The sequence below is a fragment of the Schistocerca nitens genome, chromosome 4, assembly GCF_023898315.1.
Source record: "Schistocerca nitens isolate TAMUIC-IGC-003100 chromosome 4, iqSchNite1.1, whole genome shotgun sequence".
NCBI lineage: Eukaryota > Metazoa > Arthropoda > Insecta > Orthoptera > Acrididae > Schistocerca > Schistocerca nitens.
The window spans coordinates 305044362-305332719 of record NC_064617.1 but is presented as its reverse complement, the minus strand read 5'-3'; the positions used below and the strand labels follow the sequence as shown (position 1 = coordinate 305332719).

The window sequence follows — 288358 nt, the reverse complement described above, 5'->3', positions numbered from 1 at the left end:
CAACTGAGCTACCCAAGCACGACTCACGCCCGTCCTCACAGCTTTACTTCCGCCAGTACCTCGTCTCCTACTTTTCAAACTTGGTAGAGCACTTGCCCGTGAAAGGCAAAGGTCCCAAGTTCGAGTCTCGGTCCGGCACACAGTTTTAATCTGCCAGGAAGTTTCATATCAGCGCACACTCCGCTGCAGAGTGAAAATCTCATTCTAGTGTTACAGTTTTTTGTGGTAAGATCCTATGGGGCCAAACTGCTGAGATCATCGGTCCCTAAGCTTACACACTACTTAATCTAACTTAAATTAACTTACGCGAAGGACGACACACACACCCACGCCCGAGGGAGGACTCGAACCTCCGACGGGGGAAGCCGCGCGATCCGTGACAAGGCGCCTAAGACCGCGCGGCTACCACGCTCGGCGCGTGTTACAGTTAACTGAGCCTCAGGACACTTACAATTTAGCTAAGTGTGAGATACAAATGTAAAATATTAACGAATTGCATAGTGATGCGTTAGTAGTGCGGTAGAACGTAAACAGTCCCGTGCCCAGCCTGTCGTGTGACACAGCGTGTGACATCACGTGTAGAGACAAACGGTACCATGCAGCGTCGGCAGAACGCCAATAGAGAGCTACATAGCAAAGTCTTGCCCAAAGTGCTTTAGTTGCCGTAAGCGTGCTCAACGCCCAAGTCGCGACCCTATTTGTTATTTTTGCAACACAAAAGGTCACGTTCAGTTTGTGCGCATGCAAAAGCTCTGTGGACAGCAAATTCGCAAGAAATATGCCACTAAGCCATTTCAGATCATTAATGTTGTCACGGCACAGCCAATCAAGGAACAATGTGACCCGGTGGCTGTGGTACATATTGTGAAAGGCGGCCCAAGTACAAAACTTAGCAAACGCCAGTCGACTGATTTTCATGTGCCAAACACAGGTCCACTACTAAATCTTTGCCTGATTCACTTGTCATGCGTTGTAGTAGCTCACAGCAACAGTCAGGAAGTGATAATGTGGAACGTAATCGGGGGAAGGTGTTTGTTACTTTGACAGTAGTTAAGGAAGATGTCAAGTTGCAACTGGACACTGATGCTTCAGTTACGCTTTTGAACAAACTTGCTTATGAACGATTAGGTTTACCAACAACAAAAAAAATGGTTCAAATGGCTCCAAGGACTATGGGGCTTAACATCTGAGGTCATCAGTCCCCTAGACTAAGAACTACTTAAACCTAACTAAGCTGAGGACATCACAAACATCCATGCCCGAGGCAGGATTCGAACCTGCGACCGTAGCAGCAGCGCGTTTACCAACACTCAGTCCAGCTGCGCACGTGTTGTCAGCTTATAACAGACAGGAAATTCTAGTTTTGGAAACTTTCCATATGCCAGCTAATTTTCAAGAGGTTACGAAGAGAGCTGTATTGACAGTGCTTTCTGCTAAACCTTCGAAGAATATCTTTGGCTTAGATTCTTTTGACATTTTCGCATTGTCAGTCCACAAGTCAGTGCTGCAAATTTCAGCAGATGTGCCTACATACAAGCTTCAAGCTTGAACCATTTAGCGATGTTCTCGGTTAACGAACAATTTTTTAGCTCATGTGTCACTCAAAGACAATGCACAACCGTAGTTTTGTTGAGCTATACAAGTCCATATTGCAATTAGGGAACAGGTCGCTGAACAATTACCGCAATGGCAAGCACATGGGGTCATCAAGCCAATCAGCACAAGTCAGTGGTCTTCCCCATCAGTTATCCTTCGAAAATCTTTAGAACGTGTTCGACTGTGTGCTGATTTTTAAGTCGACTGTGGACTGTCAGACTGATAGACACGTACCCTTTGCCCCGCCCATAGGAACTGATGGATTGGTTAGGCGAAAGTCACTATTTTTCCAAGATAGACTTGGCGGATGATTCCCTCCAATTACCTTTGGATGACTACTCAAGAAAATGTTTGGTTATTAACACTCACCTCAGGTTATTTGAGTTTCAACGCCTGCCCTTCGGTAGTGCCTCAGCGCCGGCGATCTGTCAACGCTTTTTAGAACAAGTGACTGGCAAGGTGACGTCTTGCTCAAATTACCTGGACGACATTGTCATGTCTGAACGTTCTGCAGAAGAATATTTAGCCAGTCTCGGGTGCCTTTTCAAGTACTGTTATCACCAGGCCTCAAGTTTCGAAAAGAGAAGTGCTCTTTTTTCCAGACTGGAACAGAATATCTGGGACGTGTTATTAATGTGCAGGATATTCACCCCACCCAGACTCATTTACAAGCCATCAAAGATTTTTCAGCTTCCAAAAATAAAGGAACTGCAAGCAGTGTTAGGAAAACTGAACTAATACTTCATATTCACGCCTCTCACAAGTTGTGGTGTAAGAATATTCCGTTTGCATGGACCAGTTGACTTTTGATCAACTGAAACTGACGCTGATTAGTACTCGTAACACGTGCCTCATACATTTTCATCCAGTTGAACCAGTGGTTCTGGCGGTTGATGCTTCCTGTGTTGGCTTAGGCGCCGTTCCGACGCATCGTGTCGCATCAACGGAGCGTCCAATCTCATTTGCCTCTAGATTTCTGCCTAAGACTCACACAAATTATTGTCAGATTCAAAAAGAAGCATTGACGATCATTTATAGTGCAACCAAGTTTCATCATTACTTGCGTGGAAGAAAGTTCTACTTGAAACTTCCTGGCAGATTAAAACTGTGTGCCCGACCGAGACTCGAACTCCGGACCTTTGCCTTTCGCGGGCAAAGGTCCCGAGTTCGAGTCTCGGTCGGGCACACAGTTTTAATCTGCCAGGAAGTTTCATATCAGCGCACACTCCGCTGCAGAGTGAAAATCTTATTCTGGAAAGTTCTACTTGGTCACGGGTCATAGGCCACTCACTTCACTATTCCACTCAACCAAACCTGTTCCACCACACACGGCGCAGAAATTGCAACGATGGGTTTTATTGCTGTCGAACTACAACTATGAAACTTTTTTACCGCCCTATGCCTCAATATTCGAACGCCGATGTGTTGTCAAGGTTACCGGTGGACAAGGATGATCAGTTCGATTCCTCCGAAGTATGGTGTTGTAAGATAGATGCTCTGGACGCTTCTGCAGTTCACAATTTTCCATGGACTTCCGTCGCATAGCACAGGAGACAGTTGCGGATGCAGATTTAAGCATTTTGCTTAATTACATGCACGCAGGATGGCCAAGAAGAGTGAAAGGAAGTGTTTGGCCGGAAGTACGTCGATTCGCCCACCGCCAGGAATTGTCAGTACAACTGTTACACAGTGAGAATGATCAGGCCCAGGTCATCATCCTACGCACCCTTCAGCAGGATAAGGCTGTTGCATCAGGGACATTGGGGTATTGTGAGGACAAAGCAGCTTGCTCGACGCAATTGTTCTTGGCCAGGGATAGACGCCCAGATTGTAAACACTACACGCTGCGCCGCTTGCATAGAGCAACAAGCGACTCCATCTCAATACTTGTCTGACTAACTACGCCCCAGCGGCCCGTAGAAACGCATCCAAATTGATTTTGCTGGATCTTTCTGGAACATATGATGGCTTATTGTAGGGGATGCCTTCAGTCGTTTTCCCTGTGTGGTTCTGATAAACCCACGACGTCAGCCACTACGATACTGCAGCGCCTGTGTTATTCTGATTACGATGCGAAGTTCCTTCGGAGAAACATACATGTCAAAAGGACCGGGACTCGAAACCGAATTTTTGCATGTCTAAAGGAACAGGCACTGCCGCGACTACAGAAGTTATGAAATACACTCCTGGAAATTGAAATAAGAACACCGTGAATTCATTGTCCCAGGAAGGGGAAACTTTATTGACACATTCCTGGGGTCAGATACATCACATGATCACACTGACAGAACCACAGGCACATAGACACAGGCAACAGAGCATGCACAATGTCGGCACTAGTACAGTGTATATCCACCTTTCGCAACAATGCAGGCTGCTATTCTCCCATGGAGACGATCGTAGAGATGCTGGATGTAGTCCTGTGGAACGGCTTGCCATGTCATTTCCACCTGGCGCCTCAGTTGGACCAGCGTTCGTGCTGGACGTGCAGACCGCGTGAGACGACGCTTCATCCAGTCCCAAACATGCTCAATGGGGGACAGATCCGGAGATCGTGCTGGCCAGGGTAGTTGACTTACACCTTCTAGAGCACGTTGGGTGGCACGGGATACATGCGGACGTGCATTGCCCTGTTGGAACAGCAAGTTCCCTTGCCGGTCTAGGAATGGTAGAATGATGGGTTCGATGACGGTTTGGATGTACCGTGCACTATTCAGTGTCCCCTCGACGATCACCAGTGGTGTACGGCCAGTGTAGGAGATCGCTCCCCACACCATGATGCCGGGTGTTGGCCCTGTGTGCCTCGGTCGTATGCAGTCCTGACTGTGGCGCTAACCTGCACGGCGCCAAACACGCATACGACCATCATTGGCACCAAGGCAGAAGCGACTCTCATCGCTGAAGACGACACGTCTCCATTCGTCCCTCCATTCACGCCTGTCGCGACACCACTGGAGGCGGGCTGCACGATGTTGGGGCGTGAGCGGAAGACGGCCTAACGGTGTGCGGGACCGTAGCCCAGCTTCATGGAGACGGTTGCGAATGGTCCTCGCCGATACCCCAGGAGCAACAGTGTCCCTAATTTGCTGGGAAGTGGCGGTGCGGTCCCCTACGGCACTGCGTAGGATCCTACGGTCTTGGCGTGCATCCGTGCGTCGCTGCGGTCCGGTCCCAGGTCGACGGGCACGTGCACCTTCCGCCGACCACTGGCGACAACATCGATGTACTGTGGAGACCTCCCGCCCCACGTGTTGAGCAATTCGGCGGTACGTCCACCCGGCCTCCCGCATGCCCACTATACGCCCTCGCTCAAAGTCCGTCAACTGCACATACGGTTCACGTCCACGCTGTCGCGGCATGCTACCAGTGTTAAAGACTGCGATGGAGCTCCGTATGCCACGGCAAACTGGCTGACACTGACGGCGGCGGTGCACAAATGCTGCGCAGCTAGCGCCATTCGACGGCCAACACCGCGGTTCCTGGTGTGTCCGCTGTGCCGCGCGTGTGATCATTGCTTGTACAGCCCTCTCGCAGTGTCCGGAGCAAGTATGGTGGGTCTGACACACCGGTGTCAATGTGTTCTTTTTTCCATTTCCAGGAGTGTACATTAAATGTATTCGCAGTTGCGAATAAGGGCAACCATCAGCCCTAGAATGGAACTTCGCATCGTAAAAGAATAATACAGGCATTGTAATATCGTATTTCTCTATCGATGCCGGACAAACGACTTTCACGTACAACGTCTGACCTGTACAGGTTCAAATGGTTCAAATGGCTCTGAGCACTATGGGACTCAACTGCTGTGGTCATCAGTCCCCTAGAACTTAGAACTACTTAAACCTAACTAACCTAACGACATCACACACATCCATGCCCGAGGCAGGATTCGAACCTGCGACCGTAGCAGTCGCACGGTTCCGGACTGCGCGCCTAGAACCGCGAGACCACCGCGGCCGGCACCTGTACGGGAATATACATAATGGTTGTACGAGTCCAGGCGAAGACGCGTGGCTGACGACATACGGAAGTTTGAGTCTGGCCGTGAGTCGTGCAAGGATAGCCAAATGGCAGCCGGCACGGTAGCTCAGCGTGTTCGGTCAGAGGGTTAGCAGCCCTCTGTAATAAAAAAAAAAAACTGAGTTAATCGATCAACAACGAACTTAAAACGGATGTCTTACGACGTCCGCCCAGAGCAGATGCAACGAACGAAAGGAAACAAAATGAGATAAAAAAAATGGTAAGGCGACTGCTCGCGCTAAGTGGGAAATCCGGGTTCCAGTCCCGGTCCGGCACAGATTTTCACTATCGCCATTCCATTCTACAGCTGATGGTTGTCCCTATTCGCAACTGTTAATACATTCAATGTACAACATTTTCTTGGTTTCTTCCCCTACAGGATCGCTGCTCAAAAGACACCGGAACCTGCTTCGTCCTCTGAGACTCCATGATCCTGCCACTGTGTTTCGTTTTAGACATTCAGCACACAGCCAGGAACCAGAGTCGCGGCCGTCCGCTGCATACCAAATGGCATCTCGGCCCGAGGCGCTTCCCTTGGAGATGGACGCGCCCGCATCCCTGATGCCATCATCACAAAATCCAGCCTCCAGCGATAGCGACTCTGGCCCTGGATGCAGTCGTGCGCCCTCCGTGTGGTTTTCCAGGCATTCCTTTGGGGGCTCAGGGCGAATGCCAGGACGCGGATGGGAGCCTGTTGCCGGCTTCAGGCCCGATTCCCGTCCCATCTGCTGCACCTGCACCCAGACCTCCCACTGCCCGTCTGTTTACACTGTAAACATAAGCGACCACGGTCAGGAGATATGGGAGGAGGGGTGGGGGGAGTGTGATGCTATAAGCACAGCACGCACCGGCAGACAGCACCACAGGCGACGATTGTTCGACAATCCACTCCAGACATGGCGCATAGCCTGTCGATTGCCGCACCAGAAAGTCGCAGCGATTGCGCCGCCAGAGAAGTGATACTCGCTGGAGCCACAGCAGGACGACGACCAGTTCCAAGTCTGCTCGACTACCGAGAAGACTGGCTTCTACTTGTATACTTCGCGCTTCATCATCTCTTCTAGCGATTCCACACCAGCCCGTCTTCATTGAACATTCTAATGGGACGAGAACTGTTTACTGTCCAGCCTTAACTTCTAGAATAGTAGCTGCACTTCGGCATCTGCTGCCTGAGCCGATTTGTATAAAGCTGCATATTCGTCAGTAGGTGTGTACGTTCTTGTCACTATTCATTATCAGTGTTTCAGTATTCTCCTCTCGTAGTGTTTCCCCAGTGCACTATAAATAGTTGAGAGTGGCGAAGAGTAAAATTTGGACGTGGTTTCACTCCAGTTTCGCCACGTGTTCTAGACACACGCCACTGCACTCCTTGATCACACAAGTCATGCAGTTTCTGAAATGCTCGTGCCGAGCCTCCAGGCCATCACAATCTGCCCTTGATCAAACTCACATTTACACACGGATAGCACCGATACTACATCCACCGTGCGTGCGTCTGACTAGCTGTCATTCCTCGCCGGATGAGGCTGCTATCGCTTGGGCGTGTACTTATATCGATAGTAGGTAGGGCTCATAATGTTCTGGCTGACCACTGTATGCTATTAATGAAATTCTTGATGCGATGCGACCACATGGAATCGTTGTGACCAATAATTAAATAGTAATGTGCGCATCTCCTCGAATGTGGGAACGATTGGATTCAAGAGAGGAGCAAACTTCAATAGTAAGAAAATAGTCTCCAGAGAAGCCCAACAAAGGAAGAGCGATCACAAGATAGCGTCATCACCGACCTGAAACTCAGTGAACTGCTGTTTCAGCCACTGTAAATACTTGACGCAATCTCCTTTGTCATCGCTAGAAGGTGGAAATACAGGTGGGTGGCTGTCCACCTGAGATGTGACTACTACTTATACTGACTAGGTATCCTGAATCTCCACTTAGATCTTGAAAAGATGAATCTCTTGACGGACCAACTCGTTTTGCTGCTGCTTTTGAAACTGTTGTTGTAACTGCTGTTGCAGTTGCTCCTGCAGGAGCAGCTGTTACTGTTTCAAGAGCTCCACAAGCTTTGCATTCACGGTATGCTACTGAGCCTTTTACCTCTTCAATAGTTATTATGGGCGCTTAAGACCTCAGTTGTTTTTACGCCCTAAAACCAAACAAAAAACTCACCGATTATTGTGATCGGGAAAGACTCAAGGAATACGCTGAGGCTGGCTGGCCGGCCTGGGGCCGTCAGCAGCAGATTTCCAAGTACGGATGGAAGACGACAACGAGGGAACGGGCAAGTAGAGATGGCACTACAGAAAAAAAAAACAAGTCAAACGAATGATACATAGATAGGGATCAAGACTTAAAGCAGAAGGCAAGAAACAACGCGGCGTTACAGCTAGCAGTATGTATGTGAGGCGAATACACCTATTGAAGTAGGGCAATGGCATGGCTGAATTCATAGTGTTGCCGCGAGCATTAATAGGCCTATGAGGGAGGTGTGGCATTGTGGCAGGGTGAGGTCAACTCTGTGGCGTCGCGACGCGCATACTCGCAAGCACAGCAATTCTGCCTAGTGGTCACGGTCGAGTTCTATGCTTTCCAAGAGGCTTTCTAAGTCGCCGGGCCGTAATACCAGAGTGGAATGTAAGATTAGTCAGTTTTATCATCATTAACCTATTGTTTGCAACAGCATGTCTACTTGAAGTACAAACAATACCACCTCTAATACCTACTTCAATAAACTAGTTCGTCATTGTCGGTACTAAGCTGCAATACTGCTCTTTTAATTTCCAATAGAATATCGCATGTCAAGCGAGGTGCAGTAATGCAGGATCCAATTCCTTTCTCTTAATACGTAGGCTACAGAAGGTTTTGAATACACCAGCAAGCAGTAGCACATCGGCTTTAAAATACAAATCAGAATATTGTCCCAGTGGCCTATATTTGTATGTAGGCCATGCACTGTGAGGTCTTTGGTAACCGTCTTCTGTAATAGTTTCACTTCCTAATAAACTTTTAAATTTCTCAATTGGAGGTAAATGATCTTCTAGTAAAGGTCATTACTCACAAGCTCACATTTAAATAAGTTTCTCTGATTACAATCATCAGGAAAATATTTCCTCATTGTTCCCCGATTTGAAGTTTGATGTACACTTTTCGAGGGAGTGTGTCAAAAAATTAAATAAATCTATAATCCGGACGACGCCGGCCGGTGTGGCCGTGCGGTTCAGTCTGGAACTGCGAGACCGCTACGGTCGCAGGTTCGAATCCTGCCTCGTGCATGGATGTGTGTGATGTCCTTAGGTTAGTTAGGTTTAAGTAGTTCTAAGTTCTAGGGGACTGATGACCACAGAAGTTAAGTCCCATAGTACTCAGAGCCATTTTACAGGGTGATTCAAAAAGAATACCACAACTTTAAAAATGTGTATTTAATGAAAGAAACATAATATAACCTTCTGTTATACATCATTACAAAGAGTATTTAAAAAGGTTTTTTTCACTCAAAAACAAGTTCAGAGATGTTCAATATGGCCCCCTCCAGACACTCGAGCAATATCAACCCGATACTCCAACTCGTTCCACACTCTCTGTAGCATATCAGGCGTAACAGTTTGGATAGCTGCTGTTATTTCTCGTTTCAAATCATCAATGGTGGCTGGGAGAGGTGGCCGAAACACCATATCCTTAACATATCCCCATAAGAAAAAATCGCAGGGGGTAAGATCAGGGCTTCTTGGAGGCCAGTGATGAAGTGCTCTGTCACGGGCTGCCTGGCGGCCGATCCATCGCCTCCGGTAGTTGACGTTCAGGTAGTTACGGATAGATAAGTGCCAATGTGGTGGCGCTCCATCCTGCTGAAATATGAATTTGCAGCTCTCTGCTAGCTCTGCGAGTCGATTTTCCTGGGCTGCGAACAAATGCTTGCTGGATGCGTGCTACATTTTCATCACTCGTTCTCGGCCGTCCAGAACTTTTCCCTTTGCACAAACACCCATTCTCTGTAAACTGTTTATACCAACGTTTAATACACCACCTATCAGGAGGTTTAACACCATACTTCGTTCGAAATGCACGCTGAACAACTGTCGTCGATTCACTTCTGCCGTACTCAATAACACAAAAAGCTTTCTGTTGAGCGGTCGCCATCTTAGCATCAACTGATGCTGACGCCTAGTCAACAGCGCCTCAAGCGAACAAATGTACAACTAAATGAAACTTTATAGCTCCCTTAATTCGCCGACAGATAGTGCTTAGCTCTGCCTTTTGTCGTTGCAGAGTTTTAAATTCCTAAAGTTGTGGTATTCTTTTTGAATCGCCCTGTATAATCCGGACGACCACGTGGCACTACCGAGAGGGAAGACCATCGTGTTCCACGCAGGGCTCTGGCGCATCGTGCTGCATCTGCAGCAGCAATTTGAGCAGCAGTTGGCACCCAACCAACTGTTACACACCTATTACTTCAACGACAGCTCCGAGCTAGAAGCCCTGTAACGTGCATTCCACTGACCCCAAACCAGGGCCATTTGCAACTTCAGTGATGTTGGGCCGGGTGGAGGTCTGTTGTGTTTTCTGGTAAAAGCGGGTTCTGTCTCGATGCCAATGACGGCCGAGTGTTGGTTAGGAGGCTGTCAGTGAAGGGCCTGCAACCAACCTGCCTGCACGCTGGACACGCTGGACCTGTACCTGGATTTATCGTCTGGGGTGCACTCTCATGGTTATCCAACGGACACTGACTGCACATTTTTACGTCAATCATGAGATTCGATCTGTTCTTCTGCCATGTACGAACAGCATTCCAGGGGATGTTTTCCAACACTATAACGCTCGCCCACAAACCGCTGTTATAACCCGACATGCTCCATAGACTGTCGACATTTTGCTTTGGCCTGCTCGATCACCAGATCCGTCTGCAGTCGAGCACATATGTGACATCATCGGACGACAACTCCAAAGTCATCAACAAACAGCATTCATCGTTGCTGTATTCACCACCAAGTACAGCAGACATGGAGCGCCATCCCACTAACTGACATCCGGCACTTGTACAAAACAAATGCTTGCACTCAACATTATGGTGATTACACCGGTTATTAATGTACCAGCATTTCACATTTACAACGGCTTTTCACGAACTTCCATTAACCTTTGATCTTGCAAAATTAATCACTTAAATATGTTACCTAGACAAATGCATTCCAAAATTTCATTACTCCACACTAATTATTTCTTGGTCTCGCGTTTTTTTTCGTCCGTGTATATATGACAGCAACTACGTGTTCATGACCATATAAATGGTAAATCTAATGGCGCCTTGTCAAAAATTTCCATTTGATCTCTACTACAAGTTGAAGAAAGTGATTCTTAACCTAGGTGATGCCACCGCTGACACTGTTAAGTTTCAATAAAACGAACTGCTAAAAAGCGTGAAAAACACATTACTCTGTAGTTGCATTGGCGGTATCAAAATCAGCAGATCAAAAACAGTTTGGTATTCACGAAAACAGAGAAACAAACTTCTCAAAATGGCTCTGAGCACTATGGGACTCAACATCTGTGGTCATAAGTCCCCTAGAACTTAGAACTACTTAAACCTAACTAACCTAAGGACATCACACACATTCATGCCCGAGGCAGGATTCGAACCTGCTACCGTAGCAGTCGCGCGGTTCCTGACTGAGCGCCTAGAACCGCTAGACACAAACTTCTCAGAAAATGTGGCTAAAATATGAAATTAAAGTATAAGCGGGACAATCGTTGCTAGGTCCACAGCTTGTTCATTGGAATGGTGAATCTGTTACTAATAAGAGTTTAACAGTTGCGCAGCAGTGCTTGCAGGCCAGTCAGCTGCCACTGTAGTGCTGGAATGACAACACAGAAAGTGCAAATTGAGGACACCGCAAAATATTCTCCCTCCCTATCTACGCGGAAAGCTTCGTGCAGCCGCATTCTTATTAGCGCTTCACTGTAGCATTAAATGAACACAGAACATCACTAATTTTAGATGGCATTAATCATACATTCCTTGTATTTAGGTACATTTCTCTTACTACACCTGACTTAGATAGGAAATTGGGGAGTGTAGCCCTGGGTTTTTAATCTAGGTTAGTTCGAGCTGATTCAGATTTCTTTCATTAATCTTGAGAGGCACCCACTTGCCTTACTCATACTGTGGCATCAAGCAGTCAGGCTTGCAAGATGAGTGGTCAGCCAAGCGAGTGGATTCTTTCTTATTTGACGAGTAACATGAACTCTAGTACTCACACTTAGTTACAAGTTATCCTCCGATATGATTACTACGCAACGGAAACGCATATCTGACTATCAGTGAATTACAGAACTCTGACTGTACACTACGCACTGGCAATACCACATTTTCTTTTTGTCTTTTATTTAACGGCTTTTATCAACACGTGGCCACCGCACTGAATGTGAATGGCGCACACATTATAAATTCGGGGCATCATGACAACATGCAATTCAATGGAAAAATCCACCAATCTTTTTCTTTTCACTATCTTATTTATTCCTAAACACACAAATTCTATAACCTACAACAATATCACATGAGAAATTCCGCCCAATGGGCATGGCTTTACATTAGTGAATCTCTATATTATGGTCTCGTAATTTATTTAAGGCTACAGTGCACTTTCTGGATAGGATGGTGGATCTTTTATTATACCTCACACTTCGACTCTCACAATCATCACGAAACTTTCCTCCAGATCGAGCGATACAGAAGGAACAAGCATAACCCACAAATCTTTTGAAACTACCTTGCTACTCCCCCATGCAAAACACACATACCCAGATTACATGACATACACCGCACAACAATATGACATACTAAACACTAAATAGTCACAACATTATCACTTTCAGCTTTCCCACTTCAATCAATATTTATCCCAGTTTCACACGACACTGCCCCACTTTGTAATTCTACTTTCCTACTGTGAACTCGGGAGATAAATGCACGTCTTCCTGTGCAATGCAAGCCAAGTGGCGTTGCTGGACAGACGGCCGACTCACCTTGATTCTCTCTCAGAGTTTAAATCTAGCGTCACACGGAATCATATCATGCAGTTTAATATTAAGCACACACGCGAGTCCTCAACTGATACCATGGACGAGTACTTCTCTTTGTCCTTTGTCTCATACACAGATTGAGACTCACACAGTACTCACCACGTGGAAGTACTCGTCTCTAATTTCAAGTCCTGAACACGTAATTTCTTAAATATTTCAACTTATGATACACACGCTATTTCTTAAATATTTCAACTTATTGTACACACGCTAGTAATTCAGCTTAACTTAAGCACACGGAAGTATCTCAACTTATAGCTACACGTGGTTTCATTGTGACCGTTGGTCACTTCCGAAGATTACTACAATCCCCTTAATATTACCTGCCTGACATTTAATTCTCCCCACAAAAGTTCCTGAGAAAGAGAAATTATTAATGCAAACTACTCTTAAATATTCCACATGCATACCATGCCTCCACTCTTTCGTCATTACGGTGCACAACAAAAACAGGTCTTAACAGCAGAAGATCCAGCGGCAGAGTGCTGAAACATGGCCGTTCTCTAGGTCCTCTCGCACCTATCTCCAGGTGGGGGAAGACCATGCTACCCTATTGGTCAGCCACATTTCAGGCGCTCAAAGCTCTGGTAAATTTCATGTCTTTGGTCCCACCAAAGGTGGCCAAAGGATCGACTCAAAGATGATCATATATTCACATTCACTATCTGTGGTTAGCAGACGACCATACATTCATTCATTTCACAGATCTCACCAAACTGGATGTAGGGATTTACTTTGTGGGAGTGCACATGCGATCAATTAAATAAATAAATTGTCATTCTTTCCCACACTGGTATCCGGCTTCGCTGCATTAATTGAAATTGAGTTATTTTTACACAAAAAATGTGTTCTACTGACAAAAATGATGAAGTATTTCGTACCTATTGTCAATGTTGGGCGGTACTGTACCCTTTCAATCTTACTCCTTTATATTTATGCTTTCGAAATTCCAATTCCACAGAACTCCGGCCTTGTATCTAAGTCCAGTGATGCACTGATTAAGGAGGCAAAACACCAAACACCATAGCTCCACGCCGTTGGGCATGCGACGTCGGTGGCTGTAACAGTGCGTTTTGTGGGAGTAACTATGGGGGAAGCAGTTGTGGGCAGAACGTCGCTCTGTAATAGAAACCTGAATAACTAACCACGAACCATCATTCGTTGGATCTAGCCATCAGATCTGCCCTTTTAAAGGAATACAACCGTAAAGCTATAAAGTAACCAACTTAAAAATGGAATGAATAAAGAGTGATTCGAGTAAACTCTAGAACTACAAGCTACTTAACATTACAAATCTCTGGAAAAAGTCACAATTAAATAATTTGAATAATTGTTTTACTAAAAAAAGTTCTTTTAATAACCATTATAAAAGCCACATAAACTTCATTATCATGTGGTGCCGCGTTCAAAAACATCTTTCGATAAATGAAGACCGAAATACTGGACTTCGCTACATTAGGACATCGCATCTCACAGGGCTGACACACGCACCACACTGAAGATTTTTAAGACAGTTACACACAGAATATACACCACCAAAACTCAAGTTAGCGACAGTAACTTGTAACGTTTTCAGTCTAGCGGCCACTGATTCATTATACCCAAACTACTGCCCGGCTAGGGCACTCTTACAGACTATAATATCAGTTACAATAAGGCATTACGTTCATTTAGTTCTTACAATTTACAACTCTAGGGGGTAGCCCTTTGTTTCTATCGGCGCTAGCCGTAGCTTGATATAGATCTTAGCACTTGGCGGGGTTTAGCCCCTTATCACTAGGCAGGTAATAGCCCTGTTAACTCACCTTGGCCTGCACTTAAAACGATAGCTTGCTTGTATGCAGAAAAGTAAACCTAATTCATCACTGACTGTTACTCCGTCAGTAAGAGCACGCCGGACAAGACGGTGAACACCGTTATCAAGCGTTAGCAGAACATTCTCGTACAATAGCACTCAACTTCAGCGTTCCACTCATACATTTATGGTGGAATACAGAAAAACCCTTCTATGCTCTAAAGCTAACTGGGGTAACCAAGCCCTTTTTTTTCTTTTTTTTTTTTCCACAGTCACACTGGACTCGCATTCGGGAGGACGACGGTCGACGGTTCAATCCCGCGTCCGACCATCCTGATTTAGGTTTTCCGTGATTTCCCTAGATCACTTCAGGCAAATGCCGGGATGATTCCTTCGAAAGGGCACGGCCGATTTCCTTCCCAATCCTTCCCTAACCCGAGCTTGCGCTCCGTCTCTAATGACCTCGTTGTCGACGGGACGTTAAACACTAATCTCCTCCTCCTCCTTTTTCCACAGTCATTCACATGGAAACACAAAGCCACCACAGCACAAATTGACAACAATATCACTAGGCACTCCGACAGCGTGTGCTTTCAAAACGATTCAAGTAACACAAGATCAAACAACAATTAATACACTTGACAGTGCCTCTGAAAGCTCGCTGGTAGTCTGTGCCGCCACAACTCACAGCGGCCAATACAGCCATGAGAGCTTCACCCCAGGACGACTTGACCTTACGTGGCGCGCTCGAAGTCAACCGTCGATCTTTCGCAACATCAAAGTAGAAACCGCTTAAAATAACAACGCAATCATACTTATGTACTCTGGCCGAAAAGCGTCCTCCTCTTAGAAGGAAGGCAACCACTTTCTCGCCGTAACTCAAAAATTAACATTGACACAACAGGGTATTAAACCAACAATCATAACTCGTGAATTGCACCAACGTTTCCCATACACAGTGAACAAGCGTCTCCCAAATAGCAGCCTGCCGCTGTGGACGAGAGGTTCTAGGCGCTTCAGTCCGGAACCGCGCTGCTGCTACGGTTGCAGGTTCGAATCCTGTCTCGGGCATGGATGTGTGTGATGTCCTTAGGTTGGTTAGGTTTAAGTAGTTCCAAGTCTAGGGGACTGATGACCTCAGATGTTAAGTCCCATAGTGCTTAAAACGATTTGAACAGAAATAGCAACAACGCGTTAACTAGGAAACCCTCACGCAGGAACAGAGTACAATTTCCATCTGCGTCATCAATTGATCGGGAGCGCACAATACCAGCATAGGAAACTGTGAAAAGTCTGAACAATCACCAACAAATGCCCTGAGCCAAAAAACTAAGCACATCCACCTATAACCAACGGCTCGATTGAAAGTCTGCACCAATGACCTCAACATACAATGACCTCAAGTCTTACGTGCAATAGGCAACAACGAGCACCACCAGGACACCAGCGGCCAGTGCATCCACTAAGCTCCGCACTGTTCGACACCACAAACCAAAACTGCCAAAACCATGTTGGCTGTCTACAGCCCATAATAGCGAGCAACCAGCAACCTCACTACTTTGGTGAACGCTCTTATAACAACAGAACACCCACAATCGAGCAGACATCATTCCGCAACGAGCTATCAAAACTACCGCCGCTTTTCACCACAAACTGTAAACTAGACGCAATTCCACAATGAGCTATCAAAACGACCTTAGCTGGGCACCACTAGCAGTAGGAACATTCAGTACACATTAGACTATTCTGCAACTAGATCTGAAAACTAGCGAACGTTGGTGAAGAGTCCGAGTCACAGCAACAGGTCCGTGAGACTCCGAAATCAAAGTCGACAACACACACACACTAGCACCGTGCACCGACACAGACCCTGTGCTTGTCTACCGGTCAGGACTGCCAAGCACTACGAGTATCTTCCCATCGTCTCGGTCCGCGTGCCGCAGTTTGCCAACGCCCGCGCAGAGTGGCGCCCCTAGCACAGCGCGTTAATAGTCGACGCGGACGGAATCCAGATCACCGCGGGAGACCGACAAATAGGACACTTGTGCATAACATCTTTCTCAGAAAGGAATTTTGCAGTCAAGTAAGCTACTGAGAATACGATTACATCTACAAATGCCTCTTTTATCAGCTCTTATCCTCTTGTACACATGAGCTCTTCACTTTATGCTAGATGGATTCGTTGTCGTGGGTGGGTGATGTGCATTACAGTCCCTGCAAGGTGGATTCGTTGTTGTGAGTGGGTGGCGGAAAAAGCTGTGAGGTAAGCCGCAACATGCATAATAAAGCGCCAAAGAAACTGGTATAGGCATGCGTATTCAAATACAAAGATATGTAAACAGGCAGAATACAGCACTGCGGTCGGCAACGCCTATATAAGACAGCAACTGTCGGGCGCAATTATTAGATCAGTTACTGCTGCTACAATGGCAGGTTATCAAGATTTAGTGAGCCTGAACGTGGTGTTACAGTCGGCGCACGAGCGATGGGACACATCATCTCCGAAGTAGCGATGAAGTGGGGATTTTGCCGTACGAGCATTTCACGAGTGTACCGTGAACATCAGGAATCCGGTAAAACATCAAATCTCCGACATCGCTCCGGCCGGAAAAAGATCCTGCAGGAACGGGACCAACAACGACTAAAGAGAATTGTTCAACGTGAAGAGGGCAAAGTAGCCACATCTGTGGCCAGACCGTGGCCACTTTCCCCGACATAAAGTAAAATATATTTCCATTGAAAAATAATAGTGTTGTATGTTGTTTACAAAACTATTGAGGGTTTCAAACAGCATAATAGTGTGTGTTTTATTTCAATTCATACGGATTAAACCCTGGTGTAGGGGTTTTTACCTGCAACAAAGCTATTTTGGTTCAAATGGCTCTGAGCACTATGGGACTTAACAGCTACGGTCATCAGTCCCCTAGAACTTAGAACAACTTAAACCTAACAAACCTAAGGACAGCACAAAGCTATTTTAGCAAGTAATGTAGACTAGTAATTATATTCAAATGGTTCAAATGGCTCTGAGCACTATGAGACTTAACTTCTGAGGTCATCAGTCCCCTAGAACTTAGAACTACTTAAACCTAACTAACCTAAGGACATCACACACATCCATGCCCGGGTCAGGATTCGAACCTGCGACCGTAGCGGTCGCACGGTTCCAGACTGTAGCGCCCAGAACCGCTCGGCCACCCCGGCCGGCAGTAATTATATTCCAAGATCCATTATTGTACTATGTATTTTCATTATACAATAAATTAACATTACTTCTTAAGATTATTGCAGCTTTATTTAAGGTGAAAACGCCGTGTTACTTTCATATTTCAATGCTGTTTAAGATGTAATACTAAAAACGTTGTTTCTTTCCAGGTGTAGCGATGGTGTCAAAATATCAGAGGAAGATCAGCAGCAGTCATGGGATCCCGCAGCGATGCAAAGAGCAATCGAAGCCGTAAAGAAAGACGGGACGCCTTATCAAACGGCTGCTAAAACTTACAAAATGCCTAGGAACATACTAAAACGTCGTGTACTAAATAAATATCAAGACGCCACTGACAATAAAAAAGTATTAGGCCATTTTCGAGCTGTTCTCAACGAAGACCAAGAACAGAAGTTGGTAAATTATCTCTTGGATACGGAGGTAAGTTTTTTTGGGATTACTGTAGCTGACTTGCGCAGCCTTGCTTACCAACTGGCTGAACGGAATAACATCCCTCACGATTTCAATAAAAAAACGAAATTAGCAGGCAGAGATTGGGTAACCGCGTTCAGAAAGCGCCATCCTGAACTTGTGTTACGAAAACCTGAGGCGACTTCAGCTCCAAGGGCGCAAGCATTTAACACAACAAATTTAACCAAGTTTTTTGACATTATGGAGGATGTTCAAAAACATCACTTGTATCCTCGTCATAGGGTTTACAATGTTGATGAAACTGGACTTATGACTGTACAGTCAAAGTCTTCAAAGGTTTTTGCTCTAAAAGGGCGACAGCAAGTCGGCTCTCTTACATCTTCAGAGAGAGGTGTTTTCTCCACATTTGTAATTTCTATGTCAGCTGGGGGAGTTTTTATTCCTCCTTTTATCAACTTCCCTAGGCAGCGGATGAAAGTGGAACTTCAAGATAGGGCTCCACCTGGAACAGCTTTTGTTTGTCATCCTTCGGGGTGGTTGCAAACTGAGATTTTCACACAATGGTTTGACCATTCTTGAACTTTGCGAAGCCATCCGAAGACGACGCAGGCTTGCTCATACTTGATGGACATTCCACCCAAACAAAAAATCTAGATTTCATTGAAAAGGCTAGAGAAAATAACACAACTGTAGTTTGCATTGCCCCCCCCCCTGCCCCCCCTGCCCCCCCCCCTCCCCTCGCCCTGCAGTCATAAGCTGCAGCCACTCGACGCTTCTTTCATGGGACCTTTCAATACTTATTATGTCCAAGCGATTGAAAGATTCTTGCGTAATAATCCTGGTAGACTAGTGACACAGTATCAGGTGTCTAATTTTCTTGGAGAGGCATTTCCCCTTGCAGCTACTCCAACTACTGTGGTAAAGGGGTTTTCCAAAAAATAGACAGAAGTGTACTGACGCGGATTTTGCTGCAGCCATGCCCACAGAAATTTCTGTGCAAGCTTATACCTCTCTTCAAGAAGCTGAAAATCAAGAAGTAGGGGTTGAAGACCAACAGAAAACTTCTGCTGTGGTGCCAGGAAAATAGTTTGCACATTCGCAACACAAGATTGCTTGACGTCAAGAGACACCACCTGCAAGTAAAGAGAACCTGCCTTCTGGAGAGACAGATTGCTGACCAGCAACCTCTGCATCCAACGCTGCAGTTCCTATGTTTTCCAATGACCACAGACTGTCACTGTAGGATCTGGAGATCCAAACTCTACATTTGTTCTAATCTCTACAGACTTGCCAAAGCCAAGTAGGCCTACTTCAAAATGCTAACCCAGCCCACTGCCTCATTGCAGTACTCCATGTGATTTAATCAGCATCTCCAAGACCAATAGGCCCTATACTTTTGCTGTAAGCCCACAGGATATTGTTCCAATCCCTAAAGCAAATATTATCGAACGAGGAAATAAACGAAAAAAAGGAACAGCTGCAGTTTTGACCTCGAGCCCTTTCAAGATGGAACTAGTAGCCGCAAAAGAAGAAAAGGAAAGACTTAAGAAAATAAAGCTGCAACTGAAAAAAGAAAAACAGATTAAGAATAGGAATAAAGGAAGCAAATAACAATTTAAAGGAAAGTAGAAAACGAAATCAAAGTCAGCGAAGCGTGCTTTGTTTAATGACTCGGACAGTGACGTGAGTGATACTGATTGCCTTTTCTGCGGGGACTTACATTTCAAATCAAGGGAAAATGAAGGCTGGATAAGGTGTTCGCGCTGTTTACGATGGGCACAAGAGGCTTGTGCCGAGTGTGAAGAAGACAATGACTTTATTTGTGACGTTTGTAAATAAACTCAGTGTGAAACTTTCTTTTTCTATGATGGTAATAATGTTTTTAGTTTGAAAATACACTTTCATTTAGTATACAAATTCGGCGTAAATTTTGTATTTTCTATCGGGCAAAGTGGCCACCTCACGGCCACTTTGCCCCACCCCAAAGGGCAAAGTGGCCATTTGGTAGGGTTAGAGTAAAAAAAAGTATATAAAAAATTTACCGAGATAAAGTCAAAGTAAAAACTGCCTTATGTAGCTAAGTATGTAGGATATCGTATGTTAATATATATTTTATTTCTATTTTTATTTTCTTAAAGATAAAATAAAATATTCCTTAGCATGGCCACTTTGCCCACCCTTCCCCTACACAGGCCGCAATTTATTTTTCTATTCGGGTGACAGGATTTGTTAATTTAGCGATTACAGCATTTCTTTTCCTTTATCATGAGTTATAAACAGTTTAAATGGTAATATGTACAGTTTTCTTCAGCTGTTGATGAAGGCTTGAGGGGAAGAATTCGTGATTTATTTCCGTTGTTTCTGTGGAAAAAAGACAGAACACAGAAAGATGGCAAAATTACAGGAAACGTATGAACGAGAGTGTGCTGTAAACTAATGTCTCCCAATTTTTTATGTGAAAACTCTGAAAGGTTTCTAAATAAAACAAACGTCATTAAGAGTCTGCTTCTTCAGTCTTTGTGTCTACACACTTTTTTCCCAACATAGTCACCCTGGCAACGAACTCATTTCTCCCAGCGAAAGACCATTTTGTTGATATCTTCACTGTAGAATGTTTGATTTTGTTGACGGAGCCACAACGTCACCTATGCTTGCACCGGTTCATCAGTTTCAAAGTTTATGTTTTGGAAACATGAAAATCGGAGAGAGTGCTCCAAGTGTGGACGACCTCTTCGAATTCGAAACTCGATTAGAGCACGCTGTTTTCCGCACACCGACATAGTTACGTTATTCACACGCAACAATTCGGATCCCTCTAGCGTTAGAGGGCTGCAAGTAGACAGGAAGATTAAAGATGTTGAATGATAGTAACTTTTTTTTAGCTTTAGGAGTTTTCACATAAAAAAATTCAGAGGCATTACTTTTGAGAATGCCCTCACATTTCCAAATTGGCACAATTTACAGAATTCTTTGGATAAATTAATACGCTTAATATGAGATTGCAATAATTTATGTTGATTTTTTTGCAAATAGTCTACCATGAGAAGGAAGAAGAAGAGAACTGACAATTATTCTCGTCAAAAGCAATGAAAAACTGAGCACTCACAGGTTATATAACTCAGCACTTGATACCAAAAATAATATATATTAGCAATTATTTCTCTTATACGTTAACTCTCCAAGCAAATGTGTGGGTTCTAATATCGTTTTCAGTTAAAGAACACATATCTCCAGATAGCGAAATTCACACTTGGATTCCACGAAGCAACACATTGGAAACAGATTTTGGTAAAACAGAACGGTGGCGGTAAAAAGAGTATCCATTATTATTATTACTATTAGAGAAGACTTAAATTAAGAGTATTACAACTCACCGGAGCTCTCAATTAAACTATCTCAGAAACACTGTTTCTCTTTCGCCATTTTAAAAATATTGTTGTCGTCGTCATGATTCCGATGACTGGTTTGATGTAGCTCTGCACGCTAGTCATCCCGTGCAAATCCCTTCATCTTTACAAAACTGCTACAGCTTACAGATTTTTGAATCTATTTACTATAATTAAGCCTCTATCTTCCTTTAGCACTTTTACGCCCTACAATCCCTTCCACCACAAATTAACCTATTGCTTATCGCCTAAAAATGTATCCAATCACCCTATCTATACTTTTAGTCAAGTTGTGTGATACGTTTCTTTTCTCCCCGATTGGAAGCAGTATCCATTATTTGGTATTCCGACCTACTCATTACGTCTTCAGCATTCTTGTGTAACACAAAATTCACATTTTAAAAGCGTAATTTCTTCTTATACGTACAAGTTATTGCTCATGTTGGAATACCATATCACTCCAGAGAAGTAGGGAAGTGTGTTGTACGTTCAGGATAGTGAACCAAGGAAGACATGATGTTTCCTGGCGAGTGTGTCATTTTAGTGACTGATTTTAGAATCACATGAAGGAATGCACAATATTGACCGCCATAATCAGTTCCCCGCATTTTCTACTGTTTTTCGTACTGTGAGACATGAGATCGTTTTTTCTGTTGTGTTCGTAACTATATTTAGTTCTACACATTTAATTGTTATGTAGTACATAAAAGCTGTTCGGAAAATATTGTTAATTCTACAATTACAAAACTTTATGGTGAGTAAAATTCTATACATTTCTAAAAATACTTGTGTAACGTGCGGACGGCGAAGTCATATTTCGTTGGTCGTGCATCACCTTGTGTCTTAAAACAGAAGAAAGTCTTCTACCATGGAACATGTGATATTTGCGAACAGATTACCTGTCTTGAAAATAGAAATTTGTGTTACGAATACAAGGGTGGTTTGAAAAGTTCTCGGAATCACCACGAGAGGTCAGCGCTAGCGCAACGAGTTTTTCACGTGATATTCATTAGACTATTGCCACGTGCCACGTCAGTGCTCTTGGAAGAGAGCTGTGGCGGTGACGTGGCTCTGTTGTTGTTCCCGTATAGTGATTTGCTAAGATCGAAAAAATCGAGATTCGAGCAGTGATTAAGTACTTTGTAAAGAAAGGTATGGAAGCAAAGGACATTCATGCCGATTTCCAGAATACGCTGGGGGACTCTGCTCCTTCGTATTCAACTGTTGCCAAGTGGATGGTTCAAATGGCTCTGAGCACTATGGGACTCAAATTCTGAGGTCATCAGTCCCCTAGAACTTAGAACTACTTAAACCTAACTAACCTAAGGACATCACACACATCCATGCCCGAGGCAGGATTCGAACCTGCGACCGTAGCGGTCAATGCGGGAGGACGACGGTTCAATCCCGTCTCCAGCCATCCTGATTTAGGTTTTCCGTGATTTCCCTAAATCGCTTCAGGCCAATGCCGGGATGGTTCCTTTGAAAGGGCACGGCCGATTTCCTTCCCAATCCTTCCCTAACCCGAGCCTGAGCTCCGTCTCTAATGACCTCGTTGTCGACGGGACGTTAAACACTAACCACCACCACCACCACATAGCGATCACGCGGTTCCAACCTGAAGCGCCTAGAACGGCACGGCCACACCGGCCGGCGAACAGCAGTCTGGTTCCTGTGCAATTTGTAGACAACTTTTCGCTCCCTATATTTTATTTCTGTTAACTTCAGAACTGGAAAGAGTATATTCCAGTTAATATTGTCAAAAAGTTCTTCTAAATCTACAAATGACAAAAAATACTAACATATTGTTCTTTTTTCAATACGATAGTTAGGTGCTAAATTTCGCTAGGGTTTTGGCTGGTATCTGAATTCGTTCTGGGAACGACTGTGCTGCTGCGTTTATTACTGTTGCCACATTATATCATTTTCCCTAGCTCTCTCTTTTGGCACAGGCGTTCAGTACTGATAGATATAGTTGATTCGAATGCTTTATACCGGATAACAAACGAAAATGCGCAAATCATTTTGACAGAAGCCGACAGGTTTTATTCGAAAATCGCATTACTTATAGCCTCTAAATTGTAGGTTACGCAGAGTAAAAAAGGAAACGAAATTGAAAAGGTCACTATTCACACAGAACACCTGAGCTATTATGCTTAGTCAGCAAGCCTGACCTCCTTTACAAGGCTGGCACTGTTGACAAATAGGCTGGGTCGTAAGTGAGACAGCACAGATAAGACAACAGAAATGCTGTAGCGCGTTAATTTTGTTCCACGGTCTGTACACCAGATCGATTTCCTGGCAGACCTCCAGAGGTTACAAACTACAGGCGTGCAGACAGAATAACTGTCTGCGCTGCAGCCTACATTCTCCACTTCCGCCTCCAGTGTGGATGTTGGTAAAAAGTTTTGTTTTCTCTAACAAGAATACTGCTGGAAGCCGTCTCCGTATTAAAAATACTCGCAAGCCAGTGTACACTGCGTAGTGCAGGGTACTTCTGAAAAAGAAGACGATGTTGTCCTTCGATTCTTGTTGTAGTCTTTAATTTGTCCGCAAGATCCTTATGATTTTTAAATGTCTTCGACGTACCCAGCGTGAGTCGTAACAGGTACAGACCCTCCCCGAAGAAACTTCATCACATTCTGTCTATGAAATGCATCCCGATCTCCATCTATTCTACTTTACCTAGCAGATCATTCCTCTAGGTCAGACATCCTCGCATCTCCTCCCCCCAGTGTGTCTCCAACAGGGTAGCTCGCAAGCTGTACAGTATGGGTCCGTCATATGAGATACAAAGCTCTAGTACAGTCTACCCACATGACAGTTTCTCCTTACCCTGTATTCCTAAATAATTTACCGTTCGATTTTCTCCTGAAACCTCTGTTTTCCGGTACAGGTCCTATACCGGGTGAATCAGAACTCCTCGACAAATTTTCAGAGGTTGTTCAGGGACACCTATTGAGTATTTTTGGTGTAAGGGACACACGGTCTCCGGCGGCTCGTTACAGAGTTATAGTGTAATTATGATTTATTCGGCTTGTTACCGCAGTCCACCTTGTTTCTGTGAAAATACCTTCACACCAGTAACACGCAATAATAACATGCAATAACCAAAATGTACAGACGCAACACAGAGTAGTGCAGCAACCTCAGATGAAACACGTACACATTTATCACAGTATGTTCAATCCGTTTTATCAGCGTACAGTGCATCACGTAACAAATGCAGAATTCTTCCCATACAGATATTGTTCAAAATTTTGACCATCGTGATAACGCCAGATTGTACAGCGATGCAACATGTCTTACACGCTCAAATATTCGACGAGTTTGGTATACTTCTTACGCAGCAGCGATAATCCTAGCAACCAGGTCCGTGCAAGTAGCGACCAGAGTGTCGTAAACTAGATTCTCCACATGCCCCCCAAAAGAAGTCCATTGGTGTCACGTCTGGTGACGAAACCGGCCATGGAACACGATCACAGTGACCAATGCATTGTCTTCCAAACAGTGCTTGCATGTGGTACGGAGAGCGTTACTGTTGTCAATAGTAAATACCGTGAGTGAATGGAAACAAGACACACAGAGTATACGTCGACATTTGCACTGTTCTGGACTATTTCATTGCAATATAGACGTAAAGTTAATTAGGACAAGAAACTACCCAGAGACCATAGGTCCCTTATACAAAAATACTCACAAGGTATCCCTGATCAATCTCCGGCAGTTTGTCGGTGGAGTTCTGGTTCACTTTGTATATTCGACAACGTCGCAATCAGTTGCAGTATAAATCATCGAGAATTATATACAGGGTGAAGAAAAATTCGCCCACTCGGGCTTCGCAGTGCGATTCCTCATATATTGGCAATACAAAAGCGTCTGTCACAGAATTTCGTCCTTCGCATATTTCTGGCAGTAAACCGACGTTAAAAATTGGCAATCTGACAACCTTGTAATCACACGTACGGTAACTATCTCTGACAGCAACCAGAGCAGTGCTCTGCAGAGTTGGTGCAGTGGATAGCGTTTTGGGTTAGCATGAAGGAAGTCGTTGGTGCTATTTTGGGCCGAGGCTTATTGTTTTTATTTGCTAAAAGTCGTCTACGGGGTACGGTACCTGGCGTCTTAATTGTTATACAGCAATTGCAATAGGTCTTCTACAAAAAATTTGCAGTTACGTACGACAAACATAGAAATGGAAATACAACCGTTTTCATTGGTCAGCTTTTAAGGAAAGTTGTGGTACGGTCTTATGGCACCAAACTCCCGAGATCATCGGTCCCTAAGCTTGCACACTACTTAATCTAACGTAAACTAACTTACGCTATGGGCAACACAGACACACACACACACACACACACACACACACACACCCATGCCCGAGGGAGGATTCGAACCTCCGAAGGGGGAGAGCCGCACGGAGCGTGACAAGGCGGTCAAGACCGCGCGGCTACCCCGCGCGGCTGGCTTTTAAGGAAACGTTTTGCACGTTGTGAACGCGAATTGTTTCGCACCACTGCGTCTACTAGATTCGAAACTTGTTTACTGTGTACACTCCCCCAATGGTCCCATAGAAATTATTTGCAAAGCCCGTTGCTAGTACTATTGGTGGCACAAGGTTCTAAGGAAATGTAATGGACCTGAACGTGGCAAGAACAAATGTAATGGACCTGAACGTGGCAAGAACAATAGTTGGGCCCGCATCTCGTGGTCGTGCGGTAGCGTTCTCGCTTCCCACGCCCGGGTTCCCGGGTTCGATTCCCGGCGTGGTCAGGGATTTTCTCTACCTCGTGATGACTGGGTGTTGTGTGCTGTCGTTAGGTTTAAGTAGTTCTAAGTTCTAGGGGACTGATGACCATAGATGTTAAGTCCCATAGTGCTCAGAGCCATTTGAACCATTTTTTGAACAATAGTTGGTATTAATCGATGGGACAATTGGGGGAGGGTACACACAAAACGAGTTTGGAATCTAGTAGATTCAGTGGTGCAAAATAGTTCGTACCCACGTCATGCAAAAGGTTTCTTTAAAATCTGACCAATGAAAACGATTACACTTCCATTTCTGTGTTCGCAATACGTAACTGCAAATATTTTGTAGAAGACCCACTGTGCTCGCTGTAAGACGATTAAGAGCCAGATACCGTACCACACAGTTTACTTTTAGCAAATAACAACAAATAAGCCTGAACCTCCTGCATGCTAACCCTAAACCCTACCCAACGCACCAACTGCATAGCATTGCTGATATCTACTGGCAGAGATAGTTACCGTGCACGTGATTATATTGTTGTCAGATTGGCAGTCTTTAACGTCCATTTACTGCACGAAATGCGCACAGGATGAAATTTTGTGACAGAAATTTTTGTATTGCTAGTACGTGAGGAATCACGCTACGAAGTCAGAGGGCGCGAATTTTTCTTCACGCTGTATACACTAGGTGATCAAAAGTATCCGGACACATGGCTGAAAATCACTTACAAGTTCCTGACACCCTCCATCGGTAATGCTGGAATTCAATACGGTACTGATCCATCCTTAACCTTGACGACAGCTTCCGCTCTCGCAGGCATACGTTCAATCAGGTGCTGGAAGGTTTCTTGGGGAATGGCAGCCCGTTCTCCACGGAGTGCTGCACTGAGGACAGGTATCGATGTGGGTCGGTGAGGCCTGGCACATCCCAGAGGTGTTCTGTAGGATTCAGAGCAGGACTCTGTGCAGGACAGTCCATTACAGGGATGTTATTGTCGTGTAAGCAGTCCGCCACGGGCCGTGCATTATGAACAGGTGTTCAATTGTGTTGAAAGATGCAGTCGCCATCCCCGAATCGCTCTTCAACAGTGGGAAGCAAGAAGGTGCTTTAAACATCAATATAGGCCTGTGCTGTGATAGTGCCACGCAAAACAACAAGGGGTGCAAGCCCGCTCCACGAAAAACACGACCACACCGTAACATCACCGCCTCCGAATTTTACTTTTGGCACTACACACGCTGGCAGATGACGTTCACCGGGCATTCGTCATACCCACACCCTGTCGTCGGATCGCCTCATTGTGTACCGTGCTTCGTCAAGCCACACAACGTTTTTCCAGTGTTCAATCGTCCAATGCTTACGCTCCTTACACGAAGCGAGGCGTCGTTTGGCATTTACCGGCGTGATGTGTGGTTTATGAGCAGCCGCTCGACCACGAAATCCAAGTTTTCTCACCTCCCGCCTAACTGTCATAGTACTTGCAGTGGATCCTGATGCAATTTGGAATTCCTGTGTGATGGTCTGGATAGATGTCTGCCTATTGCACATTACGACCCTCTTCAACTGTTGGCAATCTCTGTCAGTCAACAGAGAAGGTCGGCCTGTACGCTTTTGTGCTGTACATATCCCTTCACGTTTCCGCTTCACTATCACATCGGAAACAGTGCACCTAGAGCTCTTTAGGAGTGTGTAAATTTCGCGTACAGACGTATGACACAAGTGACACCCAATCACCTGACCACGTTCGAAGCCCGTGAGTTCCGCGGAGCGCCCGATTCTTCTCCCTCACGATGTTTAATGACTACTGAGGTCGCTGATATGGAGTTCCTGGCAGTAGGTGGCAGCACAATGCACCTAATATGAAAAACGTATGTTTTGGGGGGTGTCCGGATACTTTTGATTACATAGTGTATTTAAGTATAGTATGTCTCTCTTATGAGTCGTCAGGCCCATTTTCTCTGATGTTTCTGTAGATATTGCAATTTCGTTTTTTCATTGTGTAGCAAGAGTCAGCCCAAACAAGTATTGCCCATCGCGTCTTTCAGACGACGCCCACTTTCGACGGAAAGCGCCGGTTTGTTTCCCGTTGCAAACAAATTGATTTTTAAAGAGGAATTTTACGTGCCATTCCATACAAAGGTCCCAGATTAGTCTAGTGCAATATTTGTTTTATCGATGTGTATTAACGTCGATAGTAAAACTCGAAGAATTACCAGAACTCGAGCAACGACAGCGCCGCCCCGGCCCACGCTGACTCGTACCGACAAGCACACAGTGCTACCGAGTCGCTGATGAATTACTATTTATTCTTCGTGTTTTACTGTCCCTGTTAATATATTTCGATAGAACGAATTTCTGACGAGACTAGTATGGGAGCGCTCCATCGAACGGGCACATAAAATTCCGATTTAAAAATAATTTCGTTTACAATAGCAAACAAACGCTTTCTGTCGGTGTCACATGAAAGACGTGGTGAGCAGTAATTGTAAGGGCTGATTCCAGGGCAATGCAAAAACGAAACTGCGAGTATCTGCCAAAAAACCAGAGACAATGCACCCAGCGACTCTTAGGAGAGACACCCTGTATATGTACACACGGTGATTCAGCAGTCATACCTATGGATTTTATGTAACCAAATTATAAGCCTTAAAAAATTGAACATGACACTTTTGTAGGAAATTAATGCAGTTAAATTTTGTATTGCGATGCGTTTTCGCTAAAGACCATAGTTTTCAAATTATTCAAGAAAACGTACAAAAATTATCTTCTAAGGCGTTTTTCTTGAATAATTCGAAAACTGTGGCCTGAGGCAAAAACGTATCTTAGTATAAAATTTCTGTTCATTTTTTTTATAGGACTAATAGTTTGCATGCAAAGCGAGAGAATATGAAAATCTTGCACGTGGTTTTTAAAGCCATTGCAGGTTGCGTAATCCATAGGTAGGGGCAGCTGAGTCACCCTATTATACAGGGTGTCCCATCTATCTTGACCACCCTAAATGACTGTTTGTCCAGATGCAACTTACAACATGTTCCAAGCAAATGTTCTTTAGCCGTAGGGGGGACATCAATCAGCATGATTGCCTTCGTTGTAGCTTTGTTTGGGTTTTTTTTCTTTTTCTTTTTTTACAAAGATACGAACAGCTGTATGACTTTTTTAAATGGCACCCTGTATTTTTTATTTGGTAATTCATTTCCTCTCCTAAAGACCTATTCAAAAGTGTATCACAGTGTACCATTCACTGAAACACAACGTTATTAATTACATAACACAACTTTGACGTTGACGCTCCCAGCGCTTAGTGCAGGTACTCGGGATAATGGGACACATCCAAGTGCTGACGTTGACAGAGGACAAATGTAAACATAAGTAGAATGCACATCCGACGTTCCGTCAACCATCATCAGTTGAAGAGTTGTGTGAGTAGAATGTACATCAACGAAGAGAAGGTAGAAATGCTACTCATCTACGGGGAATGTAAGTTAGCAGAACAGTAATGGCAATACTGTTTTCTTATGTACGGGCACATGTAGTACAGTAGTCAAGTACTTTTAAATACTGTTGTGTAGAGTAGGCATACTGTAAAGGCTGTCCTTCCTACAAACTGCATCGACATAACGTTTCTTTTATTGTTGTTGTTGGTGAAGGTAGGCGAAATGTTACACAGGCACAGGAACTGTACAGAGAGCGATATCCTGACAAGAACGCACCTTCCCGACGGATGTTTTCTCGTCTGGTTGCGACGCTTCAGGAAAAGGGAAGTTTCAACCGACGACAACGCAATCGTCGTAGCAGTTGCACAGACGAAGCTGCCGAAGTTATTGTTCTCGCTTCCGTTGCTATGAATCCACAAATGAGCACACGACAGCTTGAACACGAGATTGGCATTCCTAAAACCAGTGTACATCATATTCTTACACGTCACCGTTTCCATCCTTACCATGTACACCAACATCAAGAATTTCATGGGAATCATTTTCAGAATCGTGTACAGTTGTGTCAGTGCGCACAGCAGCACATCCTCGCCAACCCGAACTTCTTCTCCAGTGTTCTATTTACCGATGAATGTTCCTTCTCGAACAAAGGACGGGTAGATACAAGGAACATGCATTATTGGTCCAGCGACAACCCACGATGGCTTAGACAGGTGGAACATCAGCATCAATGGAGAGTACTTTAACCAGTGTATCAAGTCACTCAGCATGAACAGAGAACTACGCCACTTACAATGTTAAGAAAACTATAAGCATGCTCTCTCATAAGCTATATGGTTTATACATCTCCGTCTATACTCTGCATCTAAGATTTTGAGCTTTTCCTGGTATTTCTTTTGTCATAAATTTTATAACTGTTCTTCAGTTAAAATTTGCACATTCATTAAACTACACTGATCAACCATAACATTATGACCAACTACCTAATAACTGGTATGTTCACCTTTGGCACGGATAACAATGGCGACACGTCGTGGCATGGAAGCAGTTGGTTCAAATGGCTCTGAGCACTATGGGACTTAATATCTGTGGTCATCAGTCCCCAGAACTTAGAACTACTTAAACCTGACTAACCTAAGGACATCACACACATCCATGCCCGAGGCAGGAATCGAACCTGCGACCGTAGTGGTCACGCGGTTCCAGACTGAAGCCCCTAGAACCGCTCGGCCACACCGGCCGGCCCATGGAAGCAGTGAGACCTTGGTAGGTCTTTGGAGAGAGATGGCACCACATCTGCACACACAAGTCACCTAATTCCCGTAAATTCCAGGGAGGGGAACGATGAGCTCTGACACCACGCTCAATAACATCCCAGATGTGTTCAATCGGGTTCAGATATGCTGAGCCAGGGGTCCAGCACATCAGCTGGAACTCGCCACTGTCTTCCTCAAACCACTCCAGCACGCTACTGGTCTTGTGATATGGCGCATTGTCTTGTTGAAAAATGGCACTGCCATCTGGAAACATGATCATCATGAAGGGGTGTACGTGGTCTTCAACCAGTGTACAATATTTCTTGGCCATCAGGGAGCCTTGCATGAGCTCCACTGCACCCATGGATGCCCATGTGAATGTTCCCCAGAGCATAATGGACGATGAAGAAGGTATCAGGATTCATCAGACTATAAAACACTCTGCCACAGCGGCATTGTCCAGTGATGATTAGGTCACATGCCCATTTCAGTCGTAGTTGCCAATATCATGGTGTTAGCATTGGCATATGCATGTGTCATCAGCCACAGAGGCCCATCGTTAGGAGTGTACAGTGCACTGTGTTCAGAAGCAGTATAGCAGAGCTGGTTCTGTGAGAATGTGTTTTTGTGGGTTGCTTGCATTTAGGGACAAGCATACATTCAGAGGCAAATATATTGTTACACTATTTGATTTATGATCCCCTAGGTGTTGACTTATGATCCTCTTGGGATAATCCATTCTTCTGAGAAATCCGCCCCCCTTCCCCTCCTCCCCCCCCCCCAATCCTCTTGTAAATCTCCAACCCTCCACCCTCACTGATAGAGGCAAATTTTTTATATCAAATTAATTGACTAATTAATTAGGTTGATCAATTAACCACCCCATCCCCATCTCAGAAACCCTCCAGCGTACCCCTTCCCTCCCACAATTCCACCTGTCTTTGCCCATCTGGAAAGTGGCGCAAAAAAGACTCAGTCTGTGCTGAGTTGCTAGAAAGTAAGGACATAGGGTCGTTTACTTTCTTTATTTTGGGTGCTACTCTGTTGGAAACTGGCGGGAAAAGCTCCGCCCCTCCTCTCCCCACCTGCACCTGGAGAAATGAAGGGAAATGCTCAGTCTGTGCTGAGCTGTTGGCCTGGAAGGTGCAAATATTACCTTATCCAGCAACTACCTGTCCTAATTACGTAGTTACGCTGCTGCAAATTGGAGGTGCTGTCTTGCTACTAAATTTTCGCGTGCGTGCTCGCCTTGACATGCAGAGATAGACTGAGCTAGTGCACAGTGCCACGACCAGAGGATGTCCCACTCCCTGCCCCACCCAGAAAAAGTTGGTTGGAGAAAGACTCAATCTGTGCTGGGGAGGAAGGGCCTCACAATATGAAATTGAAGTCAGTGTCAATTAAATTGCAGAGGGCATAATAATACGTATATTGTTTATTTAAAAATTCAGTTTGCATACCAATTCGCAGGGACTGGATCTCTTTATTTGGAGGGAGTGGACCCGTGGACAGGTTAGGTTCAGGATAGGACCAGGATAGAGTTCTTAGGATGATCCACCACGTAGGGATAGGGTTTGGAGGTGGATCTGCCATGCATTAAAGCTTGAATAGGGTTCGGAGGAGAATCCACCATGATACATCCAGGGCGGTGTCTGAGCTTGGGTTCACTGGCGGTAGAGAGAGAGAGAGAGAGAGAGAGAGAGAGAGAGATAGAGACAGACAGACAGAGAGAGAGAGAGAAAAATTGTGAAGTTGGTATGTTTTGGTTGACAACTGTATTACACTTACTAGCAATTTCATAATATGTGGCCAGGTATGCGGTCATGATCACGTGAGAATAAGTGACATAAAATCGGTAAAATTACTAAAATTTATCGAAGGAGAGTATAAATTGAAGGAAAGTACGCCAAAATGTGGGAAAATTGAGGGGGAATGAGAGAGTACTTATATGTCTGCTTGATGCAGGACTATTCTTGTACATGGGAACAAGTGTGTGACAGCCAGAGGCGTATGAGAAAAAGCTGCCATGGAAACACTGGAGATCAGACAGACAGTAATTTTTCGTGGACCACGATAAGCCGGCTGGAATAAATTGTTTAATGTGGAACACCAAATGTAGAGTAATAAAAGTGTATATGTCTGATCACAAGCTCAGATTTAATCCCTAAGTTATCAGCAATAACCTTATACACTCCTGGAAATTGAAATAAGAACACCGTGAATTCATTGTCCCAGGAAGGGGGAACTTTATTGACACATTCCTGGGGTCAGATACATCACATGATCACACTGACAGAACCACAGGCACATAGACACAGGCAACAGAGCATGCACAATGTCGGCACTAGTACAGTGTATATCCACCTTTCGCAGCAATGCAGGCTGCTATTCTCCCATGGAGACGATCGTAGAGATGCTGGATGTAGTCCTGTGGAACGGCTTGCCATGCCATTTCCACCTGGCGCCTCAGTTGGACCAGCGTTCGTGCTGGACGTGCAGACCGCGTGAGACGACGCTTCATCCAGTCCCAAACATGCTCAATGGGAGACAGATCCGGAGATCTTGCTGGCCAGGGTAGTTGACTTACACCTTCTAGAGCACGTTGGGTGGCACGGGGTACATGCGGACGTGCATTGTCCTGTTGGAACAGCAAGTTCCCTTGCCGGTCTAGGAATGGTAGAACGATGGGTTCGATGACGGTTTGGATGTACCGTGCACTATTCAGTGTCCCCTCGAACGATCACCAGTGGTGTACGGCCAGTGTAGGAGATCGCTCCCCACACCATGATGCCGGGTGTTGGCCCTGTGTGCCTCGGTCGTATGCAGTCCTGATTGTGGCGCTCACCTGCACGGCGCCAAACACGCATACGACCATCATTGGCACCAAGGCAGAAGCGACTCTCATCGCTGAAGACGACACGTCTCCATTCGTCCCTCCATTCACGCCTGTCGCGACACCACTGGAGGCGGGCTGCACGATGTTGGGGCGTGAGCGGAAGACGGCCTAACGGTGTGCGGGACCGTAGCCCAGCTTCATGGAGACGGTTGCGAATGGTCCTCGCCGATACCCCAGGAGCAACAGTGTCCCTAATTTGCTGGGAAGTGGCGGTGCGGTCCCCTACGGCACTGCGTAGGATCCTACGGTCTTGGCGTGCATCCGTGCGTCGCTGCGGTCCGGTCCCAGGTCGACGGGCACGTGCACCTTCCGCCGACCACTGGCGACAACATCGATGTACTGTGGAGACCTCACGCCCCACGTGTTGAGCAATTCGGCGGTACGTCCACCCGGCCTCCCGCATGCCCACTATACGCCCTCGCTCAAAGTCCGTCAACTGCACATACGGTTCACGTCCACGCTGTCGCGGCATGCTACCAGTGTTAAAGACTGCGATGGAGCTCCGTATGCCACGGCAAACTGGCTGACACTGACGGCGGCGGTGCACAAATGCTGCGCAGCTAGCGCCATTCGACGGCCAACACCGCGGTTCCTGGTGTGTCCGCTGTGCCGTGCGTGTGATCATTGCTTGTACAGCCCTCTCGCAGTGTCCGGAGCAAGTATGGTGGGTCTGACACACTGGTGTCAATGTGTTCTTTTTTCCATTTCCAGGAGTGTAGATTTTTCAAATATTTGTACATGTAACTACGATAAACTTTACGTCCTCCTTAGCTAAAGAGCATTGTATTACCAGGATTGGAGACTGAAGTATATAATTACAGAATGGCTTTCATGTTTGACCCTCTGCAAGCCTATTTAAGTGTTTTAAACTCTAACAAACAGTATTTACAATGTGGTTCTCTACACTTTCTACCAATCACAACCATGTGGTGCCTTACAGAACAGATGATGCATGATTTTTAACAAAATTCTGCTGTATTTCTACTGAGGTATTAGGAATTCATGCAAGTTGACCGCAGTCTCGGATTCTTTCCCAGAAAAGAGGATCATCTGAGATGGATCTGCGTTAAAGGATGATAGAAAGTAGATGGAGTAAACGGTTGAGAGGCCTAGTAATGAGGTAGGATTATATGGTAGATTGATGATGCATTCTAGAGCGAGAGAGAGGGAGATGCTCTGGCAGGTCATTTATCGCACATTTAGCAATTTTTTGTGGGTGGGGATATGTACTATCGTAAGGGGTATAGATTTGATGTGGAAAATGGTTCAAATGGCTCTGAGCACTACGGGACTTAACATCTGACGTCATCAGTCCCCTAGAACTTAGAAATACTTAAACCTAACTAACCTAAGGACATCACACACGTCCATGCCCGACGCAGGATTCGAACCTGCGACCGTAGCAGTCGCGCGGTTCCGGACTGGAGCGCCTAGAACCGCTCGGCCACCGTGGCCGGCTGATGTGGAAAACTGCGATTTCAATGGATCAATAGCTGTAAGGGTTAAGAAAGATTTTACGTGGTAAATTCTGTGAAGTGATAAGAAGGAGATAAATTTACGTGGGAAACATATTTCCAGAGCCACAGTCGTCAGGAGGAGGTATTTCCAATACTCCAATCATTGTCGAATGTCACCAGACATTTAATTGCGATTAAATTGATAAATATGTGGCTTGTTTCCTGCGACGACTCTGTTTGGCGTCCAGGTGCATGGCGGAGGTAGCCGATAGCCAGAACGAATGGATGTTAGCGACTTAAGGCGCAAGCCACTGTTGAGCCTCCTGAACAAGCCAGACCTGGTGACCACTGTTTTGGATTGTGCATTCATTCAAGACACACTGGCTCCCCTCCAGCCCTTATATTCTGCGGTGCGATAAGTTACAGCTCTCGTTCACCTTCGGTGTTTCTGGTGGGGATACTAACCAGCGCTTGGTACCTGCAGACTGTGGTTACACCAGTTCTCTTGCCGTTCTTGCAACAGGAAGGTGATTTGTTGTTCCAACAGCATAAACTCACCCACACACCGCCCATAAAACTCAATGTGCTCTGCAAGACACGCGGAACTTGCCTGGCCAGCACGATCTCTGGACTTGTCTCCAATCGAGCACTTGTGAGATAAGGTGGGACGAGTTAGTCAACTAACAACTGTTACAGAACTACGCGAACAGGTCGAGCAGGCGTGGTTTAACATGCCCCAGGATAGTTTTCGCCAACTGTACGATAGACTGGGTGCCTGAGTCAGTGGCAGCACTGATGTCTGTGGAGGCTACACCAAGTACTATTATGGGTGTTTCAGCATGTGTCAGTACCTGGTTCCTCAGCACCGCTTGTGCTATTCATCTGCAAACGTAGTAAATTCATGTATTCCATATGCACTGTTGCAACAATAAATCTTGCGTGAATTGGAAAAATCTAAAAGCTGTACTAATTTCTTTTTCCAGCAGTGTATTGTTGTACACTTTAACTTGCTGTAACTCTGCTTTATAAATTTTATAAAGTAAAGTTACTTCCCTACTTTGTAAATCACCATTACTGTGGAATCGGTGGGCGACTGGAAAATTTTACTACTAACAGAGATTCACAACTGAGCGATTAGAAAAAAAGTTGACTACCCTGGTCTAGCACAATAGCTGTGTGTAGAGAGTTAAAAAGATCCTGATATGCCACACACTCCTGTAAAGGTAGACGGCAATGGATAGTGGATGAGTAGAAACGGCTGAGTTCGAGTGATGAATCAAGTTATACCCTTGGGAACCCGATGAAAGGTCTGGGTTCCCCACATGCCTGGAGAACGTTACCTGCAATCATGTTTGGTGTCAACAGTGACATACGGAGGAGGTCGTGTTATGCTATGGGTGTGTTTTTCGTAGTTGCGGTATGGTTCCTTTATTATATTTTAGAAAACGCTAAACGAGGAAGGATAAGAACACATTATGTAGCATTTTGTACAGCATAAAACAGAGGAACAGTTCGGAGATGGTGACTGGTTGTATCAGCAGACAATGCACCCAGTTATAAAGCAGCATCTGTGAGGAAATGGTTTGTGGGCAATAACATTCCTGAAATCCTCTGGTCTACCCACAGTTCCGACCTGAACTTAATGGAACACCTTTGGTCTTAGTTAGGAAGTCGACTTCGCTCCGGAACCCAGCGTCAAACGTCACTACCTTCTCGTGTTATGGCTCTTGAGGAAGAATAGCCTGCCATTCCTCTGCAGATACTGAGAGTGCCTCTAGTAGGGTTGAAGCCGTCATAAGGACGAAGGGGGACACACCCCGTATTAATGTCCATTAACAGGTGTCCAGACACGTCTGATCGGATAGTGTATACGATGAACCATATTCCAGTTACGTTTTCAACCACATACGACGACTTATCAATGCTGCTGACCTCTTTCTGTGCTTCCATTGTTCAATGGCGATGTTTCTGCATCCACACTGAAGTGTGTCTTGCAGTGTGTACATTAAGGCGTAAGATAAATGTTTCAGATGGTGATCTGTGTAGTCCATAGCGAGGAGTTGAAACTGTGTCGTATGGCTGTGTTGTTTCCCAGCTGGTCAATAGCCTGTCAATCAGCGAAGGTCGACGATAACTGCTGTCATCAGTATTAAGTTTATGTACCTGCAGCGGTAGTTCTTCAAGAATTGAGACCCGCACAGTACATAGCTCATACGATACGTAGAGAGCACGGTGTTTGCTCGATCTCAGAGATTCTATGCGTCGGGAACCCGTGATCATGTCATGATCAGTTGCACTGACATCGCGTGCCTTTCCCATCCCGTACGCGACTTTAACGTCAACGCCTAGTACAAAGTCTGGCGACATCATATATGCGTAATACTCCTAACTATTCCAGTTGCCATGGCGAACTCTCTAACACAGCAGCTGTCTCCAGTTCAGTTGCTCATGAGTGTAATTATAATGTCTTCGTGCTGTCGACCGATCTCGATTGGTATGTTTTTGAATATGGGAGAAGGCAGAAGGTAGACTCTAAGACACAAGAAAAGAACGCACCACGGAAGAGTTATGCAAATTTGTCACAAATTAATATTCATACAGGCATCGATGGAAAATTCGAAATTGTTAACTTTGGTGGCCGATGGATGCATGTGTGACGCTGCTGCACAGTTTCACCACACAGATTGCAAGGTTAGTAAACATGGGACATGTCGATACCAGGGCGTAAAGTCTTTCGAATTTCATTCCGTGTACTCAGTTGGATAGTAACTGTGCCTCGCAGACAGGCACGTGAACAACATATGCAGATGACAGCATTTGACAGAGGACGCGTAACTGGGCTCCAAGTAGTCGGTTGGAGTAATCGGAGAATTTGAATAGGAGCGATGCCACTTTTCGACGATGTTGGCAGGAATGAGTGAATCATGGCCGAACACAGTGTCAACAAAGAAGCAGTCGACCTAGAGAGACGACAGAACGAGAGGACCGAGCAATCGTCAGAGAGGCGCTCACAGCCCCGGATTCATCATTACCATCGATCCGACGTGCAACTGATGTTTCAGTGGTCACAAGGACCGTTATTAGGAGGCTCACAGAAAGGAGGCTGAGCTCACGGGGTCCTTTGGCCAATACCATTGACCTCCGTACCCCTATAAGCCCGTTTGCAGTGGTGTCTGGCATGTTCGGCCTGGAACCTCGTTGATGGAGTACAGCTGTCTGCACTGATGAATTCCACTTCGACCTTCACCGCGATGACCAGTGAACACGTGTCTCGAGACGCCCCAGATAGTAATGGAATACCAACTATTGCCGCCATACAGCCCGACAGCCAGGAGTGATGGACTGGGGTACCATTTCATTTCATAGCAGGCCCACTTCGGTTGTCATCTGCGGCACGCTTACAACACAGTGGTATATCGCCGATATTCTACACCCAGTTTTGTTGCTCTTCATAGTACGCCATCCTGGACTTAAATTTCAGCAAGATAACGCGAGCCTGCACACGGCGAGACCTTCTACTGCTTGTCTTCGTGCTTGTCAAATCCTACCTTGGCCAGCAAAATCGCCGCGCCACTCCCCAATTGAGGAAATTTGGAGCCTTCCAACTAGATTATATATATATATATATAATATGTGATCAAAAGTATCCGGACACCTGGCTGAAAATGACACAAATTCGTGGCGCCTTCGAACGGTAACGCTGGAATTCATTATGGTGTTGGCCCACCCTTAGCCTTGAATACAGCTTCCACTCTCGCGGGCATACTTCCAATCAGGTGCTGGAAGTTTTCTTGAGGAGTGGCATCCCATTCTTCACGGAGTGCTGCACTGGGGACCGGTATCGATGTCGGTCGGTGAGGCCTGGCATGTGTAGTGCCAACAGTAAAATTCGGAGGCGGTGGTGTTATGTTGTGGTTGTGTTTTACATGGAGGGGGCTTGCACCCCTTGTTGTTTTGCGTGGCACATCACAGCACAGACTTACACTGATGTTTTAAGCAACTTCTTGCTTCCCACTGTTGAAGAGCAATTGGGAGGATGGCGATTGCATCTTTCATCGCGATCGAGAAACTGTTCATAATGCACGGCAGTGGCGGAGTAGTTACACGACAGTAACATCCCTGTAATGGACTGGCCTGCACAGAGTCCTGACCTGAATCCTACAAAACAAAGTTGGTATGTTTTGGAACGCCGACTTCGTGCCAGGCCTCAACGACCGACATCGATACCTCTCCTCAGTGCAGCAGTCCGTGATGAATGGGTTGCCATTCCCCGAGAAATTTTCCAGCACATGATTGAACGTATGCCTGCGAGAGTGGAAGCTACCATCAGGGCCAAGGGTGGACCAACAGCTTACAGAAGTCCAGTATTACCGATGGAGGGCGCCAGGAACTCGTAAGTCATTTTCAGCCAGGTGTCCGGATACTTTTGATCACACGGAGTACCTCAGGAATTGCCTTCAATGGAAATGAACTGCTTCTTTTTTTAATATGTAGCACTCGAATAATATCCAGAAATTTATTTTGTCTTAAAGAGAAATTCCTATGTAGTGTTTACTTTTAAAAAAAGACATCGCATTTCCACGATAACTAGATTCAGATTTATTTTTAAAAGGTCTTAGCAAGAGCCTGTAGAAAGGCCACTAATGTCTGATTGAGAGTGGGCTCCAAATGATGTGATGCATGTGTGGGAAAATGTTCTCGAACTGGCTCTGTTGATCAACATTTGAAAAGCACGCACCACAGACTGACAGAATAATGTTGTTTGAAATGTCGAGAGGATACAATGTGTTTGTATGCCGTATTCGCAAGAATATTGCTTTTGTCGGTCCCACTCGCACATTCAAACTGCGTCCCAATGATGTACTGATTCCGTGTTATTGCTGTTAAAACGTTAGTAGCAGATCTCCTATCAGTTGCTGCTCTTTATCGTTGGCGTATTATATTTTTCACGCTTGTAGTCTGATGAAACATGATTTTCTATGTTTGCAAGGAACGATCATGATGCTTTGCATGATCAGGATACCTTACTGGTTACAGCGGCATCACAGGTCTAAGAGGTTGGCGAGATTCGCCATAATAAAACCAACATCCTCTTTTTTGACCGTCGTATACATTGTGAAAGTCAGGATACCATCACGATCAAGTTGTCTGATCACCAACAAGCAGCATCTCTCCTCCTGACGGTGTCATTGTTGTTTCCGGAGCTATCACCTCGTTAATATTTCATCGAGTTATGCGCATATTACGTCACTGAGGGACCTCTGCGAAGGCTCTTTCCAGTGCCAGAAAAAAGTACATCCACTGGTGTGCAAAAACTGAAGGACGAAAGTAAATTTCGCATGACGTATCACTGCCAAGTAACATAGCTCGATGAAACTTGAATCATACATAGAAAGAACTGCTACAGTACAGCACAGTACAGAAGGTAACTGAAAGAAATAGCAATGAGACGAACAGAAATCACATTTTTCAAAAACAATGATTATAACGAAGTCACTGCGACTTACGATGGTCCTCTGGACATTACAAGCCAATCTGGCCGAGCGGTTCTAGGCGCTTCAGACCGGAACCGCGCGGCTTCTACGGTCGCAGGTTCGAATCCTGCTTCGGGCATGGATGTGTGTGGTGTCCTTAAGTTACTTAGGTTTACGTAGCTCTAAGTTCTAGGGGACTGATGACCTCAGATGTTAAGTCCCATAGTGCTCAGAGCCATTTGAACCATTTGCACATTACAAAAGGCGGGACATGGTTCTTAATAGGATGTGTGATCACATGGACGGCAATGCAAGTTCCGCAACGCGTTACCATGCTGGTCACAAGGTTGGTAAGGAGTTCTTGTGGTAAAACATTCCATTTGCCCACTAGAGAGGTTGACAACTGCTGGAAGTTCGACAGTCTTCCTATGGGCACTGAGCGTTCCCATCTCTCGCCATACGAGAGTACGTCCTGCATTGTCTAACGTGTCCAGTTTGGTAGTCAAGGTGTTACTGTATGCAGAGACATAATGTCGCATGGGCATACGGACCTCCAAATCTTTGAACGCGGTACACTCATCAGACAACGTTATTGTGACGCTGTACTTCCTCCCCATGTGCGTCTTTTCAGGGGTGCATTCGGCCCTGGCTTAATTTTCACGAACGGAAATGCACGACTGCATCGAAAAGCGTACTTGGAGGGGCTCTTGGAATGAGAGGATATTTGGCGAACAGACTGGCCCGCCCGTTCCCCCAGACTTAAGCCCCATCGAGCACGTGTGGAATGAGTTGGGGAGACGAATTACAGCACTTCCCCATGCACCAATGACCATCCAGCAGTTGCCAACCGCACTGATGGAGGAATGGAACTACCACAAGAACTCCCTATCATCATTGTGGCCAGCATGGGAGCACGTGACACAGCATGCATTAAGAACCATGTCACGTCTTTCGTAATGTCCAGGGGACCATCATAAATCGGTGACTTCATTGTAATTATTGTCTTTGAGTAAAAGTGTCATTTCTTCGTCTGATTGCGTGTTTCTTCCAAAAACCTTCTGTACAATACTGCTTCATTCTTCCTATATATGGTCCAAGTTTCATCGAGCTATGTTACTTGCCAGTGACACATCATGAGAAAGTTACTTCCCTCCTCCAGTTTTCCGCCCCATTGTATTTACTCCTTCTGACCACTGCAGTTGCAACACCGTGAAGGCAGCATGCAACAAACGTCAAATTGGCATGAAGTGTACTAAATCATTTGATAAATAAATCCTCTCTAAGACAAAAAAAGATGCACCACGAAAGAAAATGGTAGATGTGATGTACATGTACAGACAAACAAATGTCAGTTTCAGTAAAAATTCGATGATTTATTCGAGGGAAAGAGCTACAAAAATTGAGCAGGTCAATAACGCGCTGGTCCATCTCTGACCCTTATGCAGGCAGTTATTCGACTTGGCGTTGATTGATAGAGTTGCTGAGTGTCCTCGTGCGGAATATCGTGCCAAATTCTGTCCAATTGGTGAGTTAGATCGTCAAAATCCTGAGCTGGTTGGGGGGGCCCAGCCCATAATGTTCCAAACATTCTCTGCAAACTTGCTGACCTAGTTAAGATTAGGCAAGCAGAAAGAAAAGCAGTAGACACTCTGGCCGTTAGCGGCCGGGCATTATCTTGCTGAAATGTAAGCCCAGGATGTCATGCTACGAAAGGCAACAAAGCGGGGGGGTAGGATACCGTCGACGAACCGATGTGCTGTAAGGGTGCCGCGAATGACAACCAAAGGGGTCGTACTATGAAATGAAATGAAACTCAGGACCATTACTCCTGGCCCACGTTGGTATCCCACCGCCATTCGGGTAGTCTACAGACACGTCTTCGGCCTGGAATCTCATTGACTGAAGTCCAGTTGTCTTCAGTGATGAGTCCCGCTTCGAACTGAACGACGATGACCAGCGACGACGTGTCTGGAGAGACCTTGGCCAGTAAGATCGTCCGACTTCTCCCTAATAGAGAACATTTGAAGCATTGTGAGCAGAGCACTCCAAACAGCTCAGGATTTTGACGATCGAACCAACCAACTGGACAGAACTTGGCACGATGTCGCTCAGGAGGACATCCAACAACTTCATGAATCTCTGTCACGCCGAATAGCTGCTTGCATAAGGACCAGAGGGGGACCAACGCGTTATTGACTTGCTCATTCTGTGAATCTCTTTCTCTTGAATAAACCAACCAGTTTTCCTGAAATTGTAATCATTTGTTCCTCTCTATATGTACATCACATCTACCGATTTCCGTCCCGTCCGCATAATTCCTTCGCGGTGCGTCAGGCTTTTTTTTTATATTGTAATTAGCATTTCCCTGCTAGTACACAAAATACGAGGGTCACTCCAAAAGAAATGCACACTATTTTTGTAAAAATACTGTTTTCATTCTGCATGTGTGGAAGTTTTACAGTGTGTAGATACATCCTTCCCACTTGTTTTCAAACTTAGTTCAACCTGTTCCCGCGAGTGGCGCCGTCACAGCATGTCTTCAAGATGGCTGCTACACCTGACGTTCGTCAGAAGCAACGTGCTGTCATAGAATTCCTGTGCTGTGAAAACGAGACACTGGGAAACATCCACAAGAGGTTGAAAAAGGTGTATGGAGATGCTGCTGTCAATCGCAGTACAGTTAGTCAGTGGGCAAGCAGGTTACGTGATGAAAGCGGGCACAACAATATTGAGGATTGTCCTTGCAGCGGCAGGCCTCGTACTCCACACACTCCACTCTCCAGACAATGTGCAGAGAGTTAACGAATTGGTGACTGCTGACAGACGCATCACAGTGAACGAATTGTCACGCTACGTTGGGATAGGGGAAGGAAGTGTTTGCAGAATACTAAAAGTGTTGGCGTTAAAAAAGGTTTGTGCCAGGTGGGTTCCCAGGATGTTTACAGTGGCTCACAAAGAAGCAAGAAAAACGGCGTGCAGCGAACTTTTGGAACAGTACAAGAATGGTGAAGATGAATTTCTTGGAAGAATGTGACAGGTAATGAAACATGGCTCCATCATTTTGCACCAGAGACGAAGAGGCAGTCAATGGAGTGGCATCATGCAAATTCACCCAAGAAAAAAAATTCAAAACCACACCTTCTGCTGGAAAAGTTATGGCTACAGTGTTGTTCGATTCCGAAGGACTCTTGCTTATGGACATCATGCCAAGTGGAACCACCATAAATTCTGATGCATATGTGACGACACTGAAGAAACTTCAAGCTCGACTGAGTCGTGTTCGACCACATCGACAAAAGCAGGATGTTTTGCTGTTGCACGACAATGCACGGCCACATGTCAGTCAAAAAACCATGGAAGCGATCACAAAACTCGAATGGACAACACTGAAACACCTGCCTTACAGTCCTGATCTGGCTCCATGTGACTATCATCTTTTTGAGAAACTGAAAAACTCTCTTCGTGGAACAAGGTTTGAAGATGATGACTCCCTTGTGCACGCTGCCAAACAGTGGCTCCAACAGGTTGGTCCAGAATTTTACCGTGCGGGTATACAGGCGCTGGTTCCAAAAGGCAGTTGAGAGGGATGGAAATTATGTGGAGAAATGAAAGTATTGTCCCTAAAGGATGTATCGACACACTGTAAAACTTTCAAACATGTAGAATAAAAGATGGATTTAATAAAAAAAAGTGTGTGCATCTCTTTTGGAGTGAGCCCCGTAATTATAAGTACAGCCATGTGCATTCAATATATAACCAGAGATTACACAGAGGGATTCTTATTCAGAAATTGCATTTGAATGATCGTTATTTGTGTGTAAACGGTAAAAACGTCTGCCAGCTGCAATCCGGCTGCGGCAGAATCGTGGCCTAACTAGACTGCAGTTTATCGTTCAGCGATTTTGCTGCTCGGGTTGATCGAGAGTCCACGACTGTTGTATGAATACAGACTCGATGGGTACAAGACGGCCACGCTCAACGCCAAGCAGAATCTCAATGGCCAGATCCGACAACTGCTCAAGACGAGAGACGTACAGTACTTTTCGCTCAACCGTGAGTGATCGCATAGCCACGTCAAGTACCTTGATTTACAAAATGGGATTGTTTGCTTCACGATAAGTATCTACACGGACAGCGTGACGCTGTTTGGAGCGCCACGGGTTGTCAGAAAGGCTATCTTCCCCTGACGCGGCGGCATAGAAAGGTGCGCCAACAGTAGTGCGCCCTACAACATGTAGACAAGGACTGGCATCACGATAAACATATCCGTATTTGGAGGTGCCGGTAATTTCAATAGCAGATGTTACATTTCTAACATAACAGGAGCGGTTCATTTGTGTCGTATCTTGGAAGTCTCCATTACGTTATCCTTCAACAAGACAACGCAAGAGCGCACATTTCGCTTGCTGCCCTGACGTACCGACAAAGACGATGTTTGACTTCTGCTCTGGCCAGAACGCTCTCCAGATCTCTCATCCACTAAAACACTGGCCACGCTTGACGAGACACTGGCTGGCACACCATCATTCGCCAGCTGCTACGTTTGATGAACACTGCCACAGAGTGGAAGTAGCTGGAAATACGTGTCTCTCATCCAGGCTCATTTCGACTCGATGCCCAGCGTAGTTGCTGCCAGAGATGGATGCTCTGTACAGGCTAAATTTCGTACTTTATTTAACCCATATCATCCACAAACTTGATCACATATTCTGACTACTATACTGTGCAAGTGCAATAGGTAAAATTTCGTTATTTGCTCCACTTCCTGGTGTTGTAATTTTAAAGGCAAGTATCCGGGATGGCCTCCCTCAGCTGCCTCACCCCGTGCCTCTTTAATCTAGTAAAGATAAAATATGAAGGAAGGAAGATTGGGTTTAACGTCCCGTCAACATCGAGATCATTAGAGACGGAGCACTAGCTCGGACGGTGTCAAGGATGGGGAAGGAAATCGGCCGTCTCCTTTCAAAGGAATCATCCTGGCATTTACCTGGAGCGGTTTAGGGAAATCGCGGAAGACCTAAATCTGTAAGGCCGAACACGGGATGGAATCGTCGTCCTCCCGAATGCGAATCCAACGGGACAAAATACGCTACACTTTAATTAAATAAATGAAATGAATAACTTCCTCATAACTGCAAGACTACGATTTCTCTTTGACTCCACACGAAATCAGTTCGTGCAAGTTAACCAACATTTTAAACAGCATTACGTAATTACGTTTCCAAAAACAGCTGCTAACACAGATCGTTTATTCTTTACAACAGGGTACAGACCTATTTCGGCAAATAGCCATCGTCTAGTTATCCGTAAGTAAATGGTACACATTTTTTGTACAATAATTCTATTATTATAGATAAGTATTAATTAGAAAATATTATGATAAAATTTGTTACGCACGTCAGATGGGTTTGACATCCACACGTTATCGTGGTTGTTTTGCTTTCTTTTTGTTTTAATTACACTCCATTAGGGTTCTTGCAGTAATAACTGTTAGTTATGCTAGATGCGACTTGTTCAAAATGTTCAAATGTGTGTGAAATCTTATGGGACTTAACTGCTAAGGTCATCAGTCCCGAAGCTTACACACTACTTAACCTAAATTATCCTAAGGACAAACACACACACACCCATGCCCGAAGGAGAACTCGAACCTCCGCCGGGACTAGCCGCTCAGTCGATGACTGCAGCGCCTTAGACCGCTCGGTTAATCAAGCACGGCTTGCGACTTGTTCTCTGATATAATTTTCAGACCTTCTTCCTTTTCTTTAGAGCAATAATTATGTGACATCTTATTGATAGACGTACCAGCAATGTTGTTTGGTTACAACCAGTTTTGTTTATCATACTGTAATTTCGGTGATCTTTGCTGTTGGTATCATTAGTGACCTTGTGTAATCTCTGGTCGTTTCGTAATATTTTCTCTGTATCCATTTTCTTGATTGACAATTTCAATAAAGTTTTCGATGTATTTTTTTGTGTTTTATGTCGATTTGCTAATTAAGTATTTTTAGTGGGTGAGTGTATGTATTTAACAGATTTTCATCTCTTCCAAAACACTCGTTAGTGGTCCTTTGGATGTTACGTGTAGAATCTGGATAGCTTGTTCTAAATTATCTGCTCTGTGTTGTACGGGTTTTATGCGGTGGAAAAAGTAGAGGGATTGTTTTCGCTGCATCTAATGTGTTCGCGGTCTTTACACTGAATTTTGTACATGTCTGGGTTCGAGTAAATTGATAATTTCGTTGTACCCGATTCAATTTGTGAACAAAGACTGTGTCGTGTTTGATAAGGGAATCTTACTATTTGATACCACTAGCGAAGTTTACCGAAAACACAGTATGATAAACAAAACTGATCGTAACCGAACAATATCGCTGGTGCATCTGTCAAATAAGCTGTCACATAATTATTGCTCTAAAGAAAAGGAAGACAGTCTGGAAATTATATCAAATAAAAAGTCATATCTAACCAACCGTCAGTACCCTTGGAATACTAATGGAGTATACAGTAACTGAAACAAAGAGACAGCGACATAACCACGATAACATATGGATGTCAAACCATCTGACGTACGTAACAAATTTTATAATAATATTTTCTAATTAATATTTATCTATACTATTAGAAATTGTGTACCAAAATTATGTATCATTTACTTACAGAGAACTTGACGATGGCTATTTGCCGAAATAGGCTTATTGTAACAAATAAAACGATCTGACCTAGCAGCGTTTTTCGAATCGTAATTACATAATGTACTTAAAGCCATAGAGAACGCAGCGGGCTCAAAAGACTACAAATTTTTAAAAAGCAAATAATAATCTGAGCACCAGGTAAAATGTTTACGTGGAGCGAATATCGACCGTGGAAGCTGAAATCCGGCGACCTAACTAGCATTTCCGGAACCCATATCGGAATGTTTACACGGACCAGCCTACAGGGACCTGCACACATTCAAATGGCTCTGAGCACTATGGAACTCAACATCTGAGGTCATCAGTCCCCTAGAACTTAGAACTACTTAAACCTAACTAACCTACAGACTTCACATACATCCGTGCCCGAGGCAGGATTCGAACCTGCGACCTTAGCAATCGTGCGGTTCCGAACTAAAGCGCCTAGAAACGCTCGGCCACCGCGGTCGGCCGCATCTTCACACGTTCAATATTTATTGACAATGATAGTTTGTCAAACCTTCAATGTATTGAAGCGACCTCGCCCTACCAAATTAATCAAGTACACAATGTCATACAGAATCGTCCGTTAACCATCCTAAAGCGGCATGTATAATCGTTACCCTTGCACAGGTCTATTACAATTCTTTATGTTACGACTTCTTAACAACTGAATCTGAGGTATGATATACATAAGGGCGAATTGAAAGAAATAAACACTGCACACTAACGCCGCGTGGTTGGTTCCTGAAGCTTTGTCAACAACGGAATGGAAAATATTGTCTGAGCGTTAATATTTGACCTCAGGCGTTCAATATATATCAGGCTCGTCCAAACTGTGCCCCTGGGGCGCTAGCGCCCGCGATCGCCCGCAGCCAGCGCCCCGGGCGAATTCCTATGTTGCTGCAGTGGCCCAGCCGCGTCGCTTAGCTGGCCGTGCGGACCGCCCGAACGCCAGCCGATAGATATATTTGTTCGCCCGTTTTCCGTTCGGGCAGAGGACGTCTCACAAGTACTTCAACTAGAACAGACTGACCTAACCAGAGCCATATCCGCCTGAAGGACCGCTTTCTTATGTGTAAAACTTTGGATGACTTTTACAGCTGTCTTCCACGAGAGAAATATCCTCTTTTGCACAAGCACGCGGCCAAAGTTCTCTCAATGTTTGGTTCCACGTATATTTGTGAGCGCTTTTTCTCTCTTTTAAAGCTTGCTGAAACTAAGAACCGTTCATTCCTCGGCTATAAAAATTTGAGCAATTCTTTGAGGTTAGCAGTCTCACGGAATATTGTACCAAGCCTAGACAAAATCGTTCCCTCGAAAAAGAAAAACGTGTAAAATGTTAATTGTCTTCTTTAACAATGTTGACTGGAAGAATTAAAGAGCTTTATAACCTTAATTCTATTTTAATAAGTTTTCAAACTTGGTCACTTAAAATTATTACGTACAAAACAGCAAACTAAGGATCCGATTTCTAAACTCTGAAAAGGGATACAAAAATTGTAGCACGAAGTATAACAAAAAATACTTATAACTACTAACAGTAAGAATGAGACTCTATATCCCTTACATAAAATTAATTCTAAAGTAGAATATTTTGTTTACGGTAGATCTGACCGCGGGACAGTCCAACGCAGAGCAGTGCTGTGCGGTCTCACTCGCTCTGCAGCTCTCTCTCTCTCTCTCTCTCTCTCTCCTATGGCGACACTAGCGACACACGGTCACGGACGGGGCGCTGACCGCGGGCGCGCCCGCCGGGCGCAATTCTTGGATGAGCCTGCTATATATTGACAATACTGACAATATTTTGAGTTCATCAATGCTGCTCATTAGTACAGTAGAGCGTAGATTATCCGAACGTCGGTCAGCCGAACGACCGCTTAATCGAACTGTGTACTCGCTCGCACCTGTTACTCTCCCACCCTACCGTCCATCATCCCCCTCACTCCCAAACCAAGCAATAGATTGCCACGAATGTTATGAAGAAGACGTTCATGAATGGATGAATATCGATGATGCAGATGCAGGACACCAAATCATGCAGGACAGCGAGATTGTAAACGTCGTCACTGATAAAGATGACGCCGCCAGCATCTCAGCAATCAGTGCTCCAGAAAGTGAAGATGAAAGTATACCGACAGCTTCTGAGGCGTTCACTTATTTAGATACTGCCTTGCGATGGTTTGAAGCCCAAGATGAAAGTGACCAGTTTCAGATATCTGTAATGAAAGAAGTACGTGACTTAGCTGCTCGTAAGCGTGTAAGCTTGCTTAGACATACCAAAATAAAGGATTTTTTTAAACGTTAATTTTGTATACTGTGTGTATTGTTCATGCAAAATGCGTATGTAATATGTATATATTTTTGTTTAATAAACTGTGCCACATACTCTTTAGTCCTACTGAAGTTGCCTTAGTATGTTACTTTGTAGTACTAAAAGAGATGGGACCGATGACCGTTGCAGTCTGGTCCCTTGAATCCCACAAACCAACCAACTAAAAGAGATGCCTGTTTTTATGAATAAATTTACTGTACAGTACTTCTTTTTGGCAAATAAACATGTACAGTTCGATTATCCGAACAAACCAGATTTCCGAACACCCATGTCCCCCAATTACTTCGGATAATCGACGCTCTACTGTATTTCTAGTACTGAGAACCATTACGCGTCGTCAGACGGTCAATGTATTGACAGTTTGACTATATTATTGAACGTGTGAGGTCCCCTTAAGCGATGTTGGGAAAATGAAATTACGGAAGACCGGGTTTGTGAACCCACGTAACCACAGCGTGCGTGTGGCGCGAACGGGGGAGTTGGCTCGGGCGACTGGCGCGAGTTCCGTTACGCGGCGGTGGCTGCCTGCACGCTGGGCGGAACCGTGATAAGGTCGCTCCCCTCCTGCACACACGCACGCGCGCGCATCACTCCAGATTGTGTTGAGTCAGCGGGTGCCGCAGCCGCCCAAGGTCGCACCAGCGCGCCGCCGCCGCAGCCCTGGAGAGGGAAAAAGGCGCCAACAATATAAATAGGCCCGCGCCCACCGCGGCCAGCTCCAGTCATCTGCTCGCCTCCAGCCCACGCTCACTGTCGTTTTGTTTTCGACGCCTTCGCCGCCGAAATGTGCCGCGTTTCGCTTCTCGTCGCGTCAGCGTTCGCGCTGCTGGTGTTGGGGTCGGTTCTCGTCGAGGCCGCCCCGTGGTTCGACTGGGGTTTCACCGGCAACCGCTACCGCCCCTACTACCCGCCCAGAGGCAGCGGCGGCAGCGGCAATAGGGGCGGCGGCAGTGGCGGACGGTCGGGACGCGACCGCTTCCGCTCCATCTGCAGGACCATCAGCGCCGACAATTACGCCTTTCCGGGCAGGATACCTTACCCTTCGGCGCCGCTCTGTCCGTACTGAAAAGACACAGGCGCGAGCTACAGCGACCGGGGACATCTACCCCAACTGACGTTCTCTTCGCGCGGAGATGCCGTGTCGATACAGCAAGATTGTTCTGTGGCCGGCGTGTGGTTCTGTGTGTGTCTATTATAGTGTCTTGCTTATTCAACAGCTGTATCAGAAGTGTCATCTGGCTGATGGTGCTGTCTGAGGTTGCTTACAACAGTGACATCAAAGTGAAGATTGTGTATAAAGCCTCAAGCCAAAGAAAGTTTTTGACTTACAACATAGGCTTAAAGAGAAAGTGTTCGTTCTGACAGAACTTTTTGTTTCGTAAGGAATCTGCCCCTATATACTATGGGTTTTTAGTTACCCTGTGCCAAATATATTCCACTACCTGTTCTCTTAAAAATCTTCATACTTTTAGCAATCATTGCCAGTATGAATTATCATTGTAAGGTAATTTTATTCTATACAGAGTCTCATTTTATTATTATTTCTTTTCCATTTTTTGCTACAATTTTTTTATTTTATATTGCTTATTGTTAATCACTGTTCAAGTGATCACAGTGGTGCCATATTTTATTTTATATTATTTTGAGGTAACGCAATTTCTGCTCATCGTGGATCAAATACGATCACAATTACCATCACATTTTATAAATTTTAATACGTGTGTGTAATATATGTAAACTATTGCTGTTGTTAGATAAATACTGCCAAAAATGACAAAAATAAACATTTTCTTAAAAATATACTTTTTAATCCTTATAAATTATTCTTAACTGCTTCTCTTGCTACAGTTCAAGTCTTAATGAAACATGAGCACTCTTATTGCGAAATTTTATTTTGTACCTGTGCAGCAACCAGACAGCAACTGAACAAGATGCTCATAGGTAAAATGAGTATCCTGGCCTGCAAAATGACAAGAATGACTGGAAAAGAACAATGTTATAATGAAGTTCCCCTGAATTTGTCATTTGACCACAGCTTGTAAAACAATTCCTTAAGTCAATATCACTTATTTAACTAAAAAAGATGTTTTTACAAATGTTGAAATTAAAATATATCCTAATTAACTTTTCTGTTGACCCTCTCTCATCACCATTTCGTTAAGTAAACCAAGTGTAATGTGTACTTTTTCTAACTTTAGTATAGCTTTCTATTTCAGTTTTGAGACCATTACTTTGATTTTCTTTGTCTTCGTGTATCATAAGTTACAGGGTGACACTACTGTGGTGCAGGTTCTTTAATCATCAAGCAAATAATTGCTCCTGCAAATGCTTTCTTCATATGAATGACAATAACAAAGAAGGATGCCAGTCTATTTCACGCAAACATAATACTTTCAACGAACAGTGACTGCAGCAAAATTATACAAGTACAAAAAAAGCAAGAACATTTTTCCATGGAAGTCATTTTTGTATATATTTAGGTGTTTACACCACGGATGGATGGGTGCGCAGACACGGACATATGTACATGCATGTACTATCATACCTTTCTTAAGAACATAAGCAGGTCTGTAGAAAATTAGTCAAAAGGTAATTCATGTACGTGCAAATACAATAAACATAATTTTTACTTCTATTTATGAACATTTTATGACACAAAGAAATCTGCTTTCTGCTCATCTGCAAATACTCTCTCAATGGACCATAATTATATGTATATGACTAACACAAACAGTTACCAACATCACTTAAGATCTGAAATTTCCTTAAAGTTAAAAACTGTTTGTCAGACTGAGATCCAAATGTGAGACCTTTGCTAAGCTCCAAGATTTGAGTCCTTGTCCTGCACACAGCTTTAATCTGCCAGGAAGTTTCAAATCTGTGCACACTCCACTCCAGAGTGGAAATTTGTTCTGGGAAATGCAAAAAAGGATCAATGTACAATTCAGATCACAATTAGCATCAGTTACATATATTTCACTTCATTATTGGTTTCCTCTTGAAATACATTTTCCATTTCCATTTAATTGTACTCCTACTGCCTACATATGGGTGCTATGTACCGTATCTCAAATACCAACATACGTACAGCCATGCAGTAAAGTTTATAAGACATAGAGAAAAATTGAAATATGGACAATAAAATGCATTAAGATGTTCAGTTTTACAAGTGAAAAATATTATGTTTGACTAGGACTGCTGTGGAGCACCATACAAAGAAAGTTAACATTGTGAACAATGTAATGGTGTACTGAGCCTTAGACAATGAGTATACCCCTTACAATTTATAGCCCAGGTACAAAAGATACTCTGAAGGAAAAAGAAACAATAAATAATACAGAAGTTAATCAGAAAGTTCTGAGGTACAAATTCTTGCTGTTCAGAGTACTTATCTTCACAGTTTGTCAGAATATTCTTCTTAAAGTTGTATGCAAAGGTTCATCCTGTCAAATCATTCAATAACAGCCCTGCATTACAACTTCTGATAAAGGTTTTCCATGAATAGTTTGTTGAAAGAAACAACCACTGTAGTCTCAAAATTATGCCCATGAATGGTTTCTTCTGCTTTTGAGATAAAGAATATATGCTGTAACATGTATAGGAACTGAGAGGTCCGTGAGGAAAGCGTACTATCATTGTTGAACAATATCCTTTGCCTTTGACCACTCTTTGCTTGTTTCATTAAGCTTAGGAAGATAAGTCCCGACAGATTACTTAGTGGTTCTTGTAGCACATTTTTAAGTACGATTTTGATGTGCCGACATGCAGTGAAGAAATTACACACAATATTCTCTTCGATTTTGATGAGATCCATAAAACACGGTTATGATTTTGTCTCTGATTAAAACTGGTATAGTCATCTTACATCACCAGTTAAAAGAGCTTGGCTGTCACCATTTATTACAATTGGGAACTTCTACGTCTATACCTATATTCTACAAATCAATGTGAATGTATGTCAGGATATAAGTTTTATTGCACCATACATTATCAACTTACTCTGCTGTGCTCATGGATGGAGCATGGGAAGCATGTTTGCTTGTGCAAACAGTTATTTGCCTAATTATATCTGTATTATCTTTACTGGGTGGATATATAGATGTCCAAGGAATATTCGTTAGTGTCTGCCCTTTAGAATGGTTTCTGAAGTTTTGTAAGCAGGGTGTAATAAGGTGTACAATGTCCTCCTTCGAGTATTTGCCAGCTAAAATTTTTCAACACTTTTGTACTCATACAAACCTGTGATCATTCACACACTTTCCCCCACCCCTTTCTTGAGCAGTATTCATATGCAATATTTTTTGTAGATAAACTAGTCTCCCAGTATCCCACCATGAACTGGAATTTACAATTTGCTTTAACTACAACTATGTCTATGTGGTTGTTCCACTTCATATGCATTGTTACTCCCAAATATTTGTTTGACGTAACTGATAGTAGTTATAATTTATTACTCCTGAAGTCACTAATTCATTAATATATCGCACGAACATCAACAGTCCCGTTACAATCCCCTGGGGCACAGCAAATATATTTCCATGTCTCTCCGTCAGGGATAATGAGCTGTATCCTGTCAAGAAATTTTCAATACAGTCACAAATCTATTCCCATAGGAAAATATTTTATTTACAAAAATCTGGAATCACTGAATCAACCTGATTTCCTCCATGAAGAGTGAGAGTTGGATTGCATCTGATAGACATTTTCACAACCAATACTGATTTCCAAGAGAAAAGTTACAGATATACCCTATGCTTAAAACTCTGAATGTGTTTTTGGATTGTTGCAAACATATGTGAATGATAAAGGATGATATTTCCAGGGATCAGTTTGACTTCCCTTTTTAATAGATGGATCTGAGCTGTTCTGTATTCCAACTAAGGGAAACATATTTCTGCTCAAAGCGCCTGCAGTAAATTATGGTGAAGACTCGACCCAGTTCTCTTGAACAATTCTGTGTATAGCTTGGTATGAACTCAGCTGGGTCTCAGGGCATTACTGGGCTTTAGCAACTGATCTTCTTCAGCATTGGTACTGATTAGTATTTCACCGATCTTAGCAGTGGTACAGCTGTTGAATGATGCCAACAATCCTTGATTTTCCTTTGTGTGAGACATTTGAAAACACAATTCAAGGTTTCAGCTTTTTTTGCTAGTTTTCTATTTTGGTTCTTCTCTTGTCCACAAGTATCTGGACACTGATTTTTGTACTACTGACAGCCTTAACATATGACCACGATTTCCGTGATTTTCAGACATCATCTGTGACAATATTTTGTTAGGGTGGATGAAGACTTTATGCATTGTCCTTCTGGTAGCTGAGTGATTTTCCTTTAAAGCTGTCTGCCAGTTAATTTATGTTTTGTACCTATGGTGCAGAAGGTGGTGTTTCTTAAGATGTTTTGTGGTAATGTCTGCATATCAAGGGGGACCACAACAACATTTAATTATTCTGTTGCACACATATTTCTCCAGAGCCTGATCCTATTACATTTGAACTCAGCCCCTAGTTCCTCTACTTATTCTACCTGAATCACACAATTCTAGCTGCTGTCTGAGAAATGAGATAACTTCCTCTTTATCCTTTACACTGAACATGTAAACTTTTCTACTTTTTTCTAGTTCTTTCTACTTTGGTGCGCATTGTTGCTACAACTACATATTGTTCACTGGGCCAGTATTTATGTGTATTTGGTGACTGTTGGAACCAATACATAATACTGGGATGTACTTGCAGAGCACCTCATGAATGATGTGATGTGTGGTTTCATAGGTTTCATGAAACTTTTGTGGGTGCTGGGTACAGAAGATACACTACTAGCAATAGAAAACATACTAGTAATAACAGGCCTACTCATGTCGTTAAGAACCCAGATTTGCTGGGAGCCATTTCTGCAATATTATAAAGATTAAAAGGAAGACAGACGGTTATTCAAAAACATTTTATACAAAAACTTAATATAACTGGATCCTAGACAAAGCAAGTCATTAAAGGTTTTGGTCTACCGTAAGGGAAAAAATTTGGCTAGTGTAATGGGGTATCATTCAGCTGAAACTGAAGCAATAATAGGCTGAGAATCATTTTTGCAAAGGCACATCTATATTGCTGACTACTGCAACTGTGAAACCAGGAAGGATAGCACATGACATAATTAAAATTATTGAGCACATACAGTATAACATAAAGCATAAATATTAAATTTGCAGACAATTTGGGGGTATACAGGGTGCAAAATGTAGTACACTGGACTTCCACTTCTGGCAGCAACTATAGTTCTAACCTGACCGAGCATCGAGTTAAACGGACTTGTATGACAGGGACAGGGATATCATTTTATATTGCTTCACCTTTAAGTCTATGTTCATCAGCTGTAGTGGTTAGCAAGCGGTTGCTTGCCAGTCTCTTGACAATCGTGACCAACTGGGTGAGACATTTTGAGGACATCCTGGCCTAGGTCAGATCACCACGGGCAACATGTAGCCTTGCATTATTTTATTGAAAGATAATGTCAAGAAGAGCCTAAAGACGGGATACAGTCATCGGCCTTAACACTGCTGTCCACCTTACTGACTATGTGAAGTAAAAGTAATTGTGTTGTGTACCCAATGGTACCCCATACTATCAAGCTGAACCAGTATGATGATGACAAATGCAATCTGGCAAAGTTTGTTTTCCTCAAAATCGTGCACGGATGCATCCACTACAATGCTATACACACAACTGGAACTTATCTGAAAAAATTATGTTGTGCCACTCTTGTGCCCAGTTATGTCGTGAGGAGCTCCACGGTTGCCCAACCTAGCTAGTGCACCAGGAGAGTTACAACAACGGCTGCCGTACAGACAGTCCATGGGGCTGTAGAAACTGTGAACTGTCCTTGTGGATACTTCGTCCTGCTACGAACAAGCCCATTTCCTGACTCGAGCTATGAGACGTGGCTTTACAATCCTGCACAACTGAACGAACAATATGTCTGCTGTCTCAGGAGCTAGTTGTGTGGGTCCACTGAGATCCTGCATGGCACTGAGTAGGGTTCTCTTGAACCCATTGATTCCATATTCACATAACAGTCATGGGAACCCAACCAACATGAACAGTAGTATCACACAGTGATAAACTGTGCTCCTGATAGGTCACGATCCTACTACTGACGAAAGTCAACATGTGATGGTAGGTGATTTTCCTTCTTGCAAGAGGCATAACATGGTCTTCCTCACAAACAAACTATATTCAAATGCTGTTTCCGAATAAGAAACTTGCTGCTTAATCTTTCCTTGTATACACAACATATGTAGCATTACTCCTATCTACTTTATGCAGCTGCACTAGGATGCTAATTTATGATGTAGCATGTAGTCTGCAAATCTGACGTTCATTTCATGCCACCTTTATGGAGCTGCAATTTCAATGCCTAGCAGTGTAGCTAGTTAATAAGAGCAAGGAAAAGATACAGTGCTACTTATTGTAAAGAGGACACATTACGTTGCAGACAGGCACAACTAAAAGATACTTATACATTATGATCGCCATCATCTCCGACAGCTCGGCTCGGGATGCCAATTGGGGGGGGGGGGGGGGGGGGGATGAGAGCACTGCCTGGCAGATTGTGCAGGGACAAGACTCCCATAAGGCACAGTGTTGGGAGGTTGTGGGGCAGCAAGGAAGTGGGGAGGGGGGGGGGACAGGGAGGGAAAAAGGAGAGGAGCAGGGAAAAATGGGGGTGGATTGTCAGAGGGTGGCAGACGAGAACAGAAAGGAGGTAAGGAGGTCATAGGATACAGGGGGTGGGCAATGTTTGGAGGAGGAGGTAGGATAGAAGGGGTAGGCACTGTTGGAAGGTGGTGATAGGATAGAGTGGGTGGACACTGTGGGATGGAGGGTGTGGGACAATACATTACTGTTGACCGAGGCTGGGATAATTTCAGGAGGGGAGAATGTGTTGTAAGGACAGCTCCCATCTCTGCAGTTCAGGAAAGCTGGTGATGGAGGCGAGGATCACACTGGGTCAGGTAGTGAAGCAGCCATTGAAATCAAGCATGTCATGTTCAGCTGCATGTTGTGCCACATGGTGGTATATTTTGCTCTTGGACACATTTTGGCAGTAGCCATTCACTGGTGGACAACTGGTTGGTAGTAAAATCAGCATAAAATCTGTGCAATGATTGCAGCAGAGCTGGTATATGACATGGCTGTTTCCTCAGATGACCTGGCTTCTGATGGGGCATGATAAGCCTGTGACAGGGACTGGAATAGGAAGTGGTGGGTGGGTAGACTGGGCAGGTCTTGGATCTGGATCTTCCACAGTGATATGTTTCTTATGGTAAAGGGTTGGGATTGGGAGTGGCATAGGGATGGACTAGGATGTTGTGGAGGTTGGGCGGGCAATGGAACACCACTTTAGAAGAGATGGGGAGGATATTGGGTAGAATGTTGCTCTTTTCAGGGCATGATGACATGTAATGAAAGCCTAGCAAAGGATGTGGTTCAGTTGTTCCTGTCTGGGGTGGAACTGGGTGACGAAGGGGGTGCTTCTTTGTGGTTGGTTCATGGGGGTGGTGAGAGGATTGCGGGTGAGAGGGGAAGTGGCACAGATGATATGTTTGTGAACTTGGTCTGGGGGATGGTTTCTGTCTGTGAGGGTCTTGGTGAGACCCTCAGCATACTGGGCAACAGGGTTCTTGTCACTGCAGATACATCCCCAGGTAGCCAGATTGTATGGAAGGGATTTTTTGGTTTAGAAGGGTGTCACTGGTTGGTGGGTTTAATGTGCACATGGGTGTGGATGGAGCCACCAGAGAGAAGGAGGTCATTGTCCAGGAAGGTGCCACAGTGGGTTGACGAGGATTAGGTGAAGCAGATGTGAGAGAATGTGTCGAGACTGTGAAGGAATGAAGATAGGGTGTCTTGGCCCTGAGACCAGATCATGAAGATATCATCAATGAACCTGAACCAGACTAGAGGTTTGGTGTTTCAGAAGGCTAGGAAAGTCTCCTCTAGATAGCTCCTAAACAGGTTTGTATAGGAGAGTGCCATGCAGGTGCCCATGGTTGAGCCGCAGATTTGTTTGTATACCTTCCCTTCAAAGGATAAGCAGTTGTGATTTAGGATAAAGTTAGTAAGGTGTACGAGGAATGAGGTAGTGGCTCTGGAGTATGAAGGAAATTGAGTAAGCCAGTGTTCAATATCAGTATGACCTGGGTCTTGATAGATGTTGGCAAACAGGGAGGTGGTGACAACAGTGATGACTAGAGATCCAGGGATGGTGGGGATAGTGGTGAGTCGGTGAAGGTAGTGGTTGATTTCTTTGATGTGGGAGGCTAGATAGTAGGCAATTAGTTGGAGGTGTGGATCAATCAGAGCCGAAATTCTTTCAGTGGGGGCACAATACCAGCCACAATGGGACATCCAGGAGTGTTAGGTTTGTGGATTTTGGGGAGCATGCAGAAGGTGGGTGTGCAGGATGTATAGGGGTGAGGAGGGAAATGGATTCAGGGGAGAGGTTCTGGGAAGCACCTAAGCATGGACTGGAGGTTCTGGGATGGAATCACTCTGGCAGAATTTATAGGTGGAGGAGGCAGATAATTGGCACAGGCCATCCATCAGGTGGTTAATAAGATTCATAACAACAGTAGTGGAACCTATGTCTGTAGGTAGGTAATTGTCTTTTAGTTGTGCCTGTCTAGAACTTAATCTGTCATCTTTATGGTATGTAGCACTCTATCTTTTCCTTACATTGAAGATATTCCAAACTGGAGATTCCATTGTTTGAAAGTAAGTGCAAGCATGTATATGGTTATTGATGAACTCACTGAGAGAACAGCTTCACTCATCATTCCTTTCGTCTTATGAAGTCTTGGACTTAAAAAATATGTTGATAATAAAAAGCTCAGCAGAAGTCAGTTTGTGCACATGAGGTATACTACTACAGGGTGATGTGACATTGATAACTACCAGAATGAAGTGTGGTAAGAGTGGAATATTAAGGAAATCGTTAACAACCAAAGATAAAAGCCAGCGGCCTACATCCAAATTTTGTGTGTGTTATGTCAAAAAGAAAAAAAAAAAAAAAAAGTATTCATTAGAGATTTTAAGCAAGCACTTATAAGATGGGCTGAATGGTAAGATTAATCATTAAGTGAAGTAAAGCAAAAATGTATTACTAATAAACCAAGAAATGGAAGTTAGATGTAAACAACAGGAATTGAATAAGTGTTAAAGTAGAGATGCGAGAAAAATTAAATAGAAAAGGAAAAATTGTAAACAGCAGTCCACTGCTTCAAATATGTGTTGCTCATGAAATGACAGATACCTTTGTGTCGAATTGTATTTAGGCTCACAACTTGATGAAATCTGTTTTTACTGAATGAAAGAGTAAATAAAACAGTGAAACCACATAAACATGAATCACAGAACAGTGAGAGTGAATTGAGACTTGAATGATATGCTGAACTGCTCCCAACTATGGAGAATCTTGGGTTGTGTGTATTGCATTTTCGGGAATTACTTACACAAAACATTCATTTTGCTAACAACATTATTGAAAGTATTGATTGGTACTCACTGTAAAGATGACACACTGAGTTGCAGACAGGCACAACACAAAGGCTATTACACATGAGCTCTCAGCCAAAGCCTTCTTCAGAAAGGAAAACACACATTCACAAAAGCAAGCACATTCATGACCCCTATTAGAGTGGACGGAGATAGCAGAAATGTGTGTGAAAAGTGTGCTTGTGTGCATGAATGTGTGTTTGTTTCCCTTTCTGATGACGGCCTTGGCAAAAATCCATTGTGTCTGGTTGTAACCCAGCGAGTCATCTTTTGGTGAGTAGTAATCCATCCTTTTCATAACATTGCTGATATCCGAAACAGGACTTTCCATTCTTCCATTTTGCTAAACATGGTCTCAGTGATTCTAGATGGAAGTCATTGAGGACCACACAGATACAAGTACTAGTACGGAATGGATGTAAGAAGTATATACATAACATTCTGATGAAACCTAAAGAAGTAAGTTTACAGATCTGAAGAACAAAAGCATATTCTTATGAAGAACAAAAGGACATAGTTTTGAAAGTCATGAAAAAAGATAAACAAAAAGATGGCCTCAAAGGGAATTATTTAATGATAAAAAAGTTAGTTACAACCTAAAAATAGGACAATAATTCAATATGAACAAATTGGATTATGGGGCCTCATAGACAAGAAAAGTGCAACTCTTTATTGGAGAGCTGTATGTCACTACATGAAGATGTCAGTGGCTGTGACTGCCTTATTGTAATACTAGATGAAATCACAGCTTCTACAACACAAAACTTTGGATATAGCCACTTCTTTCCAGTGTGGAAGCTGTGATACAGCTACTGGATATTTACTAATAAACTGTTGTGAATGATTTTCAAAACATTTTGAAACAGTATCTCTTCAAGATGTACAAAATGTTGACTTCATTCTTCCTTCCTCAGAAGGACCTGAGTTCTTTTTACATCTATCCTGGAACATTCCGAATAGTAGCAAAACATATTTATCACCTACAGCTGCACTAGGTACACAATGCTAGCAACGGTAAATACATCTGCCATCAGTCAGTGTATATAAGATATTGCAGTGCCTGTGTTATTCTGATTATGGTGCAAAGTTCCTTTGGACATGCATGCATCAATCGTAGAATGGAATGACGGCAATGAAAATTTGTGCTGGACCAGGGCTCAAACCCGGATTTCCCACTTATCACGAGCTGTTGCCTTACCATTTGGCTATCCGTGCACGACTCAGAGCCAGGTCCAAACCTCCACACGTCATCAACCATGCGTCAGCGACCTGTACTCAAACAACAATTACGTATATTCCTGTACAGGTCAGACGTTGTACTTGAAAGTCGCTTGCCCTGTATTGACAGATAAATATGACATTTCAGTACCTGTATTATTCTGAGTACAATGCAGAGTTCCTTTGGACATGCATGTAGGCACGCATGACGACATATGGAAGTTTGAGTGTGGCTGTAATTCATGCATGGATAGCCAAATGTTAAGGCGACCGCTCACGATAAGCGATATGCAGGTTAGAGTCCTGTTCTGGCAGAAATTTTCATTGTCATCATTCCAATCTACAGCTGATGGTTGTCATTATTCGCAACTGCAAATTAATTTAATGTATTTCATAACGGCTGCAGTCACCATACCGCCTGTTCTTTTGGACATGCATGCTCACGATAAGTAGGGAATCCTGGTTTGAGTCCCAGTCTGGCAGAAATTTTACTGTAGTCATTCCATTCTACAGCTAATGGTTATCCTTATTCGCAATTGCGAATTCATTTAATGTAGTCAGTGTACATGTTTCTTCCTACTAAAGATGTCATCTTTTAGTGTGATTTCACATCCACTTTCATCATTAGTCCTCTAATGAGAAACTTAGTGAGAGAATAGATACACTTTTGTTGCTGATGGGATGTTAAATTATAACATAATCTCATCATTAGTGAGTTTTTTGATGCGTGTCTAAATCACAGCCACTGCTATCATAGTTCTGAAAACCATAGCCAGCCCTTAGAGTGTGCACAAGGTAGCTCCTTCACTGAAATTCAGTCTCCAGTGCCACTTTCAGTTGTGGGTGCCTAATGTCATCAACCTCAAGACCAGAAAAGAAATTTAAAAGGGTAAGGTCAGCCTTTCTAGTGGAATCAATATCTCTAATTTTTTTCTGATTGTCGTATAAACAATCAACTGTGCTAATTCTCTGGACTCCACTCTGGCTTGATAATCAAATTTACTTGCTGTGCTAGAGTATTGTAATAAATCCCAATGAACTCACAGCCAATTTCATTTTCTTTCAACAACTACTAGATGGTTGTGCCTAGCCATCCTACACTGCACTACAACTAAGTTCTTATTGTTAAATAAACTCTATTCTTACAACAAAACAAATTGCTTGTTAAAGAAAGATGCTCTAGACACAACCATTTTCAGGCAAAATCATTTTCCAGCATATATCGCTCATCTGGCTAAACAGCTTATCCACATAAAATTTGTTGATGATGGTAAATTGTTAGCTTTCCAGGTTTATTTATTTATTTAGATTTTTTTTGCATGGAGTCATCAATATGATGGCTTTTGCAAACATCAAGTACAATTACAAACATAAAACACATTTAGATCTTAGCCTTACAGGTAGTAATTAAACAGTAAATTGATCCTTGTCAAAATACATTACATCTTACAATATTAATACAGCCAATTATTTTTATACATTATTTTATAGCTCTTAAATTTAACCATTTAAAATTCATGGAGTGAATACACACACTTTTCAACTAAGAATTCTTTTAGTTTTGATTTTAATTGCTTTTTATTACTGTTTTTCATGGACTCTTGCAGTTTATTATACCGTATTAGTCCATTAATATATGGGCTCTGGTCCGTCATTTTTAATCTTGTTCTTTGTTGATAGTAATTCTCTTTGGACTTAGTATTGTGGTCATGTATATCACTACATTTAGTTGCTTTGGTTTTCTGTGAGACAAAAAAAGTTATTAATTTATAAAGCTACAAAGAGTATATGATGAAGTACTTGTGTTGTCTGAAAACATCACAGCAACAGCCTTTACAGCCTAGTCCATGTAAAATCCTTAACTATCCTTTTTGTAGCAATAGTACTCTGTTAAGGTGAATGTCAGCAGCACAACCCCATATTTCTATATAATAGCTAAGATGGGGATGGATTGTCCCATAATACATAGTTTTAAGCATGTGGATGGGAACCATTTTGGACAGTTGGCTAAGAAGATACAGCCCATTTCTGACTTTTTTACATACAGCGTTAATGTGGCTTATCCACCGGAGGTTTGAGTCCAGATGGACCCTTAGAAATTTACACTTGTTTGCTTCCTCTGCCACTATTCCCCATGCCTCATTTACTCATGTATGAGCTGCCAGTTGTAAATATTAGCATCTGGGACTTATTTACATGGATCTTTAACCCTTGTGCAAGAAAATATGAACTTAATTCTAGTATCCCATTACTTGCCGAGAATTTCAGTTCCTCACAATCTTTGCCATGAAATAAAACTGAGGTGTCAGCATAATTTACAATCTGTGAGTCAGTGGGGTGTACAACGTCATTAATATGTGCTAAAAATAGGAAAGGTCCCAGCATTGAGTGTAGAGTGACTCCTTGTGCCACTGTTTCACTTGTGGATTTAAAGGTTAAGATCTTATTGTCAACCTGATGTGTAAGTTTGGTACACTGTTTCCGATACACCTGATAGGTGGACAGAAGTTTCATTGATGCATCACTGATTTTGTACGCCCATAGTTTTTTTAAGAGAGGCTCACGGTTTACTGAGTCAAAAGCTTTGCTGTGTGGATACCGCGTTCTATATTACTATGTACTTCATTGAAGAAACTGGTAACAGCAGTGGTCGTGCTTAGGTCTTTCCTAAACCCATGCTGCGATTTGGTAAGCATTTTGTGTGAAATGAATTTCCCTTCTTGGTTGCATTAAGTTGACAGTCATATCCACTTATGCTATCCTGCAGAACAATACCTGCTGAAACATCCACCTTGGAACTTATTCTGGTGTCCATAATATTATGTTGTGAGTGAACCTATGATTATAAAAGGCACCATGAAACCTGTGCACACTGCCAAAAGCTATATTCAAAACAGAAAGGAGCTGGTTACTTCCAGCAAAAGCTGAAAACTTTAGCTGCATTACAGACATATGGCAATAGAAGGAAACGACCCAACCACACAGGTGTATGAAAGGAAAACAATAACCTACACATAAAGATGAGTAACTCATTCATTAGACATATACATATTTATCTTGCAAAATTCTGCAATTGCACAGTGTCAAAATTGATAACAAATAATCCTATATTGCGTTGTAATCTTGTTACATTGGGTTCTGGGACATCAAAAGCCCTTAGGAACATTATGCCTGCTTTATTAATGATTCAGCAGGAACTCATTCTGGTCAAACAATGGCCAGAAAAGAAACTACTCTCAAAGTAGAGTCATGTGATACAAAATGTTTCATTACCTCCATGTATGTCAAACAACTGGTACTCAGTACGCTCATCACAGACAGCAATACAGATCTGATCGGTTTGCAACACTAACAAAAAGGCTGCTCACAAGTCACTGGAAGGGTTCTATGCAACACCAACTGCCAGTCAGGCTTCACTGCCTGGAGACAGTGGCCGTGTATCTGTGTGTGTGTGTGTGTGTGTGTGTGTGTGTGTGTATTTTCTACTTCAGAAGAAGGGCTTCACCCAAAAGCTTAAATATTTTAACAGTCTTTTTCGTTATGCCTGTCTATGACTCAACATCTCCTCTGAAAGGTGACTAACAGACTAACAATCTATTCTATCCATATTGTTGTTATTCCATCCTCAACTTTCCACTGTTTGATCATGTCTTTCTTAAATTTTTCTGTCCCATTTTTAAACTAACTACTCATCAAAACTTTATTTTAATTAATGGCAGCGGTTTCAACTGTCATGTATTATCATACAAATATTTTAAAAAAAATTAATTTCACGTACATATTTGTCTCTTACTAGCTAAAAGAATAACCATCAAAATAAACACAGAATACTCATCTCTATCTAATCCTTTTTGTTACAATGGCCAACTCCTTACTTGTCTCTCCTTTTTAGTCCCACCACTCCTTCAAGAAGTAAAAACACCCAGATTGAGCAACTCCGGTATCCATTACCACGCTAGACGGTTTTTTGGAGCCCTGTATAAGCAACAACATGCAGATGAATTTGTACAAAGATAATGACAGATTTAGATAGCTTATTGCTGCAGAATAATGATAATGCAGCATATTTGGTCAACAAACAATGCTGCTCCCTTGAAAAGTGTTCCTGCATTGTGACAATGAATTGCTTTAATAAATAATATGATTATCAGATGACCATGTAATATCATTGAGTGTAGGAGTAAAGTATTTCTAGGAATAAGAAACAAAATTCTGTTTCTAACTTAGTTATGGCTACTTACAAGTCACCATTTGTCTTCCACAATATAAAAAATACCTCCAGGTAAAGGCCCACCACCTACAAAACTTTGTATGGGTGCCCTTGTTCACATCAGCCAGACTTCACCAAATGCTTGTGTCATTCACAGTTGAGGGTGTTGAAACAATAATGTAACTGTTAATATCATTTATTACCAAAAACATTACAAAGACATTGTATTACTCACAGTTCACATATATACAGAGTAATATATCTGGACAGTATATGTACCAATTATTTTTGGTACTACTTTATTATCACAGACATTAATATAAACTACTACAATAATAAGAAAACAAATTGTATGCAATTTTTAGTGATGTTCAAAAATGTTTCAGTCTTATCATCAATGTGAGGATATCATTTAGTGAGCTATAAAAAGTAGTATTTCCCTAGGTAAGAAAATGAAAATACTGGCAAACAAAAGGAACATTATTTTCATTTTGATTTACTACACATCCAGGAGACACAAATATGAAAAAAAATCCACTCTTCTGATATTTTCTGTGCTAGCATATTTTCTCAAATGGATTCTTAACATAAGAACATAAATATGGTAAATAGTAAGTCAGTGAAAACACTTGTTTGATAAAGTTGCTAATGAATTACTATGAAAATAGTTGATGCTGCAAGTCTTGTGTGCCGAGCAACCCAGATGCATTACTTTGGTCACGTTACTTTATGATAGCTACAGAATGAAAATAAATAATTTTATTCATGTATTTACAACAATAAAATTACCTTTTCATGAACAGGGATTGGTAGGAAAAATGTCAGTCATAACTAAAAGATACCTTCCTCAAGGATAATTAAATAGTATCCCCTCAATCTCAAAAAGACTTTAAATTTTTCTATTGCTGTTGACTTACTACATTTAGAAAAGAGGTCTTCAAATCATGTTTTAAAAGAATGGTTACACAACAGCCTGTCAAGCATTCAATATCAAGACATGATTGAATAAAGGATAAAACAGTCTGCTAATTATGGCCACCACAGTAAGATCTTTAACCTGAGAAACATAACTGTGAGGCAAATTATTCAATAGAACTTGGCTTAGTACGATCGGAGATTATAAAAACACTTCAAATTGTATTACCATAACAAGTTTCCCTAAAATGCAACTTAAGTACAAAGCAGCTTCAGAATAATAATTCAAATGACATTCTCTCTGTAAATATGAAGTTTTCTAGAAAATTATCCTTGGAACAAAAGCATAACACCAAGCAGTCTCTGAGGTCAAGTTAAACAGATTTACTTGAGTACGGAAATTGAGATAGGATAACACATTGTAATCGAAATTAATTGCCAACATAGTGCGGGCGCCCTGAGTTAGAATATAATCTATTAAGGTCATGAAAAAAAGGCAAGTATAACAAAAAAAGAAAAAAAAAGAAAAAAGAAAAATCTTTATCATACAAAATTCTTGTTCACATAAAGTGAAACAGTCAAAACAGAAAAGGGACATTAAAAAATGAGATGTGTATGAACATTATTGTTAATCATTATAATTTTAAACTGCACACCTTGCATTAATGGCATTACCATCTTCAAAACTATTATAGGAAATGGGGCAGGAGGAGTTAGATATAATTAAGCTATAAAATTATCAGAACATTTCTGTTGTAGTTGCTGTTCTCCTAGTCAACAATTAATTATTATATTTAATTTGTCAATGTGTATAATATAAAAGCAAACAACACAATTCCCACACTAATAACTGAAAGGAATGCAAATGGTGTGTAACAGTACCAATGATATATATGGATTGGGAACATAATTAACGCTACGAAAGAAAATGACGTTACTATCAAAACAGAACTGAAGAGAGCTTATTTAGAGTCATAATGAATGCTACTATATACAAGACTGACTGACAAACGTCTCTGAACAATGTAACAGCCATAGCGACTGTATTGTGGAATGTAACGGAAGTATTGTCGCCTTATTGCCTCACAGCCATTTCCTTAGCGGAATAACAGCGGTCTTGTAAGTTTGTAAGTTTGTATAGGCTACAGTAGACAGTGGAGGACTATAATGAAAACTAGTTTACACCCCTACTTCCAGACCTTGATAACTCCATCGCGAGACCCAGTAAGCAGGAAACACTGTGATGCCTGACACATGGCCACTTCACTAATCCAATCATGATGGCCTGCCTGAGGCTGGTCAGGGCCCGGGCGGGGCGCCTCTTCATTACTGCGCTGTCTCTGGACTCCCGCAGACTGTGATCGTGGCTTCTGCACCTCTTGCACTACATTGGTTCCATCCACTAACCGTGACCTGTAAATAAAAAAAAAAAAAGAGAGGGAGTTTTTGCACATCTCCTTAGATAAAGTGTGTTTACTCCAGGAGAATATTGCTCTAGCTATCTTTTAAATATGCACAAATATTTAATGCAGTCGAATGAAGTAGTGATCTTAATAAACAGTTTGGGGCCACAAACACTATGCATGAAATACGAAAGGAGAGGACAAACTGGGATCTACACTGGAGTCCTAAATTAAAGCAATAAATGGAAATGTTGTAAGGCTGCACTTATGTTGCCACAAAACCATATAAACAGGTGATAGTAAAGCAGGAACACTATAAAGGATACAGGACGTAAACAACTGCAACATGCATAGTGGTAGACACAAACGTTCTTCATTTTTTTGCAACTTAATGGATTTGCACACACACATTCCGACAACTGATTAATGTGCTCAGTATGGGATGTGACAACCTCCAGCAGCAATACAGGCCTGACAGTGATGGAGCATGCCACAAATGATGTCATCAATCTCTTATTGAGGCAAAATGCCCATTATTCTTGCAGAGCTGTGCACAAGTCTTGGAGAGTGGTTGGTGGATGCTGAAGTGAAACATCCTGCATTCTGGACATACTCTATAGGATTCAAATCAGGAGAGTGAACAGGCCACACCATGTGTGCATCATCTTCCATTTCCAAGATAACATAAACCACCTCTGCTCTATGAGATCGAGCATTATTGTCCATCAATAAGAAGTCTGGGCCCACAGCATCTCGCAACAACTGCACATGATGTTCCAAGATCTCGTCACGATACCTGATAGCAGTTAAACCTTGCTAATTCACCTGTACTATTTCAAGAGGAGGTATTCAAGTGGTCAACATAATCGCTGCCCACAGAATTACAGATCCTTCTTGATATCGGTATCTTTCCATAATGTTTGGGTCCTGAACTCGTATTCCACAACGTTTGGGTCCTGAAATCGTATTCCACATTCCCTCCAGATGCAAATCCATGGCGAATCACTCTCCATACTAAATCGAGATTCATCTGTGAAAAGAACATTGGCCCACTGTTCAACCTTCTGGTAGCATGTCGATGACTCCACTCTAGACGTTTTCTCCTGTGAAGACATGTCAGAGGTACACATAACAGCAGTCTCTGACAATAAAGGCCACTCTGCCAAAGCCTTCTGTGCACAGTTTGCCTCAATACGACACGTTCAGAAGTGCACTTTCACTTTAGGCAATTTTTCACATTTTCAAAACCTGCTTTTTTTGTACACTTCATTGGTGTTTTTTCCACATCAACTACCTTTTGTAATACTTCATTAGATAAATAGTACTGTATTTTCATATGTTCCAGCACAGTGTCTTTGTTCATTCATTTGTTTTCTTTGTATGTTGTCATACCGCGAGTGAAATTTTTTCCCATAATAATGTGTGATACATGTTAATTAGACTGAGAAGGGGGGGCCAGAGAGAAACGTGTGTGTGTGTGTGTGTGTGTGTGTGTGTGTGTGTGTGAGAGAGAGAGAGAGAGAGAGAGAGAGAGAGAGAGAGAGAGAGAGAGAGATATGTCCAGTGGAGATGTGAATTGAGGGAGTAGGTGAGAGAAGTGGTTCAAGACTTTCTTCCTTCTTTCTTTTCGTCTATCTCTCTCTTTCTTTCTTTGTTTTTGGAGGCAAAGAATGGCCATGCAAACACACATATTACTTTTAATTCTTTTAATCAACTTGCCATCATCCATTTTCATTAACTGTTCATAGCATGTCAGTCTCTGTTCATGGATTGCATTTGTAATCCTATGCATATTCACACATACATTAGTGTCCAAAATTAAAGCAACAAACCACTATTCCTCCGTCCTGTGTCTAATTCCTAACATAATCATACAAACTGTCAACAGGTGTCCGTTCAGTCACTGTCTGCATGAAAGATAGCATTCCAGCCAATGATGATGCCAGGGCAACTGCAAAATGGGGTAGTGTTTGCCGAGTAGTCCCACATCCACTATTGCTGTGTACACAGTCACAGAAGGTGCATTATTGCACAGGGAAGGTGCCTACCAGACTCTCTGCGATGTAGGGCCAGAGGAAGAATGGAAGCAGAACAGTTGGAAACCAATGTGGCCCAATGGCTTAATGTGAATCATTCTATTGTTTCTCAAATGTGGCGACAGGTTATAGAGAGCAAAACTGTATCCCGAAAACCAGGGCAGAACCAACCACATGTGACATTAGAAAGAGGCTGTAAGGGCACGATGGTACCACCTTAGTACTGCACGGCAGCTGCCTGCCTACAACAGGACTGTTTGGAGTCCCTCTAGAAGGCAAACTTAAGACTACTGCTTGAGGCACCACAAGAAAATCACTAGTTCAGTTGTAAAATTACTGCATCCAAAACAGGATTGTCAATTCATCTACAAACCTGCACACATTCTATCAAGTAACATTACTAATAGAAGGGATGAAGGAAATAAGTGAGCAAGTGAAACGTTTGTGAGAAGAGAGGACTGGTTGGAAAATTGGAAAACATTTACTCCATAATCAGTGCTCACAAGCAAGTGCACGCATGCAAGTGTGCATGCGCATGCACCTGCACATGCACAACACACACACACGCACACACACACACACACACACACACACACACACACACACACACACACACGTATAAATTTTTTTCTGCTAACCAACAAAATGTATTCCTCTTTTGCTTGAAAGATTTTTATTCAGGCTGACTATCAGTCAATATGATACTCAGAAGAACAAATCCGATTATGTCACAATACTCTCAGTTTGCATGATCATATATAGATGTAAGTTTAAGGAACAATGTTACATGTATTTCAACTCTGCTCCTCTAAGATACTATACTATATTAAGATAATGTTCCAATACTCATGTGGTATTGTGGTAAATCAGGCTGTACACTAATCTCCTGGGTTACATAACAAACTTTGTTCCATTTTCTTATGTGAGGATATGAAGCACTGCCATTAGGGTGTTAAACTATGCAGTTCTCTTATTATTGGAGAAGAGCATATTATATCCCAGAGCCAAGTTTTACATTTTGCCTTTTTTTCATAACTTTAATGGATTAAAAGCAGCATTACAATCTACCTGTAGCATCATAGTTATTATTCCATAGGAGGAGTGCAAATTGATACAGAAAAAAGGTATCATTGTCACAGAAATGAACTTTAATTAGGCAATACAATGAACAACAAGAACTACTATTACAATAACAACAGTACATATACATACACCTTAGCCAAGTAAGTATTTGCTGCCCAATGAGGACAGCACTGTGCAGCAGTTTGACAGTGAGATTGCTGTGGAGGCTGTGAACATACACTGTATTTGGAATGTTATAATGTCTACACACAAAAAAAAATCTTGTACTTACTTATAACAGACTGTAGATGGTGTTACAGAATCATTAGCAGCTGGTATAGCAAGATATGACTCATTAGGGGACTCTAAGTCCCAGAATCTGACCCTCATATCTGTTCCTCCAGTAATCACAAATGGTGATCGGTCTACACATCCAGCATACATTGCACAAACACTGTTTTGGTGAACCTGTTATTATTAAAATAAAAAAGAAAGAGTAAAAACTTTGAATCTCACACACACACACACACACACACACACACACACACACACACACACACACACAAATTGTCAGAAACTATTTAAATGTAAAATATATAAAACACTGAGACATAAAGAAATGCAAACTAAAATATAGACACCAAAGCAATTGCATTACTTCAGAGAATATGCTAGAGTAAGCTGAACATCTGATGTGTCCTAATGTGCAACATGAATGGTGGTCCTTTATTTCTCTCTCTTCTGCAGGAAGAGCTGGCACTGGTTACTCGTACATGCCAGAGGTCTGCCTTTCATCCTCAGCGGAACCATCTCTTGGGACAGTACAGTGCTTGACTAATCTAGTCATTTGATTGTAAAAAAAAAAAAAAACTTGAACGGAACTTTTAAAAGCTTTTTAATATATCCACCAGTGGATGTTAGTAATAACAGAGCAGAAGCAGTACACCGAGACAGTTAGATGCCAGCATGATCTTGGCGAGTGGCCATAGTCTGGTACCGTAGAGTGCTTGCGCTCATTTGTATCACGCTCAGTTGCTATTCAGTATTGAACCCTGCTCTGGGCTTGGACATTCTGGCTTACATTCTTGATGTTTGTTCATTGATCCACTCATGTCAATGCTGGTTTTGTTCATAGTGATTACGGTGTTGTGTTTGCCTTTGGTTCCTGCATTATGGACTCCAAGTTTATGGAACTGTGGCAGCAACAGCAATATTTTGGGGTCAGCAGGAACAGCAGTCTGCTCTTCTGCATCTTGTGCCTCAGCAGCAGCAACAACCACCACAGCAGTTGGAGGGCACTGCTGTGCTACCAACGACATCCACGCCCCCCCCCCCCCTCCACCCCTTCAACGAGGTTTCAGAGAGCTGAGATGTCTACTTCCAACATTTTTACTTGCATTGTCATCTGCATGATATTTCTACTGAGTGGAAATGCGATTTACTGTTGTCTTCCGGTAGTCATTTATATTAAGTGGTGCAGAAACTACAGCCACTCTCAGAACATAATGACTTGTCTTTCAGTGCTTTCTGTGCTATGTTAACCAAAACTACAGTCAGCAGACATACCTTGCTGCTCCTGGAATTCAGTTTAATCAGTGTCATAAACATGGACATTCATATTCTGCTTGGGCAGCTGACTTGTGGGCTCTTGCAAGCAAGTGCAGTTTTACGTGCCAGAACTGTTACATTTCGTTAAGTGGAATTGTTGATTTGAGATAAGATTGGTGTCTTGTCCCTAACAGAGAGGTCACTGCTAAAGCTTTGGCCAAGTCAAATTCTAGTCTTCATGAAATGCTTAAAATTGCTAAGTCTTCTGATGTTGCTTTGGCAACTCATCATGCTTTTCCAAATGAAATTCAAATTTCTCAGGTTGTAAGTGGAGGTCATCTGATGATTCATCCTCTGATTCTAAGTCTCATCACAGTTGACAGGCATCTGGAACACTAGTAAGTATGTTGCTGATTCTGGTCCTGCCCTTAGAGTTGGGTGACCTCCTTTTTAATGTTAACTAGGCAGGTCAGAAACGGCCCCCCCTCCAGAATCGCATCATCAGTCAAACACATCACAGATGTTACAGTCTTGTCCTGAGTATGGCAGCAGGCACACCAGATGCTGATACCTGCACCATGCTGCATGGTGCTGAGCTTGTGGTAAGAGTGGTGACCTGGCTGTTATGTGTCAATAGGCAGTTCGTTGGACACATGCGCTACTACATCAGGACGGCAACATGACCGTTCACTCCATCATGACTTCACCATTAGCAGTTTCCCCAGCTGGCATCAAAGATAACCTTGAATTTGATATTACTTGGCCAGGCCCTGGAATTCCTTAATCAACAAGGGCACATGTTACCCCAGGGCCATTCCTCTTCTCAGAAAATTGTAACTGGCAGCTAAGTACAAAAATGATGGAACAAGTACTAACCTTTTTAGTGGTGCACTCCCTGACTGCTACTAACATTTTTGGTGTACACACCTTTACTAGTTTTGGGTTCACAGTACCGGACCAAGTTAATTTAGTGTCAATCATGGTGCCTTTTTCTGATCTTGATGCACTGTGCATGGTGTATAAGAATATATTTGAAAAAACACTCAGATGTGCATGTAACTTTACATCTCAGATTCCTCTGAAGGCTTTGGTAGTGCCTAAGTTTTGTAGCACTCACCTGCTTCAATTTGTGGTTCATGAGGCTCTTCTGGTGTAAATGTTTCCACCAGTCAAGGGCAACTCCTTGCCTGCTCCCTCAATCAGAATCCCCAGCACAAACATTTTTTCAGATGGCCCCACCCTGACCACTCATGGCAGAGGGTGGACATCGATTTTGCTGGGCTGTTTCAGGGAGCTGCGTGGCTGTTAGTTGTGGACGCCCTTTCCAATTTCCTATATGATGTGTGCATGTTGTCCACTACCTCCCTTGCCACCATCCCTGCCCTTGAGAGGGTTTTCGCCATTGAGGTTGCATCTTGCACTCTGGTATCAGACACTGGGCCCCAATTTACGATCAGTTCAAGGGCTCCTGTTGCCGCAACAGCATCAAGCATCTGACCTCCACCCCTTTTCACATCACCTCCAATGTGCAGGCTGAATGCATGGTCCATACTTCAAGACTCAGATGCAGAAGGTCTTGTACAGCTTCCTCATGACTTATTGGTCCACACCCACCAGTGGAATTAGTCCAGCTGAAATTCTACCAGACTGGAGCCATCACACCCTGTTAGACCTCCTGTGTCCCATACAATGTGCCCATTCTGCTTACCAGTCTGCCTACAAGAAGGGTGCCTTTGTCTGGGCTCACACGTTCAGCCAGCATCTGGGGTAGACCAAAGGTATCATCCTTGCCCATGTGGGCCAACAGCAGTACAACGCTGTGGCCAGGAGCATTCATTTGCTCCACCGTTACCAGCTCTGTCTTTGACTGCCATTGCAATTGATGTCCTCATCTTTGCCTCCTCTTTTGCCTCACATACCACACACGAAATACCTCCAGCCAGATTTCCCACCCCTCTCTCATCCCTTCCCAGTCACAGTATGACCTCTGCCCCTGTACCCCCACCAGCACATGGGCAAGTGATGGGATCACAGTTTTAGAATCTATGGAGACTGGACCACTCCCTCTGCCCCAGCCGTGCCCCTTCTCAAGAGGAGAGGAATTTAATATCCCCGTTACCCAACATTATCGATGACAGGGCAAAGGCGTTCCAGCAAGACTGAGTCATTCATCATCAGAGGTACCGGTACCACTGCAATGTCACACGGTCTCACCAAATAGCAACCTGAATCTAGGCATGCAACACAGCTTAGTGTCACACCCTGCATCATGCCTAGTTGTATCAAAAGCTGCTACTCAGTATTTGACCCTGTTCTAGACTTAGATATTCTGGCTTACATCCTTTGTGTTTATTCATTGTTCCACTCACAAAAACACTGGCTTTGTCCACAGATCACAAGAGCCTTTTAGGCACATATTCTTCAAACTTGTACTCTTAATATCAGTCCAACAGATTTTTTTTCTGGGCGGGCACATTAAGGACACAATGTAATTAAACTGTAAAATATTAGGACCAATGTATGTTGATTGAAGCTTTTGAGGCACCATTAGTCCAGTACATTACTGTAAACCTCTAGGCACATTGTCATTGTGATACGAAATCACCATAGCATTTCAAGCTGATTTACAGAATAAAAAATCTATTTTATTTATGACAGTCTGACTGCACAATGGTCATTTTCCTATTACAGCATGAACAGCTATTGCTAATGACAATTATCATTTTCTATGTGGTACACTGTTCTACAGAATGAATATTACAGAATATAAGTTTATATTCAGTCACTAGCCACAAACCAATGTGCCATACATACGAGTTTACATCCTTGTTATAATGAATGGTGAACTAGCATATTTGTCACTTCAGACTGTAATGCTGGTTGTAGTTTCGACTGTGTCACTGTAACAGGTCCATTGCCACTTAGATAGATGCTTGTGCACAAAAACTAAAGAAGTTACAACAGTCTGCATAAATCAATGCTAACGTCACACATAATACCTTATAAAAATTAATAGAATGCAGATGGTTATAACCACAGTCACAAACTAGTGTCAGATGACAGCGGAGGTGATAGTTGTTACCAATGATCACCCTTCACCAAGAGATAGAGCACTTTAAGAGGTTACAACAGATTTTAATTACATATAATTACACAAATTTGCCAGAATTCAAAATCATCCACACATATACTGTATTTTGTGGACTATAAGACGCTATGGACTATAAGACACAACTTAATTTTCAAGCAATTTTTTTTTTAAACAGCATTTTTACCATTTTTATTATTAGATTGCAAAGCAAGACTGAAAAAATCCTTAGTTTATACAACCGTGCTGCCCTTTAAAATCCCTGAAAATCCTTATCTGAACTTTCTTGTTCTCCTCCTCCTCCTCCTCCTCCTCCTCCCCCTCCTCCTCCTCCTCCTCCCTTCCCCCCCTTCTCCCTCTTCAGCTTCTTCATAGTCCTCTTCATATATCAGATGGCCATTGAGAGAGTTACTTATGCCACACTTCTTGAAAGATTTAACACTAATGTCTTCTCTCACTCTAGACCACGACTGTTTATTCACTGACACACTCATTTGATTGTATAAGGGGCGTTCAAAAAGAAAAGAGCCTGAGTCTGGAATGCGCAAACCGATGACAGGAGGATAATATCATGGTATATGTAACAAAGTGTGGTTCCGACCAGAGCACAGAAGCTCACAGCCTGTCGCTAGATGGCACACATGCATGGCACATGACTATACAGAGCTAGCAGCAGCATGCACCAATCGTCCAACACTCCCAGTTGCATTGCAAACAGTGAGATGGAGGCGTCAACAGAAGAGCAAAGAGGTAGTGTTCATTTTCTGACAGCAGAAGGAGTAGGAGGAACGGACACTCATCGATGAATGTCACAAATATATGGTGAACACTGCTTGTCCCTTGGAAGGGTCAAGGTGTGGCACAAGCGCTTGGGCAGGTGTCGTTAGCCAATGATGCATGGTTTGGAGCACCACACTGCATTACAGATGACATCATCCAGCTGGTGGATGCACTCAATACCCAGGACCGCCAAGTGACAGTGAAAGCCATAGCCACCGTGGTCAGAATGAGTGTCAGAAGTGTTCACACCATCATGAAGGAATGACTGCACATGCGCAAAGTGTGTGCCCAATTGGTGCCTCACAGTCTTCAACCACACCAAGAAGCATGTTGAATGGCCCACTGTCTTGCTCATCTGCAGCGCTATGCTCGGGAAGGGAATGTGTTCCTGGCACGAGTAGTGGCTGGAGATGACTCATGGTGTCATAACTTCAAACCAGAATCAAAACGACACAGTCTCCAGCTGTAGCATCCAGAGTCACCACCACCAAAAAAAAGCCAAGGCCATCCACATGAGTGCAGGAAAAGTTATGCTGACATTCTTCTTTGACCAAGATGGCCCCCTTCTGATTCATTTCCTGTGGCATGGGACAACAGTGAATGCCCAGCATTACTCACAAGCCTTGACCATCCTTGACCAAGCAATCAAATCAAAATGACCAGGCAATCTCACCTGTGGGGTCATTCAGCTCCACGAAAATACAAAGCCTCATACGGCCAACACAGCCACAGCACTACTGCAGAAATTCAAATGGGAGGTTCTCGGCCACCCTCCATAGAGTCCGAACCTCTCTCCCTGTGATTATGCCATTTTTTGTCCCCTTCAAAAGGCTCAGAGGGGCAAACAATTCACCTTGGACGATAATGCCCAGCTGTATGTGCAGAATTGGTTAACATCGCAGTCCTGAGAATTTTATGACAGCCATTCACCGCCTTCTGTCACACAGTGGGACAAGTGTCTCAACAGACAGGGTCAATACTTCTAACATACAGGCACTGGTTTCTGTAATTATGCCTCTGACTCGTTTCTTTTTGAACGCCCCTTATAGGTTGTTTTAAAGCTCCCCCTCTGTGTGAATTCATGTTGGGTTTTTCCGTCGTCCATTTGTTCCACTCCTCTCTCACATACACAAGTGGTTTATTTACTGAGACATCAAGAGTTTGCAATTGTGAAGTAAGTATTCCCAGGACAACAGCAAGCTCTGTATTTCCCTGCCTCAATTTCTCTTTCACAGAATTTTTCAAATGACTACTAAACTGATCCAGCAAAAGACGAGAAATCTTCTTCAATAAAGCACCTTTTCTTTCTCCCACCCACTGTTAATCCACAATTTCATACCAGCCTCATCCATCCAGCCCTTGCCATGCACGTGAACAACAACACCGGGCAGTATTTCAGAAGGTCTTGGAATTGTTTTGCGCTAGAAAATGATCATTGGATTAAGTTTAGTACCGTCAGTACACACTGTTAGAATTAATACAAAAAATGATTCAAACACATGCTCATAACCTACTGCTACAGCGGAATTTAAAGGACTTTAAAGGTGAAGTTGGCTGGTACTACAGGTTTATGAAGTGTCATGGACTTAGCATATGAACTAAAACCAAAATATCTCAGAAAATGCCCAAAGAATATGACGAGAAAATACTATCTTTCCATCACAAAAGAAAACAAGTGTGGAACAGTGAATATGGAACAACAGTGTAGCACATTTTTTTCATGTTCACTTGTTTTGACAGTTACAGTTTTAGCACCTTTGGCAACAGTTCTGTTACTCAAATGTTAGAGGAGTTTTGTCCATATTCACTATTTGGCTTAGTTCCACACAGGCTTTCTTTCAATGCTGAATAACAAAGAGACAGAAAGATAATATTTTCTCTTCATATTCTTGTGGCATTTTCTGAGATATTTCGGTTTTGGTTGCATGCTAAGTCCATGATATTCATAAACCTGTAGCACCAACCAATTTCATGCTTACAGCCTCTTAAATTTCACTGTAGCATAAGCTTACGAGCGTGTATTTGTATCATTTTTGTATTAATTCCAATCCCATTTTGACAGTGTCCTTGAATCCATTTCAGTACGTCGTCATCTGGATTTGGCCATTTTGCATTCAGTCCTCTATTTCCACATTTAGTCTTGCCTTTTTTTTTTTCATTTCTTCTTTACTAGCCCACTAACTGCAAAAGCTTTTTTCTGTTGGTAGTGGGCAAAAATGCCACTCTGTTGCTCTATTTCCATGTTGTTCTGCATATGCTACTACTTTCAATTTGTAGCCCACGTCATATGAACACCCTTTATTTTTTTCCATTGCGAAACTAGCTACTGGCAAAAATATTGCAATTTTACTTATAACACAAATCATTTTCAATTCGAGTTTGCTGGCACCGTAGACAGCAATGGTACATCATAGGCTAGACAGAGTTCTGTATTTGTGATGGCGGGGCACAGTATTAGCAAGCTCGTGAATCCCTGCAATTCAAGTTCGTTGCATCGGTGCACTGCTGCTGCAAGTCTAATCCATTGTTGCCAGATACAGATAGGTTTTCCATGGTATCAAATATATGGCCATTTTTAAAACTGGTGGCAATTTTAAATAAAACACTGGATATTTTTATATTAATTTTGAGTATAAGATGCACACAAATTTTGGAGGCAATTTTAAAAAAGTGTGTCTTATTGTCCGTAAAATACATTACATAGTATGAATGCAGCATCACGTAGCATAGCCATAAAATGTAACACATATTTAAACTTAAAATGTATTTTATAATTAATTGAGCAATTATTCATTTTAGCTGATAGTAGAGCTGCACGTCATTTGAATAAGATGTAACCCACGTAAACTCTAAGACCACCATTGAAAACATCTCAAAAACATGCTCAGTCTAACCAGGCTATATATATATATATATATATATATATATATATATATATATATATTCTTTAAAGTTGATTATATGTATGCAAAATATGTATTTTTATTAATTATTGATGAAAAGCAGAGTGAGGATTAAGTGTGAGATTGGAAAATGACCAGCGAGAAGGGGAGGGGTGTATCTCTCAATGCTCCTTTCAACAAGTTAACTGCAAGCTTAATTTACTGTAAATTTAATTGGCGAGTCATTTTACTGAAAGCTGGAGCTGTGTTTGCTGTGCTTGCATATAAGAGGAAGCAATGGGGTGCTGGGAGTCTTTCACAGTTCGTCACTTGACAGGGAAGGATCTTGTGTTTATGTATTACTTCGATGACAGTTGTTGATCTGCAACTTGGCCATGCTGCTTTCGTTCACTAACATTTGGCGGATGTTAAACTCTGGACATCAGCTCGGAACATACAATGGAACCACACAGACTGCTCTGTCCTCTCTGATTTTCTTCATAGTTATAGGATTTGAAGAACAGTGCTCAGACATCAGTTTCTTAAAGCAGTACAGTGCAGTCCTCAAACAAACTCAAAAATATTGTTGCTGAAGATAAGAAGATTTTTTTATTGTTGTTAAGTATCAAACAATTGTATATTAGCAATGAATTTATTGGCTGTTCAATACATAGCATAATTGCACTGTAAACAACAAGTATCTGGTTCAGTTCTAGTCAATTGCGTTTTTTTTTTTTACTTTTTTGAATTTCATATTAATTCACAAATAGAAAAGTTAATTAAGAATGAGGTTGAATCATAATTTTTAATACAAATATCATCATCCTATATTTATTTACTGATCGTTTGAAAACAAATTAAAATCTGATACAGATGTGGCAAATGCTTTTTTTGTTAAATGAAAATAATTATATGCATCAATAATACTGTACAGTTTCTATAAATGAAAAGTAATTAACCGATTTTCTATTTGATGTTTCAGATTTTTCTATGAAATTTACTTTGTTATGAATTTTCATATTTCCATGTGAACAGTAATTAAAAATAAGAAATGTTATTTTTATTAAAAGTTTATTATGAGTCCATATTTGTTAATAAACACTGCCAGCTGTTAACACATGTGGAATTCAAAGAAGTACAAAAGAAAAGTGTAATTAGCAAGATATGAACCAGCAGTTTCATTTTTACAATCTGATTATGCTACACACTGAACTACTGAAAAATTCATTACTAATAGGCATTTCTTTAATACTTAACAATACTCAGAAATATTGTAATATTCAAAGGTAGTTTTTTTTCAGTTTTGGGGATTGTGACATATTGCTTCATGAAATTGGTGTCTGAGCACTGGCCTTCAAATCATATACTTTAACTTTTTGCAAATGAATGACTCCTTCACATTTATGAACCAATCAGACAATAGTAGTTTTCAAGGATCTGTTAGCACTTGTTCACAAACATGCAAGCTTCAACCAATTTACAATATTTGATGTTTTTAGATAGTGCTCCACAAGTATCTACTATTTGAAATATTGTGAGGCCACCATTCATGGGTTTTATTTCTATGAATGAATAAATAACTGCATTTTAATTTGATTTACGTATTTTGTCTTGACTACTGTCACTGCTCACATTCATAAAATTATTATTTAATTTTAAAATGTGGCTGACAAATTTGACCACTTGTAACACATGTTAATTCAGTTAGTACAGCCAAAAGATATAAATGTAGTAGTTATCAACCCATCCCAGAGATAATTCTGCGCCATTCATTTGCCCAACCTGCTTTAACTGATATCAGGTTACTCTCTAGCAAACATGGCAGGGATGGGGGCTAGACTTCACAGGGTCTTGGGTTTATATGGGGGCATGAGAGTGTGACAGCATACAGTGCAATAAGTAGAAGTTAGGAGAGGTTCATATATCAAATAATTAGTGAACTTTTGATGATTCCCTCATGGTACTTAAAACTTACAAGTCCAGCACATAGGGCCTACAAGAAATGTTGCTGTTCAGTACTTAGATATGTTGTTGTTGTTGTGGTCTTCAGTCCAGAGACTGGTTTGATGCACCTCTCCATGCTACTCTATCCTGTGCAAGCTTTATCATCTCCCAGTATCTACTGCAACCTACATCCTTCTGAATTTGCTTAGTTTAACTTGCCCTACCAACCAATCCCTTGTTCTAGTCAAGTTGAGCCAAAAATTTCTCTTCTCACCAATTCTATTCAATACCTCCTCATTATTTATGTGATCTATCCGTCTAATTTTCAGCATTCTTCTGCAGTACCACATTTCTAAAGCTTCTATTCTCTTCTTGTCCAAACTATTTATTGTCCATGTTTCACTTCCATACATGGCTACACTCTGCACAAATACTTTCAGAAATGACTTCCTGACACTTAAATCTATACTCAATGTTAACAAATTTCTCTTCTTCAGAAACGTTTTCCTTGCCATTGCCAGTCTACATTTTATATCCTCTCTACTTCCACCATCATCAGTTATTTTGCTCCCCAAATAGCAAAACTCATCTACTACTTTAAGTGTCTCATTTCCTAATCTAATTCCCTCAGCATCACCCGACTTAATTCGACTACATTCCATTGTCCTTGTTTTGCTTTTGTTGATGTTCATCTTATATCCTCCTTTCAAGACACTGTCCATTCCATTCAACTGCTCTTACAGATCCTTTGCTGTCTCTGACAGAATTACAGTGTCATTGGCGAACCACAAAGTTTTTATCTCTTCTAAATGGATTTTAATTCCTACTCCGAATTTTCCTTTTGTTTCCTTTACTGCTTGCTCAAAATACAGACTGAACAACATCGGGGATAGGCTACAACCCTGTCTCACTCCATTCCCAACTCCTGCTTCCCTTTCATACTCCTCAACTTAGAAATGTAGCAGTGCAGTCAGCTACCAGAGAAAACACATAAAACAATATGATACATCTTCATATTAATATTAATAAGCATATCATCCTCTTTCCTTCAAGTGGGAAAATATATATTTTTCCATGTGGAATGTTTCCCTCTATTATATTCTTTCCTTCAAGCTTTATATAATGCTAACAGTACACGGTACATAATACACAAGACCAATCACTTTTCCAAGAACTATCAACACAAACCTGTGTGTGTGACAGTGGTGGGGCACTGCTAGCCCACAACACAGCCTGACGAAACTGGGTCTCCAGATTCCAAAAAGATATCTCATTGTTGCCTTGCACAGCTGACATCACCCACGAGTGTTCCACAGGATGTCTGACAAGCCTGCGCACACGTGCCCCTGCTCAAAAAATGTTCATAACCATGCGTTATTTGTAACCTTTCAATGAAAATAACAAATAAACAATGAGAACTGAAATTCACTGATTCAAATAGGAAGATTATGAAACAGTGTTTAAAAAAGTAATATTCATATTTAAAAGTTGTTAGTGAAAATTATGATTTTCCAAAATGCACAGTATTAATACAATCGTATTAAGTATAAAGTAAATCCACTAGTAGTTCCAAATCATACACAGCAGAATGAACTTATTAATTCTTCAAACACTACAGTACTTTTTACTACAATGTAAATGGTGAAACTGTATAAACAATAAACAAAAATTTTTCTATTTATTTATTACGTAGCAGTCACCGAAACAAACCTGTAGGATGCAGTATTGATGTAATAGGCAGTTGGAATCGAAGGTCCCAACAGATATGAAATCCACTTGTTGTACCCAGTGTAAGCCAACTTTGTTTTGAATCCAGGCAGAAAGAAGTAATTACTCCTGCATGGGAACAAAAATTGGTACAATGTAAATAGATATAAATGATGACACTGAAAATTAATTATAACAAAGTAAATGGAAGTAAAAGCATAGCTTGCTAGTTTCTTGTCTTTCTTTCATTCCCCTTTTTCTTGCACATACCTTTTTACATCACTCTTTTTGCAGATCCTCAAATGAGCCAACCACACTGCAGTTTCTGCAGAGTTTATTCACCACAGTTTCTGTAGTGATTTTTAGGATGGTGCAAATATTTGATATCACATTTGCCTTGTACTTATGAGATGAGAATGTGCTTAATATGCCAGCATAACCACGAATGTACATTTTTACATTTGTTGCTGTCTAGATACTGTTTACATGAAGCGGAATGGTAAAATCAGTTATTATTCAATTAAAAGTTGGGAAGTTTGAGGAAAACTACATACAGACTGATCTGCTGCAGTAATCACTGGATTCAGCATGTATTTGAACCACATGTGTAATCTATGAAGTGAGTGCTTAAGATATTATTTTACCCCAAAAAACCACTCTCTCTCTCTCTCTCTCTCTCTCTCTCTCTCTCTCTGTGTGTGTGTGTGTGTGTGTGTGTGTGTTTTGCTCCATAGCACATACTCTGTAACTACAGTAGTTGTTTAAATTAGTACAAATTCTTTACCAGAAAAGTAAAGTTCTTTCATCTACTAGGCATTAGTAATGACCAATGGCCGATGTACATTGGTTGGAATTGGAGCAGTTGATGTTTTGAGAAGTGACACTGTAGCAAACTAGGAAAGTCTGTGGTCCACACAAGCAAAATGCTGTACACCTTGGTGAAGCACAGATGCTCAAAGGCTTCTTGCTACTGAGTATTTTGCCATATCACCTATTAACTGGTAGGTTACTACAGTCATTTTCACCATCCCCATACTGGCAACTCCACATGAATCTAAATGAAAAGCACAGGGAAAAGTTGAAAAATGAAACTGGCCATTATTCCCTCCACCCCCTCTCCCTTACCCCTTCAAAGGAACAATCTTGACATTTGCCTAAATGGGTAAAGGAAACTAAGTGAAACCTACATCAGAATGAGCAGACTTGAACTCTGCCCCTCACAAATGTGAGTCCAGTGTGATAATTGCTACACCATCTCACTCCACATAAGCCATATCCATGTACGTTTTTAGTGTAATGACTATTTTGCAATAAACCATGATCACAAAAATGAAAAAATCACCACCCAGACAATAATGCATTGATCTGTTCTCTCTAATGTGAAAACATTTTCCACTGTTGCACAATACTGATAAAGATGTAAGCAGGTACATAACTTATTGAAATAGAGGATCATGAAAGGGGACTAATTTCCTCCAAATGTGAAATTCCTTCCTCACATCAACATCTTCTGAAGAGGTCATTTCAGCTTGAATTTTTAACTTTCTGAACTTCATATTGTTATGTCTATACCCAGTCCAAGTAGCAAACTGCCCTTTAAAAAATTAGTAAAAATGAGTTCATTATCTCAGATTAAATTTCATATTAATATACTACTTGATTTATATCAGCAACTAAGGGGAATAAACCGTTTGTTAATAATCCAACTTTGAAATTCTGTGTTATGAACGGTGCAGTCATGTTGCACCACATATTCTTGAAAATTCACCTCTTCCCTATTTCTAAAAAGCTATGATGTTTGTTCATTATGAGCATCTAAAATGATAGCTCTACTTGAGAGCAAACCAAAATACTTTTAGTAATATTTTATTCAAAGTAATTGGGTTGCAAAACTAAAATATAATTTGTATTATTGCACTTCATATTCTTTGAAATTACGCGCAGAACTATGTAAACTTTTCCTAATTATATATCAGGACTCATAGGGCATAATGTGGCCCATTTTGTGATACATGTAACCAATATTATCTCATGACTTTTAATTGTTATTTTGTACATCTCAAATTCAATAATGCATTCAATTGTTTTGTTTTATATAAAAGTAAGTGGCACATGAGCCACACGGTCCGTCAGTAATGCAGCTGTCTGTGAGAACATCTTTCGGAGGCTGTCAGACAGCCAATGTACATTCCACCTACGTACTTGGTAATCAGTAACAATATATAACAAGAAAAGTATTAGACTCTGCGTTTTATTTCAAAATAGTATTATAGCGTTGTAATGATTGAGGACTTTCTAAAGCAACAATCCTGGAGGATATCAAAGTTCAGTATCTCATCATATGAAGCACCTAAGTTAGCACGTGAAATTTTATTCCCCATGATTGAAATTTTCTGGTTTCACTTGTTTTTGTACTTGTGATACTCTATATTTTCTCACTCAGCATCAGTGGGAATTAAACTGCTTCCCTCCTTCACTATTAAGGGTGGCATTTTAATATGGTGTCTGGCAGGGCATTGCCCTATGGTCAGTACTGAGTAAGGTAGTTTCAAGGATCATTTTAAACTGCATTCAGGATTCTGTGAACACACAACTGAGGAGAGAGCAGGCGGGTTTAAGAAAACATCGACGGTGTGTGGACCTTACTAATACTCTCTGAATTATTCTGGAACAAAGTGCGGAGTGGCAACACACTCTCTACCTTAACTTCATTGACTCTGAAAAGGCTTTCGACTGTGTCAATCGAAGAGTCATATGGGATACACTTGCAAAATATGGCAGTCAAACAAAGTATTAACATCATCACAGAAATGTATGAAGATTATGAATGCCAAGTATCACATAATAGAGAAATAACAGAGCCTTTCCAAGTTAATTTGGGAGTACGACAAGGGTGTATCCCTTCACCAACACTATTTCCTCTGGTGTTGGACCATGTGATGAAGAGAATGATTGGGGGACGGAAGAGAGGTGTGAAATGGGGTATGTGGGATAGGCTCAAAGATCTAGATTTCGCAGACAACATATGCTTAATGGCACAACAATATGAAGACACTGAAGAGAAACTGGCCAGGTTACAGAGAGAGGCAGAAGTTGCAGGCCTCAAAATAAATGTTTGCAAAACCAAAGAAATGCGGATAAATTTGACCATCAGGAATAGGCTGGCCATTAATGGAGAGGACATAGAGCAGGTCCAATCTTTCCTCTATCTTGGAAGTATAGTCACAACCACAGGAGGCACTGAGGAGGACATGAAGAGTCACATCCGCAAAGAAAATGGTGCGTTTGTACAACTGTACCCTGTTCGGAGAAATAGGAACATCTCAAAGAAGACCAAACTCCGGCTTTTCAATTGCAATGTGAAGGCAGTTCTGTTGTGACTAACCACACCAAAAACCAGCTCCTAGTTTTTATCAACCGCTGTCTCCAGTGTACTTTAAATGTGAGATGGTCAGATATAATGACAAATGAAGATCTTTGGAGGGAGACAAATCAGCAACCAATCAATATACGAATCAAGGAAAGAAAATGGAACTGGATTCGGCATACATTGAGGAAACCAGATGGAGCTGTTGAAAGGGTGGCGTTGGACTGGAACCCTCAGGGAATTAGAAAGCGTGGTCATCCCAAACAGACCTGGAATAGGACGACCAAGAGAGAAGCTGCAGAGGATGGGAAAAGGTGAAGTCAAATGAAGAGACTTGCTAGAAACCGTACCAGGTGGAGGAATTTCATCACGGCCTTATGTCTCACAGGGAACAACAGGAACTAAGTCAAACCAAGTAAGTCACTCAGCTGGGATACATGTAAGTCAGTGTACTAATTTTTGCACTACATTTCAGAGACTAATTGCAACATGTGACAATTGATTATTGGACAACAGTTGGGATGAGACAGAACAGGCAGTGTGGCAATTCATCGTTGGACCATTTGAGACAAGTACATTTTTTAATTTTTTAATTACTTTTCCTCAGAATATCATTTTCCCAAATTTCTTTTGTCGTGTGACTGTTGATAAGAAGGATAATTGTGGATTTGCATATGATGATAATCTGGTTAGGTAGATTTATTTTCTTATTTTGTACCCAATATTATCTTCAAATATGGCAAGCATGGGAAATCGTGATACAACTGGAGAGGTTTCATATACTCAAAGTCCTTAATCGTCGACACCAAACCTGAAACAGTCATCCGAGACATCACCTTTCTTACGATCTTCTCCAAATGAAGAAACTCAGGTTTGTTTGAAAGATTATCTCAACTCTTGGATCATAAGCTTACAAGTCTGAATAATGATTTAAAGAATCAACTTATAAGTCTAAACAATGACCTAAAAAAGGGTGTTGTTAATCTAAATGACACTGTTAAGACAATGGAAAGGAAAATTCAGGCTATGCAGGAACAAGTAGCAACCTTCCTTTTAAAAATTAATCAATTATGAAAGTCGACTGTCCTTGAAATTCAATAAGTAAATGATAAGGTTAATCATGTATGGTTGGTTGTGGAGAATGCTGAAGATGTGTTCACACTGAGTTAGCTAGAAGGAACTCTGAATTCAAAATTATGCATGAATATATAGAGCAGGAAAGTGAGTCCATCGAACAGAAACTACAACTAAATAATGATCAAATTCATAGCCATACTGTGTGTTAATAATAAAAATGAGACTCCATCTGAAAATTTACAACAGGTAAACATTCAATGATGTGGTATTGAAACAAATATGTCATATCTGCAAATCGGCAGAAATTTTGCACCGTTTTGTAACAATTTATCTCTTATATACTTCTGGGCATTTTAAAATACATCCAGTGGATTACTTAATGGCAATATAAAGATATTTTTCCTCCAAACTTGCCTGATTCTGAAAAAATTAAACTAGCCAAGCATTTCCTTGATGGTGAAGCACTGTCACGGGCTAATCAAAATGTAAAGCCAGACATAACATTTAATGAATTTGAAAAGATGTTCTTGAATAAATTCTGGTCCGAAAGTAAACAGATGGCATCAAAACAGAATTTTTGAACGGTAGTAGGTACAGACCAGGTAATCTCTCGATGTAAGAATTCTGTGAGAAACAGTTATGTAAGCTTGCCCACCTGGGCAAACCTTTTGATGATCTTATTCTTCTACCAGTGAGAGGTCATTGGGGCCTTGTCTGTGGTCCCAATAATTCATTTGAGAATTTTTTAAACATGTTCATAAACTTGACAAAGCTTTTGGAGGAAGCAGACAGGGTTAATAACTCACATAACAACAGAAACAACAACTGCAATGGGGGTTATCTCAACACAACCAGAAAAATAGAAGGTAACAAAAGGAACCATAATACTTATAATAACTTGGAGTATAGATTTAAGTGTCAGGAAGTCGTTTCTGAAAGTATTTGTATGGAGTGTAGCCATGTATGGAAGTGAAACATGGACAATAAATAGTTTGGACAAGAAGAGAATAGAAGCTTTCGAAATGTGGTGCTACAGAAGAATGCTGAAGATTAGGTGGGTAGATCACATAACTAATGAGGAGGTATTGAATAGGACTGGGGAGAAGAGAAATTTGTGGCACACCTTGGTTAGAAGAAGGGATCGGTTGGTAGGACATGTTCTGAGGCATCAAGGGATCACCAATTTACTATTGGAGGGCAGCGTGGAGGGTAAAAATCGTAGAGGGAGACCAAGAGATGAATACACTAAGCAGATTCAGAAGGATGTAGGTTGCAGTAAGTACTGGGAGATGAAGAAGCTTGCACAGGATAGGGTAGCATGGAGAGCTGCATCAAACCAGTCTCAGGACTGAAGACCACAACAACAACAGGAATGATAATGGTTAATAGTCATAACAGAAAGCACAGCAACTGGAATCACGAAAACCGTTAATATCTTCACTTGGTGTCTGTCGTGTGGAGGAGGTAAATAATTTTCATGACCAGGCAATAAAAAATTCAGATCAAGAGGAGTGTGATTATGAGAGTGTATGTGATTATCCTGTTAATGCAACTAATTCTGAAAGTAAGTTTTGGGATGTTGCAATTTAACAGATGTATGGTGGTAAGAAATGTACTGTAACTTCTTATGAATATGAAGGTGGTGTTTTAGTAAAATTATTTAACTCTGAATGTCCTGTGGAACAGGTAGATGTTGACAATAATTACTTTGGTATTGGTATTTTAATGCACCCTGAGCAGGAGACTTTTGTAGCTAACTGTGATGGGGTGGGGAAGGCCTATCCTGAGTCAGTAGTGGTGGAAGTGTGTGAGACCCAGGTGAGTGGTGTCAGCACTAATGATTTAGTAGTTGAAGCAGAAGCTGATACACTTAATTTACAAGAGGTGGACGGTATGGTTTACGTTGAAGTAATTTATCATAACCAAACGAGTGATGAAGTTCAGGAGGTCAACTTATTCCAATGAACATCAGTGATATTTTGTGCGAATGCCAGGACATCAAGACACAGCATTTTGAAGTGAATAAGAGGATTACTGAACATTTCAGAGATGTTGGTAAGGATGAGTCAGATTTCAGTTCAGGTAGTCAGTTTATTGATCATTCACAGTCAGATTTTATTTGCAACACTAATGCACATCTATTCAAGTCCAACTTGTAAATCCAATCAAGCATTAGAAGTTATTCATGGCATAAGCAAACAGGTACCACAACACTTTGCCCTATACAACTATCTAGTGATTATAAGAACCATTTGCAGAAAGATTTATATTTTGAGAATACCGAGGATGATTTGCTTGGAAAAAATAATATTAACAAACAGCACGATTTGTGTGGTAGTCCATACATCAAAATCACGTTTGGCAGTTGGCATGGTTATTGTTTGATTTACACAGGTAGTGCAATTTCTATTATTTCTTAAAAGATCAGGGATAGAGTTAAACAGAATTCTGAGTACAATGAATTTCCTTTAATGGGAGTTAGGATTAAAGGTGCTACAGGTTAAGTTTAGTAAACTTGTAAACAAACAAGTTTTAATAACATTTCATGTTGACAATGCAGTTTTTGAGCATGGATGCTTGGTGGTCAGTGATCTGAATGAGGAAATATTGCTAAGCATGGAACTAGATACTGAAAAACAATGTAACATTTGACTGGGTAAAGTTCAGAGTAAATTTTTCGAATAAAAATACACATTTTTCTGGTTATACCATGTTACACTTAAGAACTGGAGACACAACTGCTAACAGAATATATGGTTTTGACATTGAGGTAGAAAAAGGCTATATAGATGATGATGATGATGATGATGATGATGATGCTGATAATGATGATGATAATTATTTGTCAAGTAATGATACAACTGATAGGGATTTTGATCAACTTGTTACTGAAAAGGTAAAAAAGCAGAAAATCTTACTGGAGATGAAAAGTCAGAACTGGAAGAAGTATTGAGACTCTATAAAGATATATTTAATGAGAAACCAAGTAGAGTTAAGAACTATGCATGCAAGTTAAGGCTTAAATAGCACCAGCCTTTCTTTATAAAACCGTAGTCAGTTCCTATCCATAAAAAAAATAAATTGTGAAGAGAGAGAGAGATGCAAAAGTAGAGGTTTACTGAAAGGAGTACTAGCCACTACAACAACCCTTTGATTGTTCTAAGAAGGATGGTGGGGTCAGGCTCGTGCTTGATTCCTGTCACCTAAATATATTTTTGGAAAGAGAAATTGATCACCCTGAGTCAATGGCAGAATTATGTAATAAATTTTCTGGTGTCAAGTGTTTAAAGCTTGGATTTGACCTCAGGTTTCCACCATATAACACTAGAATCAGAATTTATGAAATATATTGCTTTCTTATTCTCTGGTAATAGCTATCAGTATTGTGTAGTATCTTTTGGTCTGAATGTATCTGCAGCAGAGATTATTAAAGCCTTAGATCTCATGCTGAGAAGTGAAATGCATTCAAAACTGGTAATTTATGTTGTTGACATACTCATAATAAGCAACACCTAGGATGAGCATATCAACACAATCAAAGAGGCAGCTAATAAGTTAAAGCAGGGAGGTATGACACGTAAGTTAGATAAGTGTTAAGTTTGGTGTAAGAACTTTGAACTTTTTACGACACACTAAATGTGAAGAAGGAATATTACCCGACCCAGGTGATATTATGACTACTGCTAAATTTCCTAAACCTAGTAATAAGAAGGAATGGAGGTCATTTTTTGGTCTATGCAATTTCTTCACAAATACATTAGAACTACTTTAAATGCACCTAGTTCACATTACTTTTCAAGAAAAACACGATATGGGAATGGTCAGCTGACTGCTGGCTAGCTTTTGATGAGATTAAGAAACAACTTTGCAACAATGAAATTCTACATAGCCCTGATCTTACTTTACCATTTTGCCTTATGACTGTTGGTAGTTTCTATGGTTTAGATGCTTATTTATTCCAGCAAAAGGAGGTAGATGGACAGGTCGAGCAGTGCGCAATCAGCTTTGCAAGCCGTAGTTTATTAAAAGAAGAGAGAAGATATACTGCAACAGAAAAAGAACTACTTGCCATTGTGTGGGGATTCAAAAGAGTTTAGAAGTTATTTAACTGGACACAAGGTCATTGTTTTTACTGATCATGCAGTTTTACCAAATTTGCAAGAATTTAAACTTTATCATAACAGAATAACACATTGTGCCTTATTCTTGCAACAGTTTGGTTATACTATTTTATATATTAAGGGTGAGCAGAACTGTGTTGCAGATGCACCATCTAGATTGCCAATAGGGAATGTGCAGGAAAATGTTGGAATACAGAATGATAAGAACTTCAGAATCATGTTCATCAATGGAATAAAAGGTGGAAAAGAAATAGTTAAGATATGTGAAGAGCTGAGGAGACATCAAAATCAGGATGAAGACCTTCAGTTAGTAAAGAGCTTACTTGGAAAAAATGGGTATGGGAAAGTTGCAAAATACTACTAGGTATACGTGGCGATTCTGTATGAAAGACACACACCTGATTCTGATCAGTGAAATTATGCTGGCCTAACAACACATTGATTTACTTATTAAGTTTGTACATGAAAGTTTTGGACATTGTGACAGTATGAAGTGCACCCAAAAGTTGCAGGAGAATTTTTATTTTAATAATATCTCTAGAAGAGTGAAGTCTTATATTGCATCTTGTGACAGATGACAGAGGGTAAAGGTGACAAATCATCAAAGTCATAAAGGATTCCAACATAGCATTATTCCTACAAGTAAGTCTGAGCTCATTGGCGTCAATTTCTGTTTATTTATTTAATATTTATTAATATTTACCTTTACTGACATTCTTTATTAATATTTAGCCTTTATTAATATTTAATTTATTTATATTTAATATTTATTAATATTTACTTATGAACTTGCTCAATTATATATGATGTTTAACTCTACTGGATTGGACACATATATACACTTGGCTCGTTCTTGTTTTCTTGTATGTGACGATTCTCATGTCTTTCTTGAATTTCTCCTTGTTTCTGGTGCTGGTGCAGGAAGCTCTTGACATTTCAAACACATTGTGTGTGGTTGATGAACTTGGGTGTTTGTTCATCAATACTGTTCTGTATAGTAGAAATGTACTTTAGGGAGATGGGATTTTGAGTTAATGTCTGCTGTGATGTTCTTCAAATGAATTGATGATGATATATGGAACTGATTGTTCTGTATACATATGTACATGCTTTTGTCCTATTTGACTCCTTGTATCTTGTCTTTCAATTTTGACTTTTATGTTTGTATCTTATGCTATTTATTATGATTGTGACAGTGATCTGTAACTGGATGTTACATCCTTACTGTTTTTGATGTCTAGAATTTTGGTTTTCTTCTTACGTAAACACACAGACTATTTAAGTTTCTTTTCAATTTTCAGCAGCATGTTAGGGTTAGTTTGTTTAATGTTCACATTGTATTAGCATGTCTATCTTATATATGTAAAAACAAAGATGATGTGACTTACCAAACAAAAGCGCTGGCAGGTCGATAGACACACAAACAAACACAAACACACACACAATATTCAAGCTTTCGCAACAAACTGTTGCCTCATCAGGAAAGAGGGGACGGAGAGGGAAAGACGAAAGGATGTGGGTTTTAAGGGAGAGGGTAAGGAGTCATTCCAATCCCGGGAGCGGAAAGACTTACCTTAGGGGGAAAAAAGGACAGGTGTGTGTGCGAGTGTATACCTGTCCTTTTTTCCCCCTAAGGTAAGTCTTTCCGCTCCCGGGATTGGAATGACTCCTTACCCTCTCCCTTAAAACCCACATCCTTTCGCCTTTCCCTCTCCTTCCCCTCTTTCCTGATGAGGCAACAGTTTGTTGCGAAAGCTTGAATATTGTGTGTGTGTGTTTGTGTTTGTTTGTGTGTCTATCGACCTTCCAGTGCTTTCGTTCGGTAAGTCACATCATCTTTGTTTTTACATATATTTTTCCCACGTGGAATGTTTCCCTCTATTATATTCATGTCTATCTTATGTTATACAGCCTGTTGTGCTAGTTTGTTTTTATGCTACTGTTTGTTTCTGTATGGCAACACCTACATCACCTTCATTGATGTGGGGGATGGTATTCAGGCAAACATATGGGGAATTTGTCTTCTGTTTTTCTTCATTACTAACATGATGGAAGTTTCCTTCTATCTTTTATACTATGTCATCCATGTGATGATCACCCAACCAATTTCCCTCTTTTCCATATGCATATGTTTCTATTGTGTCATACTTTGACTTCAATGTGACATTTCAAGAATGGTCCACAAAGCAAATCTACAACTTGATTACCTTTGAATTGTACATTTTTATCTGATTTTTCATGACACATTTAGACAAAGTGCTAGTACTTAAAGTTTCATTTATTTTGCGAATACTCTCTGTGATGATTTTTCTTCCGTAACTGATTAATTATACGCTAACTGAATGTTACTCACACTTTTTGTACCATAATATATATGAACCTACTGGATTCTAAGTACTATATGGAAAATCTGGAATTTAAAGTTTAGTGCTACGACATACAGCTTTTCTTCTAAAAATATATATTTTGAAAGAGACTTCAAGACGACACTGTGATGCTGTGTATTCTGGGATCAGACTGAAGATGATCATACATACATTGAGACTGTAATTCTGATCTAAACACTTTATACTTAGTCATTACACATGATTACTGATCATACACTTACATACATTGTTGGCTTAGAGCCACACTTAAGATGGTAAGTATGTTTCAGGCTGAGCAGCATTTTGTCTCACAGAAATTTTCTGTTTTGACTGTTGTGAGGTTGATGCTGATCTAACTGTTTGCTTTCACTTTAGACTTGTCTGTTGCGTTTGAAATTCTGTACGTACAGGAGGCGGAAAACTATCCAATGTTAGGATATTAATGTTATGTATAATATGGTGATTATGCTTCTCTAAGTCAATATCTTGATACTGCTACTTATATATGTATTACATATATTGTCTAGCTTGGTTGGTTTGGGGGATTAAAGGGACCAGACTGCGACGGTCATCGGTCCCTCTTTCCAAAAAATTAAAACCACCCAAAGAGAAGAAAAACGAACAGCAGGAAAAACGTCAGACGACACAGGACAAGAAATACTCGTACAGAGCTCAGACAAGACAAATTAAAATCACACAGAGTGTGACGGTGGTTTGCCGACCATAGAGATAAAAAGGAAAAACCAACCACCGAGAACACATTAAAAACTCAGCGTAAAATCGTAGGCCAATGGCCAGAATCAACACAAAAGAACAGAACAAACACTCAGAGTAAACGATAAAAACCCCCTGCCCGAATAAAACGTAAAACTAAGCCAGCCATAACAGGGTCATCGGATAAAAGGGCAGGGAGCGTATCAGGCAGCGCAAATGTCTGCCTGACCACAGTTAAAAGGGGGCAGGCCAACAAAATGTGGGCCACTGTCAAAGCCGCCCCACAGCGACATACAGGAGGGTCCTCCCGGCGCAGTAAATAACTGTGTGTCAGCCAGGAGTGGCCAATGCGGAGCCGACAAAGGACGACTGAGTCCCTGCGGTTGGCTCGCATGGATGACCGCCACACAGTCGTCGTCTCCTTAATGGCACAGAGTTTATTGTGCGTGATCCGATCGTGCCATTCAGCGTCCCAAATCGCAAAAACTTTTCGGCAGAGGACTGCCCGCAAATCAGTCTCTGGGAGGCCAACATCCAGAGACGCTTGTCTCGTGGCCTCCTTCGCCAGGCGGTCAGCATGTTCATTGCCCGGGATACCGACATGACCGGGGGTCCACACAAAGACCACAGAGCGGCCGCAACGCGCAAGAGTATGCAGGGACTCATGGATAGCCATCACCAGACAAGAACGAGGAAAACATTGGTCGAGAGCTCGTAAACCACTCAGGGAATCGCTACAGATAATGAAGGACTCACCTGAGCAGGAGCGGATATACTCTAGGGCACGAAAGATGGCGACCAGCTCAGCAGTGTAAACGCTGCAGCCATCCGGCAAGGAACGTTGTTCGGAATGGTCCCCTAGAGTTAGCGCATACCCGACACGACCACCAACCATCGAACCGTCGGTGTAAACAATTCCAGAGCCCTGATACGTGGCCAGGATGGAAAAAAAGCGGCGGCGGAAGGCCTCTGGAGGGACTGAGTCCTTCGAGCCCTGTGCCAAGTCGAGCCGAAGGCAAGGGCGAGGAACACACCACGGGGGTGTACGCAGAGGCGCCCGGAAAGGAGGTGGAACAGGGAAAAACCCAAGCCCGCAGAGAAGCTCTTTGACGCGGACCGCTATTGTACAACCAGAGTGGGGCCGACGTTCTGGCAGATGGACGACCGATCGCGGGAACAGGAGACGATAGTTAGGATGCCCGGGCGAGCTTAGAACATGGGCAGTATAAGCGGCCAGCAAACGTTGGCGTCGGAACCGCAGTGGAGGTACACCTGCCTCCACTAGTACGCTGTCCACAGGGCTGGTGCGGAAAGCACCAGTGGCAAGGCGTATCCCGCTGTGGAGAATTGGGTCCAGCACCCGTAACGCAGATGGGGATGCTGAGCCATAAGCCAGGCCCCCATAATCCAGGCGGGACTGGATGAACGCCTGGTAGAGCCGTAACAGGGTAGAGCGGTCGGCGCCCCAGCGGGTGTGGCTCAAGCATCTCAGAGCGTTTAGATGCCGCCAACATGCCTGTTTAAGCTGCCGGATATGAGGCAGCCAAGTCAACCAGGCATCGAAAACCACCCCCAAAAACCTGTGTGATTCCACCACTGAAAGAAGTTCACCGGCAAGATAAAGCCGCGGCTCAGGATGGACTGTTCGGCGCCGGCAGAAATGCATAACGCGGGTCTTGGCTGCCGAAAACTGAAACCCATGTGCTACAGCCCAAGACTGCGCCTTGCGGATAGCGCCCTGTAGCTGACGTTCAACAGCTGCAATGCCAGTAGAGCTGTAGTAAAGGCAAAAGTCGTCAGCATACAGGGAAGCGGAGACAGAAGTTCCCACGGCCGCAGCAAGCCCGTTAATGGCTATTAAAAACAGACAGACACTTAAAACAGAACCCTGTGGCACACCGTTCTCCTGGACGTGGGAGGAACTATACGAGGCCGCGACTTGCACGCGGAAGGTGCGACACGACAGAAAATTGTGGATAAAAATCGGCAGAGGACCACGAAGACCCCATCCATGAAGTGTAGAAAGGATGTGATGACGCCATGTCGTATCGTACGCCTTCCGCATGTCGAAAAAGACAGCGACCAGGTGCTGACGGCGGGCAAAGGCAGCACGGATGGCCGACTCCAGGCTCACCAGATTGTCGGTGGCGGAGCGGCCTTTACGGAACCCACCCTGAGACGGAGCCAGAAGGCCCCGAGACTCCAGTACCCAATTCAAGCGCCGGCTCACCAACCGTTCAAGCAACTTGCAAAGAACGTTGGTGAGGCTAATGGGACGGTAGCTGTCCACCTCCAGAGGGTTCTTTCCAGGTTTCAAAACGGGGATGACAATGCCTTCCCGCCATTGCGACGGAAACTCCCCCTCGACCCAAAGACGGTCGTAAAGATCGAGAAGGCGCCGCTGGCAGTCCACTGAAAGGTGTTTCAGCATCTGACAGTGGATGCCATCTGGCCCAGGAGCGGTATCAGGGCAAGTAGCTAGGGCACTGCGAAATTCCCACTCACTAAATGGAGCATTGTAAGATTCTAGGTGGTTGGTGCGAAACGAAAGGCTCCGACGTTCCATCCGCTCTTTAATGGAGCGGAAGGCCTGGGGGTAATTCGCAGAAGCGGAACTCATAGCAAAATGCTCTGCTAAGCGATTTGCAATGACGTCGGAGTCAGTACAAACTGCTCCATTCAGTGAGAGCGCAGGGACGCTGACAGGTGGCCAATAGCTGTAGACGCGTCGAATCTTGGCCCAGACCTGCGATGGAGGGACATGGAGGCTAATGGTGGACACATACCGCTCCCAGCACTCCTTCTTGCCTTGGCGGATAAGGAGGCGGGCCCGCGCACGCAGGCGTTTGAAGGCGATAAGGTGGTCTATGGAGGGATGTCGCTTGTGACGCTGGAGCGCCCGCCGGCGATCTTTAATCGCTTCAGCGATCTCAGGCGACCACCAAGGCACAGCCTTCCGCCGAGGGGACCCAGAAGAACGGGGAATGGCAGATTCGGCGGCAGTAACGATGCCGGTGGTGACCGATTGAACCACCGCATCAATGTCATCAGTAGAGAGAGGCTCAAAAGCGGCAGTGGAGGAGAACAAGTCCCAGTCAGCCTTATTCATAGCCCATCTGATAGGGCGCCCAGAAGAGTGGCGCTGTGGTAGTGACAAAAAGATCGGAAAGTGGTCACTACCACACAGGTCGTCATGCACACTCCATTGGACAGACGGTAAGAGGCTATGGCTACAGAGTGAAAGGTCAATGGCGGAGTAGGTGCCATGCGCCACACTGAAGTGTGTGAAGGCACCATCATTTAACAGCGAGAGATCGAGCTGCGACAATAAACGCTCAACGATGGCGCCTCGACCTGTTGCCACTGACCCACCCCACAGAGGGTTATGGGCGTTGAAGTCGCATATTGTCTAGTTTTGTGGTGAAATTACCCATTTAAGGAACTACAATATGAAGTGAAAAATGAGTTAAATAGAAAATTGCTATCATAAACAAACATAAATGACAGAAACTTTTGTTTATTTTATGTGATGTCATCCATTAGGATGGAAACTTATACAGTTTCAGGTACTGAAAAGACAGTTTTACCCAAAGTGCCACATTGGACTGTAGAGGGTGGAGAACCCACCAGAATAAATACCTTACAGAGGAAAATGAAATTTCAAAACTTTGTTTTGATTTACACCTTGGGAGTATCTCATATAAGCTTTTAGGATGTTTTGTTGTAATTCATACCTCATACCACTGTAAATTTTTATATTTCAAATTGTTTGTTTCTAAAGTGTTACACACTATTAATGCTATGCCTTTATAATTTCATATGTTTTGGGTGTTATACATATTACTCAGATTTTCTGTTACATGATTCAATGTTTTTGGTGCTCTACACCACCTGTAGCTCACTATTTTTGATATTTACACCTGTATTCAACAGTATACCTCGAGGTACCATTTCACTAACCTTTGGTTAGTAAAACTCTTCAGGGGGTATTGACTATGTTCTCCTCCTAATCTGAAATTCCTTCCTCACATCAACATCCTCTGAAGAGGTCATTTTTGCTCAAATTTTTAACTTTCTGAGCTTTATACTTTTATGTCTCCACCTAGTTCCAGCAGTAAACTGACCCTTAAAAAATTAGTACAAATGAGTTTATTGTCCCAGATTAAATTTGACATTAATGTACTACCCAATGTATATTAGCAACTAAAGGGAATAAGCCATTTGTTAATAACCCAACTTTGAAATTCTGTGTTATGAATAGTACAGTTATGTTGCACCACATCTTCTTGAAAATTTCTCTCTCCCCTATTTCTGAAAAGCTACAATGTTTATTCATTACGATAATCTAAAATGATAGCTATACTTGAGAGCAAACAGAAATACTGTTAGTAATATCTTATTCAAACTAATGGAGTTGTAATTAACTAAAATACAATTTGTGTTATTGTACTTCATATTCTTTGCAATTATGCTTGGAACTATGTAAACTTTTCCTAATTATATATCAGAGCTCAAAGGGCAACACGTGACCCTTTTTGTGATACATGTAACCAAAATTATCTCATGACCTTTAATTGTTATTTTGTAAATCTCAGATTCAATAATGCATTCAATTGTTTAGTTTTATATAAAAGGAAGTGGTGCATGAGCCACATGGTCCACCTGTCTGCATTATTGTCTTTCGGAAGTTGTCTGTGAGAACATCTTTCAGAGGCTGTCAGACAGCCAATGTTTGTTCCACCTATGTACTTGATTATCAGTTACAATATATGACAAGCAAAGTATTAGACTCTGTGTTTTATTTCAAAATTAGTAATACAGCGATGCAAGGATTGAGGACTTTCTGAAGCAACAATCCTGGAGGATATCGAAGTTGGGTATCTCATCATATGGAGCAGCTAAGATACCACGTGAACTTTTATTAACTGTGATTGTAATTTTCTGGTTTCACTTGTCATCATACTTGTGAATGGTGGAGTTACAAATTATTAAGTTGCTCCAATGGTATGACTGAGAATTCACTATTACCACTATCCAACTATAGTCAGAACTTGGGATACTGTATATTTTCCTCACTCAGCATCAGATGTAATTAAAGTGCTTCCTTCCTCTCACTATTAACGGTAGTATTTTAATTGGTAATGCTGACAATATACAGTTCAGAAATACATCCAGCCTTGCCAAATATAAACGCACAACAGGAAGTACTCCCAATTTCACACAGTTTTAAACTAACTTATGTACATAAGTATTTATAAAAAAAATCCAGTTATTAGGTATCTTTGTGTTACTGGTACCTTTATTAAGATCGTTATCTAGCTTCCAAGCATTTCCAGGAGCTCGTAAGTCCCAACCCACAATGGAACCATACATGGTTGCATATACCAATACAGACTGAGAACCTGCAAAGTAGCAATATGTTAGTAAACAGTAGCTATTAGGAAAAGAAAAATAGTAATTATTTTCTAAATTAAAACTTTTCACCAACTAAAGTGGTGAGGGTTTCAACTGACTCAATGTCAAAAAATCATTTCCCCTAATTCTGGGTTGCAACAAAATTACTAAAACAGGCTAAAGAACAGAGTTACAATTTTACTCTGGCTTCACAGTTTTACTGTTTATGTAACTGTAAAAGCTGTACAGGCAATGAGTAAATAAGCTGTACAGGCAATGAGTAAATAAGCTGTACAAGGTAACTACAGCTTTTTTGGTACTGTGGTTTATCTTTTATTAAATACAGCAAGCAAGTTACTTAGCATTTATTTGGTCTCTCCACTGTTTTACAAAATAGTTCATATCATGATCCTGCTTGTAAGCAGACAATGGCCTCACTTGTAAACAGTCACTAATTTATTCTTGCAATTCATCATTCTCTGCTTTTCTTAACAGGTTGACCCTAAAGGAAACTTCAATGACATGGAGGCAAATGATTATTATGAGAACCGAAGTGTTCATTTTAATACTCAATGATTCATGATAATAACACAGCATCTCAGTGAGAATGCCAAGTAAACAGTGGGGATACAATAAAAAAAATTGTTTTTCAGTATACTGTACCTTCATTGTAATGGACTAGTGATATGATACGGAATGGCGAAAAATAAACATTTTTAAGTAAATGCAGTATCTTGAATTTACTGAAGTAAAATTATTAAAGAGCTTATAGAAGAACTGAAACATTATGAAAACTCAATGTTTAGTCCCCAAGAGACAAAAGCAGAAAGGCAATGGGCAAAAGGAATGTGACCAGTGCCTACTAATTTATAGGAGAGTTGAATAGAAAACAAGAGCTTACACAGGACTAGCGATAATTATCCACAAGAAATACAAAGATCTTATTAAGTAGAGCCAATAAATCTCTGAGAGAATAGTTTTACTAAAACTGAAACAAGCTCATCACAAATTGAACATTACCTCCCAGAACAGCCGAGAGGATTGTAAATCTAGAACAGAAAGAGAGGCTTTCCACAAGCAGTTACAAGAAGTTATCAGTCTGATACCTTCAAAAGAAATTGCAGTCACAAAGGGGGATTTTTATGCTCATATCAGAAATAGTGCCATCCATGGAGTTAAACAACAATTTAATGAAGACTTTCTAAATGATAATAGTGTTATTATCATCAACTTAATGCTCAAGCAATGAACTAAGAATAAATAATACCTTCTATGACCACAAAGAGCAGTACAAATACACTTTTCAGAATACAAGAGTTCCCAAATTTACAATACATTAGATTTTTACAAACAAGAACATCCATCCTCAGTCAGTGTCAGATGTTATGACTTCAAACTCTGCCAACACAAGAGTGATAACAGTTTACTTATGGCAAAAATCAGATTGCATGTAGGAAGGAACAAGAAAAATAAGAGAAAAACCCATTAAAGCAGAGAATATTGTAGATCAGGCTTAAGAGAAAATCAGAGAAAGTATAGAAGCAGCTGCTCAAGAAGCACTAGGTATACGCATTACAAGGCAAGAGAAGAAAACAAACAGAGCACCATGGTTTCACAAAGAGATTACAGAAATGTGAAAAAAAGAGGTGTGTCTATTTGAAGTATAAAACAATCAAAACACATGAGGCTTATGAAGATTACAAAAGGACTCATAATGAGACAAAATTACTAATGAATCATTTTTAACAGGAACAGTGGGAAAACTTTCTTAAAAATTTAAAACATTACTTCTACGAGTTGCAGAAATAAGTTTGAAAAATGATACGACAGCAGATAAGAAAATTAAATGAAATGTTGAAAGTGAATGAGGAATCATGGGTTAAACATTTGACAGGGTATAAAACAAAAAAAAAAAAACACCAGCAAATGAAGAGATATTAGATTTCATTATACAAGTAAATGATGATTTAACTGTGTAATGTGCAAAGGTAGAAGAAGCTGTGAATCTGTTAAAAAAATAGGAAGCCTCCAGGGAACGATAGGATCCCAATGAATTACTGAAGTATGGAGGATATCCTCTAATGGAACAATTAACCTGGTTGGTTAACACTGTCATAATAGGTAATAAAATTCCAAATAAATGGAAAACTAGTAATACAATTCTTACGTACAAAAAAGGAGATATGAAAGACCCTTCCAACTACAGAGGGATAAATCTACTGTGTTCAGTTCTTATACTCATAACAAAAATAATAGGAAATAAAATAAAAAGCATTACAACCGTTGCAGAAAAGCAGTATGGTTTTAGATCTGGTAGTCACACACAGATGCAGTATTCATTCTTAGACAGGTTGTAGCACTGAATACAACATACTATATTATCTTTGTTTTATTGATTTATAGAAGGCTTTCTATAGGAATCAGTTAACAGATGTGGTGAACCTGCACCACAACTGGGGATTCCTTCCAATATAATAAAAACAATTGAAGATATTTATTCCAACAACTAAATCGACGTGAAAATTGATTCCATGTTAACTGTATGCATAGTAGTTAACAGTGGTATTAGACAAGGTGACATTTTGAGCTTGCTACTTTTTAATATAGTCATGGATGAGCTGATATAAAACGTATTGGCTGGTATTGGTTTATAAAATGAGGGACAAAGAAATAAAAATGATTTGTTATGGTAACGATGCAGTTCTGTTGGCAAACAGTGAAGATAGCCTGCAGAAACTTTTAAATATATTTATCGTGGCAGCCAAAAACCTAAATATGGTCATATCCACTTAAAAGCAAATGTGTTACTTCATCTGTGGAACCAATTAGCTGAAAATTGGAAATGGATGGAAAAATTATTCAACAGGTAATGACATTTAAATATCTTGGTACTGAACTGTCCAGCAGTGGAAAAGTCGAAAAGAAGGTTAAAGAACAAGTAGCAAAAGCCAATAAAGTGGCAGGGTGTTCAAACGATACTATTCGAAAAAACAAACAATGAAAAATCTAGGATGAACTAATGACACCATTATGAAAGGGATAGATTGCTATTTACCATACAGCGGAGATGTTGGGGCGCAGATAAGCACAACAAAAAGTCTGTTTCACAAGTAAGCTTACAGGCAAAAGGTCTTCTTCTGAATTAGATTAGACAAGACAAGGCAAGACAACCCACACACACACAGACACACACACACACACACACACACACACACACACACGACCATTGGCTCTGGCTGCCAGGGCCAAACTCTCCAGTCTGGCCTCGGCAGCCAGAGACAGTCACCGTGCGTGCGTGCGTGTGTGTGTATGGGGGGCGGGTTCTTATTTGGGAGAAGGCCTTTTAGCTGAAAGCTTACGTGTCTAACACTCTTTCTGTTGTGTCTATTTGCAACTCGGCATCTCTGCTATATGGTGAGTAGCAATCTATCCTTTTCATAATATTTCAATTACTTGGAAAAACAAGCATATAGGGCAAAATGCAAAGGTAAGAATATACAAAACAATAGTAAGACCTATTATGACATACACAGCTGAGACAAGATTGGAAACATCAAAAACAAAAACACTTTTGGAAACCATGGAAATGAAAATACTGTGAAGGATTACAAGGAAGACACTGCGAGACTGATAGAGAGAAGTGAAAGAAAGAATTAGAAAATGATGTGAAGTGGGCTCTATTAATGAGTGGGTACTGAAGAGAAAGCATGAATGGAATGAGCACAAAGACAGGACGGATGAATAGAAGATCATACAAATCACGAGAAATAAATTACCAGCTGGCAAAAGAAGTACCGGATGTTCAAGAAAAAGAGGCATGAAACCTCAGGGTAGACTGAGGGGTACTGAAGAAAACAGGATTTAGCCTAGCAAGGAAGCAGGAAGAAGAAAAAGAAAAAGAAGAAAGTTATTTTAAAAATTCTTAATGTTAATTTCTAGAGTTCAAAGTTCTGTCTCAGTCTTATGTTACAAACATCTTTCTTGAAACAGAAGAGATATATGTGAAATTCAGTTTCAGTTTTACATTGCAATGTTGTCATCAACATCATCATTCATTACATCCACTCCTGCAGACTTCTTTGAGCGGTATGATCTTCAGTTACAGGCATCCACGTTGATCCTGCATGTTTTCGAATTTCATCTACCTATCTATCATCAGGTTATCACCTCTGTGTTTTGCTATATTCTGAAACCCAGCAAGGTACTTCTTTCATTCACCTATGATCAATTCGACTAACTACATGTCTCCCCCATCAGCTCTTAATTTTCGACAGTCATATTTATGTCTTCATCTTTAGTTTGTTCTCTGCTCCATTCAGCCCCCCTTACATCACTGCTGGGAAACATTTAGTTTTCAAATGGATACCCCCCCCTCCCCCCCCCCCCATAGTTGTAGCAGTGGGATTTGGTGTTATTTATCAGTTTTTGTAATTCTTTGAACTTTGTTTTTAATTTCATACTTTACAATAAGGGCTGCACCTCAATTTCCTCTCTCATCTGTTCCTGTGTAATACAATACATTATAATTCTATTTTTTTTATAATTATCATTATGTTTCTGATAACTCTACTGTATCCAATTTAACTTCATTTAGTTCTTCTTTTAATTCCACTAACCTAGCTTTTGCTCTGAAAGTTACACAATTTATTGCTCCTACCTAAAAACAAGCAGACGTTTTAAGGTTCATGTTCTTGTTTATTTAGGAAAACTTAGTGTAGGAATTTGTGAGTGCAGAAGAATTTGTCCTACAACTACTCCTTGGGCTCCCTTAGTCCACCACATTCAATACTATTTCACCACATCCAGAATACCAACTTCCAAGGATCTTCCAAGTTGCCTTAGGAACTCTGACATTCCTATCCATTGCACAGAAGTCTGGCAGGGCACACAGAATTTGATGAGTCATACTGAAGTATGAGCTGGTGAGCACCCCATCCATATTTATTCCCTACAGTGTGATCTGTCACGTTGATTTGGGTGCTAAAGTTGCACACCGATTGACTTTCTTGTACAATGAGAACTACCCTCACTAAGATGTAATGGAAGGGCTATCCCTACAGACCTTAGTAGAGTCACTTCTACAACAATTTTGGTGAGGACAACTACATACAGAAATGAACTCAAATGTCTTGCACATTCAAAGCTGTTAACCCATGGTCCAGTGGTCTTTGTTGATACTGTGTAAATAAAATGTAGTTAGGCACAGTAGGCACTTTAAACATAGTACCATTGCAAAGATCTAAGACTAAAACAAAACAGTGAAGACTATGGGAGATTTTTATTCTCATGAGGTCATGAGGTGGCAATTGCAATTTCACAGTCAGACATCTACTTAAGGGGGGGGAGGGAGAGGGGGGGAGGGGGAGGGGGAGGGGGAGGGGGAGAGAGAGAGAGAGAGAGAGAGAGAGAGAGAGAGAGAGAGAGAGAGAGAGAGAGACCGAAGACTTTAGTTGTGTAGACCATAAAATTCCCTTTGGTAAACAAAATTACTATGTAATATGAGCGGCCCTGCTATTTATCAATGCTCCCATGTAGATATTAAGCTGACAATAAAAGAAAGACTGCAGCTATTTGCTATAACTGTAAAAGAGTCAGCTTTTTTTTCCATTTATCGTTTTTTTTTTTTGTGCCCCCCCCCCCCCCCCCCCCCCGAGTATCAGGTTTCCTGTTTATTCATCAACTATTGTAAACCTGGCAATGCTTCATAATTGCTAAATATGTATCGGAATTGGATACACGTACTAATATCCCTCTTCCCCATTTCTATCCCTCTCCTTCTCCCCCCCCCCTCCCCCCCTACCTTTGTCCATCTCCTCCTCCTCCCCTCTATCTCTGTCAATAGCCTTCCACTTGCTCCATGTACATCTCTTATCCCACACACACACTATTCATCTCCTCCTCCGCCATCTCTTCGTCCATATCCTCCTTCCCCTTCTTTATACCCATTTCCTTCCCACTTCTCTATCTCCTGCTCTCGCTCTCTCTTACCTTATTTATTGTTATTGCAAACAGAACCTTGACTGAGAATAGAAGTCAAAATGAATGATCAGTTGAAATCATTAGTAAGTGGGATATGAAAGAGACCTTTCCAGTTGCTGGATCTGTGAGGATAGTAGCTATAATGACAGTATTTCACATGGTTTTAATCTATGAACAGGCAGGATTATAAAGTTAGTCATAAACACAACTATCAGGTTTTCTGTTAAAAATGAATGCAAAAAGGAGAACAAACCCGCACATTATCACATCACAGCTTAGCATGTTCTTTCTTGCAGCCAGTTTAAAAGAAAGTTTATTGTAATTCTTATTCGATTTGCCTCCAAATGGCTGTCTACACTCTTTGCCAGTCTCATTGACTCAACAGTCATGTAGATAGTCTGCGTTGCATGGCTGCCGACTGATATTTCAACACTCACTGATGGCATTTTTTCCAAAGAAATAAACCAAGAACTGAAATCAATTGAATGTTTGCAACACATCAGCTTACCATGAACTGAAATCAATTCATCTTTGCAACATACCAAAGATATGATCACCACCAACAACACACTAAAATGTCACTCTCAATTGTATTCTTTTTTGCAAAATATCAGTATTCAATGCGGAATTTGTTGTGCATGCATGAAAACATGTTGAGAGCAGAACTGTCAAACTGTACATAACATTTATTCTTCTTTTTTTTTTTTTTTTATGAAAACGTGTGACAGCAGAACTGTCAAACTGACTGTCACATTTCTTTCATTAAGATTTTCATATCAAAATTCCATCAAAGTTTCCAACTTTTCCTGTGGATTTTCCAAAAATTGTCTCTCATACATACCTTGTCCTGGTAATTATAAACCATACAGATTTATTTATTCATCCTTAGACCATTCAGTACAACAGTGTCGTCAGACATGTCAGATTCATTATAAAAATAATATATACATATATAAAATTTAAACAAAGTAGGATGTTTGGCTTGGTGGCTCAACTGGGTAAGTGGCACATTACAAATCCAAAGGTCACAGGTTCATTCCGGAAAGTACAAGGTTTTTTCATATATTTATCACTTCTTTCTTCTCTGGCAGTGATTTGTTAACATGAAAAATGAAAAGCTGCTGTGTGATGTGAAAAACCCTCGATCCCTTCTCCCTTTAGTCAGTTCAAAGGTTGGAGGAAGGCAAGACCATACCATCTCCAAAAGGCCAAAAAGTAAAGAACAGTGGTTTCAAACCAATCTTTGAGTTTTCTCAATACCACAAAGTTTATTATCACTCACACGAATGGTGACATGGAGACCAGTGGAACAAACAAGCAATTATATGTGGTTGGTCATGACAAAGTTCATATAGTGAACAGCTGACCAGAAGTGTGATAAATGCATCCAGAGTGTAGTCCAAATAAAGAAACAAAGAGGCAAGGTCAAGTTCAGAACAATCAAACACAAGTTTCATATCATAAATGAGAGAGACTGACAAGTAGCTAGTTGTATTATTTATCAGCAGAAAATTGTCAGCAACTACACCCATCTCTCATGTCAGCTGAGTTTTCCAACCTTACAAAGGACTGCGTATCAACCTGAAAGCTACAGAGGCTAAGGATCTCTGAGAGTCTCTTTCGATACTCAGGCTGGGCAGAGAATCTGAATCACTGTCAGATACAAAAGGGTTAACAACAGTTTCACTTTTATCGAGTATTATCTACTGTTACTTTGCACATCCCAGAGTCATATGTAAACATTGCACTCATAAGAATGTAAAGCAACAACAAAATTTAATAAATGGTGGAAAACAGAAAGATATTGTCAGATATATTGGACATAACATAAATTTCAGAACAAATATAGAAACAAAAAACTAGTGGAATGTTTAGTTGGCAATTAGAAGTTTCCATATCAATATCACTGTTAGAAAGTTCAATATAAAAATTCTAAAAGAACAAACCTGAATCAAAGTAATTCATATCAACAGCACAGCCATCTTCTTGTAAATCAAGCTGCCGAGACTGCAGCACAGTCATCTTGTTGCTATTAGGTTCAACCCTACAAGATAAAAGAATTAAAATTATTGTAGTGAAATACTTATCCAGAATCTTACAAACAGAATGTAACCTAAGTTTTTCACAATTCTGAAAATCTAACTATTATGAAGCAATTTTAAAACTGTAAAAAATTTAGTGTTCATTTTTAGCAGTCAAGTCAGTAGCCACATAATTGATGATAAAACTGGTAAATATATGAACACAATTAAAATTATTTAATTTTTTCCTTACAAAATTAACGCATATTATTCACAAAAACATCAACATCTGTTGTTAACCATTAGCCACCAACAGTAGCTAAAAAATAATTAGTAAATTAATGCATACCTTAAGACAAAAATTGCACCAGTTTGTGAAGCAGATCCTAAAGACTGATTGCCCTCACATACAGTGAGACCGACAAGGGGGCCCGCTTGTCTATTGTAAACTTGCCGTGAGCGATTAGCAATATTTCGACCTTCCATTTTGCCACAGTCCCAAAGGCGAATGTAGCCATCTGCTGAACAACTTGCAAACAGTGTAGTCTCTGGTATCGAGACCAACCTGTGAATAAGAGTACAAAATAGAGACATCTGCAAATTGTGAATCATAACACAGAGATAGGAGGTGACTTACATTTCACTGCCACAGTTCAGTCTTCAGATGGACAACTTAACTATATACATAGCCAATGTCAGTGTAGTTCATACTATTATTGTCTGCTCATTATATTTTCCTAATATGTTCTGCTGTGTATTTGGAGATGTTTGACAGAGATGTAATACCAAAATTTCAAAAGCCGAATAAAAACCTCTACAGAAAATGACATCCATTAAACTTTAAATCTTACTGTTGTAATGAACTCATCACACACATTTTGCCACTTGGATAAGGATACTAACCCCAAGATAAATGTACCCTTGGCATGAAATTCTCTAGGATAGCATGTTTGCAACAAGCTACATTACTATCAAGAACTGCTTCATGAAATCTAGGTTTCAGGTTGGAAAACGAAAAAGAAGCTGACATTGGGTTTCTCACAAAACAGAAAAGTTCAGTTGACGATGATGTTTGGTTTGTGGAGCGCTCAACTGCGCAGTCATCAGCAACTATACAAAGTCCAAATTTTTACACAGTCCAATTTTTTTACACAGTCCAATCTAGCCACTGTCATGATTGATAATGATAATGAAATGATGAGGACAGCACAAACACCCAGTCCCCGGGCAGAGAAAATCCCTAACCTGGCCGGGAATTGAACCCGTGACCCCGTGATCCAGAGTCAGCAATGCTAGCCACTAGACCACAAGCTACGGATGGAAAGTTCAGTACTCACATTTAAAGATTATGTTAACTGACAACAGTGTGCTGATTTACAAAGATGATAAAGAGCGTTTTGGTTTATGAGCATAAGACAGTGATATTGAAGAGAATATTATAGATGGTTGTTCTGGTGATGAATTAATATCCTTTCCACAAAGAACCAAGTAGGTTTAAATATGCTAGACAGAGAATAGTCTTCCTTCAATTTTCAAAGTATACTGATCAGTCAGTTTTTGATTAAATAAGCTTGAAATATACTTTAAAATCCCAAAGCACACAAAAAAGAGAGCTGCTAGATTTCTTAAAGTAAGTGCATAATTATAAATACCTGTTTTTAGATAATTACATTATAACTTGTTATATTATTTCCTAATTCTGCATGTATTTGATATCCTGCCTCTTTTCTTAAACCTCTATAAAGTGAGTGGTGTGCAGGTTAAATACTGATTAAGGGAAACCTCAGTAAGTGAGAGAAGACATTTCTGAACCTTTGTAATGGAGAAACCAAATGAATGAGAAATTTCTACAATCGGTAAAAAAATCTTGGATCCTCGATTATGATTTAACAAAAGGGAAGCACAGGGAAGGAAATCACACATTCCTTTTCAAAGGAACCATCTCAACATCTCCCTTAGGTGATTTCAAGAAGCTATGCCAAATATACATGAATGGCTAAACAAGGATTTGAACTGTCATCCTCCTGAATGGAAGCATAAGGTTGTTACTGATCATGTAAGGACCCTAGTGACGCTGGATACACAAATCATGATCAGAGTACTTGCAGATGAGGTTAAAATCAGTACTGGATTCATTCATTCCGTTTTAACAGAATACTTGAGCCTCAGGAGGATCTCAGAAAAATTTATGCCAAAGTTGCTAACATCTACTGGGCAGATACAATTTCATTCGGAGATCACACAGTACATGCTAGACACTGTGAAATTAATCCCAACTTTCTTAACACAGTTATCACTGGTGATGAGTCCTGGGTTTGTGGATACAAACCACAAACAAAGTTCTAGTCATCACAATGGAAGCATCCGTCATTCCTGAGACCCAAAAAAATAATACAGGTCCACAGCAATGTGTAAGACATGCTGACCATTTTTTTTTTACTCCAAAGGCTTGGTCAATGCCAATCAGGAGTACTACCAAGAGGCTCTATGTTGCCTTCACAAAGCAGTGAGACAGAAATGGTCAGACTTGTGGGCAGCAGTCAGTTGGCACCTCCATGAAGATATTGCACCTGCTACTAGTTCTCAATTAATTCAGACTTTTTTGGCAAACACAACAAGGTTGTGGTTCATCAGCCCTCCTATTCCCCTGACCTACCACCAAGGGATTTCAGACTTTTTCCAAAACTGAAAAGGGACCAGATTTCAGAGCAGGGAAGATGTTATGCAGAATTTGATGGAGCAGCTGCATACCATACCAAAAGAGGTTTCCAACGATGCTTTCATCAGAGGCAGCGGCATTCGGAGAGGTGTGTAGAAGCTAAAGGGGATTACTCTGTACTCTGAAGGTGAATAGTGTCAAACAATTGTATGTGAATAAAGATTGACTTTATAAAACACAGCTGGATACTTTTTGAACAGCCCTTGTATTATTACATTATACTAGATTTTTGAAGATACAGCAAAATATGGAGGATTTCTTTTGTAGACCAGCTGATAAGACGGTAAGAGAAAAAAAAAGATGGTTATGAGATAAAAAGAAAAATCATCAAAATGGGCACTGTTAGAATTAGTAGATTGTGAAGGACAAGAAGAAGAAGAAGAAGAAGAAGAAGAAGATGATGATGATGATGATGAAACAGCCATAAAATTATAAAAAAGAAAAACTGAAGAAATTGAATAAAATGGCAGAAATTTATAGGAGAGGAGAGAGGGACAGGTGCTGTTTGACAGGAAATTGGCTCAAAGGTAGCTGGGTTGTATAGAGAATAGTCAATACTATGGTCCTCATTTGAGAACAGCAGAAAATATTATCTTGGTTGACAAGATGTAACCTTGTTAGCAGAGTACCAAATGCTACTGTTTCGGTGATCATTCATGCATAAAACAATGTAAATGGTTACATTATGTTGACTGTAAATTGAGTGACACATGTGGGAATATTTATAAGGAAGTGTGTTTTTTGAGCATTTTGGTAAGTTTCCAATTTGTACAGTCACAACAGACAGGCCCTAATTTACACTGATTATAGATACCCCCATTCTCTATTTACAAGCAGTTTTTTCATTGTTTTCTTATTAGTTGTTTCATCAGAATAATGGCAAATGCAAGACACTGGCAATTGAGCTTATCTTCATAACTACCGCAACGGAGAAAAAATAGGTGTAGAGCCTGAACATATCATTAATAATGAATAATCCTCAATTCTGTCAGTTAAGAATCGGTAATGCAGTTGTGTTAGTTGCTGCAATCCATGCAAGGATGTGGACGAGTGACGCTAGTGCACTGCCACTGTTGTAATGGAAACACCTATTCCACCAACAAAAACTGGCAAATTTGTCTTTGTGTTCCCAAACAGCATTGCTACATTTCTTGGCAGTCACTGGTAGATACCAAGGATCTGGATTTCGAGAAACAGTAACATGGGAAATTGTTTATGAACACTTAATATACAAACAATGCTCACTAAATGAATAATGAAATGTGTTGTCAATTTGTAATGTGAATGAAAATTCTATCTATGATGTGAAGCAATGGGCTGGAATATATTTTTCATGGCATAGTAGTGAATTGGGGAGGAAGCTACATTAATCCTTTTTGCTGCTGCCTGGGGTCTCATTGCTATCGTAGTGTCAATTTGAATCAGCAATTGTTCTGTTACCACGTCAAGACAGTGACCTCCTTGAGCACACATGATCTGTGTACATGAATCACTGAACTCCTCTGAACAGTTTGGGGAATTCTTTTTAGAGTGGAGCTGCACAGCTGTAAATTATCATTTACAGGGTTACAATTATTGAACTGTTTGAAATTAAATTGTCATAACTTCTGAACAGTTTGTGTTGGGACGTTCAGACTGCAAAGTTGGCCCTGTGGCAGGAAATTAAATCGTCATAACTTCTGAACGGTTTGTGTTAGGACATTCAGACTGCAAAGTTGGCCCTGTGGCATGAAGGTAATTAGTATGCGCATTATTGCTTGGTTTAGCACTGAAGCCCACTTTCATTTAACTGGGTTCGTCAATAAGTAAAATTGGTGAATTTGGGGGACTGAGAAGCTGCATTTCACCATTGAGAAGTCTCTTCACCCTCAATGGGTGTCTGTGTGGTGTGCAAAGTCCAGTCACAGAGTAATCGGTGCAATATTCTTTGTTGGCATGGTGACTTACAACGGTACGTGAAGGTTTTGAAAGGTGATTTCACCCACATTATCAAAAGTGACCCTGATTTCGACAAGATATGGTTCATGCAAGATGGAGCTCAACCCCATTGAAGCAGGAGAGTGTTTTACGTCTTGGAGGAGCACTTTAGTGACCACATTCTGGCTCTAGGGTACCCAGAGACCACTGGCATGGGCCTCAACTGGCTGCCATATTCTCCAGTTCTGGACACGTGCAACTCCTTTTTTGGCAGAGTAATAACATCAAAACCATTTTTGAGGTGAAAACAGCCATTCAGGAGGTCATCAACAGCATTAGTATAACAACACTTCAATTGGTCAAGCAGAATTTCACTATTCGTCTGCACCACATCAATGCCAATGATGGCAGGCATATCAAACATGTCATAACATAAATCCAAATATCTGTAGTGACGTTTACATGTTCAATAATTGTCACCCTGTACCTTAACTTCTCATTTTATTTTCTTAATGAAAAAGCCCCAAGTGCAATAACCGCTTCAAAGAATTCTTGCGACTGTAATGCTGTCACGAATGTTCCTGTAAACCTGTAAATTCCTCTACGATGTGACATTAAATGCAAATTCTAGATTAATGTTTTCGGTCATTCAATAATTGGATCCTTCTTCTAATTCATTTCATAGGTGGATTTCACAACACTGGATTTATTATTTGTAACTGATCTATAGCAGTAACATATTGATTGGGTTACTTTTCAAAAGCACTACTGAAACACTCTTTGTATTGACTTCTACTGCTCTCAGAATAGAATCTGCACCAGTTGGTGCCCAATAAAACATTAGTTAGCATTTTGCATAACCTCATCATCACTTCCAATGTGGCACACCATAATTCTCTTTCCAGGACCAGACAGTGTTTAAATCCCACTATTTCAGCCATTCCACTCTTAAGCAATTACTTAGAGATAATCATATTCATTTTTATATGCATACAGAAGTTTTTGATCCTGTTATCCAAACTTTCTGGAATGATCTGCACCACACCAAATCTCATCGGTGTAATAAATAGTCCTCTTTGTATAGGATCAATATTTTTATTCCCCTCAATAACTTTCAGCCTTTTTTCTGCTATTCAATTAGTTTCAATCAGCAGAAGCTTTTAGTTGAACTTTTTGAATCTGAAGCTCAGTTTCCAGACAACATGTCAAAATGTTATTCACTCGAAAAATGACAGCCTTCTACCTCATTTGCTCACTATTCCACATTGAAGCACGGACTTCCCACACCTGTGAAAACTCATCTAATACTAACTTCTGTCATCTATCAGAACCTTCTTTTTTACAAAAAGAAAAAAGAAAAAGAAAAAAAAAAAAAACACTTGAAGATTCTCAAAATATCTTTGAAATGCATTTAACCATACTTTTGCTAATACTGAGAAAAATCAGCATTTTTCTTTACTGACAGTGATATGGAACCACTTCATTTTGGCCTTATAATAAGCAAACTCTCTCATCAATGTATGATATTTACATATCAAATGAAAGAAGAAACTTCCCCGATTTGGAAAAGGTGTGTACACTGATGCTTACTATGGGATGAAAGCAGGGGTCAATATTTATGAAATGTATAATCGTTATGCATCTTAAACTACTGACTTACACCTTGTTATTATATCACACCATGCCCTATCAGAATCAGTCTCCTCTCACCTGTTGACAGCACCACGATGCTCATGCAGATGTGCTACAAGTGCACCCCGCAGTCTCCAGGTTGGAGGTAACAGTGGTGGTTCCCATACTTCCTGCTCGTCAAGTTGTTCACGTCCCTGAAGTGCTACACGGTGGAGTTCCTGACGCCTTGCTGTCAACTGTCGCAACTCCAAACGGCAAGGTGCACATCGATCTGTGAAACACGTTTGTAGTGTGTTTTATCCAAGAAATGGATGAACATGATTAGTACTTTTACACTGTAAATGCCGTAGTTTCTATTAGATGAAGTGATGTACACATTAATTAAATGACAAATTGCTGCAATGTTGACTCATTTTGGTGAATGCATTATTTGGCAACTGTACAACTACACAAGCAAATATTCTAGATGTATAGTTTAATTTCGAGTTAATTACTCCAGTGCAAAGACAGATATTTGTGTTGAATTGTCTGCAATGTCACAGGATGAAGGCAAATAGGGATAGTTCAGAAAAACTGAAAAAAGTTCCAAAGACAGAATACTCTAATGGGATTTATGGGCAGCTGGTTTACAACACAGCAGGACTGCCAAACAGTTACTGGTAAATGCTGGGATCACTGCATACAACAGCAGTACATAAAGACAAGTGCCTGTGACACAAACACTAGATAAAATAAACCCCAGACAGTAGCTTTCACTATGCACGGTGGTCACAAAAAATGGTAGTATTCAGAGATCTGACAGGAATGATAATTCAAAGCAAAATAGTCCAGTAATCAAGGGCTCTAAAAAGCATACCTTCAGAGCTATGAGCACTACTTCATCTTTAATACTGTGAAACATATCTCTTCTGCTACAAGCTCTTTGCTTTCCATATTGCAAAAAATTGTCTAGTGAAAATGGGCTCTAAAATCTACATCTAAATCTACACAAATACTCCGCAATCAATCATATGGTGCATGGCAAAGGGTACCCTTACCAGTACTACTCATTTCCTTTCCAGTTTCACTCACAAATATAGCAAGGGAAAAGTGACTATCTATATGCCTCCATATGATCCCTAACTTCTCTTCTCTTACCTTCGTTGTCTTGCACAGTAGAATCATTCTGGAGTCAGCTTCAAATGCCAGTTCTCTACATTTTCTCAACAATGTTCCTTGAAAAGGATGTCACATTCCCTCCAGAGAGTCCCATTTGAGTTTCTGAACCATCTTCGTAATACTTGCATGTTGTTTGAAAATACTGGTAACACATCTAGCAGCCTGCCTCTGAATTGCTTTGATGTCTTCCCTCAATCTGACCTAGTGTAGATCCTAAACATTCGAGCAATGCCCAAGAATGGGTCACACTAGTATCCTAAATCCAGTCTACATTACAGGTGAACCACATGTCCTTAAAATATGGGAACTTTGTTATGAATATTTCAACAATTTACTGATAAAATTTTGAATTCAAAGTGTCATTACTCTGAATGCAATCTGCTTTCATTATACACGTGTATTCAGGGTACCTCTAACTACTGCCTAGCTTACAAAAATCCCATATGCACAGCATAAGTACTGTGCTACATGAGTAGCTGCTTCCTTTGTGTAGTGGACCCCTGACCTATGAAGGGGATTCCTAAATTCCCCACCCTGTAACATAGGTCCATAAATCTGCAACCACAACTATCACAAAGTCAACAGAGCCTTTCGTTGAGGCCCTCCACTCTGCTCCAAATAACAGAGCCCTAATCAACTCTGGGAACAACACTCTAAAATTGCGAGCTCTGCTTGCTCCCCGAATAAGTGGCCATTAGCCTTCATCATTTCCATCAGCTGCCTGTATGAACTGAGAATGGCCTCACAACCAAAGTGGCAGGTGTTGTTGGTGCCGATACGAGCCACAACTTGCGAACAACTGCACCCTGCATGCTCAATAGTTGTCGGCAAGGTCTCTTCCACATCTTGGATGAGGGCCCCGGCAGACATACCAAGCGCACATCAGCTTTCTTTCCAGCCCTGAGGGTCCTAAGGGGCTCCATAACACACCTAATGCTGGAGCGCCAAGTAACTAGCAAAATCCTACCCCTGTGTGCCTGCTGAAGGAATGGCCACCTGTCCACTCATAGGGCGAACAGGCAAGGCCAGATGGCCAATCTCCACATAGGACCACTGCGCCAAGTGATGCAAACGCTTTACCACCCGCCATCCACCCTGCCATGGGAGCAGATCCATAGCATTGGGAACACAAGGAGGTGCCTCGGCAGCAGAACCCATGAAGGTGACTGACTGTAGCCAAAAGCATATTCAGCTGCTTGTGAACTGTGACCAGCTCTTCCGGGGTCCTCACATAGCATATGCACATCCTACTCATCCTAGTACTGCTAACTTAACTGAACAAAAAGCACAGATAAAAACCCAGATATGCAACTAACTACCCTCCTGACCTATCTTACCTTAAGAGCTATGAGCACTTGTTCAGTGGAAGAGATGTGTTTCACATTAGTGAAGATGAACAAGTATTCACAGTTCTTAAAATATGCATTCTAGAGCCCATGTTTACTAGACTTTTTTTCACGTTTTGCTCCATACTATAATAGGAGTCATCAACAATGGCAGCTGAGTTTAGCCTTGTTCTGTACACCTACGTCATGCATATGCTGACAGCCAATGAATGTTCAGTAGTGTTCTGAGCACTCTGCTCTGAATGCTGTAGCTAATACGAGAATTAAACTTGATAGTAACAAGTTGTTTAGTGAATTTATATGTCATTTGTTGTAAGTTGTCATTGCTGATGGTGGTGGTGAGTGATAAATTCTGCATAAGCAAGCGAGAGACATAATTTGCGGGTTACACGCTTCCTTCAAGCGGAAAGCTTGGGCATGCACATACCACAACTGCCACTTGGAATTGTCTACAATGCCATTCTTGTTAGCACCTCAACATGTGCAAACTGCCATTGTTTGTGGTTTGGACTATACCACCTCTCAAAATATACAAAGCAAATAGCTTGCAATAGAAGAGATTTATTTCACAGTACCAAAGATGAAGTGCTCAAAGCTCTTAGGGCATGTATTGTAGACTCAATGTTCACTAGAATTTTTTCTCTGAATGAAGGTCCCTGTCATACAACTGAATATTGACCGTTTCTCTCGGGACACCCTGTGTATTAGATTCAAAGTAGGTGGTGACTAAACAGATATTTTTTCTCTCCTCAAGTGGTTCTATTAGTTAACAGGCACCTCAAAAATTCTTGCATTAGAAGTAATAATAGCATGATTGGTGAATAAAAGTTAGTTAACAAAGACTGAAATAAAGTACATAATATCTCAACCCAAAGCTGATGTAAAAATTCACTACACCAAAATACAATTAATGTACAGTAACAAAATTTCAGGAGCATATTTGTCTAGGCAGCACATGTAACTTTGCAAGATCATGGATAAGCCATGGCCGGAGAAACCACCAGAATGTTGAATGTAAGCAAGGACACATATGCATTGTGTTACATGAAAGATGTCAGTTCGTGGGATGGAGTTCCATGCCTCTTAAACTTGATCAATCAATACAGGGATGTTTAAAGCTCATTGGGGATGACGCTGGAGTTATTGTCCGATGCCGTCCCACATGTGTTAGATTGGAGACAGATCTGGTAATCAAGCAGGTCAAGGCAACATGTTGACACTCTGTTGAGCATGTTGGGTAACAACAGTGGTATGTGGACGAGCATTATCCAGATGGAAAATGCCCCCTGGTATGCTCTTCATGAATGGCAGCACAACAGGTAAAATCACCAGACTGACAACCAAATTTGCAGTCAGGGTGTATGAGATAACTGTGACAGTGCTCCTGCTGTCACATGATTTCACACACCAGACCATAACTCCAGGTGTAGGTCCAGTGTGTCTAGCATGCAGACAGGTTGGTTGGAGACCTCAACTGGCCTCCTCCATACCAACAAACGGCCATCATTGGCACTGAGGCAGAACCAGCTTTCATCAAAAAACACAACAGATCTCCACCCTGCCCTCCATTGAGCTCTCACCTGAAGTCACAAATGGTAGTGGTTCGAAGTCAGTGGAGCCATACTACAGGGCATCTGGCTCAGAGCTGTCCTTGAACTAACTGATGTGTAAGAGCCAGAACTACATGCCAAACATGATGGTCTTCCCTCTAGTAGTGGCATATGGCCGTCTGGAGCCTGGTCTTTTTGGAACCATACATTCACGTGAGCACCACTGCCAGCAATCATATACAGTGGCTACATTCCTGCCAAGTCCTCCTGCAATATCGCAGAAGGAACATCTAGCTTCTCGTAGCCCCATTAAATGACCACATTCAAACTTTGAGACATGTTGATAATGACGTCTTTGTTGCCTTAAAAGCATTCTTGACTAATATCAAATCACTACATCCAATCTCAAAGGTACCTAATGCTCACAACCATTACAGCAAGTATTTAAAGCAAACCTGATTTGTATCCTTACAGCTCCACTCTTATGTGACTGGCATGAAATCTGAATAGACATAGTCTTTCAGATGTAGAAACATGCCTACCAAATTTCGCCTACGTTGTACAACTCCTTCTTGGTGTTGTTGTCTCCCCCCCACCCCCCACCCACCCAACAGCGTATTTATCCAGACTTCACACAAACAATTTCAATATGCCTTATAGAGGAAGAGGGAAATGGGGTACAGAAACAATATCAAGCTTTCCTCAATAATACACAAACACAATAGGAAATAAAAAAAATAAGGTTACCACTCTGGCTCTTTCAAATTAGTGTTTTAAATTTACATTGTAGTAAAGTTAAAAATACTGTTGGTGTGGTAAATTAGAAGATGGTTATGGAGACATGTACTATTTGGCCATGATAACTTGACGATTTCACTGGTGCTGTCATAATCAGCACTACTTGAAAGATTCACAGGTTGGAACTTAGTGGCAACACTGCTGTGGAGACACTATGCAATGGAATGTACTATTGTCGCTGATAGCACACGTTGTTGTCGTACCTACCATACCTCTGACCAAATGGACTCGCCCATCCCACATCACCAGCATGCGCACAATCGAGGAAAACACAGTCTCTTGTGAGTGAGCAATCTAACATATCGGTGTCACTATTTTTTTAAAACAGGAACAACAGAGTTGGGTCAATATTGATCGTTTTTGTTTGTTTTTGCTGTGACCAGCTTTGTGAAAGAAGCAGTGACACTTTCTGTGCAACCCACCCATCATTTTGCATGACAATGCGCGGGCGCATCCAGCGCACGCCTATGGCTGCTCTGTTTGGTCAATGGGACTGGGAAGTATTGTACCATCCACCATACTCCCCAGACTTAAGTCCTTGTGACTCTGATTTGATTCCAAAGATAAAGGAACCACTTCATGGCATTCGCTTCAGAACTGTTCCAGGGATTCGACAGGCAGTAGACAACTCCATTCGCATTATCAACAGAACAGGCTCTGCTAACGTTATACTACGCCTTCCACATTGCTGGCAACAGGTTTTACGCAATGCTGGTGACTACTTTGAAGGACAGTAACAGGTGTAAACATGTAACTCTCTTGTATTGGTTGTGAAAAAATAGTTGCCACTATTTAAGTTCCAACCCTCATATTCATTTGTCTCCGAGTGCTGCCAAAATCTAATTGCCCCTAGACACCAAGTATTATGAAAGGCTTGTGTCCATTAGCAAATAACTTCTATAAGCACCTGCTGAGGTGTCTACTTACTCAAGCTGAATTCCTCAAGTCACTAGCGCAAGTTTATTTCAACAGATTTCTGCAAGTACTTGTTGCAGAAGCGCAGTTTTCTTAAATACCTGAGCACTCGCCACTGTTGTTTTATTATTATTATTAATGAATAAAAATTGTGATGAAACATAAAAATCAAAAAAATAAATAAAAAATTTTAGAGTGCATATTTATGTTACCAAGAAACACTACTCATTTAACCAAACTCTGAGAACTTCACTTAGATTAAATACTTTGAGGATGCTGTATGCAAATTTTGAACATCTCTTGTGTGCAGGATGGAATATAATACGTGTATGAGGATGGATCACTACACACCAAATAGGGGTCGTGCTGAGCACTAGACACCCATGTACAAAAGACAGAAAACTGCTTGCTTTCTAACAATACCCTTCTTCAGAACTAACCAACATGCACACCTCACACACAAAACCGCTGCTACATCCCAAAGATGGCACTTAAATGGAATGAGTAGTGATTTTAAAAGAGGTGGATTGTGGAAAAATAGAAGAGTCAAGCAATAAATGGGAAGTACTGGGGCAAAAGGGATGATCCAGAGTAGGAGAAAGAGATAAGTAAAAGCTGTGTTGGGGAAGGTAAGGGGGAGTAGAAAGCTAATAGAGAGCAAGAGTGTGATGTGAAGGCAGAAAGGCTATGGCGAAAGGATAACTTCCACCATACATGCGATTTTGAAAATATGGAATCTTGGGATGAAGATGACATCCAAATAGTGTGTTGCGAAACTTGACGTTAACAACATTACATTTCAGCATGCTGAGAGACTGGGGATTTAGTTGGAGTTTGGTGGTGGCCACTCATCTGAAAGGGTAATTCATTCATTGTGATACCCACAAAGAATGATGTGCAGTGGTTGCTGTCACAGGTGGCTACAGTCGTGAAGGGGTAGTAAATGAGAGAGACTGAGCCACAGCATTGGTAGACATCAGTGGTTTCGTGTGTGTGCATGCTTGTGTGTGTGTGTGTGTGTGTGTGTGTGTGTGTGTGTGTGTGTGTAAGTGGGCAGGTAGGCGGGTGGGGGTTGTGTGTGAGTCCTGCGTGCACGTGCCTGTACGTCTGCATGGGAGCATGTTTTTGCCAAATGCTGAACAATTTCTCATCTTTTCTACATGCTTTTCCACTGCACAGTGGCTCCTCTATTTAGTGAGTAGTAAAACAACTCTAGTTCCTTAACAGGCCTATGGTCTGGTGCACAGTGATATCAAAAACTGTTATTTAATCAAAAATGACAGAATGTAAAATTAAAGAACTAAATGTTATTATCACTATCTCTAAGGACATGTGACCTTTACACCAAGTAAACTTCCACAAGTCACTTGTAGACCCTGCATTTCCTTTGATGTGGAAACGCCCCAACAAGTCAACTTCCACAAGTTTCTCCAACTTCTAGAAGTGGCTTCTGAAAGTTGGTGGAACAGTTTCTTGCAACTTGTTGCAATTACTTCCCAAATTTGGCAGTTGCTGGAAGTTTTTCTCAAACTTTCTGATGTTTTTTGTATAATGTCATAGGCTATTTTTTAGGAAATAGCATGTCACAATCAAGGTTTAACATAGTTGACAAAATATGTTGCAAGATTTTTTTAATATGTAAGCTAACCTGGACAGCCCACTGTGTGGGAAATATGAGAAATTCTGTGCAGAGATGGAGTAATCCATGGAAGCCGTTATGTCTGGGAAGTGGTATGGGTCTTTAAACATTTCACCAGCTGTGATGTGGTGCCACTTACTTCACGTTGGTGCCACACTAGAGATGAACTCAGCCCATGGATAAGAAAGCATGACCAGCTTCTTCTCTGCACAGAGACATCAAATGATGTTGATTTGGACTTATAGTGACAATCTGTCACATAGAGAGCATTGTCTGCTCTGGCAGTTATAATACTAATCTTGTATTCTGAATGATGTTGATGTGAAATGTCGTTTACGATACTGAAGAACATGTAAGTTAAACTGATCTATTTGTTGATTTGGTGACGTTAGTTGGAGAACAGCCTCTCTTACAGTTCTATGCATAACTGCCAGGTGAAGGAGGAGGATTGGCACAGCAGACCAGAACCCAATGGTGGGTCCAGTGCAATACTGCAAACACCAACTAAATTATTTCAGGAAATTGTGAGTATTCAGAACACCAAATGATACAGTGTTGGCACTAGCACATATTACATGCTTAAGTACAAGCAGCAATCTAAGCACCGTGACACCACATGTGCTTAATATCAGCAGAAAAAAGGCAGTGTTGAAAAGTGAGACATATTTGTGGACCAGTCAAGAACACAACAGTTAATTCAGAAAGTGTAGTGCTTTCCTATACTAAGAGACAAGAAACACTCAGATTTTCAGAATATGGTTATAAAGCAGGACACACTAGAAAATATGGCGGTAGCTTCGGAGAAATTAATAAAAGTGTTTCTTGAAAACTTACATATGTACACCTTTGTATCCCCATCCTCTCAAACACTTATTATTTGCGTAATTTTTGTTTTTCATTATGATTTTTCTTTAATAATAATAACAAATAACAATAATAATAATAATAATAATGGTGATGATGATGATGATGATGATGATGATGATGATGATGATGCAATAATGGTGGCAGGTGATCTGAGTTTGAAGCACAACATTGTAAATTTCTGCTTGCCTATCTTGAACCATGACTCTTGTGGAAACACTTCAGCAAGTACTTGCAACAAGTTTCTGAAATTAACTTGTCCATGTCTTTGTTCTAAGTAAGTACTTGCAGAACTTACAAGCCGGTGAACACATGCCTTAACTTGTAATTAAAAGAGAATGGAAACCTCACAGAATACCATTAACATTTAACTAATGGCATAACAAGTAAGTACCCAGTAAGATGTATTACATTGGATGTAAGACCGCTCATGAATACTGTGGTCTGCTTCAATGCTGTGCTGAGGTGATGACTGGGCATCTCCTGTCATGCTACTTGTTGGAGGAGACCTGAAATTAAAATGTGAGGAGAATGGTAGCATATCTTAAAGCCTTATACAAAATGTACTAAAAATTTAATTATGACATCTATTTCAATGTTACAGTTGAAGTTAAATACTAACCAGCAATTCTGATATAACAATATTTTAATCCACATAAAGATTTTTGCATCTTAACTACCAGTCACTATGAGCCATATGACTTTCTTCATCTAACAATAAAATATGAGACCACACACACATACACACAAACGAAAGCAATGCATTCCTTTCCATAGGTACCGGATATTTAGTCAAATGTGATTTGACGCTTGATGCTTGTGATAAATGCTTGAAAATGACTAACAGTCAAAATTAGCTAACAGCATGTACAGTAGATATACTACAGCCTGTTTGGATCATGTTTTCTTTCTTAAAACATACTGAGGCTGTTGACCCCTAGAAGAACAAAAAAATATCTATGGTTCGAAACTTCCTGGCAGATTAAAACTGTGTGCCCAACCGAGACTCAACCTTGCAGGAGAGCTTCTGTAAAGTTTGGAAGGTAGGAGATGAGATACTGGCAGAAGTAAAGCTGTGAGTACCAGGCGTGAGTCGTGCTTTGGTAGCTCAGATGGTAGAGCACTTGCCCGCGAAAGGCAAAGGTCCCAAGTTCGAGTCTCGGTCGGGCACACAGTTTTAATCTGCCAGGAAGTTTCATATCAGCGCACACTCCGCTGCAGAGTGAAAATCTCATTCTGGTATCTATGGTTCATTTATTGGCTATAGGAGATCAAGTGCCATGCAACAACTTGTTTCCAAAGTTAAGTACAATTTTTTACACAAGTATTAATACATGTTATTGATTATTTCTTATCGTGTTGCCACATCTATGTTCTAGTGCCGACCTGTCAAGTAAGTGTTAAGAGGATTTTAACTATGTGCTTACTGCCACCTTTTTCGCAAACTAAGTAGAAACACGTTTTCTACTACCATCGATGTTTGAGCTGAATTGATAACAACATTCAGTTACAACATCCTCAACAGAAGAGTTAACCACTCACCACATAGTTGAGATGAACAGTCAACAGGCAAAAAACAAAGTTCACCCCATAGATACAGAGAAGCAAAGAAATACACACGCACAAGTATAAATTGCCCCAAAGCTTCAGCCTGACTCAGCACAAGGACAATGTGTGTGTGTGTGTGTGTGTGTGTGTGTGTGTGTGTGTGTGTGTGTGTGTGTATTTTAGACTTGTAAAACTGATGAATGACACTGAAAGCTTACTTATGACATCAATCTTTTTTTATACACCCATCTACTGCTCAAAGCCTTATCTATAAGACTAATGGTTACCATTATTCCTTCCACTGTATGGCACTGTTAATGATATTTTTTTGCATAAAATAAAAACACAAAGCTTGGAAATTATTTTGGTGGTGTTCAGGAGAAATACACTATATGCCATGTTTCACCCACTCCCCTCCTTTCATCTGCACACTCACTTAAGGAACACATTATGATCTCTCATGATAGATGTTCAAATAACACAGATACACATGGAACACATTATGCTCACAAATGAAAGGATCTTACTTTGGCATTTCAGTATATCTCAAGACAGCCACAACAGTCACAATATTTTGGTTCAAACAAATGAATAGGCATGAACTCTATAGCTTACGAATTTTAATTTATAACAATGAAAAGAACACCAAATCTATTAACAATTCGCGAAGAAATAAATCCCAAAACAACTTACATACTCCCACCATCAGAATATCTTGTGGAAGGACTTTGTAGGTCTGATGTCCCAAACATTGTCTGCCATTCTTCATTCATCGTTGTCATGTGAGACTCCAAAGCAGGTGGTTTCTTGATACTCTGCTTTTTCCTAAAAATACGTTATTTACTTTTCATTAGGTAAAGATGAGCATGCAGTTCAGAAATATACTTTTCAATGGCAGATGAAACGCTTCTCCTTACCTTGCAATGCCTGCAGCAGCAATGTCTGTCTTGCTAATGTTATCTAGTTTCAGCTGAACCGTATGGCAAAGAATTGGATTCTTGAGGCTTGATAAATCAATCTGTAACATTCCAAATTACATAAATTACTCTAATGCCTTGACTGGCCCAAAGAAAACTTCTCACTTAAAAGGAACTTCAAGGGTTTTTTTTTTTTTTTTTTTTTTTTTTTCTTTCTTAAATAATAGCAGCACAGCAAACACAACTACCTTTCCTTCAGAGGCTTTTTGCTCAGCCATCCTTGCCTCAGCTGTGACACGATGTTGGTGAATTTTATTCAAGTGATGCAACATAGCAAAAAGCTGCTCTTCCACTGTTTCATCCATGCCATCAGAGGTCAGTCTTCTGAACAGCTGGGAAAATATTGTATCTCAGCATCAAATGAAGTCATATGTAGAAAGACAGCTTACAATCTTTTGTTTTGTTTCTATGAAACATGAGTAAGAGAAAGAATTCAAAACATACTTCATTTACGCAGAGAAATTTTGAAGTACTTTTGATCACTTATTACAGAACTATTAATGAAAAACAATTATGATTTAGCTTACGTTCTTGAGAGATGGATGCAGCTCAGACTGCTGAGGCACGTGGCCAGCTCGCAGCATGCTGCGCATGTTATGCCTTTCTTGTAATGCCTCACTGAGCAAGTCAAAATCAGAGCATCGCAAAACCCCGTCGTACACTTGTCGAGGTATTGGTGGTACCAGTGCATTTAGCAACAGTACCTGGGAATGGTAAAAGCCAACATTTTTTAGTTGCCTACATGGTTAGTGGACTACTTAGGCATTAGTTCCATGAATGATATGCATGACAATTCATTGTGATGTAGAATGTGTCAAATGTTACAAAGTCTCTACATCTGATACATCTTGTATGTGTTCCTATGATTACATATTGATTATATACTTACACTTGTCTATCCTAAAGATACAAGAATATATCAAGAGCATAAGTCAAAAAGTAATGCCTCATCTTTCATTCTTTCTTTCATTGGTTGAAAACTTATGACTTTTCAATATAAAGGCAAAACAAACAGTCCTGCTACCAAAGCATGGATGTTTTCACAGCCGCCTCATCTTCAACGTGAATCCCACAATGAGGTCCTTTTATTGGCCCAAACAGAAGACCGATGACGCTAAATGCACACCTATATGGGAGACGAGAAAGACTTCCAAACCAAAATTCACAATCTCTTGATCTTGCATTGTCATGCAAAAGAAGAACATCCAGCATAGCTTTTGTTGGGTGAACTTGCAGAAGATTTGCTTTGAGGTTTCTGAGATATTGGACAGAATTTACTGTGCATTCCTGCTCCAAAAAATCAGTCATAATTATATCCCAGAATATTGTAGCCACAACTTTCCCTGCTGAACTTTTTTCTTCCTCAGTGAGTTTCTGTGATGGCTCTTTCATTCTGGTTCAAATGAACTCGTGTTTTGTCTCCATTCACAATTTTTTCCAGATGCTCCTCTCCTTCCAAACAGAAGCACTGCAAGAGCTGGGAGGCATGTTTTGCTCCCGACCTCCCCCCCCCCCCCCCCCAACCTTCTTTATTCTGGCCAGTTAACATTGCTGTTACAGAAGTTGCACAAACCTTTGGGTATACCAGTTGGTGAGTTATCGACATCACATTGCCTTTACTGAGGGAGATATGTGACACAAGTCATCTGCACTCACCCGGCGATCACCACAAATGGTGTGAGTGACTTGTTGAATGTTATGTGGAGTCACTGCAGTCCTCAGTTTGTCGCTTCATGTTTCGTCAGCCGCTCGTGTTAGCCCTTCAGCTTCGTTACAGCAACAAAACCATCATCTAACAGTACTGATATCGACTGTTGCACCACCGTACACATTCTTCAGTCTTTCATGAATGGATGTTTCATCTACTACATTCAAGAATTCTACCACAGAACACTGCCTAATATGAACATTAATGTCAGCCATTTTGCAAGCAACTGCAGTACTGACACCTGTTGACACAGAAAGTTATTACTGCAGTGGACTGGAGAATAAGCTTTATGGAATAGCACCGAATTCAAATGTTTCACTTAAAAAACTTCATTTATGGAGGAAAAAACAAGCGGCGGCATTACTTTTTGACCTACCCTCATACTTCTAAGAGAATAACTGTACAAACAAGCAAACATATGAGTGAAGCAGATCTTCTTTAATATTGTTTGATCACATAATTTATGGCTTCATACACTGTTCCTCTGCCATGATAGCAGTGTTCATTGGGTGGTATATGTTGGAGTGGAATAAACAGTCATTACTACATACATTAATATTTACTGAAAGAAAAAAAACAGCACATACCCTTAAAGCAGAGAAACTAACAACATTTTTAACAAAACAAAAACTTGATGACTCTTCATTGTCTTTTTAAATAACAGCAACATCATAGATAATCCAGTTATACTAACGGAACAAACAAAGGAGCCAGTAAGCATTTGTTTAACTCTCAACATTCCCCCCCAAAACACCAGAGAAACTAGATCAAAGAACTGTTTATTTTTACCTCTTTGTCAGCTTGAATAACTTGGTTTTTAAGATACGGTTGAATAACAGCCATTACTTTACACTGCACATCAACAAGATTTAATGTGCGAGCTATAGCACTCAAAAATCCCACGACAGCCTAGAAAAAGACATTAAAATATGAAAAACAAAATAAAATTGTTCTATTCTTCACAGCTGCTTAAAGAATTACAAAATACTGATATATAAGAGATTACAAAATATTTATATACTAACTGTAAGACAAGAGAGCATAATCGATTTTTTCCCAAAAAAATTACAAATTCAAAGAAACTTCATTCAAATCTTGCATTAAATGGATGTAATCTGAACACAGTTTTGTGCATTGTATTTGCTCTGTATCATGTGTCTTTACGATCGTTTGCTATTGCGGTTGTCTTTGATCAACAACTGTCACCTTTCTCACTCTCATTTAATTTCTTGTGGTCTATCTTAACTGTCCATCTCTGTAATTGAGTGATCAGTATGTCTGACTACCATATGGAGGACTTGGCATCAGTCTCTTGAAGACAGCTGAGGATCTACTTCAAGGTCAAGTGGGAGTTCCAGATATTAAAGCTAAGAGAAGCAAGAAGAATTTAGTGTTTATCACATACCCCTCTAGTGCTGCTATCCAGTGAAGGCTTTGGCAGAGCATGAAGCAATTGTCTGGCAGCAGGCCACAGTCCAACATGGATGACAATGACACAAGGCTTCATTTTTTATGCATTAAACAAACAATTTTAACTTGTTGTTTGACTCATGTTCCCAGATTCCTGAATGTTTCATGTTATTCCTAATTCTTTGGGTCGTACTAACAGAAGATGTCCTCAATGACTTCTCACAAGCCAAGCATAGACGTTTTTTATTCACTACAATAACCAGTAGTCAGTACTCAGACAGACATTATATGTACGGAGTTCATCTGTCAAAAAATATGTCAGGCTTCTGGTATGGCAGTCCGTGAATAGTATCTACTAAATTTTTCACTCTGTCAAATAAATAATGTGTTTATGATTCCCTTAAAAGACTATCTACAAAACAGGAAATTATTTTTCCTTATATAACCATGTCATTCTGTTCCAACTAACAAACATCCAATAATGAGAGAGATTACAGATCAAGTGTTCTTACAAGACATGAGCAGGAGCAAATCTATGATAATCTATTGTACAACATAAACCTAACAGGTATAACAGGATGATGAACTGAAGAAAGTATAGGAAAGATCTGAATGATGTTTTAAATATGCTGAAATATAAGAGGCCTATTGGTACAAATAATCTAATCTGTAAATCCTTAAATAATCGCTTTGGAGGTACACTTTCATTTGCTTCTGTTAATTGGCACATGTTGTAGGAAGAAAAAAATCCTCAAAAGAATTGAATACAATCAAATTTCTACTGTTTCTCAAACTGATTATGAGGAAAAAACACAAAAATAGGGCATAATCCCAATGAATTATTGCTGTAAGATGTGTCTACTATCATAACTGTAAAGATTTAGGTAATACACTCCTGGAAATGGAAAAAAGAACACATTGACACCGGTGTGTCAGACCCACCATACTTGCTCCGGACACTGCGAGAGGGCTGTACAAGCAATGATCACACGCACGGCACAGCGGACACACCAGGAACCGCGGTGTTGGCCGTCGAATGGCGCTAGCTGCGCAGCATTTGTGCACCGCCGCCGTCAGTGTCAGCCAGTTTGCCGTGGCATACGGAGCTCCATCGCAGTCTTTAACACTGGTAGCATGCCGCGACAGCGTGGACGTGAACCGTATGTGCAGTTGACGGACTTTGAGCGAGGGCGTATAGTGGGCATGCGGGAGGCCGGGTGGACGTACCGCCGAATTGCTCAACACGTGGGGCGTGAGGTCTCCACAGTACATCGATGTTGTCGCCAGTGGTCGGCGGAAGGTGCACGTGCCCGTCGACCTGGGACCGGACCGCAGCGACACACGGATGCACGCCAAGACCGTAGGATCCTACGCAGTGCCATAGGGGACCGCACCGCCACTTCCCAGCAAATTAGGGAGACTGTTGCTCCTGGGGTATCGGCGAGGACCATTCGCAACCGTCTCCATGACGCTGGGCTACGGTCCCGCACACCGTTAGGCCATCTTCCGCTCACGCCCCAACATCGTGCAGCCCGCCTCCAGTGGTGTCGCGACAGGCGTGAATGGAGGGACGAATGGAGACGTGTCGTCTTCAGCGATGAGAGTCGCTTCTGCCTTGGTGCCAATGATGGTCGTATGCGTGTTTGGCGCCGTGCAGGTGAGCGCCACAATCAGGACTGCATACGACCGAGGCACACAGGGCCAACACCCGGCATCATGGTGTGGGGAGCGATCTCCTACACTGGCCGTACACCACTGGTGATCGTCAAGGGGACACTGAATAGTGCACGGTACATCCAAACCGTCATCGAACCCATCGTTCTACCATTCCTAGACCGGCAAGGGAACTTGCTGTTCCAACAGGACAATGCACGTCCGCATGTATCCCGTGCCACCCAACGTGCTCTAGAAGGTGTAAGTCAACTACCCTGGCCAGCAAGATCTCCGGATCTGTCCCCCATTGAGCATGTTTGGGACTGGATGAAGCGTCGTCTCACGCGGCCTGCACGTCCAGCACGAACGCTGGTCCAACTGAGGCGCCAGGTGGAAATGGCATGGCAAGCCGTTCCACAGGACTACATCCAGCATCTCTACGATCGTCTCCATGGGAGAATAGCAGCCTGCATTGCTGCGAAAGGTGGATATACACTGTACTAGTGCCGACATTGTGCATGCTCTGTTGCCTGTGTCTATGTGCCTGTGGTTCTGTCAGTGTGATCATGTGATGTATCTGACCCCAGGAATGTGTCAATAAAGTTTCCCCTTTCTAGGGCAATGAATTCACGGTGTTCTTATTTCAATTTCCAGGAGTGTATCTAAATCAACACCAAAAGAGATGCTTGTCACTGAAATGAGGCTGGAATATAATCTAGAAACACATACAGTTTATGCAGACTATGCAAATGAAAAGATCACAGCTGTCATCATTCTCTCTGAGCTTATGCTTTATCTCTAACTAGTCTGACATCAACTGGATGTTAAACTCTTATATTCCTTTCTTTCTTCAAACTGTGTAACATATTAGAAAATACAATAATTCCATATCATCTTATAAGAGAAAGGTTAGAGCTTAATGTCCTGTTGGTGTGATTACATAGGATCATCTGATAAAGTTCATCAGAAGTCTGTACACGAACGCCACAGTGGTCATATCATTTAACCATGATGAGACCACAGAGCTAAAAAATCTTACTCAGAATGTTGGATAACAATGCCCCCTGTTCGCCTATGTTATATGAGAGTAGTGTATCTGTAGATAAAGAATCACACTGTTGTGTCATTCAACTCCCTTCTCTTCAATCAGGATCACATTATAATAAACCTAAATTCCACGATCAAGCCCAGAGGACCACATGATGTCAATTGGCCACCGTGTCATCCACTGCCACATGGAGTTATTCGTATGCAAGGGATCAGCACACTGCTCTCCTGGCTGTTGTTGGCTTTCTGATCTTGGAGTCACTACTTCTCATTCACGTAGATACTCAATCGGCATCACAAGTCTGAGTAGACCTTTTACAATTCTCCCACCAAGGAAAAATCCCATTAGTACAGGGAATTGAGTCCAGATCCATAGCTTGGTATTCAGAGGTGCTGACCATTCAGCTAGAGATGTGGACAAGGATTAGATTCAACCAACATTTTCTCTAATACATTTTCAGAGACCTGCTCACCACCTAAAATACAGCAGAAAAGTGCCAAATGTTAAATTTAAATACTTTCATTTACAATAAGAATACTTAAACAAATTTGCTAACTTCGCAAGAATGTGCTGAATAGTTAGAGTAGCTACATAAAACACTTCATGAGAGGGGCAAATGAAATTTTATGAAATGATCTCATCCTCACATTTTTGTCCAGCAGCGAAAGATACACAAAGAAAATCAGTTAGAAATCTGTTGAGTAAAATGAAATTTACTTAGACAGCTAAAAAAAGTACTGAACTTCATTGCAAAAGGAGTTATTCACTTCACGAAAGATCTTTGCGATGAATGATAACATTAAAAACGACAGATTAAGATGACATTAGGATATTTTAAAAATATAAGAGCATCATTTGTGAAAAACCATTATCATATGAGAAACAAAAGCACCATGATGCAAACACAGAATATGCCTGGAAACATCATTGGTAATAGTAAACAGTGAAGATAATGTCAGACAAATTACTTGCTAATCTACTACCAAGTACATAAGAGATATATCATCATTTATGGCCTGCCAGGCCAGAGGTGGAAATTGGGAAGAGGACAGGTGCAGGTGTAATACATCATGACTGTCAACATCACTTCTGCCTAGTATGAAAGATATGTTTACTTATGTCTGCTACCATTCTAATTTTCTTCCTTCTAATTTCTTCTCCTTCAAACTGTCCTCTTCAGCCAACCCACTGACCTTGTGGGCAACAAAAAAACAAGATATTTATTCCCACATATACTCAATGAGTTTACTGCTGTACAGACATGAATGCATGCACAATGTAAAGCAAGGAATAACTAACAGAAACAGAAACCAAAGTGCAACTATATCAATACAGCTTAAAACTGCCACAGTACAGAAACCTCGTAACTATTTCTTTCTTGAAACCATGTGGTGCACCATGTGAGTCAGCGAGGAGCACAGTAGTAATCCTCAATGTCAGTCTAGGTGTCGCAGTGTCTGGTTCATCACAGTGCTCAAGGGGCAGAGAAAACCTCTCATTGCTGATTTTTCTGTCTTCTCTGTCTTGCATTCCATGGTCATTGTAATGTCTGTTGCAACCAGAAATGCTGGCTTGATACAATCCAATGCAATTGTGGTAAGTGTACCATTGACCATTGGAAAGTATTGCTGCCCCTAGTGATTTCTGGATATGGTCCATCGTACTACGGTTGCAATTCTTTAAGCACTGTGTCGTTGTGTAAGAACACATGCATGCAATTGTCTAGTTCTGCAAAAACAAAGGAGCAGCTTTCCAACTGGTTTCTAGGCATTGTTGGTTTCAGCTGAGGTATGTATTCTCTTAATTGGGTGGTGACGTCTGAGGCGTTGATTGTGTCACTTGCCATGGTGCGCAAAACTCTCCAAGTATGCAGAACATTTCTCCATATACCAGTTCTGCAGCTGTGCTCCTCAGATCAATCTTAAATGACATTTGTCAACCTAAAAGAGCATGACAGGCAGTACCTCTTTCCATTTTGGTGTTGTGTGACATTTTGTGCTGTTTTCAACTGACGATGAAGACACTCAACTATAACATTTGATGCAAGGTGGTATACTGTAGTCAATATGCGATTCATACCTAATAAAGTGGTTAACGAGCTACAGATGTAGACTTTGAATTGCCATCCATGATCAGTGGCAATTTTCAGCGGGACTCCAGACTGGGCAATCCAGCCACAAAAATATGACTGCACTAGTTTCTGTCGTGATGTCCTTCACTGGAAATGCCTCAGGCCACTTGGTGAACCTGTCTACCACCTTGAGGCAATAACTGTAGCCTTTCAACGCTGTGAGTGGGCCTATAATGTCAGCATACACATTTTCAAAACAATGATCTGGCGGAAGAAATGCGCCTAATGGTGCCCTAACATGCCGCATGATTTTATTCCCCTGGCACACCATGCATCGCTTTACAAATGTACTGTAGTCTGTGTGCATACCTGGCCATACAAAGTTCTTCTCCTCTGTACAAGGTCGGCATTTTGTGACACTAGATATTGAGCATCAATGACAGAGGGGAGCAAAGGTCATTATTTGGTCAGGGATGGCGGGAGGAAAAGCGATATTTTGTGGGCAGTGGAGTGGGTTCTTTCCTTGGCTCAGAGGGTGAGGTGTGAGTGAAACACTGGTGGTTCCACTATCAGTAATTTATTTAGACATAAGACCCTTTAAACAAACAGAGCAATACAATGTGTTTTAACTTGCTCAATTCCTCGAAGCAGCACTGCGCGCAGATTCCACTGACCACTGATGTGGCGACGGCTCGTGTTGCAGCAGAGCAACGGGAAGTGTTTTCTTCCATTCAGTACCACACCCATGAGTCACTGCAGCAGCAGCGTCATCTTCTCCTTGTGAATTCCCTCGCTGCACTCTTAACAAGCGGCTACAGAGTGGCGCAGAGTGCTCCATCCAAGAACCGAACCAGCAACCCTCAGGTTCGGCATCTTCTGGCGGAGTTCATCAACCTCTAGGATCACAGGCGACCCATCTGGTGAGGTCGCAGTCCCTTCATCCTCACCAGCCACATGGCTAAGTACCACTCAAACTTCTTTCTGGTAACATCTGGGATGGCATATTTTGCATTGATCTATTGGCACAGTAGCTACATCATCATCTGTTGAGCAGTGTAACAAAATATGACACTCGCTGACTAACCACTGGTCCGTCTGTCCAGGCGACGTTTCTTCATGTCTTCTTTCTCCCGTCGAAGGACCTCCTCGTGCCCGTTTTTCGGAGGTATTTATTCAGTGTTTTCAGCAGTGTCATGAAGTTTCTAGGGCGGCGACTGACTCTTCATTGATCTATCACATTGGGCAAAAATGTGACCAATGTCAACACACAGGCCAGTTTTGCCCTTTTGTCCTCTTCCGCATCCCCATAAACATCACGCACATGAGTTCAGCTTGCTGAGATTTCCTGGAGCATTTACCACTGATATGCAAACTGCACTGGTCATTGTTCTCCTTGGAAGCATTGCCTGTCTGCTCGGTCATTGGTCTGCCGAAGTGCTGACTGCTGTGCAAACTCTGCTGGTCATTGGCCTACTCACATTGGACAGAATGTGACCAATGTCAGCACACATGCCAGCTTTCTTTGATTGATTTCTGCCAGTTCTGAATATTGTGGCCTAATGTGTCAAAGTCCCTAGAAAGTTCACTTAACCTATACTATAATAAGTCTTTATGTATTTTCTGCTGGATCTCTGCTTTGAACAACCATAAGTAACACACAATTATTATAAACCACCAAGTATAACACATAATTATTATACACCCTACACATCCTGCTGAGACACAATATAACTCTACATTAACTTCAGGTGAAGTCGTGACTGTAACCTCAATCCTTTGGCCGTGTTTATGAGTATCAGGCCTTGAGACTCTACTACGCTTGCTACAGGAATAACATGTACACCAGAATGTCTTCAACACAACAACAGAACTTTATTTGATCACACAATGCTTAATACAGACCTCACAAGGATGAATGCTGGCTGCTGTGTTCACAAGATTAGGAACGCAAGAACAGATCAGCTGTGCTGAGTGAGCTCATTGTTTGCTTGCGTTACTAGGTACATTGTACATAGGAACTTAAAAAAAAAAATACAAATGTGACAAAACAAGGAATAAAAGCTCTGCACATCATGAGAACAAAACACTGTGCCCCTAGCAAAATTCACAGAACTACTTGGTGCACACGGGAAAACTGACACTTGTGCACTAACACAACACACACCAGATGACGGCTGTAGTAGCTACAATCGTTTCAAGTGTTGCAATAGTTGTTGAAATCCAACCACAACCAGTACCCTGACCTTTGCAACACATATCAACCCCTTTGCAACACATATCAAACCCATCTAATTCCTCAACTGTTACTCCTTCCCTGTCTTCTCCTGCTGCTTCTACTTCTTTTTCTTTTGTTCTTTTTTTTTTCTCAAACTCTCTGCAAATGCTACCTCCAGGTACCCCTCTCCTTCTAATGGGCTCCCCAGTTTCAATATTCTTTTCATGGCATTTACCTCTGAACCCTGGCCCCCAATTTTCTTAAATTTACCTCGTAACTTTTACCTCTTCTCTAACTTCCCTATAATCCTTGAATGTTTTGCTGTCAATTATTATTCTCTATTTGAATGACTTCCCCAATGGTGCTTTGCTGAGTTTTTCTAATTTGAATTCTGTTTATGATGCTTCACTGGCTGAACAACCTTTCATCTTAATTATTTATCTATGTTGACCACAAAATTTGATGTACTTACCTGGGTGTATACGTGCACATGGAAAAAAAATTCCTGGATTTCTCCCAGATAGAAATACATTTTTTCCCAGGTAAAAATACACTTTATCCATGTTAATTGACTGTACATTTTCCCACAGAACTGTACAACTTATCAATCCTTTGAATGGTTAACGTTTTGTACACTGGTGTAGAACTTCTCGTTGCCACTTTAGAATAAGAAACCCAGCAAAAAAAAAGTCTTGGGAAGATCTTTGATGTGCAGATTTTGATGCCCTTTTGTAAGACAATCACAGCTCATGTCATGTGATCTTGCCAGCTGATGACAACAGATATTCAAAACATAGGACACGTGATGTAGTCAGCCAATAGCAACATCACTGTTAATTAGCGTGAACAAACAAATAGGGCAAGTTAATGGTTTAAATTAATACACACAGTGTAGCTACAAGAAAAGCTAAGCTTTCACGTGTAATATTGGTCTTTTTTTGCATGTGTTACACTTTACGAGACTTCACACAAATGAGCCAGTAAAATTTAAAATAATGACTTGAATATCTGGTCTTCTGGGCTCAAAATTCTTTTAAGTGTCTGGTTCTCAAAATGTTAAATTTTAAATGAGAGTCAAACACTCTGTGATTTAAGAAATTCATTGCACATTCTCACACGTAATGTAATTCATCTTGCATAAAATGAAATTTACTTTGAAAGTAATGCTTTTCAAATCACCATTCGCAACATTTTCCGCGAGACCTGTTAGAAGTAGGTTCGTTTCAGCATTTGCCAGAGAGTGCCAGGTAACATGCATTACAGTGCTTGCACAGATACGATGGCATAGGAAACATGTTTGTTTGTATGTGTAAAGCATTTAGACAATTTACATTTTGTCATAAAAGAAACAGGACATCAGTGGATACTCCAAGAGCATCGAAATTTCTTAAACCATACCAAAATGTATAATTCAACTTGAAGGGCACATTCGCTTGTCGGATTCACAGTGAAGTAGGCCCCAATCTGATATTAAGCTTTTCAGTGTGGTTTTCTGGTTGTAAATTTTCTTGGATTACCAGTACTGTACTATCTCATGTTAGGTTCTTTATTATGGCATAATTCCATACATGCCAGAAGATGAAAATGTACACCTGAAATTCAGTGAACAGTTGGCACTAGCCTATACTTTGGTATAAAATGCTTCATTTCAAATAAATTGACTGCCTCAGCAGAAAAGATTAATAAAAGCCAAATTTCTTTAGCAAACCGACAAATATAACTTCATTGTTATGTAAGACGATTATAGCTCGACTACCAAAAACATGGAAATAAAATAAAACCAGATAACTGAAACTAGTAATATATTTCAACCTGTAAATGAAGAGGAAACAGCAAAATCACTAAATGCAAACACGGTGACATGGAGACTAACCCCCTCCCCACTACAACTCAGACTGCTCTGCGTATGTGCGAAGCTGCCAGCTTAGGCACGCCAGAAAAATTTTTCCACTCTGAACTGAACATGTGCATGAGCCTACTGGAAACTGCTCAAATGAACCTAATGTAAACAGTTGTGATGTCACGATCATCAGAAGCAGTTTGTTGTTACAAAGAGTGCATAGTCTTCATTCTAAGGCCTTTGACACATTTTGCTGTTGGCAGACACTTGTGTGTGCATGGTGTTTTGTTGTTGTAAATGGCGCAATTCCTTTACAACTATGGTTTTTTTCCCCTCTCTTTTATGTTTTAATGCTGCAGTATTATTCTGCAGTTGCGGGATACAGTAATATTCTTTGTTAGAGTAACAGTCCTTACCAATCAAAATTACAAAAATTTAACTGAAAACTAAAACAATGAACAATTCCCAGAATTCCGAAAAATTCCCAGGTTTTCTCCTGATTGAAAAAATTCCTGGGTTTTGCCCAGATTTCCTGGTTGTCCCTGGCAAATCTTTACATTTTTCCTCATTTTCAGCTTTCTTTTAACACTCATTTCAGCACACTAAGAGACAACTGAGATTCGTAATTTTGATGACTATAACCATTTTCTAAATCTTTAACCGAGTGTGCAACTTCATTGTTGGACTTCATCCTTTCAAAATAAACAAAAAATATGGGAGAATAGTATTATAAGCTGCACTAATGACTTACACAAAATTAATGACTCAAGCAAAATTCCATGGAAAGGTAGCAATACTCACTACAAAAGATAATTTCATGTTGCTGAAAGGTTACCTGTATGATCCAAAGATTAGGGTGGACCAAGAAACATGTTGTATCCTTGAGGAGCTCATACAATGCACTCTTCTGCAAGAGGCTCAGTTCTGTGAGTGCTTTCATTGCATTTATAGCCTTGACAATAACAAATTCTTCAGGATCAGTCAAACCCTATAAAAAAATATTAAATACTTTCAGAAAACATTCCAAATATTACACTACACCAATTTTGTACTCCATACGAATTTATAGGGAAATACATAATCCATACATATTAAAAATGATATGTGTATGTGTGTACATTTTACATATCGTAAACAAATGGACTGATTTCAATCAAACTTGGTACACATATTCCTGACTGTCAGGCAACAGTCACTGTGAGGGTAATTCAGAGAAAATGACACCCTAAACAATGAGATGTATGGAAAACTGCTACATCATGCATGACGAGGGACAGGAAAAGCTTGCAAAAATGACAACATGAAAAATAACCCCAAATTCGTGATTTTGACCAAAATAACATGAAGTTGGCAATTTTTATGAGATATCTTGAAATTTATAATTTTGCAGTACAGAAGTGTTATAAATTTGAGGACAGTACTTCACTATTATTCAGAACTGATAGTTACATAATGTTAACATTCCATTCTGACTTTTAATCATGGCTGAGGTTCGTGTATAATCTTAGAGCCAGTTCATTTCCCATGTAACGAACTTCGATATCACAACAAAAATAACACTGAAATTAGCAAAAATAACACAGAATTTGGCAAAAAACACTAAATTTGCGAAAAAATAATCTAGAATTTGACGAAAAGAAGCAAATTTGACCAAAAGCAGCAGCAAATTTGACAAAAACAGCAAATGTGACGAAAACCTCAAAATTTGGCAAAATAAACAACACCAAATTCTGCAAAATAAACATCATCAGATTTCCCAAAAAAACATTGAATTTGGCAAAACAATAACAACAAATTTGATACAAAAACACCGAACATGGCAAAAAAATTGACACAATTTGGCAAAAAAAATGAATTTGAAAAAAAAAACAGTAAATTTGGCAAAAACATAATACTGAACTTAGTAAGAAAAATAATACCACATCTGGCAAGAAAAATAACACCAAATTAGATAACGAAATCAAATTTGACAAAAGAATAAGCAAAAAGCAAAACCTAAGTTGCAATAAACAACACCTACATTGGAAGAAACAACACCAAATTTGGCAAAAAATAACACCAAATTTACCAGGAGACAGCAGATTTGATGAAAGAAAATTACACAGTATTTCGAAAAAACACCACCAACTCTGGCTGAAAATGACATCAAATGTGGCATGAAAAGACAGAAGTTGGCAAAAGAGTACACAGAATTTGACAAAATGTACCGAATTTGGCAAAAGTATTAAGTAATATGCAAAAAAGAAAATGAATCTGGCAAAAGAAAAACACCAATTTTGGCAAAAAATAACACTAAATTTGGATATAAAACAAAATTATTTTTTCCTGTCCCTGTGCTTAACATTTAGATTTATTACTTCTGGCTACTATTTCTATTTGCAAAAAATTTCATAGACAGTATCCACGTATTCCACTGCATGCACCTACAAAATTTTATCATGGTATCACACAGAGCTCATGAGGTATAAAGTCATCAACAGTGAGATGTGTGAAAAAATGCCACATTGTGCATGACATTTAAATATATTACTTCTTTGCTACTAACTCTATTCACAACAGTTTGTAGGCAGTATCCACATAAGCCGCTGAATGTACCTACGTAATTATATCATTATATGACACACAGATCAGGACACAAGATGTCATAAACACTGAGATGTGTGAAAAATTGCTGCATCATGCATGGCATCTAAATTTATTACTTCTTTGCTACTAACTCTATTTGCATCTTATTTCACAGACAGTATCCACATATGCCACTGAATGCACCTACACAAATATATCATTGTACGACACATTGTTCAAGATGTATGATGTCATAAACACTAGATGCATGAAAAAAATGCTGCATCATGCATGAAGTTTTAATACATTTATTCTTTACTACAAGACACTCCTGTAGTCAAGTCAAGTTAAGGAAATCCCTGACACTTGGCAGCACTTTTGACAGCTTTCAACTGTGTGCGCAAATGGCGGTAGCTGAAAACAATAACTGTCTAGAGTGCTATGAAGAGATGTTGACATAGAGACATTTACAAAATCATGTTACAGACATGTGAAACACCTGTGCCCAGCCTACAAAATTTCAAAGGTGTTTTCACAAATACACAGAAATTATTTTTTTAAATTTACACACTACAAATGCAGTTCATGCAATAAAAAAGTCAAAGTCATTACATTTAAACTGAGATGCCACCAGAGAATTATTATATTAGACCAAACCAGGTCATGAACCCAGATCTCCTTCCTTATTGTGAACAGTCGCCTTAACCATCAGGATATCTGAGCATGCCTCAACAGCAATCAAGCTATTCCTACACACCCTATGGGAGAATCTCTGACAGTAGTGTTCCGAAATGAGTATGGAAACAACAATGACACTGATAGTTTATGTCTGGCCTGAAAGTATAGATAGATCTAATGGTTTAAGAAGATCCTCATTATAAACAGGAAATCCAGATTAAAGTCCTGGCCTGGCATAAATTTTCAACTGTCACCATAAACTTGTTGCAATACAGATTCAGCAAATCTGAAAGGTTCCCATGATATCATCCCACATCATTCATCTTCAGTGATTTCAATGTTGTGACTCTGTTCATTTCATTTCAGTGCATTTAAATCAATTCAATTGTTACATTCATTCTATTACAACAACATTTTAAAAATATATGGTATATCTCAGTCTGCACAGGTGGGGAATAATTAATTCCATGATTAGGTAAATATTGGGAGAAGGAAGAAGGGAAAAGTAGCAGAAAAAGAAAAGAAACAGTAGGTAGCAAGAAAAAGTGTTTGACACCTTCATTTTTAACCTCCAAAAAAGATTTTTTCACCATGTTAAATTTCAGTACCAACAATAAAACATTTTTTCTATGTGATGTTTCCTTTTATCTTGTTTCTGTAAGTTTTTCCTGCAGAAGTGCTGCAACATACAAGGCATCAATTCTAACAATGCATTTAAACTAAATGAAATTCTCTTGCAGTAATAATGACAAACATCATTCAATTAAATCACAAAATTTTAAAAATAACAGATGTACAGATCACTTCTGTAAGTCTGATCTACACGGATTAGTTTGCAGTAGTGTAAGTGAAGATAAGCAGATTTGTGTATTTCTCCTCTTTCCTACTTTTTAGTTGTAAATCTGCCCCACATTCAAACAGCTATTTGTTAATGGTTCTGTAATGTCTACAATGTTGGATAAGGATTACTTTTATGAAAATAACCATAAATAGCATCACATAAATGCTTTGGCAAGGCAGCCACAAATCACTGTCCAACAACATTTTTTCCTTGTTACCTGTCATCATCATTAGTTGCTGGATCCCATAACATTCTTGACCCAAGGACAGATGCAAATATTATCTACATTCCTCATCCTTTTACAACCACTTTCATTGTGAGTAGATACCAGGACACCAATTGCTGTGGGTGCAATTAAAGTATAGCCCACTACAAACTAAAACTGGATCCAGGCAACATGGCAGGATGAAGGGAAATTTTATAAGGAACTGGAATTATGCTGTATTGTTGGGTTGTGACAGGACTGCTTTTGGACATGTTCTACATCCATTAGCACTTAATGCAATAATTTTAAAATTCAGTGTGACAGATCAATACTGACTGCTGTGCAATTAAAATGTTGGATGAGAAGTTTAAATAGACATTGTCAACAACAAGAAAGATATATGAGATTTTTTGAAAAAAATTAAAAAAAAAAGAAACTGGGTGTACGCCCAAAAACATTAAGAATTTAAGAGTTGTTATTAGATGAAGCTGACTGACATTGGTTTATACCTGGGTTTTCCGCGATACAATTAGCCAAATTTTACACAATAATATAGATATTTATCTATTCAAATGATAAAGTTTGTTAAAGACATTGGAATTATTCTATCATGATGCAGCAGCGTGTGCTGCTTTGAAACTTCAGACAGGTTAAAATTGTGTGCCAGACTGGACTCTATATCGGAACCTTGCCTTTTGCACACAATGCTTTTATCAACTGAGATATCCATGCACAATTTGTGATCCATCATACTTTCAGTTCTTCAGAACCTCTCTTTGACTTTCCTGATTTCATAGAAGCTTTCCCGCACACCACACTTGACATGCACTCCTGGAAGAAAGGATCTCACAGAGAAATGGCTCAGCTACAGCCTAGGTGTTATTTCCAGAGTGATATTTCACTCTGTACCATAAAGTGCTCTGTTTTGTAGCTTGCTGACAGATGACAAAAGCATCTCAGACTGGGATCGAGTCCCAGCAAGACACACGGTTTTAACCTGTATCTATGTCAACTCTCTGCAAACCAAAATGAGGTGCATGACAGAGGGTACTTCCAATTGTACCACGTATTAGGGTTTCTTCCCAATCATCTTTAAGTATCGAATGCAAAAATAATGACTGCTTAGATGCCTCCATCTGTATGTGGGCTGCAGTGAATCTAGTTTGTATTCAGAGACCCTGTGGGAGAGATACATAGGAGCTGTAATACATTCAGTTTCAATTTCCCAGATTCTTCACTTAATACTGTCACCTAAAACTTCATAGGTAGGGTTTCACAGCATAGTTGACAGCTATCTTCAAATGTCTGGCAGTTCTGGTATTTCAACATTTTCGAGACACTCTCCCAGAAATCAAAGAAACCTGAGACTGTCTATGTTGCCCTTTTTTGTATATGTTCCATTTCCCCTGTTAGTCCTATTTAGTATGAATCCCACATGCTTGAGCAACATTCAAGGATGTGTCACACAGCTGTTTTGTAGGCGATCTTCTTTGCAGACTGACTGCATTTTTCCTCTATCTTATTAATCAAACAAGATGAATGAGGCTCACAGGCATACACACTGAACCCACAAGGTGTTCCTAAATCTGTCATAAAATTATAAAATAGCACATACTCCACCACAGAGTGAAAGTTTCATTCTGGGAAAAATCCTAGGCTGCATCTAAGCCATTTCTCCATAGTTTTCTTTCTTTTAGGACTGCTGAGCCAGTGAAGGAGGAGCACTTTGTAAAGTTTGGGAAATTAGAGATATTTACTGATAGAATTGAAGCTGTGAGTGTGGACTGTGAGTCACGTCTAGAGGACAGTCAGTAAGAGCATTGTTCACAGAAGACCTGTTTCTGAGCTACTGTCCTGACCTGCAACACAGTCTTAATAAATCACGAAGTTTTTTAAAGAAACATTACATGAGTCAAAGGTGATTCTGTGATGAACTTTATTATTTAATTAATCATGATGACAATGGAAACAATTTATGGATGAATGATGAAGTTCATTTTCACTTCTTGGTTACATCAACGAGCAGACCTATGAAGGTTGGAGTTATTGTAATTGCATCAGCAACCTCTTCACTTTATAAAAGTTAGTGTGTGGCATGTTGTGTCTCCATCAGGGATATTAGGACCCCACTACTTTGAAGACATTCTTCACAGAAATGCAAATTTGTCAGAAAACATTTTTTACTATGTGATTTTCACATTAGCAAAGTAAAGGGATACTTTTCAACAGGAATGAACTAATACTATACAACAGGAGTAAGGACGAATATTGTTCATGGTTCATTTTCAAATCATCTAATTTGTCAAAATGGGGAAACTGCATGTTTCCTTCCTGTGATGTTAGAATTGTTCTGTGTAATGTAAAATGTGTCTCTCTTACTGACTGTCACACAAAACCAACATAAGCTACTTTACAGATAAAATGATCAATGAATTGTTAATGAAGAAGCTAAGCCCTGGTGCTTCCACCGATCACTGACTCATGAGCCCCCATATGCACCAGCACAAATAAAAAAAATTGAAAAACAAGGAAAACTCTGTTCATAGGCACTCCTTAATACATGGTAGGATTTCTAAAATGTTGGTTATGTCGCTGCCCAGGGGCCAACCAATGCATCTGTTGAATTAACCCTAAATAAATTCAGTTGGACATTCAACATATGCAGTTAGGAATTTGCGGCGAAATAATTTTCACTACTCACAGCACTTCGAAATTTTTAACAAACTTCAAACATCCACAAAAATAATTGAAGCTCCTTCAGACCCATGTCTAAAGTTAAAGTTCAGTAATTGCAAACAAAAGAAATTCTAAGTGTAGATCACTCTTGAAGTCAACTGCAGAAAAGTTTTTAAAATTAAGACTACGTTACCCAACCTGAAATATTCAGAGAACACATGTTGAAAATTTTTTAAAATACACTCTTGGAAATGGAAAAAAGAACACATTGACACCGGTGTGTCAGACCCACCATACTTGCTCCGGACACTGCGAGAGGGCTGTACAAGCAATGATCACACGCACGGCACAGCGGACACACCAGGAACCGCGGTGTTGGCCGTCGAATGGCGCTAGCTGCGCAGCATTTGTGCACCGCCGCCGTCAGTGTCAGCCAGTTTGCCGTGGCATACGGAGCTCCATCGCAGTCTTTAACACTGGTAGCATGCCGCGACAGCGTGGACGTGAACCGTATGTGCAGTTGACGGACTTTGAGCGAGGGCGTATAGTGAGCATGTGGGAGGCTGGGTGGACGTACCGCCGATTTGCTCAACACGTGGGGCGTGAGGTCTCCACAGTACATCGATGTTGTCGCCAGTGGTCGGCGGAAGGTGCACGTGCCCGTCGACCTGGGACCGGACCGCAGCGACGCACGGATGCACGCCAAGACCGTAGGATCCTACGCAGTGCCGTAGGGGACCGCACCGCCACTTCCCAGCAAATTAGGGACACTGTTGCTCCTGGGGTATCGGCGAGGACCATTCGCAACCGTCTCCATGAAGCTGGGCTACGGTCCCGCACACCGTTAGGCCGTCTTCCGCTCACGCCCCAACATCGTGCAGCCCGCCTCCAGTGGTGTCGCGACAGGCGCGTGTTTGGCGCCGTGCAGGTGAGCGCCACAATCAGGACTGCATACGACCGAGGCACACAGGGCCAACACCCGGCATCATGGTGTGGGGAGCGATCTCCTACACTGGCCGTACACCACTGGTGATCGTCAAGGGGACACTGAATAGTGCACGGTACATCCAAACCGTCATCGAACCCATCGTTCTACCATTCCTAGACCGGCAAGGGAACTTGCTGTTCCAACAGGACAATGCACGTCCGCATGTATCCCGTGCCACCCAACGTGCTCTAGAAGGTGTAAGTCAACTACCCTGGCCAGCAAGATCTCCGGATCTGTCCCCCATTGAGCATGTTTGGGACTGGATGAAGCGTCATCTCACGCGGTCTGCACGTCCAGCACGAATGCTGGTCCAACTGAGGCGCCAGGTGGAAATGGCATGGCAAGCCGTTCCACAGGACTACATCCAGCATCTCTACGATCGTCTCCATGGGAGAATAGCAGCCTGCATTGCTGCGAAAGGTGGATATACGCTGTACTAGTGCCGACATTGTGCATGCTCTGTTGCCTGTGTCTATGTGCCTGTGGTTCTGTCAGTGTGATCATGTGATGTATCTGACCCCAGGAATGTGTCAATAAAGTTTCCCCTTCCTGGGACAATGAATTCATGGTGTTCTTATTTCAATTTCCAGGAGTGTATTAACTATCAACAGATACAAATATCAGAAGGCCCCAACGCAACCTGTTCTCCTGATGTGAAATCTTCTAAATCCACACAAGCTGAAAATGTTTCAGTGTTCACTATCGAAACACGTGAAAATCACAGGTCAACAACCAAATACTTAGAAATATTTCCGAAACACTCGTGATGTGACTTACAGCTGCCCACACGTCCTGTATCTTCCAGATCTGAACCCCGACTGCCACACGAATGAAAAGTGCCCCCACATGAAAATGGTCACTGTTCTTTATACATTCGCATTGATGTGACTCAAGTTTCCACACTTCTGACTTCCAATAACATAACCAAAACTATAAATTTAGTGTTACATGCATGTATTATATATCAATTTGGATGTAAATTTCATCAGCTTTCTAATGGTGATTGTAGTTTTTAGGTAACTCAAATGGTTTAGTCACAAATAATGTTTTTGTCCAGGTAGACACTACTTTGCACCTTTATGCTATCAATAAAAAATACACAATAACAACCAATTAACCTCTTATATCCCTTGTAATATCTCTTTATTAATGGTGCTGCAATTTGCAATATTCCTATTTCATTTAAGGGATAATTCAAGTTTTTGTGCTCGCAATGTAATTCCAGCCTGTAATTTAAAATATGCAATATTCAGAAAAATCTACTATAGCAATCCAATAGCACTTGTAGAGATCAATCCATAGACACTATGTCTGTAAGAATCACTTAAGTCATTCTTCAGGTTTTAATTTTTAAAGGTCATTTTATTCATAAAATACACTGAGGTGACAAAAGTCATGGGATATACGCATATACAGATGGGCAGCAATATTGGCTACACTAGGTATAAAAGGGCAATGCATTGGCAGAGCTGTTATTTGTACTCAGGTGAAACATGTAAAAAGGTGTCCGATGTGATTATGGCTACATGACGGGAATTAACAGATTTTCAATGCCGAATTGTAGTCGGAGCTACATACATGGGACATACAATTTCAGAAATGAGCATGGAATTCGATATTCCAAGAGCCATAGTGTCAAGAATGTACCGAGAATACCACATTTCAGGCATTACCTCTCATCACATACAACACTGTGGCTGAGGGCCTTCACTTAATGACCGAGATCAGCGTAGAGTTGTCAGGGCTAACAGACAACAACATTGCAAGAAATAACCACAGAAACCATTGTGGGATGTGCGATGAACATATCCATTAGAACAGTGCGGTTTGTTGTTTGTTTTGGTTTAGGTTGCAAAAACAACTACTGTCATATGCACCAACATCAGATTTCTAAAACACGAAGACAAAGAGAAGAGTTAAAAACGACTACACGTGATGGAAGAGAAGGCAGCTAAAAACAAGTATGTGGAGAAAGTTCTATTAAATAAGCCATACAGAAACGGAGGCCATATTGCTATGACAGATAAAAAGTAAAAAGCGTTCGCTAGCCTGTGCGTTGTTCGCTAAAATGGCCGGTAACTCAGATGGCAAACACACATGAGAACATAAGTGGTTAAAAAAAGGGTCATTCTGTCAGGAAATTGCAGACCATCAAAGGTTGAGCACAACGAGTACAAAGTGGTGGGGGGAGCACCACTTAACAAATGGCAATGGCTAAAAAGACAGTGCCCAATAAGCTACCTACCTAAAATGATCTCCTCACAAGGAGAGGGCCAAGAGGAGGTCGTCCAAGCCGCTGGGAGAGGCTTAATAACCCGAAGCTTGTTCCCATGAAGTACGGACAAGTGGTGATGCCAAAGTGACACCTTCTGCTGACAGATGGAAAAACAGAGATCATCAGAGGGAATGTAAGAACTAGCAGGCTGAAGTATGAGGACTGCAGCCTTGGCAGCAGCATCAGCAGCCTTGTTTCTTGTCAGACCAACATGACCAGGAACCCACATAAACATCACAGTGGCTCCAACAAGGGTGAGCAAGTGACAGCTCTCTTGGACTCATTGCACTAAGGGATGGACAGTGTAAGCACACACAGGATTTAAAGGGTACTGAGAGAGTCAGAGCAGATGACACAATTGAAAAGCCTGTGTCATCAGATGTAATGCGTGGTCTGATACAGGTGAAGAGCTCTGCTGTAAATAATAAGCAGTGTTCTGGAAGCCAACAGCAAAAAACGTCAGTGCCAATGATGAAGGCATATCCGGCATCACGGTCAGGCTGAGAGCCATCAGCGTACACAAAGGTACTACCGTAAAGTTCCATGCGCAGGTCGTGAAACTAAAGGCTGAAGTAGTCCTTAGGAAGCAAATGAAGGCCAAGATGAACATGGGTCGCAGCATGAAGCCAAGATGGTGAAGGGTTTACACCCATCAGGAAAGTTGCAGATAGCGTGAGGTTAAGCTTCCGGAGTAAGAACCAAAAGTGAACTCCAGGAGGTAACAGAGAAGAGGGATGCGCCCCATATTGGCGATTAAATGAATCTTCAAAGAAGGAGGCATAGGATTGGTGGCCACATCTGGCAGACAAACGGCATGCATATCTGCTGAGTAGAAATTCATTGTGATAGGACACTGATAGTTCAACAGCTTCTGCATACAGACTCTCAACTGGGCTAGTGTAAAAGACACCAAAAGTCAAACGGATGGCTTGATGGTGGATAGTAAGGAGACAGTGTAAGGGGGACGGATGTGCAGACGCATAAACAAAACACCCACAGTCTAGTTTCAAGCGGGCAAGGGACCGGTACAAACAGAGGAGGGTGGGTTGATCTGCTCCCCAGGAAGTACCACTGAGGACACATGGGAAACTGAGGGACCGCGTACTACGGGCTGCCAGGTAAGACACATCGGAGGACCAACAAAGTTACCTATCAAGCATGAGTCCCAGAAATTTCATAGTTTCAACAAATGGAAGAGCAATAGGCACAAGATGTAAAGATGGTGGAAGAAACTAATTGCGCCACCAGAAATTCATACAAACAGTTTTGTCAGTGGGAAAATGAAAGCCAATGTCAGTGCTCCATGAGTAAAGACAATCGAGACATCGCAGAAGACACTGCTCAATGAGACATGTCCGTGGAGAACTGCAATAGATGGCAAAATCATCAATGAAAAGGGAGCTGGAGATGCCTGACGGGAGTCAGGCAATTATAGGGTTAATGGTGATAGCAAAGAGGATGACGCTCGGGACGGAACACTGAGGCACACCGTTTTTCTGGAGAAAGGTGACCGAGATGGTAGAACCCACACACACCTTGAAAACTCAGTCTTTAAAAAATTCCTGAAGGAAACGGGGCAGGCAGCCACGGAAGTCCCACTTGTAGACAGTACAGAGGATACCAGGCCTCCAGCAGGTGTAGTAGGCTGTCTCCAAATTGAAAAACAAGGCCACAGTCTGGGGTTTCCATAGAAAACCATTCATGACATGAGTGCTACATGACGGTGTGGGCTGAATTTACATGGAATAGACTGGATCCTTTGATACAACCAAACAGTTCATGGACAATATTACAAAAAAATTATAGGTTGCTACTCCCCATACAGAGGACATGTTGAATCGCCAATTGGCAAACAAAAAGACTGTCAAACAAGTAGTCTACCCTGTTTCTAATATTGTCATTATTCCGTCCTGGATTTTCCATTGTCTGAACTGGTCATTGATTGGAAATGGTTATGTTTGACTACTTGGAGACAGTTTGAAGCCATTCATGGATTTCATGTTCCCAAACAACAACGGAATTTTTATGATAACAATTTACCATGTCACAATTGTTCGTAACTGGTTTGAAGAAAATTTTGGAGAGTTCAAGCAATTTGGCAACCTAGATCACGTGACATGAATCCCATCGAACATTTATAGGACAAAATCGATAGATCACTCCGACACCTCAGTGTCTTTAACATTAAATATCTCAAAAACTACACTTCATGCGAGGGCATGTCTTAACCCATGCACTTTAAATTTTGTCTTTGTAGCCATGTTAATGGCTTCTCTGTAACTGGCTGGGTTTAGTCTTTATTAAAGTTGCCCTTATTTGATATTTTCTCTATTCAGTTCAGTTGGCCATGGCAGATACTCTTCTGAGCCCACATTAACAGTTGGGTTTTTTACACCATGCGGCCTGAGCCTCCAGTCAGCTGACTTAAGCTCTAGATTTCTTGTACTCACAGGCCTGCCAATCACTGCTCCTCAAAGGGTGCTAACATCTATTGAAGACACTACAAATCTAGAGCAAATGGGCCAGCTTGGCCCACAGCTGTCAAAACATGCCCTCTTGGCTGTCACAACACTTGCTGATTCAGCTGCTAATGTTACAACAGAATGTGCGCGCATGGCCACATCTGTTTTTAAAGTTTCTCGTAACCATTACAGGGATGTACTGTCTCACTCCTCACCTCCCAAAATCACTGGACCAAACAACATGAAAAGTGTTTCTGGACATTAGAATTAGAGACCTGAAAATGCCTCAATGGGAAGTGCCAATGCCACAGATATGATGAGCTACCTCAGATATGATGAACTGGCTGAAAGAATGTGTACACCTGGACAGATAATTTTCTAATATTATTTTTTAAAATTAATATTTTCATTCTTACTTTTTGTAAGTGCACTTCTTTGTGATTTAATATGGGGAATTATTAAATTTGGAAAAAATTATTATCTTTGTTTTTATAGCTTTTCAAAATAAATCTTTTGTCTGCCTTGTACTGCAGTAAGTTCTTTGATTAAGCTTCCAGTCTATTTTACAAATATACCAACATAATATGTTTCATGATTAATAAAGCTAAACACCTTCACCTGAGAGTTTCAGGATTATAAATAATTATTACTGCAGACTATTCATATGTCTGAGGACTCCAAAACAGCCACAGAAACAATATAATAACCAACAAATTACATTTGTTGCTTGTGTCTGTATATGTGTGGATGGATATGTGTGTGTGTGCGAGTGTATACCCGTCCTTTTTTTCCCCCTAAGGTAAGTCTTTCCGCTCCCGGGATTGGAATGACTCCTTACCCTCTCCCTTAAAACCCACATCCTTTCGTCTTTTCCTCTCCTTCCCTCTTTCCTGACGAGGCAACCGTTGGTTGCGAAAGCTAGAATTTTGTGTGTATGTTTGTGTTTGTTTGTGTGTCTATCGACCTGCCAGCGCTTTTGTCTGGTTAGTCACATCATCTTTGTTTTTACATATAAATTACATTATTTTATATTTATTAATCACTGAATTTCACAGAACAAAAATTATAAAATTCAGGATAAATATTCAGTTATAAACAAACAAACAAACACACACACACACACACACACACACACACACACACACACACACACGAGAGAGAGAGAGAGAGAGAGAGAGAGAGAGAGAGAGAGAGAGAGAGAGAGAGATGCACAAACCATAAATATTTTATTATTTTGACTTACCTGCTGCAAAAGAGGAGTAAGAATGGGTGAACAGTGCCAGCCAACATATGCTGCAACTCCCACAATACAGTCAAAAAATGACCCTCGGAGATGTCTGTCTTCTTTGTCATTTAAGAATGTTATCATATGAGACAGCAACACATCATTAGCTGGAAAACATAACACAATACCGTTTAAGGACCACAAGTCAAGGCTTCATGAACTAAATAAAGAGAACCTTATCAAATACCATAATAGAAGAAATTCAATTTTTTAATGGTTAATAATTCATATCCATAACCAGCATGAACTCTAATTATTATTGTGGCAATGTTTAAAACCAGTTATGGGTATCTGGTAAAATATCAAACTATTTAATACCAGCTACAATTGGTATAATTCATTAAGATTGGCAATTTCACTGCACATAAAGAAAAATATCAAAAAATGTTACAATGGGGCCCGCCGTGGTGGCCGAGCGGTTCTAGGCGCTTCAGTCTGGAATTGTGCGACTGCTACGGTCACAGGTTCAAATTCTGCCTTGGGCATGGATGTGTGTGATGTCCTTGGTTAGTTAGGTTTAAGTAGTTCTAAGTTCTAGGGGACTGATGACCCCGATGTTAAGTCCCATAGTGCTCAGAGCCATTTGAACCATTTTTTTGTTACAATGGATATTTTAGTTCTTAGATACATTTCATAGTCCAAAATACAGATATTTCATTATTATTCAATATATAACTGCAAACCATGTGCAAACTGTACTTGAAATATTAGGAGCAGAAAACACACAACAAAACAATGTCGAGCAACTCATATAGACCACTGTACATGATAGAAAAATATAGAGAGACAATTTTCACTGAAAAAGCACAACAACAAAGAAATTAACATTTAATCTCTGGAACAAAATTAAATATACTTCCCCATAGTCTCTCATAATAATATTAACCATATTCATCATCATACAAAGACCGGAATGTTTCAGTGACTTATGTGTCACCCATGTACCTGATGTTCCACTTTACATAAACCAGCTTTTCGGTTGTACCTGGAGACAGTCTGTTTCATAACAGAGTGTGAATTTATCTGTGAGCTGACGAGTTATGCTCACTTGCTGTTAAGGAAGATAGGACATTCAAAATTCTACCAGGAAGTGAAGATAGGAGTTGTTTAGTTCATAACCCTTTCCACCAAACATAACGAGAAACATGTTTTGCAGCAATCCATAAAGCATTCAGTTGGACAAAGCCTTCAATTGCCCGAAATGGTGCCAAATGTCACATTACACCACCACTGTCATATCACAATACTTTGTTAACTGTCGTGATGAAGTCCAGAGGCTGTGTTTCCCCCTCCTGAATGAGGATTTCCCCTTTAAAATGGGGATCCAGCATATCTGTCACAACACAAACAGCTTTACGTGCATACTTGTGACTCAGGGCCACTGCACGTTAATGGAAGATTTGTCTACTGGAGAAAGTGTATTACATTCTTGGAGTATTGAGTCTACTTCCCTAGAAATGGTACCAAAGGACATACGTGCATCTGAAAGTACAGCATTATTGGCTTCTACCTTGCATTTGGCTTATGATATTGATCACAAGACATGCCATGCTTCTTCAAATTGCTGCCATGTTTTGTCTGCTAACACAGAAGTGTTCTGTCACACTGCACAATTGGGCATACAACAGTTTGTAACATAGCCACTTTATTCTTAAGTAAACTGTCCAAACAAATCACAGTACCTGCCCAACAAACAGATGTACAACAGCATTTCTCTTTCCTCTTTGTTTTCAATAAAGCTTGGGGGGACATGGTGCTCCTTATGGAATTTTACTATTTTCTTCATTAGATGAAAGCACTCTTCCAGCATTTTCAGAGTCATTGTATCCTTTATTATGAGAATATGCTGAAAAGTAATGCTTCTGAATTTTTTATTCTGTTCTCAATATCAGTTGAGATATTACGTGTTACGCCTATTACTCGGTCAACTTTCCTGCTTTACTGACAAAGCTGTATGCCTCTGCCTTTAGAGGGCTCTGAACTGTAGCGTGTAACATGGTGGTGTGTGGTTCAACTATGTTGGTATATGGAAAAAAAATACTGTAATTGAATTTCTAATTGTCCAATCACTGAGCACCCTTCCGTCCATCACAACAATGTCAGAGCACGCACGAGCATTGAAACATCTGCAACAAGCCAATGTCTTGGGTTCACCGGCATCAGTTGTTCTCTGTACAGTTCTGACTTGGCCCCATCCAATTTTCATCTTTTTCCAAAACAAATTAGAGGACTTAATTTTGACAGTGATGAAGCAGTGCAAGAAGAGATAAGGTTGTGGCTTTGTCAACAAAGTAAAACATTCTAGAGTGACGGTATCAACAAACTCGTTTCCTGTTGGAGAGATATTTTCAGAGGTACAGTTGAGAAATACATTTGTGTTTTGATGAGGTATAAGTACAACACGACCAGTAGACAGAACACAACTGTATTCCGCTGAAGCACTAACAACTTGAACACAGTATTTGAGTGACAGTCAGCAGGAACCAATTACATACACATCGAGAACTGAGGCTGAGAATAGTCTGGCTTGCCTTAAATAAACTGAAGACTGTGGTGTTCTCTGACAACGATCTCTCTCTCTCTCTCTCTCTCTCTCTCTCTCTCTCTCTCTCTCACACACACACACACACACACACACACACCTGAGGCATCCTCTGCAGACAATGTAGCACTGCCACACACAAGACCTTTTGAAACTATGCACATGCATCACTGCAATATGTAGACATGAAGAATAAAGATGTAGAAGGTTAGTGGAGTTTGTTTTATTTTAAAATCATTAATAAGAGTTTACCCATAAAAAATTCAAAGGCATCACTTTTCAGTGATACTACTTCCACCTCGTAGTAGTAGATTAAATATATGTGGTGTACAGCCTATGCAAGGTGTGTGTGTGTGTGTGTGTGTGTGTGTGTGTGTGTGTGTGTGTGTGTATTGGTACTCTACTATTTTCTACACAGCATGCATATTTCACAAGTTGTCTGTGACCACTACTATGAAAATCTCCACACTTGTTTCACTAATAACTTCAACTAGTTGTGAAGCGAAATACTTTGCAGTTTCCCTTTCTACACCAAGTTGGATACTTTTACAGAATATTGGCTGTGATGTTGTCACAATAAAGTTCATAATATTCTAGTTATCTTCTAGGTGTTTCTGGATTAATTCATTCCATTCCAGTACTGTAGCTCCCGATTCATATGCAGTACATACTGCAGTGTGATAAAGCAGACTGTGTGACAACTGGATGAAGAGAACCATTCCTACCATTCTTACAGGGTTTTACACAGATTAAAACAACACATTTATCAGTTCAATGATATTAAACTGTATTTTTAAATCTCTGAGTCTCAACATTTCTTAGATGTGGAATACTGCTCGATTTTGTCCTTACTCTATAGGACACAGAAAGTATTTCAAAAATTCTTTCTCATTTTCAAGGGCAGTTCAATTTCTCCTTTTAGTAGCTGAAAAATTCTTAAAGCAGAAGTGGGAAAGAATAAGCTGGAGCTGAGTAAAATCAAAAACAAAAAGTAGAAACCTATATCATCATATTCAAACTACGTAATCATGGAAAACCTGTTTCACAGTGGCCAGTATTTCATTAAAACACTATCCTTCAAGAACATCGATTAAACATTTTAGGATCATCATACATGCTCACTCAGTGGCACCTCTGCTACCTATATAAACAGGTATTCTTGGTTACACCTTTCTCTATACTAAATTATAGGTACTCACTCTGACAAAGTACTATCTCCTAGAGATATTTTAATTTTGTAAATAGTTCCCCCACCAATAACTTAATAGCACAAAAATTGACAAAGAGAAATCACATGCATGGACAAAGTCCGGTTCAAATTAAATGCTACATCTAAGTTTTTCAGTTTACAGTGGACATATATTGAACAGGTCATGTCCTCAGATTTACAGCAGTTTTACAATGGAATGGAAAAATATCAAATTTCATGACATTCCATGTAAACCACCAATTTCGCATTACATTGTTAAAAACCGCAAGTTTTGTGTTATTTTTCCTCTTCCATTTATGCAAACTCTTCCCGTCCCTGGGCATAAATAGTGTCTGACATGTAGTATGTGACTGCCACAGCATATGACACACATTTTGGATGCAGCTGAATCCTTCAAAGGAGTACATAACAGTGTGCTTGCAACCTTGCAGTCATTGATTCTCAAAAGACACATAAGACTAACTGGAATAACACATCAGGTTATAGTAGAGGAATGGAAGGTAAATAGGGGAAAAAATAGTCCTTCAACTGCTGACAGATGACTCTCTACTTACGAGGAGGATGAGGATGAGGAGGAGGAGGAGGAGGAGGAGGAGGGGGAGAGGGAGAGGGTTGAGGGATGAGGGATGAGGGATGCGGAATGGTCAGGACATGAAAGCAGAAATAAATACAGTTGCCACACTTATATTATAATCTAAAATCAATTACTTAACAGTTTGGTAACAATTGTTTCATCCTGGGTTCCTCCAAAGCCAAAGACACCCAGAAGAAATCAAACAATGGAAACTTCAGGTAGGAATATCAGCAATGTAGGAAAAGATAGATTGCAATTGTGGTGTCACTGCCAGACACCACACTTGCTAGGTGGTAGCCTTTAAATCGGCCGCGGTCCGTTAGTATACGTCGGACCCGCGTGTCGCCACTATCAGTGATTGCAGACCGAGCGCCGCCACATGACAGGTCTAGAGAGACTTCCTAGCACTTGCCCAGTTGTACAGCCAACTTTGCTAGCGATGGTTCACTGACTAATTACGGTCTCATTTGCCGAGACGATAGTTAGCATAGCCTTCAGCTACGTCATTTGCTACGACCTGGCAAGGCGCCATTACCAGTCACTATTCATGCTGTAAAACATGTACCGTCAAGAGCGATGTTTACCAATTATGGATTAAAGATAAGTATTCCAGCAGCTACGTACGTTTTTGGCTATTCTCATTTCCGTGTCCTGTTCCAGATCTCACACCAGCCTGCGTGAGCTTAAACGCGTGCCTTTCGGCTTCCTCCAAGTGGATTGGCTGTCTTGCCAATCCACAACAGCAACTTACCATAATGATGACATATTAAGTTGCAGACATGCACAATAAGACATTACATGTAAACTTTTGGCCACAGCCTTCATCAGGAAAAGAGAAACAAACACCATTTATTTCATTGTTGCTGCCCACATAAGTGGCTTCATGGGAAATCTTAATAATAAAATAAAAAGGATAAAACCAAAATTTAAGTTTGCACAATTTCAAACCATAGAGCTTGGTCTGATTTGCTCATCTGGTTACATAGCTACTTTATTGTAACGTGCTGCAGAGACTGACATTTAAATGTGATATATCATCCCTATAAATGCATTGTTTGTTCAATGATAGTTAATGACAGCACACACTTAACGGTCAGGCACCTACCGGCAGCACTGTGTTTAGAATCCAATCAGTTAAATGGTAATCTTTGGAAAAAAGGTGGCACTGTTCTCTCAAAGCCCCGTTGGGTAAATCTAGCGAATCCATATATTTAAGGAAATGTGTGCTGCCATCACTGTTTATTGCATATAGCAATCGTGAGAATAAGAAAATAGAGATTAGAATGTGTACAGAGGCACATACAAAGTCATTTTTCCCTGCCTCAAAAGATGAATGGGAAAAAACACCCTAACACTGGCATGAAGCACTCACTGGTATGCACTGTACAGTGACTTGCAGAGTGTATATGTAGACACAGATGTAGATTTATGAGCCATGTCCCACGCTCAATAGACCCTCCATGACTGTCTCCTGTGGAGGAACTGAAGGTGTTAGTATCAGAGAGGCTTGGCCAAATACTGTGTTCCTGAATGCAGATCATCATCCCATGATCATGAGCTAGTGAACACATAATGAAAAACCTGTTTTGAAATACTGTTCAGCTGATACAAAAAACTGGATTTCCAAGGTCGTTGAACACAATTTGGAGGCTGGGCAACAAAGCAAATGTGCAGCTAATAAAGGAGAACCTTTATGACAAACATTGAATCTACCAACTCAATTTCAATTGGTGAAACACAATTTTTTTCAACATACCACTATTTTTGACAGGAAATAATGGTCTGGTAAAAATATATCGGCTATAAGCTGCCCATTTTAAACTCAAATATATCAAGTCTTCTTGCTGTGGCCACCTGTTTGTGACAGTATAAGTTTGGATATCTCAATGTGGATTTGATATGCTTCACAGAACATATCATTGCCTAGATGCTGCCACCATATTTATGTCACGAGTAATGTAGTAAAACCAATGCAATAACAATATCCCGAGAGAATATATTATTTCCTGATGGGCTAGTCTCTAGTACATGTAACAGCAACATTGTGATTAGCGGAGCAAATGTGAGAGAAAGTATTTATAGGCCAATGTTCCTAAATAAGACAATCTCCTTTGTTTTGACTAGCCAATCCACAAGGTCTAGCAACATGTAGCAGTTAAATTCATGAAGAAATTATAGCTCACCTTTTTGTTTACCAAAGAAAACACATAATTTGGTTATGCCATTTTCCATCAATGTCTGCTTGACCAAATTTTGAGGGTCAGTGAGAAGATTAGCAACAGTTTGTTGAATCATTTCATGCAATGTCTGCAGCTCAGTTTCATAGCTTGGACGTGGTGCTTCACCATGAGGTGAAGATGATATCTGCGTATGTTCCAGGTACCTAGAAAGAAAAACCATCAACAGAGTATGTACTTTAATATATACAGCCATTGCATAAAGTTATCTTCAGATTATAAAAACTGCAGCATGAAAACACTAACGAACCACAACTAATAATTAAAAATTAAAATTTTATTTAAAAAATGTTATCAATGAATTTAATTTTTTCAGTAGAATGCAATCATCATACAATAAATCACAAATAAAAGGTTTACAAACTTTTGCTAACCAGGTCCATGTTATTGTTTTTATTAGTAATAATGTTATTTCATGTCTAAGTGCAAAAACACATGCCATCCTGTAAACATTAAATCACAAAGCACAAAATAACGAGAGAACAGTATGAAAGAGAAAAGGAAAAAAAAATTATACACAGGGTCTCACAAAAGACACCTGGGAGGGGCCCCAAAGGTCATAGAGCACATTTGCTGGTTGTTGAAACTGCAACTGGCAGTTGCCGTTATGCTTCATTCTCGGACACCAATACTTTGCACGTGCCCCCTACTCCGTGCGACTCAGTGTACTAGTGTTTTCTTTTGAGGTTTTTTTGTTAAGTATAATCACTTCAAATATTGATGCTAGATGTCATTATTGCAACTGCAGAGTCCAGGGCCTTCTGTTCGTATGTCACTGGGCTCAGTTCAGAGACAGAAACACCGTGCGTGTGTGTTCTACACTGTACGACTGAGTGTTTGGGTGTTTTGTTTTGAGTTTACTGTCGAGTTTCCGTTGGGTATGGTACACACAAAGGATCGTTGTATTTCTTTTGTTGAACTACGCAAAAACAGAATTGTATGTGGAATGTCTGCTTGAATTCATATAAACATTTCCCAGTGTGCATGTTTCTAGTGATTCAACAATACGCAAATTAGTGAAGAAATTTCAGAGACTGGATGTGTGTTACACAAACGAAGGCCTATAGAACCTAGTGTTTTAACCAAAAATAAATTAGACGAGATACGGGAAGCCTTGGAGAGAAGTCTAAGAAAATCTCTGTGCCATTTGGCATTTCAGACTGGTGAGTTCAAGAGCACCTATTCACAGAGCTGTGCAGAAACTGAAATTGAAACCATACAAAATAACAACAGTGCATCAACAGAGTAACTCTGATACTGTTGCTCGATGTCATTATTGCAACTGGCTGTTACAGGCTGTGCACAATGGGGAAGTTGATCCTGAGATTCTTTTCCTCTGATGAAGCATGGCTGCATTTGTCAGGGAACAAATATTCTCAGGAAAATTTACATTTGAGCTCTGAAAATCCTTATGAATTACACCAAAAACCTCTGCATGATGTGAAAACTGGAGTGTGATATGCAATTAGTGCAAGATGAGTAATTGGAACAATCTTTTACCGTGAAACAATACATTCTGACAGGTATCAGAACAATATACTGCATCCCTTTTTTTTTAGAACTAACATCTGACAGAAAGATGTACATTTATTTCATGTAGGACAATGCAACACCACACATTGCCAATGTGACAGCAATATGAAGCGTTTCTTATGATAGGATAGTGGTCTGGCATCCTCATTCACCAGATACAAATCTGTGAGATTTTTATCTTCTGGGAATGTTAAAACACAAGATGTATGCAACCAATCCCCACATGCTCAAAGTGTTGGAAGACAGGGTTCAGCTAGCCATTGCCCAGATTTTGGCAGCCAAAATTTGTCGAGTGTTTGCTAATGTGTTCAGGAGATGTCAGGCTGCTCTTACCATGGGAAGGGGGGAGGGCATCATTTTGAGCACCTACTGTAAATAAAGGTAAGCTTAAGTTAACCGGATGGCAATGTTGTTTATGCCAAAATCTGGGGAAGTGCATGCACACCAACTACTGGCAGATTAGTGTCCTAGAGCTGGGCGCAGCAGTGGGCGGCGGATGCAGAGGCGGCAGCCAGTGGCTATGCCATGCTACCCGCGGACCCCTCCTAGACATCTTTCATGAGACACCCTGTATTTTTGATAAATATAGCTGGCTGATCACTACAGAAAACTTGGCGAGCCAGCTATGTATTATTCATAATAAATAAAGCATAACTGTCAGTATTAAATCCTGCAACACTTTGAAGACAGAATGGATACGCTTACTGTTAACAGACTACTCTCTCCAAAGACAACTGATATTTATGTTGATGGGCTGGGTGCCTACATTTATGTACTGCTCAAACATTCCAAGAATGTCGATTTGTTTATTAGGCATACTTACTGGGCTTGATCAAACTGTTGTATGTAGTATATCTGCAAGATATGCACCAGTTTCTTGTACTTTTCAAGCCAATGTGTGCATGTTGGGTTCTGCTTGCTTGTGATATGCCTTCTTGCAGATTATCACATTGAAGTTTCATGAATGACTCTGTAGTTTTCTTCCAGCAATAACATAAATCCATCATAAATTATGTCTAGTTGGTCTATGAGGTTATTTATTTATTTATTTATTTATTTATTCCATCATACCAAGATAATACTGATTCCAGACAGATGAGCTGTACTTTACAATGGCTCACAAGAGCATGCTGGAAGTTACTTGCTGTATGGGAAGCTACACCTCTCTTGAACGCTCCTAATACATTGCAATTTGGCATTTGCATTTCACATAATGTGTTTCTTGTTAAAGTTGCACTTTATATCATTCTGACTGGTAACGCCAAAGCATTCAAATTATTTCACTGACTGATGCAAACAGAACAATGCAAATTACTTCCCAAAGCAGGTGTGCGTCATGTCTCAGTTCAAACAGATCCAGTTACTGACCAAGCACTGATCTTTGGCCAATTTTGTTAAATGTTACCACAGCTCTCACAAGAGATCACCTCTTTCTAAACAATAGCATTGTCTGCAACCAATCCTACCTGCCAGGAAGAACTTGATCTAGTCATAAATGTGACTGAACGTTCTTTAATTTTGTAGCTTATTCATTAACCAGAAGTATGCAACAATATAAAAAGACATATGAAAGTCATGAAACAGGGCTACAGCTTGAGCATCCTTCACATGACTGTTCCTTGTTCTTTTCCCCTCACAACAGTGCTCCAATTTTTATTTACAGTCATACAAACAAAGTTACAAAAACCAATTACGCAATTTGGAAAAGTCCTTAGACACTGTAAGGCAGCCCCCAGAATGATAACCTGACCAAAAACGAATGTAAATGCTGTATAAAGTTCATCTCCAACTGACAAGTTCAGCAACTGACTGGCAATACAGTTATAAATAAGCACCAAATGGTGGGACAATGTAAACAAAATGCTGGAATAATGTGTAGGTGTCAATACACCAAGTTCATGCTGCATACTCATTGTCTTTTCATGTATTTATACTGTAGCAAAAAGGTTTGGTACAATCTCATATTAAAAACTTCCTGTACTGAACAAATGTTCCAAAAAAGTCTAGGCTCTCCTTCAATATTATACAATCTTTTTGTTTCCTATGAATACACAATGTTGCAAGATCCTTCATAACATATTTTTGCACTTTCAAGTCTTGGTTGTTTCTCACTTGTAGATGTTCTTTTGTTAAAAAAAGGAATGTCATAGAGATCAAGGTTGTTATTCATAATATTCCACAGCCATACTCTGCAAACCCCTGTAAAGTGGGCAGAAGAAGTTACTTCCCTTATTAACATAGTGTTTTCTCCTGTTGCACTCACTTAAAAAGTGGGGAAAGAATGATTTCTTAAATGGCACTTGCTTGCAACAATTACTTCATCCCTAAATCAGATTAATTTTTTCAAAATTTCTGTCATTCTCTCCCAGAGCCAGACAATCCTGTTACCATTTGTTCCATACTTCTTTCTGTAAGTCCAATCTCCCCCATTAGACTGATCTGGTATGAGTCCTACACGTTTCAGAAATATTCTAGGATGAGTCCCATGCGTGTCTTGTACGCAGTTCCTCTGTGGATTTGCTGCATTCTCCCACTATCCTATCAGTGAACCATAGTCTGCCACTTGCTTTACTTATGACTGAGCCTATGTGATCGCTCAATTTTATATCATCACAAATTGTTAAACCCATGTATCTTTCTGAGTTGACTGATCTCAGCTGTGTATATTGGTATAATAGTCAAAGAATTATACGTTTTTAGTTTTGTGAGGTGCAAAATTTAAATGTCTGAATATCTAATGCAAGTTACCAATCTTTGCATCATTTTGAAATCTTTTCATGATCTGACTGAATATTTGTGTAACTTTTTTCAGATAGCAGTTCATTATAAATAACTGCATCATCTGCAGGAAGTCTGCCAAGCCACTGATAGACAACATGAAAACAAGGATCCTAACACACTTTCCTGTAGCCTGCCTTATGATATTCATACATCAGTTGATGGTTCTTCCTTCATTCATTCTGAGGCTAAGACACTTCAATACATTCAGTGTCTTCTGGGCCCTTGCCATAAGGTCCTTTAGGTGTGGTAACCACGACAGGTTTGGAGTAAAAAATGAGGTCTAGAAACCTCACACAGTCTTTAAAATGGACAATGGTGTCCCACATTTGCAAGTTAGATAAGTAAGAATTACAATGAGAATAATTAAACTGCATGGGACTCCTTATTGTGGACATGATACTGTCAATAGCTATGGCAGAGAGGGTGACCAGCATTCTCCTGCACAAAAGTATCTGACAGCACATTACCAACTCTGTATCGAAAAATGTATCCTGAGAGGACACGTCCTAAGCCTTACTGAAGACAACAAAATACCCTCAAAAATTCTTTTTCGTAGGAAAGCCTGCTGAGTTTCCACCTCTAGCAGGGTCAGGTTGTCCACAGTTGATCGACATCTCCTGAATCCTCAGTGACAGTGGCTAAGGAACTCCCTGGTCTCTGATATCCAGACCAGGCAATGGCAGACCATGCACTCTAGGGTCTCTCCTACACAGTTCATAAAGGCAAGGCTCTGATAACTACTGTGATACATTCAGTCCTTTCCAGGTTTGAGGAGAGGTATCACAAGTGCTTCCAACCATGAGTTGGGGAGTTGGCCTGTCAGCCGTACTGAATTAAAACATTATTGCTGTACTGAATTAGAACATTGTAAGAGGATTTCCTTGGACACCATTTGCAAATGCTGCAGCATACGGTATTGGATTTGGTCATGACTAGGTGCTGTATCATGAGTATCACACAGTGGTGAGTACAGCTCCCACATGGACAATGGGCAGCTTTACGACTCTAAATTGGTGGGCCAGAAGTCCAACTCAACCTTCTCGATGGTGGAACGGTAAGGATGGAACACTGGATCATCACTGGCAATGGCAGTAGTCTGTACAAAATGTTCTGCCGTTTTCTGTGCAGTATCTTCAGTAGTTATTTGGAGACATCCTCACTTCAATAATGCCACTATAGATAACCAACAGCCTTTACCATAAATCCTCCTTACAGCTCCCATACTGCTGTGGAACAGTTGATGGAGTCCAGGAACACTTGCAATGACCTTTTATTGCTCTCCTTGACAATACACGAAGCCTTGGCCCTCATTAATTGAAAGTGTGCGAGATTTTCCACTGTCCCATTAGGGTGTATACATGGTCAAGGAAAAAAAATTCCCAGATTTTTCCCGGATTTCTCGGTTGAAAATACACTTTCTCCCAAGTGAAAATACATTTTTTCCCCGTGTTATGTGAGAGTATACTTTTCCTCGACACTGTAAAACTTATCAGTCTTTTGAATGTTTATGGTTTTATACGCCGACGTAAAATTTCCCGGCACTTTAGAAAACGAAACTCAGGGGGGAAAAACACATTTTGGAAAGATCTTTGATGTGCAGCAGCAACATGTGCGCTGCATATTTTCGCGTTACGAAGATATAAATTCGAATTCCACCAAACACCACATGGTACTTTCCAAGGCATTGAAATCGAGATTGTGACGCGCTTTTGTAAGCCAGTCACAGTTCATGTCATGTGATCTCGCCAGCTGATGACAGCATAGGACATGTGATGTAGTCAGCCAATAGCAAGATCACTCTTAAGTAGCGTCAACACACAAATAAGAAAAGTTGATGGTTTAAATTAATATTCATAGTGTTGCTACAAGAAAAACAGAGGTTTCACATATAATCATAGTCTCAAAGATTAATAAGCTGCAAGAGAAGCTAAGCTTCCACATATAATGTTGATCTTTCTTGCGTGTGTTACACATATCACACAAACGTGCCAGAAAATTTTTTAATAACAACGTAAGTGTCTGATCTGGGCTCGAAATTCTTCTAGATGGTCTTCCTCAAAGAGTTGATTTTTAATTGAGAGTCAAAAGCTCTGTGATTTAAGAAATTCATCGTACATTCTCGCATATGGTTCATCTTGTGTAAAAGGAAATTTACTTTGAAAGTAACGCTTTTCAAACCACCATCCACAATGTTTTCCCGTGACCTGTTAGAAACTGATTCGTTCCAGCAGTTGCCAGAGAGCACCAGATAACAGGTGCCACCACTCTTGTACAGCTACGATGACACAGGATGCCCGTATGTTCGTATGTGTAAAACATTAAAAGATCTTGCACTATGTCACAAAAGAAACAAGACATCAGATGACACTTCAAGTTCATCGGAATTTCGTGAACCATACTAAAATGCATAATTCGGTTTAAAGTGCACATTAGTATGTCCAGATTCGGATGTAAATTTTCTTGAATACCAGTACTGTATTACCTCATGTTTGGTTCTTTATTATGGCATAATGCCATGCGAGCTACAAGATGGAAAACGTGCACTTGAAATGCAGCGAACAGTTGAAACTATCCAACAGTGTGAAATTAAACACTTCGTTTCAAACAAATTGACTGCCTCAGCACAAAAGATTTAACAAAGCGACAAAAATAACTTCATTGTTCTGCAAGGTGATTAATGCTTGACTGTCAGAAAGGTGGAAATAAAACCTGTAAATAACATATTTTATCCTTCCGTAATTATGCAAACGTAATTTAATTCATTTGATAGCTCCCAGCCACAGAAATCCGTTTTGTTTTCATTTGATGTGAGAGTAATAAATGAAGAGGAAACAGCAAAATCACTAAATGTAAACACAGGTCACGTGGAGACTACCCACCTCACCACCACAACTCAGGTTGCTCTGTGCATCAGCCCCGGATCTACGACATTTCCGAACTGGGGCAATACTAGATAGTGGCGCCCAGCCACACATCCGTAGCCAGAAGCGGGAGTAGGTACTACTCATATGCTACTCAACGGCACATGCGCAAGAGCCCACCCGCAACTGCTCAAACGAATCTAATGTCAACAGCTGTCACGTCATGCTCATCGGAGGCAAATTGTCATAATGAATCACTGCACAGTCTTTCTAAAGTCTTTGACACACTTTGCTGTTGGCAGACGCTTGTATGAGCACTATGTTTTGTTGTTGTATATGGTGGATTCCCTTTGCGGCTTAAGTTGTATTTTCGTTTTTTCTTCCTCTTGTTAATGTTTTGTGGCTGCAGTATTATCCTGCAGACGTGGGATACAGTAATGTCCTTTATTGGAGTATTGGTTCTTACCAGTCAAAATCACAAAAATTTAAGTGAAAATTGGAACAATGAAACATTCCCAGAATTCTAAAAAATTCCTGGGTTTTTCCCGGTTTTCTCCCAGATAAAAAATTCCTGGGTTTTTACCAGATCTCCCGGTTGTCCAGGGTTGTATACACCCTGTGAATGGCATTTAACAACTGAAGAGCCACACACTTGAGCCAGATTACTAAATAGCACAACACAGTCCACTGAGAGATAGACTGCCTCCTAAGAGACCTGAGGACATCAGGATGGAGAAGTAAGCGTCATGGTGCATCACTCATGTGATGTGGTCCACCCACTCTGTCGTGGCATTCAAACTCAGCCAGTCATTGAATAGCATCCAGTTGGCTCTGCTGATCATCCACTGTGGCTGCAGAGGTAAACAGTGATCCTCTGACACACATGAAATTCAACTGCAACCGCCTGCAGGTCAGTAGCCAGGGGAGAGATGATGAGTGGTGCGCGTTATTGCCAAACACAATGACCCTCCATTGGCCCTTTCCCCAGACAGGTCTTCCTTTTGATAGACCACATAACCCTGCAGTACAGGAGCTTTAGATGTTTTAAAATATGTTTCCTGCAAGCGTAAGCACAGGAGGCGTTCCTGTGCTGGGAGTTTCAGTTCCCCCACAAGTGTCCTCAACCTATAAATGCTCCACTCTAGTATGGGACCCACCTATCATGGGGGTAGAACTTCAACCTGTCTTTCCACCTGGGAGGGTAGCCCACAATGAGGGGAGGCTCAGTCTTAGAGTGAGACGATTGCCGCAGTTCGACATCGAGGTGCATCTTCTCTGAAGAAGAATCGAGATACATCAGTGAGAATGACACCGAGACTGTCAGAGTGTTTGCACTTGACACTTTTCCTTTGATTTTTTGTCCTGGGTAGGCTTCAGCACCACAATCGCCACTCTGGTAGTGGCAGCACTAGACGGCAGGCCAACCTGAACATTTGCAGAGGCAGGGAGCTCCATAACATCACTAACAACAGCCTTTTCTGATGTTCAGGGGCAAGGTATGGGCTTCAAATAATTTCTGCAGCACAAGTGCACTGACAAACACAGGTACTTGTGCTGACACTAGCAACTTCAGTTTGTGCAGCAGCATCCGTTTGCTACACCAGCTGTTTAAGAGCTGAAGCAAAGGAGGCAACGAATGTGCGTGGCTGCATTACCTTAAAGATCTTTTTGGCTCCATCATAAGGGATGCGCTTTGTCATTTTCATCTCCTGTATCTTTCTTTCTTCAAGGAAGGCATTATAGTCCCTATTCCAGACATGGTGATTCCCAGACCAATTTACACACTTCGGTGAAAATGAGCAACCAACTCCTTTGTGGGTGGCCTTACTGCAAGTCCCACAAATGGCTTCTGCCTCACAGCCAAGAGTAATGTGCACAAAGCCCTGGCATTTAGAACAGTGCACTGGGATGGGGAAATAGGGCCACATCCTGAGGCAAAGGAAACCTGCCTTAACATACTGCCTTAACATGCTGTTGAAAGAAGGTATAAATGAGTATGATTTGATCAGATCACAATCCATCCTTTGCATTAGATTTTGCACATCAACAATGCCTTCTTTGGCACACTCAGCTGTCAGTTCCTCAGTTGTTAATCTCAACCAGATCTCTGCACGATACAACAACTTCGCTGTAGTTCGAGGTGTTGTGCAGTTGTTTCGATTGCATACTCCCTGAGGCACTGAGCTTTCCAGAGGTTCTTTACTTGCTGGGAACTAGACGTTTCTACCATCAGGGTCCTATTTCACACACACTTGACAGATTTTAAAGTTCCAGCTAGGTTTTCTAAACCTTTTTGGAAATAGAAAGGTGAAACTGTCTCAGAGTTGCCCTCTTTAAAATTTTACTATTAGAAACATATTCTGACCACCATCATGTGTTCTGTTACTAAATACTGAAAGACTGTGTAATTCCAAAGTTTGGAGCCCTCTTCTTAGCTCAGGTGTTGGTACCTACCAGCTGCCCATTCATAGTGCTGGGAGGAGTACCATCTCGGTCCCAGGAGCAGCTAGGGAAATAAGGGGGCACTCAGACAGAGCTCTGCATGCTCGAGTAAGCCTTATACAACTGAGGTGTGGTCATTTCCTCAGAGGATGCCTGCTAATGACTGTTCCATCTCAACAGCCAAGCATCTCACTCACATGCACAACACACCTTGTGATTGGGATTTTTTTTATAGAGGTTTCTACCACTCTCATGATCCAAGTGGTCAAGCCAAGATCCCCATTCCCTGTGACACACAATATTTCACTCCCATAATGCACAATGGTCACTGAAGCATGCCCAGAGCTTATCAGAGGACCAGTGGTGCTTAGCAGTCTCCAGCTCAGGAACCCTATAGTCACCAAGCCCATACCAAGCAAATGAATACCAAGCCCCTGAGGGCAGCAGGAAGTTACAAATTTAGTTTTTTGTGTGTTTTTCATAGTTTAATTCTTAAATTCTGTGTGCATTTTGTATTTAAGAGGTGAAATCTTGCATTTAAGTAATTGTAACATGTAGATTCCCCCCAGTCTGTAGCACAGTTGACATTTCTCTTGAATGTCCAGCTACACAGGTCAGTAAGGTGACAAATCAGGAAGGTAGGAAGTTGCATATTTAGGTTTCTCAATGTGCTTTTGTAGTTTACTCCTCAAATTAGTTGTACTCCAGTGGATAGTACGTGTTCATGATGCTGGTCGAAGCTCCCAACAAGCTGAATGTACTTTTGGCTACCGTCAGTCATATTCAGGCCTCTGATTGCAGGAGTGGTGCAGAATCTGGTGTGTTGCATGAGACACATTAGGTGTTGCTTGTTTCACCCATGGGCTCTGCTCCCACGGCACCTAGCAGTGTAACTGATGCAACAGATCCATCTTCAGCACAGGGTGACTGGCGGATGCTAACATGTTCACGTTGCTTGAGGTGGAGGGTCAATGTGGAGGCTGGCTGTCTGACCTCGTCCATTCACTCTGTGAATGTTATGTGCATTATGTAACCCCTTAGAGAAATAGCATCCAGGGGTGGAAAGAAAGCCAATGTGCACTCGATATGTTTGCCCACAGGAGGGGGAGGTTTCACTTAGAGGAGGGCTATCAAGTGTGTAGAGTGCAGTCATTTACAAGTTGTGGCCCAATGACTCCTCTAGCTTGGGTCCTAAGGACATTACCAGTTCATAAAGACAACTGGTGGAAGTGGAAGACTGCTGGTCTCATGTGCGGGGTGCAAGCAGAGCTTACAACTTGCAGCATTGCTCCCAGAGTTGTTCTGAGTCCTTTGCTTTGGTGTCAAGTTAAGGGTCTCAACCAAAGTCTCAACCAAATCTGTGAGGGTCTTGGCTGCATATTCCTGGACCTGCATTATGAGGTGGAGAATTGTAGAACTCCCCTTGATAGGTCAGGGGTGCACTAGACTAAGAAAGCAGCTACGAAAGTAGCAGAGCCCTTGTGAGTGCACATAGGGGTTTATTAGACTAGGTGTTAGTTTAAGGTCCTCTGATAAATGCTCAGACTTCAAGAAGAATATAATAATTCCAGTCCCAAAGAAAGCAGGTGATAACACAAATTCTTTACGAAAAACTGGTAGAAGCCGACCTCGGGGAAGATCAGTTTGGATTCCGTAGAAATGTTGGAACACGCAAGGCAATACTGACCTTACGACTTATCTTAAAAGAAAGATTAAGGAAAGGCAAACCTACATTTCTAGCATTTGTAGACTTCGAGAAAGCTTTTGACAATGTTGACTGGAATACTCTTTTTCAAATTCTAAAGGTGGCAGGGGTAAAATACAGGGAGCGAATGGCTATTTACAATTAGTACAGAAAGCAAATGCCACTTATAAGAGTCAAGGGGCATGAAAGGGAAGCAGTGGTTGGGAAGGGAGTGAGACAGGGTTGTATCCTATCCCTGATGTTATTCAATCTGTATATTGAGCAAGCAGTAAAGGAAACAAAAGAAAAATTTGGAGTAGGTATTAAAATCCATGGAGAAGAAATAAAAACGTTGAGGTTTGCCGATGACATTGTAATTCTGTCAGAGACAGCAAAGGACTTGGAAGAGCAGTTGAACGGAATGGACAGTGTCTTGAAAGGAGGATATAAGATGAACATCAACAAAAGCAAAACGAGGATAATGGAATGTAGTCGAATTAAGTCGAGTGATGCTGAGGGAATTAGGTTAGGAAATGAGACACTTCAACTAGCAAAGGAGTTTTGCTATTTGGGGAGCAAAATAACTAATGATGGTCGAAGTAGAGAAGATATAAAATGTAGACTGGCAATGGGAAGGAAAGCATTTCTGAAGAAGAGAAATTTGTTAACATCGAGTATAGATTTAAGTGTCAGGAAGTCGTTTCTGAAAGTATTTGTATGGAGTGTAGCCATGTATGGAAGTGAAACATGGACAATAAATAGTTTGGACAAGAAGAGAATATAAGCTTTTGAAATGTGGTGCTACAGAAGAATGCTGAAGATTAGATGGGTAGATCACATTACTAATGATGAAGTATTGAATCGGGGAGAAGAGGAGTTTGTGGCACAACTTGACAAAAAGAAAGGACCAGTTAGTAGGACATGTTCTGAGGCATCAAGGGATCACAAATTTAGCATTGGAGGGCATCGTGGAGGGCAAAAATCGTAGAGGGAGACCAAGAGATGAATACACTAAGCAGATTCAGAAGGATGTAGGTTGCAGTAAGTACTGGGAGATGAAGAAGCTTGCACAGGATAGGGTAGCATGGAGAGCTGCATCAAACCAGTCTCAGGATTGAAGACCACAACAACAACAACAATGATAAACGCTCACCAGCTGACGTGAAGATAGAGAAATCAAACTGCATTCAGGGTAAAGACACTTTGACACTCAAAATTTTATCGCTAAATTGTCGAAGTATTCATAAACAAGTTCTTGAATTTACTGTGACCCACCCCCTCCCCCCTAAAGTTGTCAAACTCAAGTTATTACTGGAACAGAGAGCTGGCTGAAACCCGAAGTAGAAACCTCTAAAATATATAGTGAGGCATGGAACACACAACAAAAAGTAAGATTAGGTGCCATAGGAGAGGGAGCGTTCAGTGTAGTAGATGAATATACTGTCCTTTTCAAGGTCATAATTGAGTCTACCTGTGATTATCTGGACATGCATTACATGCGAAGTGAAATCACTTTAATTGTTGGATGTCTTTACCGGCCACCCAATTCTGCCTTGGCAGATTTAAAATCATTTAAAGAAAGTCTACAAACAATAGCATGGAAAAACCCACATCATAAAATATTAGTTGGAGGGGACGTTCACCTACCGAAAATAGATTGAAACATCTTTGAATTCACTGCAGGCAGTCTTGTGAAGTACTTTTCAACATGTGGTTCATCTGTAAAGGACTCTGCATGTAGAACACTAGTGCGACCCATTACTGAGCACTGCTTGAGTGTCCGGGATCCCTACCAGGTCAGATTGAAGGAAGACATCGAAGCAATTCCGAGGCAAGCTGCCAGATTAGTTATCAGTGGGTCTGATCAACACGTGAGTATTACAGAGCTGCTTTGTGAACTCAAATGAGAATCACTGGAGGAAAGACAAAGCTCTTCTCATGGAACAATATTTAAAAAATTTAGAGAACCAGTATTTGAAGCTCACTGTCAAATGATTCTACTCCCACCAACATATGTTTTGCATAAGGACCACAAAAATAAGAGAAATTAGGAAAGTATGAAGGCATACAGAAAGTCATTTTTCCCCTGCTCTATTTACAGATTGAACAGGAAAGGAAATGACTAGTAGTGGTAAAAGGGACTCTCCACCTAGCCTCATGTGACGGCTTATGGAGTATGTATGCAGATGTGGATGTAGATGTAGATGTAGAGTACTATTTGTAAGACTGATCTGGGATTCCATCCACACCTGGCGACTTATTAGTTTTCAACTCTTTCAGTTGCTTCTCTACACCAGGGATGCCTATTACTATGTCCTCCATACAGGTGTATGTGCAATTGTGAAACATAGGTATGTTTGTACAATCTTTCTGCATGAATGATTTCTTAAATGAGAAATTTACAACTTCAGCTTTCCTTTTGCAGCCTTCTACTGCCACACTACAACTGGTCAGTGAGTGATTGGACCACTTAGGTATTTGTCATGCGACCAGAACTTTCTCAGATTCTCAGGAAGATCTTCTGCTAAGATATGATGGTGGTAGTTGTATGCTTTATGCATTGATCTTCTCACAGGTGCATTAACTTGTACTAACTTCTGCATGTCACCATTTGATAGTTTTTTTTAATAATACTAAAAATAATGAGAGTGCTGCAGTCTCTACCTCCTCAGCATTTTCCAAATTTTGTTATTAAACCATTACATCTCTTTTTGTTCTTAATCCACTTACTTGGCACATACTTCTCCAGAGTGCAATTCACAAGCTGTTTAAAATTGGCTCATAATTCTTCCATGTCCATCACAATGGAGCTAAATGATGTTCATTCACTGATCCTAACAACTGCTTATCTGCTCTCTCTATCAAAAATACTCTCCTAGCCTAATTGATGGATTATTAATTTTAGTAACCATTGCGCTGTTGTGACATGCTCAACAATCCCTGTCTCTCTACTGACACCATCAATAAGGTCAGGCCTATTTCTAACTACAAGATCCAATACATATGGGCTATCAAACTAGCCACTCAAGACAGTTTTCAGAAAATAATGTTCAAAAGTACTTCACAAGTGTGCCTGTCCATACCACCTGCAATGAGTCCAAGGACGTTACAGTCAATACTCAGTATGTTAAAGTCACCTCCAACTAATATGCTGCTATCTGAATATTTCTACACTGCTGGGTGTAGATTTTCACAGTGGAGTCAGGGGGGTTGACAAAAACGTCCAGTAATTAACTTGAGTTCACTTAGACTTGTTATCCACATCCAGGTAACCTCACAGTCAGTCAATTTTACCCTTGAGAGATACAATAGTTTTGTTGACAGCAATGAACATTCCCCCTTCAGTGGCATATTCCATGCCTCACTAAATATTTCAGAGATTTCTACTAAGGGTTTCAGCCAGCTCTCAGCTCAAAGAATAATTTGAGCTGACAGCTTTCCTGGAGACTGGTGAATTCAGGAATTTGTTACAAATACTTCAATAATTTACCGTTAAAATTTTGACAGTCTATAGTGGTTTTCTTTTGTTCATGGTCTGATTTTGCTCTCTACGTATCGAGTGGTGAGCATTCATCAAATGACCTCAAACTATCGTCTAGCTTAAAAAAAAAAAAAAATAAAATAAAAAAAAAAAAAAAACCATGTGCACTCCAAAAGTACACTGCTACTTTTTTTTGCATAGTGCAGCCTTAAGCTATCAAGAGATGTTCTACAATTCTCCACCCCATAATTCAGATCCAGAAATCTGCAGCCAAGACCATCACAGACTTGATGGATCATTGGTTCAGACCCTCAAACCGAGTCCAAACAACTCTGATAACAATGCTGCAAATTATGATATCTGCTTGCAGCCCACGAGTCAGGCCAGTAGTTTTTACCACTTCTGCCAGCTGCCCAAAAGACCTGAGGATGACCTCAGAACCCAGATGACATTGGTGTTGACTTGAGCCAAAACTTGCAGACTATTGCACCACACACACTCCACAGTGTCACTAGGATGGCAACTACCATATCTCAGATGAAGCTCCTGGCAGACACTGAACACTGGACAGCGTACATAGGATTTCTTCCCGCCCATGGACACTATTTCCCTAAGGGGCTCCATAACACGCTTACATTGGGGCCAACTAGCAACCGCTCCCCATGTGAGTGCTCGGACCCTGTCGAAGGAGTGGCCACTTGCCCACTCACAGGGTGAATCAGTGATGCCAACTGGACAACCTCCACACTGACTCCTGAGCAGCGCGAACATGGTACCACCTGCAACTCACCCTGCTGTGATGGCAGATACCCCACATTGGGTACACTGCGAGGTGTCTTGGCAGTGTCCCATGCAATGCACATATTCTCCACCACTGCCATACCTCAAGGTGAACTCGACTGCAGCAGGTGCAGCACAGGCTACAGAAGATGGAGGAGCATGCATGGCTGCTGCCCATGATGAAACTCAGCCAGGTTCAACTCTCCGAGAGGTGTGAAGTGACAGGTGCTAAGAAAACGGAGAAGGGCACCATCCAGCAAAGAATCCATAACAAAGTTTTTCATTTGGGGCTTGAATGTTACTTTTAGTCATTCTGCCTCATGAATTGATTGAGAGTGGGATGGCAGAGCCATAACATTATGACTGAATGCTTAATGGGAACAAAACAATGGAAAGGTGTGAAAAATGAACAGAGGTACAAGGTAACACCTCAATAGAAAAAAACCCTCAAACCGTACGAATTGTGACCTCAGCCGATGTCGCCACACTCTGGAGAATGTAAGGAAAGTGGGAAAATGCATCCAAAACCAATATCCATTAGAAATTCCAGAAAGGACCTGCAAAATCTACATGGATGCATTTTCATGACTGGCACAGAGTGGGCCAGTGAGACAGAACACCCTGGGAGCTGTCTGTTGTTGGGCATACTGCTTCCAAGCCACGACAAAACGGTCAAGTTCATCATCAATCCCTAGACAAAAGGCATGTCTGCTAGTTAACTGCTTAGTGTGCGACACTCCCCAATGGTCCTGGTGAAGAAGGTGCAGAACCTCGCATCGTAACATGGGGGAATGACTACTCTGGGGGAGCGGTGTTCCACGGACAATAGCAAAACACCATCAAAAACAGAGGGATGATATGATAAGGAAAAAATAGTTGCACAGGGGGTCCAAAGCCTGACCTAGCGGTTTATCTGGCCAGCCCTGTTGAACAAACCAAACCACATGGTGGAGAACCAGGTCAGCAGCAACAGCAGACCCTATGTGCAAGTTCGTAATTGGGAAACCCTAATCGTGGTATTCAATATCAAGATGGAATCAAAGCAGTTCTTCATGAGTCTGGATCAGGACCCACAGAAAGGCGAGACAAAGCTTCCACATTAGCATGTTTAGACATAGGTCGAAAATGGATTTTATAATTGTAGCAAGACAAGAACAACACCCAGTGTTGTAGGTGCTGTACTGTCTAGACAGGTAAGGAAGTGTGAGGGATAAGGAATAAGCAAGGAAACCAGGGGTTTATGGTCAAAAATAAGGTGAAACTTAGAGCCCTACAAAAAACACGAAATTTCGGGAGAGCATAGACTACGGCAAGAGCCTCTTTTTCCACCTGAGAGTAATGCTGCTGGGCCGGAGTGAGAGACTTAAGAGGCAAAAGCAGCAGGTTGTTCAGAGCCATTGGTATATTGGATGTGTTGGTCTGGAGAGAATGTAGCTAAACAAGGGGCCACGAGTAATTTGGATTTCAACATTTGGAAAGCACGTTCACAATCCAGACTCTAGCAAAAAGGTACATTCTCGTGTAACATGGCATGCAAAGGATGGTCAAACGTGGTCACCCCCGGTAGGAATTTATGATAGTAGGCTATTTCCCTAGAAAAGTCTGAAGCTCCTTCGTGGAGGAGGCACAAGACACTGGAGGAGATGTGGTATAGCAGAGAAAACCCCAACCTGCAAGACTTCAAACACCATGTAAACAACAGAAGGTTGAAAACACTGAGATTTCATGAGGTTGCACCGTAAGCCTGTGGACTGTAAGATACAAAACAAAGAACACAAATTTTTGTAATGACAAGTCATGGAGGAGCCCATGACAACAATATCATCCAGATAATTAATGCAACACGGGACAGGAAAGATAAATTTCTCTAAAAAATCATTGGAAAATAGGAAGGGTGTTGTTGTTGTTGTGGTCTTCAGTCCTGAGACTGGTTTGATGCAGCTCTCCATGCTACTCTATCCTGTGCAAGCTTCTTCATCTCCCAGTACCTACTGCAACCTACATCCTTCTGAATCTGCTTAGTGTATTGATCTCTTGGTCTCCCTCTACGATTTTTACCCTCCACGCTGCCCTCCAATGCTAAATTTGTGATGCCTTGATGCCTCAAAACATGTCCTACCAACCGATCCCTTCTTCTAGTCAAGTTGTGCCACAAACTTCTCTTCTCCCCAATCCTATTCAATACCTCCTCATTAGTTACGTGATCTACCCACCTTATCTTCAGCATTCTTCTGTAGCACCAATTTTCGAAAGCTTCTATTCTCTTATGGTCCAAACTAGTTATCGTCCATGTCTCACTTCCATACATGGCTACACTCCATACAAATACTTTCAGAAACGACTTCCTGACACCTAAATCTATACTCGATGTTAACAAATTTCTCTTCTTGAGAAACGCTTTCCTTGCCATTGCCAGTCTACATTTTATATCCTCTCTACTTCGACCATCATCGGTTATTTTACTCCCTAAATAGCAAAACTCCTTTACTACTTTAAGTGTCTCATTTCCTAATCTAATTCCCTCAGCATCACCCGACTTAATTCGACCACATTCCATTATCCTTGTTTTGCTTTTGTTGATGTTCAGCTTATATCCTCCTTTCAAGACACTGTCCATTCCGTTCAACTGCTCTTCCAAGTCCTTTGCTGTCTCTGACAGAATTACAATGTCATCGGCGAACCTCAAAGTTTTTACTTCTTCTCCATGAATTTTAATACCTACTCCGAATTTTTCTTTTGTTTCCTTTACTGCTTGCTCAATATACAGATTGAATAACATCGGGGAGAGGCTACAACCCTGTCTCACTCCTTTCCCAACCACTGCTTCCCTTTCATGCCCCTCGACTCTTATAACTGCCATCTGGTTTCTGTACAAATTGTAAATAGCCTTTCGCTCCCTGTATTTTACCCCTGCCACCTTCAGAATTTGAAAGAGAGTATTCCAGTCGACATTGTCTGGGTGTTAGCCACATCAAAATGAACACGCAAATATTGATAAGAGGTCAAAATGAGTATACAAAACCAAAACTCGCCAATACTCTATGTCCATAGGAACCTGCAGATACACTTCAGACAAATCAATTTTAGAAAAGTACTGGCCACCTGATATTTTCGCCATCTGTTCCTCTTGATGTGGGAGAGGATACGTATCGACAATTGACTGCACAGTGACAGTAGTACTGAAGTCAACACAAAGGCTAAGTTTCCCCAACAGCTTCCAAACTACAACCAGAGAGATGACCACTCACTAGCCATAACAGGTTGCACGACCCCTAGAGACTGAAGTCTGTCCAATTCGGCTTTCATTTGATTTTTCAGGGCAATAGGAATAGGACAAGCATGACAAAAATGGATTTCAAATAAATATGAGCAGAAAAATTTATAGCACAACCTATACCTTCTGAAAACAAGTCCTCAAGCTTCTCATACAGTGTTTCCAATTGAGAATATGGTACCTGATTGGACAAAAGGTGAACTGTGTCAGTGATAGAAAATCCAAATGCCTGTAATGCGTCAATCCCAAACAAGTTCTGAACATTGGCATCAGAAACCACCAAAAATGTAATGGAATGAACCACTGCCTTGTAAGAGGTGGATGCCATAAATTGCTCCAACAGTGCAATGTTCTGTTTGTTATAGCTGACCAGCTCCCACATAACTGGTGACAAAGGAGATGAACCTAAACTCAACACAGGTTTAAGAATTCAATAATGTCATTGCAGCACCTGTATCGACCTGTAGCTGGAGAACTTGGAGAAAAACACTTAACTCGATAAACAACTTGGGAGAAGTCACCAGCAATGGAGTCACACAGTTTACGTCCATGTCCACATCCCAAGCAACAGTCAGTGAACGACACACAGAGGCAATGTGGATTTATTCTGGCAAGCTTTACTAGTAGCCCAGTGCTCAGGGCATGCTGAACATTTGTGTTGGACAAAACAGAAAGGACAAGACAGAAATAGAGAAGGCTGATGCTGGGGCTGCAGTAGTCATGGCTGCAAGGAGTAGTCTTGGTCTGCTCGGTGCTGGGCCTGCAAGTTTATCGCTGCCACTACTGCTTCCTCGTGCAAACTACTGTCATCCTAGTGGACACATCTTGTGACACTACTGCCACATCGCCCCACACTTCAATTTGGTCACCCGCTGCCTGATAAACATCAAAACATTATGCAGAGTAAAGCCCACTGGCGCACTTCCATGTCTGGAGCTAAACAGATAATTGCGTCACACACCACAGAGTCTGCATACAAGTCACTATGGCCATCAGTAATTAAGTGATGCTTACAGCTAAGGCCATGAAGCTCGGCTGGCCAGGACTTTTATGACAGGTTTGGTTTCTTGTGTCATCAGTAGAATTCTACTCACGTCACTATGACATGCATTCTTTTGGGATGGTAGTTGGACAATAAACTGCACATTTGATCAAAAGCAAGAGCTGCCAGTTCTTGTAATGGGGCAGGCTGACACAGTAACTGATACACCTTAGGTGGAATCCACAATAGCAATAAGGCTTTGCACAAATTCAAGTCCATCACACCAAAAGCCAAAAAAGGCTGTCTGAGCCATTTTTTTTTAAGCTTCCCAATGCTCAGCTGAATCATCATACAAAGGAAAAGTAGGTGAATAGACTGGTGGAATGGCACCCTGTCCGTTAACGGAAACACACAAAGAGGTCACTCCTGAAGTGAGCTGTTCATCAATCAGGGCCAGTAGCATGACATCCATAATTACTAAACCTGATGAAACAACACTTGAACACTGCACACATGGAAATTGTTCCAAACTTGTGATCAATCACATAGGAACAAAGTAATACATTAAACAGATCCAAGTAACACAAACATGGCTTTATTCATAAACCACTAAACAATAACTCCACATGCAACAAGAAAGAAGAATCATATAGGAGGTGCAACATCAAGTGATACACAGAGCAACTGATGTGGGTGATACAGACTAAAAGAATATAGTGGGAGTGGGTCAGTGCTGCTCCATACGTATATAGGCGTGAGTCACTGGCACAAATTGTGGAAAAGACCGTGCCATGTGCATGCTTCCCACAGGTGGCCTATAGTGGCTGGCCTGTGCTGATACAGATGATGGTTGATTTAAGTACACACAACTGGTGGCACTACACTCGGTGCACTCACACTCACACACACTAGTAACAGGATGCAGCAAATTGATTTTTAAGAATGCTCGAAAATCTGAGACTTTGTTTTGAATGCATCAGCAGTTGATCACTATGATTTCAGTATAGGCTCAGCAGTGAAAGGCACATCTTTAGGTCTTATACTAATATTTTGGCAAATAGTACAGCTACCATCACTGGACAGGATGGAAATCACCTAATCTAAATAGACATTTTGTGTACCCTACACAGTCTGCTACCTGGGTTGCTGCCTCTGACGTGTAGTGCATACCCGGCCCACTTTCAATACGGTGGTATAAATCAAGAAAGCCACAGCCTAATATGTGACAGAACATTTAAAGTTTCTCATTCAAGCCTTCTACTCAACTCAGAACCAAGGAACCACAGTCAATTATGGAGGCACTGCTGCAGATTGTGAGTTTTATTGAAACTCTGTGAGGATGGCTGACAATCTCTGTCTTTTCTGCTACTCACTGGAATGATCCAAGTATCACCCCTGAGCTCAAATGACAGGCAATGTCTGTTCCAATGTGTGTCACAATCTGCTGCTAGTTACACCCTGCTCTCTCAATGGCTGCCAAAACAGCCTCTTCAACATGCTGAATGAGGCCTCCAGAGATACACACGGACTGCACTAGGTGATCTCAATCATCATCATTTACCTCAGATGTGAAACTATCCACTGTAATTTCAACTTGCAACAATTAACAGACCCTTACCCTTTTACATTTGTCCAACCTAAACACAAGAAAAGCACACTTCCCTACAGGTGAAGCCTGTTGCAGTGGCTCAGATTCACAGTCAGTGGAGACAGCACCATAAACCTGTTGGTTAGGTGGATGAGTATTGTACCTCAAGTTCACCTTGGTCCCAACCTTCCCTGTATAGGACCCTTACACAAACCACTGATTCACCACTCACAGTCCACTTGTCGAGCAGCCATAGGCCCAGTATTTCCTAGAGACAACACAGTACCCAAAGGGAAAGAAAGTACTTGAGGTAGCTTTGGCGTCTCTAGTATGTGAGTCTCATCAGTTTGCCTAACCCAACCACCTGTAGCAGCTTTCTACTGCTTGACAACAGTCAGCACAATTTCCAGTGGCTTACAAAAACCAAATGAGCACAACATTCACAGAGAAGCTACAATTCTGACTAGTGGAATGTGTATCTGAGCAGCAAACATTTAGGGCCTAATTTGAAATTAGCCTCTGTGATTCTTGTTTAATTTTAGGAACAGTTACACAAAGATGCCCTTTTAAGAGGTGAAACTACAACACCCAAGGAAGTGGTTTGTTTCTAGAAGTTAGTGATTTCCTAACAGTGTTAAAAGTTTTGTGGTAGAAACTTTCTTTTTGTTGAGTTTGTGTTTACTCACAGAATTTCATAACAAACGCATAAGTAGTGGAATTTAATGACAAAGCCAAGCAGTATACACTGTTATTGAAAGATGAAGCTAATTGGAACAGGATATGAGAGTTATAATATGTATAAACACACCACAGCAGCTGACTGTGTATGAGTTATGTTTACATTGCAACTGTGAAATATTAAACAATTCCACTCATCAGCAGAAAAAGGTGGAAATATTGCACTGATAATGTCAAAAATTCTCAAGGATCAACATTTAATCATATAGTCATTCACTCAAACTAGGGTGACTGGATGAACAAAGATACTATTGTTAATATTTGGAGAAAACACAAATGTGATTCAGAACTGATGATGTAGTAGGTCTACAAATTTTGTGCAGCACTTGTTAATATCTGAAACAACACAATTTATCATGACATTACATACACCTTTGATTACAATACAAACCTGAGAGCTGTTTCTGCAAGTTCTGCAATGTTTTCTGCATATGCTGCTCTCACTATGACTGCCTCATCATGTGTTACCTAGAACAAAGAACGAAATATAATTATGTAGTACAAAAACATACTGTCATTCCAAGAAAAGCCATCAAGGAACAAGATGATCTAGTAATGAAAGATAATGACAAAATGATTCATGAAATCCAATATATTAAATAGCCTCTTTAACATTACTTTCTAAATGTATCTTAGAACATCGGTATGATCAGTTCAAATACAAAAGAATGGCAATACATGTGATAATCAGTACCACAAGTATTTAATCGTTTCAAGACCAACACAACTTTTTCCAGGGAAATACAAAAAAGGTATCTTTTCAGACACACTAAACTATGCCTCTTTAATAAAGGTAGGGCAATTGACAAAAATCATCAACATATTTGATTCTTAAAATTTTTGAAAAAAGTAATGTATTTGAGAATGGTTGAATATATCTGCAAATGTAAGATACTGAGCCAATAACAATTTAGATTCCACCACAATTTAGGTTCCAGAAGTGCCTCTCCACTGAATGTGCCATCTGCCATTTTGCTGACAGTATATTAAAATATATGTATGACAAGATTTCTGTTACTAAGATTTTCTGTAAGCTGCCTGAGGCATCTGACTGTGCAAATCACAGAATTAATTTTTAGACATGTAACATTTTTTATGTTTGAAGTACTTCATGTATAACTGATAGAAAGCAAACAGTCATGTTAGAAAGCTCATACTGCTCTTATGCTGGATGTTCTGACAGGGGAAAAATCATTACTGCTGTTACACAGGGTTCAGTTCTGGAAGCTTGCTGTATGTAAATGACCTCCTATCTCGCACTGATGCAGGAGAAATAGTGTTCATAATCAAGCCCAACAGAACTGCAACAACAGAAGGAGCAATAAATGAAATATTCAAAAGCTTGTTGGTTGGTTCCCAGTAAGTGTTCATTTAACTTAGAAAAAACACAGTTCATTTAATTCTGTAGAAGGTAAGTTTTATCACCACCAATACAACTTGGTAGAAAGGAAATAAGTAAAACTGGTTGTTCGAAATACCTGGCTGTGCATACTGATCAGAACTTGAAATAGAATCACATTTTGCAATTCTTCTCAAACACTTGAGTTTAGCAGCAATTGCTTTACATGAAACTGCTGATTTTGATGATGAAACCATTAGGAATACCTTCATTCACTGACGTCATATGCAATAATCTAGTGGGGCAATCCCACATATGGACACAAGTATTCATTGCACAGAAACATGTTGTAATGATAATGTCTAGACTCCATCCTCAAACTTCAGGTAGACAACCATTTAAAAAATTGGGTATACTAACAACAGCCATGCAAAATCTTTGCTCTCTTATGAAGTTTGCTGCGGAGAATCAGGTAAAATTTTAAAATAATGGCAGTAGTCATAATGTAGTGCAAGGAACAAAAGTTCTCCACTACCCACGAATTAACCTTATTCTTGCACATAAAGGAGAGTATGCAGCCATAAAAGTATTCGACCACCTCTCTTTTGAATGAATAGTGCTGTCAAATGACTAACATATTGAAATCATTTTCACCTTCAAACTCATTCTATCCCATCTGAATAATTAGTATCTGTATGTGATAGGGTTATACTTATCAAATAGTGTTGCTTTAAAAAAAAAGTCCAAGCATGTTAACATCAACAGTAGTAACATTTTGACAGAGGAGAATTAGTTTATTTGTGAACATACTGACACTTTCCACATCATAGCAAGGTGTCATAAATATTATCCATGGCACATAAGGTAAAACCAAATTAAACTAAAGTGGACACTGAAACCACTTCACCCAGTGAATCTCTCAAAGGATACTTTGAGGAGCATACTTTCTGAGACTCTGAACTTTTACAAGTCTCTGGTAATATTTTTAAGCAAGCTTTCTTATATCTGAGATTGTTACTTACATATCAATCACTATTAGATTTCTTTAGCTGCTTTAGAAGTAATCATTTTCTGTCCCAAGAACTTAACCAACATTTCCTTTGGGTTATCAGATTCCAATTATTATATTATTATTTTGTTTATTTTTTCAATTGTCCTACAATCCAGAGTTCAAAGACACATAAACAGCAAATAAGAGGAAGAATTTTTGTCTCACTCCACTAAAATGTATAAAATAATGGATGTAAGAAGTTTGTATGAACATTGGTCTGAGGATAAACAGCAATATTGGCACATCTAATCTGCTTATGAGTGGCTGATACTGTAGCTTCTTTTTAAGTCTTAGGACAGCACTGGAATAACATAATGGGGAATAGTATTGTCTACATCTATGATTTTTATGCTCTTCCAAGCACAGCTTTGCCTGCAGACCTTCCTTTTTCTGTGGAGCTACCGACTCATCAATGACACACAACATAATAGACACTTACAGATAGACAGTGCTATATTACTTAAGACAAGTTTTTTAAATACAACTATTTCAGCTCCATTAACATGATGCTTTCAGGCTCAAAATCAAGAGTGCTGGTGTGAGACTTACCAGAAGCTTGCATTTTTTGGCACAATAGCAGATGAATGAGAGGTACTGTCGCAATGGGTAATCAACGTATCATACACATTATGAGTTGCACTGTATCTTCAAAACACAAAGCTCAGTCATCTATATCTGCATCTACACCTAAATCTACATCTACACCTACACTCTGGAAGTCAAATTACTGTATGTGACAGAAAGTACTTGTACTTTAGTTAACACTATCATTTTCCCCTTTTCCTGTCCCATTCACACATGATGGATGAGAAGAATGACTTAATAAGTTTCAGTATGAGCTTTAATTTCTCTTATTGTTTTCCACTGAGGTCATTTTGCAAGATGTTTGCGAAGTTCTTCTTTGAACATACACTCTCTGCCTTTTAGAAGTATATCTCTCTCATCATAGAGAACACGCTTCTTTTAGAATCTGCCAACGGACTTAGATACCATCTCCGTAACAGTGTCATGCTTACTAAACAAATCCATGATCAACCAAGGTAGTTATAGCCTAGCCACTACTCACACAAATTTTTCCTCAGAATCTGTGCTTCCATTGACATTGGCCGAAAAGATGGTGTTAAAAGTAGGCTATTGTCAATAATGTAGTCTAAACCACATTTGCAGTTCGAATACTTCAGTTGCACTTAGATGTTAAATAAACTACTGTTTATGGCCAGATCAAGTCTCATCTATTATAATCATAGTAGAGATAACTGGACAGGTACATAATGCACTGACATCAAGCAACACAGTTCAAGTGCAGTAACCCAACAGTGACACAATTAAGCACAGTTATTACTTTGTGGCCAGTCACTGTACCAGTCACTCATCTCACTGTCCTTCTAAGCACATAATCAAATCAAAACAAATAAAATATGATCAACAAGAAACATTTGGAAGTAACACAGTTCACAGTCTGATCCTATTGCCAAAGTGAGCTTTACTGAAGTATGGCACAGTCCATTATAATAATTACACACTCACTGTCCAACTAACCATTTAAACAGTCAATAAATCATTGAAAAAACTCCTGGACATGAAATTTAGATAAAATATGGTATATTTTCTGACTTTTAATTTATAATATATCACTGCAGTACATTTCCCCGTATCAGTCAGTGGACATACATTTCGTATTCATAACTCTCCACAGACTGACTTAAATGGCCTCCAACATGCCTCATTTATAAGGTTACATTAATTAAAACTGAAGTTGCCCATTGCTGTTCACTAAACTTTTCACAAATTACAATGAAAGATTTACATTTCTTATTAAATTAATAGTAGATGAAAATTTATTCAACAAGGACTTTTAGATACAATGATAATTTGTGCTGAATTATCCTGGTTACTTTGCATAAATGTGGGATTCTATTGCAGTAATAATGTTTTACTTACAGATCTTAATTACTCTAAAACCAAATGACTGCAAGAGTTGCTAACATATTTTTGTCTCTGGTTGTATGGAAGCATTAGATATTTCTGTAGTTTATTCATCTATCTTATTAAAAAGTTGAACAAACCATGAGACAGTATTCGAAATCTTCAGATACTGTGTACATTTTGTGTAAATGACTCTATCGAAGATACTACAAAATTTGAAAATAATAATAATTTTGGGAGGAAGAAAAATTTAACGGCTGGAAAAAATTCACCTCCTTTGTTACATGCACTTCTGTGGATCCTGCCTGGTAGTAAGGCCACCAGACTACACTTAAAAATAAATTGCACAAGTGTTTTCACATTAAAAATCTGCCCTAACCTCACTACATACTACTGTATTGTTTTCGACAACAAACACATCTCCAAAATCCTGGTAAAGTCTGTTACTGATATATATTTCAAATGCAATTTTAAATTTTGTGGATATTCACTTCTGTTTTTAGCCAAGTTTCTGCTCCAGTACCACATGGACATGTTTATCAATTTATGAACACAACTAGTTCTGTGACCTTTCCATGGATGCTCCTGCAATTACGAAACAATATATTAACAAACTGCTTTTTCCAATCTGCAATGACAACTGTTCATCTCTGTAATTAATGGTACTGATATTCTCCCCTCTCTTAAATCTGTACATACCTCAATGAACCCCTGGAGGGGTTTCTCTATCCTAAAAAAACTCACACATGCACATCACATGTAGTTAGTCATTTCTGCAACCCCTTCCTGTGTGTAGTGCACATCTGACCTATTTAACTGGGTCCTACAATTCTGCCCCTGATTGAAGAGGTTGTGAAATTCACATTCAGTACTGTCACAGAATCATCAAAGCTCCTGGTTTATGCCTTCCACTCAGCTCCAAACCCGACAACTTTAATCCATTCTGGAAACAAGACTGCATCAAGCAGCTCAGCTTCTCCCCCCTTTGCAAGGTTAACGCATGGTTCACACTGAGATGATACGATATGCTACATGACAGGCTGCAATAAAGGTTGCATGATGCAACTCTTATCAGTGTGACTCTCGTGTTCTCACATATGCAATATGATATGTGATGCAACCTGCATTACAACAAACAACAAGAGAGCACAAATCATGTTTGTGGCTCAGTTGCAATCATGAGCTCTTCTGAAGACAACTTTATTATGGCTTATCATTATTTAAAGCTCAAAAAACTTAAAAAGGCACCCATACAATGCTTTCAATATCAAACATAGTTCTGCTGTGGTGTTCTGTCAGTTCTATCAAATGAACACAAATTTCATGAGTCCTGCAGAATGGGCACGAATTCTACAGAATGAGTCCAGACAGTTTCCACTTTTTGGAGACACTAGTATCAGCTACTCTGACACAGCGGGAGAGACATTTACGACATGCTATTCCTTCTGCTGTGAAGGTAAGTTGCGGAAGACTGTGAATGGCATTAAAAATGCCACCATCAAAAGCTTATTTTTTTGTAAGATCACTCAGTGTAGTAGACTATTCAGTGAAGTATATATACAAATAATGGTTACAAGTTAAAAAGCTACAGCTGTTCAGTTTCTTAAAGTACAATGTGATTCAGATTCAGATGTATTCACAACAAATGTTGCCAGATTTGAAGTTAGATCAGTCATCATCATTGTTGTAGCAGTGACTGGTGAATTCTGTTTAGGGATAGACGAAGTGTTTGAAATGAACAAAACTCATGATGAAGAAGAAAATTCCAATGTCGTCTTCTCAGCTCCGTCCAGCTGCTCATTTAAAAGCAACAAGATTTTTTTTCTTTAGAGCTCTTTTACATCTGTCACTAAGTTTCTTGAAATCAGGGAGCATGGACTGAAAACACATCCAGTCAGCATCGTCAGCTGATGATTTCATTAAGTTTCTTGACTTCCACCCAGTCAGCAAATGCTTTCTCAGCATCAATCTTGCTGACTTCAGCTTTACTGAGGGAAGGTGGTTGTACCACCCCCATCACATTCAACCATCACGTCACTTGTTTCTTCTAACATTTGACAACTTCCCATTCCCTGTGGGTCAGTGGCAGACAGCGTTGCACCAAAACTGCCATGTTGTCTTCATTTTTCTCAAGTGGAGTTACATGGCCAGAAGAGGAATACACACTGATGTACAGAGAAAAGATAGATAGTGGACCAAATAATATGGTTTCTTAACTGTAGAAAACTTTTACTCAAAGCTGTTTTTTTTTTTTTTTAAATATACTGAAACTGGGGCTTGCTCAGTTTGTAGACCTGCGATTAATGTTTTCAGAACCTTAAATGGGGGCTCCTCCATCCAAGTTTTGAATGAAGTACTTTTTAGACTATGATTAACATTTTACAATCACTGCTAAAATCAATAGGTTTGTTACCTGAATAAGAAACTGAATAAAAAAAAAATAATGAGTTAAAAATGATGGTACAGATTCCACAGCCAATTCTTAACTGTTTCTTTCATTTCCGTCTCTAACTTCCTCTACTCCAAGCTGGTCACATCTGCCTTTGAATATGATTTCATTTTGTAGCCCCACAGACAAAGGCTCTTTCTTCAACAAGCTGGACAAAACATATCATTTTCAAACAGTCCTCTTCTGTGTTGACTATATGCAGCACAGAAAGAAACGCACAGCATAAGGTGTGTTTCCAACTTGAAAGCACACACTTCAGTAAATGCTTCAGTATGTATCAGCAGCATATGAAAAAGAGAAACATGAGGCAGCTCCGCACAGTGTGGCATGCAGCCACAGTGTCGAGCGGGGCACTCTGTATCTTGTCATTGCCAAATGTCGAAATGTACCATGCATTTACTCGAGACAGTGGAAAGAAGCACAGCACTCCTTTCAGCATCAAAAATAATTAAAATATGTTAGCTGTGTTTCTTACACAGCAATATATGCCCTAAAATGTGCCAAACATAAACTGGCCAGCAAAACATATTTTTCACTGTGAACTTTTCAAAATATGCAAGGTGTCATACTTTACTTTGAAGTATCATAATAACTACGGGCAATAGTGAAAGTAAAACAAGTTCCTTATGAAGTTCTGATATCAGACTATAAGATGTCAAAAAATCCATTTTTTTATCATACGGTTTTCTCAAAACTGAATGAGAAAGATTGCGATGTAGAGTACACACACAAAACTCAGAAAAGTGGTCGCATTGCATATCATATCACACTCTGTATCACCTCAGTGTGAACCATGTGTAATTGTCTTCATCAATTCTGCCAGCCGCCCTTAGGAAGCAAGGATGACCTCAGAACCCAGGTAGTAGGTGTCATGTGCCAACTGTCACCTGTGCTGACAGGAGCGGTGACCTGCAGACAGCTGACCCCGGTGAACTCAATCACTGCCAGCAGAGCTTCCTCCACATTTGAATGTGACACCTAGAAAGCAAACAGAGTGAACACTGGCCTTCCTTCCCAAACTGCCTGCTATTTCCCTAAGGTGCTCCATCACTCACCTCTTATTGGAGCTCCCAGTGACCAGTAAAAACACCCTCTGCACTTGTCCAGACCTATCAGAGGGATTGTCCCCACTCTCAACAGGCAAGGCATCACCTCCTGGTTCAAATGTATTCTCAGTAATGGGCAAGACTGCAAAACATCTTAAGGCTTACAGAGACAAGCATGTGGCCAGTACCCACTTTCATCTTCCACCCAGAGATTTGTGAGACTGCCACTGTTCATCATTCACCCCAGGTGAGAGTGAAACAGTCCGGCCATGTACACTGGAAGGTGCTGTGACATCAGGGAGCCCAGACAAGACCAAAAGTGCAACCGCTTTCTATACAAGTGCCTCAACACCACTTTAGCCCATGGCAGTAGCCTGAAGTCTGTCAACACAGTTTTCAACTGTTTCTGGAGTGACCAAGCGCACTGCATCCGTACTCAACAAGCACAATCCCTATAAATCTTCTTCTTGCTTTCAGAAGCACATTAAGAAATATACTACTATCTCATGCAGTCACTAGATATGGTCTAAGTACTGCTGCTACAATCAAATCTTCCAATCATTTTGGAGGATTGGAGATATAGTCAGCTTGTTCAAATTAGACATCTAGTCAACTTGGTCAAGAATCCCATAAGATTGTGGATGAACGTCATTAAGGTACCCAATGTGACTGCGAGCCACTGTACATCAAGTAGACACAATGCTGCACTCTGCAGTGATGTTTGCATTACTCCAGAATGTCTGCTTGAGGCAGAAAGGTAAATCTGGAACAACCAAATACAAACTGGATAAAGGTCATGTGGTCAGTTTTGGATAACTAGATTACTGTGCAGTACATGTGGATTCAAGGATAGCATCACAAACAATACCATTGAAATTAGGAACAATGATTCTCTTCTGAAAAGATCTGAGGCTCTTGATCTCTGCTCAAAACCAATACTGGCCACAATACACTCAGCAAGTGCACCCAGCACTGAGACTACCAAATGGAACACACAACACACAGGATAAAAGTGCAGCTGCTCACACTACTCTCCCCACAGTGCTCTTGAGTGTGTTGAGGGCTGCAGGGCACCACCTATATAAGGACAATATATATGCTATTTCAACACTATGATGAAAGCAACATTTGCCAAAATGTCACTTCTCTTCTAAACTCAGGAACTTTATATGTGTTAAAATCATTGGGAATGACAATGAGCAAAAACAGCCTGTTGGTCTGATGAGCTAAGATTTTTATTCCTCTGTATGGGAAGGCTATAAGTGAGCTTAGCATCAATCACAAGAGGCTGCAGATTCATCGAGTATGACGTTCCTAACTCAAGCCTGTGGCAATATATTTGTGCAATATAGGGCACATTTTCAGCATACGCATTGGCAAATTTTGAGACTGTACATAGTAATGCAAAACTGATTTATTTCATCGTAATCTTTTTCAAGACAGGCTGCACTGGATAATGTTGTATTTGAGCCATACAGTGCTTGCAAATATCTAAATGAGAACCCATCAAGCCATAATGCATGACCTGTAGAGAAATTATTTATACAGTATTCATGCCTTTATGTACTAGATTAACTAGAAAATTAAAACAACTAACCTGTGCCAATCCTGGTAGAACATACTCTGGGAAAATATTGGCATCACTGCATGGAATGGTTTTGACCATTGTTAAGCATTTTGTAAGTGCCTGAATGGCCCGCACTCTGACACGAGGATATGTATCATGGACCAAATGGAACTGAAATCATAAAGAATTACATCCCTAAAGTATTATGTACCCTTATTGTCATAAATTTATCAGTTAAAGAATGAAGGAGTTACTTACGACATATGGAAGAATCCTGTCCAGAACTGTTTCAGCTGATGTGTGAGCGGCCAATTCCAAGAGTATATCTAGACTCTGTAATTTTGATGTACAATAATGCAGACCCCTGTTAAAAATAATAATACCTTAGTACATCAGAGAGCTCCCCTAAAATCTACTCTACTTTTCATCTAAATCTTCTAGATTTCATAAAGATTGAATACTGCAGGTTTAAAATTACTTTCAGTAGTGACGAGTGTATCGTAAACGCATTGTCCACAACAGTGAGTATTGGAGCAGGTACAAACTGCACATTATAGTCTGTTTTAGTATCTGTTAGGCTTTCCCTGAGATGATTTACAGCCAGTTTCTGTTAGGTTTGCTGTTGAGCCTTCTCCATTTATCAAACCATTCTTAATCTTATTCCAAGTGAATCCCAATATTTCAAATTGCTTAGTGATTTTTCACTTATGCATGAAATTAAATATCTGATTTATCTCCAATACTTTACAAAAATGTTATGAAATATGTGTGCAAATAAGTAACTCAACAAAAATAACCACATCATTAAACAAATTTTCAGCCACTTTAAAAATGCAATCATACAAAATTTAATATTTTTATAAGCAATGTGGCAATGCATTGAATGATGCAGAGGACGGGCTAATAACAGTATGCAACTATAAATCTTTCTTTGTTAACAACAGAAAAATTTTGCTAAAAAGCACAAATTACAAGTGAAAGCACTAGTTCCCTACACAGAGGTATTAAAAAAAACCACTAAAATAAGGAATATTGTGTGGTTAACGATGAGGTGCAAAAGAGAACTTTCTGGTTCAATGTGGCTGAATTAACTGGTCTTCTCCAGAAACAAACTGCTGTAAATAGTCTAAAGCCATGCTCTCCCTTGCAGCCCCATCCTTGTTTGTCTTTTCAGACATTTGATAAAGAGTATAATCATTGCATGCGTCCTGTCTAATTGCAATTTCTATCTGTTGCATATTCTATTCACAACAAAGCTCTTGACGTGGTGTAGCTGACAGACTTTTCCCTATTTACAGATTAATATTTGTTATGTCTACAATTACAGCAAAACTTTTGAATATTACATATTACCAGATAGGATTAAGTCACTTAAGTGAACTGATCAGAAAGCAATGCCCTCTAATTTATTTCTCCTTTAAATCACAAGAAATGAAGTTAAATATGCACACCATTTAATCACAACTTTCATTGCCATTCTGGAAAAAAAAAGCCATTGTCACACTGAGTCTCTGAATCTTCAAAGTAATGGCCACGATACACATATCAGCTGAATATTGGTAGTATACTGATTATGCTAGATCTGCGTATAATGAAAGATGAGGTAATATTTTCCATCCACATTTTAGATTCTCAGCAATTGCTTTCACATTTGTGTCTGTTCTTGCAAAGGCACTGGAGTGTCTGATGGTCAAACATGCTGAAGTAGTGCTTCAAGTTTCTTCAGAGTGCTAATGTATTGCGCAGAATCAACTGACTGCCATCTCTCAAAAATGTTCTAGGGATCAGACTCTCCTGACCTGAATACTCATGCAGTCACTTTCATTGCAGACTGCAAGTTATGAATTTTTTTTTTTTTTTTTTTTTTTTTTTACACTGTGTGACATTTTTCCATAGACTGCCTGATTTTATTCAAGAATAAAGAAATAAACACACATCTCATTTCCTGTCACAATATTTCCTAAGTCCTTTTCTCCTGCTGTTTTCCAACTGTGCAGCAAGTTATTGGCTACTGTCTTCTTTGCCTCTTTCTTCTGATCATTACACCCAAAGCACATATACTTTTACCTTAGACTGCCTTTAAGGTGTCAAAACCTCATCTGCCGTTATCTGGATGTTTGCATGAATAATGTCTGATGTAATCATTGTAGCGGAGGGTCCGCTGCTCCATTTTTGATCCACCTACAGAGATCACCCTACAGGTTCGGTACAGTGAAAAACTATGTTCAACTGCACTGGCATCCTTCTAGCATCCTCAACAACATTATTCAGACATTTCAGAATGTGAATTGGATTTCACCTTTAACATTCAGGAATACTATCACTGTTTGTTACCTAACACACAATTTACTATTGGCCATTTTCTCAAACACCATGTATTAATGGAACACACCATTACTTCCAAAGGATGTAAAAGTAGCTTACAGCATCAATTCCAAAATTAAATTATTACAACACTTTATGAGATACAAAACTGAAAGCATCTTTCTCTAAACACTCGGTAATTTAAAAATGAAAGAGATTTTCTATAGTATAAGTATATCAAAAACAGACTTGACGGCAATAAAATATTTGTTGGCAACGGTAACCAGTTTTGGTCAAAATGTGACCACCTTCAGACCATATTACACCATGATGGCAGGTGTTAGTGTTGAACAAAGCACGTATTATGAATCCATTGTTGTTGTTGTTGTGGTCTTCAGTCCAGAGACTGTTTTGATGCAGCTCTCCATGCTATTCTATCCTGTGCAAGCTTCTTCATCTCTCAGTACCTACTGCAACCTACATCCTTCTGAATCTGCTTAGTGTATTGATCTCTTGGTCTCCCTCTACGATTTTTACCCTCCACGCTGCCCTCCAATACTAAACTGGTCATCCGTTGATGCCTCAGAACATGTCCTACCAATCAATCCCTTCTTCTAGTCAGGTTGTAGCACAAACTCCTCTTCTCCCCAATTCTATTCAATACCTCCTCATTAGTTATGTGATCTACCCATCTAATCTTCAGCATTCTTCTGTGGCACCACATTTCGAAAGCTTCTATCCTCTTCTTGTCCAAACTGGTTATCGTCCATGTTTCACTTCCATACATGGCTACACTCCATACAAATACTTTCAGAAACACCTTCCTCACACTTAAATCTATACTCGATGTTAACAAATTTCTCTTCTTCAGAAATGCTTTCCTTGCCATTGCCAGTCTACATTTTATATCTTCTCTACTTCGACCATCATCAGTTATTTTGCTCCCCAAATAGCAAAATTACTTGAAGTGTGTCATTTCCTAATCTAATTCCCTCAGCATCACCCAACTTAATTCGACTACATTCCATTATCCTCGTTTTGCTTTTGTTGATGTTCATCTTATATCCTCCTTTCAAGACACTGTCCATTCCGTTCAGCTGCTCTTCCAGGTCCTTTGCTGTCTCTGAAAGAATTACAATGTCATCGGCGAACCTCAACGTTTTTATTTCTTCTCCATGGATTTTAATTCCTACTCCAAATTTTTCTTTTGTTTCCTTTACTGCTTGCTCAATATACAGATTGAATAACATCAGGGATAGGCTACAACCCTATCTCACTCCCTTCCCAACCACTGCTTCCCTCTCATGCCCCCTGACTCTTATAACTGCCATCTGGTTTCTGTCATCATCATCTTGGACAGTTTCCAGCCACTGGCTGGGTCTGTCGGGAACACAAGCCTCTCCATCGTGTTCTGTATTTCCACCATTCCCCCTCTTCCACCTTCGTCCAGTTCTCTCCTCTTCTCGTCACACATTCCTTCACTCCCTTCACCCATCTATCTCTTGGTCTTCCTCTGGGCCTCTTCCCCTCCAGTTGCAGATCAAACATCCTCTTTGGAATTCTTCCCTCATCCATTCTCTTCATGTGTCCATACCACTGCAGTCTTGATTTTTCTATCCTGTCCTGTACTGGTTCCTCCTTTAGTCTTTCCCTCACATACACATTTCGCAATCTGTCTCGTCTTGTTACACTCAACCTGCTCCTCTGGAACTTCATTTCACTAGCCTGTATTCTACTTTTGTCGCTTTTGTGCATTACCCATGTCTCACTTCCGTATGCCAATATGGGGACAAAGTAGGTTCGGTATATAATTCCCTTGGATTTGTGTGGCACCTCCTTGCACCAAATAAGCCCCCTAATGCATTTGTAGAACTGCCCTGCTTTTCTGCACCTTTCATTTATTTCCATTGCGTTTCCCCCCTTACTTTCAATCATGCTTCCCAGGTACTTGAAGTTCTCTACCACCTGTAGTTTTTCCCCTCCACAAGTTATATCCACATTTGGCCTATTCTTCTTCCTTGTTGTGACAGTTATTTCACTTTTCTTTGCAGAGAAATGCATTCCATATTGTGCTGCCGTTGCCTCCCATGCATCTAACTGCTCTTGCACCTCCTTCTCGCAATTTCCCCATAACATCAGGTCATCGGCAAAAAGCACTGCTTTCATTTTATGATCTCCAATTGCATCTGATACTTGCTGTAGGATTTCATCCATAACAATAATAAACAATAAAGGCGAAAGTGCACTTCCCTGTCGCAGCCCATTTTCCAGCTTGAACCATGCAGTACGTTCCCTCCCCACTTTCACACAACTCTCACTTCCCTCATACATTTTTCTGACTTTTCGTGTTATCTCTTCATCTATCCCTTTTGCGTTCAGCACATCCCAGAGCTTGTCCCTACAGATACTGTCATACGCCTTCTCAATATCTAAAAAGGCCATGATTAAGTCCTTCCCGTACTCATAGTGCCTTTCCTGCAGTTGCCTTACCGCAAATATGAGGTCCGTTGTTGATCTTCCCGGTCTGAAACCGTACTGCTCCTCTTGCAGTCTACTTTCAATACTGCTTCTTATTCTCTTCTCCAGGATCTTTTCATAGATTTTTCCACAGTGGCATAGCAGGGTGATTCCTCTGTAGTTCTCACATCTCCTTTTATCCCCTTTCTTGAAGATCGGGACTATAATTCCTTTCTTCCAATCCTCAGGAATTTTGTTCTCCTTCCACACCACCCTCAGCACTCTGTATAGCCACTGGGTTCCTACTACTCCTGCTGCTCATATCATATCCACCGTTACTTCGTCCCAACCTGGTGCCTTGCCCCCTTTCATCCTCTTTATGGCTTCTTCCACTTCATTCCAAGTTAGATCATCAATTTCCCCACTATTATAATCGTCTGCTGCCTTAGGCTCTCCATCGCTGTTAGTTACCCCCTTGGCGGCATTCAACAGATCTTCAAAGTACTCCTTCCAAATCTTTTTGAGCTCATGCATTTCCTCCACAACTCTTCCATTATTATCCATGATCCTCAGGCACTCGCTTCTGTCGTTCCTCTTATTTCTTACCATGGTGTAAAGTACTTTTTTGTTCCCTTCACTGTCCTCTTCTAACATTCTTGTCCATTTTTCCATCCACTTCTTCTTCTCCACCCTTACTATGGTCTGTGCCGCTTTCTTGCTTTCCTTATATTTTACCCTAGCTTCCTCTGTTCGGGTCTGGAACCATTCTCTGAAGGCTTTGTTCTTTCGAAGTACTGCCTCTTTACATATGTTGTTCCACCATGGGGTTTCCTTACTTCTCCTCTTTGTGCTAGTTCTTCCGCACACAGTCTCAGCTGCCTCAACTAGAGCCCTCTTAAAATCTCCCCATTCTTCTTCCACTGTTCTCTGATCTTCCTTTGGCAGCTGCTTCCTGATCAGTGTCTGGTACTGGGTCCTCCATTCATCCTCTTTCAGCATCCAAGTCTTCAACCTTTTCTCCTGTATATCTGTTGCCCTCCTATCTTTTTTCTCTCTCAGGGTGGCTACCAACAGCCGATGGTCACTGTCTAAGGCCTCAGATGGAATGACCTTAACATCTGTGAGGCTGCTCATCATCTGCCTATCCACTAGTACATAGTCTACTACTGAAGTCTACTACTGGTTTCTGTACAAATTGTAAATAGCATTTCGCTCCCTGTATTTTATCCCTGCCACCTTCAGAATTTTAAATAGAGTATCCAAGTCAACATTGTAAAACACTTTCTCTAAGTCTACAAATGCTAGAGACATAGGTTTGCCTTTCTTTAATCTTTCTTCTAAGATAAGTCATAGGGTTAGTATTGCCTCACATGTTCCAATATTTCTACGGAATCCAAACTGATCTTCCCCGAGGTCGACTTTTACCAGTTTTTCCATTCGTCTGGACAGAATTCGCGTAAGTATTTTGCAGCTGTGACTTATTAAACCGATAGTTCGGTAATATTCACATCTGTCAACACCTGCTTTCTTTGGGATTGGAATTATTATATTCTTCTTGAAGTCTGAGGGTATTTGGCTGGTCTCATACATCTTGCTTGCCAGATGGTAGAGTTTTGTCAGAGCTTGCTCTCCCAAGGCTGTCAGTAGTTCTAATGGAATGTTGTCTATTCCCGGGCCTTGTTTCGACTCAGGTCTTTCAGTGCTCTGTCAAACTCTTCATGCAGTATCATATCTCCCATTTCATCTTCATACATCCTCTTCCATTTTCATTATATTGTCCTCAAGTACATCACCCTTGTATAGAACCTCTATAAACTCCCATCTTTCTGCTTTTCCTTCTTTGCCTAGAAATGGAATGTCAATTGCTGCAATGAGCAGCTGACAGTAGTGGATCCACAATACCTGCACCATTAACTGCCACCACCTGTCATCATGGTGTAATATGATCTGAAGATGGTCACATTATGACTGAAACGGGTTACCATTGCCAATAAATATTTTATTGTAGTCAAGAGTGTTTTTAATTCAATTTTACAATATTTTATTGAGACCACTGATATTCTACACAAAAAATGTTTTCAAAAGTTACTATAAACATATCAAACAATGGAAAGTCTATGATCGAATAACAACAATATTGTGAAAAGGGTAGATTGCTACTTACCATACAGAGAACGTTATGTCACAGACAGCACAACAAAAAGACTACTGTGCATTTTAGCTTTCAGCCAAAAGGTGTTCTTCTGAAGTAGAAAACACACACAGATCCACATAAGAACAATTCTAACACACATGACCACTGTCTCTGGTAACTGTGGCCAGATTGAGTCATAACTGTGCCTAATGAGAGGAGTGCGGGGTGGGTGAGTGATGGGGGTACAGAGGAGCCGTCAGGTGGGTAGAGGAGGGAGGGATAGCAGGGTATTGAATTGGGGAGGGGGGGTGGGGGGGGGGAGCATGCAGGGAGCTTGTGGCAACATGCAGGGATGTGTGTGGACAGGACAGGGCTGCTGGGTGCAAAGTCAGGAGGCTGTGCTGGGGAGTGGGAGGGGGGAGAGGGAAAAGGAGGAAAGGGAGGAGAGATGCAGAGAATGGGAAAAAGACTACTAGGTGTATTTATGCAATAGAAATCATGTATAGTGCTGGAGTTGGAGCAGAGGAAGTAGGTGGAGGACAGACACTAGCCAAGTTTTGAGGTTGTGGGAGGGGGGAGCTACAGTCTGAAGGATATGCAGTACATAGGATTCCCATCCGTGCAATTCAGAACACCTGGTTTTCATAGGAAAGCTCCATATGACACAGGCTGTCAAGCAGTCACTGAAGTGAAGCTTATCATGTTGGGCAGCATGTTGGCCAAAGAGACAACTGGACCACCCAGTTGATGAACACACTGCCCAACACGTGTTTCATTTCAATGACTGCTTCACAGCCTGCACCATCTGGATCCTTTCTACCAAAACCAATCTTTCTAAACTACACAGGTGGGAAATCTCCCTGCAAAATATTCTATGTTCCCATAATCCCTCTAGTCTCAACCTTCACTAGCTCCTGTCCTCCATTTACTTATCCCTTTTCCTGCACCCACTCCAGTACAACACAACCTCCTACCCCACCAACGCACCTAGTAGTCCTTTTCCCCTTCTCTAGTTCTCTTCTTTTCCAGCCCTCTCCCCAAACCTCCCAGCTGTGCCTAGCAGCCCTACCCTCTCCCCATCACATCCACGTGCATTCCCACAAGCAGCACTACATCTTCTCCCACCCCATCCTACTACTATCCCACTCCCCCACCAAGCCTCCTCCTTACCCGACCACCCACCCAGGTTGCTGCTTCCATCAGGTGCAGTTACCATTCAGTCCAGTAACAGTGGCCAGAAACAGTGGTCAAGTGTGTGTGAGTTATGCTTGTGTGAATGTGTGTGTGTTTTCTACTTCTGAAGAAATTATGTATAGCAGTCTTTTTTCTGCACCTGTCCGAGACTTGACATCTCCTCCGAATGGTAAATACCGATCTATTTTCACTACTGTTGACACAAACATATCAGTCAAAATAACCTGGAATACACTATGACTGTGCATCTTTACTTCTCATAAATAGAGCTGTCATCAACCTAATGGCTATCTTGAACACCATAGTGCATAACTAGACGTAGCTCCATTACAAGTGGTGTATGCCTTACTTAAACTTGTGAACTTCCTTACTCAGCAAATGATAGGTGGAACTACATTTTAATTTGCACGGTTGCTAAAAAAGTTTTTATGTTAAACTATAATACATTAACATCAATACTAAACACCTTCATCAGTATAAAATGAAATACTTAATTTAATCATGAAAGAAATGTCTTTTCATTACTTCATATAGTTCATTTTCTCACCTTATGCAGGATGTGACTAGAGCTGTAATAATAACTAGGCCATCTGAACCATTAGGTATATCAGAATCACTGTCGTCTTGATCTGCTGGTCTCTTTTCAGCCTCTGGTACTGGCTTCAAAATATTTATTATGTTATTTACATCTTTTCTTAATCTGAAATAATAATTTTAAAAATTCAGCATAGTCCTCACATTTGATATCCAGAGAAATAATTTACTTATAATTATAAAAGATGCATGGTAAAGTACATCAGAAATGCATATGGCTTTCCTTCTATCATCTTACCTGGCAATCTTCTCATCTGGTGATACAATAGGTGCAGCAGAGAAAAAATGCATATATGACTGCAAGAATGAGTAAAAGTATTCAGGAAAAGCTTTACCCCTTTGTTGGTCAAGATATATCTCTGCTGACTGCCGCTTTGTAGGGTCCCTCTGAAGCATATCTCGCAGAAGCTTCTGTACAGATTGAAATTATATCAGATACAATCTCAGCACACAATGGAATTATATTTTATTGCAGTTTATGCAGACAATGCAATTAGAGTACAAGCACTTTTTAAAAACGTATTGTGTCACAAACAACAATGATGAGATATTTGCATCACTGAAAAAAATAGACTGGCCATAAATAATGTCAGCTAAGCACTCCACATACTCAATAATGGGTAGTTTATGTGAATCTATTTACTGCAAAAAAGATGTAACTATAGGGCGAAATTTCTGATGGCCACGAACTAGAGAGAATGTGATAGCATTTAAGGAATATGGGGAAATGAGATGACAACAAATAAAAACAGCAGACTGCATTAAGAACTTATCAGGCAGTTACATTTAAGTCATACCAGTAGATGCATTAATTATTGAACACCTTACAAATCTTGATGTTTCTATTTTTCATTTACATCCAGAGAACATATGCTTCCCTGCTTATGGCAAGACAATGTAAACACAGAATCTGAAAAAGTACATAAAGAGATGGCAAGTGTGCAACCAATTTCTCAAGCCACAACATCATATGTACCAGAAATACCCTACCGCACAGCAGTGCAACCTCTTCACAAGAATGTAACAATCTTGTGCTGCATTCTACGTGGGCATGACAACTAACAAGCTGTCTGTCCGCATAAATGGCCACTGACAAACTGGTCAAGAAACAACTGGACCACCCTGTTGCTGAGCATGCTGCCCAACATGACCTCCTTCATTTCAATGACTGCTTCACAGCCTGTGCCAATGGAAAGTTCCCACACCAGCTTTTCTGAATTGCACAGGTGAGAACTCTCCCTGAAAATGTCCTACATTCCTGTAACCCTTTTGGCCTCAACCTCCGTTAGTCATTGTCCTCATCCATCTAGCCTCTTCCATCCAGTATTTTTACTTCTCTACTTTTCTGCTACCCTCCCATGACCCCCACACCCTCCGTCTAACCTCCCGACTGTACCTAGCTGCCCTACCCTCTCTTCACCTCGTCCCTGCATGCTCCCCAGCAGCACTTCACCATCCCCCACCCTTGCCCTGCTACCCCTCCCCTTCCTTGCCCCAGCCTCCTCCTTACCCCAACCTCGTTGCCTCTCTCATCATCCACTGCTGCTACTGTTCGTAGTGTGGCTTCAGCTGCCAGAGACTATGGTCATGTGTGTGCGAGTTGTGTTTGCATGAATATATATATAAAATAGAGGGAAACATTCCACGCGGGAAAAATATATCTAAAAACAAATATGATGTGACTTACCATACGAAGGCGCTGGCAGGTCGATAGATACACAAACAAACACATACATACACACAAAATTCAAGCTTTCGCAAACAATGGTTGCTTCGCCGGGAAAGAGGGAAGGAGAGGGAAAGATGAAAGGATGTGGGTTTTAAGGGAGAGGGTAAGGAGTCATTCCAATCCCGGGAACGGAAAGACTTACCTTATTGTGTCTGTGTATGTGCGGATGGATATGTGTGTGTGTGCGAGTTCCCCCTAAGGTAAGTCTTTCCGCTCCCGGGATTGGAATGACTCCTTACCCTCTCCCTTAAAACCCACATCCTTTCATCTTTCCCTCTCCTTCCCTCTTTCCCGGCGAAGCAACCATTGTTTGCGAAAGCTTGAATTTTGTGTGTATGTATGTGTTTGTTTGTGTATCTATCGACCTGCCAGCGCCTTCGTATGGTAAGTCACATCATCTTTGTTTATATATATATGCGTCATCTATTTTTGCAAAGGTCTTGTTAGCCAAAAGCTTATTTTGTGACAGTCTTTTATTGTGCCTATCTGCGACTCAGCCTCCTACTATATGGTGAGTAACAACAACCCCTTTCATAATACTGTTATGTTCCATCCTGGATTTTCCTTTGTTTGATTTTGACTTCATATGAATGGCCAGGGACGATGAGTAAGAATTGTCTGAAGCATAAAAAAAGTCAAACTGGATAATGTTATGTTACAATCAAATAATAAGGAACACCAAATGGTATAACATCTATTTGTAGAAGACAGGGAAGAAAACTGCCCCTCTTAGAGTTGCAGTACACAAAGCAGAATTTTACCTGGTCTACTGAAATCATTTATCAGGCTTTTGAGAGTTCATGATATTTGGGGATTGGTCTCATGAGATACAGCTCCAGTAGCTTTAACCTCATAGCCTGATTGAACGTAACTGTAGAAAATGGCAGGTCTTGGATCTCATTTGCCTGAAAGTAATTTGCAGACTGGTGTTGGTTCTGTACAATGAGAGCTGTCTTGATGACACAGACTAAACCCACTAACTTATACCTGAGCTTACGGCATCTATTATGAACTATCAAGTGTAGATCATTTTGTGCCTCAGAATGCAGCCAAAATATCCTCCAAACTATAAAATTTTAAGCAGGATAATGCATTTCATTACATATCAAAATATAAACCAATAACATCCTCCCACTAGCATACTGCAAACCTGTCAATGGCATCTCCCACCCCATCAAAAGTAAGGCCACTTGTGAAAGCACCCAAATAATCTATCAACTTAGCTACAATCACTGTGTTGCATTCTACAACGGCCTCACAACAAGCTGCTTGTCAACATGAATGCCTACCACCAAACTGTGGCCAAGAGATGGCTAGACCAATCAGTTGCTGAGCAGGCTGCCAAATATGGTGTGCTTCACTTGAATGACTGCTTCAAATTCTGTGCAATCCGGATTCTTCCCACCAACAACAGCTTTTCCAAACTGTGCAGGTGTGAACTCTACTTGCAATATATTCTTTGTTTCAATAACACAGCCAGCCTCAACTTTCACTAGTTACTGTCCACCACTTATCAATCCCCTTCCCTGCTTCCACACCAGTAGTATATATCCCTTTTATCCCCAATGAATCTGCATTGTTCTTCCCCTTTCATAATCTCTCTTCCACCCCCCCCCCTCCCCTCTCGCCCTTTACAACCCCTCGATCCTGCACCAAGCAGCCCAAACCCTGTCCACACCACATCCCTGCACACTCCCATAGGTGGCACTACCATCTTCCCCTATCCCTACCCTGCTGTCCCTCTTCTTCCCGCCTCACACCCCTGTTGTACCCCTACTACCTATCTGGGCAAAGATTGCTGCTTACCTCTGAAGTAGTCACAGTTGGGTTTCAGTGTCCAGATATGACAGTGGCCATATGTGTTTGCGTTGTGCTTATATGAATGTGCGCAAGTTTTCTGTGTCTGATGAAGGACTTAGTCCAACAGCTCAATATATCATCTAGAGTACTTCTCATGGTACTTGTCTGTTACTCAAGTAGCAAATAATTATGGTATTTAATATCGTGAGTAGCTATTTATCTTATCAATATTGGTGTTACAGCCCAATTCGGTTTGATGAGTATTTTTAAGAAGTCCAAACAATGGCTTACATCATCATTTGGCCAATATTAATCCAATTAAACACTTATGATAAATGGTAGAGAAATTTTTTCATCCTCAAAAACTTCCACCCAGTATTAATACTGTGTGAGTAGCTACAAAACCACATAATTTCATATATTTCCTTAGGAATTAAGTCCGCCTGATAAGTTTTTGCCATGCCAAGTCATTTTTCATCATTCAGAGTAGGCACTACATAACATTGCACAATTACTCACAGAATCAGGTCCTGCAAATGACCATTCAGCTGATACAAACACAGTTGCACTTATACCAAGTCAAACGCCTAATGGGAGACAAAAATTTTTTGGTTGCATGCAGTGAGAAGAACTGAATCTTAAAAATTAAGATGGAACACTGCTCAGCACAAGGACTGATACTAGACCTTAACTGAAAATAAATGAAGTTTCATTAACACAAACAACAATAGCACTGTTTGAGTGCAACGTCAGGAATACACCACTCAGTCACATGTCTTGGGACTTACAACTGAAAGCATTGTTAAGATGGATCCAACATAATTATCTTGCAGTGAGGTAAGTAAATAATAAACTGTTCTCAACTGGAAGAATTCTGATGAGTATAACTCAACCATAAAAAGTCACTTACAAGGCACTCAAGCAACATATCTTTGAGTACAGTTCAAGTTAATAAAATAGGTGAGGTGATTGAAAAGTTTTAAGAAATGTGTACACTGACAAAACTGAATAGATATCATAAGTACATCATCATGTATGAATGGTATAAACTACATTCAAACAAATAAAAATATTTATCAATCATATATCTGGGAAAAGCAAAAAATTCTTGGCCTGACATAAAGATGACATCAATATCAAGATATTTTGTTTTTGTTATGTTGGTGCATGTTGCACAATGATGCAACTAAAGTGTCAACTTAATGTTTGGAATAGTTTTCATTACATGGATTTTTAAAATAAATATGCTGTGTAATGGTATGCTTCCAGGTGTTCTCCTGAGTTATTGTTTCATTTTATGCATAATAATTTGACAACCAATCCAGTTGTCTTCTTCAGGTGCTACAAGTTTTGCTGTTATGCGTACTCCCTGCCTGGACTCGAAACAGACAGTGAACTACTGTTAGTCTCACATCGCTATATATGGCCAAGTTCAATTTCTGACACCTCCTACGCCCTTTGTAGTGGTGTCTGACAAATGATAAATTTTGATTGCATGTGCCACACTGCAATTATGTCTTCTCTCCTATCTCATTAAAATTATTTTTAATAAAATTTTTGTAACTTTTTAAATCACAGACTTAAAATAACATTATGTTTTGAAAAAAGACAGTCTCAATTTTGAAAAAAAAGTAAACTTACAATGAAATATACATTTTCATCCTTTACATGTAAACATATACTAAACAACAGTTCAATGTCATTTAAAAAAAATTAAAATTAGTGTACAGTAAAATGTAGTTCAGATTATTTAGCAACCATATCAAAAGCCTTACAGAAAACAGTCATCAAGGTAACTATATGCAAGACAATATAGGCCATAGCTGTGGCCCACACAGCACATAAAGTGAACTACACTAAGTCATAGGCATAAGTGGTGCAGTGCTCGTGGTCTAAGTACAACATGTTCATAAAAGAATTATGAGTTACAGTGTCAGTGTAACTGCATAGTGGATTGTTGCCAAATATTGTGGAGCTCGTGGTATAGTTCCTGAGCTTTACATTAGAGCATACGCACCCACTCATGGAAAAACTAACCTGTATAGTGGAATTCAAAGCTTATGTATGTTAAAATGCGCATGGTGTATACCTACTTGTTTTCAGTTTAAGTAGGTACAAATTACATCTGGAAGTAAGATGTGATATGGTACCAAATGCCTATATCTTTTATATAAAACTTCTTAATATATGAATAAAATTTCTATATGTAAATGATGTGGTGCTGGATATTTATGTTTTTTACAGTACTCAGGATTTTGTTCAAGTAAATACAACAAAAATACATCATGGTAAACAATAAATATGTCATGGTAGGCAGAAATGTGACCCCAAAGAATTAAAGATTACATGAAAATTGCATAGTACCAATGACAATGACTCACAGATAATAAACTAAAGATTTTGATCGTAACAGTTTCCAATTTAGTCTGGTTTCTTCAGTATTGTACACAAAGTCCAAATTATAGTCATTTTCATACCATTCTTTTTTAAATCCATTATTAAAAGAATTTTCTGCCTCTGCATCAGCTGCCTTTTTTCATCTTGTGTTTCCATTTCGCGAAGTTCTTGATGAGATTTAAATCTGTACAGCCATCCATTACTTGCCACAAATGATTCATTGCCATCTGTTTTTTATTTATTTATTTACACCCTAACAGTAATGCCTTTTCTCAGAGCAAAGGACCAGATATTGGCTTATTGGCTGCCCAGTTGATTGCTTTTAGGAGAACCAACAATACAAAGATTTTTCCAAGGTTTCTATTTCAGTTTCTTTATCACTTTTCAATGTTTACTCCTACCTTCACTATCAAGTTTGCAGGTGTACTACAAAATCTAATCAGTATTATTCTTAATATGCTTATCATAGAAGTACCTATACCATAATTATTGGCTAACTTGCAACAAGTTTCCCCTTTTTTTTTTTAATGAATCAATAGTGTTTATTTTATCTTTAAGTGATGATATCACTGTCTTGTGCTTTGACATTTTTAAGCACAGGCATGTCACAGCACAGCAGTGTAGCAACTGGAACTGTCTAACTCAAACAATAATGAAACGTGTGCCATGTAAATCAATAGTGAAACGTGCTGTCTAACTGAAACAGTAATGAAATGCATGGAGCAGTGCAACATATCTGTGCACACATAGACTAGACCACAAAGATACTTGCTTGCAGGTGACAATCCAGATAACTGTGAACCCATATAACTGAGGTCTGGGTAATTGAGTCTCCACTGTATTATCTATGAGGGCATGTTGAAAAGTTCTTGGATTAGCTGTGAAAGCATTATACTAGTTAAGTCATCATTGTGGTATCAAGTGATTAGTGTATGCTGAGGTATCAGCACAACATGTTGTATGTTTTAATTGTGTGGTATTTTATTTGTGAGGTGCTGAAGTTCCCTACCACTTTTTGTTACAATTTGATGCAACTTCACTATGGGACATTCAATTTTTTAAAAAGCATGTACTTCTAATAATGTTACAAGGTACATTCTAATGTTGCAATAGTGTACGCAATGGTTAAATGAAATCAAATATGTTTGATCCACCTTCACTTGGATGTTTGTTTTTGTAACTTTTAGATCCAATTAACACAGCATACATCTGTCAGAACTGGTGATAGTAACAAAAAGAATTACTAGTGATCTTGGCAAACTTGATTTTTCATGACTAACTAAAATTAAGGGCAACAGGAGGTCCAGTATACTACATAAAAAAGTTTGCTGCAATATGTTGGTTCACTCAATCATGAGCACATTACTGTGGTAGGCATAAAAACTTTGATGAATAGAAAGAAAAGAGAATAGAAGAAATTAAAGAGAGAAAAACATTATACATGCCCACTTACCTTTATGTCCGGATCATCAAGTTTCTCCAAGTGCCGTGAAACATTATATTCACCACTGTGGTAAGAAAGGAGTTGTGAGAAATCAAATGGTGGATGGCCTTCATTAAATAACTCCAGCAGGGCACACCTAGGCAAGAAATGTAATACAAAATCATGGAGTATTTCTTCAGTTTAAGTAGAAGTGATTTTTTAATGTTTCCACTTCAAGGCTAACAACATAAACTACAACCATATTTCATGGTGACTTTTAAGTTGGTTGGTTGATTTGGGGAAGGGACCAAACTGGGACGTCATCAGTCCCATGACTTTTAAGTTTGTGAGGAATAAAATATATTGTTCTTAAAGAGGGATAGAAAAACAAGTAAACAAAGACTACAAAAACTGAAAGTATAAGGGAGTGCTGAAAAGTAATGTCTCCAATTTTTTTTTTTTTTTTGTGAAAACTGTAGAAGCTTTTTTAACAAAATAAACGTTTTAACATTCTACATTATTATTCTTCATGTCTACACATTTATTTCACACTGGCAATGAACACATCTCCACCCAATTAGAGGTCATGTTGTAGATGCTGTCAATGTATAATCTTTGACTTTGTTAAGCACACAACAACCTCACCTCTGTTTGCATCACTTCATCACTATCAAATCTTCAGAGGTGTTCTTTAAGTTTTGGAAACAGATGAACAGCAGATGGGACCAAGTCAGGACTATAGGGAGGATGATCAATGACAGAATGCTCAAGCTGTCAAATTCTTGCAGACGTCACGAAGACTACCATTAACACACTACAAATTGCAACTCTCTAATGGCAGAGAGCTGCAAATATGTACAGGTGAAGAATAAAGATGTAGACATGTAAATATGGTTTCTTTTATTTAAAAGGGTCTAGTAGTACAAGTTTATATGCCAACTAGCTCTGCAGATGATGAAGAGATTGATGAAATGTATGATGAAATAAAAGAAATTATTCAGATAGTGAAGGGAGATGAAAATTTAATAGTCATGGGTGACTGGAATTCGGATGTAGAGGCTTATCTCACTAGGGGTAAGATAGATACTGCCTACAGGAAAATTAAAGAGACCTTTGGAGAAAAGAGAGCCACTTGTATGAATATCAAGAGCTCAGATGGAAACCCAGTTCTAAGCAAAGAAGGGAAAGCAGAAAGGGGGAAGGAGTATATAGAGGGTCTATACAAGGGTGATGCACTTGAGGACAATATTATGGAAATGGAAGAGGATGTAGATGAAGATGAAATGGGAGATACGATACAGCATGAAGAGTTTGACAGAGTACTGAAAGACCTGAGTCGAAACAAGGCCCCCGGAAGTAGACAACATTCCATTAGAACTACTGACAGCCTTGGGAGAGCCAGTCCTGACAAAACTCTACCATCTGGTGAGCAAGATGTATGAGACAGGCGAAATACCCTCAGTCTTCAAGAAGAATATAATAATTCCAATCCCAAAGAAAGCAGATGTTGAAAGATGTGAAAATTACCAAACTATCAGTTTAATAAGTCATAGCTGCAAAATACTAACGCGAATTCTTTACAGACAAATGGAAAAACTGGTAGAAGCCGACCTTGGGGAAGATCAGTTTGGATTCCACAGAAATGTTGGAACACGTGAGGCAATACTGATCCTACGACTTATCTTAGCAAATAAATTAAGGATAGGCAAACCTACATTTCTAGCATTTGTAGACTTAGAGAAAGCTTTCGACAATGTTGAATGGAATACTCTCTTTCAAATTCTAAAGGTGGCAGGGGTAAAATACAGGGAGCGAAAGGCTATTTACAATTTGTACAGAAACCAGATGGCAGTTATAAGAGTCGAGAGGCATGAAAGGGAAGCAGTGGTTGGGAAGGAAGGAGACAGGGTTGTAGCCTCTCCCCGATGTTATTCAATCTGCATACTGAGCAAGCAGTAAAGGAAACAAAAGAAAAATTCAGAGTAGGTATTAAAATCCATGGAGAAGAAATAAAAACGTTGAGGTTCACTGGTGACATCGTAATTCTGTCAGAGACAGCAAAGGACTTGGAAGAGCAGTTGAACGGAATGGACAGTGTCTTGAAAGGAGGATATAAGATGAACATCAACAAAAGCAAAACGAGGATAATGGAATGTAGTCGAATTAAGTCGGGTGATGCTGAGGGAATTAGGTTAGGAAATGAGACGATTAAAGTAGTAAATGCGTTTTGCTATTTGGGGGGCAAAATAACTGATGATGGTCGAAGTAGAGAGGATATAAAATGTAAACTAGCAATGGCAAGGAAAGTGTTTCTGAAGAAGAGAATTTGTTAACATTGAGTATAGATTTAAGTGTCAGGAAGTCGTTTCTGAAAGTATTTGTATGGAGTGTAGCCATGTATGGAAGTGAAACATGGACGATAAATAGTTTGGACAAGAAGAGAATAGAGGCTTTCGAAATGTGGTGCTACAGAAGAATGTTGAAGATTAGATGGTTAGATCACATAACTAATGAGGAGATATTGAAGAGAATTAGGGAGAAGAGAAATTTGTGGCACACCTTGACTAGAAGAAAGGATCAGTTCATAGGACATGTTCTGAGGCATCAAGGGGTCACCAATTTAGTATTGGAGGGCAGTGTGGAGGGTAAAAATCGTAGAGGGAGACCAAGAGATGAATACACTAAGCAGGTTCAGAAGGATGTAGGTCAGTAGGTACTGGGAGATGAAGAAGCTTGCACAGGATACAGTAGCATGGAGAGCTGCATCAAACCAGTCTCTGGACTGAAGACCACAACAACAACAATAATTTTTACATTAAAAATTTGGAGTCATAATTTTTCAGCATTCCCTCATATAATTATTCAGTAACATGCAAAATTGCTTTTCAAGATTTTTTTTTTTTTTTTGTCAAAACAAATATTCTAAAGATCTGTCTGCCTGCCTAGCTGGATGGTAACGTGCTCGTCTCCCATGCAAGTAGGTCAGGGTTCGATTCCTGGCCAGGTTGGAGATTTTTCTCCGCTTGGGGACTGGGTGTTGTGTTGTACTCGTCATCATTTCATTCTCATCACCAGTGCGCAAGTTTCGCAATGTAGTGTCAACTGAAAAAGACTTCCCCAGATGGGGCCGCCTGGCCCATGATTCCATACGCTCATTTCATTTCCATTCCATAAGCACTTAATTGGCTGTCGTGTAAAAGGCACTAATGAAAGCTGTTACTTGATGAAGCAGATTCCTGAAATACGAGGCACAAGTTGTCATTTACATCTACACCTACATCTACATGGGTACTCTGCAAATCACACTTAAGTGCCTGGCAGAGGGTTCATCGAACCACCTTCACACTAATTCTCTATTATTCCACTCTTGAACAGAGCACGGAAAAAAAGAACACTTATATCTTTCTGTGCAAGCTCTGATTTCCATTATTTTAAAGATGATCATTTCTCCCCATGTAGGTCAGCATCAACAAAATATTTTCGTGTTTGGAAGAGAAAGCTGGTGATTGACATTTCATGATACGATCTGGCTCGAATGAAAAATGCCTTTGTTTGAATGATTTCCATCCAAAATCCTATATCATGTCTGTAATACTTCCTATTTCTCAATAGCAGAAAACATGCTGCCCTTCTTTGAACTTTCTCATGTAATCTGTTAATCTTATCTGGTAAGGATGGACAAGCTTAGTTTAGGCAGTCTCTTTAGTAGCTCTGTTGTATCTTCTAAGTGTTCTGCAATACAACACAGCTTTTGTTCGCCTTCCTCACATTTTCTACAAATTCTTTCCAATTTAAGTTATTTGTAATTGTAATTCCTTGGTATTTAGTTGAATTTACTGCCTTTAGATTTGACTGATTTTTTATGTAATCGAAGTTTAGTGGATTCCTTTTAGTACTCGTGTGGATGACCTCACAAGTTTTGTTATTTAGGGTGAATTTCCAATTATTGTGCCAAAAAGGTATCTTCTCTAACTCATTCAGCAATTCGTTTTGATCTTTTGATGATAAATGACAGCATTGTGTGCAAATACCTGTGACAGCTGCTCAGATTGTCTCATACATTGTTTATAAATATAAGAAACAACACAGGGTCTATAACACTGCCTCGGAGAACGCCACAAATCACTTATGTTTTACTCAATGACTTTCCATCAGTTACTATGAACTGTGACCTCTCTGACAGGAAATCACAGATCCAGTCGCACAACTGAGACAATATTCATATTAGCACATAATTTTATTACAAGGCGCTTATGTGGTACAGTGTCAAAAGCCTTCTAGAATCCTAGAAATATGGAATCACTTTGAAATTCCTTGTCAACAGCACTCAACACTTCATGTGGGTAAAGCACTAGGTGTGTTTCACAAGAACAATGTTTTCTACATCCGTGTTGACTCTGTGTCAATGGACTGTCATCTTCAGGGTAATTCATAATGTTCGAACACAATATATGTTAGAAGATTCTGCTCCATGTCAACATTAATGATATTTTGTAATTTAGTGGATTACTTCTATTGCCTTCATTGAATATTGGTGCGACTTGTGCAACTTTCCAGTCTTTGGGCGTGGATCTTTCATTGACTGAGTGGCTGTACATGATTGTTAAGCATGGAGCTACTGCATCAGCACACACTGAAAGGAATCTAACTTTTTTACCATATGGACCTGAAGACTTGGTTTTATTAAGTGATTTAATTTGTTTCACTATTCCAAGGATATCTACTTCTATGTTACTCATGGCGTTACTCATGGCGGCAGCTGCTCTTGATTTGTACTCTGGAATATTTACTTCATCTTCTACGGTGAAGTAATTTCACAAGGCTGTGTTTAGTAACTCTGCTTTGGTGCCACTGTCACTGATAGTATTTCCATTGCTATCATGCAGAGAAGGCATTGATTGTGTCTTGCCGCTAGCATACTTTACGTACGACCAGAATTTGGTTTGGAGACAAAGTTTCTTTGTGGAAATTATTATAAGCATCTCGCATTAAAGTCCATGCTGAATTTCAAGATTCAGTAAAAGATTGAATCTTGGGGATTTTGCATTTGTTTAAATTTGGCATGTTTTTTTTCATTGTTTCTGCAACAGTGTTCTGACCAGCTCCGTTGTTTTTTAATCTATTTGGTCTAAATCTCTAAACTATTTCTCTGAATTCAAGGCACATCTGGTCTACACTTAAAATGTTAATTTGGAAGAAGTGGATTAGAGTAGAGAGATGTCAAGTGAATTTATATTTGCCTTTTTGGAATAGACATATTTTTCATTTATTTTTGGTGGATTTAGGAGTTATGGTATTCAATCTCGCTATGACAAGCCCTGTGTTCACTAACCCCTACATCAGCTTGGATGCTTTTGTTATTAGCTCAGTATTATTTGTTGCTAAGAGTCCAAGTGTTTTTTCACAAATGTTTACTGTTTGAGTGACTTCATGAACTAATTGCTAAAAATAATTTGCAGAGGATGCACTTAGCACAATTTTAGATGAAGTTTTTTGTACACATCCAGATTTAAACATGTATTTTTGCCAACATATTAAGGGTAAACTGAAGTCACTGCCACCTATGAGTTGGGTATGTGTTTGAAATTAGACTCAAGTTTTCTTTGAATCTTTCAAGCGATTGTATAATCTGAGTTGTGAGGTTGGTAAAAGGATCCAATTAGTATTTGATTCCAGTTGTCAAGAATGTCCTCTACCCATATTAGTTCACAGGAACTACTACTTCAATTTTAATACAAGGTAAACTACTTCTAACAGCAACAAACATTCCACTCCCACCTATATTTAGCCTATCCTTCCTGAACACCGTTAGATCCTTTGCAAAAATTTTGGCTGCACTTATCTCTAGCTTTAGAGAGCTTTCAGTGCCTATAACGATTTGAGCATCAGTGCTTTGGATTAACTGGATTAGCGCTTGGAGCTCTGGTACTTTCCAAACACAGCTATGACAATTTGCAGCTGTTATACCGAGGTTCCTAGATCTAAATTCTTCCTGTGTTGAATCTGAACCTTTGAATCTGAAGCCGTTTTTGTGTTTCCCCAAAACCCTCTACTGTAAAAAACAGCTCAGTTCGTGCCACACAGCCTCCACTACCTACCTATGTAGCTACCCCCTATGTGTAATGGACTCCTGACCTATTTAGTGAAACCCAAAACTCCACCAGCCTATGGCGCAAGTCATGGAATCTGCAGCCTACATGGTCGCAGAACCATCTGAGCCTTTGATTCAAACCCTTCACTAGACTCAGTACCAGAGGTCCACAATTGGTTCTATTGACTATGTTGCTAACGGTGAGCCCTGCTTTCATCTCCCACCCAAGGCTGGCAGTCTTTACCACTTCAGATAGCCACTCGAAATCAGAGAGAATCTCTTCTGATTCAAAGCGACACATTGATGTGAGCCACCACCTGCAGTTGCCCACAGTCTGTGATCCTCATGGCATCCAGAAGGGCCTGTTTCACAACTGGAATGACTCCAGCGAGCACATGGAGTGCACATTGGCTTTCTTCCCTTCCTTGGCAGCCATGTCCCTAAGAGATCCCATAATATGCTTAACATTGGAGCTCTCAACCACAACCATCCCACCCCTGTGACTGCTCGGATCTTACAGGCTGAGAAGTTTCAGAGGAAACAGGACAAGCAACTGCATCTGGCTGAGGGACACTGTTCGCCACAGATAGCACCTGGGGCCTGTTTGTCAGGAAGTCTTTCACAGCCTGCCATGATCCGAGGCAACCTCCCATTTTATCACAGGTGGGGGTCAACCTCAATGCGAGCAGTAACTGGGCTGGCCACTGGTGCAGACCAATCAGCAGACTCTCAAATTTGCATTTACACTGTGTTCTAAAGGAGTTATTGTGAGTGGTGTAAATATCTGATGAGAGAACGGAGATCAGGTGATAACCACAAGAACTATATGATTATTCACTGTTAAGCTTTTCACTGATGAGCAGTTCATTTGGACCCACACTGCCTGTCCATAACAGTGATCCCCATCCACTGCTGCCTCAAGCTGTGTAACTGAAGCCAACAAAGCCTGGAACTGAGAGCGAAGTGTTGCCAACTCAGCTCACATCTGCACATGGCAATCACACTCCCTATCCATATTAAAGATGCTGGAAAACTACCCTTGAAAAAGTGTTCCATTTCAGAAGACACGCTAAGTGCTTTCTAGTGTAAAAGCACAATGTAAGAGAAAGGTCCAGGGATAAGTCAGCAAAATGAAGACAGCAATAACAACAACCATTTTCAGGTTGCTTAAAGCCATAATGACTGAGATACATTAATTTGAGTTATTAATGAATTGGATTTGGACAATAGGATAAGAGCAATCATTCAGCAACCCTTGTAGAAAACAAATACATCAGACATATTCAGAGGAGAGATTTCTGGCACTTATGAAATTAGGACAGGGGTGAGACAAGGAGACAGATTCTCAAATTTGCATTTACACTGTGTTCTAAAGGAGTTACTTGTGAATGATGTAAATATCTGAGGAGAGAATGGAGATCGGGTGATAACCACAAGAAAGAGATTATTATTTACTGTTAAGCTTTTCACTGATTAGCAGTTCATTTGGATCATCTTGATGCAGCTGCGCAACAAATTGAGAAACAGAAGCAGAAAGGGTGATCATTGGATCTCACACCAATCACCATACAAAAACTGAGGATAAATAATGAAAAATTTAAGCAGATAGTGAGGTTTAAATACATAAGCAAGTGGATGCAGCTCAACATGTTTAAAAATTAATTAATAAAAAAAATACAAACCATATTTCATCCTTACCAAAAATATGTCTATCAAAGCCAATTTCTATACATAGCAGAATGACTAATCAATGAGTAATATAATGTAACTCGACAGATAAAAAATCTACTCAGAAAGTGGCAGCAGGAGAACACACACATAAAAAAGGTTTTACTTATGCAAGCTTTCAGAGCCAGTTGCTCCTTCTTCCGGAAGAAGGGTTGAAGGGGAAGGAAGCTAGGTGAAGGAAAAGGAACAGAAGAGGTTTAGACAAAGGGATAAATTTCAGAAAAGTCATCCAGAACCCTGGGTCAGGGAACACTTACAATCCGCTCTACCCCTTTCCCTTTTCCTAAACCTCTCAAGTTCCTTTCCCTTCACCCCTCTTCCTTCCCCTTCAACACTTCTGCTAGAAGCTTGCACAAGTAAAAGCTGCTGCTGCTTGGGGAATAGATCTTTTTATCTATCCAATTACATTATATACACAACAACTACAAGCAAAAGAAAGGAAGATTTCAAGAAAAATCTTATCACCCCCATTCCCACTGCCAAATGTCAAACAAGAAGTTACTTACTCAAATTTTAATAATGTTTTCAATTGCCAACAGTTACACAAATTTTAATAATATTTTCAACTGCCAATGAGCCGTGGTAAAAATTGCTGTTTTGAAGAGCGCACCGCAGCGCGTAGTGTGAAGCAGTTGCCCTCCATTTCTGGTGGTGGCGCTGCCGTGGCAATCGCAGCTTTAGTGTATCCCTCTGGTGGGAAAAGGGTAAGGTTGCCTGTTCACCTGCATTTCATGGATGCTATGACCTCACCAGTCGGTCAGTCTGGGTCAGTCTCTCGTCCCCAGCTTGCTAGTCTGTCTCTCATCCGCATTTGTTAGGCAGTTAGTGTCTGTCTGTCATTCGGTGTGCTAGTATGTCTGTCGTTCGGATCAACCTTTAAAGCCAGCAAAATGAGAGTCTTTCCACTCCGCTAGTAAGTGAACTAAGCGAGTGATTGCCTGGTCAGGGCTTAGTTCCTGCATCTGAGTCTGCGCGTTAGGCCACCAGTCTGCTTGAGTTTGCTCAGGCAATGGTCATTGGCGGTTGGATCGGTCAGTCAGTCGGTCGCGCACTGAGACACAAGATGACTTGTCCGTCTTGAGCGTCGGCACATGTGAGGTCACCACGTGAGTCCAGTGGGCCACAGCATATAGCGGTCGACACGAGAGCAACAGGAGTCAACCCACGACATCAGTCTGGCCGGTGTGAGCTGCGACGCCTTGAGACGGGAGATCAGCATGCCTTCCTGGGTCCGTTGAAGCGGCTGGCAGCGGACGGTTCGGGAGAGCGATTTGGTAGTGCTGCGCCAGGTCTTCTTGAGAAATCGCAGTTTATTAGAAGTTAAGTGATTGGTGATATGTTGTTTTATTTACTTTTGTTAAATTCTACTTGTTTTCTTGGTGAGGTCACCAGACGATTTGCTTTGGGGTCGTCCCACCATTCTTCTCCGTTTGCCCACCCGCGGGAAGATTGTTGTTTATAAATTGGGTGGTCCATTTTTCCCTTGTGGAGTAGCGGCGGGTTAGAGCAACCTGGGGTTTGGGTTGTTCGGTAATCTCCCTATCAATCTACCGTACGTTAGTAACTGCCTCTGTCATGTTTGTCGGATTTGGTGTGTTAACGAATTTATTGCTAGGAGTGTAACGACCTAATACCTGAAATATGTTTTGATCTTTGGAAACTGTGATATTATTGCCTATGATCTTGAGCGGAGATATCTGTGTACTGTAGAGCATCTTAACTATTGTTTGGCCAACCTTGTAGAATTTTATATAAGATTGCATTCCCTGGGCATTCATTTAAATGATCATTTTAGCATATAAAGTTGCCACCCTTTCACCGTAAGACTTTTCTTAGAAGTTAAAATCAAGTTGCACCCTCGGTGGCAAGGTTAATATTTTAATTGCTAGTCTTTTGTACCATTTCCATCCCTCCTACGGGGGGTACATAGTTTGTGTGCTTGTGTAAATTGTTAAAACTCTTAGTTTAAATTAATCTGGTGTGTTGCAGATTTGCACCAGTGTAGTCTTTCAGAGGCTGTTGTGAGCGGTCGTAACTACGGTCGTGTCAAAAGGGAGCAGCAAGGTCCTCTGCCCAAAAGCTCATACAGTCAAAACTTGTTTCTTTCTGCCTCTGAATAAATTGTAACTTTGATATTTAGAGGGTGCTTTCTGATTATAATTAAAAACCTGTTTCTTTAAAAAAACGCTTTAGGCATTATGAAAGTGAATAAAATTCCCATTTGTTAAAAGGAATTTGATTATGATTTCATCAGTTACTCCCTGGCAACTACCTCCATGCTTACATAGTGTGATTAAATGTGTTAATGTTCTTGATGAATTGCTAGTAAATAAAATAATTCTTAAGAATATTCTTTGAAAATAAATTACAGTTCAGCCAACAGTTACAATGGAATCAGTTTTTACTGCCATATCTTTACTCAATAGTTATTAGAATTATTACCATAATTTGTCAGTCCCTTCTCAGACCACATAATACTTTCATCTTGAGTTGGATCTGCCCTATCTTTCTGAATTACTTCATAATTTCTAGTAACTGGATACCCCCCCCCCCCCCGCCTCCTCCTCCTCCTCCTCACATCCCCAATCTCCCCCCCCCCCCCCGCCCCCTCCCATGCCTGCTAATCCTTCCTAATACAAGAGAAGTATACATTTCATACAACACATGTTGAAAAACAGTTTTCTCCCTTACACTTTATCGTGAAATCTTGTGCTCATGTATAACAAAACACAAATATTGCTCAAAGAGAAATAAACCATAGCCTAAGATATTTGTCACTAACACAAATGCCAGTAATTCAACTCACCCAGCGGAAAATATATCCATAGCTGGTGTGAGATCTCCTCTTCTTGATGTCTCTTCTGGTAGTAGCAGCTGGCTTGATATGTCTGAATTTAAGGTCTTGATAAACCTAGGGAATCAAAAATGACCAGAACTAAAATACAAGTTAAAGAGATTAGCACAACATTTGAACATGAACTATGAAAATCCATTCATCAAGATAAGAAACTGTTTTATACAAATATTTTATGCCAAATATCATCAATTTTACACATCATTCTAGCATACTTACTTTCTTTCCACATGTATAAACTTTTTCCTGGTGATAAATATCTTTTAAGTTGCCAAGGAAGCTGTCAGTGTAAAGAACCACAACTGGCAGTGGAGACCACTTGTCCTAAATTGATTTAAAGCATTTTCTGAAAACAGTGGTGTAAAATCCTTTCTGTTGGACATTGAAAATCCTTCTGACCCCACAGCTTGATTTTATCAAAAAAGATCATAACTCATCTGCAGAGAATGCAAGTTACTGGAGCTTTATTATGTGAAACAGACAACCTGTAATTTGCATCTCGATTCACATGTTTTAGTCAATATCTAAAATAATCAGACCAATAGTTTTTGAACTTTAAAATTCTACTTAATCATATGCAAACCACCCCCCCCCTCTTTTTCTGCTACTGGAAAGTACTGGGTGTAGAATAAGTATAACTACTCATCATATAGTTGAGGAGTTGAGCAATAGCACAGCTACTGGGTGGTCAACTCTGTCTGTCAATTGAAACAGCAATCAAACCACAACTTAAAAAAGCTTCACAGTATACTGTCTTCCTACTTCTGCCTCTGAATATCCTAAGAGATAAGCTACTGCCAAAGCAACCTCCTGGTATTATTAACCTCTCCACTAACAAACTGAGCCCCACAGAAGTTTCAGCCCTTCCTAAATAATCTCATCTTCAGCACTGCATCCAGTTTCAATAATTCTGAATTGGTCATGGAGTCTATTCTCCTTCACCTATACATTACAGCAAAAACTGCTATGACCAAATAGTCCGAAATCAAGCATATAATTATGCCTTTCCTAGTTTACACTTCTGCCCCATTGTGACCCCACCCCCTCCCTCCCCAGTTACCTTACAGGAATTCCTCGCCTCCAATCTTGTCTCACTTACCTTTCCTGGGCCACTTCCCAATAATACAAGCATCTCAAAAAAGGCAAGAGCAGCTACCTGTGATTTTAAAGCAGACTATGAATAGATCATCCTCCCTGAAAATTAATTCTCCACTACTGTTGTGATGAATTGTTGTGATTACCTGCCAAGATGGTTTCCATCAGTTATCTGACTCTTCCACCTATAAACATAGCCAGAATGATCCAGTGCCATCCCAGCCCATTACTACCTCCAATCCCAACTAAAATCACAATGCCAATAGCAGAAAATTTTGCCCAAACCCACCTCCTTCCTCTCCTCGACAAAACCCACCTCCTACAGATTTTCTTAAATATACAAACCTAATCAACCTCAATGCCCTGTCATAGCCAACTGCTGTGCTCCTACAGAAAGAATTTCTGCCTCAGTTGATGAACCTCTCCAACTCATTTTCCATTGGCTAATTTCCTTTACCAGGAAAGTGGCAACTCATTACTCCCTGCTTGTCACTGATGGTGCCATCTCCCTTATGTTAATATACTCCATGCCCACAAACTTGTTGCCATTGAACACTATCTCTCCCAATATCCTGATGACCCACTGTCTCGTTCCTTATATACATGACCAAATATATTCTTACTGCCCTCCTCTTTCTCTATTCTAACTTCTTATCCTCACCTCCCTTACCCTACATCATACAGTTCATCATTAACTTCAAACAGTTGCCCCTTTCAGCACCTGATTGAGCTCATTGGTGCCTAACTCCTACCCCACTCTCTTATTGCCTCGCCCACCCACAGGCCAAACTGTACCCTCCCTTCACCCATCTCACCCCACCACAGTCCCACATAATGAAGATGCACGTGTGTGTTTAATTAGTTTCTTACCTCTGTGAAAGCATACTGTCCAAAAATTTAGCTACAACTTCAGTCTTGTTTATGTGGCTTCCTGTCACTCAAAGCCTCAACTACACCATGTGATCAAAAGTATCCAGACACCTGGCTGAAAATGACTTACAAGTTTGTGGCGCCCTCCATCGGTAATGCTGGAAGTCAATACGGTGTTGGCCTTGATGACAGTTTCCACTTTTGCAGGCATACATTCAATCAGGTGCTGGAAATTCTTGGGGAATGGCAGCCCATTCTTCATGGAGTGCTGCACTGAGGAGTGGTATCTATGTTGGTTGGTGAGGCTTGGCACGAAGCTGGTGTTCCAAAGCATCCCAAATGTGTTCTGTAGGGTTCAGGTCAGGACTCTGTGCAGGCCAGTCCATTATGGGGATGTTACTGTGGTTTAACCACTCCGCTATAGGCCTTGCATTATGAACAGGTGTTTGACCGTGTTCAAAGATGCAGTCGCCATCCCTAAATTGCTCTTCAACAGTAGAAAGCAAGAAGGTGTTTAAAACATCAATGTAGGCCTGTGCTGTGATAGTGCCACACTGAACAACAATGGGTGCAAACCCCCTACACGAAAAACACGACCACACAATAACACTACTGCCTCCGAATTTTACTGTTGGCACTACACACGATGGCAGGTGACGTTCAGCAGGCATTCACCATACCCACACCCTGCCATAGGACAGCCACATTGTGTACCGTGATTCATCACTCCACACAATATTTTTCCACTGTTCAGTTGTCCAATGTTTACGCTCCTTACACCAAGTGAGGTGTCATTTGGCATTAACCAATGTGATGTGTGGCTTATGAGCAGTTGCTCTACCATGGAATCCAAGTTTCCTCACCTCCTGCCTAACTGTCATAGAACTTGAAGTGGCCGCTTATGCAGTTTGGGATTCCTGTGTGATGGCCTGGATAGATGTCTGCCTATTACACATTACGACCCTCTTCAACTGTTGGCGGTCTTTGACAGTCAACAGACAAGGTCAGCCTGTACACTTTTGTGCTGTACATGTCCAATTCACTATCACATCAGAAACAGTGGACCTAGGGATGTTTAGAAGTGTGGAAATCCCGCATACAGATGTATGACATAAGTGACACCCAGTCACCTGAGCACATTCGAAGTCCGTGAGTTCCACGGAGCGCCCCATTCTGCTCTCTCACAATGTCTAATGACTACTGAGGTCGCTGATATGGAGTACCTAGCCGTACAGCACAATGCACTTAATATGAAAAACATATGTTTTTGGGGGTGTCCAGATACTTTTGATCACACGGTGTATGTGTTGAGTGGACATGCCTATTCTATTCATTATTTACTGATTTCTCTCTCTTCTGTCCTACATCTTTCTTCTTTCTCTCTTGTTTCTATTCCCTATTCCATCTCTACCTCTTTTAAGGTCTGTGTGTGTGTGTGTGTGTGTGTGTGTGTGTGTGTGTGTGTGTGTGTGTGTGTGCGCGCGTGCGTGCTTTTATTTATTTTTTTTTTTTTTTAACTTTTGGGCTGCGAAGGAATAAGAACCTGACAAAAGAAGGACAAAATCTATCTATGGCATGTAAACTAAATCACATATGAAACAAGATGTCTCATTATTCACTGGTGATTGTAATAACCGTTCTCAAGTTGCAAAATATTGAAGAAAGGTGCTTTACTTGGAACAAGCACTGAAGTATAAATAACCTGAATACATAGGACTGTACATTCAAACACTCCAGTGATAACAGCATTTTCATCAAAAAACAGTATTCAAAAAATGAGCATTGAGAGATTTCTTAGACATACCTTTCTGGGGCAATGTAACATGTTCTTCTTCTTGAAGTATCAAAAAAGTAAGAAAAGTCAGCCGGATTATCCTCTGGAAGATATGTTGGTTTGAAAGATGCAAAGTCAACAAGGAGTACCCAGTTCCATGAGGTTATCATTATGTTCTCTAATTTTATGTCTCCATGGCAAACCTGGAATTGAAATTAGCAACAAAAATAGTATTAAATTGCAACACACAAAATAGAACTCTCACACAACCTACAACAGATGGAACTGAGTAACATGCTGCAATGCTGAAAACTTTGATCAATGATTCTCTCTACAAGACCAGACTGGTTCTTTCCCTCACATGTAGCCAACGGAGGCAGTAACCCCCTTTAATTACCTCAAAGACAATGAAACAATCTCAAAACTCAAGCTATGTCATTTGCTACCAAATTCCAGTATCAAGACCAGTTGCCCATTTGATTTTCACGTATTTTATTGAAAATGCTCATATGAGCAATATTTATTAAATATTGGAGCTTTTTGGACGACTCATAATATATTACGAGAATGACTGGAACTTTCGTGGCTGGAGAAAGAACAAACACAGAGTGACACAGACAGAAAAATACTGAACCTCCAGACATAGTAGATGCTTTCTTGTGTGGTAACAGCACATGTCCAAAGGCTAAATGTAGTGATCAAGTTTCCAGACAGCAGAGCAACAAATGAATCACATTCTCTCTCAAGCCTGCAAATACCTCTCACCATGCCTTTAAATGAGGAATATCCTCCCAACTAAACCTGTTCTTACTTATGTAAATTCTTGTCTGTCCCAACAACATTTATGTTCCCAAATACCTGTCCCGTGTATAATATCCCTATGGAAAACTTGTCCCATAAATATGCCTGTCACCACTTACTCCAGCCCAAGCCCAGATGTCTCCCACCCTGTCAGGGATGGAACCATCTCTCAAAGCAGCCACTTCATCTGCCAAATTTTCTGTAATTCTATATGGGTGCAACCAAGAGTAAACTATCCAACATGTAGATGACAGCCACCAAATTGACGCCAAGGGCCAACTATAGCTTCTAGTTGCAGATTATATTGCTGAAGATGATGATGTTGACTACTTCATCAAGATAAGATATAATTAAGTTATTTATTTATTATTTATCTTGGCCAATATAAATAAATAAATAAATAAATTATATCTTTGCACATTTCCTGCCTTATGTAAACAAACCAAATGTCAAAACTGTCAATACATAAAGCACAGCTGTATTTTGTAAACCGATATAAATGGAGAAACAGATTGTGAAGATGCTGCCAATTTAGACATTTGGTAAATTTAAAGGTAAACTATTTTTCTGCTAATTTACCATCCTACCACTGTGTTCTCATTTTGTACTGGTAACATAGTGTTCTTCTCCAAACAGATAATCACTAGAAAATGACTTCATAAGCTGAAGCCAGTTGTGAAAAGAATGAAAGATTAAATAAATCACAACTTAAGAAAAAAAAAATGCTGAATTCATTCAATAAATATTCGGCTGTGATTTCCACCATGAAGAAAAAGATAGGGAAGTAAATTGGTCATGACTTTTTCAAGGAACCACCCCAGCATTTGTGTTAAACAAATTAGGGAAAGAATAAAACACCTTAATCTGGATGAACGGTTGAGGGTTTGGACTTAGATCCTCCCAAATGTGGGTCAAGAGTCTTCACTAATGAGCCCCCTCACATGGTATGCTCAACTGGATGAGGATATGGAAGCACAATGGCTTTGGCCTTATTGAAAGAAACATTCTAACAATTACCATAACTGAAAGTGTGGAATGCCTAAATTCAAATAGATTTAATCCCTGTCCAAATGAAAGCAAATCCAGAGTCTGAATCACTGCACATCATTTGATACAAACACTCCAAAGTGTAACAACATCTACATCTAAGTGATTACTCTGCTACTCACAATAAAGCGCCTGGCAGAGAATTCAATGAACCACCCTCAAGCTGTCTCTCTACCGTTCCACTCTCGAACGGCACGCGGGAGAAACGAGCACATAAATTTTTCTGTGCGAGCCCTGATTTCTCTTATTTTATTGTGATGATCATTTTTCCCTATGTAGGTGGGTGCCAACAGAATCTTTTCAAAATTGGAGGAGAAAACTGGTGATTTAAATTTCATGAGAAGATCCCATCGCAACGAAAAATGCCTTTGTTTTAATGATTGCCACTCCAATTCATGTATAATGTCTGTGACACTATCTCCCCTATTTCACAATAATACAAAACAAGCTGCCTTCCTTTGTACTCTTTCGATGTCATCCGTCAGTCCCACCTGATGCGGATCCCACACCGCACAGCGATACTCCAGAATAGGGCAGACAAGTGTGGTGTAAGCAGTCTCTTTAGTAGACCTGTTGCACCTTCTAAGTGTTCTGACAATGAATCGCAGTCTTTAGTTTGCTCTACCCACAATATTATCTATGTGATCATCCCAATTTAGGTTATTTGTAATTGTAATCCCTAAGTATTTAGGTGAATTTACAGCCTTCAGATTTGTGTGACTTATCGCATAATCGAAATTTAGCTGATTTCTTTTAGTACTCAAGTGAATAGCTTCACACTTTTCTTTATTCAGGGTCAATTGCCACTTTTCACACCATACAGATATCTTATCTAAATTGTTTTGCAAGTCGTTTTGGTCATCTGACGACTTTGCAAGATGGTAAATGACAGCATCATCTGCAAACAATCTAATAGGGCTACTCAGATTGTCTTCTATGTCATTAATATAGATCAGGAACAACAGAGGGCCTATAACACTTCCTTGGGGAACGCCGGATATTACTTCTGTTTTACTCGATGACTTTCCATCTATTACTACAAACTGTGACCTTTCTGACAGGAAATCATGAATCCAGTCACACAACTGAGGCGATACTCCATAGGCATGCAGTTTGGTTAGAAGACGCTTGTGAGGAAAGGTGTCGAAAGCTTTCTGGAAATTTAAAAATATGGAATCAATTTGACATCCCCTGTCAATAGCACTTATTACTTCATGAATAGAAAGAGCTAGCTGCGTTTCACAAGAATGATATTTTCTGAAACCATGCTGACTATGTGACAATATATCTTCATAATGTATGAATACAATATATGTTCCAAAACAATATTGCAAATCGACATTAGTGATATAGACCTGTAATTCAGCGGATTACTCCTACTTTCCTTTTTGGGTATTGGTGTGACTTGAACAATTTTCCAGTCTTTAGGTACGGATCTTTCTGTGAGCGGGTCATTGTATATAAATGCTAAATATGGAGATATTTTATCAGCATACTCTGAGAGGAACCTGACTGGTATACAATCTGGACTGGAGGCCTTGCCTTTATTAAGTGATTTAAGCTGCTTTGTTACACCATGGATATCTGCTTCTATGTTTCTCATCTTGGCAGTTGTTCTTGATTGGAATTCAGGAATATTTGCTTCGTCTTCTTTGGTGAAGGAGTTTCGGAAAACCATGTTTAATATCAGCTTTAGTGGCACTGTCATCAGTGACTTCACCGTTGTTATTGTGCAGTGAAGGTATTGATTGCGTCTTGCCACTGGTGTGCTTTATGTATGACCAGAATCTCTTTGGATTTTCTGCCAGATGTTGAGACAGGATTTCGTTGTGGAAATTATTAAAAGCATCTCGCATTGCACTACATGCTATATTTCGAAATTCTGCAAAACTTTGCCAATCTTGGAGATTTTGCGTTCTTTTAAATTTGGCATGCTTTTTTTGTTGCTTCTGCAACAACGATCTGACCCGTTTTGTGCACCATGGGGGATCAGTACCATCACTTATTAATTTATGTGGTATATATCTCTCAATTGCTGTCGATACTATCTCTTTGAAAACATTCCACAACTTTTCTACACTTACATGATCAGATCAGAAGGAGTGAAGACTGTCTATTAAAAAGGCGTTAAGAGCATTTTTAACAGCTTTTTTAAACAGATATACTTTGCGTTTTTTTTTTTTATGGTTGTAGGCATTACAGTATTCAGCCTAGCAGCAACTGCCTTGTGGTCGCTAATCCCTGTATTCGTCACAATACTCACTATTTGTCCAGGATTATTTGTTGCTAAAAGGTCAAGTATGCTTTTGCAACCATTTATGCTTCGAGTGGGCTCATGAACTAATTGTTCAATATAATTTTCTGAGAAAGCATTCAGTACAAGTTCGGATGACGTTTTATGCCTGCTGCTGGCTTTAAACTATAATTTTTCCAGCATATCGAGGGTAGACTGAAGTCATCACCGACTATAACTGTATGAGCAGGGTACTTATTTGAAATGAGACTCAAGTTTTCTTTGAACTGTTCAGCAACTATATCTTCTGAGTCAGGGGGTCGGTAAAACGATTCAATTAATAGTTTAGTCCGATTGTCAGGTATAACCTCTACCCATACTATTTCACACGAACGGGTATAACCTCTACCCATACTATTTCACACGAACTATCTACTTCAGTTTTGCTACAAGGCAAGCTACCTCTGACAGCAATAAATACTCCACCACCAACTGTATTTAATCTATCCTTTCTGAACACTGTTAGATAGTTTGAAAAAATTATGGCTGAACTTATTTCCGGCTTTAGCCAGCTCTCTGTACCTACAACTATTTGAGCTTCAGTGCTTTCTATTAGGGCTTGGAGTTCTGGTTCTTTCCAAACACAGCTATGACAATTTACAACTACCAGCAAACCAACCCTCTGTGAATGCCCAGACCTTGCGGGCTGAGAAGCTTCCTCTGGAACAGGGAGGACAACTGCATCCAGCTCAGAGACATCATCAGCTGCCCGAAATCTGTTCATCAAACATACCAGGGAGGCCCTACGATTGGCCCATCAGAATGTTTTTCGCTGCCTGCCAGACTTTGGAATGATCTCCCACTCAACCATGGGTGAGGGGTCAACCTCAGTGCAGGCAGTACCCGAGGTGGTCACAGCAGTGGACCGATTGGAGGACATGTCGGACGTGCTCGACGTCCCTCGCATCCTCGCATTCAATCCCCCACCAATCGGTCCACGCCCTTGGCAGCAGCCTCAATTTGTGTGACGAAAGCCAACGCAGCCTGGAGCTGTGAGCGAAGGGTCGCCAACTCAGCTTCCATCTGTACACAACAATCACAGTTCCTATCCATTACTGCAGTCGCTCCTGTTTGAAACTCGTAAAAATACATAACAAACGAGCGGTGTACTCGCCTTATTAGCAGTGGGAAATCAAAGTGCTCTCTCACTGATGGTCTAACCGACACTGAGCTGTTCTAACGAAACGAACAAAAGCCTGTACAATACGAGGGTCAACACAACGGTCGATAGCAACGGCGGTACTGTACACAACACTGTTATTGAAGTAAAAGGTTGTGCCTAGGAAGCACTCGAAACGCAAGAAATTACAAAAATAAACTAGTAACTATACAGATAACTGAAAATAAGTCGCACCTGATTGTAGATCGTAAAAATATGTAACAAGAGAACGGTATACTCGCCTTATTAGTAGCAGGACCTCGCAGTGCGCTCTCGCTGACGGTCTAACAACAAGTAGTCACATTAGTAAAGGGTGCCCCATATAAAACCAGTGGGCATCACGTATCAGTTAATCATCTCTAATCGAACTGCTTGTGAAATGGCAATGCTGTCTCGAAAGTTAGCTATACTGCATTTTGACAGAAAGTTTAACGCATCAGTAGTTGTGAGAAGCTCATTGTGAGTTGCTACAGCAGTGGGGCAGTTTGCACTAGACTAACGAACTGATACTGTGGAGTGTTACATAAAGACAGGCTCTATCACGGAATATAACAAAATGTTTCAAGCGAAGTATCCTGGTACGAAACTCACCACAACCAGCACTATTCAAGATCTGGAGGGCTGTACAATCCGTACAGAATGTGCAGAGGAATAGACAACCATGAGGCCCCCTGAAACTATAGACAGAATTCACATTGACATTATGAGAAGTCCCCACAAGTCGGTACGGAGGTTATCACAGCTGTACCTCATAAATTGTGTGAGTGTGGTGCAAGAGTTAAATTTGAGAACCAGGAAAAAAAGGAGCTCATTATTGTAACTAGCTGTTAACATCAATTGCTAATGGTTACCTGGACCCCTTGCTTTACTTCATTTCAGATGAGGGCTGGTTTCATTTGTCAAGTTATGTAAACTTTCTGAATCACAGATACTGGTCACAGGACAACCCAAATATTCTGCATGAAGAACCTCTCCATTAAGAGAAGATATGTGTTTGGTGTGTGTTGCTCGGCATGTGCATTATTGGCCCCACATTTTTCAATCACACCTTAAACAGTGACAGATATGACAGAACAACCATTCACACATTCAACCAAAGCATGGAACACATCACCAATGTGCTCCCTGAAGACAGACTTGTCAGTAGAGGCCTCTGGCCCCCAAGGTCCTCTGACTTTTTATGTATGGGGTACACTAAAAAGCAAAGTGTATGCTGAAAATCCTTGCAAATAGATGATCTGAAACAGAAAATTACCAGAGAAATTAACAACATTGCGCCTGCAGAATTATAGCATGTTGCTGGTAACATCATCACACGAAGTCAGCTTTGCCTGGATGCCCATGGCTACTACTTCCAGCATCTCTTATGAACAGGTAACTACATGGTTTTTACCATTACTATTAACAATTCTTTGTTACTTAGTTCATTGTTACTTGACTCTCGGGTGTGAGGCATATCGGCTTTATGTGGGACACTCTGTAGTACTTCCTTTTTCAGTACCTTGGACATATGACTGAAGATCTTGTGATAACAAGAACAGTTGGTACATCTGTAGTGACTATTCCCCACTCTGAAAATGCTGTTTCATTCTATTTGAGTTACCCGCAGTCAAGTACATTGTCAAGCAAAAGAAAAATCTTCCGAGAGAAACATTTCACACTCTCCAATTGTGGCCTACAAGTGTTCCAATAAAGAATACTGCAGCTGTTATATTTGTTAGATTTTCCACAGTTACACATAGCAGGATGCCCTAATCATGTCTTATACTATACAATCTTTTGCCGTGTTAACAGTATGGTAAATTATGTTCCACAGCTTTTAATGGTGATACAATTATGAAGATCAATAATGGTGTAGTACCTATGCACAATCATATCAGTAATGTAATCAGAACACAGGCAGTCAATATGAGAATCACATTTATATGTAATATTCATAGCATTTCAGGATAACTGTTTGGCAATGTAATCCGTAAGTCATCAAATATGGCAATGCTTCACATGCAAAACTTACTCCAACTTTGTGGCACTGATGAAGAGCATAAAGAAGTTGAAATGCAATCCATTTCTTCTCAATAGCTGTGAGGAACGGTCTTGTGCTTATCCGATCATACAGACTGTATTTTACATACTCTCGCATAAGGAAAGCTGCTTTATCTGTTAACTGCAACACAAAAAGAACACTGGAAGGTAATTATGTGCAAAATGTCCATTTAAATTTATATTACATCATACAGCAAATATCTACACAATTTTTTAATTTAACCGTATGGCTAGGGGCCCCCGTTAGGCAGACTGTTCGCCGGGTGCAGGTCTTTCAATTTGACACCACTTCAGTGACCTGAAGTCGATGAAGATGATAGGATGATGATGAGGACAACACAAAACCCAGTCCCTGGGTGGAGAAAATTCTCCAACCCAGCTGCTAATCGAACCCGGGCCCAGAGGACTGACAATCCATCATGCTGACCACTCAGCTACCAGGGGCGGACATCTACACAATAACGTATTATTTATGGTGTCAAGTGGCAGCCGATTATTAGTCTAATATTTTTACTGCAGTTTATTATTGCATTTGTCTTGATTTGAACTGGGATATAAAAGCAACAGTGGCCCCAGCTCACTATTGTTCACACCGAAGTAGGTTTATTGTGAGATTTCACTTCTTATGATAGTAGTAAAGCCAACCAGTACCATTACAGAGTGGTAGGAGGTCCTTTATTAGAAACAACTTCTTCCGGACTTGATGATCCATATATTCTGTGTCTTTTCATCTCCAACAGTTTGCACTGAAAGATTACATGTGGTGCACTTTCGTCACCCTCACCATACAGGCAAAACCTAGGATCTCCTTTTTTTGTTTTTACATCATAGTTCACTATTCTACATGCTGACTTCTGAACCAGTTTTATAGTTGGTTGGTTGGTTGTGGGATTAAAGGGACCAGACTGCGATGGTCATCGGTCCCTTTTTCCAAGAAATTAAAACCGCCCAAAGAGAAGAAAAACGAACAGCAGGAAAGACGTCAGGCAACACTGGACGAGAAAGACTCCAACAGAGATCAGACAAGACAAATTAAAACACACAGAGAGTGACGGTGGTTGGCCAACCATAGAGAAAAAAAGAGGAAAAGCCAACCACCAAGAACACATTAAAAACTCAGTTTAAAATCAGAGGCTAAAAGCCAGAATCAACACTAAAAAACATAAACACTCAGATTAAACTATAAAAAAACCCTGCCTGAATAAAACGCAAAACTAAGTCCACCATGGCAGAGTCATCTAGTAAAAGGACAGGGAGCGTATCAGGCAGCGCAAATGTCTGCCTGAGCACAGTTAAAAGCGGACAAGTTAATAAAATGTGCACCACCATCAAAACTGCCCCACAGCGACAGAGAGGCGGGTCCTCACGATGCAATAAATAACTGTGAGACAGTCAGGTGTGGCCAATGCGGAGCCGACAAAGAACAACTGAATCTCTGCGAGTGGCTCGCATGGATGACTGCCACACATGCGTCGTCGCCTTCAGAGAACGGAGTTTGTTTGGCGTGGGTAGATTGCGCCATTCAGTGTCCCAAAGCGAGAGAACTTCGTGGCGGAAGGCTGCCCGCAAATCAGTCTCCAGGAGGCCAATGTCCAGGGTGGGTTCAATGGTGGCCTGTTTGGCCAGGCGGTCAACATTTTCATTGCCTGGGATACCGACATGCCCGGGCGTCCACACAAAGACCACAGAGCGGCCGCAACGTGCAAGAGTATGCAGGGACTCATGGATAGCCATCACCAGATGAGAACGAGGAAAACACTGGTCGAGAGCTCGTAAACCGCTCAGGGAATCGCTACAGATAACGAAGGACTCACCTGAGCAGGAGCAGATATACTCTAGGGCTCGAAAGATGGCGACCAGCTCAGCAGTGTAAACGCTGCAGCCAGCCACCAAGGAACGTTGTTCGGAATGGTCCCCTAGAGTGAGCGCATAACCGACTCGACCAGCAACCATCGAGCCGTCAGTGTAAACAATGCCAGAGCCCTGATACGTGGCCAGAATGGAATAAAAGCGGCGGCGGAAGGCCTCTGGAGGGACTGAGTCCTTCGGGCCCTGTGCCAAGTCGAGCCGAAGGCAAGGGCGAGGCACACACCATGGGGGCGCGCGCAGAGGTGCCCGGAAAGGAGGTGGAACAGGGAAAAACCCAAGCCCAGAGAGGAGCTCTTTGACGCGTATGGCGATCGGACAACCCGACCGGGGCCGACGTTCTGGCAGATGGACGACTGACTGCGGGAACAGGACACGGTAATTTGGATGCCCGGGCAAACTAAAAACATGGGCAGCATAAGCAGCCAGTAATTGTTGGCGTCGTAACCGCAGTGGAGGGACACCTGCCTCCACTAGTATGCTGTCCACAGGGCTGGTGCGGAAAGCACCAGTGGCAAGGCGTATCCCGCTGTGGAGAATTGGGTCCAGCACCCGCAACGCAGATGGGGATGCTGAGCCATAATCCAGGCTCCCATAATCCAGACGGGACTGGATTAACGCCTGGTAGAGCCGCAACAGGGTAGATCGGTCGGCGTCCCAGTGGGTGTGGCTCAAGCATCTCAGAGCGTTTAGATGCCGCCAACATGCCTGTTTAAGCTGCCGGATATGAGGCAGCCAAGTCAACCGGGCATCGAAAACCACCCCCAAAAACCTGTGTGATTCCACCACTGAAAGAAGTTCGCCGGCAAGATAAAGCCGCGGCTCCGGGTGGATAGTACGTCGCCGACAGAAATGCATAACGCAGGTCTTGGCTGCCGAAAACTGGAACCCATGAGCTACAGCCCAAGACTGCGCCTTGCGGATAGTGCCCTGCAGCTGACATTCAACAGCTGCAATGCCAGTAGAGCTGTAGTACAGGCAGAAGTCGTCAGCATACAGGGAAGCGGAGACAGAATTTCCCACGGCCGCAGCGAGCCCGTTAATGGCTATTAAAAACAGGCAGACACTTAAAACAGAACCCTGTGGCACACCGGTCTCCTGGACGTGGGAGGAACTATATGAGGCCGCGACTTGCACGTGGAAGGTACGATACGACAGAAAATTTCTGATAAAGATCGGCAGTGGGCCCCGAAGACCCCATCCATGAAGCGTAGAAAGGATGTGATGACGCCATGTCGTATCGTACGCCTTCCGCATGTCAAAAAAGACAGCGACCAGGTGCTGACGGCAGGCAAAGGCAGTACGGATGGCCAACTCCAGGCTTACCAGATTGTCGGCGGCGGAGCGGCCTTTACGGAACCCACCCTGAGACGGAGCCAGAAGGCCCCGAGACTCCAGTACCCAATTCAAGCGCCGGCTCACCATCCATTCGAGAAGCTTGCAAAGAACGTTGGTGAGGCTAATGGGGCGGTAGCTGTCCACCTCCAAAGGGCTCTTGCCTGGTTTCAAAACAGGGATGACAATGCTTTCCCGCCATTGCGACGGAAACTCACCCTCGACCCAGAGACGGTTGTAAAGGTCGAGGAGGCGTCACTTGCAGTCCACTGTAAGGTGTTTCAGCATCTGACAGTGGATGCGATCTGGCCCGGGAGCGGTATCAGGGCAAGCGGCAAGGGCACTGTGAAATTCCCACTCACTGAATGGAGCATTGTAGGATTCAGAAGTGTGGGTGCGAAAAGAAAGGCTTCGACGTTCCATCTGCTCTTTAATGGAACGGAAGGCCTGGGGGTAATTCACAGAAGCGGAACTCATAGCAAAATGCTCTGCTAAGCGGTTTGCAATGACGTCGGAGTCAGTACAAACTGCTCCATTCAGTGAGAGCGCAGGGACGCTGACAGGGGTCCGATAGCCGTAGACGCGTCGAATCTTGGCCCAGACCTGCGATGGAGTGACATGGAGGCCAATGGTGGACACATACCGCTCCCAGCACTCCTTCTTGCCTTGGCGGATAAGGAGGTGGGCCCGTGCACGCAGCCGTTTGAAGGCAATAAGGTGGTCTACGGAGGGATGTCGCTTGTGATGCTGGAGCACCCGCCGGCGATCTTCAATCGCTTCAGCGATCTCAGGCGACCACCAAGGCACAGCCCTCCGCCGAGGGGACCCAGAAGAACGGGGAATGGCAGATTCGGTGGCAGTAACGATGCCGGTGGTGACCGATTGAACCACCGCATCAATGTCATCACTAGAGAGAGGCTCAATAGCGGCAGTGGAGGAAAACAACTCCCAGTCAGCCTTATTCATAGCCCATCTGCTAGGGCACCCAGAAGAGTGATGCCGTCGTAATGACAGAAAGATCGGAAAGTGGTCACTACCACACAGGTCGTCATGCACACTCCATTGGACGGACGGTAAGAGGCTAGGGCTACAGATTGAAAGGTCAATGGCGGAGTATGTGCCATGCGCCACACTGAAGTGTGTGAAGGCACCATCATTTAAAATCGAGAGATCGAGCTGCGACAATAAATGCTCAACGGTGGCGCCTTGACCTGTTGCCACTGACCCACCCCACAGAGGGTTATGGGTGTTGAAGTCGCCCAATAGCAAGAAAGGTGGCGGCAATTGGGCTATCAGCGCAGCCAGGACATGCTGCGAGATATCAGCATCCGGTGGAAGGTAAAGACTGCAGACGGTAACAGCCTGTGGCGTCCACACCCGAACAGCGACAGCCTCTAAAGGTGTTTGGAGGGACAGACTCGCTGTGCCGAGTGTGAAGGACATAGAGGCAGATGCCACCAGACACCCTTTCATATGCTGCCCGGTTCTTATAATAACTCCGATAGCCACGGAGGGCGGGGGTTCGCATTGCTGGAAACCAAGTTTCCTGAAGAGCAATGCAGAAGAATGGGTGAAGGCTGATAAGTTGGCGAAGTTCAGCTAGATGGTGGAAGAAACCGCTGCAGTTCCACTGGAGGATGGTATTGTCCATGGCTGAGAAAGGCGAGACGGGACTGGGAAGGCAGGTTACGCCGCTGGGTCACCTGCTGCCTCCGATTGAGCACCTGTGCTAGTGCTATCCATGGCATCTGAGGGACCGGCGAGATCGAGGTCCTCAGCGGACGCAAGGATCTCCACCTCGTCCTCAGACGTAGAGGTGAAAGGTTGCGGTGGGACAGGCGCCACCGCAATGTCAGGATGCTTGGGAGCCTTTTTCTTCGGCTGCTTTGCACGCTGTGCCTTTGGAGGGTCTGGCTGGGAGGGCCCCACTGAGTTAGTCTCAGGGACGGACGACGACCGTGAAGCCCTATGACCAGCGACCGGTTGCTGTTTCAAAAATTTGCGGGTGTCCGCTTTGGCACTGGGCAAAGCTGGGGATGGGAGGGCCCCAAGGGACCCCTTCCTGGCTAGAGGAGCCAAAGAAGTCTCACGCTTCTCCGGCTGGGAAGGGGGAACGAATGTCCCCAATGGTTTGGGTGGTGTTGTTCCTGAAGTAGGTGGAGCAGGAGCAACAGAGGGGGAAGTGCCCCCAACAACCAAGGGGGCCGGTTCATTCTGACATAGCTGAGAGGCAACAGTATGTGACGACACGGGAGAGGATCGTACCGGTGTTGCAGCAGCGGCATAGGTGGATGTCATGGGCACAGGATGTAGTCGCTCATATTTCCGCCTTGCTTCAGTGTAGGTCAGACGGTCCAGCGTCTTATATTCCATTATCTTCCTTTCTTTCTGGAAGATCCTACAGTCCGGTGAGCAGGGGGAATGGTGTTCTCCGCAGTTAACACAGATAGGAGGTGGGGCACATGGAGTATCGGGATGAGAAGGACGGCCACAATCTCGACAGGTGATGCCGGAAGTACAGCGAGCTGACATGTGCCCAAACTTCCAGCATTTAAAACACCGCATCAGAGGAGGGATATATGACTTCACATCACAACGGTAAACCATCACCTTAACCTTTTCGAGTAAGACATCACCCTCGAAGGCCAATATGAAGGCACCAGTGGCTACCTGATTATCCATCGGACCCCGATGGATGCGCTGGACGAAGTGAACACCTCGTCGTTCGAGATTGGCGCGTAATTCATCATCGGACTGCAGAAGAAGATCCCTGTGGAATATAATACCCTGGACCATGTTGAGACTCTTATGCGGCATGATGCTAACTGAAACATCCCCCAACTTGTCACAATTGAGCAACAGCCGTGACTGGGCAGAGGATGCCGTTTTGATGAGCTCAGAACCAGAGCGCATTTTGGACAAGCCCTCCACCTTCCCGAACTTGTCCTCTAAATGCTCCACAAAAAACTGGGGCTTGGTCGACATAAACGATTCTCCATCAACCCGCGTACACACGAGGTACCGGGGTGAATATTCTCCACTGCCTTCTTTAGCCAGACGTTCCTCCCATGGAGTGGCCAGAGAGGGAAACGATCCCTGATCGAATTTCTTCCCGTTGAGGTTAGACCTCGATCACTTAGAGACTGCTGGTGGAGGCCCACCAGCGAGAGATGATGTACCACGCTTCATTGCGGGTCATCCGCCTTGATGCCCCCCACTCCGACCAGGGGCTCTCCCCACGGGCGCCACCCAGCCGCAGCAAAGACCACCTGGCAGGATGGCGTTTGCCGGGAGTCCCGATGCCCCAGAGGGATAGGCATCGACTCCTCGGCATACGTTGGGAGGTAGCAGCTCAGGCATCAGCAGTGCGATCCCTGTGTAGTCAGGGGGCTACCACCAAGAGGGTACATGACAACCCCACCACAACAGACTGGCTACCATGCTGGATGTCGGGTGTCGAAATATCCATGTACAGCACGAGGGCAAAGATGGAAGTGCACAATGGAGGGAATGTATGCTACCCGGAACACACTGCAGCCAATGTGGCCGGAAGCTCGATGGAAGTCCAACTCCATGACAATATCGGGTGTGCCAGATCTTAGGGCAAGATGGATATATAATACACCACGTAAGGCGTCCTTCCCCAAATGGTACGCACTAACAGAAAATATTGAAAGAGAGTGGTCAAACCCCTTAGGGGACCAACACATTAAGGCCGAAACGTTTGAGACTCCTTTTAGTCGCCTCTTACGACAGGCAGGAATACCGCGGGCCTATTCTTACCCCCGAACCCGCAGGGGGGAGTTTTATAGTTCTGATTTAATCAATGCATTACTGATCCCTGAGTGACCAGTGACCTACAGCAGGTTTATCCTGTTGCTTTCCCCTAGTCTCACAAGGGCTTTGTGGCATTCTGCAACAGCATTTGGTCTTGTTGCAGGGGTCGATAGAGATTTCAGAGCTGCTTGGCTATCTGAATAAATGTAAAACTTAAGATTTTTGACATGTCAGTAATCCACATTATGTCTCCTGCACAGTATCATGGTTTGTTCTTCCACTGCTTCCTACTTTCAACTGTTGAAAGATTTATTGACGCAGCTGGAAGCTACTGTATAGTCAGCCAGCTTTTCCCAAATCATTCCTATAATTACCACATTCAGTGTTTTGGTGCGGGGTTCTTGATACCCTAAAGATCTCTGGTTATTTCCAGTTTTTAGCCTGTATGCTCCTGCTATTGCCTCCATTTTCAGCCACTGGTGTAACAGAGGCCTGCCCAGCATGGTCCCCATTCCAGCAGTAGGTGTGCGGCTAATCCTGTTTGTGATGACTAAATAGACCAGTCTCTGCACCTAGTCAAGCTTTTTAGCAACCACCTTCTGTTTTACTTTGTTTCACCTTAGTGCAGTGCCATAAATTATCACAGATCTTATGTGAATTTTAAAATTTTCCAGGCGAACTGAATGTTCAGATAAATTTGGGCTTGCAGCCTGTCATCACTGACTACATTGCATGGTATTTCGACTGGGCACCTGCTAGTTATCTTCAGGTGAACCATCAAAGACTGACGAAGACTTGCTCTATGCTGTCCTACAGAGTGCGGTGGAAGTATTTTGTGCATGCATCAAAATGCAAGTTGACAGACGGACCAGGCTTCGTGACAGCAGCACTCTCGCTGGTGGAACCATAGAACTAAGTTGTCCTCTGTGTTACCAGTCATGAAGGCCACTAGCCTACTCTGTCATCTTCGATTAGAACAAATCGTGGAGGTGATAGGGTTCAATGTAGAGTCCAACTGGTTGTCACTATCATGGTTCGTAACCTGTGTCAGCCTTCACTAATTGGCAAAAACTTCGAGGTGGACATCACTGTTTTGTTTTGGCCTGCTCTATCCTCAACCTATTTTATGCTTAAACAAGAATATTTTGAACAGACTGATGGCGTCGCCATGGGCAGCCCTATGTCTCCCTTGGTGGCCAACTTTTTATGGGAGATTCCAAGGAGAGACCGCTTGAATCAGCTGCCCTTAAACAACGTGTATTTTGAACGTCTGTAGACAATACTTTCATAGTAGGCCTCAAGGGGAAGATAAATTAATGGAGCTTCACCACCACCTCAACTCCATTCATAATGTCATTCTGCCTTTCTTGGATGTCTTGGTTGATGAAAGAATGATGGCTCTCTGAGGCATTCTGTTTATCTTATGCCCATTCATACTAACTTGTATTTGCAAGTGTCAAGTTGTCAACACCCATTGCAAACTATGGGCATGCTTAAAAAACTTGTACACAGAGCTCAGACAATCTTAGATCTATATAGTTTGCCTAAAGAGTTCACCCACCTAACGACAGTGAAAAAAATGGATATTCCATCCAGCAAATTACCAGGAAGTGGATCAAGAGGAGAACACGCTGGTAAAATCTTTAGCTTTTGTTCCTTTTGTGAGCAACATTTCAATTGAAATGGCAATAATCCTTGTAAATTTCAAGTGAAAGTGATTTTCCACCTACCACCTAAGATTGCAGACCTTTTGGGATCAGTGAAGGACAACTTGCTATTGTGGAGTTAACAAAATACCTTGTCAGTGTGGTATGGGTTACATAGGACAGACTCCACGCACAGTGAAAGAACACTGCACTAAGAATCAATGTTGCACTCGCCTTCGTCTGATGGAAAATCTGATGAACCACAATAACGTCTACCAGTTGGACAGTATGTGGAACCCCATAATCTCCACAATTTGTTGTCACAGAAGACGATGGATATGCAAATGCCCACGGCGAGTGGTAACATAGAGGATAGCTGAGTCCCACAATTCCACTTGTGAGGGTGCTGCCACTGGGAAGTGTGGTCTGTCTGTCAACTTGAATTTTGGTGCATACGCGGAATACTCGCACTACACTATACAGGGTTGAACAAAGCAACTCTTCGTCAGTCTTCGATGGCTCACCTTATGATGACTGGCAGGTGCACAGTCGAAATATCATGCAATGAATTCAACAATGACCAACTGCAAGACTGAAATTTGTTTGAACATCACGGGTCTTACTGCATTTGTATACACCTAGTGCGTACTCTTGGGGCTTGGACTCCAGTATTTTCCATGGGCTCTTCTAGTACTTATAAGAGTATCTTTTGCCTTGGACCAAGTATTCCTTATGTGAGGGGTCCATGATAATTTCACATCCTAGGTTACCCCTAGATACAAGGGCTATCCACAAAGTACATTACGTTTTGGAATTAAAAATAAATAAAGTACTGGAAATTTTTTTATTATATACAGATGAAAGCCACACCTAAATACTACTTTTCTACATAGTTGCCATTTAAATTAAGGCACTTATCGTAGCGATAGACGAGCTTGGAAATTCCTTTGTCGTAAAATTCGGCCGCCTGCACCTTCAACCACGTTGTTACCTCTTCTTGAAGCTGTGCATTGTCATCAAAACGCTGCATAGACAACCACTTCTTCATTGCTGGGAATAAGTGGAAGTCGCTCGGTGCCAGGTCGGGACTGTACGGCGGATGAGGAAACAACTCCCACTTAAAAGATTCGAGAAGTTCACGAGTGGCATTTGCCGTGTGGGCCCGGGCGTTGTCATGAATGAGCAAGATCTTTGAGCCCAACTTCCCCCTACACTTGTTTTGTATTGCTCTTCTGTTGTGCAGAGGTTGTGCAGAGTTTGGCAATACCTTTGGGAGTTTATTGTAGTGCCTCTTTCCAGGAAATCCACAAAAATCACACCATTTCTGTCCAAAAAGAAGAGGTAACCATGTGGTTGAAGGCGCAGGCGGCCGAATTTTACGATGAAGGAATTTCCAAGCTCGTCCATCGCTATAATAAGTGCCTTAATTTAAATGGCAACTATGTAGAAAAGTAGTATTTAAGTGTGGCTTTCATCTGTATATAATAAAAAAAAATTCCAATACTTTCTTTATTTTTAATTCCAAAACGTAATGTACTTTGTGGATAGCCCTCGTACTTCATTGCCCTCTCTACAGGTAGAGTTTCATCTAGAAGCTTATGATTCTAGCACACTGTTGGACACACTTCCTCATAAATGCTACTACACCAGTTTTCTTGGCGCTGGGCCTCAGATCGTGTTCCATGCACCAGTTTTGCACACTGTGCAAGGCACATATTCTTCTAACAATAGTAGTAAATTTGCCAAGTATTACTATGACTAAGTTGTCTGGATATCCTTAGCATAAGTAGTCTCTAGTAATTAGCTCTTTAACGAGTTCATTCACAACTAGGTTCCACAGTAGTGGGGACAAAACCCCTCTTTTTGAACACACACTGGTGATGCTGATCACCATTATTTTATTTATCATGGTGGCTTCTGCCTTTCTGAAATCAACATGGTCTTAATCTACATACATGCAGTGGTCTCATGGTATGCCATTCTGCAGCTTTAATTGCGGATTTGGTCAAATTGCTAAAAGTCCCTTCAATATCCAGGAAGGTGCACAAAGTACCTTTCTGCAAGTGTAGTGCTTTTTACACCTTCCCAACATGTTGGTGAAATGCTGTTTCACATGATTTGTTTGGTGGCTGCGCATGTTTATTTAAATGTAGGGGAACACCGGTTAACCTCTTTTTCCAAAAGTGTACAATATCCAGTTTTTCTAATTTCTTAAGAAGACAGGACGACACACCAGTCCGTCTCATACCCTCACCCTTGGTACAATCACTTCTCCCAGACTTCGGAATGAAAATAACCATGACTGCCCTACAAGCATTAGGAATGATTCCTATTACTATGCTAACTCTAAACAGTCTACACAGGAGTCTAATTAAATCCTCTCCTGCTTATTGCAGTAGAGAGGGAAATATCCCATCTTGGCCTGGTAACTTGAACTGCTGAAACATTCCCACTATCCACTGGATTCTTTTGAAATCAACACAGTGTCTAGCAGATTCCCAGCTCTCCCTTTGATTACTTGTAAACCTGTGCCTCTCAAGGACTGAATCTTGGTCTAGGTTGTCTACCAGAGGGCACTGAGGGAAATGAGTCTTGAGGAACACACCCAGCATCTTGTACGCTGTCCCGGTGTACTCACCATCCTCCTTCCTTAGAGTAATACCTGGATTAGTTCATATTCTGTTGAGCGCATTTGTCTTAATAATGATTACCAATTTCATTCAAATTTCGATTATCTTCAAATCTGTTAAAACAAATAAAAGATATGTGATATTTGATCTTACATAACTAATCTGAAACACACATATGATAAATATAAAAGTGTGTACACCAGTTACTTCTGTGTGCTGTGTGCAGCTTCCATAGGTCTTTAATGCACATACATTATAAAGTCAGGAATTATACAGGAGTAAAGGCAAGCGATTATGAGGTATCATCCTTCATACATGGTACACCAAGATGATCATGTCAGTGCTGTGTTAAAACAAAACAGTTACAAAGATAAAAGAAAATTTAAAAAATATGGTCAGTGTACAAAACTAAAACTAGAATTGGGAGAAACTCGCAGTTCACATATCAAATACAGTTTCTTGAGTCTTGCACACTAGTGTGCTTCTTTTGCAAGTATCCCACCATAGAGCATTATTTTTCGTGGCTCAGGAACACATATAGTGCATGGATCAACTTTGCTACTTTGGTCTCATTGTTGCCGCACCAGTCCTATTGTACAGCGTAAACATTGTTCGGCATAACTGATTCAGCACGTATATGGTGGTATCTGTCTATAAAATGCCTTTATAAAGATTAAAAAAAGCTATGCTTCTAAAAATCTTTATGACATTATCAATTAAATAAATTTGAAACTAAAAGGAGGAAATATCATGATCATTAAAGTGGATAAAGGTAATATGTTAGCAATTATAAATGAAAATGAATATTTAGAGAGAACTGAGAAGTTTTTAGCAGACAATGACATTAAAAACATAAATAAAGACCCAATCAAAAAGTATCAGACTAACTTATAAGACAAACAGGACAGAATACAATGGAAAAGCATTATGTTATAAACATTGTAGTGCTTCAAGAATTTCCACGTAAATTCTAGAACCACTCATCCTTCTACTGTCTCGAACACACAATATTTTAAATATAAGTGGGAGAGTGGAAACGTATCTACTGCGCCACCTGTTTCTGTGTGCAGGTTGGAAGTTTGTTATGAGAAGACTGTAAGGGTGGCGGTTGAACGACACTGATAAGTGTTTGCCGCCAGCGCCACAGAAGCTGTGATGAAAGAACAAGGAGTAATTATGTAGTATTCTTTGCTGTTTCAGAGACTGTGATTATCGTTAAAGAAAAATGAACAATTGAATATAGACTTTTAAGTAATTCACGTATTGGACTCTCTAAAGGCAAGGCGAGTTCATAAATTATATGGTTGTTAAACCAATTTTATTCCACATGTATTTCATCGAGTCTAACGTGAGACGAATCGGTTGACTTGTAAACATTTGAATATTAGTATGAGAAATGGTGAATATGTTATTGGTGGAAGTTGAAATATACTAAGACTGAGCTAAAAGTATTCTTCAAGTACTAAATTATTTCAAACGTAGAGAGAGAGTCTTATGAATTCCTGTAACCAGCACTATTCTTTGGAGAAAAAGGTTTTGGATATCGACGGATCCGGCAATCCATAGAAGAATATAGGCTGTGCGGATCAAGTAAGTCAACTGATGTGAGAGAGGTGTGAATTTTGCAATCCAACTTCACATTGCTTCGGGTTGTCTAAAGCGTTAGAATGTGGTGACCAGTGAAAAGGACTCGAAAAAAACAGGAATTCTGAGAAGAAATCAAAGCAGAAGATATGATGTGTTGCCATAGCAACCAAGTATAACAAGACAAGAGGACTGTTTCATGTAATTGGATTAAGTCCAAAAATCAAATGAAAAAATTTGTGACTGCAACACAGTGAAAGATGTACGAAAGAAATAACATTAAAAGAACAGAAAGAAGACCTTGACATATTAGACTAAGAAGAGATATGACAACAATAATTCAACTAATAAGATCCGGTGTAGGAAGTGTACAGCTCTCACATGCATTGCGGAAACGCAGATGTGGAGACAACATCCGACATCACCGGCACCAGTTGTTGCTAACCGGTGCTGATTCTACATCAGCTCACTGATGCCAGCACAGAAACCAGCAACTGACGCCACCGGCACGAGTTACTGTTCATCTTTGCTGATTCTACACCTGCTCACCGATGCAGCCTAAAACTCTATGCAGGGTGAGAGAAAAACATTACTTGTTCAAGCATAAAGTTGAAGAAACCATTCACTAGACTGTATTAGTGTAGTTATTATGCTCAGTTTTTTTTAAATTATTACTAGATCTAAAGTTGGTAAAAGCATGGAGAATGTACAGCCAGCTGAAGAGACTTTCGAACCAGTAGTGGCTATGAGAATTAGTAGAGAGGGACCTGATTGGTCTGAGTTAGTGAATCTCATAACAGCTCAGAGTTTACAATCAAATTCTTGATTAGATGCACAAAGTAAAGAATTAGGCTTAATGAAAGCCCAAAATAATTACTATTAAAAACAGTCTTGATCACAATTTATTTAACAAGGTGACCGGTTTCAACCACTACTGTGGTCATCTTCAGACCTATAAGTTGTATACAAAACTTTAATTAGAGGGCTACATACATTAAACAAAATACGTAAAGTTATAAAACTATAAAACGTTGAATTACCATTGCGTAGGAACCTCTTTCCTTGAAGAATCACTACTGGAGAAACCAGTGCACGTCTTACTATATATAATGGAGGCTCCACCCACTTCTGACTGCATGATGTCATTATTAACCAATGAGTTACAAGTCGAATTACAATTAAAACTTTCTTAGTTAAAAGAACAATTGTCAAGAAATTAGAAATAAATACACACTAAACTTAGCTTATTAAACAGCTATTGTCAATTAGGAATCCTTAAAAATATTTAAATACGTAGGAAAATAAACTTCGGTTTGGCAGTACATGGGTTGCCCTCTCAAGGCCAGTCAGCGAACCATTTGGAACCACTGGTTGCTATGGTGAAGTTAGACGCCGTTGCAAAGATGAAGCAGCAGGCTTTTTTCACAGAAGTTATTGTAAAGTCGATAATCGAACTAGTGGTTGCCATGGTGAGGACAAACGCCAGTGCAAAGATGTGGCAGCAGGCTTCTTTCCAACGAAGTTGTTGCGAAGTAGAATGGCAAAAGACTGGCGTCAGACGATGTATTATTGAGCAGCATGTCTTTATTGAAACGAAAAGAGTAAGCTACAATAATCTGTAGCTGACATGTATACTACATGCTGTCCAAATATGATATGAAGTATATATGAAATATTATCTATGAAGTTGATATGTAGATTACATGTGCTTGTTTAAGGCATTGCTAATCCTCAAGTTATATGCCAGTCATATAAGCAAATAAAAATGAGAGAATTTAAAATTATAAAATTATGAGCCAGTGTCAAAAATAAAACGATGTGAATTAGCAATATGCAGTCTAAAAGCATAAAAGCAAAATTCTAAAACAGATAGTCAAACATTTGCTAAAAAACTTTTTATAATTTTAAAAACAAAGGACAGAAGAGTAAACATTATAAATCAGATCATCGAAAAGCTCAAAGAAATGTTTGTCTTTGAACTGAAGTTGTTCGTTTAAAACAGATAATGGATTACTTTTGTGAAGTGAAAAAATTTCAATTTCTTCTAAGGTATTTAGCAGTGGTCCTTTTGGCACAGTATGTAGTATTTTCAAATTGCTAGAAACACAACCCTCAGAATGATTGCATCCATCAAGATGTTGACCAAATATTGATTTGATACGTGCAGTACCAGTAGTATGTTCTTTGAAACGTGTTAAAAAGTTACGGCCAGTTTGGCCAATATACTGTTTTTCACAGTCATTACATATTATTTTATAAACGCCTGACTTTAGGTATCTATTTGAGTCTCCAACTGTGTGTTTCAGTTTCATCTGTAGGGGGTTAGTAGTTTTAAACGCTATTGTCACGCTTGTGTTCTTAAATAATTTATTTATTTTATCTGAGATAGGTCCCATGTATATCATTTGTGTAAATCTCTTCTTGGAATTTATAACACCATCATTTTTTTCTTTTAATTTTTGATATAACAGATCAACCTGAAGGGAATTATAATTGTTAGCAACTGCTATCTGTTTTAATGTATCAATTTCCTTTTGGATTGCATCATGTTGGAGAGGTAATTTCAGTATCCTATGTATCATAGTTTTAAAAAATGCCATTTTGTATCTTAATGGATGGCATGATGTAGCATTTATTATTACGTCGGTTGATGTGGGTTTTCTATAAATAGAAATATTATGTTTTCCATTCTGATTTGTAATTGTGAGGTCAAGGAAATTAATACTATTGTTACTTTCGTGTTCTACTGTAAATACAAGTTTTGGATGTAAATTATTTAAGTTGTTAGCGAAAACGTCAATTTCTTCCTTAGAGCCGTTATATAATAGCAGTGTGTCGTCAACATATCTTTTGTAGTATATAATTTTATTTGTTATTTCTGGATTATTTTTGAAAAATTGGATTTCAATGTAGTTGACAAAGATATCTGCTATAGTGCTAGCCAGGGAATTTGTATACAACTTATAGGTCTGAAGATGACCACAGTAGTGGTTGAAACCGGTCACCTTGTTAAATAAATTGTGATCAAGACTGTTTTTAATAGTAATTATTTATAAGATATTGATCACTGTTGTGCCCATAATGTATTCAAAAGTAAAGCCCAAAATGCTTCTTTAAAAAAGGAACTAAGTGAAGAATTAGGCTTAATTAATGCTCAAAATGCTTCTTTAAGATAGGACCTAAGTCTTACATTAGACTGAGTAAATACTCAATTAAATGATAAAATAGATGACCAGGGTGCTTCTTTGAAAAATGAAATAAGTGCAACTTTAAGTGAAAAACTCAGTGCAAAGAGTGCTAATTTAAGTAAAGAATTAGATACAGTGAATACTCAATTAAATAATGAACTGGATGTTCAGAATAAAACTTTAGGATTGTTACCTGCTAAGGTAGATTCACAAATTACAGACTTTAGTAATTTACGTGAAGGTATCGGAAATTTGAAGACTGAATTTGACGCTTTAACTACTAAAGTAGAAAATCTGAAAATAGATTTGAAAGGTGCATTAACCAGTTCTTTAAGCAGTCATGTAAATCAACTGTTCACTGACTTTAATCAGAGACAAAATCATCAATTCCAGAATTTGAAAAAAAGTTAGAATTTGATATTGAAGATAGATGCAATAGTGTAGAAACTGAACCGAGTGAAAAATTACGATCATTTCAAAATGTATGTAATGTTACATTTCATGCTGTAAAGCAGAGGTTGTATACCTTAAAAGAAAATGTTGAAAAGCTGGATACGTTAATACCAATAGTCCAATCGCAAACTGCAGGCATTAACACTCGAGTAGATAATGTGGAAAGAAACTTTAGAGAGAAACTAGCAACCTCAGACATAATAAATATAAGCAGTCTGGAGGAACAGGTAGAAGAGATGATAGACCAAAAAGTTGCCGCGAGAGTAATCTTGGAGAACGTATCTCCTATTTTATCTTCTGAGCTTAGTAATACCAAGAGAGGTATGGATGAACTATGGGAAGCATTCAAACTTATTCAGGACAAAATAGATAACAGGGTGACTTCTCCTAATGTGGTATTGTTTCGTGAGGTAATGACGGATTTACAATGGGGAGCCAATTCTGGATTATCCAGGCAATTCCCTAAGTTTAAGCCAGATGGGGAAGTACATCCTACCCATTTTTTGAAAAGGTTCAACCAAGCCTTGTGCAAGAACTGGGAGGATTCGAAAAAGATTGAGTTTGATGTGGAGGTATCTATTAGGGGAAGCCTCAGAATGTGGTACAGTAAACATTGAGAACTTTTCCTCTTGGGGAGATTTTCAAAAGAAGTTTAAAGAGAAGTTTTGATCAGCAAGTGCCCAGGAAAAATTAATATCAGACTTGTGGGACACAAAGTATTACAATAATATGTGGGGTACAATGAGAAAGTATTTCGAATGGCATTTAATACGGGCAAAGCACTTAGATAAGTCAATGGAGGAAGAGGGGTAAGTTTGAATTTTAATAAGACGATTACCCATTTACACAAGGAAAGATATATTATGTAGTGGGTGGAAAACAGTAGAAGAGTTGTCCTTTGTGGACGCACTGGACGTCTTAAATAAAGACCGCAAGGAGAACGTACACCAAAGTGAAAATCAGAATTACAAAAGGAGTAGTAATAATAATTTTAAAAAACATTTAGGCAACTTAGCTAGAGTACACCCGTGCAATGGAAATAATGTTAACGATAATTACCAGAAGAAGCATCCACCTCCAAATTTAGGTCCAGTAACTTCACAGGAATTTGTGCCAAGTAATAACAGAGCACAAAGTGGTTACATAGTACCCTGATTCGGTTACCAACCAGTGATTACTAATAATGAGGAAAGCGTGGTGCGATCTGGATCCAGGGCCAGGGTCCAGGTCATAGAGATACACTAGGAGGCCTGGTTCACAATAAGTATGTCAATTTCATGCACAAAATACCTGCAAAAGAATGGTTGTTACTGGAAGAACCAAGCTTCACTAACAACAATCCACAACCAATAATAGCAGGAACCGTGGAGACTTCTGAAGTTAACATATTTACATATTCAGGGAGCGAGGTGTCACTCATTTCTAGCGCGTTCTTTAGCACATTACAGACTAGGTTACCTATAGGTATGGAAGAGTTTAAATGTACGGAAGGACCCAGCATAATTTTTGCAATTAACTTTATGACAGTAGAATATCCGCACACCAGGGCACAAGAAATGGCTTGAAGGATAACAGAAAACATCCATCACGATCCCTATTTTACAGAAATATTTGTTATGTGTATCAGGAGTTCCTTACCTCTCAATCAAACAGGAAAGTGGAAAATTATAGGGCATAATTTGTTTTGGAGAGACAGTACAACATCTCAACGTTGGCACATATGCATTCCGAAGTTAATGGAAGACGAAATTGTGTGGTATGTTCATACAGGATACGGACACTTCAGGATAAAAAGGTTATAGCTCATATGAATAAGTTCTATTATTTTAAGCAGCTAGGACATAAAGTAGCATCTTTAATTAGGACCTGTGAAATCTGTCAGAAGGTGAAAGACAGTAACACTCATGTTGAGTACAAAATGTGTCCAATCATTCCTAAGTCATTACACGATCTTACAACAGCAGATTTTTTTGGACCGATTCCTAAAGGAGAGGAAGGAGTGACATAGATTTTGGTCATCATAGAGTGCTGGTCAAAGTGTGTTAAGTTATAGCCTATCAAAAGAGCAAATACACAGAAGGTTATACACCGTTTGCAACAGTACTTTCTAGAGGTAGGAAAACTAAAACGATTTCTCACAGATAATGCACCACAATTTGTCAGTAACAAATTTAAAGAATTTCTAGATTGAGAAGATATTTGTCAAGTATTAATATCCAACTATAACCCGTCCTCGAATCCGTGTCTAAGAGTTATGAAAGAAATTGGGAAATTATGCCGCACCTACTGCCGTGAAAAACATACTTTATGGGTGACGAAAATTAAAGACTTTGAGGTTATTTTAAATGAATTACCACATTTATCAACTGGATTAACACCTTTAGAAGTAACAGGCAAACCTTTGGTAGAAGAACCTCTGATTAAATGTTTTAATGGGCCTGAACAACCTACTGTTGATTACGATCTTAATCAGGAAATAGTTTCCAGAAATTTAGTTGAAAAGGCACAACAAAGAGTGAGTAAACATAATGAGAATGCAGATGAACCTCAGCACAAGGTCAATGACACTGGTAAAACAACATCTTCAGAGCTCTGCCTTGAAGAAAGAGAGACATAAGTTTTTTTCAGAAATATGAAGGACCTTATTGAATACAAACGGTAATACATCCCAAGGCTTATTCTTAGTAGATCCAACAAATGGATCAGAAAAGGGAAAATACAATGTAAAGGACGTAAAGTTGTATATCTCCCAGGGACGTTAACATTCGGTGTTAACAGGCGGAGTGACGACCGTCGGATCCCGAGTTGTTTTCGGTGTTTCTTCTGTAATAAAATTTTCCTGCAGTGAATTCCCCCACCTTCTTACACTACCCCCCTACTTCTTACACTATTCTATCATCCCCTGCTTACAGTTTATTAGACAAATGTACCATCAAGGAATTGTTATTACGTCACCCAAAACTGCTCTTGGTAGGTGACTGCATCATCCTCGGTTGTTAGAGAGTTGTGCCCGCTAGGAGTTTGACTGCGTCATCCTCGGTTGTTAGAGAGTTGTGCCCACTAGGAATTTTGATTGCATCATAGTCCTCGGTTATTCCAGGGGTGCACCTACCTGTCCTCATGACCCGTCCCGTCTTATCCCAACTTATTCTGACTTGCTACACAGTGACATGAGATGGGAACTGATGCGCACATTGCCCCTGAGGTAAGATGGACTAAATCTGCCTAGCCAGCCAATCTCTCTCACTCTCCACGTATAGTTTTTTTCTTCTCCCCCCCACCCCCACCCCCCGAATTAGTCTTTGCAAGAAATAGCTTCACCAGTTTCTGTGCTAATCTATGGATAGAAGTATGGGTGAAGTCAACATCATTAAATCTATTAATATGAATGATTCCAAAAAATGGTTTTCTGAAAGCTGCCTGGTAATCCTCATCCTAAGTAAACAGGGAGAACCATACCTGGCACATAACTTTTGGAATAATTTCTGAATTTGTGGGAATACCATTCTCTCACTTAATGTAAGATAATCGAGTTTATGTCATTGAAGCTTTATTTTCCTAGTAAACTGAATTGAGTATTATATTTGTGGAAAACATAATATTGTGTGACTAGTTAAATGAATGTGATAATGGAATATATATAATTTTATACTTGGTACAGAATATTTTATACCTTTCATGAGATGTGACGTAGAGGGGAGGGTTTGCATCAACTTTGAAAGGGGTTGGGTATTGTAGGTAAAAGCATGATTTACACTAACAGATAAATCATGACTAACACAAAACATACATCACACCTTTCAAACGACCCTTACAAACAAGTGTGCCTGATTCTTCACCATTTGCCATTTCCATAGGGTTTCTAAGATTTTCATCAGGGACCTCAAAGGTGAAGATGGAAATGGCCGTTCTGTAGGAGATGATTTAACACCATACCTCCTCCGGCTTCTCACTCAAGTACCAGCAAGGGAGGGGTCCTAGAGCAGGGGGTGGGAAGCGTTTACTGTCTTCGGGGCTGTCTTCTTTCTCTTCGTCAATCTTAGCAACCACATCTATTTTTTTCCTTTCTTACTTCTAGTTTGAGGATCTATCAGTTTCTCCCTCTTTCCATATTCATCCACTGCTGTTGCAGAAAGTCCTTCATAGTTTCCGTCGTATCCAATAACCTACAACTTATCTTCAGATAAGAAGGCCGAAGAATCAGGCTGCACAAACACACATCAGCATACACACAAAGATACACAGGTATACAAACAATGAAACTACTAACTAGTAACTTGACAAGTGTTGTAGGGGGAAGGTATGCGTACATTGGGAAATGTGCACACATTGTTGTTTATTGTGACAGTTCTACATTGCACGTGTGTGAGAGAACTATGACGATTCAATATCGCATATAGGCCTATATATAAATACACAAAAAATTTAAGGACTCCACTTCGAGTGTATAAGGAGGAGGAGTGAGTAACAAAAAAGAACATAAGCTAGAGAGGAATTGATTGTGATAATTATTAAGGAATGTCAGTTTAATAAATATTCTGACAATTTGTAGGATACTGGGACTCTCATAACCTAAGTAAACATATTATATACTGAATAGTGTATAGAGACATAGTATATACCAAGTAAGTATAAGTTGAAAAGTAGGGGAGGACTCCATGGATTAAATGGAATATCAAGAAGTGAGAGTGAAGTGTAAAATAGATTTTTATTTACACCAGGAAATATTTAATTATAATGATGTATACTAGGGCAATGAACCACGAGGCCTACTCACAAAAGACAAGGGGGGTGTACACGGCATTTGCTAAAGATATAGGGCAGGTGTACCTACATACAGGGAATAGGGATGAACAGGGATGTTTTATGATGGGGCGTACCTACCAGAATGGAAGGAGGAAGTGCACTCAGGGTCAACCCACATGTAAGGTATAGGTACTTATCCTAGGGGAAAAGGACAGTATCATGACTGAAGTCACACATTTTATAGAAATTATTCTGGAACGTTTGAATTCCATATACCACTAGCATTATTATGTGTTATGAGTGTTGGAAAGAACACTTTCATTTGCCCAGAGTTCCTCCAGGCTACAAACTACCATGAATAATGAGACTAGTACGTGCTAAAGAAAAAAAAAAAAAGAGTACAAAGAATTAGAATAAAGAAAAAAATAATCAAGTGTCTATGACACCTGGAGTTTATGATTGGAAATCAGAAATGTTGTCTGCATGATTCCTAGATATGAAAGAACTGACTCCAACATTAGGTGAAATGCTCAAGTTGTTATCATCAAAGCAGAATGAAAAAAAGAAGAGTTAAGTATTAAATAAAAAGCTGTTCTCGATTATAGAAATAGAATGTATACTGGTCAAAATGTGAATTAGTATTATGTGGGATATTAACGTACATGGTGATTAGGTATAAAATATCGCATGTTTGAGCTGAAGTGAGGTATATGTAGTGGTTTGAGAATTTCCGCATAAATTCTAGAACCACTCATCCTTCTACCGTCTCGAACACACAATATTTTAAATATAAGTGAGAGAGTGGAAACAAATCTACTGCGCCACCTGTTTCTGTGTGCAGGTTGGAAGTTTGTTATGAGAAGACTGTAAGTGTGGCGGTCGAGCAACACCAATAAGCGTTTGCCGCTAGTGCCACAGAAGCTGTGATGAAAGAACAAGGAGTAATTTTGTAGCATTCTTTGCCGTTTTAGTGACTATGATTATTGTTAAAGAAAAATGAACAGTTGAATATAGACTTTTAAGTATGTCACGTATTGAATTATCTAGAGGCAAGACGGGTTCATAAATTATGTGGTTGTTACACCAGTTTTATTGCAGATGTATTTTATTGGGTCTAACACGAGATGAATTGATTGACTTGTAAACATTTGAATATTAATGTGAGAAATGGTGAATATGTTATTGGTGGAAGTTGAAATACACCAATACTGAACTAAAAGTATTCTTTGAGTACTAAATTATTTCAAAAGTAGAGAGGGAGTCTTATAAATTCCTGTAATCAGCATCATTCTTTGGAAAAGAAGGTTTCGGAGATCGACGGAGCTCGCAATCCAGAGAAGAAGATCGGCTGTGCAGTTCGAGCAAGTCAACTGATGTGAGAGAGGTATGAATTTTGCAATCAAACTTCACAACGCTTCAGGTCATCTAAAGTGTTATGAGTCCTAGGACACCCATAGTAAGAGCTCAAATGAAACTGCACAAAAAAGAATAAAATATGCAGCTACCGGTAATTTGCAAATTTGCAAGAAACATCCAAAAAGACCTGAATGAAGTTTCATACATGTGACTGAAACAAGTGTACATATTTCAGAATATATATGCAATAAATAACAGCATTCAATTTGCTAATGAAGTAAGGATCACTATTATACCAAGTGATGCTAAATTCGCATGTTTGGACACTGTAAATCTACACACACTAACACAGTCACTGAACAAACAATGGATATTAAAAAGCAAAATCTCATAGCTTCAAAAAAGAGAGAGAGAGCTAAATGAAATATTTGATTTGCCTGAATTTACGTTAAGCTTCAACTTTCTTACATTCAACACGATTACCCACATATTACTGGCAGAATCATATTTTATAAAAGATATACCACTGACCTAACCATACTACTTAAAGGAAGGAAGTAGGACATTGAAAAGCTAGCTTCCAGATTCAACTAACATCATCAACTTAATAGTTGAAAACAAAAAAATTGAGCGATAAATATTTCAGACATAACCATCACTAAAAATAATGGACGAGACGTGTTCAACATATAGTGAAGACTCGATTACCTGGACCTAAGTTATATGGACTTGCAATTATCTGAACTGCGAGCAAATATCTTTGTAGCCTACTCTGCACGTGCATGGACATGTCGCACTGTACTAATCGCCTGCACTCCACAAGATCTCTGCCCCATGCATTTCATTACTGTTTGAGTTAGCACATGTTTCATTATTGTTTGAGTCACACAGCTGTCAAACACTACTCCATGTCGCATCTGTGCTTAAAAATGTCAATCGCTACGCTATGTTGCATCTATGCTTAAAAATGTCAAAGTCCAAAATAGTGGTATTATCAGTTAAAGATAAAATAAACATTGTGTTGTTGTTGTGGTCTTCAGTCCTGAGACCGGTTTGATGCAGCTCTCCATGCTACTCTATCCTGTGCAAGCTTCTTCATCTCCCAGTACCTACTGCAACCTACATCCTTCTGAATCTGCTTAGTGTATTCATCTCTTGGTCTCCCTCTACGATTTTTACCCTCCACGCTGCCCTACAATGCTAAATTTGTGATCCCTTGATGCCTCAAAACATGTCCTACCAACCGATCCCTTCTTCTAGTCAAGTTGTGCCACGAACTCCTCTTCTCCCCAATTCTATTCAATACCTCCTCATTAGTTACGTGATCTACCCACCTTATCTTCAGCATTCTTCTGTAGCACCACATTTCGAAAGCTTCTATTCTCTTCCTGTCCAAACTATTTATCGTCCATGTTTCACTTCCATACATGGCTACACTCCATACAAATACTTTCAGAAACAACTTCCTGACACTTAAATCTATACTCGATGTTAACAAATTTCTCTTCTTGAGAAACGCTTTCCTTGCCATTGCCAGTCTACATTTTATATCCTCTCTACTTCGACCATCATCCGTTATTTTGCTCCCCAAATAGCAAAACTCCTTTACTACTTTAAGTGTCTCATTTCCTGATCTAATTCCCTCAGCATCACCCGACTGAATTTGACTACAGTCCATTATCCTCGTTTTGCTTTTGTTGATGTTCATCTTATATCCTCCTTTCAAGACACTGTCCATTCCGTTCAACTGTTCTTCCAGGTCCTTTGCTGTCTCTGACAGAATTGCAATGTCATCGGCGAACCTCAAAGTTTTTACTTCTTCTCCATGAATTTTAATACCTACTCCGAATTTTTCTTTTGTTTCCTTTACTGCTTGCTCAATATACAGATTGAATAACATCGGGGAGAGGCTACAACCCTGTCTCACTCCTTTCCCAACCACTGCTTCCCTTTCATGCCCCTCGACTCTTATAACTGCCATCTGGTTTCTATACAAATTGTAAATAGCCTTTCGCTCCCTGTATTTTACCCCTGCCACCTTCAGAATTTGAAAGAGAGTATTGCAGTTAACATTGTCAAAAGCTTTCTCTAAGTCTACAAATGCTAGAAACGTAGGTTTGCCTTTTCTTAATCTTTCTTCTAACATGAGTCGTAAGGTCAGTATTGCCTCATGTGTTCCAACATTTCTACTGAATCCAAACTGATCTTCCCCGAGGTTGGCTTCTACCAGTTTTTCCATTCGTCTGTAAAGAATTCGCGTTAGTATTTTGCAGCTGTGATTTATTAAACTGATAGTTCGGTAATTTTCACATCTGTCAACACCTGCTTTCTTTGGGATTGGAATTATTATATTCTTCTTGAAGTCTGAGGGTATTTCGCCTGTCTCATACATCGTGCTCACCAGATGGTAGAGTTTTGTCATGACTGGCTCCCCCGAGGCCATCAGTAGTTCTAATGGAATGTTGTCTACTTCCGGGGCCTTGTTTCGGCTCAGGTCTTTCAGTGCTCTGTCAAACTCTTCACGCATTATCTTATCTCCCATTTCATCTTCATCTACATCCTCTTCCATTTCCATAATATTGTCCTCAAGTACATCGCCCTTGTATAAACCCTCTATATACTCCTTCCACCTTTCTGCCTTCCCTTCTTTGCTTAGAACTGGGTTGCCATCTGAGCTCTTGATATTCATACAAGTGGTTCTCTTCTCTCCAAAGGTCTCTTTAATTTTCCTGTAGGCAGTATCTATCTTACCCCTAGTGAGACAAGCCTCTACATCCTTACATTTGTCCTCTAGCCATCCCTGCTTAGCCATTTTGCACTTCCTGTCGATATCATTTTTGAGACGTTTGTATTCCTTTTTGCCTGCTTCATTTACTGCATTTTTATATTTTCTCCTTTCATCAATTAAATTCAATATTTCTTCTGTTACCCAAGGATTTCTATTAGCCCTCGTCTTTTTACCTACTTGATCGTCTGCTGCCTTCACTACTTCATCCCTCAGAGCTACCCATTCTTCTTCTACTGTATTTCTTTCCCCCATTTCTGTCAATTGTTCCCTTATGCTCTCCCTAAAACTCTCTACAACCTCTGGTTTAGTCAGTTTATCCAGGTCCCATCTCCTTAAATTCCCACCTTTTTGCAGTTTCTTCAGTTTCAATCTGCAGTTCATAACCAATAGATTGTGGTCAGAATCCACATCTGCCCCAGGAAATGTCTTACAATTTAAAACCTGGTTCCTAAATCTGATACCTTTTAGTATCTCCAGGATTCTTCCAGGTATACAACCTTCTTTTATGATTCTTGAACCAAGTGTTAGCTATGATTAAGTTATGCTCTGTGCAAAATTCTACAAGGCGGCTTCCTCTTTCATTCCTTCCCCCCCAATCCATATTCACCTACTATGTTTCCTTCTCTCCCTTTTCCTACTGACGAATTCCAGTCACCCATGGCTAATAAATTTTCGTCTCCCTTCACTACTTGAATAATTTCTTTTATCTCGTCATACATTTCATCTATTTCTTCATCATCTGCAGAGCTAGTTGGCATATAAACTTGTACTACTGTAGTAGGCATGGGCTTCGTGTCTATCTTGGCCACAATAATGCGTTCACTATGCTGTTTGGTGTAGCTAACCCACACTCCTATTTTTTTTTATTCATTATTAAACCTACTCCTGCATTACCCCTATTTGAATATTACCAATTCATTAAAAAGAAGGAGAAACTGATTGTAAGTTAACCCACTAGTATGGTGGTGCAGGTACTTCTATGATAAGCGATATTAAGAACAACACTGATTCAATTTTTAGGTACGCTTGTAGAGTTGATAGTGAAGATGGCAGTAAACATCAAAGAGTGATGAAGAAACTGTAAAGTGAACTTTTGGAAGAAACTTCATATTGTTTACTTTTACAAAAATGATCACCTGGGCAACCAATATCTGGTCCTTTCCTCTGTAAAAAAGTCATTGCAGTTAAACAAAACAATAGGTGGTGATTAATTTGTGGCAAACAACAGAAGGTTAGATGGTTGTACACATTTAAATCTTGTCATGGATTTTGCCCTCCCCCTCTGAACCATGGGCCTTGCCGTTGGTGGGGAGGTTTGCGTGCCTCAGCAATACAGATGGCTGTACCGTAGGTGCAACCACAACGGAGGGGTATCTGTTGAGAGGCCAGACAAACGTGTGGTTCCTGAAGAGGGGCAGCAGCCTTTTCAGTAGTTGCAGGGGCAACAGTCTGGATGATTGAATGATCTGGCCTTGTAACAATAACCAAAACGGCCTTGCTGTACTGGTACTGCGAACAGCTGAAAGCAAGGGGAAACTACAGCCGTAATTTTTCCCAAGGGCATGCAGCTTTACTGTATAGTTAAATGATGATGGCCTCCTCTTGGGTAAAATATTCCGGAGGTAATATAGTCCCCCATTCGGATCTCTGGGCGGGGACTACTCAAGAGGACGTTCTTATCAGGAGAAAGAAAACTGGAGTTCTACGGATCGGAGAATGGAATTTCAGATCCCTTAATCGAGCAGGTAGGTTAGAAAATTTAAAAAGGGAAATGGATAGGTTAACATTAGATAAAGTGAGAATTAGTGAAGTTTGGTGGCAGGAGGAACAAGACTTTTGGTCAGGTGAATACAGGGTTATAAATACAAAATCAAATAGAGGTAATGCAGGAGTAGGTTTAATAATGAATAAAAAAAATAGGCGTGCAGGTAAGCTACTACAAACAGCATAGTGAACGCATTATTGTGGCCAAGATAGACACGAAGCCCATGCCTACTACAGTAGTACAAGTTTATATGCCAACTAGCTCTGCAGATGATGAAAAAATTGATGAAATGTATGATGAGATAAAAGAAATTATTCAGATAGTGAAGGAAGACGAAAATTTAATAGTCATGGTTGACTGGAATTCGAGTGTAGGAAAAGGGAGAGAAGGAAACATAGTAGGTGAATATGGATTGGGGCTAAGAAATGAAAGAGGAAGCCGTCTAGTAGAATTTTGCACAGAACATAACTTAATCATAACTAACACTTGGTTCAAGAATCATAAAAGAAGGTTGTATACATGGAAGAATCCCGGAGATACTAAAAGGTATCAGATAGATTATATAATGGTAAGACAGAGATTTAGGAATCAGGTTTTAAATTGTAAGACATTTCCAGGGGCAGATGTGGACTCTGACCACAATCTATTGGTTATGAACTGCAGATTAAAATTGAAGAAACTGCAAAAAGGTGGGAATTTAAGGAGATGGGACCTGGATAAACTGACTAAACCAGAGGTTGTACAGAGTTTCAGGAAGAGCATAAGGGAACAAATGACAGCAGTGGGGGGAAGAAGTACAGTAGAAGAAGAATGGGTAGATCTGAGGGATGAAGTAGTGAAGGCAGCAGATGATCAAGTAGGTAAAAAGATGAGGGCTAGTAGAAATCCTTGGGTAACAGAAGAAATATTGAATTTAATTGATGAAAGGAGAAAATATAAAAATGCAGTAAATGAAGCAGGCAAAAAGGAATACAAACGTCTCAAAAAAAGAGATCGACAGGAAGTGCAAAATGGCTAAGCAGGGGTGGCTAGAGGACAAATGTAAGGATGTAGAGGCTTATCTCACAAGGGGTAAGACAGATACTGCCTACAGGAAAATTAAAGAGAACTTTGGAGAAAAGAGAACCACTTGTATGAATATCAAGAGCCTAGATGGAAACCCAGTTCTAACCAAAGAAGGGAAAGCAGAAAGATGGAAGGAGCATATAGAGGATATAGAGGGTCTATACAAGGGCAATGTACTTGAGGACAATATTATAGAAATGGAAGAGAATGTAGACGAAGATGAAACGGGAGATACGATACTGCGTGAAGAGTTTGACAGAGCACTGAAAGACCTGAGCCGAAACAAGGCCCCGGGAGTAGACAACATTCCATTAGAACTACTGACAGCCTTGGGAGAGCCAGTCCTGACAAAACTCTACCATCTGGTGAGGAAGATGTATGAGACAGGCGAAATACCCTCAGACTTCAAGAAGAATATAATAATTCCAATCCCAAAGAAAGCAGGTGTTGAAAGATGTGAAAATTACCGAACTATCAGTTTAATAAGCCACAGCTGCAAAATACTAACACGAATTCTTTACAGACGAATGGAAAAACTGGTAGAAGCCGACCTCGGGGAAGATCAGTTTCGATTCTGTAGAAATACTGGAACACATGAGGCGATACTGACTTTACGACTTATCTTAGAAGAAAGATTAAGGAAAGGCAAACCTACGTTTCTAGCATTTGTAGACTTAGAGAAAGCTTTTGACAATGTTGACTGGAATACTCTCTTCCAAATTCTAAAGGTGGCAGGGGTAAAATACAGGGAGCGAATGGCTATTTACAATTTGTACAGAAACCAAATGCCACTTATAAGATTCAAGGTGTATGAAAGGGAAGCAGTGGTTGGGAAGGGAGTGAGACAGTGTTGTATCCTATCCCCGATGTTATTCAATCTGTATATTGAGCAAGCAGTAAAGGAAACAAAAGAAAAATTCGGAGTAGGTATTAAAATCCATGGAGAAGAAATAAAACCTTTGAGGTTCGCCGATGACATTGTAATTCTGTCAGAGACAGCAAAGGACTTGGAAGAGCAGTTGAACGGAATGGACATTGTCTTGAAAGGAGGATATAAGATGAACATCAACAAAAGCAAAACGAGGAAAATGGAATGTAGTCGAATTAAGTCAGGTGATGCTGAGGGAATTAGATTAGGAAATGAGACACTTAAAGTAGTAAAGGAGTTTTGTTCTTTGGGGAGCAAAATAACCGATGATGGTCGAAGTAGAGAAGATATAAAATGTAGACTGGCAATGGCAAGGAAAGCGTTTCTGAAGAGGAGAAATTTGTTAACATCAAGTATAGATTTAAGTGTCAGGAAGTCGTTTCTGAAAGTATTTGTATGGAGTGTAGGCATGTATGGAAGTGAAACATGGACGATAACTAGTTTGGACAGGAAGAGAATAGAAGCTTTCGAAATGTGGTGCTACAGAAGAATGCTGAAGATTAGATGGGTAGATCACGTAACTAATGAGGAGGTATTGAATAGAATTGGGGAGAAGAGGAGTTTGTGGCACAACTTGACGAGAAGAAGGGACCGGTTGGTAGGACATGTTCTGAGGCATCAAGGGATCACAAATTTAGCATTGTAGGGCAGCGTGGAGGGTAAAAATCATAAAGGGAGACCAAGAGATGAATACACTAAGCAGATTCAGAAGGATGTAGGTTGCAGTAGGTACTGGGAGGTGAAGGAACTTGCACAGGGTAGGGTAGCATGGAGAGCTGCATCAAACCAGTCTCAGAACTGAAGACCACAACAAAAGAAGAAGGGACCGGTTGGTAGGACATGTTCTGAGGCATCAAGGGATCACAAATTTAGCATTGTAGGGCAGCGTGGAGGGTAAAAATCGTAAAGGGAGACCAAGAGATGAATACACTAAGCAGATTCAGAAGGATGTAGGTTGCAGTAGGTACTGGGAGGTGAAGAAACTTGCACAGGGTAGGGTAGCATGGAGAGCTGCATCAAACCGGTCTCAGGACTGAAGACCACAACAAAACAACAACAACAACAACAATGGAATTTGCAAACTGGAATAACAAGGTGAAAAAATGTCAGCTGATGTACATGCAACAAATTCTTTTAATTTGGATTTAAGGAAGAATTGGACTAAAATGACTATGACTTGGACTTTGTTTACAATTCTGATGAAACTGGTTTAAATTGAAAACCATTACCATCAAATTGTTTAGCTTCTTGGCGAGAGAGTTTGGCTCCAGGATATAATACTAATAAAGAGCAAGTACCAATATTAGTTTGCAAATGCTATTGGGAACCATAAAACGTCTTTGCTCCTCACCGGAAAATCCAAAAAACCCTAGATGCCTCAAAAATATCTGAGTTCCGTTAACTTATAAAAACAAACAAAGAGCACTGATGAACACTGAAATATTCATTGACCTCTATGGCAACACTTTCATTCCAGAAGTTTATTTTAAAAAAATGGTAAACAAGGAAAGGCCCAATTTTTATTAGATAGTGTACCAAACCATAATTCGGCTGAATTGTTATGTGAGACAAAATGGAAGGTTTACAGTAAAAGTTTTGCCTCCTAATGTGACACCCTTGCTACAACCAATGGATCAAAGAATTATTGAAACAACTTGATGAAAACTACTGTTATGTAGATTGTTATCTGTCGATGACAATAATGTAGAAGTCATTTTGTCATTTTTCAAGCAAATTTATTTAAAGAAATGTTGGAATGTTATTACACTGCATGGCACTTGACTGAAAGGAAGACTTTGAAGAATGTTTGGAACCGAAAATTCAATAACTGATACAGATGATTCTGTTTTTGAGGATATAAATGTGCTAATAATAAACATACAAATATGCCATGAATGTGCTGCTGCTGATGATGACCATGATCATGATGTAAAAGAGTGGTTCACCTGTGACAGTAATTATCAAGGTTTTCATGTCATGTTGGATGACGAAATTGTTGAAAACATACTGCAGGCAATGAATAGCAGGACATGCAGGAAAATAAAACAGAAAAAAATGTAGATGTAGAAAATAATGTAGGACCATTTCATGTGGAAGCATTTCAAGCCCTGGAAACAGCTTCAGATGGTTCAAAAAACTAATAGAGTGTGATATCATGAATTTACTAAGTTAAAATGAATTTGTGATGTAGCAGCAATGAAGAGAAAAAATTGTTTACACCAAATGACTATTACCAAATATTTTAAACAAAATTACTTCAGTTACTTTCTTACAAGTTTTTTTTTTTTAATTATTTGATTAAGGTTGTAGTATTTTGGTAATTTTAAGAAAATATGTATGCAAGTACAAAAATATGTCTCTAATCTCATAATAAGCATTGACTGTTGTTGCATTCGATGAGTTTAATTGTTTTGAATAAACATCTGACATCCTGTATTGAACCTGGAAAGATAATTATATGACATCAAATTAAAAAAGAATAACCACGTGCAAGTGACATAGGTTATCTTTTTCGATATAATAATGCATAAAACGCTTTTCTTCTTAGATTCAATTATCTGGATTTTCGATTATCTGAATGACTTATGACAACAATTAGTCCACTTAATCGAGTCCACCCCATACACAGAAAACCAATGTATTTGGGTAACATAATAAATGAGATTCCTGCCACCCCATACAGTATAAAAGAACTTATTTACTGGCATGATTATTAATCTTTTAAAACTGCCCATGACAGAACTTGGGAAGCAGCATAAATCAGACATCCTCACCTAAGTGGCAGAGGAAAATGGCTCTAAAATGAATTACATAACCAAAATTCATAAATGGATTAAAAGTAAAATGCAGCAACTTCTGAGAAACGAAACCATACACAACAAGAACAAGAAGTATATAGCATTAACATATTGAGGGAACATATCACAAAAATTGCAAGATGTTTTAGGAAAACAGTCACAATAGCATTTCGTACACACGGTTCCATTAAAACGAGGTTGTGAAATCAGGCTGACAGCTACACATGAAAATTCAGTAGGTCAGGAGTATACTCAGTAAAATGTGCATAGTGTGGTACATTTTACATATGATGGACAGAGTGTGATTTCTGTACTTGATTCAAGGAACAAATAGATACCAATAATAAAACTGCGTTCAGTAGACACATAAACCAGGCAAGGCATAAGACAATAAATATAGAACAGCACACGATGGAAGTTAGGCATGGAGCTCCAAAGAGTCATTTCCTTAACGAATTGGAGGAATTTGAGGAAACGTGGATGCATCACTAGAAGGAGCTGGACAAACTGCTCAATGAAGAAGACAATTTTCACATGATTAGCTTTTATGAATACTATAAAAATATTTTATAGACATGTACCACCATATACACACTGAAACAGTTACACTGCAATCTGTTTATGGCAGCTGATGGAACCAGCTCAGCAATAACAAGACCAGCCCAGCAGCAGAGTTGAATTGCACACTATTTGTGTATCCAAGCCATGAAAAATAACTTATAAAAGAAGCACAAATATAAAAGACTCAAGAAAATGTGTCACAGATGTGGACTCCAACTTTCTTGTTTATTCTAGTTTTAGTGTTATACGATGATCATATTTCTTTTATTTTTTTATCTTTTTTAACTATTTTGCTTTAACACAGTGACATAATCATCTTGATGTGCTGTGTACAGAGGGTGACACCTCTTAACATGTTTGCCTGAAATCTTTTAAAATTCTTGACTTTATAATTTTTGTATATTAATGAGTTATGTGAGTCGTGCACAACACAGAGAAGTGATGCATTAATTTGCAACCACAATTAGTATTGGGTTAACTCTTACATTTATCGCACGTGCATGTCAGATTACTTATTTAAGATAAAAGCACTGCATGTCTTTTGTTTGTTTTAACAAATCTGAAGATGGTGTATATATGCAGACTGAAGTATGACTGAAAATTTTTGCCACAACTTCTATATTTAGTTTCTATATTTAGTTTTGGTAATATAAAAAAGAAATCAAGATAGACTGTTATGCATATTGTTTTATTTCTTCTGAAACAAACAACAATTTATTAGTTTAAAACAAAACACTATCATCAAAAAAAAATTAATTCAGAAAAAAACACATAGCATGTACATAAAAATCATTAGCTTTAAAAGTAATCTGTAATTTTGGCTTGCTTTACACTTTTGATCACCTGAGAGTCATTTTCAATGTGTGTGATTATGATGGCTGAGAACACACACCCTCTACCTCCTCACACTTCTCCACGTATGCTCTGATTGTGTCGAGTGCCGCTTTGGCCGGCCTAGCCATCACTGACAGTGCTTCTTTGACCTCCATCTCCCCCTCTTCCTCTCCCTCTACATCATTGTTGCAGCCTTATTTTTCGTTCGCTGTCTTCAAGGAGTCAACAATCTCGGCTACTGTTAGTGATGCTGCTACTGTAACATCATTGTTCACATCCACGAAATCTTCAAAACAAATGTATTTGATGCTAAAGTGAGTCACCATTTTCGTCCATTCCGACTCAAGGATACTGACAGGGGCGGGTGGATGGGTGGGTTCGTGGTTGGTTGGTTGGTTGGGGGGAGGGGACCAAACAGCTAGGTCATCTGTCCCGTAGGATAAGGGAAGTATGGGCAAGGAAGTCGGCCATGCGCATTCAAAGGAACCATCCCAACACTTGCCTGAAGCGAAATCATAGAAAACCTAATCAGAATGGTTGAACCATTGTCCTTCCGAATGCAAGTCCAGTGTGCTAACCAATGTGCCACCTCACTCAGTTACTCACAGGAATGTCTCCTGTAAGTACTGTATAAAAAAACTTTAGTCATAAGTCCCATAAACCGGCGTCAGAAAGCCAAGATTTTACATGCTGAAGCATTAAACCCACCAGCTCCTTATTTTCATCTGTCATCAAAACTCCACATTTGGAAACAATTGACGATCATTTGTTCCCTCACATTTCGCTACTCTTTATGAAGTATTCTCATAGTGTCTAAAATGTTGATAGTTGTAAGGCTGTCATCAATACTGCGGACTGTCATTCAGACCACCCGCCATTCTTGATTATTCCTTGATCTAAGGGCTGTAATTCTGACATACTGGTAGGTGGTAAAAGTTGTATGTCACAGATTTTAATGGAGGCATAGAACTGTGTACACTGCAATTGTCCACAAACAACTTTTCGATTTTCATGAGTCACTTTCCTATCAAAATCCTTCAACCAGTTGGAAAACACTTCTGAAGTCATCCATGCTTTCTTGTTTGCAGTGTACCCCACAGGGGACGAATTACAACCAGAAAAAGACATTGTGGTTTCTTAGGTTTTCCAATCATAAGTGGCTTGAGTGTTCCTGTGCCAGTCATATTTGCTGCTAACAGAACAGTAACATGATCTTCACTTAGCTTGTCCCTGTGACATTTTTATCCTTGGAAAGTCAAATTTTTGTCTGTAAGACATTTGTAAAAAAGTTCAAGTTTGTCTATGTTAAAAACATCATCTGGTTTGTAATACTGAATGATCCTCTGCGTTTCTAACTTCCACTCACCACAAATTTTGATATCTACACTGGCAATTTCCCCACTCACTTTTGGCAAACAATATCAGGTCTTTTCCTGAAAGTTTCTAATCATCCATTACTCACACAAAATGTGTCGTATCCCAATGCTGCTTCAAAATAATGTGCCTTTTCTTTCAAAATAAATCCATCAATTTTCACAGTATTGTTCCTCTGTTGTTAGAACTGCTGTACCAAACACTCTTATAAATCTGGAAACTCAGCATTTCATTGCCATTTCTGATCTGTCCCTTCATCTGCTGTAATCACACAATCTTCATTATGTCGACAGTGTGCTTGCCAGAATCCCAAACTCTGTGGCTAAGTCTTTCTTTTCCTTCACTCCTGTTTTCACCTCATCTATTAATTTTTACTTTTCAGTGATTGTCAGACATTTCCGCTTAGAGCCCATGGCTGGCACTTACAGCTCACACTCAATCAAATACAGATCCAATTGAGGCATTAATGCAGGGAAGGGAGTGACTGGGATTCCCCCATTTGTGTGCTCTCCAATGTACAGAGGTACCATATGAAAGATTTCCATATATAGAGGTGACTTCGATATAATGAGTTTTTGTCCACTGAACTACAATATACAATATACTTCTCAAGCTCCCCAAAAAATTTGTATCGGTGGGTTTTCTTTGAAATATCAAGATTTGAGGCTTACAAGGGAAGGGAATGAAGAAAAAATTCAACATAGATAGGTCTTCGACATATTGAGGCTTGACTGTATACAACATAGACATTTTGAGACTTGGAAATGCATCTGGAACCATATAGTTTCAGTTGATTAAATCACATATATGCCTGGATTTCAGGCAGGCTTCCCCATTTTGTTCAATGCTGAGGCACTATTCCACTACAGTTGGAGAGCCTCTGCAATGTTGTTCGAGTTTAGGAGGAATACCAAGTTGACTGAGACATGAATGGGAATCAGGACTGATGAGGTAGGCATGCTAAGGTAGTCCATACAATTGTGCAAAGTCACTGCGCCAGGGTGTCACAGTGGTTAGTGCACCTGCCTAGTGAACAGATGACCTTGGTTCAAATTCTGGCCTTGATACAAATTTTCATTTGTTGCTTCAATCTAAATATATACAACATAGGTGTTTGAGACTTGAAAAATTCCCTGTAACAATATGGTTTCATTTCTAGATTGAAGATATTTGAAATTGAATGAAACCGGTAATCAATACTAAGACAAATGTGACATTAGACTGCAATAAAAATGTATTTCTTTTCTGCTGTCAACGAAATACGCTGCTGTTGAAGTCAATCTTTAACTACTAAATCAATGAATGAATATGGGAAGATGAGAGGGATACTGCACTTCCTGTTCAATGATGAATTCACAATATCTTATGAACAGCTTTTCATATGAAGCACAATGGATATTTTTATTACAAAAAAAATAATAAAATAAAAAAAGAATGAACATATATAAACAGCTATAACTACAAGGGGCATTTGAAAAGTCTGAGCAAAGTCCGAGAGATGGCACCACCGACGCATATCAAGGTCACATTTAGTTAGTAGCATCTTTTGAAAGAACGCGCACCAAGGTACAGCCATATTGGTCTATTTCTTTGTGTTTGGCATTCGTGTGAATCAAGGAAGTCAAGTGATTGTCAAAAAATGAATGAAAAAGAATTTCGTGATGTGATTAAACATTACTTTATGAAAGGCAAAATGCCTCAGGAGACTAAAGAGAAGCTTGATAAACATTACGGTGACTCTGCACCTTCAATTAGAACAGTTTATAAGTGGTTTCAAAATTTTCAGTGGCCATATGGGCACAAGGGATGCTGAACATTCTGGATGCCCTGTGGAGAAATCATTGATAAAATCCATGATATGGTGATGGACGACAGAAGAGTTAAGGTGCATGAGATTGCTAGTGCTGTGGGCATCTCAAATGAACAGGTACATAATATTTTGCATAAACATTTGGACATGAGAAAGCTATCTGCAAGATGGGTTCCACGATTGCTCACATTTGAACAAAACGGAATCGTGTGAAGTGTTGCAAGGATGGTTTGCAGCTGTTCAGGAAGAATCCGCAAGACTTTAAGTGTCTTTTCGTCACTGTGGATGAAACATGGATACATTACTATATTCCTGAGATCAAACAACAATCGAAGTAATGGGTTACCAAGGGAGACTCTGCACCAAAAAAGGCGAAGACCATTCCTTCGGCCGGAAAGGATCAGCGACTGTGTTTTGGGATTCGTAAGGGATAATCCTCATCGACTATCTGGAAAAGGGTAAAACTATTACAGGTGCATATTATTCATCGTTATTGGAACATTTGAAAATCGAGCTGCAAGTAAAACGCCGGCGATTGGACCGCAAAAAAGTCCTTTTCCATCACAACAATACACCAGCACACACTTCAGCAGCTGTTGTCGCAACATTAATGGAAATATGATTCCAACTCGCTTCACATACCCCCTATTCTCCAGACTTGGCTCCCTTTGACTGCTGTTTGTTCCCCAATTTGAAGAAATGGTTGGTAGGACAAATACTTTATTCAAACGAGGAGGTGATTGCAGCAACTAATAGCTATTTTGCAGACTTGGACAATTTTTATTATTTGAAAGGGATCAACAAATTAGAACAGTGTTGGACAAAGTGTGTAAATCTAAAAGGAGACTATGTCGAAAAATAAAAAAGGTGTACTCCAAACACGTAAGTAGTTTTTATTTTTGCATGGACTTGTCAAATGCCCCTCACATACGGTAGAGGCTACACAAGGAAAAAGAAACTTCAATTACACAGATAAAAATTGCCCACTACATCATCTGACATCAGTTTTGCCAAATCATGTGCTAGAAAGACCACAAAAATCATTAGATCATTGAAAATTAATGACTCTTCTTGATATGTTGATATTTGAACAGAAGTACTAAAATCTCGTACTAAGTTGGAAGGGCCTACCATCAGTTACCTTTGTAACCAGCCAATGAGTACATATGTTTTTCATGAAAGACAGAAGCGTGCAATAGTAAAATCCATTTGCGAACGTGGCCATAAGCAAGTAACCCTGCATTCTCAAAAACTGTTGAGAGGGCAGCTTATAACATAATAATGAAGCATCTTTCTGAGAATAACTATTTCACAGCAGCTCATGTTGGTTTCCATAAAGGATTATTTACTGAAAAAGCAATATATGATGTCACGAACATGGTTTTGGTAGAACTAAACAAGAAAAATTATCCTTTGTAATTTCCTATGGTCCCACCAAAGCCTTTGATTGTGTAAATCATAAATTTGACAATGAAAACGAAAATGATATGGCCTTATAGGCATTCCTCTTACATGGATGGAGGCATAACTTAACAACATAAAACATATGGTCACATCAGAGTAAACATTAAATATGGTGTACTGCAAGGTTTGGTGCTTGACCTGCTCCTGTTCTGGACCTGCAATATTTGAGTACGCTTCAATAATTGTGATGCTTGCTAATGACACTAGCATACTGATAAAGGACCCAAATACATCCACATGGCCAGCAAAGTACAGAGGATAAAAGAACAGCCTTACAACTGATTAACAGCAAACAGTTTAAGACTTAATCTTACAAAGATTCATATTATTCATTCCAAATAAATCAAAATTACTTTCAGGTACCAGAAATAGAGACCAACATGCACACTTTGCAAGAGGTTGCATGTGTGAAGTATCTAAGTATCCACATGGATAATAAACTGAGGTGGCACCAGCTTGTGGATAAATTAACCAAAAAGTTAAGCTCTGCCTCTTTTACACACTTACAAATATTTCTAATTTTGTTAACCTACTGATGGAATTGCTAGCATACTTTCATTCAACACTGTCCTGTGCTGCAATCTTCTGGAGTAATAATACAGCTAAGACCAAGAAAATATTTATTCTGCACAAGCTTACATTAAAAACTTTGTGTGGAGTTGATAAACAAGCATCGTCCAGAACCTCTTCAGGAACATAGGGATTCTTATTCTTATATCCCTATGCAAGTACTGCCTAATGATTGTAGTGGTTAATAACGAGTGATTCTAGGCAGTAGTAAAAACAGCTTCCACACAGACTACTCATCCTTCCCTATGGTTTGGAATGATGTCACTTCTATAGCAATTTAAGGGATTTAGTTTCACATAATTTCTACTTTAAAACATAGCTCTACTCAAAATAATAGTGCAGGTTACACTCAAATTTTCTACTTACCACAGCTTTCTGAAAAGGTATGCAGTTAACAGCACCTTGTAGCTGATTTCGAATATCTTCAACTCTATCTTTATATTGTTGTAGTGGCAGTGTAGGGTCATGAATGGCAAATACTTTTACAACAATCAATCCTTCTTGAGATTTTGCTCGAGCTACTTTGAAGAATCTAGTACTTCCCAAACTGTAACAGTGAACAGAAATTGCTATCAACTAAATGTTTTTAAAGTATCAATTTTTTTTAATTAAAAAATAAATAAAATAATTTGAGGTTAGTTTTTTGGAAAAAAGCAGATGATTAATGGTTAACACCTTATCATAAGCATGAGCATGTAACATCTGCGGCAAGTCTACACCCATAAATGTATTTTATCTGAGTATCAATTAAAGGCACTCTACCCCACAAATCAAGAGAGCGCTAAATTAATAATCTGGAACATCTCTGTTTTCTTTCCATACACATGAGTGTTATTACCCGCCTCCATGACCAACGTCACTAAAGCATGCTTGTGTGGTGGCACTCGACCCAGGAGGAAGCTGGTTTCTATCCTGGTGGTGGAAAAAATTTTCTCTCCCGGTATTTGGCTAGCAAGGGGAGGGGAGGTAATGGTGTGAAAGTTCCTCACCACCAGACTTCGTGCCAATGTCCCGGTTTAAATACCAAACCTCACCACATTGCCTCAGGGAGTGAGGGAATGTGACACTGTTGATGGTGTCCATCCAACGGATGGGGACATTAAGCTTGGAAGCCCCCCTTGGTGCTATTCGCAAGAAGTAGGCTTGTGTCAGCACTAGGTTTCACCCTCTCCCTTCTCTCGTAATCATCACCAACACAAACATTACACTACACTACACATACACACAATACATACATGTAGTATTACAAATCATCTAATGGACCATGTATAAACAAAAAAAAAAACATTAGTCTATTGCCACTACAAATTATAATCAATATTTTTACCACTTGAAGTAAAATCGCAACCACACAATTTAAAAATTTATTGTACTGACTAGTCTATCGATACCCAACATTACAACTTCTGAACTTTTTGAGTACTTTTACTCCTACTCTGCAGATCTTTCAAGAACAAAAGCATACAAATAGTTCATTGATCAAGTGTTCAATACTAGGTATTGGCTTTGCATTCTAATGATTTGTGGCAAGCAATGTCATATATGGGTGGAATATTAGAAATCTCCCATTTGAGAAGAGGATATTTTGAATCAGATTGTTACTTGAGATAGAGTTTTCTTGTGGTAAATTTTGATGTTAAAAACTTGTTAGTATGTCACTATTTGCAAAATACTGCAGAGTGTGTTGCTTGTCTGATGGGTGAACAGTTAAGTTTAACAGCCATATGTTGACAGAGGAGATGCATGACATGCCGAGCACCATACTTTCCCTTGAAAGTATGGTATATTGATGTAATTGTTATATGTAAAAAATTGCGGAAATTCTATCAATATGGTGAAAGGGCCTCCTACACTAGGAGTCATGGTTTTATATAAGACATTTATGTATGTTTTTTGTGAACTTATTTTTATAGGTTTTTTAATGTAGATATTTTCTTGTACTATTGTGTTTTTTGATAGGTAAGTACATTCATATGATGTGTTTATTCGTGTTTTAAGTGCTGTTGTGAATGTATTAATGTGTGTTATATGCATCATAGATTCATTTTTAACTCTGTATGTAAAGCGAAGTTAATGATACCAGATGTATGTTAATTGCTGTATTTATGAATGTTGTTCATTTGTACTTATTTTGGTGGTTATTGCAGCTTTCATTCTAGCATCGTATCTCAAACGCATATAACAGAAATACATATAACAGTATCAGTCTTACAGCGTAACTGACTTGGTTTTTTTAAATATTGTTCTTTCATGTTTGGTTAGCCAGATGTGAATTTCATTATCGCTATATAAATCTTGCAAATAATGCACCACTCGTTAATCATAAATGGCTTATTATGTTTCAGATATCACTGTTTTGTAACTGGCTGGTATCATGTAGTTCAGTTCTGCTATACAGGTTAACTGATAATAATGATACTGAATTTGGTTTTCTTTCATTTTTAAATTTATTTGATGATGAAAAGGGGATTATTAGTTGCCACCAAAATCAGACAATTCCAATTAATTAGTAAATATTGGTTCTTAGATTATTTCAAATATATTTTATGGCAAAACTGTATGAGTGAAGTCATGGTTGCTTTAGTGGATTTAGATGAGTTCCAATGTCCACAATTTTGAGAATGTCACAGGTCAAAACAGAAATTTCCCACTTCTTTTCCATATCTGTCACTCTGATCATTAATCACTGATGCATTTTGAGCATTTGACCCTCCATCCTCCCACACATCTTTCCTAATCAATCAACAGTTTCTGGAAATTTTATCAGGTCCAGCCAAAAGAAACAAGACAATGATTCAAAATCTTGTTGATAATTAGGTAACTTAAGACAGAATACAAGATCAGACTGGGAGAAGGAAATCAATAGTTACCTATGCAAAGAAACAATCCCAGCTTTTGCCTTAAGAAACACTGGACAATGAGTTGAAATTGAGTTGGCACACAGATAAACTAATCAAGACGATCTGGTCAGAACATTTTTCTCACGGATTGTAGCCTATCGCAATTGCGGTTTATCGTATCACGACACTGCTGCTCGCGTTGGTCGAGATCCAATGACTGTTAGCAGAATATGGAATCAGTAGGTTCATGAGGGTAATACAGAATGCCGTGCTGGATCCCAACGGCCTCGTATCACTAGCAGTCGAGATGACAGGCATCTTATCCACATGGCTGTAACGGATCGCACAGCCACGTCTGGATCCCTGAGTCAACAGATGGGGACGTTTACAAGACAACAACCATCTGCACAAACAGTTCGATGACGTTTGCAGCAGCATGGACAATCAGCTCTGAGACAGTGGCTGCGGTTACCCTTGACGCTGCATCACAGAAAGGAGCGCCTGCGATGGTGTACTCAACGACAAACCTGGGTGCACGAATGGATTTTTCGGATGAATCCAGGTTCTGTTTACAGCATCATGATGGTTACATCTGTGTTTGGTGACATCGCAGTGAATGCACATTGGAAGCGTGTATTCGTCATCGCCATACTGGTGTATCACCTGGCGTGATGGTATGGGGTGCCATTGGTTACACGTCTCGATCACCTCTTGTTCACATTGACAGCACTTTGAACAGTGGACGTTACATTTCAGATGTGTTACGACCCGTGGCTCTACCCTTCATTCAGTCCCTGCGAAACCTTACATTTCAGCAGAATAATGCACGACCGCATGTTGCAGGTCCTGTATGGGCCTTTCTGGATACAGAAAATGTTCAACTGCTGCCCTGGCCAGCACATTCTCCAGATCTCTCACCAATTGAAAACGTCTGGTCAATGGTGGCCAAGCAACTGGCTCGTCACAATATGAAAGTACTACTCTTGATGAACTGTGGTATCGTGTTGAAGCTGCATGGGCAGCTGTACCTGTACACGCCATCCAAGCTCTGTTTGACTCAATGCCCAGGCGTATCAAGGCCGTTATTACGGCCAGAGGTGGTTGTTCTGGGTACTGATTTCTCAGGATCTATGCACCCAAATGCATGAAAATGTAATCACATGTCAGTTCTAGTATAATATATTTGTCCAATGAATACCCATTTATCATCTTCATTTCTTCTTGGTGTAGCAATTTTAATGGCCAGTAGTGTAATGATGTAAGAGGTGGCTATAAAACAGGACATAGTAGTCACACATACGTATGTTAGGAACATCTGTAAAGATTCTAAACCGATTTTGCAGCAGAGTTAGCCCCTCCTTTAACTGTAGTTCATCACAGATCCCTTGAATAATAAACCATGCCCAGCACTTGGAAGGAAGCACAAGTCACACCTGTTAACAAAAACAAAACTACCATCCAGTATCCTTGACACTGACTTGTTGTAGAATCTTAGAACATATTCTGAGCTCAAACATAATGAGACATCTCGAACAGAATGACCTCCCCCATGCCAGGCAACATGGATTTCAAAAATAATGATCACGTGAAACCCATATCATACTTTTCTCATATGACATACAGTAGGGCCTAATGAAAACTTTGGATCAAAGCATTCGAATAGACAGTGTATTTCATGAACTCCAAAAAGCGTTTGACTCAGAACCATATCAATGCTTATTATCAAAAGTATGATCGTATGGAGTATCAAATGGAATTTATGACTGGATTGAGGAATTTTTTTTTTTTCTGGTAAGGAGGAGATAGCAAGTTGTCCTGGACGGAGAGTCACTGCCACAAGTAGAAGTAACTTTGGGTGTACCCCATGGAAGTGTGCTGGGATCCTTGCTGTTCACGTATATTAATAATCTTGCAGTCAATGTCAACAGTAACCTCATACTTTTTGCACATGATGCAGTTATCTGTAATAAAGTACTATCTGAAAGTAACTGCATAAATATTCTGTCAGAACTTAATAAGGTTGCAAAATGGTGTGAAGACTGGCAGCTTGCTTTAAATGTTCAGAAATGTAAAACTGTGTGCCTCACAAAACAAAACAATTAGTTTCCTAAGACTACAATATTAACAAGTCACAGACGGAATCAGTTAACTCTCACAAATAACTGGGTGTAACACTTTGTAGGGATATGAAATGGAATGATCACATACATCTACATCTACATTTATACTCTGCAAGCCACCCAACGGTGTGTGGCGGAGGGCACTTTACGTGCCACTGTCATTACCTCCCTTTCCTGTTCCAGTCGCGTATGGTTCGCGGGAAGAACGACTGTCTGAAAGCCTCCGTGCGCACTATAATCTCTCTAATCTTACATTCGTGATCTCCTCGGGAGGTAAAAGTAGGGGGAAGCAATATATTCGATAACTCATCCAGAAACACACCCTCTCGAAACCTGGCGAGCAAGCTACACCGCGATGCAGAGCGCCTCTCTTGCAGAGTCTGCCACTTGAGTGTATTAAACATCTCCGTAACGCTATCACGGTTACCAAATAACCCTGTGACGAAACGCGCCGCTCTTCTTTGGATCTTCTCTATCTCCTCCGTCAACCCGATCTGGTACGGAACCCACACTGATGAGCAATACTCAAGTATAGGTCGAACAAGTGTTTTGTAAGCCACCTCCTTTGTTGATGGACTACATTTTCTAAGCACTCTCCCAGTGAATCTCAACCTGGTACCCGCCTTACCAACAATTAATTTTATATGATCATTCCACTTCAAATCGTTCCGCACGCATACTCCCAGATATTTTACAGAAGTAACTGCTACCAGTGTTTGTTCCGCTATCATATAATCATACAATAAAGGATCCTTCTTTCTATGTATTCGCAATACATTACATTTGTCTATGTTAAGGGATAGTTGCCACTCCCTGCACCAAGTGCCTATCCGCTGCAGATCTTCCTACATTTCGCTACAATTTTCTAACGCTGCAACTTCTCTGTATACTACAGCATCATCCGCGAAAAGCCGCATGGAACTTCCGACACTATCTACTAGGTCATTTATATATATTGTGAAAAGCAATGGTCCCATAACACTCCCCTTTGGCACGCCAGAGGTTACTTTAACGTCTGTAGACGTCTCTCCATTGATAACAACATGCTGTGTTCTGTTTGCTAAAAACTCTTCAATCCAGCCACACAGCTGGTCTGATATTCCGTAGGCTCTTACTTTGTTTATCAGGCGACAGTGCGGAACTGTATCGAACGCCTTCCGGAAGTCAAGAAAAATTGCATCTACCAGGGAGCCGGTATCTAATATATCTTATTATCCAAATTCAAGAATTTAAAATATCTCCAACCTGGAGAGGCTAAGTTGTGGGTAAAGCAGGCAGCAGGTCTCAGTTTATTGGTAGAATACTGGGAAAATTCAATCAGTCAACAAAGGAGACTGCTTACAAATCAGTCATGCAACCCATCTTAAAACATGGCTCAAGTGTGTATTAAATAGGACTAACAGGGGATACTGAATGTATACAGAGAGGGGCAGCATGAATGGTCACAGGTTTGTTTGATACATGGGAGTGTGTCACAGAAGTGCTGAGGAAACTGAAATGGTAGACTCTTTAAGACAGACATAAGCTATCCCAAAAAAGCCTAGTTACAAAGTTTCAAAACCCAGCTATAAATGATGACTCTAGGGATGTACTACAACCCCTCATGTATCACTCCCATTGGGATCATGAGGACAAGATTAGCTTAGTGAGCACAGGTTTGGAGGCATTTAAACAGTCATTCTTCCTATGCTCCATATGTGAATGGAACAGAAAAAAAGACCATAAGAATTGGTGCAAGGGGCACGCCCTCTACCATCAAATTCACATTGATTTGCAGAGTATCTATTTACATTACAATAAATGACATAAAATTATTTTAATGTACACTCTGCTGCTTTACCATGGCTTCTGGATGGAGCTATATAATCATATAATGTAGGCAAAGGTATTCAGTTACCATCTAAAATAAAGCAATAAATGAGGAATCCCCACCAAGAAAATTAGAAACATACTTCATCACCAATTCTATGAATTATCTTATTATCCAAATTCAAGAATTTAAAATATCTCCAACCTGGAGTGCTCCTTGTACAGTTACACGATAAGGGGCTAGTGAAAAATGTGAGCTATGAGTGTACTTTTTGGAATATGATGTCAAATGTTGTGTAGGTGGTGTTTCTGTTTGTATGTTTCATTTTGGGTATCAGTCACATGTTTTGTTTATACTGTCTGGTTTAGTTCTTGTGGGTAGTGGCACTTAGTGGTCTAGAGGAACAAAGTTTTGGACTGTGTTCTGTATCAGACCCTCGTAGGTCCTTCTCTCTCTCTCTCTCTCTCTCTCTCTCTCTCTCTCTCTCTCTCTTTTTTTTTTTTTTTTTTTTTTGCTGAGGCTGTGATGACAGACTGAAATGTATATTATCCTGAGACCTACGTTAGTTTGGATGGTGATAGTTTGCATGTGAATTGTAGGAGCCATCAAATGTGCCTTTATCCTCTCTCTCTATTTATTTATTTTTTTTTTTTTTTTACATACACACATACATTGCACATAATATAACTACATTTATTTCCCTGATAGATACAATATTTTCCCACGGTGGTCTGATGTTTTCAAGTTTCTATTATATTTCAAGAAGTGAATAATCTAATTTCATGCCCAAAACACCCTATTCTGATGGAGTTCCAACTAAACTGGAATATCCTCACCCAAAGTCTAGGTTAGGCTGAAAGGTGCTGATGTGATTGCACGGTAACAGACTGACCTGTAGCGTAGCCTACCTTTTGCGTCCTCGTCATGTATAAATGCACTTTATCATACGTAACAGACTCTTCATCACAAAAACTAAAACTGCGAGGTAAATTTCGAAAGCATTCTCTAGGTAACAGACAAGTCTCCAACGAATATTTTTACACATATACGTATCACAGATAAACTACAAAAAATGCAAAGGCTATCTAACTGTTACTGAAGTTGCAGTTACTTTCTCAGCTTTTGTTTTGCTAATATTTTAATGTTGTTAGTGACAAATCCATTGGACATTTCTTAAGGTTCATATCTCCACTATTTGAATGACGTTACCAGTTCACCAGTATATTGGCAGAGTATTCCCTAACTAGCAGCAGAACATTTTAATCATGCCTCTGTATTCACAAATGTAAAAACTATTTTCTTTCAAAAATACAACCCTAATCAATTAGGTCAAAATGATCAGTTACCAACATAACAAAAACTACAGTTATTTAAAACAACTGAGCTGAGAAAGCAGCAAATTTTTTCCTTCAAAGCAGCACATATCTTCCTAAATTGTTTTGTTAAATTTAGCTGGCATGTGCAAAGATTGTATTTAAACAGTATAGTGACAGGTTATTGTTAATGAAATTAAGTTTCTGTGATTTGCCTGTCTTTTATTAGTGTTTATCTTGAGCTGATTCATATCCCTGGGGTTCTCCTTCTTCAAGTGATCTACAGAATACAATGAATGACTGCAAGATTGGAAATTATCTGTTCCTGACAGATACATCTAAATATTTAAAAGCTTTGCAATTGTACAAATTTGTGCTTATGAGTGAAATCGTAAAACATGAACATACATTTATTATTTAAAAAGCTTCATATACAAAACAGGAAAGGGGGCCATGTCAACCATAGCCTGTGCATAGCAAAGGACATTGTATAATAAGAACCAACTGAATGAGGCATGCAGTTGCTATGACACTGACCTCACATTTGGGAGGAAGATGATTGCTCTGGCTCTGGCATACGAGCCTCAATCCTCTTTACAGGTACTGATTTTTTCCTAATATTTGTTTCATTAGAATAACTATGAACTGCTACAAAATAATCAAGTGAACCTAAGTATCCATGCAGGCAATAGGAGGACACTCAGGTTTGAAAATCCGTGCATTGTCACTAATTATCCAAAAACCCTGCAGAAGATAATTTAAAATGTCTGTTGCAGAGTGGCACACACACACATTCTTTAATGGTACTTCAACGTGTGACCACAATATAAGGATTGTTGTTTTGTATTCACGGATAGGGCATTTCTGTATTTTTTTCTTAAAAAAAAAAAACCATGATTTCAACAATGCTCACAATGATTTTGTGTGTATTTTTGGAGAGAAAGAAAAGAAAAAAAAACGAATGAACCAAAGAATGAGTGATGGCTCAAGTAAGTGAAAACACTGCTAAAGATTGTGTGGGTAACTGTACCTGAGCATTGAACATAGATTGCCTCAGTGAAAATGAAAAGTAAAAAATGAAAGGATTACCACAGGCTATTACCAAGGACAATGTATCTGACAGACTCATAACTGATTCCTTCATTACTTAGCAGCTTTTGCATTAGCCTATATATAACACTGTACACCAAAAATATTTTACCCTCGACATTCATCTTCAAAATAATTTGACATCCAGTTAGCAGCCTCTGAATGATGAAAAATGCATGTGGTTTATTTGCGTCAGCTTCAACTTTCGGATTATTTTAAAAATTAAGTTTAACTACATTTCTTTTAGAAAATTGGGTACTACAGTGGAGTGATTCCCTCACTTAATATTCAGTGCAGTGATTCATGGCATAAGCATTTAATTTTGCAAATACACATCTGGAACTGGCTGTAGATACATATTTCTACACCTCATAAAATTCTCGCCATTAGCGAGGGTGGTACTGAAATGAAGGAGTGGGCAACTGTTACTGCAATATATTAATTCTCTAGTACTGAATTATTCATCGACAGCCCCAGCGATAATGAGATTTAAGTGTCATAATGATCGTATTCTTTTAGGACGCACAATGGGAAAACTCACTAAACATTTGTTTTGGATAAATAGGCAGCAAATTGGTATTGTTGTTTCTTAATCTCAAAGGCCTATAATCTAATTTTTCACGGTGTTACTTGCAGACGGTGTCACTTACTTCACGTCAAAGTGCAGATCTGAATGTTCAGTTAAATAATGTTCCACTGGAAAAATCTGTGAGGGCGCTATTCCCACAAGCTGGTTCCCCATTTTTATTTATTGCCCTTCACGTGAAAATACTTTTTACAATATGTGACATTCACATACAACCGCCTGTCATTAATTTGAAAATAAAAATAAAAACAATCACCCACATACACTACACATGACACACACTGACACACAGCAGAAGATCTTTGGACTCGTGGACTTGGTCGCTGATCTTGCGCGTGCTACTTTGGGTGTAACACTTCAACAGCGAAGTAAACAAATGCGAAAGCGGCAATACCTAAGGTATTTTTATTTACACTGAGCTTCAGTTGCACCTATTCACTGTCAAATAGAGTTAATTAATGAACTTTCTGTTGGACAAATTGGTCTAATTCTCCTCTAAAAGATATCGTTACGAGAATTACTTAATACATTAGTTTACGATGTAATCAATATTTTTTCTCTAATACTACAATCTGCACACAAAGTAATTTAGAAATATTGTGGACAATTCGACACAGTCCAGAACCATATCCCTCAGGAGAACATTAAACATCTCAATCAATCGAGCGGAATAACTGCTTGCATAAGAGTCAGAGGTGCACCAAAGCCTTATTGATTTGATTAGTGTGTGAAGCTCTTTCTGTTGAATAAGCATTCAGATTTTTTGAAATTGTTCTCATTTGTTTGTCTGCACATGTACAAGTACATCACATCTAGTGACATATGTCAACAGCCAAGCTCAGTAACTCCAGAGCTGAAGACTACTATGGTTTATCTCATAATGTTATAAAAATATATGAGAAGAAATAATAATCCTCTTAACAAGGGTAATAAATAAGACATTAAATGAAGGTATTTAGCCAGATTGTTTAAAAATTTCCATTATCATACCTGTTTATAAGAAAGGTGACAAAGATTTACCTGACACTTACCGACCGCTCTTGCTAGTCCCCATAAATTCAAAAATAATAGAGTACTGTATCCACCAGCAAATGAGCCAGTATTTTGAATCGAATAAACTGCTATGTTCCATACTGTATGGGTTCAGAAGTGGTCTCTCAATTGTGAAGGCAGCAGAAATCAGTGTCACTAAAGTATACGACTCTTTTGAGAATAAATCCATAATTAGTGCGAGACTGTTGGACCTTAAGAAAGCATTCGATACTGTATCCCACAATATTATTGTAAGAAAGCTACAGTATTACGGAATAGGGGAGAGTACTCTTCAACTATTACAATCTTACTTATGCAATCTAAAAAAACAGTGACTATAAAAGAAAAAAGATCCAGTTTCTCGCCAGTTACCAAAGGAGTAGCACAGGGCTCTGTACTTGGACCTTTCCTTTTTGTAGTCTACATAAATGGTTTGCCTTCTTCATTGCCTTGTGACATGGCACTGTATACAGACGATACAACGCTAATTACTCAAGGAAACAACATGGATGAATTACAGAATAATGTAACAAAAGCAATGGGCAGATGCACTAGCTGGTTTCTGGAAAATTCTTTACAGATAAATAATATTAAGACATAAGATACTATATTTAATTTGAATGCCCTGAAACATGGAAACAAATCTGTAAAACTACTAGGGTTCCATATCGAAGAAAAACTTGGCTCGGAAACTCAGACAGGCATGCTATGCAAAAAACTCTCTCGTGTAATCTTCTTGTTACGTAAATTGATAGGGTATGTTAGTTGAACACTCCAACTAATGCATACTTTGTCTTCATTCACTCTTATATCGCTTATGGGATTATACTTTGGGGAAACTCTCCAATTTCAAAGACTGTGTTTAAATGGCAAAAAAAAAGCAATCAGATGCCTTCTAGTACTACCATCCAGAGACTCATGCAGGCAGCATTTTAAAGAATTAAATATAATGACAGTCCCTGGCTTGTATATTTATAATTGCCTGATATGTGGAAAAGAAAATTTAAATAACTTTGACCTTAGGATGGCAATGCACTCACATAATTCAAGAAATGGACATACAACTGACATCCCGTTTGCCAGACTATCAAGTATTCACTGCTGTTATAAGTATCTAGCACCAACATTTTTACAAATTACCCAAAAGTGCACATTCTATGCCCATGGATAACTTTAAAGGAAAAGTAGCAAAATGGATAAAAAGTAAAGTAATTTTACAGTTCGAGAATTTCAAGAGAATGCAATAAATGATACTGAATTTTGATGGTACATTTTGTGAAAGGAGTATCTATTACAAAATTAGAAATATAATATTATGCATGCAATTTGTCTTGTCAAATATATGTATATATACATGTATACAATGTGTATGTAACTTTTAATAAAGACACCGATTACATGTAAAATGTTTAAGGGTGAATAAATATGAATATGAATAATTCCTTCATGGTACGCCATTTCTTTTGTCTTAGAGTGTATTTTCCCAGGTATTTTTAAACTTTTTTATCCCCCCTGTAGATCCTTGCTCCTTCTACCTGCACCAATACAGAAAAGGTTCCCTATGCCTAGCCAGAACCTAGTCCCACTATCTGTCCCTCCATTGTTACCCAGCTCACGGAATCTTCTGAATGGTCTGATTATCCTATTACCTATCTCAGGCTGGAACCCCGCTTCCACAATGACTTCTATCTGTTCAAATTACATTTCCAGTCTACGGCTACAAAGCCATCGATATCAAGCCGAAACCTCTTCACAGTACCTCTCTCCACTCATAAAATTCTTCTGCTCTGCAATTGCAAAATACTAAATCCATCTCCCAGGCCGAAACCTTGCCCTCCAGGAGCTAGTATACAGTACGCCACCTCAAAAAGTTCTCCAACATACTCAACTCTTACTCCTGCCTTGGACTACCACTATCCACCACCTCCACAAGAGACTTCATCAGACATCCCCCAGATCACTTCATAACCAACAAACACTGCCTCACAGACCTACTACATTTACCACACCCTCAGAAACGCACTCCCACTACAAAATGAATCTAGAACTCAAACAGATCCAAAACACTGACATGAACCCATCGTCTTAAAGGCTCAGTCCCACAGAAGTATCAGACTTTTCCAAAGGCCTTACCTTTTGCCCCATTCCAAAATTCATTAATGCAGGACTTATTAAAAACCTACTCTCGTTCTTTTTTGCCAACAGCCCTGCCAATTCAGACTTAATCCAAAACCAATACTGAACCCTGTCTGACTCAGTTCGGTGTTCGATCAAACTGTGATCCATCCCCCACTTGCTCCCAATACACTCCCTGCTAAATTTCCAGAATTTCCTAACCTGAAACATTGCCTCACCATCATTCCCCAAATCCTTCAACATGGAAACCGATCTTAGATCTACTGAAAGAACCACAATACACCATTACAGGTTGACAATTATTGAGCTATATGAAAAACGCGTAAATTAGTTACAAACAACAGCGTGCACACACTTTATTCAACCTGTAAACATCATATTCGGATTTAGATTATGACATGTTTCATATGCCTGCCATCATTGGCAATGATGTGACGCAAACGAATAGCGAAATTCGACATTACCCCCTGAAGTGTCGGAACATCGATGCTGTCAATGACCCGTCGCTGTGCTACCAAAGGATATCGCACTGATTATTCTGTGACTGGACAATGCACATCACACAGTCTCTCCCTGAGGGTGAAGAGACTTACCTATCACAAAATGCGGATCCTCAGTCCCCGAAACAGGCTTATTGAGAAACCCATCCAAATCAATGTGGGCTTCGACCCTAAGTCAAACTGTACTCACATCAAAGTCCTTATCGTCAATTCTGCCGACAATAGGGTTGGAGAAACACAACCGCTGTTCCACGACACCAGGGCTTAACAGCTTATGGATTTGAAATTTGTATGGGAAGAGATAGAGGTCTTCAACAACAATTTGTCACATAGTCCCCCAGTTACTCCCGCCTGTTGTGTAGCTCGTCTGATCGATTTCCTGGGGCTGGTTTGAAACAAAGCACGCGCGTTCTCGATGTTTCCAGGAATTTTCACCCTTTTTAGATGACCATCATTGCGACACTGTCATCACAAACACTACTCATTCTCTCAAACTTGCGAATCAAATTCTTGATTGTTAGCACACTTGGACCAGTTGTCTTCAGCTTGAACTTGGTCATGAACTTCCTTCGAACCGTAGTTGGGCTGTTATTGCTAATCTAGTAGGCCTTCACAAGCGCTATACGCTCAGGCATGCTGAACCGTGAGATTTTCACGTGCAAGTGGCACGTGGACATGCACATACTAATTTGGATCAAGCCCTGTGGCCAACTTTGCAGTTTGAACGTCCTTACACAAACAGTTCAGAAGTTAGGACGATTTCATTTCATATCGTTCAATAAATGTCACCCTGTACACAGTGATGTAAATGACAAAATATTATGATCATTGAACCAATTTGCCATAGTCTCTTTGCTTGTTTTTCAATATAATTCAAATGGCTTTCTTCTGTAATATGAATATTCTCTTCATTCTTGCGATTGTAGAGTTCCCCCATACTGTAATTCCATATTGCATATATGGCTCGATAAGTCCATGACAGTGCACAAGAACACTTGATAAGTATACTGAGCAAGTTGTTTGATTATAAATATCACTGATCTTAGCTTATTAGAAAAAGTATTGATCTCCTGTTTCCAATTTAGCTTACTGTCTATTGTTATACCTAGAAACTTAAATGAATGTACCTCTTTCAGCCCTTTTTCACCTAAGATAATCAAGTGTTCTTGTCTTTGTTTATTGTTAAAAAATATGTAGATAGGTTTTTCATATAAGTAATTTAGTTTATTTTCCATGAGCCATTGTGCTGTATTATCGACTGATTTGAAGATGCTTTCCTCAAGTGTTTCAAAACTGTGGAAACATTTAGCACAGTTGTATCATCTGTATTAAGCATCTTTCATCATTTACAGATAAATTGAATAGTTTAGATACCATTACAGATCGCTGAGGTAAGCCACAACAGATGCATTTAAGTTCTGATCTTGTGACAGAACTGGTGGAACTTAGGATAGAAACTTACTTGGATCACACAGTCTGAACTCATATCATTTCAGAATTTAAAAATTGAACAGACATAATTATTAGCATCCTTTGCCTAAAATTATCTTAATGCAACACAGAAATCACAGTCTACTTTGTTGATATCTACTCTCCAAAATATCTACACAGTTGTCCCCAAGATACCTTATGATAGCAAATTATACCACATAATAACGAAAAAATAATGATTTAATAATGAAGAGTTTACTTATTCTAGATGCCACTTCAACAAAATAATCATTACATATAGGATGAGTATGACAAAGATATATAAAGCTCTAGATGGTCTTCTGATCCAGAAGAAATAATTAAGCCTTTTGACTCAAAAGTTAATTTCCAGATTTTATTAAGAGACAATTAATTTCTTGTCAAGCCATTCATTCTCCACCACAAACTAAGAAACTAAACATTACGCTACCTTTGCTTCGTCAAAATACCACTACAGGATAAAAATTAGACACTAAACAATCCAGACCTCAAAATGTTATCAAGAGCACATGTTTTTGATAAACAAGCAGCAAGCAAATAAGCCTAGTTTATTAAAATAGTTAACAAGAGCAATTATCATTAAATGTACAAACGTTTTTACAAAAGAATTTAACAACTAAATTAACAACTGTAATAAAAGCGTAAAATAGTTGCAAAATCAAATTTAATGACAATGAACCTAAAGTAATCTCCTAGATAACTGGTTTACAACATACTATTATAATCATAATTAATTAAACTAAAGTGTGAATAATTTAATATATTGACCTAAAAATTTAATAAAATATGCTATAGAGAATAATTTTTTCTTAAGAAACCAGGTATCTTAAGATACAATTAACATATCACTTCTACAATCAACTCAATAATAATTATGTACATTAACCTTGAGTTGATCATAAATCAATACAAATCTAGATATGAAAATAAATACTAAAATATTGAAATACTTAAATAAATATTTTACAATAAACTTAACATTACTAATAAATTGAGCCACAAAACATTAAATTGACAAAATAAGCTAATGCATAAATTCAATAAAATTCGTTCTATTAAATAATAAAATACACAAAACTTATTAAAATATAATAAATAATCAAGATATCGTTATTTGCACAGAAGAGTTTTCAACGTAAATGGAACAGTTTATTTACAGGTTATATCTCGAAGCTTTTCCTTGATACAGTTTTCAGTACATCTACTACATTATGACTTGTAAAACAGTAAATAACAAGAGCAATGGAAGATATATACACATCTCAGAGGCTATATGGGTTAAATTAACTATATTAAATTACTATCAAATCCACCTTCCTACTAGCCCTCCACCATCTAATCCACTATTTAAAAACACCATTTCAGTCAACCTCCTATTAATTACAAGCTGAAACTAACATAAAATATTTTATAATTACGTATCAACAAAATTACAACTCTAAAAGGATATTTTGGAAACGCAATTTTACAAACAGACCAGTTAAGTGGAGTCAGTTGTGAACTAACAATCAAAGGATGGGTACCTTAGAATGGAATGAGACAGAGTCAAATTCTTTGTCGTAAAGACTTAACCTAATAATATACTGGTAAGCATAATTATCACTTAAAAGGCACAAAGGAATTTTAAATGTTAGCTTATAAACCTCAAATTTAACTCCAAAATTATGAATAATTTTTCCAACCAATAACCTTTAAATGTATCAGCCACAGCTGCTGTCACACGGAATGAACTGCTAATTCATAGATAACTTGATAAATAAATTACTACAAAACAGAATAATTATTTTTTAAAAAGTTGCATATAACACAAAGAAAAAGTGAGTAAATAAGTAAAAATAAAAAATTGAGGTATTATGTAAACTGTTAATAATCAAACTCTATTGCCTAATTTACCCAAATATAGACAAAAGGAAAAGAAAAATTCGAAAGGCAATCAAACAAAGTTTCAACACATAATCCTCACCAGTAAAAACAACTTCTTTGCTACAAGATAAACATGGAACTAGTATCCTATTAAATACATTGCATTATTGCCGTGCTTGTTTAATCTATATTTTCTTTTATTAATAAAGGAAGATTACCTAATATCAGTTATTTAAGTTAATATTATACATAATAATATACAGTGAACTTTATATATATTTACTAAAAATTAAGTAATTGTATTTATGACGTCATATTTATATATATATGTATAACAAACATTTTAGTTAAACTACTATAAATACTTTATTACATACTTCTCTTTCTCTAAAAATAGGTAGCAATAATTTTTGATAAATTTATAAATTAATCAGTTAATATTAATTAAATAAAACATATAATGGTATATTTAATTAAATATGATATAATAATAAATTACTTTTATTAACAAAACTCACAACCTAAAATAGAAAAACACAGTAATGTCAAAGAAATTTGTACAGAATTAAGCTTTTAATTTATATGTTAGTAACAGAAAATAATGAAATGTGTGGTTACAGAATATGTTGATAGGGTAAATGAAGCTCATAAAACTACCTCCATTAATATTACTGAAGATAGAATTAAATTTACCTATCAGCATTAATTAAATGAATTATCCTTTCGATTTCATCACATTCCTGATTTGGAGTTTGAATAGGGCTTGATATCAACTTACTCTCATTTATCTCCCTATCAACAAGAAATTAAATCTAATAATAAATCATGTATAAAATATTTTATTTTCAAGCAATATCATTAACAATGTTTTTTTTAATTTTACTGATGCAATTAAAATATCCAACATGGTAAAAAGAAATCTAATCTACATTATTGATAAAAATTGGAGCTGCTCCATTTCACTTCTGGTTCCCGGGTGTTATAGCAGTGTCAGGTTGAATTAATTGCCTAAAATTAATAACTTTGCAAAAAATTGCTCCTATAAAGCTCTATCACACTGCATTCAGTTGAAAACATTTATTTTCATTATTACTGTCTCAAAAATTATTATTAGAGCTTTAGGGGGCTTAAATCAAACAACGTTTAGATAATGTGTATATGAAGTTTTCCCAGCAGATCAAATATTCCATAATTTTTTGGACGTGCATCTGGGATACTTTTAACTCATGTTCTAACATTTTGGCTGACAACCTCTCAGCCATTCTCAAGCTGAGTTGCATGTAAGTTTTTAAATCACTTTACATCTTGTGGGGTAAACATCAGTAAAGTGATTCAAAAACTTGCAACAATCTCACCTTGAAAAAGGCAAAAGGTTGGTGTTGTTGTGGTCTTCAGTCCTGAGACTGGTTTGATGCAGCTCTCCATGCTACTCTATCCCGTGCAAGCTTCTTCATCTCCCGGTACCTACTGCAACCTACATCCTTCTGAATCTGCTTAGTGTATTCATCTCTTGGTCTCCCTCTATGCAGACAAAATACTGGAATGTGAATTAAAAATATTCCAGATGCATATCAAGAATGATGAAACAGCACAGCAATATTTAATGAATTCATCAGGTAGACATGCAGAATGAATAATTAAATCAGTAATTGTTAGAGGCAAAGTATAAGAAGCATAATTCATTATTTATTGATTACTAAGGCTAATTATAGTTTTATTGTTTAAGCAGAAAAAACGTTCTTCTTAACGTAATTTTGTTGAGCAAGAAATGTGAAAACTGAAATGAAATTCATATTTTCCTATCATTCTTATCATCACATTGACTACCCCCCATCCAATGTATTTTTACCAAATTGAATCGTCATACGTGCTGGTATGTTTCCTTCAAATGGGCACACACTATTTCCTTTCCCATCCTTGGGACAATTCGAGTGTGTGCTCCATGTGTAACAACCTTGATGTCAACAGAACGTTAAACCCAATCTTCCTCCCTTGACATCCTTGAATCATTATACAGTCGCTTACAGAAAATAATGTAACGATTCTGTTAACAATTTAGTGGTACTGATAATTGTTACTTTCTGCTACTATATATTAATTAGATTTTCAGCCCTTATTATACCCTACACAGAAAACTCATAATCAATAAGAATTATATCTCAGAAATTAAGATTTATCTGTCCACAACTGTTATAATCACAACACTAGGATTAATTTCTACATCTACGTTAATCTCGTTATACTGAGGCTTTAAAATAAATAAACAAAAAACCTTCAAAGTTATAAATAAAAAAACAATCTTTTGGGCCTGTGTAATTTCTTCTACCTCTAGAATTGCAGTTTAGAATCACAACTGATTATAAAAACGTGGCACAAATTTTCATAAGTAGATTTACAGTCAATCACCTATAGCTTCTGACATCTCACTGCAAAAATGATTTTTCTCAACAAACCATAAGGGCATTCGTACTTTACACTTATTGTTTGGAGGGTGAACAGGAATACTAGGAATATCAACAGGAATATTTATTCAGGTCAAACTGGGACAATCTTGTTCTCTAATTGGGGATGAGTAAATTTACAATGTAATTATTACAGCCCATGTGTTGATAATAGTTTTGTTTGTAGTAGTGGCTAATATACTTGGTGGATTTAGTAACTGACTTGTACCACTCTTAATTGGGGCAACAGATATAGCATTTTCTCGAATAAATAATATCAGTTTTTGACTGTTACCTCCATCACTGACTCTTCTTTTTACATTGTTTCAAATCACTGTTGTATCATAGGAGCACTGGCTATGCCAAAAGGTAACCTTTGGTATTAAAACACTATGAGTTGAGTATTGGAAACTGTCATCTTCTTTAGTTTCTGACCTCCTACATTCATTATGCGTTTTATTGAAGTAAACTGATTGAAATTTGTCAGCAGGCGTTTAATGATGTGATTATGTGATTCTGTGTAAGACAAACCACACAAGTTTGAGGTGAATAATTATAAAATTGTAACACAATAATGTTCGAAAAATAATGTTACTTAGTTTGTCTCTTCTATGTAATTTTTTCACAGTTTCTTTCATTTGGCTGCTCAGTGTCAGTTAGGGTGAGTTTGTACTTAAAAAGGAGAGATCCAGTTTTTCATTTTATGCATTAAGTTTTACAATAAAATATTATCGACCTTTTTTCATCTTCATTAGTTACTGATTCAGCCAAAAAATCTTATCACATTTAAACATATAACAAAACAGTACTGGTGATATAGTACTCCACATCTCCAACACAACTACATTAACATGTGTCAAAAGTTCGACGAAGATGAATGAAGATCCTGATCTTACAGTGACGAGACCTTCTGCAAAATATGCCAAATGTCTTCTCTGAGATCTAACTTGATGGATTGTTTGGAAGCCCACTCATGATTGCAATATACTGGATCTGATAGCAGTAAACAGACCTGACCTCTTTAGGATGTACACATTGAAACTGGTATTTGCAATCATGAGTAAGTCAGCAACAATCACCATTACCAATCAATTTCTGTAGTAAATAATAAATTAAATTACGACAGCCGACGGACGCGAGAGCCCTCAGAGCCAACTGTAGCAGAATGTAATCAAAGAAGTCTCACACAACCCCAAGAATTTCTTTTCATGTAAAAGTAGTACCAAAGTTACTGTCCAGACATTCGAGGATGGGACGGGAAATGAAACTTAGTGTAGCAAAGCAAAAACGTAAGCGCTGAACTGTCTCTTTACAAAGGAAATACCAGGTGTAGATCCTCAATTTACTTCTCGCACCAACCCAAAGATGAGTGATATTGATAGTAGTGAGACATAACTGAAATCGCCACAATCGAGCAAAAGTCCAAAGCGAGATGATGTCCTTGTCAGTGTACGTACCAAATTTGTGGTTGAGTTAAGGCCCGTCCACACGCAACGAACTGTCTGCGCAAATGTCTGCGCACATCACATCTGCGCAGACATATCGTTGCGTGTGGACAGAAGATTTGCACCGACCTGAGGTGTGTGCAAACCTGTTAGTTGGAGTTGGAGGTTTGAGCGAAACCTCTCAAATCTGTGGGTTCAAACCACATCTGCGCAGACAAGTTGGAACGTGTGGACAGGAGATCGCCGCAAATCTGGCGTGAAACAGCTGTTTGCTCAGTCTAGTGTTTGTATTTGTGCGCACAGGGCATTAAAATGGCCGATACTCGTCAGTGTTCTCGAGAGTTTGTAAGTGAATTCATTGAAATATATAGAAACCACCCATGTTTGTGGAAGATTAAAAGTAAAGAATATAGTGACTGAGACAAAAAGACAGCAGCATACAATGCTGTAATTGATAAATTGCGGGCAATTGACGCCTCGGCAAACAGAGAAACAGTAATAAAAAAATGAATAAAAAAAATTCGTTGCGAACTGTTTACCGAAAACAGTTATCCAAAGTTCAGAAATCTAGAAGATCTGGTGTAGGAGTTTTGTATCCTGGAACAAAAGTTTGTAACAGGTTGCTTCTACACAATAGCGAACTGAAAATGCCTACTCAGAAACAAAGTAAACCATAGCTCATTGGCCATGTATGTATATAATTGCTAATAATATAGGCCTACTGTGTTTCGAACACGTCTAAAACACCAAAAAATATTATCTGTAACTTGACAGACTTAATTTACTTGACTTGCCTTCATGAACTCATCCTTCAGGACAGCGTAAATAGCTTCACACGTGTTGGGTATTATTTCACTCAACGCTTGTTTCGATATTGCAGTTGAAAATTCCAAATCCGTGTAGCTCCTTCCTGTTGCTAGGAATCTTAGTGTTACCGCCAGCCGTTCATGAGGAGAAATTGCCTTTCTCATACAAGTATTTTTTTCTCATAATATGAGGGGTTACAAGCTTTAAGAGATAATTATAAGTTTCGACATCCATCCGCAAATAATTTCGACAGTCGTTAGGTTCGCCCTGCAACTCTCACAGTAAATTTACGTGAGAAAACTGCTTTCGCTTTAGCAACAAATGTCTACACCATTTTGACCGCTTTCTCTGTTTCCCGCGGTTGGTCTGAATGTTTTTTGCAACACAAGTTGCGAACACAGACCACAACAGAACTTCCTCCATTTCTATATTTCAAAATAACTGAATTAAATTTTTGACGTTTACAGGGAGCTTAGTCGCTTGCCACTGATATTTCTTTTCTACACCGACAGATGGCGGGCGAGTAGTAGATTGGGGTTTGTGTCGTGTGAACACACCACATTTGCAGCGATTTTTTGCATGTACAGACATCTGCGCCGATGTCTGCGCAGACAGATCGTTGCGTGTGGGCCGGGCTTTAGCCCCCTTTGTAACCACAAAATATCTTAGATCCCTCGAACAAAAAACGGTGTCCAGTAGTTGGAAGAAAGCACGGGTCATACCCGTTTACAATAAGGGTAGCAGAAGTAATTCACGAACCTACTGTCTACTATCCTTGACATCCATTTGTTGTAGAATCTTGGAACTTTTATGAGCTCAAACGAGAGGACGTATCTCGAACAGAATGACCTCTTCCACTCTAACCAATAATGAATCAGAAAACATCGATCATGTGAAACCAAACTCGCGCTTTTCTCATATTACACACTGAAAGCCGTGGGTCAAGGTAGTCAGATGGGTGCAGTACTTCCCGAGTCGCGAAAAGCATATGACTCTCTGCCACATCTATGCGAGGTAGAAAAGTGAAATTTTTCACTAGATTGAGGGTTTCTTGGTAGAGAGGAAACAGTATGTTATTGTGGATGAAGAGACATCGACAAATGTAGAAATAACTTAAGCTGTGCTCCACGGACCCTTGCTGTTCATGTTGTGTAGTAACAACATTTCAGAAATGGTTAATAGTAACCTCAGACTTTCAGAAGGTCAAGAATTATCCATAAGGGAGTACTGGCTGAGAAAAGCTGCACAAATATTTAGCCGGGACTTGATAAGAATTCAAAGTGGTGCAAAGATTGGCACCTTGATTGAAATGTTCAAAAATGTTAAATCTTGCACTTCAT

General features: G+C 40.4%; 1 protein-coding gene across 2 annotated transcripts; it reads right to left on the bottom strand.

The window, feature by feature from the left end:
• Positions 1-65975: 65975 nt before the first annotated feature.
• On the bottom strand, positions 65976-275599 carry LOC126251958 (phosphoinositide 3-kinase regulatory subunit 4). 2 transcript variants are annotated; one of them, XM_049952721.1, is made up of 28 exons: positions 275389-275599; positions 265933-266113; positions 227000-227149; positions 219716-219888; positions 215899-216003; positions 205304-205430; positions 198163-198335; positions 197878-198030; positions 189500-189605; positions 189272-189412; positions 180255-180331; positions 157666-157865; positions 151115-151263; positions 138017-138169; positions 127734-127853; positions 125764-125940; positions 125425-125568; positions 125177-125277; positions 124953-125084; positions 123123-123220; positions 114520-114712; positions 108523-108738; positions 108099-108196; positions 100077-100181; positions 83138-83263; positions 82616-82773; positions 71478-71653; positions 65976-68097 (listed from the first exon to the last, which is right to left on the bottom strand). In XM_049952721.1, exons 1-28 carry the CDS (start codon positions 275478-275480, stop codon positions 67872-67874), a joined length of 4050 nt encoding a protein of 1349 aa, XP_049808678.1. In that variant the 5' UTR covers positions 275481-275599; the 3' UTR covers positions 65976-67871. The 2 variants fall into 2 exon arrangements, with proteins under 2 accessions (XP_049808678.1, XP_049808679.1); XM_049952722.1 differs by having other exon boundaries at positions 198163-198332.
• Between the last annotated feature and the right edge of the window lie 12759 nt (positions 275600-288358).

Excerpts from the sequence above, each read along its gene's own strand:
- LOC126251958 (XM_049952721.1), bottom strand. The coding sequence starts at position 275,480 with ATGGGGAACCAGCTTGTGGGAATAGCGCCCTCACAGATTTTTCCAGTG. Across the intron at positions 189,413-189,499 it reads ACAGGATTCTTCCATATGTC|TTCCATTTGGTCCATGATAC; the intron begins GTAAGTAACTCC and ends TTATGATTTCAG. Across the intron at positions 125,569-125,763 it reads TGCATCCATCTCTCAAGAAC|CTGTTCAGAAGACTGACCTC; the intron begins GTAAGCTAAATC and ends ATATTTTCCCAG.